General features: G+C 38.7%; 16 protein-coding genes across 22 annotated transcripts; 6 read left to right on the forward strand and 10 right to left on the reverse strand.

The window, feature by feature from the left end:
* Nucleotides 1-18,273: 18,273 nt before the first annotated feature.
* LOC103707832 (glycerophosphodiester phosphodiesterase GDPD1, chloroplastic) lies at nucleotides 18,274-22,125 on the forward strand. Its single transcript, XM_008792503.4, has 8 exons — nucleotides 18,274-18,442; nucleotides 18,525-18,706; nucleotides 20,495-20,554; nucleotides 20,658-20,738; nucleotides 20,830-21,030; nucleotides 21,144-21,239; nucleotides 21,382-21,578; nucleotides 21,703-22,125. The coding sequence occupies exons 1-8, from the start codon at nucleotides 18,346-18,348 to the stop codon at nucleotides 21,926-21,928; spliced, it is 1,140 nt and encodes a 379-aa protein (XP_008790725.3). The 5' UTR covers nucleotides 18,274-18,345; the 3' UTR covers nucleotides 21,929-22,125.
* Nucleotides 22,126-24,423: 2,298 nt separating this feature from the next.
* On the forward strand, nucleotides 24,424-29,355 carry LOC103707833 (mitochondrial import inner membrane translocase subunit TIM8-like). Its single transcript, XM_008792504.3, has 2 exons — nucleotides 24,424-24,565; nucleotides 28,925-29,355. Exons 1-2 carry the CDS (start codon nucleotides 24,530-24,532, stop codon nucleotides 29,111-29,113), a joined length of 225 nt encoding a protein of 74 aa, XP_008790726.1. The 5' UTR covers nucleotides 24,424-24,529; the 3' UTR covers nucleotides 29,114-29,355.
* Nucleotides 29,356-44,612: 15,257 nt separating this feature from the next.
* LOC103707834 (double-stranded RNA-binding protein 3-like) lies at nucleotides 44,613-47,097 on the reverse strand. Of its 2 annotated transcripts, none has more exons than XM_008792505.4 (4): nucleotides 46,845-47,097; nucleotides 46,168-46,415; nucleotides 45,819-46,038; nucleotides 44,613-45,698 (listed from the first exon to the last, which is right to left on the reverse strand). In XM_008792505.4, the coding sequence occupies exons 2-4, from the start codon at nucleotides 46,411-46,413 to the stop codon at nucleotides 44,941-44,943; spliced, it is 1,224 nt and encodes a 407-aa protein (XP_008790727.2). In that variant the 5' UTR covers nucleotides 46,414-46,415; nucleotides 46,845-47,097; the 3' UTR covers nucleotides 44,613-44,940. The 2 variants fall into 2 exon arrangements, with proteins under 2 accessions (XP_008790727.2, XP_008790728.2); XM_008792506.4 differs by lacking the exon at nucleotides 46,845-47,097 and adding an exon at nucleotides 46,719-46,828.
* Nucleotides 47,098-50,263: 3,166 nt separating this feature from the next.
* On the forward strand, nucleotides 50,264-59,668 carry LOC103707835 (probable protein S-acyltransferase 7). Of its 2 annotated transcripts, XM_008792507.4 has the most exons (5): nucleotides 50,270-50,754; nucleotides 55,455-55,637; nucleotides 57,456-57,752; nucleotides 58,392-58,625; nucleotides 58,730-59,668. In XM_008792507.4, exons 1-5 carry the CDS (start codon nucleotides 50,593-50,595, stop codon nucleotides 59,252-59,254), a joined length of 1,401 nt encoding a protein of 466 aa, XP_008790729.1. In that variant the 5' UTR covers nucleotides 50,270-50,592; the 3' UTR covers nucleotides 59,255-59,668. The 2 variants fall into 2 exon arrangements, with proteins under 2 accessions (XP_038984329.1, XP_008790729.1); XM_039128401.1 differs by lacking the exon at nucleotides 58,392-58,625 and having other exon boundaries at nucleotides 50,264-50,754.
* A 2,139-nt stretch (nucleotides 59,669-61,807) lies between these two features.
* On the reverse strand, nucleotides 61,808-72,150 carry LOC103707836 (delta(3,5)-Delta(2,4)-dienoyl-CoA isomerase, peroxisomal). The gene is made up of 3 exons (XM_039128402.1): nucleotides 70,752-72,150; nucleotides 62,611-63,025; nucleotides 61,808-62,159 (listed from the first exon to the last, which is right to left on the reverse strand). Exons 1-3 carry the CDS (start codon nucleotides 71,028-71,030, stop codon nucleotides 61,969-61,971), a joined length of 885 nt encoding a protein of 294 aa, XP_038984330.1. The 5' UTR covers nucleotides 71,031-72,150; the 3' UTR covers nucleotides 61,808-61,968.
* Nucleotides 72,151-85,470: 13,320 nt separating this feature from the next.
* Nucleotides 85,471-103,786, forward strand: LOC103707837 (regulation of nuclear pre-mRNA domain-containing protein 1A-like). Its single transcript, XM_008792511.4, has 8 exons — nucleotides 85,471-85,759; nucleotides 87,064-87,183; nucleotides 90,046-90,293; nucleotides 96,015-96,134; nucleotides 96,256-96,394; nucleotides 99,890-100,029; nucleotides 100,153-100,188; nucleotides 102,674-103,786. The coding sequence occupies exons 2-8, from the start codon at nucleotides 87,108-87,110 to the stop codon at nucleotides 103,499-103,501; spliced, it is 1,587 nt and encodes a 528-aa protein (XP_008790733.2). The 5' UTR covers nucleotides 85,471-85,759; nucleotides 87,064-87,107; the 3' UTR covers nucleotides 103,502-103,786.
* Nucleotides 103,787-110,873: 7,087 nt separating this feature from the next.
* LOC103707873 (protein MICRORCHIDIA 7-like) lies at nucleotides 110,874-133,174 on the reverse strand. Its single transcript, XM_008792565.3, has 20 exons — nucleotides 132,664-133,174; nucleotides 131,168-131,242; nucleotides 128,423-128,457; nucleotides 128,254-128,332; nucleotides 127,634-127,726; nucleotides 127,442-127,526; nucleotides 123,269-123,344; nucleotides 121,937-122,062; nucleotides 121,039-121,137; nucleotides 120,691-120,792; nucleotides 118,463-118,624; nucleotides 118,271-118,366; nucleotides 117,815-117,866; nucleotides 117,631-117,742; nucleotides 117,456-117,529; nucleotides 116,880-117,301; nucleotides 115,034-115,131; nucleotides 114,875-114,947; nucleotides 111,239-111,361; nucleotides 110,874-111,136 (listed from the first exon to the last, which is right to left on the reverse strand). The coding sequence occupies exons 1-20, from the start codon at nucleotides 133,079-133,081 to the stop codon at nucleotides 111,065-111,067; spliced, it is 2,472 nt and encodes an 823-aa protein (XP_008790787.2). The 5' UTR covers nucleotides 133,082-133,174; the 3' UTR covers nucleotides 110,874-111,064.
* A 6,517-nt stretch (nucleotides 133,175-139,691) lies between these two features.
* On the reverse strand, nucleotides 139,692-151,447 carry LOC103707839 (la protein 1-like). The gene is made up of 10 exons (XM_008792512.4): nucleotides 151,309-151,447; nucleotides 151,122-151,200; nucleotides 150,880-151,032; nucleotides 150,176-150,318; nucleotides 146,684-146,832; nucleotides 143,638-143,718; nucleotides 143,168-143,528; nucleotides 141,155-141,302; nucleotides 140,334-140,412; nucleotides 139,692-140,251 (listed from the first exon to the last, which is right to left on the reverse strand). Exons 1-10 carry the CDS (start codon nucleotides 151,357-151,359, stop codon nucleotides 140,140-140,142), a joined length of 1,356 nt encoding a protein of 451 aa, XP_008790734.2. The 5' UTR covers nucleotides 151,360-151,447; the 3' UTR covers nucleotides 139,692-140,139.
* Nucleotides 151,448-156,873: 5,426 nt separating this feature from the next.
* Nucleotides 156,874-173,041, reverse strand: LOC103707840. The gene is made up of 11 exons (XM_008792513.3): nucleotides 172,703-173,041; nucleotides 171,994-172,044; nucleotides 170,542-170,636; nucleotides 166,269-167,156; nucleotides 164,715-164,814; nucleotides 164,559-164,645; nucleotides 163,308-164,120; nucleotides 160,841-163,213; nucleotides 160,673-160,745; nucleotides 157,674-157,825; nucleotides 156,874-157,535 (listed from the first exon to the last, which is right to left on the reverse strand). Exons 1-11 carry the CDS (start codon nucleotides 172,776-172,778, stop codon nucleotides 157,204-157,206), a joined length of 5,040 nt encoding a protein of 1,679 aa, XP_008790735.2. The 5' UTR covers nucleotides 172,779-173,041; the 3' UTR covers nucleotides 156,874-157,203.
* Nucleotides 173,042-174,221: 1,180 nt separating this feature from the next.
* Nucleotides 174,222-177,762, reverse strand: LOC103707841 (60S ribosomal protein L7a-2). The gene is made up of 7 exons (XM_008792515.4): nucleotides 177,671-177,762; nucleotides 177,295-177,342; nucleotides 176,990-177,191; nucleotides 175,238-175,407; nucleotides 174,864-174,992; nucleotides 174,678-174,770; nucleotides 174,222-174,597 (listed from the first exon to the last, which is right to left on the reverse strand). The coding sequence occupies exons 1-7, from the start codon at nucleotides 177,671-177,673 to the stop codon at nucleotides 174,466-174,468; spliced, it is 777 nt and encodes a 258-aa protein (XP_008790737.2). The 5' UTR covers nucleotides 177,674-177,762; the 3' UTR covers nucleotides 174,222-174,465.
* A 12,088-nt stretch (nucleotides 177,763-189,850) lies between these two features.
* Nucleotides 189,851-196,373, reverse strand: LOC103707842. 2 transcript variants are annotated; one of them, XM_026804923.2, is made up of 6 exons: nucleotides 196,205-196,373; nucleotides 192,517-192,780; nucleotides 192,279-192,385; nucleotides 192,042-192,174; nucleotides 191,693-191,767; nucleotides 189,851-190,445 (listed from the first exon to the last, which is right to left on the reverse strand). In XM_026804923.2, exons 2-6 carry the CDS (start codon nucleotides 192,763-192,765, stop codon nucleotides 190,161-190,163), a joined length of 849 nt encoding a protein of 282 aa, XP_026660724.1. In that variant the 5' UTR covers nucleotides 192,766-192,780; nucleotides 196,205-196,373; the 3' UTR covers nucleotides 189,851-190,160. The 2 variants fall into 2 exon arrangements, with proteins under 2 accessions (XP_026660724.1, XP_008790738.1); XM_008792516.3 differs by having other exon boundaries at nucleotides 191,693-191,887; nucleotides 196,205-196,372.
* Nucleotides 196,374-198,148: 1,775 nt separating this feature from the next.
* On the forward strand, nucleotides 198,149-215,173 carry LOC103707874 (cilia- and flagella-associated protein 251-like). 3 transcript variants are annotated; one of them, XM_039128404.1, is made up of 11 exons: nucleotides 198,150-198,789; nucleotides 198,920-198,953; nucleotides 202,117-202,196; nucleotides 202,295-202,354; nucleotides 205,456-205,566; nucleotides 205,645-205,722; nucleotides 205,825-205,923; nucleotides 212,798-213,431; nucleotides 214,136-214,233; nucleotides 214,312-214,342; nucleotides 214,551-215,173. In XM_039128404.1, exons 1-11 carry the CDS (start codon nucleotides 198,400-198,402, stop codon nucleotides 214,721-214,723), a joined length of 1,788 nt encoding a protein of 595 aa, XP_038984332.1. In that variant the 5' UTR covers nucleotides 198,150-198,399; the 3' UTR covers nucleotides 214,724-215,173. The 3 variants fall into 3 exon arrangements, with proteins under 3 accessions (XP_038984334.1, XP_038984332.1, XP_038984333.1); XM_039128405.1 differs by having other exon boundaries at nucleotides 198,155-198,789; nucleotides 205,825-205,902; XM_039128406.1 differs by lacking the exons at nucleotides 205,456-205,566; nucleotides 205,645-205,722 and having other exon boundaries at nucleotides 198,149-198,789.
* Nucleotides 215,174-218,682: 3,509 nt separating this feature from the next.
* Nucleotides 218,683-222,810, reverse strand: LOC103707875 (ACT domain-containing protein ACR6-like). The gene is made up of 7 exons (XM_008792567.3): nucleotides 222,228-222,810; nucleotides 221,023-221,068; nucleotides 220,826-220,940; nucleotides 220,648-220,715; nucleotides 219,522-220,124; nucleotides 219,208-219,312; nucleotides 218,683-219,089 (listed from the first exon to the last, which is right to left on the reverse strand). The coding sequence occupies exons 1-7, from the start codon at nucleotides 222,302-222,304 to the stop codon at nucleotides 218,781-218,783; spliced, it is 1,323 nt and encodes a 440-aa protein (XP_008790789.2). The 5' UTR covers nucleotides 222,305-222,810; the 3' UTR covers nucleotides 218,683-218,780.
* Nucleotides 222,811-225,261: 2,451 nt separating this feature from the next.
* Nucleotides 225,262-229,043, reverse strand: LOC103707843 (ACT domain-containing protein ACR4-like). Of its 2 annotated transcripts, none has more exons than XM_008792518.4 (7): nucleotides 228,651-229,043; nucleotides 228,443-228,488; nucleotides 228,230-228,344; nucleotides 228,052-228,119; nucleotides 226,657-227,265; nucleotides 225,907-226,011; nucleotides 225,262-225,815 (listed from the first exon to the last, which is right to left on the reverse strand). In XM_008792518.4, the coding sequence occupies exons 1-7, from the start codon at nucleotides 228,722-228,724 to the stop codon at nucleotides 225,471-225,473; spliced, it is 1,362 nt and encodes a 453-aa protein (XP_008790740.2). In that variant the 5' UTR covers nucleotides 228,725-229,043; the 3' UTR covers nucleotides 225,262-225,470. The 2 variants fall into 2 exon arrangements, with proteins under 2 accessions (XP_008790740.2, XP_038984335.1); XM_039128407.1 differs by having other exon boundaries at nucleotides 228,624-229,036.
* A 3,898-nt stretch (nucleotides 229,044-232,941) lies between these two features.
* LOC113462769 lies at nucleotides 232,942-236,042 on the forward strand. Its single transcript, XM_039128490.1, has 5 exons — nucleotides 232,942-233,843; nucleotides 234,020-234,126; nucleotides 234,217-234,380; nucleotides 234,484-234,646; nucleotides 235,655-236,042. Exons 2-5 carry the CDS (start codon nucleotides 234,046-234,048, stop codon nucleotides 235,742-235,744), a joined length of 498 nt encoding a protein of 165 aa, XP_038984418.1. The 5' UTR covers nucleotides 232,942-233,843; nucleotides 234,020-234,045; the 3' UTR covers nucleotides 235,745-236,042.
* Nucleotides 236,043-253,100: 17,058 nt separating this feature from the next.
* On the reverse strand, nucleotides 253,101-254,841 carry LOC103707844 (transcription factor TCP20-like). The gene is made up of 2 exons (XM_008792520.3): nucleotides 253,407-254,841; nucleotides 253,101-253,317 (listed from the first exon to the last, which is right to left on the reverse strand). The coding sequence occupies exon 1, from the start codon at nucleotides 254,628-254,630 to the stop codon at nucleotides 253,677-253,679; it is 954 nt and encodes a 317-aa protein (XP_008790742.2). The 5' UTR covers nucleotides 254,631-254,841; the 3' UTR covers nucleotides 253,101-253,317; nucleotides 253,407-253,676.
* Between the last annotated feature and the right edge of the window lie 19,039 nt (nucleotides 254,842-273,880).

Consider the following 273,880-nt stretch of genomic DNA (forward strand, 5'->3'; position numbering starts at 1 on the left):
CTAACTCCTAATCTTTTTAAATCAAACATGTCTCTTATGAATGATCGCAATCAGGATGCGGCTTCTCGTGTGGTCTGGGTTAATTGCTTTTACGTCCATATCTACCATATCAATGAAAAAAATGGCATCTTTTGTATGAGGCTCATGCCATTATAGAATTTGGAGACGGTTAGATATACATAACCTCCCATAACACCTAGGTTATAATAAAGTAACCTTACTATTGCCTTAAAGCCTGCCCTTTATCATCTAAATGATTTACCTTTTAAAAGTCATGCTTGTCGTGTTGTTATTTATATGATGTCGTTCTATTAATCACCATCGAGCATATTATTGCTGCTGTTTGCTGCTCGCATGCTTCTCCAATATATCTATTATATTTTTGATTGTAATTCACGTACAACCTTGAAGTGGCGATATGGTGTTACCTTGCCCTTTGCATATTGATTAGCCTATCAACAAACTATATCAGCCAATTACAACCGATAAAATACTGTGCTTCATGTTCCACTAATCATATATATATATATATATATATATAATCAAAATAGTTTATATTTTGTTGTCGCTATAATTACAATGAAATGTAACTTTAGCTAACAAAAATTCTCCTCGCTTGCAGTCCAATCCACCTTTTCTTTAAGGCTACTAACCAAATTAGACAACATTTTCAGAATTCCTTAACATTGAAGTTGATTATCTATTAATTAGAAAGTGTGCATACGAACACACATAACAGAAGATGTTTAACTAAATAAATGACATTGTAACCAAATTTTTATGTAACATTTTCAGAACTTGCGGTAAAGAGTAATCGAAAAGGATACACAACAAAGGGGGCAACGAGGCATCTGCAGAAAGTGTAAAAAGTTGTGCAAGGAATGGCTGAAAAAAAAAAAAAAAGGTGGTGGAGGGAAGCACTTAGTAAAAACTTCACAATTGCTGGGGAGGAAGGCTAAATAAGCCAGCCTCACGTATGAGAAACATGTTTCACCTAAATGCCCTCATTTAAATTCCATATTTACCAACTTGATAGAGTGCTGCAGTTCATCTGATTCAAGGGCATTTTAGTCATATTACCCATAACGGCTATGCTCCACGTAGTTCAGCGAGACGACGTCATGCTTACAGCTGAGCCGCATCAACCCGTCTCTTAAACTTTAACTGACGAATATACCCTCGTTCCAACATTAGCCATTGTCCAGTATAATGACCATATTGTCCCTGCAAGGGGTCCCTCACTGTGTACTGGAGATTCGGTGAAAGGAAGGCCATCATTACCGACTTTTCCTTTTTATTCCATTAGAAGGTGCAAGGGGTTTATCAAATTGGATAGGCGTAGAGAGGTAATTAAGTCTACTATTGCCAATATGTTAGAAACAAAGAATACGAGTCATTAGCATTTTGTGCCTTAAATGATAGAAAGACTGATAAGTTAATGGTGTGACTTGAGTTGGCCTTGACCAAACCTATCCGTTCGACCGGCTCGTCCCATAGAGTTTGTTTGAAGTTTTATAAATATTTATTAGGCTTGGACTCAAAAATAGAGATGGCAATTTTTAACTGTTTAATCATTTTAACTTGTTTTAACGCATTGTTGATCGAGCTAAAATACCTACTTAATAAAATCATCAGATTTGGATTTGAATTTTTGACCTATTTCATAAATAGGTCAGATTCGGATTAACATTTTTTTGATCTATTATGTATCTAACCTGATCCATATCTTGTCTGACCCAACCAATTTTTCACCCTTACTCAAAAGTCTAATCCAACATCAAATAGGGTTAGGTTAGTGCTAACTTTCAATTCATCCAAAACCCAATCCCACCCAACTCAAACTCAATTTAGCCTAATCTAATCTGATAAATAAATAAATAAATTTTTATGTTTACATAATTGTATCTTTAATCTTAATAGATTTTGTGTAAGTATGTTATTGAAATTTATGAATATTTAGACTCCAGTTCAACAAATATTAGTTCAATAAAAATTCCAAACTTTCTTTCTATCTTAAACTTTCTATTGTTAACTCAATTAGCATAGCACAATCCAACTCGACGCACTAAACCGATCTGACCCAACTAGCCCAAATCAAACCAAATTTAACTGATAATGGGATTGGATTGGGTGGGGTTTGAGAAATCCTAACCCAAAATCAAATTGTGTTGGGATAGCGTTGCAAGTTTGAGGTTTTGTTGGGTTAGGGTTTGCCTTGAACCAGACCTGACCCTCTCAAGTTGCAAAGCCTTATAAATCGTAAAGAAACCCTTTTTATGATTCCCTTCTGCACTTAAGTTTGGCATTTCAAAATGGTCAATATTCCTTAGCATCTATGATGGGAACAAATAAACAAATATATAAAATAATTTATTAGATAGCCTCAAAGACCCTTCTCACAAACTGTGCATGGGATAGAACTGCAAATTTTCACTTATTTGAGTGATAAGCAGATTGCGATGATAGTCAAAACTTTAACAAAAGTGCAATTGAATCAAATTTAGGATTAGTTGAGTCTCGGTACAATAAAGATATCTAAATAGTTGACCTATATGAAAATTTCTATCTTAGGATGCTTGAATATACTAAAGGAAGATTTTTCAAAACATATGATGACAAGCAAGGTACTTGAAGGCTCAAATTTGAAAATTTACTAACTCTAACCAAATTCATAGTTTTATTAGCACACTAGAGTATTTGATTTTTCAAAAAGGAATTGATATATATATATATATATATAAAGATTGCATATCATGTCTAATAGTTAGGTTTTCATATGAGATAGAAAAGCTTTCATTCTAGATTAATAGCCAGACTAAAAAGTAGAGAAATAAAAGAGTTCAATTGGCAGAAGTTAGATATAGAATTTCACAAGCGTAATGGAAAGAGGAGGGCAGTTCAGATCCTAAGAAAGCCGTTGTGTTTGGTCTACTAACTCCAAAAATGCACCTGATTTTTCCTGCTTTCTCTAGATAAATAAGATATTATTGTACTTTCACTTTTTCTTTCTTTTCTATTATTTTCTTTCAATCCGAAGATAGAGGCATGTGTTTGTTGGTTCTAGTATTTATTTCTTTAATATTTTTCTAGTCAAAGGGTTTGCGTGCAGGTGTCCGGGTGGGATTTTATGAATAGGTGATTATTCTATTTTGAGTAGAATTTTGTTTTAAGTGTCTGTTTTGTTTGGCCTCGAATCGTTTATTTCTATCACTATTCCCAGTTGGATTGATTGGAGGAAGAAACGCAAAAGATGAAGCTCCGTGCATATGTTGCGGAATGTCTGTGAACACTGCATGTAGTTTTTCTCGTCATTGTCATTATCGTCGTTGTTACTGGGTCCATAAATAGTAAAATCTATAAATAATATTATAATAAACTATTTAGCTTAACCAAGTGCTAAGAAAATAAAAGATATAAATGTTAAGCTTTGAGATCTATGATTCGTACAATAATCTTCATTTGCAATGCTATTATATGGATACTTTCTATTATGTTTTTAGAAATGATGACGATGCACCACCAGCTATTTCCAAGAAATGATAGAAACTACTCAGTCAAATGCTTGAGAAAAACCTCCTACAATAGATGAGAGATGCGACCATGGTATGCCGTATCGGCCCAAATCGAACAGTACAGAGCATATCGTATCGTATAGATTCGGTACCGGTATCCGGGTACGGGTGACGTATCGACACTCGATACACCAAAACAACTATGTATCATATCGTACTAATACTGTAATAGTGTGGCACTGGTACGGAGTCCGGTACCGAGACAGTGAACTTTGGATGCAATTATTGAAGCATAGCTAAATTTGCAATACTACACGAGTTTTAGGGTTACATACACATCATAGGATGTAGCTCTTCCATGTTAGATGCCACTTGCTAGGAGTTTTGCCAAACTTTAGCCAGTAACAAAGTACTATAATGGGTAGAGAACAAGACTTTAGGGCCTAGGAAACATTCATTAGGTGCCAATTCTAAGGCTAATATATGAGAAATATGATCTGTCATCTAAATTTTGCTATGCTCTACAATAGGAAGGGGAACTGGAGGCAATGTTGTTGTGGGCGGTAGGAAATGAAGGTAAGGCATTTTGTAGGAACTTCACAAAGATTATGATTATCACCTTAGGAGAGATCCAAGATTCCAATCCTAGTGGTAGCATCTCCACTGTATTTCTTGAAGAAAAAGAAGTAAATTATGCATCAACCTGGAATATAAGAATGCAGCATACTAAATCTAAAAGATATAGGAATGAAGCATATATACTAAATATGGGGGGCGAACAAAAATAAGTGGATCAAATATTGTATCTATGTTTTAGTATTTTAGCATGTCTTTTACCCCGTCTTGTTATCTTTTCTCTTCTGATGTTCTATTTAGATGGCTAATACTAGGTTCGCTCTTCTTAATTCTATTTAATTTTTATTTCTTAAGATATAGGACACATGAGTGAAGCTCCATTTGAGTTTGGCGAGTTAGATATCGATCCGTATAAACTAAATGGATTGGATATGGTTTATTATTCTCGACCTGAATATAAATAGTTCAAGTATGAATTATTATTATTATTATTTTGATGAATCAAATTTGACCCAATCTGTAGTTGCAATCCGAAAACAAGCAATGGCTCAAGGAGTGAATGCTAGTTATAATTTATTTCTTTGAGTACTGGTCAGAGAACCATCTTACTTGGGTTAATTGCTTGGTAACAAAAGCACCAACATTTAAATGCATAATCTCTTCTTCTATGAAAGAATTGGGCTATGTCCCAATTTTACATGTTGATCATAGCTGGATCTATATATAATCTTGTCATAGAATTTTTTTTTCTTTTCTATGACAAATAAAGCTTAAAAATACCATATATCAGTTAGAAGTGTCAACAAAACAAAACTAATTTTTAAACACAACCACTTTTTAGGAATTTTGTGCAGAATTAATAAAGATTAATAAATATCTGCAAGTTTCATTAAAGATCAACAGTTAAAAAGGGAGTATTAGTGACAAAGATTGGTAACCTTGAAGTTCAACTTTTCTGTGTCTGGTTTTCTTTGGTTGCCCTTTTAAGAAGCATCCATGTGTCAAGATGGTCACCATCTTAGCCTCCCACTTGTCTGTGAATGGTTTTCTTGCAAGTTAAATGGTTGACAGCAAAAGCGGACGTTGAAAGAATCCTAAAACCCCCTCTCAAATGGATAAGGCTTTGAAACTTCTCCCTTCCAACAGGGTTTGAAAAATAGAAAAGAAATGAAGCAGAAACTTTCCATGGTAAAGGAAGTTCGAGTGGGGAACAAATGTTCCTGCTCCTTAGTTTCTTTTTCTCTGAACATATAATAAATCAGTATGCCATCATATTGCCCACAATTGTTTGTCAACTCTACTTCATGTTTCTTGCAGCCAAGTGATCTGATCACATTGAGAGTCTTTTTGGATGATTGGGCTAAAAATTTTACAGGATTCGTGGGTGGGGTTAGTAAACCACTAAAATCATAGGATTAGAGGCTAGGCTAGCCATATATTCATAAATATCCGGAAATAGCTTTGGAGTAAACATGTCCAAATTCTATAGGAAGATTTTTTATATTCATCAATCCGATAGGGAGATTACTCCAAGGGAATATATGTCTAGCCTAGCTTCTAATCCTAAGATTTTACTCGTTATACTATCCCAGCTTAGGAATCTTATAGGATTTTCAGTCCCATCATCCAAATAGACCCTGAATGTGATAGATCACCAAAACAAGAATTTCAAGAATATTTGGCAAGCACCTGTCCATGTCAATGTATTGTGCAATCTTTTACCCTGCATTGAGGATTTGTTTTGGTCAGTAATGACTGCCTTGTCTAAGTAGCCAGAAGAACCACACAAAATTAATGATAGCAATTAGTCATTTGCAGTGCCTTTGTGTAGATGATTCATGTAATTCAATTTACAACATTAGTTGTTGTTAGTGAAGCCTCAATCCTTGCAACTTGTCATCACCAATTTGGCCATAGGATAAGTTACTAGAACTTGGAGGGCTTTGCTAGTTTCAACTACACCATAGGTCATATTACTAGATCAAATGCTCACCAGGGGGGGAAAAACACTCAAGAACAGATTACTGTATGGATTGGGGTTAGACTAACACAAGGTGCTCTTCTACAATGTAAAGTCATCTGAGATACCTTGAAGTTAATTACCAAGTTCTTGCAGGAAGAAGTTACCAAAATTTCTCTGCTGAAAGGACAGCTCCAGGAAAGATGAAAGGCCATTTCATATTCAGTTTCGAGGGACACAATTTCTCTTGCTCAAATCAACCAGACCCCCAAGTCACAACAATCATCTGAAGATAGGTAATAAACCAGCCCTTAAAGTTGGAAGGAACCAATGAGAAGAATTTACTTGTTCCTAATGACATATGAGGCAGTTTTCATAGTACTATGGGCAGTTCTATCATTGACTTGGGAATGAGATGAGTATGACTATGGTCTTCCTGCCCATGAAGCAACTCCATGGCACCACAAACTTAGGAAGATGGTACATAGAAGAAATGTAGCCATCAAATGTGACAGTAAATGAAATGACTTTGTCTGCAGGGAAACTTAGGACCCCTACATTGTAGTGGTGAGTGGTCTGATCATTTTGGCCTGTCTGCTGATAAATAATGCTCCAGCTAGTGCATCACTGATGTCGGTCGGTGGCGACATTGTTTTCAATTTGCACATGAAATGAGTGATCATGAGAGAGATGTTTTCTGTTTGCATGCATCTGCTTTTAAACCCCATTACATACTTTCTAAGATTAAGAGGAAGGGAAAGAAGCCATTGTCAAATCAATTTCCCTTTCATCGTAATGACCAAGTTACATGATTCATGAAATCCTTGGCAAAGCATTAGCTTTTTTAGGTTTGACATGGACCCATTGGCACTTCCGTATGCTATTTATCCTCTCATTTCAATTGTTGGGATAAAAGATCATGTGATTTCATGATAAAAATCTTAAATATGTTCAGACTAGTTATGTAATTTTACTCATATCGAGGAGCTTTTCATATGCCGATATTTATTGTTAAAAGTATCGAGTTGTATTGTTACCAAAAAAGTATTAAGCTACTAGGTTCATTGCTTGGTCTCATGGTAAAAGCTTAGGCCGATAAGTTCGATGGCAGGGTTCGAATGTCAAAAATTAGACCTGCCCCGATTTGTCTTAACATGGATTTTACTTTTGATTATGTTTAATTGATTATGTTTAGGGGTGACAGCCCCCATAGGAAAAATATTTCAGGTCATAGATATAAATTTCAAGGACTGCTTTTCTGCCTAAAATTGGTTTAGAGTATTTTTCTAATCATATATTGTTTTGCACTTTTATTAAATACTAAAATTTTATAATCTATCTATAATCCCGTGAACCTTGGAGGAAACCATAAGTTAACATTTGACTTTGCCTCCTTTTTTCTGTGAACCGTCAGTAACTCCCAGCAGACTCTTGTGATTTTAATTTCTTTGTTTATTATGGATTGGTGACTACTAAATAGCAATCATTATTTCTTTATTACTTGGTGTTGAACACTTAAAACTCTATTATCTACAAATGGAGCTGTTGTATGACAGAGTAGTATATGCAGAATACTCAGAGACTCTCTTTTGTTTAAAAATCATCCAATATTTTCTTTCCAAGTCTTGATCTCTCTTTTATTTAATTTTAGGGTCTTATGGCTCAATAGGCAGGGGTGAGAGTGGATAAGATAATATCTGTTTGGATCTATTTTCGCATCCGAAATTATTTGGATATAGATAAAAATTTGAGCATCTGCATATTCGTATCTATATTCGTCAAAGAAAGATAGATATAAATAGACAACTATCCGTTCCATATCTGAATATCGAATTTCATTTGTAACTCTATTTAATTTTATATAGCACTCATAATTTTTTTTAAAAAATAAATATCCACATTAACATGCTATTAACTTGATTTATAATCCACTTAATAATATTTTTAATTCGGTGGCCATATAGTTTAATTATTCAATTTATATCCGTATTTTTAGTATTCAATTTGTGTCCATATCTATTTAAAGTAAACATGGATATGAATTTTTGCATCCGACTAATATCTATATCCGTATCTATATTCGTCAAACAAAATAAATATGAATTTATATTAATATCCGATCATATTTCAACCCTATCAACAAAGCAGTGGAGTTCAAATAAACTAATTATTTTAGGCTTGTACCCCTAGGAGAGGGTTTCTAGTAGCCCACCTACAGCTACCATGTGGGAGAATTACACTCCTTAAGATAGTATTTGATTGTCATACCTTGCCTATACTCTCTTTTAATTCCTTCCATATTCTTTTATGTTTTTCTCTATATCCCTTCTATTTGTTCCATCATTTTTCTAAAATTTAAAAATGGTAATAATCCTTCAAGAATTCTACTATTGAAATTGAAAGATTAGAAGCAGCTCGATTGCTATAAGAGGTGGAGGATGACATCTGTCAACTTACTATGCTGAAAGAGACCTCATAGAAGAAGAACAATGCACTACTGCACAAAGAAGTGGATTGATGATCATTTGCCAATTTACCTATTTTTTTTTTGATAAACCGGCACCTCACACTAGTCGATCATGAGTGCACCTCGAGCAATCTGTAGTGAGTATCTGATATAAAGCAGGCGGGACTACCTCAATACTCTTTCAAAGGAAACCTCCTGAATGGTGAGGAACATAGGACGCAATCTAGTCGGCAGCCCTATTCATCTTCCATCTTCCAGAAAATGCGAAAAGCTCTGAATGCAACAAGCTCCCTCGAGATCCCACGTATTCAATGTGATGGAAAACTCTCTTATGCTAATACCACAAGACTACAAGTATTGTGGAGTTATAGAGTACTTGAATTACGATAGGTCGTAGACGATGCCAATAATTACCTCAGAAAAGGTGCTTAAATTGTAAGATGCATTTCACATTCTAGGTCTTAAAAATATGATTTCTGTTTCAAATTAAATGATCATGGTGTGTTTTTTTTCTTTTTGATTATTATAAAAGTGACCATCATCAAAAACAGATCCTCTATTAGAAAGAGCTACATGAAGGATAATATGCACTTGCTTTCTTTAAATACTGAAGTGAATTATTCTGCTTATACTATTGACTCTTCCATGGATAATATTTGGTATTTTTAGATTGGGTTATGTTGGTAAATCAACTTCAGATAGGATGATGTTTAATGATTTAATTCCTAAGCATGATTCTTGTTTGATTGCTAATACTTGTGAATGTGGTGCCCAAAATATCCAAATATGTTCTGTATAACTTAACATAGAAGTCATCAAAACTTGAGAGCTTGGAAAGGCATGTAGACCAGCATATATATTTTATTGCCTAAGCTAGCCAGGAAAGGTGCCACGGGGATCAGCCAAGAAAGTGAGCAAGTATATTTTGTTTCTTCCTGTGTGTTCTAGTAGTAAGGTGCTAAATATATATCACACATACATCACTAACCCACTTCACCCAGAAGTTTTTTGGCACCACTATATGTTAATCTATCTGTTATATGAATTATAATCATTGTTAAACCAGATCTCTTCAACAGGGGATAGGACCTCATTAGAATGTATATACAATATAGTTCAACAAGGGCCTTGAACCCAATAAAATAGCCATTATTTTAGATCTTAATTGGAGCTGGTTTGTAAGGATTTGATGTACCAAGCTTAGGGACTAGACTTCAGAAAAAAAAGGGAAGAGGATAAGGAAGGAAAAACTTTAAAAAAAAAACAGAATAAAATTTACAAACTGTGTTTAGGGCGGCGAGTGAACCAAGTTGTTCATGAACAGCATGGGCTAGGTTTAGTAATGGTTAGTTTAGACCTGGTTTAGTGAAAAAAAATGAGTCAAGTTTCGAATATCATATTATAAAGCTCTGCTCAAAAGAGCCAAGCTTGAACACCTTGAGTTTGCATAGTTGGATAGAAGCTCAGCTGGTTTCATAAGTGGTTTGTTCCAACTCTGTTCCAATGATAAATTAATCAATCTTGAACGAAATTTGTTAATCCAGCTCAAACCTTATCACCCCTTTCTTGTAGTGAGCCAAGGTTGAGCAGCCTATTACTCGTTGGCTAAATTTTACCTGGAACCAAGTTTACTGGTGCACACTAAACCACAGAACACCACCATAGAAAATAAAACCTAACTCATAATTTTGAGGGGAACAAAGGTTTTAGTGGGAATTCTGAGGACAACATTTAGCCTTCATGCTTAGAGCACCTATATGACGGCGAGGACGGCATACAACCCTAACAAGAAGAGACGTTATACTATACTCTACACCACATGCACCACATCAGCGGTGTTTTCAGGTAAAGATAAGACAGGTTATGATCCGAAACGAGCGCATGATGAATGAAGCCCACCGAAATGAGATGAGATGATTGGCATGGTGCACGTGGTATAAGGTATAATTTCACCTATTACGAATTGTGGTCTCATTCACATAGGGCTTTCCAGTCCATCGGATCGTAAAGACATCAAATTACATTATAATGCTGTTAGAAAAGAAGCAAACCATTTGGGTTTTTCCATGACCATTGCCATCAGAAAAACTACCCACTGAGAAGAAAAAAAACTGGTAAAAAGAGAAGAAAGAAGAGGAGGGATGGGTTGCAGCTCTTCCAGATCATTGTCAGCTACTGATATTGATTTAAAGAACCTACTCTAAACTGCCCAAACCATGTTATGTCCCTCCAATTGAGCACCACATGAAGAAAATGGAAAGAAGTAGAATTCTTTTGCACCAAGAGATGCAAGAGATCACCTTGAGATTCCCAGTTTAAGTAATGAAATCTAAAGGAAGAACCATCAGAGATCAACAACATGTACATTAGGCAGTTAATGAAGGACCTCGATGATGAGATACCCTTTTGGGTGCTTGGAAAAAGAGAAAAGGGGGGGGAAAAACAAGTCTCCATGCATCCATTGACTGTGATGGAAATCACAATGTTGCCCAACAAACAGAAGTAAGGCCCTCATATTATGTGGGCATATTGAATTGTTTAGGGTAAAGGCCTTCAACAGATCACCTGGAACCACCGCCCTGGCAAGTTTTATTCTTGATGATAGCTATCTAAGAATATTGAAATGTGAAAGTTCAAAAGAAGCGTGGTCGAACCTGCACTGTCTGATCATCTACAATGATAATAACTGAAGGTGAAATGAGAGTTCTTGTAGATTTGGTGTGGTTTAGTCTGCTGAGGGCTTCAGTAGTGATTCCCTGTTCCCTTCCTATTCTGCTACTGAAAACTTTTGATGTCCAGTAAGTTACTAGCCACCTCAAGTAGAACCTTCTCCCCTTCTCTCATTTGGAAACAATTGTATAGTCTTCAAGCATTTATATTTTCAAACATGCACTCCATTTTAGTAAAATAGATGGATTGACACTTGAATAAATGTTTTTGTCTTATGTAAAATGTTGCTAATAGAAGTTCTGAGGACCATGTAAAAGAGTAGCACAATCCTTCTGTGAGGCAGGTTAAGGTCTACTTATATCAAAAGAAGTTAATTGGACGGTTGCTCGCTAACATATGAAACTCCTATTAGCTATATAAGTTACAAATAATTTGTTCCATCTTTCAGAACTTTAACATGAATGGAAATTCGCAGGCACTTGTATTGCAGATCAGTTCAAAATTAATCTCAATGTCATTTTCTCGAAGAAATACTTCTAATAAATTATTCCTCGCAGTATAACATTTAAGCACAAATTATAAGAATCACGAGTGTGAACTGAACAATGACTCAGTCTCGCACACCTTGTTAAGGGAGGATCTTGATTGAGTCTCCACTGAAGCATCTCCAAGTTTAGGCCAGTAATATTGTATCAATAAATTAATGGATTCATAGTCAAGCTTGGGATAATCCTTTTACAGAAATGCTCAAATCATAGGACAATTATGTATATATAATATTTGCATTCTATTGTTGCAATTTATGGCGCCACAAGAGAAGTGTATATGTTCCTAGTAGTCCTTTCATAATGTTGGTGGTCTCTACAATTGATGGTTGGCCGTGAGGCTTATGCCATGAAAAGATGCCTTAAAAATAATACCCTAGAAATAGAGATCCATTAGAGAAAATTTCAGCAGAGAATCATAGCTCAGTAATTGACCAGCATTTTACCTTTGACACAGCAACCAGCATATATACTAGCACAGCATGGCATCTTATGTCTATTGGTTCTACCACTAGATTTCATCATAAATGGCATCAAGGGTTCTCCATTATCTACAGAAACAGCAGAAGTACAGACGTTGTAAAGGATCACTCCCTTGATATCTTTACTCTATCCACTTTTCTTAAACTAAATTTTTCAGCCACCTTGTCAATGATCTACATGGTGACTATGACGATAAATCATGTCTCATATATTCTAATCAGTCCTTTAAAATTACTATGCAATTTTTTCACAACAATGGAATACTCTTCAAAGATCTGCAGACTGGGAAAAAAAATCTTTATAAGCAAATCCTCTGGAAACTATTGATCCTTAGGCTGCCTGGTCATCCATCTTAATGGTAACAGAACTAATCACCCAGGATAGATATCTTATTAAATGAAATTTCCAATGAGTAATATCATGCACTCTGTGAACACATTATGAAAGTGCAAAGGAAAAAATTTACATGTTCAAAATGAAAACCTTTAAACAAAATCTTTATAATGGAATTACCCAGCCCACAGATACTTGGAAAACACCACCAAGTTTTAAACTTGAAACTTCCTTCAAATGCAAGGGTGCTACCATTGGGTTATTGTTCATCTCTTTTTTTTTTTTTTTTTTTTGAATGATGTCAACCAGAATTTCTGATTTAAAATACATCAACAAGCAATCCACTACTAAGATTTGCCAAACAAAATATACTAATATAGATATTCTACTTGCATTACCAACATATGTGCAGCACATATCCTTTCTGGGCACAACAATATAACTGATAGCTTGTCTTCATTCTGAATGCGCAAAATAGAACATCAAATATGCTGCAGTTTGAACCAATTAGCCACTCCCATCAAACTAAAACATATATTGAGATTGCAGAAGAAAATGAATAGCACCTACCAGATAAGCATGATAGGGCAAGATAAACGCTCCATACTTGTAAGTTAATATAACTGCACCTTTCGAATCTCTCTTGTAAGATGAACTTTTAACATTGTAAAGCTGCAGTTTCGAAGCTTTCATAAGTGAGTTTACTACTTGAACATCTCTGGAGGTGAAAATTGGCCATTGAGATGCAATGTTTTAAAATTTAATTTCAAGGTCGGCTTATTAAGACGATAATCCTCTACTGCAACCACATTGAAGAGCAATATGACTTACCTTATTCCTGTACTTCAAGGGAGTCTCTATCACTTGAACTAAGTCAATGAACAGGTACCCTTGTAGGTTTTCTACAGCCCAAATGCTCATCTTACTTTGTCCAAATCTGTTTGCATCTCAAGTATGAGGAAGTCATCCATTTGAGCAGATAGCATCCTATTTAGCATCAAGTATCAATGCAGTATTAGAGTCCATGCATACATGTTATTAAACAAATTATCCTTGACAAAAATTGATCTAACTCAAAAGATGCAGTGAGCTTAACCTCTAGTTACCCATCACCACAAACTGACTTCTTAACTTAAAGCCTCATTGTCACCACAATTGTAACAGAAAAATATAAACTGTTTGGCTATATACTTCACTGAATCCAAAATATCATGCAGTTACCAGATGACAGATGCAAGTTGTAATCAATGAGAAAAAATCATATAAGTTGAGAACACAGTAGAGATTCATAACCATCTTACACTGATTAATTCTGGAAGAATATTTGCTCACATCACTACAGGAGCAGGCACAAATGCTATGGATTACAAAATTTAGCCAAAATTAGTTCAAGATTTGCTCAATGTATGAATTCAAGACTCCGGAAAGCTAAAAGCCTGGAAATTTCAAAAACCTCAAACAGAAATCACGTTATCAAAATCTGTGGAAGATACGATTGGGACCTGTGCATTGCTCCCCCGATAAGAATTTTTTCTTTTCATCATTGGCAATTCGACGGCGGCGTCGGTGGGGGTGGTCCTCGGCGTCGACGAGCTTGCGAAGCCGCTCCTGGAGGGCGCGGACCTGGTCCTCCGTCCGCCGGAGCTTCGGCCACCGCTAGGTGAGGTACCGCCGTACACCAGGATGTACGACACCCACACGTACGGGTACGTCTCCGCAGTTATGTTTTTGAAAGGCAGTTCCGTACGTAGTTATGTAAGAAAAAACAAATATTTTGCAACATGCAAAAATAAAAAGGGAAAATTCTAAGTCATGCAAAAAAAAAAAGAGAGAGAGAGAGAAAATATTTTGTTCCATCCCACTGGCCTCCAAAATAGCTGAAGAAGATGTTGCGCGTTCCATTGATTTGGCAAATATTCTGTGTTGCATTTAAGGAAGTTTCATGGTTTACCCTATATATCCAGAGATATAACCTTTATGTTGTCATATGTCTCTTCTGTATCTGTATATATTTATACCTATTATATGAATAGGTGAGAGAAAATTTCGTGTCACACCACGAACCTGCAACCCAGGTCGGTCACGTGACACAGCTACGTAATTCCTAAAGCGAAGCTCTAGAGATCAAAGCCTAAATTGACAATATCCAATAATTTCATAAATTTAAATCAATAGTGAATAGCTGAATAATCAACTAAATAAATCTCTTATGATCAAATAATTAATTTGATCAATTACAAGATTTTCAAATATTTTTGGGTATCAGAAAATAAACTAACCCGTAACTCTCGTGCTTGAACTCCACGCCCAACCCATTGGAGACCACATCTTAGGACTCTCAAAGAGAAAAAGAAAAGATGGTGTGAGCTTTACAACCTAACAAGAATCTCACACCAATATAGATAAAATAAATTTGAAATAAAGATTAACTATAAACCATATCAAAATATATGCAAAGTTATAAAACCCCATATCGATTATTCAATATAGCTGGAATAAACCATATGAATATGCATCCATAAATGTACATTAAACATACAACTCATTCCTAAAAACATGTCAAATATTGTCATACGGTGATTTCATATATTTTATTTTCCATTTTTATTCAGATTTCTGATTAGCAATTATCTTTTTGATTTGGATTATCCATGGTCACGTGTCGGCTTGTTATTGGCAAACTATGATTCCATGCTTTGGCCAGTGGTGGCAAATTAAAATATCCGTACTTTGGCCCGTGGTAGCAAATCAAGATATCTATGCTTCGGCCCGCAGTTGCAAACCAAAATATCTGCACTTCAACCATTAGTTGCAAACCAAAATATCCGCACTTCAGCCCACGATGGCAATTTAAGATATATGCGTTTTGGCCCATAGTGGCAATCCAGTATGTCACAATTCAGCCTATGACCGGCAATCTATAACATGTCTAATCCAAATCCTTTCATTCAATTTCATCCATACCAAAGAAAATATATTTTTTTATTATATTTTATGCCCAAATTTCAAAATAATCAACACCATATTTCAAACAACCAAAACTATATTCCAAGCAGTCATAATCATTGATATTTGATATGTCTGTATACTAAAAAATATATATATATCTATATAACCATGTCAGAAATCATTCAACAATCACATGGAAAATGATGCAAATCCAAAAATTATCAACACATTATAAAATACATATTATCTATATAGGTGATTGTGTATAGGACTTCTTACCTCTACTGGTCTCAGACTTAATTACAGCGCACACCAATCCACTTCTCGATCTACAAACTCGAGTAGGATGTCCTGCTTAACACCTTCTTGCTTAGACGATTATCCCAATGTAAGATCAGGCCTAATTATCAAAGTAACTACAACAACCATGATCAATGATATGAAAATATGGAAGAAATGATATTTAATTTTAACATTGCTTGCCCGAATCCTTAGTCGTACAATGCTAGCTGGGACCCCTCCAAGGGTCAACTCGAATCCACAAGATAGCATTGGAACCACCATTGGTCCACTAAAACCTATAGAGAGAGAAAGAGTGGAGAGAGGTGATAAAGAGGGAGGAAGCAAGAGAGAGAGGGAACCAGGGTTCCCTTGTCGGCTACACCCCCGGCAGTGATCTCCGGTGATGGTGACAGTAGTCGCAGCCCTCGGCGACCCAGACAAGAAGCCATGGCTAGCGACTAGTGGTTGGCAGTGGCGATTGGCCGGATAGAAAGAAGAAGAGAAAAATAGAGGAGAGAGATACAGAGTGGAAGAAGCTCCATTTAAAAAATCCAGTGACCGGCCGGTTCAACTCAGGTTGTTGATGGTGGCCTTGTAACTGGGAGAAGGCTATGGAAGAGGATGGGATGTTGATTACCTTATTCCAGCGAGATGATCAACGGTAACTCACCGCGCACACTCAATGGAAAAATTGAGGAAACGGAGTGGATCTCGCTGAATCGATAGTGATTAAAAGGAGATGCCACGATGGAAAAGTGGACGCCTATTTAGGATGAGTCGAGGGCTCCTCGTGCTCGACGGATTCCCGACAAAAGTCACTCCCAAAAGTAGTCCGCTACTTTCGTCTCACGTGCGGAGCATGCGAGTCGTAAATAATATTTTTTATTTTTATTTTTCTTTGCTTTGAGATACGTGCAGAAAGGATATTGGGTTTGGGCCCTTAGCCTCAGCCCCTCTTTCTCGTCGAGGACTCAAGAGTACTGTGTTTTTAAGGCAGCATGGAAACGAGCGATCCAATTCTACCTTGACTTTCATAGAAAACACTGACATGCCTCTAAATTTTAAAATAATGTTATAACAACAATTATAGCGGTTTTGGCCACTTGTTACATTTTTGAGGAAAATAACACGGAAACATGTAACAACTATTAATTTTCATTATTTTAGAATTATAAAAGGATAATTATAATATAAATAATGGCATTTTCTTACTTGAACCTTTTTTATAATAAAATAATACTTCCAAAATCTAAACTTTTATCTCAAAATTCCTTCCAGAAGGTGGGGAAATTTTATTATTTTAGGTAATAAAAAACGAAGAAAAAGATAATGTTGTTATTCTTTTATTATAACACTATATAACAGTAGTTTCTTCAATAATATTGAATATTAAAAATTTTAAATTATTTTTTGAGATAAAAATGATCATTATAGTCATTATAGTTTTGACGGGGTTTGTAATAGCACGATAATGCATTAATTATTTCATTCCTTGCATGTCCCCCGATTTCAGGAGTATCGTAGGCTATTTAAAATGATTATTTATATTCAACCCCTATAAATGGTAGAAATTATTAGCTACGTCTTATGCACTATATAACCATGCACGCGGCTAATTATGGCTACTGGTTCTATAATAATGCACCAAAATATATGTTTGATCTAGCATAGGAAAAAAAAAGTTTCATAAAAATCAACAGTCGTGATTGGCTGCATGCACGACAACATGCCCATGTAGGGGAGGGATGTTACCTAACCGTGTAACCAAGATCTCGATACTTATCTGAGGCCTTTCTAACCTGGCATTGTATAACAATCCAGGATCTCACCCAAAATATTTAGCTGAAATATATTATTTGGGTTCTTTGATTCTATATAAGTACTCAAGATCTATTTAGCGAATAACCGATGTGGGACCAAGTACACGCCCGTAAAGGTCCTCACATACTCCAATTTAAGTCCTGACATTTTTGTCAAGCTAAAAGTTAAAATCCACTCAAATTTAATTACAAATACCATGATGGGCTCATGGTTAACCCTACTGAATCTGTGCTACAGTATAGGCTATAGGTCCACTCTGATACCATTTATAACAATTTAAGAGCTTACATAAAAAGTCTAGCTTAAAGGTATTATTTGGATTGTTTGATCCTATATGAGCATGCAAGATCTACCTAGTAAATAATTAATATAAAATTAAACATACGTCCGCACGGGACCTCATGAGTCGGAATTCGCGGACCGCCACACGAGAGATGTGTCCACGGATACAGAGAGATGGTCAAATTTCAAATAGGAAATTTCTCCAGGTCAGCTCCAGGTAGGATAGGCTATACCTCATACTTTTCTTGCATGACAGCTTCGCGACGTCAAGAGAACGACAAGAAGCCAGAGGGAGAACAAGCTGTCCCTATTGGAATATCCCATGGCATAAACCCCACAACTTCACGTCCCTCCCCTTCCTTCCCATCTTCCTCCTTTCAAACCCCCTCTCCCTCCTCCCCCTCTCCCCCAAAACTATCTATTCCTAATTCTCTTCTCCCAGTTTCCTTATAGTCCTCGATCCTCATGGCTCTCATGGCCATCCACGTCTCCCATGTTCCCATACTCGACAACGTCCCAAAGAGCCCCTCCGTCGCCCTCTCCTCCACCCTCTTCCCCAAAGGTCAGCCACCTTCTCTCTCTCTCTCTTTTCTCTAGTTTTTAGCTATTTATTTTGATCAATATTTCTGAGCCATTGGATACAGGGGCTGAGATGGTGCGACCGCCGTGGAAGGCAACGGGCCTCGTAGTGGTGGGCCACCGGGGTAACGGGATGAACGTCTTAACGTCGCAGGACCGGCGCATGACGGCCGTTAAGGAGAACTCCCTCCTCTCCTTCAACCGCGCCTCCCGCTTCCCGATCGACTTCATCGAGTTCGACGTCCAGGTGCGACGTCCGTCTACTTTACTCCTGTTGACAGCGTTACGTTCCCGTTATCTCCGTTATCCTTTTCCGTTACCTTCCTCGTCTCTCCCTTGTGACCGTTGTTGCTCGTCGCCGAGTTCTTTCCCTTCTTTCGCTTCAACTCGGCACGCGAGGTCGCGTCCTCCTGACGTGCCGATTTTAATAGCCGGGAAATTGGAATTAGAAATAAAAATTAATTAACAAGTAGAAAAATAGCGGGGTCAGCTGACTTTTTTGGTTTTTGGCAGTCCTCTCTCCGCATTTAAGGGAGCAATTCATGGAACTTTTATTATTGAGGGATAGGCTTAAATGTACACTGCCTAATTCTTATGGAAGAAAATACTGCTTCTATATTCTGAAATCTGAACTTGCAACATGCAGCTTTCAATAGAGCAATGTTATCGTTATGCTAAGGTAATCTACTAGGATAGAAACTATATAATTGAGTGCAATTTTATATGATTTGAGATGTTATAATCCGGAGAAAAGCCAACAATATAGCCATTTATGTAGTTGGGGAAGTAGTTGGACGGTGTTTTTTTCCAGAGTTTGGTCCAAGTTTATTCTAGTTGGTGGTATTGCACTAGCATTTGCTAAAGACTCGTTTGGTTCGTGGAAAAAGAAGAGAGGAAAGTATGGTCAACGGAAAAGTAACGAGATGCCTCTTGTTTGTTTGGAGTATAATTCCCACATTTCATGGAAAAATCTTTCCTATGAGAAACATAGAAAAGTTACTTTTCCATGAGGAGGAAACCACTCCATTTTTATTTTTTCCCAAAAAGTCCCTTCAGCATTAAAGAAGCATTAAAGAGGCATTAAAGACCTAATTTTTATTAAGGGCATAATAGGAATTATACATAATTTTCTCAGGAAAGTGGATGGCCAACCAAATATAGGCACTTTGGAAATTTGTCACTTTCCCATGGTCAACCAAACATGCCAAAAGTACTTTTCTAGGCATCCTCTTTCTAGGAATTTGTTTTCCAGAAATATGTGGGAAAATGCTTCCCGCAAACCAAACGAGTCCTAAATGTAAAAAAAGAGTATTGATTAAAGGAAATGTTAAAATTAGTCTTTGATTGCATTGCAGTTTTTTTAGTTCGAAGTTGGTCTTGATTTACAATATGTTCTTGAAGAAAGAGTTAGAATTTCTAAGATTGTAAGAAATTAGATTCCGAAGTAGTTAGAATATTAAGAACTATAATGGCAACGAGAACAAGTCCATACATTTTTCTCAATCTTCTTTATTTTGAAGCAGTATTCTTTAAGTTCAAACCAAGTTCAAATAGAATGATTCGTACCGAGTTCAAACAGAACGGTTCGCACCAAGTTCGAACGAAACCAACTAGTTCAAGCCGATTCCGGCCTTTTTCGGCCAGCTTTGATCGATTCAGAACCGATTCTGGCTAATTCGAGATCATGATTGATTTCAATAGGCGAACCGACCTATTTTTCATTAGGTTGGCTCAGTACGGGCCAAACCAAATGGTTCAGTCTTCTTCACCCTTCCTTCATATATAGTTAATGTGGAAAAGAGTCTGGATCCTTCACGGTGCGTGTTTTGATACTTAAGAGGGATGATTAATTTGTCACCCCTGGTTCCATTCCCAACATCTTTCAGCATTCTTATTTAGCTTTTATTATCTTTTTTTTCTGATGATAATTTAGCTTTTATTATCATAGGGGTCGGTTGCCTTTATTTTTCCCTCATTTTCAAGATATAAATTGGTGGAGCTTGGAACTCATATAACATGAATACCATTTATGCAGGTAACCAAAGATGATGCCCCCATCATCTTCCATGATGATGTGATCCTTTTCGAAGAAGCTGTAAGATCCTCTCCTCTCTGCATTATTTTTGTTAATTACAAGCAAAATATATGTCCTCTTTTCAATTCATTTTTGACATATTTGTTGGATTTGGTCTCTTCAGGGACATATAAATGAGAAGCAGGTCACAACTCTGTACCTGGAAGAATTCCTTTCCTACGGCCCCCAAAAAGAGCCTGGCAAGGTAATTCTCATCCTTTCTCTTGCACCAGTCCATTTGATAGAAAACTAGACAATCCTTGATTATTTTTTTTTCTTCTTTTAAATGACACCAGGTGGGGAAATCATTATTCAGGAAGGCTAAAGATGGGAGAGTGTTAAAATGGAGTGTGGAAGATGATGACTCTCTTTGCATATTGCAAGAGGCATTTCAGAGTGTTGACTCCCATTTGGGCTTCAACATTGAGCTTAAATTTGATGACCATGCTGTTTACAGAGAAGAAGAGCTTTCTTATGCTCTTCAGGCCATCTTGCAGGTATGGTTTCTTGATCATGCTGCATTCCAATTCATGAATCTAATTTTGGAAGCTGTATCAACTCTTAAATTCTTGAGATTAGCTATTCTTCACTATTAAAATTTTGTAACTAGGTGGTCTTCGAGTATGCCGGTGATAGACCCATCATCTTCTCAACCTTCCAACCTGATGCAGCACAGCTAGTGAGGAAATTACAGTGTGTTTACCCTGTAAGTGGAACTCTTTTGTTCTTTTTTTTTTCTTATATATTCCTTGTTTCACCTGTTGGTCAGTTGTTAGAATCTTATATCATATCAATAACAAGTAAATTATGATATGATATTTGTTATAACATGTTATTCCTTGAACCAGGTGTTTTTCCTCACCGAGGGAGGGAATGAAATCTTTGATGACATGAGAAGAAACTCCTTGGATGAGGCCATTAAGCTATGCTTGGCAAGTGGTTTGCAAGGGATTGTTTCAGATGTCAGGGGAGTTTTCAGAAATCCATCAACAATAGCTAGAATCAAGGAATCCAGCCTTGCCCTTCTAACATATGGCCAGTTGAAGTAAGTCATCTTTGTGCACATAATATTTCATCAAATCATACCAGAATTGTTGCTTTCTTGCAGGTGGTCATGTTTACTTCTATCCAACTTCGAAATTATTGATCTGTTTTCAATACATTTGCAGCAATGTTCCTGAAGCCGTTTATATGCAGCATCTAATGGGCATCAATGGTGTAATTGTTGATCTCGTCGAAGAGATTACCGAGGCTGTGTCAGATTTCAACAGACCAGCTACCGAAAGAGATGAGAGTTTGTGCGACCCTAAAGGGGAGGAGGTCAGGAGGCCTAAGTTCTCACAACAAGAGCTCACATTCTTGCTCAACCTTATACCTGAACTAATGCAACAGTAGTCCCAAAGGAACTAGGATGTAAAGTTATTGTATAGCATCTGATTTATAGAGACACAAAGAAATGAAAATGATAGTATGGTAACATTAATCCTATAGATGTTTCTTCCATGATATTGTTGTTGCGCCTGGGCACAGCGCACGAAAATTGATCTGCTTATTCATACAAACGAAACTATTATGATGGATTGATTTGTTCATGACTATGGATCGCCGAAGACTTTATGATACTTTGGTTCATGAAGCGGAGATGAGGGCAGCTTGAGAGGATATTTTTTATATTCGCCTCATCTTAGGGGCTGACCGGATTCAGCTTAAAGGGGATTCAACAACCGTTATCGGGTGGATCCAGAGTCACGCTAGGATAGGTATCGAACATCCTTTTATGTACGATATCCGTGGTCTTCTGCAGGATTGTGTGGATGCCCGTATCACTTCTGTGTATCGAAAGATGAATAGAGTGGCTGATTGGATAACTTTATATGTCGCCCAGCACTCTGGTGGTTTCTTGTAGGATAGTTTGGAGTCCTCACCTTTTTCTCTTTACTTTCTTCTCTTTTCTGATTTTGTTGGATGTACCCATACTATAATGGTATGAAGGTATCTGTGTTATCCAAAAAAAAAAAAAAAAGCTTGTGCTCTGGCCATGATCTCACTATAATTAGTATCAAACAAGAACCACATAAGTTAAAGAAAGATAGATATGGTAGTTCTGATTCTCGTGGAAGTCAGAAATGGAGCAGAAGAAATGAAAGCAAATGGTGGAAAACCTAAGATGAGCTTGTGTACAGATTGAGGTGAGTATAGAAGGGAGGTGGAAATTCCTGAATTTCTTGAAGAACTGGAGTGTTTATAGCCACTTCATCGAAGTGCCATGTAACTCACTAAAAATAATTTCGTTATACGGACTTGTAGTAACTGCTGGGGTAAAGAAAATTATGTGGAAGTCTTTTTTATGCTTCTACTTTGTGTACACGATGAGTTGCATGGGTTTCTTTTCAGAAATTATGACCAAATGTGCCACTTCCTTGATGCTGATGATATCATTATTTTCGTCAAAACCACACTTCCTAATTGCTAACATTATGGATGCATTCTGGAGCTGTGATGATATCTAATCAACACATTAGTAGGAATGAGTCTTTTTGTTTATTTCTCAATTTAAATGCAGCCTAGACTTCATAGACTGGTTAATGACCTAGCTGGGCACAAGCAAATGACTAGGATGAGCGATAGAAATATATTTTTATGTGCAAATAGAGTGCATGAAGAGAATATAAGTCGAAGAAATTATAAAGTTGAAATGATAAGAAATGAAGAGTAGCATCTTTTGGAAGAAAGGGGAATTAACTGCTACATCATGTCCTCCCTTTATCTGGTCTTGGATGAGTCCGGAGAATCATCCTAAGGCCTTGTGACAATAAAGGGTGCAGGTTGGTTTTTAGTCTTTGTCTAGCACAACTTTTGATGCATGATGCATCCCCAACAACTTGTTCTCTGATGTTATTTGACCCTATTGATTCATCCACTGAAATCTATTGTTATGACATTGGATATAATAGGGACTTGTTGCTATAAGGTAGGGCTTTCCAACCTAGATCAATCCTTCCTGGCCATAAGGATTTGTTTCTCAATAAAATAATTTTGTTGGTACTAAAAAGTTTCTAGCATCTCTATCCCGAACAAGCTAATCTTGTGTTAAAGCTTTTTAAATGTCTTTTAATAATCCAATTTTATGGATTCGTTTGGTTCGCGGAAACAATTTTATCTCATTGGATTATGTTTTCTGGGAAGCCAATGCATTATATATGAAAAAGCAATTTTGGCATGTTTGGTTGATAATGAGAAAGTAGCATAGGAAATATACTTTCTAGAATGAATCTTTTATACCCTTAATAAATCGACTCCAAGAAGCAAAAATAAATAAATAAATATAAGCCACTAAGATTAAAGGTAGTTTGGGGGGAAAAAAGGATTTTATCTTGACTCCGAGCCAATGGGAAAGTGGATTTCCTATATCTCACATAGGTTTTCGATTTTCCATTTGAGGTGGGGCAAACCTATTTTCATGGAAGGACTACTTTTCCATTTTTCTTATTTGAAACCCCTGTCCAAACATAAGATACTTTGTCATTTTTCATACTTTTTCTTCTCTTCCCACGAACTAAACGGGTCCTAAAAAAGAGGAATAAGAGCACATGAATACTAATCTTGGTTCATCATATAAACTCATGAAGCTCCATGGCAAGAAATAGATATCCAGTTGAACTATGTTGCTACTATGGCTAAAAACATAATATTTTTTGGCTAAAGGTGTAATTTTTTCCCCTTATTATCATTCACATGAAACAAGAATTCATCCTCCTCTGTACAAATCTACCATTGGATCACTTATAGTTCTCAGAGTACTCTAAACTGCCATTTATTCATCTGCACAGCTTTTAAAGCAACCAATGGATGATCCAATGGTGGATTCCAGCGCAGAAAGGTACGCTGGGTCCGGTTCCTCAGGCCCAACCATCCGGCCCATTTAGACCCTACAAGGAGTGTTTTGAGGGTTTTAGGGCGAGCAAACTCCCGAGCGTTTGCAGAGAAGAGGCTGAGATGGAGAATTCCGCGGAGTTGCAGCGATTCCTGGAGGTTAGATCCATTAGCTTCTTCTATCCTCTTAGAGACCCGTTGTTTCTCGTGCGATAATTTTTCCTTGCGGCTAAATATTCTTGAATTTTGCTGATCTATAACAAAAAAAAAAAAAACATTTTTGATGTAATGTTCGACTGCTGCGGTTTTGATAAAATCTGATAGAGTCTTCTTTTTTGTGAAGTTTAGCTTGGAGTTTATGAAACACAATAAAAAAAAATCTTTTTATGTGGATTTTTTCAATATATCTGGGGACTTGGTAATTGTGTCTTTAAGCCCTTAAATGTGGAAGCAGCTTTTGATTCATAAGACGATGAATTTATGTTAGAATTTGTTTCCATTGCAAAAGGCGATGTGAAATCGAGAAATTGGGAGGAAAGCTTGACTGAAATGATGGAAGGAAGATAAACGGAGTGAGGATTTAAAATAGTCAGACCAGATTAGGGTACAACTTTAGGTGGTATACGAGGTGATAGGATATGTAGTTGAGGTCAAAGGAAAAATTGGTTTTCCCAAAAGCTTGTCTTTATGCATTGGATTTAATGTTGGAAGGAGATGAGGAAAGTTGGGAATATTTTGAGTACGATTATAGTACAGTTGATGCAGTGATATGGGCATATGATAGTTAGTAGCATTACTGCATCTACCATCTAATGAGGAAAGCGCAATGCCAGAAACTACAGTAGGGTGCCTGGCTGGCAAGAAGACCAATACCTTCTCCTTCTCCTTCTCCTTGAAGCTTTGATTACTGTCGCCCACGGAGTCTTCAAAATTACCTAGATCGGTGGGAGAAATTAAGGATAGCTGTCAAGTGCTTTCATTCACTAAATTGCATGGAATACTTTTTGCTATGCTATAAATTAAGCCCAGATATGCTTAGCTGCATGGATATACCACAAGTAACCATGAACGGGGCGATTTGGCAGTGGGTCCAGGTTTTGGTAATCGTAAACCAGATCCATAAGAGAAGTAAATCACTAGACCTTTTTGAAAGCAGACTATATAGATACGCAAAACCAAACATGCGCTAGCTTAGCTCAAGCTAAACCACATTCATTCTGGGCTTTTTCAGGATAAATTTCTATTCATTTTGGTTTGGCATTCATCTTGCAACATGCTCGTGCAAGACCTGATCCCTAGTATGTGTTGCATCAGGATTCTTGCAGAAGGGAGATTAGATTGCACATATGGGGAGATGTAATGTTTGTAGAATCAATTTAATTGACAAATTGGTTCCTACATAGAAATTTTCCCACATCTCGAACAACCTAGTTCTATGGTAAGCAGTAACTTGTTGCAATAACATGGTCATGCAGGGCTTAATATATAGTTTTCTTGCAGCATCAAGTTCTTATGCAAGTCATGTTAGATGCTAAATATGTGCAAATGCAGTAAGTGCAAGGCTAATGAGGAGAGGAGATCAATGGTGTGAATAGAAATTTCAAGGCATATCAGAAAGCCTAATTACATGCTAGGCTATGCTTATTTCTTTTTTTTTCCTCCTCCCTTTTCTCTGATTTGTGTGCACACACATACAAATGATGGGAAGCCTAGAAGGAGAACCAATACAATCAAACTACTTGAAGGATGTTTTAGGTTTATATCTTAGGGAGGTGCTCCAGATATCATAGCTAGTGCACTGATATTGGAGGCATCTGTAATGCAGTATAATAGATTTGCAGTAATGAGCAAATGTACAAGAATGAGGATGTTTTAAGTAGGTATATAGTTATGCTAAAAAGGATAAGTCAGAAATGCCTATGATGGAGAAAGATTATGATTTCTGAGCTTTTTCAGCATAGGAGAGAATGGATTTGTTTAAATGTGGCAATATAGTAGGTCATCAACAGTATCAGTGAAGAGGTTCTTGAATTCATGTAGAAAAGTTATTAGAGTGGTAGGAAGTCCAAAGAAAATTTGGATGGATGGTGTACAAACAGATTTTAAATATAGTTTGAGTGGTTTGGGATTTCAGCAGGAAGTTAGGAACTAAAGGCAAAGAAGGATCCTTAAAGTTGATTCCAAATTGCAAGAAATTATGTAGTTTTCATTACAAGAGTTGGACTTTTTGTACATCATTCATGGAAGGTCATGATTTTTGGAGGGTTGTGCGATGCATCGCTACCATATTGGAAGGGAGTGGCTTTGTGAATATGGTGGCATAGAATAACATTTTTTATGTAAAAAGCCTATTTGGTTAGGTCTAGATTGGATGATGGGCGTTCTACATCGATAATCTAAACTATTGGATGTGATCACATATCTCTAAACTGCTTACCCATCCGGAATTATGTGATTTGGAGACCCCTAAATTATGCATCAAGTGGTCAAAAAACACATTGTTATGTATTATTTCATATGTCTAATTTTTAATCACTTGGTGTCTAGGCTAGAAGTCTTTAAATCATATGATTTTTGGTATGTAAGCAGTTTAAATATAGTAGATCTTTCGTTCAATGACTCGGATCATTAATATAGATCCCACATTGTTTAGTATAGACCTAACCACATCTATGGAGATCTACTCAAGTGTAGCCAAGTCGAACTCTCTCTCTCCCTATATATGTATATAATATAACTTTTTCAAATGTTAATGTTTCTGCCACATAGTTGTTTATGGATAAGTTCGAAATTAGTTTTATTACTGATTTTTTTATTAAAACAAAATAACATGGTATTCCCTTGTAACAAGGGTTGAAGTGCCAATAATAGTTCTTGTATTGTACTACTACATGGTACACTTCTTGATGTTGGCACAACATTAATAAGGTGATGTACCAGGTGTTGGTATGGATTGATGCTGGTACCAGTGGGTGTGCCAATATTGTAATAGTGCAGTACAACTGGTACAACCCATTAGATATCAGTTTGTAATCCATGCCTCGTAGTCTTTTAAGTAAATTACGAAAAACTGAAACTTAGATTACATCAAATGGTTTCATTTATTTCCCTTCACCCTTTTTCCCAGGGAGAGGGGAGGTTCAGCAGGGAGTGGTGGCCTAACAATATCTTGATTCTTCCATAAAAAACTTCTCACTATGATACCTGTTTTCCTAGGGGGTGCTAGCTTGGGCATAATTAAGATTGCTTTTAATGGTTCAATCCACCCTGACATCACCAAGCCTTTACTTTTCATGCCAGAAGCTTATTTGAGATCCTAGGACCCATATAAGTTTGCCTTCAATATAAAAAGCTCAAAACTTTCTCAATAATGACACATGTCTCAGAGATCTTTGCTTGCACATTTTGTGGTTCCTTGCCTGCATCATGTTATTTGTCATTCTTGTGGTTTTTCATTAGAAGTATGTTCTTATAGTTTCTTCATCAGCCATATGATTTACGATGCGAAAATAAAGTCATATATGCATTAGATGATGATGTTGTCAATATTCTAAAAATAAGTGGAATTGCTTGTAAATGTTATTTGAATTGGCCAAGCTGTTTGATTTTTTTTCAAAATTTTTAAATGTTGAGAAACAATGTTATTTCTGTATCTAGATAAGGTGTTCCTGTTGGACACGTGTCTAACTATGTTATAAAATTTCAGTGTTGTTGTCTTTAATTCTGTCCATTATTATAGTGAAAACTTGAGAGAAAATGTAATAACATTGTTTTATTGTTTGAGATTTTTTTTTTTTTAAAAAACATATTCTTCAAAATTTTAGTACTTTTCAACAACAAAGAACATGTATACATGCATGCATGCATAGATACATGCATGGAAATATACACCCCCTATATAGGGAGTTTTATAGATCTGCCGCTTTATTTCTGTTTTGCAAATTTGGACCATCTCTCTCTCTCTCTCTCTCTCTCTCACTAATTTTCATGTGCTTTTTCCTTTGGCCCATGGATAATCTTCAGCCCTTTTAACATGTAATGCATACTCAATAAAATGTGTATTACTATTAAAATATGTGCATTCTATTCTGCTTAAAATATATGGCTGGAAAGTATCCACTAGAGCTAGGGGCAAAAGCATCTAAAAATCTTCATATAGGCCCATGCCTACAAAAATGTGGCCTTCATCTGCAAGAACAGCAACAATAAATGTGGCCTGAATCTGCAGAAAGGAAAACATTGTAGGCTGTTTTTTCTCAGAGTTTCAATATACATATAAATGTGAGTGTGTTTGTCACTTTTTGTGATTTTGGCAGATCCTTTAAATGTGCAAGTGCATGAAATGCAAGACTTCTGCATTATGTGTTTCGTTCTTTAAGCCATTTATCGTATCACTATCGTCAAAGTCTTTATTTGCCATTACTTGCACATGTTTAAGAATTAATAACCTCTAATGTTTATTGAGGATATTAAATGTCTGAGATCAAAAATTTGATTCAAATGATTGGCTTTCTGCAGGAAGAGAAGCAGAAAGCTATGGTTAGTGAGATGGTGGGGAAGATCACAAATGTGTGCTGGGACAAATGCATCACTGGTACCCCCGGCAGCAAGTTCAGCTCCAGTGAATCCACATGTCTTACCAATTGTGCGCAGCGATATATGGACATGACTGTTCTCATCATGAAACGTTTTCAGTCTATGCAGTAAATCATTGTCGTTTTCACCTAACAGTCTACCCATTTAGCATTTCATCTTAATTACTCTGAGTCATGTACTTCTGGATGACAACTTCCATTCTGTTTAATACTTGACATTGTTTTTCCTATGCATTTTTCTGCTCATGTTCTCATCTGATTCAATGTAACAGTATGCAACATCTATCGGTATTTAAGATCACTCAATTCATTTTAAAATAAAAAGTAGCAGAAAATCAATATATTGCTTTTGTTGGAACAGAGAATTATATCTGGGCTTTTTATTGTCATAATACATGATGCAGATCTGGCAGGCTCAGAGTAAGTAGCTACACTAAAATTTAATTTGTGGACACTTAACCTTTGTTTATGTTCCTAGTTTTCTGTGGAATATCTTCAAAAGTTTTTCAAACACTTTTTTTTTTTTAAAAAAAGAAATCAAGTCCAAAGAATATGAAATATCATTCATGATTTTTTCTTAAGCAGAATTAATGATAGTCTCCTCTTGTGCTTAAATTTACGAATGTCACAGAACTTAGCAACTTCGAAGAAATTTCTTTATCCGTACATCATTTGGATCCTTAGGTTGATATTGAGCCAAAGGCTGCTAATTTGGGAATACTTGTCATCCTTGATGTTAAATGTTACATCTGAATCTTGTCTTCTGATATCATCAGTATTTTTTGCACAAACTAGATGTGAATGAAGGAGCCTTTTGCTTGTCATGCCTTGTCGGAAGAATGTTGCATACAATATTGTTTCCTGATTTTCCCTGTAGAAATAATGAATGGCTAAATGCACATTATTGTCTGAAATGATTTATTTAAACTATAATAAAGACAATGAAGCAAAAAAGTAGTCTGATTGGAGTTGCCTACTTCAGGCAAGAATTTTCTTAACAAATTTAGGTGTGGGAGATCGGAGACAAATGCAATTTCAAACATGTAGTGGTCGTTCCAACCTTGATTGTTACCTTTGCTAGCAGTGGACCAATGACATTTGGGACCATCAAGGTATCAGAGCAACATAGAAGGGCAGATAAAATTCTCACATTTATGGGTTGAAAAATAATTGGACTATGGTGTAGTGTTTGATGAACATAAAAGATGTGAAACCAGAAGTTGCTGCTAAGGTTGTGATGGGGACATCAGAGCCCTTCATCCAGATGATCCTGAGCCCCCGGATTGAGTCAGACCCATTTTATTTGCATATTTATTTTATTATTTTATTTCTGGGCTTATTTGCATTCTAGGGTTTATTTGTGGTTTATTTTATTTCTGGGCTTATTTGCATTTTAGGGCTTATTTGTGGTTTATTTGTGTTATTTGTGGGTTTATTAGGATTTATTTCTGTGTAAGGGGGTTTATGCAAATTGTGTATTTGGGCCCTATATATAGGGAACTATTTTCATGATTAGGGTTTAATGAAGAATTAAGAATTTCTTTCCCCCACGTTTTCCTCTTCTTCTCTTCTCCTCCCTTCTCCTTCTTCTCTTCTTCTTCCTCCTTCTCTTCCCCTCTTCTTCTGCTTCCATTTTAAATTTGGTCCGGCATCAACTTGGTATCAGAGCGAAGGCTTTGCCCCTGCTGCCAAAGCCACGATCCAGCATCGTCTTCCATCTTTCACACCACCGCCGAGTCTGTGAAGGCCCATATCGCCGCCCATCTGCATCCGACCCTCCCTCTCTCTCGGTCTGTGTTCTCATCAGATAAAAAAAAAAAAAACAGAGAAGAAAACCCTCCTTCTGTTTTCCAGAGGAGAAAAGCCCGACACCTCTAGCAGGCCTGCCTTTCCACTGCTCCTGTTGTTCCCTTGCCCGCTCGTGGCCGCCCCACCCGGAAGAGGGCACGCTCGCGGCCGATTCACCACAGGAGACCACCGCGACCCACGGAGACCCGCAGCCCCTGGTCCGACGGAAAGCCCTTTCGGCCGCGACCTGCCGCCACCGTCTGTGGCCGGATACAGGAGAGGAGCGCTGCCACACCACCCCGCTCGCCTCCGCCAAGCAGTACCCTTCGCCGTGCTCCACCTCCTCTGTCTCAACGCCGGCCGCTGCTTCTCCTCCCACCGAGCACCCCACTTCCCCTTCCACTGAGCACCACCGGAATGTGCCCTTCCCCCGTTAGCAACGCCGCCAAGGATTCCAACCACGCGGTCCACAGTCGGCCGGAGAAGATCCCTCGCGCCACCGGCCGCCGCCCGTCGCCGCGGAACACGGAGCCGCAGCCGAGATCACCGCCCTCCGCCACGGCCATCGGAGCCCCGCCCCGCAGCCGCCGCCGCAAGGGTCGGAGAACCCTCCCGAACCGTCGGGAGGTTTAAAATTGCTTAACGGGTAAGCTTCACACCCGTTAGCCCACAACCCGGTAGCCCGGATCCAAAAAAAAAAAAAGGTCCCGCACGTGATTTACACGTGACAAATCTGTGATGAGTATCGGGTCGGGTCCAACCCGATAACCCGAAACCCGGATCCACAAAGCTCCGCACGTGACCGCACGTGCGTTAAAAAAAAAAAAGAGGAAAAAAAAAGAAAGAAAGAAAGGAAAAAAAAAAAACACCTTACCTGTTCTTCCCCAATCGTCTGCCCGCCGACGCCGTCTTCGCCGAGCCGCCGAGGTGCCGCCGTTTCGTCCACGGAGCCTCCCCGCCGCCAGAGTTTAACCACCGTTGCCGTCGCCGCACCGTCGCCGAGCGCCGCCGCGCCCCTCCGCCGCTCACCACTGCTCTCTTCCTCTGCCGCCTGCACGCAGCGCCGCCCCCGTGCTGTGACCGCCTCCGCCTCCACTGCAGCGCCGCCTTGTCTCCCCGCCGCCGCGCTCCGCCCCTTCCTCTTCCTTCGTCGCCGCTCACCGCTTCCGTCTCCTCTGCTGCCGACTGAGTCCGACCGCCCCGTCGCCTCACCCGCCGCCACCGCCTTCACTGTTCCCCCCTCCCCCCCCCCCCCCCTCGTCTTCATCTATCCTGACCATTCCTCACGGCACCTTGCCCATCGCCAACTCTCCCTCCCTCTTTCATTTCATCAAGGGTTCCAACGGTGAAACCCTCTCCACACTCATCTGGATCATTCCCCGGTTTTGCCGCCCCCCCCCCCCCCCCCCCCGGTCCCCCCCTCTTCCCTCTTTTTCTTGTTGGGCCGAAGACCCATCAGGCCCATGCGGCCCCACCACAACCATTCTCCTTTATTTTGGGTTCAACAGGCCCATTTTCACAGCAAGCCCGACGAGTTGCTGCGCACAAATCCAATTGGAGCTCTTTGAACGATCCATCAGCTACAACCGCACTCCTGATCATCGTCCACGAGCAAACGACTCTGGTCGTCTACTTTCCGACAGGTGATAGGTTTCCACTTTTTCTTGGGCTTGTTCATTTAATTATGTTCTAGTTCTCTTGCATGATAGCCACATTTTGAAAATTTACTTTTGCTGTCAAAATTCAGAACATAGAATCCCTACTTTCAAACCCATCCTATTGCCCTTTTAAAATCTAAATATTAAATTAGCACACCCTAACAACTGGATGCTTCTCAACATTCTTCGATCAGATTGATTTAGGATCAGAACAACTGTACTACTTGATTGCAATCTAATTTCTTAAATTGAATAATCTTAATCCTTAATTCTGAATAACCGAAGTAAAAATCAGCAACATTTAAATTTTAAGTTATTTTTGTGAAGACTTGCTGATTTCTGAAATCATAATAGATTGCATTAGTAGGTTGTCCTGCATCAAATTTGGTCCTACATCATAGTTATTAGGGTTTTATTAGTGACACTGCATTTCACATCATCACCCAGTGTCATCATTACATGTCAACCTGTAGTGATATGGAGTACTATCTCAGTCAACCTAAAACTCCTGTAGCTACCATGAATTCCGACATTTTGAGGTCTATCAAGGAACAGATCGTTGCCATGCGGGCTGGATACAAGGAATTCAAACAAGAGATCCGTGAGCTCGTGCAAAATTCTAGGACCCCTAAATCGCCAACCCCTGTTACAGCCCAACCTAAAATCGGCTTGGTCGCACCACCTGTAGTCCTTCCCCACTCTCCTAGGCACCAAACCCAATACTCTAGGTGTCAACAATTCGGCCATATAGCGCCCCAATGTTCCACTAAGACCTACCCGATTACTGAACCAGAAGTTAGGAACCAAGAGGCCGAATATGTCGAAGAAGTTTATGAACCAAATATAGAAGACTATGAAGAAGACTTTGATGACGAACCTACAGAATTAGACTTTGTCCAAAATGATTTCCAAAGGGAGACTATTGATCTAAGTATAACCAAGCCACTTCACATCACTACTGTAGAAGAGGTAGTGACAGATATTGAGAGCAAGTCACCTGAATTGGCACTTGTAGCTAAAGATACCCATGCGGAGTCCAACCTTGAACATTCCCCAGTAGTAGTTTCTCTTCTAGAGGAGTTTCATGATGCACTCCCTGATGATCTTCCGGATGCACTTTCTCCAATGCGTGATATCCAACGCGCAATCGATCTAGTTCCCGGAGCATCTCTGTCCAACCTTCCACATCATAGGCTCAGACCGAATGCATATGCTAGGACCTGGAATTTAATATTACCGACAGTTGAGTTTGCATATAATAGTTCGGTTCATAAGTCCATAGGCATAAATCCGATTGAAGTGGTGCATGATTACAAACCTAGGCAACCCATAGACCTGTTTTTCATGTCTCATCAGTATAGAGTCTTGGAGTCTGCACAATCAATTGCATCACATCCACATTCATTGCATCAAGAAATCAGCAATTTTAGTCACTTTAATAACTTAAAATATAAATCCCTTGCTGATTTACACAGACGTTATAAAGAGTTAAGTGAAAAAGATTACTTCATGATAAGAATTAGGCTTGAACGATTTTCTTCAAATACGTTTAAGAAATTGCAAACTTGTAGTGCAGAACCGTTCAAAATCTTAAAGAAAACCAGTTCGAATGCATATGTTGTGGATCTTCCTGATGACTATGGGATTAGTGCGACATTTAATATTAAAGATTTAGTCCCATACAAAAAGTTAATATTCATGCCTTCTGACCCCTTTATTGATATACCTATCCATGTTGGACACCCTGACCTCTTACCTGCTGTTGAGCCACCACCTCCCAAATCTCATGCACGCAGAGAACAAATAGAACATAAATTGGATGAGCAGGTTATTTCAACCAGGAATGGTGGTTACCAACGTTACCTTGTTCGGTGGAAAGGTCGACCAAAGTCTGATGTGACGTGGATTTTCAGAGCACAGTTGCAGCGCCTTGACCCCGATCTTCTGGATCAGTACGACAGCCGGCCAGACCTGTACTCGACGGGGTCGAGTTTTTCTCACCCGGAAGGAGTTGATGGGGACATCAGAGCCCTTCATCCAGATGATCCTGAGCCCCCGGATTGAGTCAGACCCATTTTATTTGCATATTTATTTTATTATTTTATTTCTGGGCTTATTTGCATTCTAGGGTTTATTTGTGGTTTATTTTATTTCTGGGCTTATTTGCATTTTAAGGCTTATTTGTGGTTTATTTGTGTTATTTGTGGGTTTATTAGGATTTATTTCTGTGTAAGGGGGTTTATACAAATTGTGTATTTGGGCCCTATATATAGGGAACTATTTTCATGATTAGGGTTTAATGAAGAATTAAGAATTTCTTTCCCCCACGTTTTCCTCTTCTTTCTCTTCTCCTCCCTTCTCCTTCTTCTCTTCTTCTTCCTCCTTCTCTTCCCCTCTTCTTCTGCTTCCATTTTAAATTTGGTCCGGCATCAGGTTGGAATGTGAGCATGGGAAACAAATGAAGCTTTCATTTTAATTGGTTTGATTCAATGTCACATTGATGGATCATTGTGTTTGATCAATAGAAAAGACATGCGATAAGGCTTAAAAAGAGATGCTGATTAAAATCTGGATTGGCAAAACAGAACCAGATAGGAACAGCCTTTTGATATACCGAAGATTAGGATGCTGAGACAGTTAACAGTCTTCGCCCTAAAAATGAAAAAGAATAGTGTTTGATCGACAGAAAAGACGTGATAAGTGACGCAGGACATGCAGGAAGGAGAGGAAAGGGGAAAGAAGAGGAGGGGGAAGAAGAAGAGGAGGAAAAGAGGAGGGGGAAGAAGAAGACAAGAAGGCTAATTTTCATTCATCATCATCAAAATCCTAAACATAAGAATGGACCCATATCACAAAATAACAAATAAACCCCTACAAATAAAATGATTATAAAAAGCTCCTAAAATGACAATATGCAAATAAACCCAAATGACAATATGCAAATAAACCCAATCAACATAAAATAAATCAATCTAAAATAAAATCAGGCTTGCTGAATCGGCTAGGACCCGCTGAGTTGGCTGGATCCTATGGCGACCGGCTGACCTGGCACTGGTGTCCGCACCAACTTTCTCCGGGTGGAAAGAAGTCGACCTCGACGAAAGCGGCTCGGTAAAGCCCCGGTAATACTTCAACAAGTCCGGGTCAATCGGCGGTCTCTCCTCGTGCTGGATCCAAGTGTAACCGGACTTTGGTCGTCCACGCCAACGAACCAGAAAATGCTGGATGCCTCCATCACTGTTAGAGACTATTTGCTCGGCTAAAATAAAATCAATATACTCTTTTTATGCTCGATGGAGGAGAAAAGGAAACGCAAATGACATGAAATCAATAATAGGATAAACATCGGGCGCAAGAGAGTGTGCAGCAAAAGAGTCAATAGGGATTGCAACCAAATCTTTAATATTAAGAGTAAGGCTATGACCAAAATCAAATGAAAAGTCAATGGTATAGACGTCAGTGCCATCCTTGTGCAACATCCTGAATGGTCCAATACTAAGAGACTATAATTCCTTAAGATGGATCATTACGTAACCCCAAGTTTGAAATTCTTTAGCGTGGAAATCAGTTTGCATCTTATAGTGAGCAGTCCATGTATGAATGCCTTTATGGATTTCCTGATGCAACTTATGAATGTGTTGTGCAAATGCATATGCAGGCTCAGAAATCCTAACATCAGTTTCGATGGGTTGTGCGAGGGCATATCCAACAGCACTCATGGTAGACTGGTCAGACCCGCTATCTGACTGTGCAAGCGAGTTAGGTGTAGTGTGGGTGTATCCTAGGGTTTCAGGTTTGTCATCACGCTTTTCCTCAACGTCCTAAATGTCATCGAGGTTTAGTTCATAGATTTGCTCCTCTAAGTCATCTATGTCACCTCCCTGCTCTTGCTGAGCAATAACGAAAAATTTGTTAGCACATTGGGAGGTAACGTGACCAAAACTTGGCATTTGTAAGTTTTGGAATGTGGTTTGGGAGGCTCACCAAGGATTCCCTTGCCATTAGTGTCTCGGCTTGAGACATGGGCAGTAGGAGGGGGCCTAGGAGTAGTGGACCCTACAAAAGGTTTGGACCCTAAGGAATTAAAGCCTGTGAAAGTGTTCCATGTGTCAGGGCGCCTTACAAATGTTGACTTAATGTTCCATCGGTTAAGGAGATCGTCTTGGTAGTTAAAGAGTAGGTATTTTTCTTTAAGTCTCTCTTTCATCTCTACCCAATCAGTTATTTCATGTTGATGTCTCCTAGCTAACAGATGTTTGGTGCTTTGCCAGAAAAGTTTAGCTCGACCGATGAGCTTCATTCTGGCGAACCAAACCTTCTTTTCTTCAGACAAATTATACCACTCAAAGAAGTGGTCCATTTCATGCAACCAGTCTGAAAAGATCTTTGGGTCATTGCGACCATCAAAGGTAGGAGCTTCAACCCGGATGTCTTTCATCACATCTTCAACATGGTCACGAGGTTCTCTGGGCTCTACGTTATGTCGGTAACCTCTATCAATATTAGAGAAGGGACCAGGTCCTCTAGGGCGAGGGTAGGCATGATGATGACCTGGAACAGACCTATTATCAAAATTGCCCTGCCGAACAGAGCCTTATTGTTCTAGGGTTTCGTCCCCTTCAAGACCCGATAAATGGGAGGCACTAGGTTCCTTGGGTTCAATAACCCTCTGAATTGAAGACTTAATTGAATCAAGTCGGGCATTATTAGCTTGGACCTGAATATTAATGTCTTGGATAGCTTTTAATAGAGCTTTGATTTTGGAATCCATATCTAATTGGGACTCAATGAGATGCGACACGACCACTACGTCGATGCATGAAATGAATGAAGATATGTATGATCCTACCAACTATAGAGATTCCTAAGTGGACCTAATGCATGAAAATAATTTGAATATATGCTTAATATAATCGGAAGCTAACTCAAGCAATTGAAATTGGCTTTGAATTACGTAATAAATTCAAATATGTAGTTGCAGTCAAATAGTACTAGTTTTCAATATGTTGCAGGGCTGCACAGAGCCTTAAAGACTCTCGAAGATTTGGTACCCACAATTAATAGTAAAGATAGGCCACTACTAGAGTTTTCGTATTATTTGAAGTGGATGTGTTGAATTTTCAAAAAGCAATATCAATAGAGCACTTAAGAGTTAATTAATTCTAAATTTAGACAAACAAATAAAATTTACAGTAAGGGAAGAAACCTGATCTGGGTTGGAGCGACGACCAATGTATGGTAACTCGGCTCAGATGGCGCAAATCTGGTCGAATCACCGCAACTGGTGTGGTCTGATTGGCCTGTGAACAACAGAGGAGGAGGAGATGTTGTGGCCGTTGCAAAAGGGCTTGCTGGACGTGATGGGTGTCGAGAGGTGGTGGATCGGGCCTATGTAGGGGAGGCGGAATGGCGGCGGAATGGCGGTGGCGCTCGTTCTGGCGATGGACTCCGGCGGTGACGGCTCGGACGAGGGCTCGGCGGAGAGAAGAAGAAGCTCGGGCGGCGGGAGGCGAGGGCTCGGCGGCGGGGAGGTACTGAAGCGGTGGAACTCAAGCGGCGGAGACGACGACGGCCACGACTCGGGGAAGACGAAGAGGTAGCCGAGAAAGGAGGTAGCCGTGGTGCTGCAGTCGGCCGCGGGGAAGGAGATGCTCGGCGACGGCGAAGGTGATGTGGCGGCACGGCGGCGTGGAGCGGCGGCGCTTGGGTGGCGATGGCGGACAAGAGCGGAGACGGTGATGGTGAAAGCGGCAGTGCCGACGGCGTTCACAAAGGGTGGGCGGCGCGGCGGAAGAAGAAGCGGAGGCCGATCGGGATGAAGAACAGAGGTAAGGATTTTCCTTTTTTTCTTTTCTTTTCTTTTTTCTTCTTTTTTTTAAATTTTTTTTTTGCCTCTTTTTTTGGCAAGCACGTGTGGTCACGTGCGCGCTTGCGCGTGTGACTCACGTGCAATTGAGCACGCGCAGTTCACGTGCGGCTCCTCTCTTTCTTTTTTTCTAAGGGCAGAGCTAGGTTAGCGGCTTAACGGGTGTTGGATCTTACCCGTTAATGCAGTCCGTCTTCAACCTCCGACGGGTTCGTTGGGACGTGCCGGATTTCGCGGCTTCGGCTGCGAGGAAGGGCGCGACGGACTCCGGTGGGGAACGGTGCTCCGGGGCGGAGGGCGGCAGTCACGGCTGCGGGTCCGTGTCCTGCAGCGGTGAACGGAGGCCGGTCAAACACGGGGACTCAGGGGTGGCGGTTTCCGTGGAGATGCGGCGGTCTGCGTTGGCGAACTGGCGGTGCTGCGAGGTGGGGGTGGCAGCGACGACAACTGATGGCGGCGGTAGGCTCAGGTGCGACAACGGGCGGGGAGGGTCCGGCGCAGGGGTTGTTCCCCTTTTGTTCTTTTGTGTGGGAGCCGAGAGAGAAGAAAGAGGCAACATATGGGTGTTTTTCTTCTTTTTCTTCTTCTTCTTTTTATTATTTTTTTGCACTGCTTTCCCTTGATGCTTGATCCCTCGGACGGCTACGAGATGGATTTCTGGAAGAAGGAACTCACGGCCAGCATATCACGGGAGAGAGAGAGAGGTTTCTTTCACGAGAAGAGAGTTGTTCAGGACTGAGCTTTGACAACAGAGGCAAAGCCGAACCTAGCTCTGATATCAAAGCTGATGTAGGACAACTGCATGAAGGAGAGGAAAGGGGAAAGAAGAGGAGGGGGAAGAAGAGGAGGAGGAGAAGATGAGGGGGAAGAAGAAGACAAGAAGGCTAATTTTCATTCATCATTCATCAAAATCCTAAACATGAGGATGGGCCCATATATATAGAGTCACAAAATAACAAATAAACCCCTACAAATAAAACAATTCCAAAAAGACCCCAAAATGACAATATGCAAATAAACCCAAATGACAATATGCAAATAAACCTAATCAACATAAAATAAATCGAACTAAAATAAATCAATCTAAAATAAAATCAGGCTGGCTGAATCGGCTGGAACTCACTGAGCTGGCTGGATCCTGTGGCGACTGGCTGACCTGGCACTGGTGTCCGCACCAATAAGGCTTAAAAAGAAATGCTGATTGAAATTTAGATTGGCAAAACAGAACCATATAGGAAGAGCCTTTTGATATACTGAAGAATAGGAGACTGAGATAATAACAGTCTTCGCTGAGATAATAACAGTCTTCGCTGCAAAAATGAAAAAGAAAAGAAGGAAACTCGGGTGAATGAGTTGCCTTTCTGTACTCTTGCATCGACCATGTGCATATGCTACTAAAATTTTGTGAGGGAGAAAATTCATGAGATCCTGAATTGATTGAAAGGTAAAAGTTTAGAAACTTTTTAGCTATTTATTTATTTATTGATAAAAGAAAGTTTTAGGAAACCTTTGCCCAACCCGTTTTTAGGACTACTAGTGAAAAAAAAGGAAAATAAAATATAAAAAATAAAAAATAAACCATTTGACCATCCAAACATGCATATATCTCATAAGCAATAGTTATATGTTATGATCAATCTGCCTTATTTAAACAACTCCGCTCGAGTTTTCGCTCTCCATTTATAACCTAATATTTTTCTGATTTTTTTTGCTAAATTGCTGAATAAATTCCTTTATCTAGTGTCCACCAAGTGTAGCATCCACCATGGCTGATATCTTGTTTAGGCCCTTCCACTCATGTCATCTTTCCTCCTCTCATTCCTAAGGCAGCATTGCAATTCTGAGCTCCTACTTTGAGCAATATAGCATTTAATCTCTAGTAACTCTATCATGACATCCTATTTCTATTTAAGTGGGCCACCATAAGTTTTTGAACATTTGACTCATGGATTTGCCTGTGAATTTGATCATCTTCTCATACATTGATCATCCCTCGTTAAATACAATTGGGAGATATCACCTACATGATCACCCACCATTCTCATCATATTTAAGGCACCATGTTTATAACATTTATTCCTCCTCTCTATTCAACTATTGACTGCAGTTCTATATTCAAAATGCCCTCTGTGACAATAAAACCTCCATAGAATGGGGCAAGGAATGCTCCCTCAAAATTGCTACAGCCCCCAAAAGTCCATCCTCATATTAAATGATCCTTCAGAGCTTGTTTCCTAATTGTCCATTATAAAGAACGTAGTAAGTGTTTTGATTGGCTCTGATTGGTCCGACCCTTGGAAATGCCTCGAGGGCAATAGCCTGGTGGTTGGCATTCCTTCCCCATATGGTTGATGTTCCACGTTCAAATGGCAACATGATCCATGTAATTTGTACCATGATAATGCAATGTATGGCATGCAAATCATCCTCGAGTGACAGCAGTGTAAGATAAAATTTTGTTCATAAGACATATGGAGCTTCTGCGATTTAATTTCGAGGAAAACGCTGAAGATCACCTACCATATTGCTGTGATTGGTCGAGTAGTACCGAGGGCGGGGCTCAACTGAGACCGGCCATCCTATCCTCGACTGCGTCGATTCTTCGCTGCCACATTTCTTGATTCAATGGGCATTGTTACTTTACAATTGAACAAGATTCATAGGCGATCCGTCGCAATCTGATGTGCATCGAATGCGCTTTAGCAGTGTTGGTTCTTGCATATGTCTATTGGTTTAGGCCCCTCTTAGCTGATGCACCACATCAAAAACTGTTCAAGAATTTGCTCAATGCTGTAAATCATAACTTGGAGTAGCAGCCTAAGATTGTGTGGATTGTTTCGTATGGTCAAAATATGATCATTTGTTCGGTTTTGTTTTTGTAGAGCAAGAGTAATGCTGCCACCGGAAACTGGTCTGGCCCAAGTATTGAGTTGGTGGTGGTCGCTAGAGTTCTTGGCTTGTCCATTGTCCAGATTAGAGAGATTGGATTGGATCACTATACATCTTTGTGGGGATGTTCCGGTAGAGTTAGATAGTAGAGAAACGGCTTCTAGTGGCGCTCCAACGCTGGCTTCAACTTGAAACAGTAAAAAATAAAGAAATCCATCTATCAGAGCAAGTCTGACAAAAGACCCTTTGATACCTATGACAGATACAACCCTTGGGAAACATGAGGAAGCGTGAGAGGAGTGAAGAAACAATATAAAAGAGTTGAAAGAGAACTTATCTGGAAGACTACCAGGAACGCAATATATAAAGTGAGGATCAGAACCTCTTGCCTAGTAGTTTGAAGAAAATACGCTAGTTGATAAGGTAAGGCTGCGTATCTTACTTGTAAATCTCTTCCATATTTTTCAGTAACGGAATTTGTTTCGATACCGTGCTTGTTAGAAAATAGCTAGCGATATGGCTAGAGTTGTTGCCATCTGTGAAAGAGTTTGAGATACAGGAGAGTCTGCCTGCACTCTTTAGGTGGGCCAAATGACAAGTTTTAAATAGTCAACTTGCGGCAAAATAGCGAGCTGATTCATCTTGGTCGGCTCTTTAGGTGTATCCAGTAATAAAACCATGGCTTTGGTCCACAGTTGCTCGGACCACAAATAAATGAGAGCACGAAAAGGCAGTAGAATCAGACCAAGTGGATGTGATACAAAAAGCATGAGAGAATTAACCATGGGTAATTTGAAGGAGTGAATTGTAAAAGTAAATATAAACAACTCTGGATCAACTAACCAAGCATAAATGATAATGGACTTTTAGATTTTTTTTTTTTTCTTTCTTTTAACATTTTGCAATGCTGCTACTATAGCTATCTTTCTTAGATTCTTGATTGCACCAAAATTCCTATGCCCTTAAGCCATTTCTATTTCTTTATTTATTTTTCTTCCAATAAATGAGCTATTCTAATTCTTATGAGACTTAGCCAACCAGTTTTAGCTTAATTGGTTGGCATCCCTCTTCACTTGGGGAGATGGATAAGGCCAGATGATATCTCTACCCTGTTTCCCTAGAAAAGAATAATAATAATAATATTGATAAAGCAAAAGACTAATATGGGATATTTGCCCAAGCAACTCATAGATTATGCCAAAGCCTGAGACCATCATACTACTTACACTATAAAGCTTGAAAATTCTGATAATCCAGCTCATGGGTGATCAAATACACAACTCTACAGGTAGCAAACTTATTCATAAGCAGTTGCAGATCTTCATGACTCATTGACTGGAATATTATACTGGAAAAGTGTGCATATACTTTCCTTAAAGCAATTCTTTTAGGTGTCATCTACTGCAAGCTAGTCAAAAAGAAATTTTGTTCCCATGATCCATCAACAAATTCTAATACAGCTTAAGAAACCAAATTTTTTTGTTAAATTATTCATCGATTAGCATTTATAGGGTTTAGGGGGATGGAGTTGGTTTTATTATTCCCAACTTGGAGACATGTCCTTTTTATAGGAGAAGAGGCAATTTTGAGTTGTGACAGTGAATGAAAATGTCACTGGCCTCGAATGAACTCATTCAAAGCTTGTGCACAAATGTCCAAAATCATGCAACCTTTTTTCCATATAAAACCAAATCTTAGATTTTTTTTTTAGACAAAAATGTGTAGCTGAATTTTTAGACTCATGTGATCTCTGCTATGCAATTAAACTTGATGAAAAAGATGTTCCATGGTGTAGGAAAGGGCATCTCTGTTCAATGGCATAAAAATGTCTCAAGGGAATATTAAATTTGTTCAAACAAATAGTTGTTTCAGAGGCTTTTTTTTTTTTTTTTTTATGACATAGATGTATGTGAGTGCAACTAATAAAATCAAAAAAAAAATACATGGCAAAGAGAAGAAAAAACGGAGTCCTAATTCTCAAAAAAAAAAAAAAAAACTCTTTCGAGTGATGCACAAGAGACAATTTTCTTCAAAAATAATTCAGAAAATTAGAATTGTCCAAAGAACAACTCAATGAATTGTCCTATTAACTGTTTTCTTACTATAATAATCCTGTTAAAATATTTTCCCTTCTTTTCCAACTATTACAGAAGAACTTGGAACTAATTACATTAGCATCTTGAATTGCCCCCTATATAAAAGCTATATTTCCTTTTTCCGGACCCATGCTCCAAGTCCTAACATTTATCTAATCCAACAGCACATGACACTGAACAGTCACTGATGGACTGAACATTTCAATCCCAAAGCAATGGCATTCAGAAGGCTATCAAACAACCGAGTAATGAGAGCTGAAGGAGTGGGGAAGTTGGAGACGGCATTCATGGCATGCGAGAAAACTCTCTCTCTCCCTCTGTCTCTCTCGTCTTCCCAAAGGCATTAATGGGGGAAGACAGAGTCCACTAAATGACTGACCCCAAACTTAAAAGCTAGCTTTTTCATCACAACATTTATTTTTGTTTTTCTTTTTTTTGCTTCACTTATTGCATTCAATGCCTGCCATCTGCCCACAAGGACTCGCCTGCAATCTTTCTCACTCTCTCCCTCTCCTCCATCCCTCCATGGCTTCCTTCTGAGGCGATAATAAATGCCTTGTCCATTGCTCATTGATATCTTGGCTCCTTTCTTCCCCTTAGAATAATTTGGAACTAATCATTTTTTTTCTTTTATCTGCAGTAATAATTTTTCAGTACATGGAGAGAAATGGTGAAGGAGTTGAAGAGCATATCCTATTGTAGCAGAGTTCTCTCGAGACACCTCAACGAAGTTTATATAAATCACATACATGGCAATCCGGTCTGTAGCAAAGATTAGATGGATTAGGCTTTGGATTAACAATCAATGAGCTAGTTACCAAAAGATTTGATAGTTTTCTTGAGAATTAGCCTGCAGAAAACAATCATAGAGTTTGACCAGAACAGATGAAGCAAATTTGGAAAAATTTTCTGGCCTCTGAACTGACATCAATTGGTTTTGATGCTCTATTCATCTACATCTACTTCTCACTGTGGGAGAGGAGAAGGTTTAAAATTTGCTAGGCTGTATTTAAGTTTTATCAAGTAACACTAAGTAAAGAAATATGTGTAACAAATCAGACACAAGGAGAGTAGTACGTAAGCAACTATACTCATGGAAGCAGAAGTTTGAAAGATAGTTTGTGTTAAAAAGATGTGGTGCTTTGATTTCAGTTGAATTGCTAAAAAACTCACATGCAAAGCAGGCTTTTAAGAAGCCATGAGCTAAAACAAAGTTCTCAAACAACAGAAAATAAGCTAAGAAGACAGATGAAACAAAAATTTGAATGATGATGTGCATAAGTGATATGTTTGTTTGATGCTTTTCATGTATAATTCTAGTCTGCGGTTAAGTTGTCATTGAAAACATGGAGAACATAGAGTAGAAGTTAATCGATTACATAGCAAGGTGTGACAAAATTCCTCTGAGGAACCACCATCAGCTGAAGAACCATGAGCCAGAATCCATGAATTCAAAGAAGCAAAAGCAAGAGAGAGTTCTCAAAAACAAACCCATAAAATTCAAAACCTGCATGATGATAAGATTAAAAGTTTATATGGATACTTCAAAGTAATTCATCCCATCTTCATAAGTGGAGCCTGTTGAGCTTTTGAGGTGGTGGCTGCTGAGATCTCTCCTTCTTTCTTCTGGACTGGTATGGTGTTAGCTGCTGGCCTCATCGGCGGGGCAGCGCAGACCGGAATCACAGATCTTATATGCACAGCAGGAGCAACACCGGGCGGACGGTATCCACCACTGGCAAACACTGTTGGAAATGGAATTGCCTGTAGATTTCTTGCAGGAAGCTGTTCCAGTTGAAGGATTGGTACAAGGAGAGGGACAAAATGGCCGGGCACTCATCTGGGTTTGCTGGGTTCTTTGATCCATCACTCGGCTGGCGGCCGACGTGTTCGATATAGAAAAAGCCCGGGAATAGGCCGCCGGCGTAGGAGTATATGGCTTCGCCGGCGAATTCCCATTGCTCTGTTCCTCATCCTTTGGTCTCTCTTCCAGCCGTGGTGCAGAAGGCATTGGTCTTTTTGATGAGAAGAGAGGTACATTGCTGCTCTTGTCCTTGGAGAAAGGTGGCTCTTGAGAGGTGATGGAAGAGTGCTGCAACAAGGTCATTGGTGGTAATATCTTGGGAGCTAGGAAACATCTCTGTTGCTGAGCACGCAGAGGATCCAAGACCTTCCATCTGTGATGAAATGCTAAAGAATAGAGAGAAGAAGAAGCAGAGGTGCCCTCTCTAGAGCCTAACACCACCCTGCTCCTCTGTTGATGCTGAGTCCTGTGTCTCACTGGTTTGCTCTCCTCTTTAGGCCTTAAATTAGATAAAACTCTCGTCACAACCACCTCTTCCTGCTCTTCACTGCTCTCTTTCTCTCTGGCCTGCTGCGAGGAAGAACCCAAATCTGGCACTACAAATATATAACCATTTGAAAGATAAATCATAACAACTTTTCTCCAAAAAGATAGAACCATAAGAACACACAAGAATAATGAGACACTAGAAGAGAAAAGACATGGTTTTTCTTTACTTTGTTTAAGAGCAGACCAAGCAGCCATGGCAGCATTCTTCTCAGCTTGTTTCTTGGTCTTCGCTGGCTCACCAGGGAAGCTCATGCCAGCGAGCTCCACAGAGCAAGTGAAGACAGGGAGGTGGCCAGGCCCTGACCTCACGGTAGTGTAGACAGGGAGCTTCAAGCCAGCCCTGTGAGCAGTCTCTTGGAGAAGGTTCTTGTACACCCCAGTCTCATCCTATCCAACAAGTAGCCACAGGACAAAAGGAAAGAAGAAAACAATGACAAGAGACAAATGGCTTGCTCCGGTTGACAAGATAAAAAGAGGAACGCAACGAAGTCTAGGAATAGAGGAAAAGGGACTCACAAGGACTCTAGCTGCCAGAGACTTGGAAGGACCTCTGGTGGAGAGGTTGGTGAGGGCCACCTCAGCTGCAGCATGCTCTGCCTGCCTTAGAGTGGTGCAGTTGCTTGGCCCCTCAAAGATCTCTCCATTGAAGTTAACCGAGGCTTTGAACCTTGGTGCATGGTCTGGTCCTTCCCTTATGCAAGCATAGGAGGGGAGATTGAAGCAGCTCCTCTGTGCTAGCTCTTGTAGCTGGTTTTTATACATACCTGCAACCAATGGACCAATTTAAAGCAAACAGCATCCAAGCTTACAAGAAGACAGAGAGCAAGGAAAAGAAGGTCTTTCGATTAAAAGACAAAACTCCAAAGCTATAACAGGCCAAGAGCTACTACTTTTTAAAAGGCAAGCAGGGAAGCAGCAATGATAAAAGGCAAAACCAGCAGCCTAACATGTTGGAGAGCAATTTAAATACGGACTTTTGATTCAAAAGGCAGCACCTTTTATAAGGGAAAACAAAGAGGCAGCAAAAGATACGAGGAGTCTAGAACACACAGACAAGCCAAACTTACAGGAGAACAAGGAAAAAGAGGAACTTTTGATTCAAAAAGTTGAAACTTTTTCAGGAGGCAAACAAGGAAGAAGCCATGAACCAGAAGGACATAAGAAAATAATGGAGAACCCCCCCACACACACACCTTTAAGAAAAGTAGGACAGGGAACACAACCACTTCCCTGGGATGCTTTACAACCTCATGATGGGCTTCATATCATCTTAGAAGGGAGAAGAAAGAAGAGCTCTCAGAAGAGGTTGCTTTTTACTTTTGGGTGGGATTTCTCCAGTGGTCTTGGATTTCTCTGAGGTCAGGTTGGGAGGAGATGGACATGGGACTCGCTTTCCTGGGTCTCTGCATTTAAGCAGCAGGGTTTCCGAATGGAGCACGGTTTTCCAGCAGCGGACAGGGCCCAAACCCAGCCACCTCTCTGCAATTAATGGGCATTTATAGCATCTGTAAGCTTTCTTGTGGCTTTCCCGCTCACTAATCCTAGCACTTGGCCTTGGCTTTGGGGGTCTCCTAACAGTGGGCTTTGAATGTCTTGGAGGAGTTACATGTTCACAAGTCAAGGCTCTGACTCTTCCCTGGGACCAGCCACAGCCCTTTGATCTTTGCATCTCTGATTAGTATTGATATAATTTAAAGCTGAAAGAGAGATCACCATCAAACCTTTTATAACTCCCACCTTCTCATTGACCTGGGGGACTCTGAGGTGAGTCAGGTAAACAATCACACCCAAAAAAGCTCCAATTAGTTTCTAACATCGAAAGCACATACAAATAAGAGGTTTCAGTATACCCAACTCCGCTTCCACATATTTATTAATGCTAAAACTAATATAAGTATCTAAAATGATCAAACCATCAAAAGAAAACTCCACCGGCTAAGACCGAAAGGTAAGGTTAGGCTAAAACTACCAATAACCTAGTGTCATGACTTAGAACTTCATCCAAAAATACTAGTCGGAAGATATTTTTTATATTTCTTAGTTCTATATAAATACTCAAGATCTCCTCAAGCGAATAACCGATGCATAACTAAACAAACGTCCGCACGGATCATTGCATGCTCTTCCGTTCAAGCCCCAACATTCTTGTCGGGTTAATGGCTCAAATCCATTCAAAACTAATAACATGCACCACGACCAGCTCGTGGTCGACCTCCATGAACTCGTGTTGCAGTGTCTCCAGTCCACATAGACTATAGGCCGAGTTCGCTTTGATACCATATATCACAGTCTAGGACCGCACCTAAAAAAGCTAGCCGAAAAGTATTTTTTGGATTTCTTAATCCTTTATAAATATCCAAAATTTTCTCAATAAATAACCAATGTGGAACTAAACACATGCCCACACGTATCTTCATACCTAAAAAGTTGAATTAGTTTTTATCAACAAAGATTAACAAAAAAACCACAATAATTATCCTACACATATTTATGTATATTGAGCATATATAATAGAACTGGCAAAATCTCGCTCCGACATCGCCTAATCTCCTTGCACTAATTTCCTTTCTACAACTTATGGACATTGATTAAAGGGCAAGGACTTGGTCCAATGGAATAGATCATCCATTTCTAGCTGGACTGGACTGGACTGCTAGAATATCATAAATAATAAAATAAAGTATGTTTATTTTTTATTTTTATCAAAGACAATACAATGATGGCTAAAATATAAAATATGTACATCAAATGATTATTTAATGATATGAACACATATGTACAAGCAACAGCCGGATTGTCGATGGTTTGACATTCAAATCAGATCTTAGGATATATAGTTTACTTTGGAAATTTTTTACCACATATAATGGTATATTATTAGTACATATAGTTGCTACTAAATATTTGAATAAAATGTTATGATTGAAATTTTAAGGGTGCTTATAATTACTACTAAATATTAGAATAAAATACCAAGATTCATACTTGAAAAAGCACTTATGAATGCTGCTAAAATAGAGATTTTATGGTATTTCATAAAAATATCGGTAATTAATTAGCGACGTCATCTTAAGATAGCACATAAAAAATAGTATAAAAATATCAGAAAATATATTTTCAACATAACTCTTTTTGTTGTATTGACTTCATTAGATATGTTTTCTGCTTTGTTTTGAAATAGAACCACCCATGAACAAAACTTCTACTGGTGTTTAGAAAGGAGAATCCAGCCGCTGCCACGTGTGACGTCTCCTTTTGGCTCCTCAAGCGACTATTCGTATTTTTGACGAAGTTAGGTCCAACCGACGGCTAAAAGAAACGAGAAAAAAAGAACAGCCTTGACGCCGTTACGTTTTTCTGACAGTTCCGCTGCTATTTTATTATTCTATATCTCAAGTCTAATAAGTGGGCGTCAAATGCGCTGAGGTATTGCGAAAGCATCTTCCAGTCAAACAGTTCGGCTCTTTGAAAAGCTAAAGTGCACTCAGAAGGGGACTCTTTAAATGAACCAGGACACATAAATAACTAGAGTTTCGCCGCCCACCAGGATTTATTATTATTATGACTTCTGAAACAAACTTTATTTTTTTTAATACTTGTGCCATCACGCAACAAGGTCGGATCTGACAGATTGGATGTAAAATAGATCAAAAATTTTTCACCCTGAATCCAATCTATTCATTAAACATATCAAAAATTTAGATCCGAATCTTAAACTAATCTAATTCTACTTATAATGGATTAAATCAAGTTAAATGAATTAAGCATTACCATCCCTAATCCTTTCTTCATGAAAGCCTTAGCATTTGTCGTGCATTGATGGCAATAAAATACTCTCTTTATCTATAAGTTTCCAGTTCAATTGCTTATTCAATTGCCGGAAGATTTTATTAATTATATTAATATGAGCATTTATTAACCTAACATGTATGAACTCCCATATAGCTACTGTAATAATGTGTTACATATTAATTGTTACAATAACAATATTACATGACAAAATTTTTTGGCACTTATTTAATATAAAGCCTTCTTAGAATTATAATAATCTATTTTTTTTACTATAGCAACGAATATTTCACTATCAAGATTTCCATGTATTATTTTGCAGAATTTCAACATCTCGTCTTTGCCGAGATATTTAAGTCTAATTTTAAAATATTTAAAAAATTTAGGATGTATTTGGTTTGTGACCGAAATAGAAACTAATAGAAATTGGAATAATTATATCTTCTGATGCATTTGGGTTGTAATTAGAATAAATTGAATTTGAATACTAGGTGAGGCTTTGGATTGGAGTTGGAGAATTGAGGTGTTCTTATTCTCTTCTAGAATCACATGAAAATGGAACTCTCTCCAAGCAAATAGATGAAATAGGAGTCACACATCTCATTCTTATTTTGGAGCTTAATTTTTTCTAATTAAATATGCCCTAAACTTTCATGTAGGTCAAAAGTGTTAGGCTCCAAGAACCTTGTCATTCACACACTTGCACTTGTATGTCCATCTGGAACCCAGACTGGTCCTCTCTTGGAGTCCTTCCCCTTGGTGTGCTTAACTCTGATCCACTCCCTCGTGTGGAAGGTTGAGCACCTACCCGCCAACCACCCGGACACGTGCGAGAAAATTCACACGGCCGAGCTCTCCTGCTCTCTCTCAATTAACTTGTCGGAGACGGAAAAGCGGAGTTCGGCGGCGGCGGTGGCGGCGGAAGAGAGGGAGGAGAAGGAGAGGAAGGGTTGTGACGGAAGAGATCGCGGACGTCCGGGCGGCCTGAGGCCGGGATCCGACGGTACACCGGAGGGCAGCGATCATTGTGGGGAGAGAGCAGAGACCCTAGGAAAGACCCCCTCTTTATTGTCATCCCTCTGTGCGTGCACTCCGTGTATCCAAGGTTTCCAGCGGGCGGAAGAGGAGGAGGAGAGGCGCCGGCGAGGAGGAATGTACGTGGCCCCATCTACCCGGGACCCGGATCCGTCCGCCGCGGGGCCCCGGCGAGGAGGAATGTACGTGGTCCCATCTACCCGGGACCCGGATCGGTCCTCCGCGGCCGCGGCGGATGGCGAGGCGCCGAGGGTTTACGAGGTCTGGAAGGGCAGCAACGTAAGTGGTGGCCTCTTGTCCCCTTCCTCCTTGCTCTCTCTCTCTCTCTCTCTCTCTCTAGCAAGCGTTTGTTAATCTGTCTCTTTGCGTAGGGGCTGCTAGCAGCTTGCTATTACTGAAAAAATTAGATTTTTAATGTTGGCATTCGTGTCAGAGCAGGCAAAGGGGAAAAAGTTAGGGTTTTGAGATTTGATTCTGTACTTTTATTGGGTGCCTTGTTTTGTTTCTTGTTGCCTTGATTTGAGGTGTATTAATGTGAAAACCTCTCAACCTGTTTATTTGTTGCTTCAAGAATGGTGAATTTAAGAGGCTTTAAGAGCTGACTTTATTCCTTGAAATTGTTAGTTGAGTTAGAACCTATCAAGTAACGAACTTTAGTTTTTTTACTTTTATGGTTAGGTTGGATGACAAGAGATGAGAAGGGGGGATTTGTTGGTCTCAGTGACTTACTGTATGATTTATTAGGCAATTAAGAAAACTGATCTTATGAATCCTTCTGTTGGTGTGCTTTGTTCGTTTTAGCTTTACACCTCTGGTTGCGACTTTCTTTTCAGAACCATCTGTTCATATCTGTTAATCATTTCTAGTGGCATACAAGTTGTTGGCCTCCAAAAGCATCATTCTTATCAAAATTCAAGGATTAGAAGCAAACATTTAATTAATAGGAAAATTTTGTTACTTGGTCTATGACTACTAAGGGTTATGAGTTATATTTTAATTCACATTTTGTGTTTAAGAATGAGCAGTATCTCAATGTGAGGTAGAAAAGGCTGTTTAGGCATTACCTTAATTTTATTCATTGTGGAGTGTAAGTTTGAGGAGTTCAAGTTGTACTTGAAAACTAATATCTTAAGAGAGCTATGAAACTAGAAATGGCTGCCACACTGATTTTGTCATTGTTTTAAATCCAAATGATTATCTTTATGCTCTACAATTCTTAGCATTATTTTGCGTTGCCAGCTCTTAGATCTCTAATTCATTTTCTTTGTGCAAATCACAAATTTTTGCTACATATTCGTAATAGATTAAGATGGGTATTCATAGCCAAAATTTATTGGGACTCAATCTTGTTAACATGGTCGGAAAGTGCTGATCCCAAAAATGTGGAGGGCTAACAATATGGGCTCTATGACATGATTGCATATTTCTTGGCAAGGTGGTTTAAGGTGATCATGGTAAGCGTTCATCATTTATCCTACTTTTTCCTCCTCCTCCTCCTCCTCTTAAGGTGGATTTCTTATTTTGGAAATGTGTTAGTGGCATTATATGGATGTTTATGGTAGGTATAAGGCATAGGGTTTGAGAGGTAACCTTGCTAGTTTCTGATGGTAGTCTGGTTGAATATTTTAGGAAGGATTTTCCTAGATTTCTCAATTGATTTAAAGTAGTACCAGATCATGAGTCTGTGACACATTGGTGCAGGATTCCTTGGTTAAAGGCTAAGAGGTTCCGTTTTTCGTTTTTTGGGTGTGAAGTAAATACACAAATGGATGAAAAGAGTTCTCACATGATAGTTTGCAGAGGGTGTGTAAGAAAAAAAGGCTGGTCTTTTAGGCTGACTTTTGTTTTGTTATAGGAAGATTTTTTGAAAATGTATTCAGAGACATATTAGATGAAGCTATCAGATGCAAGCTCCAATTATCGATCTTGACTTTGATTAAATTCATTGAAGGTGGGATTTTATTTTAAGAATTATTATTTTAAATTTTATGTATTAAAAAGAAGGCAAAATAGTTTTATATAACTATACTTTTCTAGTACAGCTTCAATGTCAGTTTTAGATGCTATCCAGGTAGAAACTGGCATGAAAACTTGTTGAAACAGAAATATGGAGATAAATAAGAGAAAACTGAGGAACCGTAGGGCAGTGGGCCATTCCTAAGTCAACTATGGCTCTTGGCTTCCCTCTCTTCAGATTCGTCTGTCTCTTCATAAAAGGTAATATATATAACAAGAGCCTTATAGAAAATTTGAGAGAGAAAAGCTTCAGAAAGGTCAAAGGAGGCAGTATGAATTCACTAGGAAAGAGAGTGCTCAAGGCAAATGAGTAGTGCCATTATGGAAAGGAGAGGTAAGAGTACTTCCATCCTTCAGTACCCTAGTAGCACCAAGGCTGACTATGAGGTGATGCCCATGATTCAGCTTGACAGCCTGCTTGTTGGGTATGGCTGCCTGTGACTGGCAACATCACTTAAGGGGAGCTTTGCCATGTGCATGTTCCTTCAGTCTTCTCTTCAAAACGAGCACTGTGGTTTGTAAATGGGTCGAAGCTAGCATTATCACAATTTTTAGAAACATTTTGCGGTGGTTGTCTCATGTCATGTGTGCATAGGATATAGGAACATGCTATTAACTTTGCTGTTTTTTTTGCAGAATGGAGGTAAAGGGGCTTGGTGCATAGAATATATAGATCATGGGTAAAAGTTGTTAGTCATCATCTCATGAACCCTTCAGTTATTTACTCTCCCCTCCTTTCCATCTAAAGGAAAGGGAACATTACTTCCTCCCTCACTTTCTAAATTCTTTCAAAAGCCAACATGTTAAGATTACTGGGAATGAATGGAGGTGGTTATATTGTGTTTGAATGGAATGAGTGAGGGAGTTGAGAGGCTGTGGGAGGAAGAGGGTGTGCTAGGTTTGAATGAAGGTAAGGAGTGAGACAAATTGAAGATTATGGGAAGAGTGTTGGGCAGGAAGACGGTGGCATCAGGGATGGGATGAGGGAGGGAGGTGGTTATGGACTGAGGGTTGGAATCAAGAAAGCCATTTGTTCCATTTCCTTTTTAGGTTCTAGATTATGAATAACTTTTAGAATATTTATTTAAAAAATTCCCTTCTGTCCAATCTGTTTTTGGGTTGATTTTTTAGAACTATTTCTGAGACACTCTTTTATTAGCTAAGAAGGTGGTTGTGTGCTAATGATGTGGAGGTTTTATGTCTCTTACTCAGGTTATTGCATGGTAGCTACTGTGACTTTAGTGATATCATTTTTAGTTGTAATATATATGACTGATGTCTACTGTAGATGCTTTTGTTTTGGTCTATTTTCATTTTATATTGTTAACATGGTGGTCAATGCCTTTTTTCTTGATGATTTTGTCCATTTTCCTCATAAACAAAAATTTAATGCATTTGCTGGATTGAATAGGCAAAGATTCTACCTTTTTGGAAAGCCCAGTTGGGTGGGGATTAGGCGAAACCTAACTATGTGGGCAGTCCTTCAATTGACTTAGTAACTCCAAGAGAAAAGTTAGCAGAATGTTTATCTCTTTTGTCACTTATCCATTTTATATCAAATCTTGTCATGTCATTTTATTACTGAAACTAGAAATATAACTGTGCTTGTTCATGCTGGACCTACATTACACTCACTTTGCACTTTATAGCATTAGATTTTGGAAAGTTTGAATCAATCTGGTTTGAAACCAAATTCCAATTACCAAGGCTGAAGGTCTCGGCACTGGAAGCCAAGCCAATCAGGTTCCATTACGGTGTGGTACATGAATATTATGTATTGACACACCATATATAGTTGGTGCCTGCACAGCAAAGGTGACACCAACTACCATGCATTGATATGGTATGGTACCAACGGGCATAGGGAATGGGGATGCCATTTACAGAAATGTTGATGTACATTTACAGAAATGTTGATGTATCTTATAAAATCCTATTTCTACAAGGTAGTGATGTCAACAGGGATGCATAGCCGAATATTTTATTCGTATCTGAACCGAATAGAGCGGTTTTAACCGAAATTAAGTGGGGATGGTTTCGGTGATTGGTTTAAAAATTAAAAACCATCCATTTTTTTTGGTTATGGTTTTGATGATTCCTTGACCCGAAACCGAACCCAAAACTGAAACCAAAACCGAACATACCTAATATTTAATACTCGTAATAACCTTTATATTTTGTGTAAATCTAAAATATTATATTATGAATTTGGTTAGATTATGGATTATATTATGAAAATCAAGGATGATATCTTTAATTTGGTTATTTATATGTGAAAATTTTGAAATGAATAAAAAAAGTTAATGATTTTGGTTTTACGGTTTTTTTGAGTGACGGTTATGATTTTTTTGTCTCAAAAACAATTCGGTTTTGGTTTTGGGGGCAGTAATGAATTTCGGTTTCGGTTTCAGTTTTTTAATAACTGCACCGAATATGCTCCATTGGCATCCCTACCACAAGGATCGGTGTGATCTTGGACTTTCTTAGTTCTGCTTAGGGGATGATCTTTGTCTGATTAGCTCGACGGGGCTCTGTGTGATCTTAGACTTTCTTAGAAACTGCTTAGGGTATGATCTTCCTGTGACTAGATCAACTATCATTTGAAGATAATGTATTCTTCTTTGAAACATTTTTCTCATATGCTTTTTCTCCATATTTTATATCATCTTGTTATGCATGTGGAACACGCTTCCTAAATTTGCATGCTTTTGGATAACTAGATTGAGAGCCTAATCTACAACCGGTGCTTTTCATTTAAGAAAATTTGTGCTAGCTATTGTAGCTATCAAAGAACCCTCATTCTTTATGTTGAGTTTTGCATGCTTCTGTAGTTAAGTGATTTACTTTTGACTTCATGATATTGCAGTATATCTATTTTTCCTCCGCACCAGGACATGCGGCATATGCTTGCAGGGTTATTAATAATTATTCATCAATAATGTGGTTGATCATATGCTTTGCAGAAATTTTTTCTTGGAGGGAGGTTTATCTTCGGACCTGATGCAAGATCACTGTTTCTCACGATGTTCCTCATTATTGTACCCATGTCAATTTTTTGCGTATTTGTCGCTAGAAAACTAATGGATGATTTTTATCATCATTCGGGAATTTCGATAATGGTAATAGCTGTTGCTTTCACACTATATGTGAGTATCACTTCTGTCCATGCATTATGATTTCCCTCCCACTGTTCTTAGGAGGTTTGATTTTGTTTTATCCTTTCAATGGATCTTATAGTGTTAATTGAGTTTGTAAGAAAAAGATTTTCCATATACCTCAGACATTGACTGTTTTGAGTAATTCCAATGCTTGTAATCAGGAAGCCTCGGGCTTTGGTTATATACTGTGCTTGTTAGTCTAAATTGCTGTTGTGTTTTAGATAAGTCAACAATACTCATAATCCATCCTGAAATACTTACTTGAAAATGGATTCAGCATTTCTGGTTTATAATTTATTCACATCCAGCAAATAGTTCATCCTATTTTCATAATTTGTTTCATGTCAGTTTTTTAGCTACCTAAATCATTTGAAGTTCTAATAAAAAGAATATAGGTCGCTTAGTGATTTAATTAAAATGGGTCTGTTAATTCTTCTTAAATGTGTTTGTAGCATGTTTAATGAAGACTTATTACAATAAACTTCAGGACAAGTCTGCAAATATTGCTTTATATCTATCTTTGGTAGTTCAATTATTACTGAACACAAGTGTGTAGAAATGAGAAATGAGTTTACGTCTAGATCTCTTAAATTGAAGTTGGCTCATGCATTCAATCTTGTCAGCAAGGAATCCTTGTGTGTTCTTGTTTTCCAAATGAAGAAACCTGCAATCCGGTCCTTGCCTAACATTGGTAGTTGGAGATTTCTTTCCGAGACCATTTATTTGAAGCAATAAAAGTTGTCATATTCTTGTCTTTCATCTAAACCTGGATTTATCATGTCTTTCAAGACAGTGTCAAGTGATGGAGTTGGAAACTCAGAATACTTATGTGAGCCTCTATCTCACATTGCTTTGGAAAAAACTGGTTGCAATGCTTCCACAGGCTATTCTACTTGCCCACCTTGTGATCTTCACTTGCTTCATACATTATATATCTTGGTTAAATACAAGTTGTAAAACTAGCATGGTTTATGCTGTTCTACAAGATGGAGATGAAAGTACAAAATTATCCTATTCTTATGCTAAAGTTTGTTTTGTTTATTTCCCCCTATAATGGAGCTCTTCTCAATTATTTTGTTTTAACACTTGGGAAGAGGAGCCATTATGACTTTCAAGATAACATGCCTTGTGTAACTGATGTCTCATGTTGCTTATGTTTGCCTTTATTTCTATACCTAACTCATATAGTCCCTGCAATATATTACCGAAAATAACAAGCTTTTGGATATTAACCTTCTTGACTTATTAATTTTTTATCGAGTTCATGCCCGATATCTTCCTTCCAAGTTAAATATTTTGTTTACTATCTGGGATTTTCATAGGTTGTGGAATGCAAGTTACTGGTTGAGTTAACTATGAATTATTGTGCCCTCCCATGGGTGCTGACTCAAATAATGTTTCTAGTGAGCTATATATTGCAAGCTAAGTTTGTATCATTAGTGACTATAATTTTAACCCCAATTGTCACATTGTCCTCTGTTTTGGAGAGGTTCTAGGCTCAAGTCCTGGGAGGTGCATCCCCAATATTTGGATCTTGGAAATTTAGGTCTATTGTCTTCCCTCCTTTTCTCCCACATTGGTAATACTTTTGCTGGATTTTTGCTGATGTTTTCAAGATGAAATTAACATAAACTAGCGCTACTCTAGCTCAGTAGTAAGACTGTCTAATAAGAAGTTCCTCATCATTTTATGTGTAGTTTGATTTAAATGCGCATAGTAATTTATTCAACAGTCATATATTGTTGTGCTCAAGGCTATAACCTATTGTTTTAAAGATAAAAGTTTGATATAGGCTATATGTTTCAGGATATAGCTCTTCTACTTCTTACATCTGGTAGAGATCCGGGTATAACACCTCGCAATGCACATCCTCCAGAACCTGAAGGCTATGATGGTAATACTGAAGTTGGGGGTAGTCAAACTCCACATTTACGTTTACCTCGAATGAGAGATGTTGTTGTCAATGGGATCACTGTGAAGATCAAATACTGTGATACATGCATGCTCTATCGACCTCCTCGCTGTTCTCACTGCTCAGTCTGCAACAACTGCGTGGAACGTTTCGACCATCACTGCCCATGGGTTGGGCAATGCATAGGGCTTGTGAGTTTCATAAGTTTTAGATAAGAATATTTAAGCTCTCTTTTCTATGTTGATATGCAATTTACAAGCGTGTGGTAACTTCAGAATAGACAAAGGAATAACTGAGAATTTATAAGATGGGAGAGAACTTCTAATAAACAGTAATGATTTTCTTTCTGTAGTTTATGAATGTCGTCAATATATTATGTTATTTTTCTCTTGTTATTGTCCCAATGAGATTGACTTTTAGGCTAGCCTAATGAAGACAGCTGGCAGCAGAGCAGTACCAATGGCATGAATATAAAAATTATGCTTGTTGAATTACAGTCAAGTGTATGATAACTTTAGAATAGAAAAAAAAGGAATAATTAAGAATTTCTGAGATGGGAGAGAACTTGTAATTACTGTACTTATTTCCTTCCTGCAGTCATATGAATGTCATCAATATATACTAAGCATTTTTCTCTTGCTATTGTCCTAACGAGATCAGCTTTCTAAGCATAGTATATGCTTGTAGAATTACATATTCATTTTGGTTCTTCTTTGGCTACTAACCTCATGAGATTTTTACAACTCATTGTTTTTCACTAGATTGATTTAGTGCTAATACAATCTTCCTATATTATGCTAATCACTAATCTATTTTATGTTTTAATGAAGCGAAACTACCGTTTCTTTTATATGTTTGTCTTCTCAACAACTCTACTCTGCATCTTTGTTTTTGGATTCTGCTGGGTGTATGTAATTAGAATCAAGAATGCTGAGCAAATATCTATCTGGAGAGCATTGATCAAGACTCCAGCTTCCATTGTTTTGATAATCTATACTTTTTTATCTATGTGGTTTGTCGGCGGCCTATCTGTCTTCCATTTATATCTCATGAGTACAAACCAGGTAATTGATTTGCCTTCTGAGAATTCCCTTGTAGAGACAGATATTATTTATGTCAGGAACATCTTGTTCCTAATATTCTGATAATTTGTTCTCTTTCTTTGTAGACTACTTATGAGAACTTCAGATATCGTTATGACCGGCGAGATAACCCATACAACAGAGGAGTGGTGGCAAACTTCAAAGAAATTTTCTTCACAAGCATTCCTCCTTCAAAGAACAAATTCCGGGCAAGAGCGCCACAAGAACAGGGATTTCAATCAAGATCGCTGGGCGGAGGTTTTATTAGCCCAAACATGGGGATACCGGTTGGTGATCTTGAGATGGGCAGGAAGCCTGGGACATGGGATGAAGCAAGGATTGGGGCAGATGTTAATGATTTACAAGGTCTGAGTGACACTGCTACTTTGGATGGCAAGAATGGTGGCTTTGGTGATGCGTCCCCAGATTTAAGCAGGCAGACCAGCCTGACAGAGGGTTTGCAAGGGCATGCAGCATTACACCCAAGGCGGCCGAGTTGGGGACATAGAAGTGCAAGCTGGGAGATGCCACAGGAAGTATTGGCTCTGGCAGCTGGAGCTGGGGAATCAAATCAAGCAGGTAGAGGCAAAGTGAGTGCAGGAAATCAGTAAGGTTCTTGCACCGAGACATGAACCAAAGGGAGTGCAGGAAATTGGTGAGGTTTCTGCACCTGAATTCAGGGATGTAATGCAAGCCAAGCAGGTAGTGCAGTTAATAAGGCAGGCCTGAAGCTTCCCATATTGTTCTTATCTGTGGCCACTTGGGGAAGGATCACTGTTTTGCTTGATGGATACCGTGATCTTGTCTCTTTTCAATTTCCTTTCTTCTTGGTTCTTGTTGCAGCTTGTGTTATGGTTTTGATTTGTGAAGTCATTCTTTGTCGAGACTGGAATCTAAATTTGGTTTGAGTGGTGTATAGATCAATGGAGTGGTGATTCAGAAAAATAAAAGAGCTTGTATTGTTTGGTCAATTATTGGGTGTGGTTGAACAAAGCGATATCTTATAATCTATGTTTGGTTTGAAAGCCGCCTCTTTTTGCATTTTTTTGGGGTTCACAGGCAACTAGTAAGGATTCAAAAGTCTACTTGGAAGACCGGCGACAAGTAAGGATATCTTATAATCTATGTTTCATTAAATATGCTCTCACTTGGAGCCATGCAGGAAGCTAAAATCCTGCAACTTGATGCTTCATATTGATTTAAATCTTTAGTGTTTCTTGTCTGCAGAAGATTTTGCATAAATCCATTTAATTATCAATTTGTAGGGATTTTTATGCAAAATGATAAATGTTTAGGGATTCCTGGACAATTACATCTTTTGATCTAAATATGAGATTAGCGGTAGTTTAAACAAATATAAAGATGATATTCAAAATACCTGTATTGGATGTCCTGTGAATGTTCATTGGATATTCAACAAATATATATTGTCCATCTCGTACTTAGGAAAAGAAATATTTTTATGCAGGAATAAAATTCGCCGACGATCTCTAAATTCTGCAAAACCAATAATTAAATGGATTTTTATGCAAAATTCACTTCAAGAATTATGTTATATTAATAAAATCATGAAATAGTTGCTACTACGGAAAAGAAATATCGTTACTTTTGAAATTCTATTTGTAAGTGAGACTTTTTTTTTATTTATAAAAATATTTACTGCATTTCTCCTCTACACATGGCAAATGCTATTGCATGACTCAATTAGCATGAGGCTCAATCATTATAAATATGCTTGTTTTGTTGAATAAATACTTCATTGTTGATTCTCTCCCTCAACAAGTCTGCAATTTGTGGGACTTCATTTACTGAGACATTTTCTTAAAAAAAAAAGTGATCATGCTGCTGCAAAATCTTACCTTATAATTTATAAACCTATTCAGCTGATGAAATCACTGTTCATCAAATGGCCCTACAGGTTGAGTTGGCCACATCCATCCCACATGCCTAAGCATTGGCATTCCATGTGTAGAATAAATTTCACCAAAATAGGGAAATTTTTTATAAAAATAAAACAAAATATAACTATCTGGGTTGACGTTAATGGTATGAAGAGTTATCTAAATAGGAAATATCCATCAAAAGTAGGGGTGGCAAAATATGACCCGACCCGCCAACCCGACCCGTGTTCGATCCGCCATAAACAGGTTTGGGTTTAGCCTAAACAGGTTCGGATCGTAAATAGGTCAACCCGTTTAACCTGTTTATTAATTGGGTCGGATACGGGTTTTAGATGTCTAACCCGTTTAAACCGTTTAACCCGTTTAACTGTTGGGCAGGTTAAACAGGTCTAAACAGGTTAAACGGGTCTAAAAAGGTCTAAACAGGTCAGGTTGGGCAGGTTAAACAGGTTGGGTTGGATAGATTAAACAGGTCTAAACAGGTTAAACGGGTCAGATTGGGCAAACAGGTTAAACAGGTCGGATCGGGTTGGGTAAACAGGTTACCTGTTTATTAAACAGGTTAAACGGGTCGGGTTGGGTTACCTGTTTAATAAACAGGTCAGGTTCAGGTTTACAATTCCTGACCCGTTTAATAAACAGGTCGGGTTCAGATTTATAGTTTTCTGACCCGACCTGTATTTGACCCGACCTGTTTATGCCTGACCCGACCCGATTGCCACCCCTAATCAAAAGCATGTTTTCTAAGTTTGAGATATCAAACTCGTAAGCAGGGGTGCAGCCGATTTGAGTAGCTCGTGAACTGTTCTAGCTTAAAAAGCTCGACTCGATTCAACCATTACTAAGCTTGAGTAGTTCAAATAATTTTTCAAGTCGAGTTCGAATAAAAAAATACTCAACTCGAAGACTCGCACGCTTAATCGAAAGTGTGTGTGTGTATATATATATTTTATAACATTATATTTTATTTGTAATTTATATATTATTAATTTAATAAATTAAAACCATATTTTGTTTTAATCATATTTTTAAATTATGAGCAATGTTTGAATTTAAGCTCGAACTTGAGTATAGATATTCGAGTCAAATAAAGTCGATCTCGAGTATTACTTTCTCTTTGATAGAGTTGAGTTCAAGATTGCATACTAAGCCTCGGTCGATCTCAAGTCAAATTTTGAGCTCGAATATTTTGAATCAAATCGAGCTCGAGTCTCGAGCTACTTGACTCGGCTCAATTGCATCCTTCCACTAGGCCGTATTATATTATCCACATCAATTTAGAGTCCATTCCAGCTGATTTATTTCGAGCCTCCAAATCCAGATTAGGGTAATACAAAGGACCGAAACGGGTCCACCGATCAGACGGTTGTACGGCATAAATTCATACACTTAGTTCTCCTTAATTATTAAATGGCCCCGAAGTCTCACAGCTTAGAAAAGGCTGGCTTCCGCTTCTGGAGCTGGGCGGAGACGGCCTCCTTCAGGTCACGTGACATGAGCATCGCCGCGTTCCATGTAGCGACGTACTCCAGCCCCTGATCCATCGTCAGATCTCTGCTTCTCAGCATCACCGCCTTCGTTCCCATCACCGCCAAGCTCGACTTCTCCGCCAACCCTTCGATAATATAAATAAATAATAAATAAATGAAGTTTACAACTAAAATTGTAATTTTCCAGTGTCGTGCAAGGGCATTTTTGTCCTAAGAATCCTCCTTTCACGCAAAATAAGTAATTATTTTTCACCAAAAAATAAAGCACCAAACTGAAATCCTCCACCAATTTTGTTTTGATCTTTGGGTTCCGTCTGTAATTATTCCTCGTTCATCGAGGGCAATTTCGTCCACAAAGTTCTAACATAACTCGTCAAACTAAAATTTCTAAATATTATAATAAAAACCAATTAAATTTAGCATTCTATTTTTCTTAGACTGAGGGAAAACCAATTAAATTTAGTAATTCAACGTACATAGAAGGACAAAATCGTCAGCAAAGAAATAATTATCTATTAATAATAAATATTAACAAATCGGTAATTTTAGAAATGGAGAAGGGCAATTTTGTATTACCACTGGCGAGGGCGGCGACGCCCTCCTCCAAGGCCTGGCGAGTGGGGAAAACCCTCGAGACGAGCCCCATCGCCTTGGCCTCCGACGCGGAGACGCGCCGCCCCGTGAGCGCCAGATCGGCGGCGTTCCCGTACCCGACGATAGCCGGCAGCCGCTGGAGCGTCCCGAGGTCGGCGGCTAGGGCCAGGTCGACCTCCTTGACGGAGAAGAAGGCGTCCTCGGAGCAGCACCGGATGTCGCAGGCGGCGGCGAGGTCGACCCCGCCGCCGACGCAGGCGCCGTGGATCTCGGCCACCACAGGCTTCCGGCAGCGCTCGACGGCCGAGATCGCGTCCTGCAGCGCGAGGATCCGGCGGCGGAGGAGCTCGCGGACGGCGGCGGGGTCGTCGTCGGAGGAGGGGGCGGCGGTGATGGAGTGTAATAACCCCAAATTTTTTTTTTTATATATAAAAAGGGATAGAATAGTCCTTTAAAATTGATATAAGGGGTAAAATTGGAAGGAATCAAAAGATAATGGCATAGTTGTAGATGCATTGAAGTGGTAAGGGTAAAATTGGAAGGAATCAAAAGTTAATGGCATAACAGTAGATATGTTGAAGTGTTAGGGGCAAAATGGGAATTTAATAATATTAAAAAAAGGGTGAATAGTATCTTGATGTGATTTAATTGGAGGGTTTGAGCTGGTGAAACCGAGAGAAAGAGGGAGGGGGTTCTCAGGCGTGAAACAGAGGAAAGAAAGAAAGAAAAAGAGAAGAAGAAGAAGAAGAAGAAAGAAGAAGAGGAAGGGGATTCAAGGAGGAAAGGGATCCCGGTTGCACTTCCAGCTGAAAGGAAAAACGTAGATCTCCTTCCCCTCTACGCAAGGACCTCGATTTCCAAAAAGAAAAAGGTAAATATCTGTCCCTATCTAGTCTTTCGATGACATTAGGCTATACAAAGGGTGGATATAGTCTAGAAGGGTCGGATAAGGGTTGTAGAGGTGGTTAAAAGAGGAAGAATCGGATTTTAACAAATTTTTCCGGCACTACGGAAAAACTGTGTTGAAGTTCCAACTTCGGCGAATTATTTAGGGGGTCAAACGGCCTCCGATGATGATGCATGTTATCTCTTTGGAATCCTCTGTGAGTGTAGAATGTTAGGTAAAAATTTCATCAAATTTGGAGTCCTGAAAGTGGATCAAAACCGGGATGAAGTAACCCACTGTCAGTTCGGGTTACTGTTCATCCGGGTGGAAAATAAGGGATTTCATGCCATAATAGGGTATTAAGCCTAGATTAGGCTAAGGGAGACCTTGTACTCGTGCAAGGGAGTCCCTAATACACATAAATGATGAGTTAATTAATAGAAAAAGAAAAAGAGAAAGAAAAGAAAAGATTTAGGAAACGGGGGAGTTGAATCAATTAAAGTTCCCTATATTATAATTGGCACGTAGATTATAGCCCTTGATACAAGACTAAATGTATTGTAAATGCATGTCACAGTTGGGCAAGAAGCTAGGAAACAAGAGGAAGAAGTTCCCCACTGCCAGCTGTAGATTTTTGGAGGCGTATCAGGGCTGTGCCAGATTGACAGGTGAGTGGGAGTCATGTACTTTGCACCATGAGCATCCTTAATTCATTTTCATGAATGTCGCCAAGTGTAAATTGATTCCACTTGAGCATATTGATTGATATTGTAGTAGATTCCTCTATAATCTTGATTCTCCATGCTTGATTATTCTGTACATGCATTTGAGGGAACATTGAGAGGAATTACGAGGGGTTGATGAGTAATCAAATTGATTCCGAATTGTGAAATGATTTCTTTTGTAAATTGATTTCATTTCCTCTATTTTAAAGACTTGTGAGTCGTAGCTTGATTATACTCCTTTATGAGTAATGAAATTGGATCTGAATTGTGAAATGATTTCTTTTGTAAATTGATTTCATTTCCTCTATTTCAAAGACTTGTACAGCCCTTCTCATGGTATATTGAGTTGCATTGTACTCCCGTGATTCCTCACTCCCAACCCTGATGTTAGTTTATGATTGGGTCATGATCGAGTGAGTGGTAATCTTGATTATACTCCTTTTTAGTAGAGTATTGGGAGGGTGCATTATGGCATTTATGCATGGCTTGGCAGTATCTGCAGGACACCTATAGTCGATGGGGGTTGAACATCGGCCTTTGTGCACATAGTAGCCTTCTGGGTGGGCGGAGCCCAGTCCCTTCCTAGGGGGGGACACGGCCCTAGGCGTAGGATCGGCCGGTCCTACGACTTATATTCTGCTTGCCGCCGGGCATAGTAAGACCCCGCGAGGTGCAGTATGGCTTTCCGCGGATGTAGAATTCCCGCGAGGTGCCGTTTAGTATGTAGATGTGAGATGGATTTCTGTTCTGGATACTGGCCGGCATTTATATGATCAGTGTGGTGTCTTATCCTGCATATGCATGTGACAGTAGGGAGTTGTTGCTGGTTCGCCTGGGGCGTAAAACCCACCTCCTGATAGCTGTCTAGCATTTATGTTATCGGTATGGTGTCTTATCCTGCATATGCATGTGACAGTAGGGAGTTGTTGCTGGTTCGCCTGGGGCGTAAAACCCACCTCCCGACAGCTGTCTAGCATTTATGTTAACGGTATGGTGTCTTATCCTGCATATGCATGTGACAGTAGGGAGTTGTTGCTGGTTCGCCTGGGGCGTAAAACCCACCTTCCGACAGCTGTCTAGTGATGATTTACATATTGGTGTGGTGTCATATTCGATGTATGCATATGGCAGTAGGGAGTTGTTGCTGGTTCGCCTGGGGCGTAAAACCCACCTCCCGATAGCTGTCTTGTTGATGATTCAGCCTATTGACACCTGATTTATATGATTCAGTACTATGACCTGTTGAACATATTCATGAGTAGCATATATGTTGACTTGATTATTCCATATATGCTTCAGATGAGTTGATATTGATTGTGGTGATATTGATGATTTACTCCATATTCTTTATGTTGAGTTCATGTTCATCTTGTTATTGATCTTGAGATTTTACCTCGAGCCATGATTATATCTTGTCTCATGTGCATAGTACTCTCTACTCCACTCACTGAGTATTTATATACTCACTCCCCAGTTTGATATTTTTGATTGCAGGGCAGGTATTGTATAGAGAGGAGCAGAATTAGTGGTTGCCTGCTAGCTGTGCCGCTCCATAGTATAGTATAATGTAGATAGAGGTTTATACCCTTTTGGTGTATTATAAACCTTCTGTTGTATTTAGTGTATAGTTACAGTCATAGATCCTGTTGTGGATATGGGTTTGACCATGGATGGAATGGGAACCAGATTTTTATATAATTGAGTTATATGCCTGTGATGATGTATTGATATATATTGTCCAGGTTCGTTATGTGACAGGTTATGTGATTGCTGCTCTGACAGGTAGCGTTGTTGTATGTAATGAGATAATCCTGACAGGTCACCATAGGAAAGGTGATCATTTTGTGCATGCATCATGCCAAAATTTTCAGAATTTATTGATGATTAATAGGTAGTAGGGTTCTACGTGGTGGCTGGTGGCCTTATGCCTACCCGCACCCTAGGACCGTCGCGGCGGCCCGCCGGGAACGGGGCGGGGGTCGTGACAAAGCTTGGTATCAGAGCAAAGGTTAAGAAGAGTCCTGTCAGAGCAATAGGGTGAGTCAGGATTAAGTATAGGATTATACTATGGAGCATAGGATTTTTCTGTATGTTATTTTATGAGTCATTTACAACTCAGTAAAATATATCATGACTCAGTGTGTAACGACCATCCTCTCTTTTTGACTTTTTTAGAGAGATATAAAGAATACCTCCAAGGAGAGGACCTGCTCGTCCTGGAAAGAGGATGGAGCCAGATATAGCATTGGATGTGGGTTCTGCACATGTCGAGCCCCAAAGAGAAAAATCTCCTCCTGCTGATAGACGGAGGGTTGATGATCAAGGAGAGGTAGGAAGTAGAGATGCATTGATGGAACAGTTACTGGCGGAGAATCAGGCTCTGAGGGAGCAGATTGCTCGGGGGAAATCTCCTGCCCCGTCAGTAGTATCCATCCCACCTCCTGTACCTGTGCCAAGAAGTTTGGCCAGGCGGGCTCTAGATGATGAGGGGATTACTGTACAGGAATTTCTGAGGCTCAGAACCCCAGAGTTTAAGGGGGAAGTATGCTCCTTACATCATCCCCACTGAAGCTGCCAGGATAGAAAGATTCAGACGGGGTCTGATTTTCCCGCTTTATAATGCGGTGTTGGCAGTAGAGGTCCCCACCTTGTCGAGGCTGATAGATAAAGCAAAATAGTGGGAGACCAGAAACAAAGAGGAAAGAGCTGAAAGAGAACAGAGGAAAATGAGTATGGGGAAAGGGCAAAGCAGTAGAGATAGATCTGAGGGAGTAGATCTCTCGGAGGGCCCGATGGAGCAGTCTGTACGCTTAGCTCCACCTGTCCCACGTAAGAGGAAATGGAGGAAAAGAGGTCAATCACAAGATACTTTTCTGCCATCAGTACCTCGTCCTCCGGTCACTATGGCCAGAACGGAATCCAAGTTCCAATCATGGCCAGTATGTGGCATATGTGGGAAGCAGCACCCTGGCAGATGTAGAATGGGTCAGGGAGTGTGCTACAGATGTGGACAGCCGGGTCATTTTGTCAGAGAATGCCCGCAGGGTGCCACCCAGCAGTTTGTGCCTTTGGCATCCTATCCTTCTGTGCAGATGGACAGGCCTAGTAGTAGGGAGCCTGTAGGCAGAGGTAGAGGTCAAGCACAAACATCACAGCAGAGTGCTGGACCATCTCAACTGTCAGCTCCAGTAGGCAGAGGGCAAGGAAGGGTGTTCACGGTAAATCCACAGGAGGCACAGACATCGAATGCAGCTATGACAGGTAATTTACTCTTTTAAATTCGAGGACGAATTTTATATAAGGGGGGGAGGATGTAATAACCCCAAATTTTTTTTTTTATATATAAAAAGGGATAGAATAGTCCTTTAAAATTGATATAAGGGGTAAAATTGGAAGGAATCAAAAGATAATGGCATAGTTGTAGATGCATTGAAGTGGTAAGGGTAAAATTGGAAGGAATCAAAAGTTAATGGCATAACAGTAGATATGTTGAAGTGTTAGGGGCAAAATGGGAATTTAATAATATTAAAAAAAGGGTGAATAGTATCTTGATGTGATTTAATTGGAGGGTTTGAGCTGGTGAAACCGAGAGAAAGAGGGAGGGGGTTCTCAGGCGTGAACAGAGGAAAGAAAGAAAGAAAAAGAGAAGAAGAAGAAGAAGAAGAAAGAAGAAGAGGAAGGGGATTCAAGGAGGAAAGGGATCCCGGTTGCACTTCCAGCTGAAAGGAAAAACGTAGATCTCCTTCCCCTCTACGCAAGGACCTCGATTTCCAAAAAGAAAAAGGTAAATATCTGTCCCTATCTAGTCTTTCGATGACATTAGGCTATACAAAGGGTGGATATAGTCTAGAAGGGTCGGATAAGGGTTGTAGAGGTGGTTAAAAGAGGAAGAATCGGATTTTAACAAATTTTTCCGGCACTACGGAAAAACTGTGTCGAAGTTCCAACTTCGGCGAATTATTTAGGGGGTCAAACGGCCTCCGATGATGATGCATGTTATCTCTTTGGAATCCTCTGTGAGTGTAGAATGTTAGGTAAAAATTTCATCAAATTTGGAGTCCTGAAAGTGGATCAAAACCGGGATGAAGTAACCCACTGTCAGTTCGGGTTACTGTTCATCCGGGTGGAAAATAAGGGATTTCATGCCATAATAGGGTATTAAGCCTAGATTAGGCTAAGGGAGACCTTGTACTCGTGCAAGGGAGTCCCTAATACACATAAATGATGAGTTAATTAATAGAAAAAGAAAAAGAGAAAGAAAAGAAAAGATTTAGGAAACGGGGGAGTTGAATCAATTAAAGTTCCCTATATTATAATTGGCACGTAGATTATAGCCCTTGATACAAGACTAAATGTATTGTAAATGCATGTCACAGTTGGGCAAGAAGCTAGGAAACAAGAGGAAGAAGTTCCCCACTGCCAGCTGTAGATTTTTGGAGGCGTATCAGGGCTGTGCCAGATTGACAGGTGAGTGGGAGTCATGTACTTTGCACCATGAGCATCCTTAATTCATTTTCATGAATGTCGCCAAGTGTAAATTGATTCCACTTGAGCATATTGATTGATATTGTAGTAGATTCCTCTATAATCTTGATTCTCCATGCTTGATTATTCTGTACATGCATTTGAGGGAACATTGAGAGGAATTACGAGGGGTTGATGAGTAATCAAATTGATTCCGAATTGTGAAATGATTTCTTTTGTAAATTGATTTCATTTCCTCTATTTTAAAGACTTGTGAGTCGTAGCTTGATTATACTCCTTTATGAGTAATGAAATTGGATCTGAATTGTGAAATGATTTCTTTTGTAAATTGATTTCATTTCCTCTATTTCAAAGACTTGTACAGCCCTTCTCATGGTATATTGAGTTGCATTGTACTCCCGTGATTCCTCACTCCCAACCCTGATGTTAGTTTATGATTGGGTCATGATCGAGTGAGTGGTAATCTTGATTATACTCCTTTTTAGTAGAGTATTGGGAGGGTGCATTATGGCATTTATGCATGGCTTGGCAGTATCTGCAGGACACCTATAGTCGATGGGGGTTGAACATCGGCCTTTGTGCACATAGTAGCCTTCTGGGTGGGCGGAGCCCAGTCCCTTCCTAGGGGGGGACACGGCCCTAGGCGTAGGATCGGCCGGTCCTACGACTTATATTCTGCTTGCCGCCGGGCATAGTAAGACCCCGCGAGGTGCAGTATGGCTTTCCGCGGATGTAGAATTCCCGCGAGGTGCCGTTTAGTATGTAGATGTGAGATGGATTTCTGTTCTGGATACTGGCCGGCATTTATATGATCAGTGTGGTGTCTTATCCTGCATATGCATGTGACAGTAGGGAGTTGTTGCTGGTTCGCCTGGGGCGTAAAACCCACCTCCTGATAGCTGTCTAGCATTTATGTTATCGGTATGGTGTCTTATCCTGCATATGCATGTGACAGTAGGGAGTTGTTGCTGGTTCGCCTGGGGCGTAAAACCCACCTCCCGACAGCTGTCTAGCATTTATGTTAACGGTATGGTGTCTTATCCTGCATATGCATGTGACAGTAGGGAGTTGTTGCTGGTTCGCCTGGGGCGTAAAACCCACCTTCCGACAGCTGTCTAGTGATGATTTACATATTGGTGTGGTGTCATATTCGATGTATGCATATGGCAGTAGGGAGTTGTTGCTGGTTCGCCTGGGGCGTAAAACCCACCTCCCGATAGCTGTCTTGTTGATGATTCAGCCTATTGACACCTGATTTATATGATTCAGTACTATGACCTGTTGAACATATTCATGAGTAGCATATATGTTGACTTGATTATTCCATATATGCTTCAGATGAGTTGATATTGATTGTGGTGATATTGATGATTTACTCCATATTCTTTATGTTGAGTTCATGTTCATCTTGTTATTGATCTTGAGATTTTACCTCGAGCCATGATTATATCTTGTCTCATGTGCATAGTACTCTCTACTCCACTCACTGAGTATTTATATACTCACTCCCCAGTTTGATATTTTTGATTGCAGGGCAGGTATTGTATAGAGAGGAGCAGAATTAGTGGTTGCCTGCTAGCTGTGCCGCTCCATAGTATAGTATAATGTAGATAGAGGTTTATACCCTTTTGGTGTATTATAAACCTTCTGTTGTATTTAGTGTATAGTTACAGTCATAGATCCTGTTGTGGATATGGGTTTGACCATGGATGGAATGGGAACCAGATTTTTATATAATTGAGTTATATGCCTGTGATGATGTATTGATATATATTGTCCAGGTTCGTTATGTGACAGGTTATGTGATTGCTGCTCTGACAGGTAGCGTTGTTGTATGTAATGAGATAATCCTGACAGGTCACCATAGGAAAGGTGATCATTTTGTGCATGCATCATGCCAAAATTTTCAGAATTTATTGATGATTAATAGGTAGTAGGGTTCTACGTGGTGGCTGGTGGCCTTATGCCTACCCGCACCCTAGGACCGTCGCGGCGGCCCGCCGGGAACGGGGCGGGGGTCGTGACATGGAGGCGAGGGAAGAGAGGTCGATGCCGGCGCAGAAGTGGGGGCCGCAGCCGGAGAGGACGAGGGCGCGGGCGGAGGGGAGGCGGTCGAGGGCGGCGAGGGCGCGGGGGAGTTCGGAGAAAAAGGGCAGGGTGAGGGCGTTGCGCTGGGCCGGCCGGTTCAGGTAGATATAGTAGACCGGGATGGACCGGTCCTTCTGGACCACCTCCAAGGTCTCAAACCCCATCTTTAGCTCAGCCTCCGCCCCCACCGCGTCCATGGCTTGGCTTCTTCTCGCCATCTCTCTCTTCTGAAGCCCGGAATTGAGATTTTTTTCCTTTTAAATCTCAAAATTTCGTGGAGAGTGGGGAAGATGGAGCAGCTCTGCTGTTTCCGCCTGAACAGCGAACAGCTAGGTGGGATCCATAGGTAAATACACGAGACGTCAGATACAGGTACTGTTTGGATTCTTAAATTTTATTTTTTTACTAATAAAATTTACCTTAAAATTTACTGTCTCATCTCCTTAGTATAGGATGGTAATACTCTCCCTTTGTTTTCCATAGACGAATTTTATTATTTTTAAATGCATGCCATTTTCCTGGTGACCTAAGACGGTTGTTGCTTAAAACAGATCTTTTGATACAGTACATAGTTTGCTCTTTATATTGTATTTGACAGCTTTCATATGGACAAAAAGAGGAGAACAAAAACTATGTGCGGCTGGCACCAGAGTGAAAAAATATGTAGGACGGACTTTTTATTTTATTATATTTTTTCTAGTATTTATTTTAAAAAAATAAATCTAAAAATTAAAGAGTTTTCTTACTTACAAAATCATCAATATTATGATTGAAAATAAATGCGGCATCATTTTTCTTTCTTATTTTCAAAACGTATTTTTTATTGGTACATACTATATGGCCAAATAATACATACCAAATAAATTAATCATCAAGCAAGTCAATACATACATGTAGATAAGTCGATATATAGTTTTCAAAATATAGTGTTCATCAGTATATAATACACAGTTAGGTGGCACACACTTAGCAAATTAGATAAAGCTAGAAACTGTGTATTATGTAGTAGTAATGATTAATACTATATTTTGAAAAATATATTTCGATTTACTTAAAAGTATATATTGGCTTCTTACTAGGCAACTAATTTGCTTAATGTGCATCACCTGATTATTTAGTGTATACTGATAAAAAACATGTTCCAAAAATTATGAACCGATTTATCTAGAGGTATGTGTTGGATCATGGCTGTGTGTGTATCAAAGAGCCTTGTAGTATATATCAGGATAAATGAATGTATATCATCTGGTCATGTAGTGTATACTAGTGTATATAATATTTCGGAAACTATATACTGATTTGTTTAGATATGTGTATTGAGTTACTGAATGATTAATTTGCTAATTGTGTATTATCTGATCGTGTACTATGACTAATGAATACCATATTGTAGAAATTGTGTATCAATTTATCCATAGGTATATATGAACTTGGTAGATAATTAATTTGCTTAATGCATATCCCTGTAGTGAGTACATGTAAAAAGTATGTTCAAAAAATGAAGAAGAAAGAGGATACCACATTTATTTGTGATCACGAGATTGACAACTCCATTAGTAAGAGGAGTCTTTGACTTTTAGATTTCTTCTTTAAGATTGACACTAGAAAAACTATGGCAAAATAGAAAGCTCGCCCTTTATTTCTTTCTCTGGTTCCTGTTTATATGATTTTTGTTCCCAAAAGGGACCTACTCTTACGCATTGTTTTTTCCGAAAACATTGTATGGAGGCCTGTTTGAAGTGGGGATGAAAGTAGATCGAACAATATACGTCCGGATTTATTTCTATGTCTGAACTATATAAACGTAAATGCAAATTTGGGCATATGACTAATATCTGTATTTATATCTGTATTTGTCAAAGAAAAAAAGATAAACAACTATCAAATCTATATTCAAATATCTAGATCTGTTTGTAATTCTATTTAATATTTTTATATAGATCTTATTAATTTTAAAAAGATAAAATGAGAATATTAATATATTAGTAACTTACTTTATTTTTGATAGAGTGATATTCTTGATTTAGTGATTCATAAAGTTTAACTATTCAATTTGTATCCATTTTTACATCCATATTTGCAATATCCAATTTATATCGATATCTATTTAAAACCAATATGAATATAAATTTTAACATTCAACTAGTATCCGATTTCACGTTTGTATTTGCTAGATAAAAACAAATATTGATATCATATCCAATCCATTATAAACCCTAATTGGAAGTCATTGAGAGTTTAAGATCATATATCGCCAAACCTAGATCACTAATATCTAAAGCCATGTTGCACAAGCAATTTATCAAAAATTTCAAGAAAATTTTGATATCCCTTTGCATTTAAATGAGAGAGCTATTGTCACTCCTACGGATGGAATAGTTGATGAAATTAATTTATATATACTTTCTATAGTTTTGGGTGAAGGAAAAATTTATTTAAGCTCTGACACATTATGTAAATCTTCATCTAATATTGATTTTGAGAATATTTTTTTATCCCATCAAACTTTTGAATTCTTTAAAATTCAATGGAACCCCACATCATGTTTTACGAGGATATACATACAAATATCGATTTTGGGAGGGTATTCATGCAAAAAAATCCTTTTTTAAATTAATCTCTCCTTAAAAGTTTGAGTATTATTAGCATCTTCAATTTCCAAAGAAACTTAATCATCAGTAAAAGAATGTTTAGCTTATACATCTTATTCTTATAATTTTTTCTCATAAAATTATGTGTAAAGAGTTGTTATATATGAAGATATACCCAGAAGTTCTAAAATGGAAGATCCTGGATCATTAAGTGGTTAACGAGGGTTTAGCTTGATGAAAGAAAACTCTTATCTTCTTTCTGAAAACAACTGTTGCAAAAGTGCGAAAGCATACAAATAAAGCTAAACCAGATATCTTATCCCATCTCATTATATTCCTTTAATTGGCCTTTCTGAAGCATTACCCCAGCAAGCATTCAAGACAACAACCAAATAATACAAGAAATAGAAAGGGGATATCATATACATAGGAAGGGAACAAAAAGTGCCCAAGCAGAAGAAAGGCAGGCATAAGGCATGAGAGAATTAGCTAAACGCCTGCTTTTGTTATAAAAGAAAAAGTAAGGTCTCATACATAACTTGTCTTCTTCCAAATAAGTTGTGTTTTGCGTAGATATATCTTCTAGTCCTGAGAATTGAACTAGTAACTGAACCGATATGCTGGTCTGGCTTTCAATATCCAGCTATCATACAAAGTGATATTATAAGCATATGGATTAAATATAAAAATTTGACATGTGAACTGAGTTCTAAAATAGGAGAAAACCATCCAGCTTGATTAATTTTACTTGTTTTTGACCATTTGTTGGGTGCTGAATATGAGGTTGGGGACAAGAAGGGTCTCAATTTGTGCCAAAGTAACCAATCGATTCGACTCAATTTGCAGTTCTTGGATGATTAAAGAGCTGTGAAGCCAATAAGAAACATTAATATCAAAACAAGCTCGACAAAAACTGCATGATTGCCCGATATGATGCGTGCATATCATGCATAGGATCAATGGGAGAGGGAAGACTTGCAAGATTGTTTTGGACCTCCTATTGATGGACAATTATGAATTGGCAGTGCTTATTGGGGCTTTCTATGAAGTGGTAGGGGTCAAAGCCAAACTCCTTATCCTTCCACATGCAATCCCCTCTCAATTCATTAATTTTCTCAAAAAAGTTTGAGCATTTGATAGGCCCCTAGCTTATTGCCCCCAACTGAACATTACTAATTGAAGGAGTACTACACAAATAACAAGATATCACTTGGGTGACCCATCTACAATTGGATATCATCATGCAACCATATATGAACAATGCATACATCCTTGTACCCCCCAAAAAAAAGACAATATGTACATGCTCTCTTTATGTTTTAAAGATTTTTTTGTTTGGAAGAATCCAAAGGCTGGTTACTTAATCTGTGCCCATATATAGTTTGTATGCACCAAATCTAGACTATTTTTGTTTATGCTAGGAGAAAATGGCAGCAAATTTTGGAGAAGTAAAGGTGGCAGGATTCTATATATGGGAGTGGTTAGGGTTTTAAGTTTACAAGGTAGGTGATCTGAGGTGGAGAAGAAACGGCTAGGAGGGAATGTGTGTATATGTTTGGGAATGGGGTCACATGAAAGAGCCATTTTTATATAAGCAAAGGAAGCCTTTCTTCACGGCTTGCTTTTCAACACAAGGACAATGTAGAACGTATATATGCACCACGTTACATAACCTGAAGTATTCTATATATATTCCTATTTAGCATTTTACTATGGAACAATTAAAATTTTATAACTTATAATAAAACATAAACCATATTTTGTTCCTTTACTTCTACATCACGTGACTTCCGTTCTAAGTTTGTTTGTGGATTGATCAGCTAAATCTTCCTCACTCATCATGTTCCAAGAAGGAAGTGGTCATTCCACAGGCTCCCTTATATAATGGGAAGCCCCCCCAAGGCCTGGGAACCACAAAGGCATCAGTAGAAAGGAGAGGGAAAGGAAGTGGAGTGGGGTTCTTTTTCTTCCTTTGAGGAGGATTCTCCTCCTCCTGAGCTCATCTTCTGCCTTCTTCCAAGTTTTAAAGACTGTTCTTGTTTGATGGTAGAGAGATAGCAGGCTATCATTCATCATTGGATTGGGCCATCATCATTGGAGTCCTAGGTAGTCTCTATGAAGAGCTTCCTCTTTGTTCCTTTTTCCTTTTTTTTTCCAGAACTGATCTTCCTCTTTTTGTTTCACTCGCTTGTCCCTTAATATTACTTACATCGTTGTCGAAGATTCGTTTGCTTGAAAAAAAGAAAAAAATTGGCTCACTGTTCTTTTCCCACATTTGTTTCTCACTTTTTTTGAATTTTAATTTAGCTTTTCTTGTCACAGATTCATGTGTCCATTATCTACAATCTTTTTTTCTTCTTTTTTTCCTTTTATGTTCCTATATTTTGGGCCCGGCAGTTGTTGGAATCTCATGTTAATTTTTCTTTTCCAGATTTTGGAAGAGGGATGGAATAAGTAGTCTGGCTTGATTCCTTGACTTAAGTTATTCAAAGTTAGAACTCTATCCTAGAATAGGTCGGTTCTAGGAGAGGAAGAAGGCCCACTCATCTCAAAGTATATATTACAAGTAGAACTATAGCTAAATTTAACTACCACTAATTTTTGAAACAGTTTATCTTTGTATGCAATTTTGTCGTGTTGAACTTGTAAATTTGAACCATGGAAGATGAACTCAATCATGACAAGGAAGAGCAAGGCAACAATTTGATCACCATTGCAGGTACCATGAACAGATTCCAACTTGGGGCTTCAGATTGGATGGTCTCTTATGTGGCCAACCATTCTAGAGATATTCTTTGGGTTGGATAGAGGGAGTTGCTTAGTACGCTTTGAGATCTATTATTTTTGCTTTTTTTGGATGTATCCGTATCCGAACTGTATGAATCATCCGTTTCAGCCCAAAAAAAAAAAATCCAACCAAGGCAAATAACTTACCAATGCCTTAACAACTTTTGAATACCAAAATTCTACATTAGCAGATACAGAGGGATGTCTTCTACAGAACGACGATGCCCGGTGCCTAAACCTAAATTGCTTATAATCAACAGTCCAATGTTATTTGTTATGTGCATGAAATGAGCATGAGAGGGAGTTTGTAGCGTCATCTGAAGTTCATGTTCTTAACACACATTACCAACAACAGTTGGAGTACTCTTTTCCAACGGATAGGAAAGATCAGAAACTTCCCCATCTCCTTTCAAAGATCAAGGACCAAGAATAGCAAGGAGATTGGCAGTTCAACAACCAAGAACCATCGCATTACAAGACAATGTCATCCCTTTGACTCTGCCACTATATTACTACTTAAACCTTTATAGATGTTAAACTTAAGCCACCCCATTCTGATAGATTGACTTGAGTTTGGTCTCTTGGGGACTCGAATCAGGTTGTTTCTCTTTCTAGAGTGGGTTAGGGTCAAGCAATCCGAGTCTACATGTACGAACTAAATTATTGTTGGGTTGAGGCCAAACCTAGTTTTGCGAGATCTTTAGTTGACCGAATTTAGAGGTTTAGAACCTAATTTGGGATCTATGCCTAATTATTGGGTCTTGACTTCAAGCACAGCCAAGTAGCTCTTATATGACCATATTTAGAGGCTCTTCGTAGCTTCAAATGGAGGGATGGTAATGAGTGGGGTATGAATCGAATAGATAATTATTCATATTTATCTTGTACTCGCCTCAGAGCAGGATGGATGAAGAGAAAGAATGATAGAAGAAGAGAGAGAGATTTCTTCTATCCAGACTTCTTCTGTCCATTGATGAGTACTTCTCTAAGCGACCACCTCTTCCAATTCTCTAAAACTTTTTTTTTGATTACTTGACATCTTGTACTATTCCCATGTACCGTAAGAGAAGCCTAATATAGTTGAAAGTACAGCTTTGTACTGTGCTACCAAAGATCCCTGTCATTCACCATGTTGCATTTGAAAAAACTCTATTGGCCTACTCCGTATTGCATCTTTAGCTTTGGTGATGGAATAGGTAGATAGATTTATTTCTGTTATTGAGAGACGTTGTTATGTGCCACAATACATTCCAATGCTACTAAGGCAAAATCAACCAATCCTACCTCTTTGTTGGATGAAGTGGCTTATCAGTTTGCACAATATGAGGATGGTGGGATCCTCAAGAAACTTTACTTTCATTTTTCGGCCCATCTGAAGGGCAAGGACAAAAGTCCTCAGCATCTACAAATGGAGCAATGAGAAAGAGATCTTGTAGGTGAATGCATGAGCAAATCAGACCGAACAACCAATCAACAACGCTCCAATATTCGAGCCCGAGACGGGCTTTGACCATCTTAATTTGCAAATGGCTCCTAGGAGAGATATTGATGGAATCATGCTGACATCAGGCCCTTTTGCTAGAATTTGACATCCCCACATAGTAACAGATGGAGAACAATAGTTCAACCATCTTGCAATGCAGCCTATTCCTATTCCTAAGGTTGGGGGGGAATCATCTTATCCCCTCTTTTTCATCTGTAGCTACGCACGCCAAATCTGAATGCTAGGAGGCATCAACCATACTATTAGGCATATTTTCCTTTAGATCGGTTGTATTCGTCACACCCATGGGCTAGGAGGCAAGCACGGCGATGGATATTTACCTTCACCAATTTCTTCATGGTTTTTAAGTGCTACTCAAGTTTAAGTCTCACCTCTACTAGATACTTGATGGTCTTCAAATTAGCCAAGTTGAATGTTTTTCAGGTCCAAAATTAGTGATGGGGACATCAGAGCCCTTCATCCAGATGATCCTGAGCCCCCGGATTGAGTCAGACCCGTTTATTTGCATATTTATTTTATTATTTTATTTCTGGGCTTATTTGCATTTTAGGGTTTATTGTGGTTTATTTTATTTATAGGCTTATTTGCATTTTAGGGCTTAGTTGTGGTTTATTTGTGTTATTTGTGGGTTTATTAGGATTTATTTCTGTGTAGGGGGTTTATGCAAATTGTGTATCTGGGCCCTATATATAGGGAACTATTTTCATGATTAGGGTTTAATGCAGAATTAAAAGACTTCTTTTTCCCACGTTTCCTCTTCTTCTCTTCTCCTCCCTTCTCCTTCTTCTCTTCTTCTTCCTCCTTCTCTTCCCCTCTTCTCCTGCCTCCATTTAAGTTGGTCCGGCATCAACATGGTATCAGAGCAAGGCTGGTTTTGCCCCTGTTGCTAAAGCCACGATCCAGCCTCTTCTTCCCTCGTTCACACCACGAACCGCTTCCCCTTCTCAACCCTGTTCGCACCAGCCCGCACGCCTCCCTTGCCCATCACACCCGGGGCCGCCTTCACCCCACTCACCGCCAACAGCGCCCAAAGAGCAGCCGCCTGCGACGCGGCGCCAGAAGCCACAGACTGCCGGAGTTGTGACCAGCCGCCGCCCACCACCGCCCTGTGACAGCCTCGGACGCCCTCCACCCGATCCGGGAAGAGGCTGCCCGCCGCCGTGATCGGCCGCCGACCACAGAGCCGCGGCTTCGAGCTCCGTCGCCGTCCCCTACGGCCGATCCGCAGCCGCCGCCCGTCCCTCCTTTCCGCGGCCGCCGCAGCGAGAGTCGGGAAACCCTCCCGAAACGGTCGGGAGGTTGGGAACAGATTAACGGGTAAGTATCAGACCCGTTAGCCCGCCCCACTAGCCCGAACCCGTTCCGGAAGAAAAAAAAAAAAAAAACGTGCACGTGAATTGCACGTGCGGTCGTTAACGGGTATCGGAGCGGGTTGCGTTCTAAAAACCCGAATCCGATAATCCGAACCCGAAAGGGTTCACCAAAAAAAAAAAAAAAAGAAAAAGAAAAAGAAAAAAAAAAGAAAAGAAAGGGTACATGTTCATCTTCCCCGATCGTCTGCCCGCCGCTGTTGTCGTCGCCCCGCCGCCGCTGCCGTCGTCGTGGCTCCTCCGCCGCCGTCTTCGCCGGACCGCCGAGGTGCCGCCGCTCCCTCACGGTGCTTCCCCGTCGCCGAGCGCCGTCGCCTCCGATCCCCTCCTTCTCCTCCGTCGTCCACCGTCCGAGCCGCCGGTGCCCGAGCCGACGCCACCATCCCGCCGGGGCCCGAGCCGACGCCACCATCCCGCCGGGGCCCGAGCTGACGCCGACGGCCTCATTGTACATCCCCTCCCATTTTCCTCACCACCGGCCGACTCCACAGGCCGCCCGCCGCCCTCCTTCCGCCGCCCTCTCCTCCTCACGGTCCGACTGCCCCGCCGTGTTCCTCTCCCCATCTTTTGCACCACTGCCGCACCTCTCCACCACTCACCACCGCTTCCTCACTCACAGCTCGCCGCCCTCCCTTTCCCCTCATCCTTTTTTTTTTATTTTCTTTGGCCACTGCAACTCACCTGATCACCTCTCCATCGACCCCCAGACAGGCCCCTTTTGGGCCGGGCCACCCACTGCCTCCTCACAGGCCCAAACCAGCAGGCCATCACTATTGAGGTCTGATCCCATCTCACAAACTCAGCAGGTCTACTCTCCTCCATTTTACAAGCCCAGCAGACTAGCCAAGGTGCTGTGATCAGATCCAAATAGAAGCCAATTGAAGCCAATTGAAAAGGTTCATCAGCTGCAACCAAGCAACGATCGTCGCCCCAGCCCACGAGCACACATTCTGGTCGTCTACTTCACGACAGGTAATAAGGTTTTCACTTTTCTTGGGCTTGTTCATTTAATTATGTTCTAGTTCTCTTGCATGATAGCCATATACTTGAAAATTTATATTGTTGTCAAAATTCAGAACATAGAACTCCTACTTTCAAACCCATCCTATTTGCCCTGTTAAAATCTAAATATTAAATTAGCACACCCTAACAACTGGATGCTTCTCAACATTCTTCGATCATATTGATTTAGGATCAGAACAACTGTACTACTTGATTGCCATCTAACTTCTTAAATTGAATAATCTTAATCCTTAATTCTGAATAACCGAAGTAAAAATCAGCAACATTTAAATTTTAAGTTATTATTGTGAAGACTTGCTGATTTCTGAAGTCATAACAGATTGCATTAGTAGGTTGTCCAGCATCAACTTTGGTCCTACATTATAGTTATTAAGGTTTCATTAGTGACACTGCATTTCACATCATCACCCAGTGTCATCATTGCATGCCAACCTGTAGTGATATGGAGTACTATCTCAGTCAATCTAAAACCCCTGTAGCTACCATGAATTCCGACATTTTGAGGTCTATCAAGGAACAGATCGTTGCCATACGGGCTGGATACAAGGAATTCAGACAAGAGATCCGTGAGCTCGTGCAAAGTTCTAGGACCCCTAAATCGCCAACCCCTGTTACAGCCCAACCTAAAATCGGTTTGGTCGCACCACCTGTAGTCCTTCCCCACTCTCCTAGGCACCAAACCCAATACTCTAGGTATCAACAATTCGGCCACATAGCGCCCCAATGTTCCACTAAAACCTACTCGATTACTGAACCAGAAGTTAGGAACCAAGAGGCCGAATATGTCGAAGAAGTCTATGAACCAAATATAGAAGACTATGAAGAAGACTTTGAAGACGAACCTATAGAATTAGATTTTGTCCAAAATGATTTCCAAAGGGAGATTATTGATCTAAGTACGACCAAGTCATTTCACATCACTACTGTGGAAGAGATAGTGACAGATATTGAGAGTCAGTCACCTGAATTGGCACTTGTAGCTAAAGATACCCATGTGGAGTCCAATCTTGAACATTCCCCTATAGTAGTTTCCCTTCTAGAGGAGCTTAATGATGTAGTCCCTGATGATCTTCCGGATGCACTTTTTCCGATGCGTGATATCCAACACGCAATTGATCTAGTTCCCGAAGTATTTCTGCCCAACCTTCCACATCATAGGCTCAACCCAAGTGCATATGCTAGGACTTGGGATTTAATTTTACCGACAGTTGAGTTTGCATATAATAGTTCGGTTCATAAGTCCATAGGTATAAATCCATTCGAAGTGGTGCATGATTATAAACCTAGGCAACCCATAGACCTGTTTTTCATGTCTCATCAGTATAGAGTCTATGAGTCTGCACAATTAATTGCTTCACATCCACATTCATTGCATCAAGAAATCAGCAATTGTAGTCATTTTAATAATTTAAAATATAAATTTCTTGCTGATTTACATAGACGTTATAAAGAGTTAAGTGAAAAAGATTACGTCATGATAAGAATTAGGCTTGAACGATTTTCTTCAGATACGTTTAAGAAATTGCAAACTTGTAGTGCAGAACCGTTCAAAATCTTAAAGAAAATCAGTTCGAATGCATATGATGTGGATCTTCCTGATGACTATGGGATTAGTGCGACATTTAATATTGAAGATTTGGTCCCATACAAAAAGATAATATTCATGCCTTCTGACCCCTTTATTGATATACCTGCCCATGTTGGACACCCTGACCAATTACCTGCTGTTGAGCCACCACTTTCCAAAGTTCATGCACGCAGAGAACAAATAGAACATATATTGGATGAGCAGGTTATTTCAACCAGGAACGGTGGTTACCAACGTTACCTTGTTCGGTGGAAAGGTCGACCAAAGTCTGATGTGACGTGGATTTCCAGAGCACAGTTGCAGCGCCTTGACCTCGATCTTCTGGAGCAGTATGACAGCCGGCCAGATCTGTACTCGACGGGGTCGAGTTTTTCTCACCCGGAAGGAGTTGATGGGGACATCAGAGCCCTTCATCCAGATGATCCTGAGCCCCCGGATTGAGTCAGACCCGTTTATTTGCATATTTATTTTATTATTTTATTTCTGGGCTTATTTGCATTTTAGGGTTTATTGTGGTTTATTTTATTTATAGGCTTATTTGCATTTTAGGGCTTAGTTGTGGTTTATTTGTGTTATTTGTGGGTTTATTAGGATTTATTTCTGTGTAAGGGGGTTTATGCAAATTGTGTATCTGGGCCCTATATATAGGGAACTATTTTCATGATTAGGGTTTAATGCAGAATTAAAAGACTTCTTTTTCCCACGTTTCCTCTTCTTCTCTTCTCCTCCCTTCTCCTTCTTCTCTTCTTCTTCCTCCTTCTCTTCCCCTCTTCTCCTGCCTCCATTTAAGTTGGTCCGGCATCAATTAGGTTAATAAATGTCGCGTTAGATACATCCGATCACCCTCCAAATTGTTGACTTATGACATATGAGAGGATTGTTTACACCATATCTAGACCAATTATGATCTAAAGATCAATACAATAAGGAGGGTGCAAGCTAAAACATGAAGGATGCATGCTAAATGAATGTAGTGCAGACTCAAGAGAGCGGGAGTTATCAGCCTATGCTGAGGTCTTAGTGGAGCAGAATTCAAGGATGGTAGTTACACCCATCTGCTCAGTCTTCATAATGGAGGACGAGTGGGGTAGTTATACTTATCTTCCCACTACCCATGATGTTAGAGGAGAGGCAACACCATATATTATATATGGCATCCATCTTACCCATTTTAACCATTTACAAGTCCAGAATGAGATAAATATCTAGAATGAGAAGTGGCACCCATCTTACCCATCCTACCAGCCACTTATAAATCTTAGATTGTAATATTGAGAAGGAATCCTTGGACACATCAATTAATCTAATTTATCTTTAATTATCTATTGCTTTATCTTTACTTTATTCTGCACTTGATTTACCAGTGGAACTCTACCTTAAAAATAGTTTAACTTAGATCTCTCCTACCATAGTAGCATAGATTATGGACCGGGCCTTAAATCTAAACTATATTTATTTTTAGTCGGGCTTAAGGCTTTGCCTCTTTAAAAGTTGACATTTTCTGTGCCCAAGCCCAGCTCATAATTTGCTCAAGACCATAACCAAGGCTACATCCTAACTATATTCAAATCTATCTTCTTTGAACGAAGGTGCAATAGTAGCTAAAGTCCTTAAAGGTTAAGACACATGGACCCACGCTACTCTTGTATTCTCCTTTGAATCACCTTCTTTTGGCTGCTCAAATGCTGGTAGCACACCTATGCATCTATTTACCATTGTCATTAGACTTATCCCACAAGTTCTTTGGCAAGCTAGCTTGGAATAAATTCTTTGGCACACTCGGTGTGACAGGAAGGGAAAACACTACAAAAGCATTAATAAATTTCTGTTAATAATTGTTTTTGCCCTAGGATCTAATTAAATAGTTTATTTAGCATTTGAACTGCAACTCCAAAGTTTATGCTTGAATAGATAGCTATGAAAAAGAGTTCTGATGATTTGTTTTTGATTTGGTTTAGGAAATTATAATCCTATCCAATCTTTGAAGGTGCTTTTGATTTTCTTTCAATCTTCAGTTCACAAACTAAAATTTTATCTCATTTGTCATCCTGTTGCTTTCTTTTTCTGGCCTCTTATAATCAATCTCAGAATCTCCCAACCCTACATCAATCCAAATTTCAACCAAACTCTTTTATGAAATATATATGAACCCATATGATCTCTCTTTATTACCTCTTAAGCTCCCTTTGTGAGAGAAAAAATAATCTTTAATGACAGCCATCTTATACTATCCATCAAAGCAATCTGCTACTGAATGGAATTTGCACTTTCACTTATATTGTGAGTTATTCATAATTTCTCAATCATATTGGAATACTATTTATTCCTACTAGAATACTTCTTCTCTCAGAACAACTTGGCAATGCCTCTGATACCCTCTCTTTACCTACCACAATTCTGTAAGAAACTTTCTCTATGGCATCCACACCTTTTGGAATCCTGTAATGCCATCATGAGATACACTGCTTGCTTGAGGACAGATCTTAGTGCAACAGTAAGGTTGCTTCATTATAACCTGGGTGTGATATATTTGAAACATGCAAACAATCTTTTCGCATTAGGCCATGGCTCTTCTCAAGCTATACAATGGCAAAAACCTCATGCACTATGATGCCCTTAGATATAATATTCGCTTGAGTCACTTTAATCTTTTCTAATCAATGCGAATAATACTTTGTTATAATTTTTTCCGTTAGATTTGATTTAATCGAGAAAAAAAAAGAATAGATACATAAATTTAGAGTAATCTTAATTGGTTACCAGATTCGACAATGTTATGGCAATATAAGATAATTTTAAGCATGGTTTATACAAATTCAAATATGTATCACAAAAAAAACAAATTTAGACTCTAAAATGTAATTCCTTGAAAAATTAACAGAAATCGAGTACTAAATGATTACAACTTACAACACATCTAATTATACTTCTACAAACCAAATGCATTTTCACTAGTATTTCAAAATGTCCTATTGTTGCTACGACAATAGATAAAGACCATCTGTTGTTCGTAAGACATATGATGCTTTATAAACCTTGGATCCAATAATCTTACCTCTGCTATTATTAGATCCAGCCGGACGTCACCGGAATTTCATTTAACTATCACCCACTTTTAATGAATGTGTTTAGTAAATAAACTCTTCTTTATTTGTTTAGAAGTGGGGTAACCAAAGAGCGTGTTACCTATCCTATTCCACCTTTCCGTTGCAATGTACACTTCTTGGGCCAATTTGGGCTTGAAAATTCACAGCCCGGCCCACCATTTTTTTCCCCCAAGTTAATAACAGGAGGCCACCCAATCCGCGGCCTCCTCGAAGAATGTCTTTTTTTTTTTATTCAATAAACTGAACAAGTTCTCCGCTCTCCAGCCGGAATCATGAGTATTTTTGCATCCAGGGGTCCGAGGGTCGCTGCTGGTGACCATCCATTATTTTATGATATCTGGATGATGATGAGAGATGGAGGGATTGTTTCCGACGAAGCATGTGTTTAGACAAATCAATGGGGCTGCAGATTAGGTGGCCATCTATGTGGCTAACCACGCCAATAGCACCGTATGGGTGGAGGATGGGAAGCTGCCTCGGAGGTTCCATGATATTTTATTTTTCGATTTTATTGGATGAATCCGTACATGTGTTGAATAAGTCACCCGGCCTACCAAACAAAAAAAAAGAAAAGTTGTGAGTATTTTTTATTCAAATTCACGAGAATATCACAGCCGTTCAATCCCCTCTCACATACATCACACGAGTCGAAAATCTAGTTAAAGAAGAAAGAAGGGCATTTGGGGGACAAAGGAGTCATATACCACGCGTTCATTAGAAACGGTAGGAAACCTCCGCTCATAGCTTCTCTCAGCCCCACGCGCTCCTCTTCCTTCTTCCAGGGGTTTTGAGATCGAGAGTTAGAGAAGAGCCCGATCATTCTCATCTCGTTTCATCGGCTAAGAACTTACGAAAACCCTAGATTTCGCCTGTCCCCCTCCTCAACCCAAAGCCGTCACAAAGAAGAATGAACGATTCCGTTGGGCTTAGGCCGTACTCGATTTACGGTTCTCTTCGTGCAGCATTCGGATTAGCAGGTCAATTCCCTTAATTTTTTCTTGCCTGAGCGTTTCTTTTCTTTGTTTTTTCTTCCCCGAAGAAGTTTTGTTGGTTCTCTAAACCCTATTTCCGAATTCAGTGGTTTTCTTGTTGATTTTAGCTGTCTTTAGAGATTTTGCTTTTTTTGGGTGGGGGGCAGGGGGGTATACATTAGGGAAGAAAAGCGGCATGTGAAATATTTTCTTATGAGATAAAAAATTGATCTTTTCTTTTGGAATCGTTTCCTGAGAATTGATTGTCATGCAATTGCTATGTAATTGTTCGGACATATCAAGACTGGTTCTTTTTTCTTTTCTTTTTTTTTTAAAGTTAAAAGGTAGCACAAATTGCGTTATTTGAGATGATAAATTTGATGGTACCGTCGAGAAGTTCAAAGCTGTATGGTGATGAATTTTGCCATTTAGGTTCCTTGCATATTCAGATGGCCTCTGTCACTATCTTAGATAACCTTCTGCTGGCTATTGTGATCATTAATGGTGAAAATTAGCCTTTAAATCGTGGCATTTTTTTAATTTTTTTTTGAAAAGCATACAGCCCAAGTGACTGATGGTTAATTTGAGGGAAAAATCCATGCTTGTGAAGCTTGGTTGATGATGGGTGGCATTGCCTCAAGGGTCATTCTTTGATGTAAAACATGCCTCAAGGGTGACTTGGGAGACAATATGAAGAAAGGCATACACATCAGATTTATAAGTTCTTTTACATGCATGTCTTTTTCCCTACTATACATCCTAACAGGCATACACAATATTATATATTTAGTTAAGATAACAAAGAGGGATAGGTTTCAAAATTTATTTTTGCATGTTCCTGTGGTGGGTGGATTGAACATGCAAACTTTGCCATGCTAGAATGTAGCTTTATATAATGGTTGCACCAAGATGATAAATAACCAAAGAAGGCTACTTTTTAGTAGATCTGCTGAAAGATGTATACAAATTTGGAACATGTACTGTCAGCTCACCAAAGCCTGGTAAGTCACAGGTCCAAACACCATGCTCATTTTTTTCCAAATAATTCTATTCTCTGAAGGACACTCTTGAAGCCTACCCTTACTATTTTAGGCTCCTATCTTTCCTCATCATGAGTCTTCACACCTCCCTGACATCCATCTCTAAAGTTGTCTTGAAAAGAATATAAATGATAGTCACGGGATTGGCAGATTTCGCATTTTGATATGAAAACAATTTATTGTTTCTTCAATATATCGTCTCTTTTTCTTTTACATTCTTCACATGAGTAACTAATATAAGCTGACCTTTCTTACTTTTCTTCCTTGTAGGGTTTCTATCATATTGAGTTTGTATATCTTTAGACTGCAAAAAAATGAGTAGTTCATTTAATGGGCAAATTTTGGTGGAGAAGCTTGCCAAGCTTAATAATTCGCAGCAGAGCATAGAAAGTATCCTTCCCACAATCCCATTATGTAGGGAGTAAATGGATAGTTCTTTTTTTTAATAAATGTATGACTGAGAATGTTAATGGTTCACATTTAATTAAGGCTATTTAATTAGCCACTTAATGCTTTCTTATGAAGTCTGGAACGTGTAAGGATAATTACTTACGTTTTTATCATTTTTTTTTAAATTTTCAAATTAATTGATAGTTTGGTACAACCAAAAATCTTAAAATACACTAGCTATTGTTTCTACGCTATTGTTTTACTTGAGTCATCTTTTAATGAACCAAGGTAGTACCTTCTTCCTTGTGACTAAATTCTATATCGTTTATTTATTTTCTCCATTATGTCTATCCTTGATTCCAATATGAATCTTCCTTTTCGTTAACCCCCCCCCCCCCCCCCCCCTTGGGGTCCAATGAAAAAAAGGAAAAAGAAAAAAGAGACTACAGATAAGATTTCTTCCACTTGCAATATATTGCAAGATCTCTTCCCTAGAATGAATTCTATAAGTCTCTAGAATTTTCTAAAACTTGATTTAGTGACATTACCAATAAGCCAATCAAACCCTGATTCTTTTTTTCATGACCCACACCTCTTATAAAAACCAAAAACAATTTCTTTGCATCTTATAACTTGGTAAATATGAAAAGGTGCTGGCCCTTTTTGTGGAACGAGATTGCAAGGTGCATTTTTCCTTTCTCTTAAGCTTGGGGTCCTCCAATGCACATGTTAGCTATCAAGTGTTGTTTTATGACTACACCATAGACACTTCACATGTTAAGTGTATCTGTGACAATTCTTTAAGCATGCTTTTTTTCATTGTAGAAAACAAACTTTAATTTAGGTCCCTTTGAAATTCTTATATCCTTCTTTGGATTTTGAACCCTTATTCTTTGGCAACACAACAATCTTTTGTCTGAAAGTTTAAGCTGATTTTGAAGTGACCATCTTACTCGAACGATAGGAATGATTCTTTCCTCATCAATCTTCTTAAGCAAGAGGATTCCAATAATATCTTCTACTTGGATTTGGTAAAAATAACTAAGCAAATGATTCAGTTCTGAATCTGAATAAGCAAGGCAAAAATATTTAATGGTTGATTATGTGCTTATGTATCCTTTGAACAATAATCTTGCCAACTAATGCTACTTACTAAGGTTCTGAAACATGCTGTGTATGTGAGCAAATGGGATATTGCATAATGCATATGAGTTATGTACGTGCATATGAGGACACAAATGCTGTTTGCATTTCAGAATTATTTTTTAAAACAAAATACATAAAGGGGATAAGTGGATAACATTAAGTTTTAGAATTAGAAAAAAGTAAAAAATTATTAAAAATAAGAAGAAAAAAAAATGAGATGCAGAGGGAGAGGGGGGAGGGAGATGGGACTGAGGGGAGGAAGTGAGCTAGGGAGTGCAGAGGAAGAGGGCTAGGGAGTGCAGAGGAAGTGTGCTAGGGAATGCACAGGAGAAGAGGAGAAAGAGAAGGTGAAACAGAGGAAGAAGATAGAGGGAAAACTAGAAGAAGAGGGGTTGCGGGAATAGAGTAGGGGCTGTTTGGTCTGCATTTAGAATGCTGCCACCTACCATTTTGAACTTTTGAGCTCATCCTTACTAGTCTTGCACGAATTTCTCTAGAATGTTTTGCAAACCTTTCTTGGCTTATTGGATGGAATGGTAGCTTACAACCATACTTCTCTTTGACAATCTTTTAACTTTCAGTAACTTCCCTGCATACTCCATCAGCAGTACTCCACCATTCTTTTCTTGGGAGCTGTCTACCGTGTTCTCCAACTTCCAGTTTACTGTTTTAGGGAGTTGTCCTGCCAATTTTTAAGCTCTAACATTTTGCTGTCTTCTGGGCATACTAGTTAGTATTCTTCATTGAAAGTTTTCTATATGGTTATTCAAAATTATGGTAATGAGTGTTGGGCCCTAACATAGTAAATAGGAGAGTTGCATAATAAACTTGAAAAAGCAGCAAATAGAAATTCCACTACCAAGGGATCTACTACCAAAATATTATTTACTATGTGCTATTATTTGTGATGCGTTAACAAGAAATTATTAGAAATTAAATTTAGCTTCTTTTGTTGCTAAGGCAAGAGGAAAGAGAATCCAAACATAAAATTTTGAAAAGTAAAAAAATCTGAAAATAGAAATTCGGGATTCTAAAAGAGAGTCTTCGATTTCAAATCCCCACACTCACATCTTGATAACTCCCTTCCTCCCTCCCTCTTGGATGTTTTCTTTGTTGCTCTCCTCATGTGCATTGCACATTCCTTTTGCTTGCACAGAAATTACTTATTGAACTTGGCTAAGTACCACCTAATGGGTCTTCAGGCGATGCCAGATAGCTAATGAATCCAATCTTCTGAGAATTACTTTTCTATAGTAAGTTCAAGGACTTGTATGATACCACCACATATGATGCTTTTGTAGTCCCATGTATATTTAGTGTATTATTAAAAACTTGGTACTATCCTTTATTTGAGGTGTTTTTCCTTTAAACTTGTTGAACTCTCTGCATATATGGCATTAGTAAATTATGTAATATAACTTCATCTTACATTCCTTTTGAAAAGATTTTTAAGTTTTTGGTGAAATTCCTCATTATTATGAACCTGCTTCTCTTTTCAGGAAGGGTCGTTTAAAAGTTAACATAAACTAGACCATTTCTGCTCTAAAGCAAGCACATAAGCACCCTTTTTTCTTTCTTTCTATTTCTTTTTTAATATACACATGGTTTTGGTGAGATTACTTCTTTGTACTTTTGAGTTCCATCAATTAGAAAAGAATGATCACTAGCACTTTATACATTTACTGATCTTGAAGTGCCATACTTAACACAAATAAGCTTTATCACATTGGTGTATCTTCCATAGAAATAATGCGCGGCAAGTTGTGGAAACATGGGATCGACAATTTCGTTGTGCTCCAAGGGATCAGCGAGTATCTTTTCTATATCTTGCCAATGATATTTTGCAGAACAGTAGGCGAAGGGGTCTGGAGTTTATTAATGAATTCTGGAGGGTTCTTCCTGGTGCGCTTAATGATGTACTTGAGCATGGGGGAGAGTTTGGGAGAAACACTGTTCTGAGACTGGTATGTGGGTCATGTTGTTGCTCCTGTTATGACATGGTTAATTTTTCTATCCATACTCGGTAGTAATATGCATTTCCAAACCTACTTATTGACAGAACTATCAGTTAAAATTATTATAAGATTCACAAAGTAGTTGCTCGATATGACTTTCTTATGCACAGATACATGTGCATGCTAGGTTTCTTGAATGTCTTTTAACTGTGCACGTGTATCAAATGCATAATTATGAAATTTAGACGTCTAAACTCATGCATGTACATGTAGGATATGCATTACCACCCCAAACCCATATTTGATAAGGCTATGCTGCATTTCTCTTAGTTTCTAACAAAATTTGCCTCAGAAATTTATATTTACACGCATATGAATGTGCATGCCAATTTTATTGCTTGTATTTTATGTCATCATGCTTGTGTAGTTTTAGCAAGATTAGCAATAAATCAAACTGTGGAAGAGGAATTTTACACTTCGCAACCTTATATAGAGGAACCTCACTACTTGAGAGGAATCTCCCTTTTGTTTAGGATTTCTTTTGAGTGAAGGATTTTTAGAATAACTTGTATTTCACCATCCCTATTCTCCACACTGAGGATGCATTTGTCAAAATATCAAACTTGTACCCTGACTTCTGAAATTTTGAAGTACAGATATTATACTCCGCTGACAGAATGTTTATCTTGTATGACATTTCACTGGTGCTATTGTAATGCGCGAATGTATTTAAGTATGATGTTTACTGCTAGAGCCTGCCTGTTTGCAGGCAAAACGTTAAGAGAGGGATATAAGGTGGGTGGTGCATTGAAGTTGGGATGGAAGAAAAGGGAATTGAGGCTTACTAATGATGTGGTGAGGTTAATGAGTGATGAGGTTTATGGGGACGTGTTGTTTAGTGATGCTCTTTGACGATCCATAAAAGGGATAAAAAAAAGAAAACTTTTGGCTTTGGTATGGGGATGTGTTGTTTAATGAGTGATGAGGTTTATGGGGGATGTGTTGTTTAATGAGTGATGAGGTTTATGGGAGATGTGTTGTTTAATGATGAGGTTTATGGGGGATGTGTTGTTTAATGATGAGATTTACGAGGGATGTATTGTTTTAATGATGCTCTTTGACGAGCCATAAAGAGATAAGAAAAGAAAACTTTTGGCTTTGGTATCAGAATTGATGGGATGAGCCTTCAAAGTTTCCTTTAAAAGCAATACAAGAAGTTTAATGTGAAGAGAGAACAAATCACAAAAGAAGGTAACATCTACATGGAATATCTGTGTTCTGCTTTTGTGGAGCTAATTGAAAGGTACACTTTATGCAGCTTTCATGTTATGTTATTAGATGCCCTTACAAGCGTAAAATTGCTATTCTAGTATTTTGCATGTGCAATGTAGCATCAATAGGTGATATTCCCTATGATAGCAGTGGATACAAGGCAGCAATGTTACCTGTGCCCACCAGGGTTTTACTTATTAAATGTGATAAGAAAAGAGATTCCAACATGCAAGCATTTCGCATTATATAGCAAAATAATAGGGCACCTAGAACTAAATATCAGCATAGATAGTAGATACTATAAAAATCCTGTGATATTTTTCCTTCTATAGGTGGTATTTTTCATGTAGCTCTACTACAATTGGCCATTATAACTTTCAGATCATTAATGAATGCAATGTATTGGATAACTGTATACTAATCATATGCCAATTTTTAAACTATTTGGTGTGCTTAAGATGTTTCACATAGTTGCATGAAAAATTGTTGGATTAGCATCTTCGCCTTTGTATAAATTTATGAGAGAGTGATGTGACAAAGGTTATGAAAAATGATGACAATTCTGCAGTGCCAGTTTGGCTCGAACCCAGAAAGGTCATCAACGGATTTTGTTTTCTTGCTTAGGCTATTGCCTGGAAGGATTTCTATTAACATGGAGAAAGCATATGAGAAATTATGGGACATAATTTGGTGTGTATTGAAGATGAAAGATGTACTTAAGGTGTAAGTGCACCATTCCATTTGTTCATCATCCCTTATTTTATTAAGGTAAACTGTTTATTGTTTTATTTTTAGTAGAAATATAGTTATATCTTATTGGTAATGCATCTAACAACTTGCTGATTGCTATCCCAAAATTTTACAAAGTTCTGTATCCCTATATATTATCAGTATCCACATTCATATGAGTATTTAGGTGGCATAACCATGTCAGTTATTTATAACTTAATTTTATTGCCTTTTTTTGGAACACTGAGATACTACTTGGAATCTTAATTCACTAAATACTGCTGGGACTCATAGCAAAATAGCTTTACCTGTAGATATTATAAATTTGTTAATTTGTTGAGTTTTTAAATGATATTCTTTTTAAATAAACTATGGATATTAAATGTACTATCACAAATAACTAGAAATGTTTGACAAAGAGCTCCATATATAAAGTCAGCTAAAGTATGGCTACTTTTTGGCCATTATATATAACCTTTACACCCTATTCGGTTCAATGCAGAATAAGGATAAGTAACATGGTTTGTTCCGGCTTCTTCTGCCAAGCAACTTTTCAGAACCCACATTTTTTCTGGGGCAACAGGAGTATTTTAAAGAGCTGAAACCCCATTTCCCACCTAACTTGGATAAATCATACAGGAGCTACTCTGCCAGAAAGGAGGAACAAGTACTCTGGCTTAAAAAAGGTTATGGTAGTTTGTTCCAGGCTAGCTCAATTAATTTGGGCCTTTTTTTCTCTGCAATCAAACATTTCCTTGAAATGCAGCAATTGGTCCTTTATGTGGGGTGAACAATGCCCCATACAGAGGACCATTAGTTGTTAACTTATTGCTCATGCATGTTATGTTGGTCTGAGGTAACAAACCTGTTCTTTGCCTCTCTTTACTCTAGATGCTCAAAATATTTTTAGCATTACCATCCCGGTGATCAACAGGAGAAAGAATATGCTATAGAACTTGAGCAAACTGATTTTAGGTTTTATGTGTATATTAGAAGAGATTCTTATTTTTTGTATGACATGAATAGAAGCTGCAGGTGAGAAAGGTGGGTTGTTCTTTTAAGTATAGTTATACATAGTGTTATTGAGTTCCTTGAGGGGCAAGTTGTAATCTTTGCAGATAAATGCATTCAGCAACTTAAGTGTTTGTTTGGGTGGTTGTAAATTTATGATAACGGTCCAATGGAATCCCTAGTGATTGCTGAAACGTAAATAAATGCATCCATGCAAGTTGTAATGTTACATATAATTTTTTATTGGAGTTGTTCTTATATAATAAAACAATTCTGTGGGCAAGTTTAGTTATTTCAACAAATTATTTACTACACAATGACAATCAAAATGTAGAATATTTTCGTCTATTATGTTCTAGATTCTTATTGGAGCAATATCAAATGATGATTTGAATTTTGAAGATAATTAAGGATAGGAAAATTATAAAGAAATAATTATATATAACAATAAATAATACATGCAGGAAAAATCAACTTATGCGAAGTCCCAAAATTTAGTCACAAAAAATACATAGAAAACTCTAATTTCTTTACTTCATTTATTGAAAATATAAATAATAGATTGCATTGAAAAATAAAAAGGGAAAGCTAAGAAATTAGTAACCTTCTATTCATTCTCTTTCTATGACTCCTTTTTTTCTCTTCCTTCATTTGTCCTACATATATGCTTAGGTGTTTTGAGAAGAACCATATGCTAACAAGCAACTTGTTTTTCCTTTAAGGGGAAAACTTTATATAAAGGAAGTTCGTTTTATCCAGCTATTGTTAGTTACAGGAATTCATTTTGTCAAGATTTGGTAAAAATAAAAGGAAATTGTAAAGAGGAAGTTAGAATTTAAATAAGGGATGGATTTTTAAAAAAAGGATGGATGGATGTGTGGGGGAGAGAAATGCCCAAAATCAAGGCAGGTGGATGTGTATATGTGGACAAAGGCAGGGGTGAACCACCCAAAGTTTGGGTGGGTAGGTGCATGCAAGAGAGAGATTGCTAGTGTTGCAACTTGGGTTGGGCTTAAGCGCACAACACAAACCTGCCCACCCAACTCACTGGGTAGAGTTAGGTTAGGTCGTGGTTTTTCTAAATTTGGGTTAGAATTGGGCTCAAAAATTCAAACGCGACCTTAAGTTGGTTTAGACTAAGGTCAAGCTTAAACCTAGCTTGAACCCTGCCCGAGTTCGACCTGTCCTAGTATATGGGATAGAAAAGATATTATATTTATGTTTTCAGTTCATAGTTATGTTTCATATAGGTTATTTATATGTGTTATATAATTATTGTTAAATTATGTGTAAGTGTACTATTGAAATTGACTCATGGTTGAGGCTGCAACAATAGATATTACTCCAACAAAAATGTCCCAAACTTTTTTTCTCTGTCTTATAATTTTTATCCAACCTAATCTAACCCTGATTAATGTGGCCCAACCCAACCTAACCCCACTAACCTGACCCAACTTGAATATGGCTTATGATGAGGTGGGGTTGTATTGGGTTAGAGAAATCCCAACATGAGACTGGTTTGAGTTTGGTTTATGATTAGGAGATATAGAGTTTAGATTTTGTTAGGTTTTTCCCTCAATCTGACCCAGCTAGCTGGAGTTGCAGTCCTAGAGACTGGGGCTAGGAAGTTCCTCCCACAATTCTAGCCACTAGATCGGAGAAAGGAGGGTATTTTGGTCCAAAAAGTTGACAGTCAAAATCTGCAGCGAATATTCTGAAATTTAAAAGTGTCATTTTTTTGATGTAGTTTATGAATGCACATAGAAATCTCCCTCACCCTTTAAACTGTCAGTTGAATTTTGAACTTCCGGTGCTCTACAATAGAGCACAAGTGAAAAATTATGCTATAACGACTGTTGATAGGTACTGATGTTTGTGGATAGCATTTTCTAAATCATATAAATTGTAAGGAATGACATAAATGAGTCATTTTACAATTGATTCGTACAATAAATTCTGAATATAGAAAGATTATTTCTTCTTTTATCGGAATTTCGTATCTCGAGTGTAATGTCATGTTTTCTGCTATTTCTATCAATGCAATTTATGTGCTGTCCATAGTTTGCCGAACTGATATCGAAGGGTGTATCGGCCGGCAACAGGTTTTCGGCACAGTACGAGCCTGTACTATGCCATTCTAGGTCATAGGGAAGTAGGAAAAGTTGGAGAGGGAGGAGATAGAGTTGGGGGGGAGAGAGAGTTCAAGAGCGAGAGGGCTCGAAGAGCCCTTCTCGTCATTGTCGAGGGGGCGAGAAGGAGTGAAAGAGGGGGGTGGGGGAGGGAGAGGGGTAGAGGGAGAGGGGGGGGGTGGGGAGAGAGAGGGGTAGAGGGAGAGGAAGGGAGGGAGGGAAGGGGAGACTTACTTGGTCAGCCGGGGATGTTGAGGAGGGGATTTAGGTTTGAAAGGAGAGGGGCAAACAAAGCGGGCAGCAAATAGAGGGGGGCGATCGATCGGATGAGCGAGACGAATGATCCGGCGAGCAGGATGAATGATCCGACGAGCAGAACAATCAATCAAGCGAGCGATGGAGCTTTGAAGCTCCGATTAATGGCGGAATGGGGGGAGAGAGAATCCTTGGAGGGCATCCTAGGGGGGGAGGGGGACCGATTCAATTCTTGGCTAGTGCAATTCAGTATAGCCTGAACCACCTGGTTTGTGTCAGTTTGGCCAACCTTGATGCTATCTTCTGATTTTCTCTACTATTTTTCTCTCTCCAGGTTGGCATATGGGAAGAACGTAAAGTCTTTGGTTCTCGTGGACAAATTCTTAAGGAAGAGCTCTTGGGAAGGAATTTGGAGAATAGAAATAAAAATGGAAAGGGCATTAGTTACAAGTTGGTAAGAAACTTCAACCACATCTTAACCAGTGTGAGCATGCCCTAGTATGCTGAAGTGTATATGCATAAACATATAAATTCACATGCTTTTTTTGTTTAATTTGCATGTTTGATATTTTCAGAAGCAGCCTAGTGGAGAACTGCTGGAGAAGCTCATTTCAAGTTATGGGCATGCTCATAACGTGGATGAAGATGCTTTATTTGGAAAATGCCAGACTGCAATTAGCTTTGTTGACAAAGTGGAAAAGGACTTTGACTCCGGTGAATGCTACCTTCTTATTACCAGTTTGGATTTATTTTTCTTTTTACTTCAATAAGGAGGACTTTATTTCCTTTTTGTTTTTTTTACTGCAGTTGCATGACATCTGAACATTTTATACTTGGGATTTGCTATTTTTTTCATATTTCTTGCAAGTTTTGTTGGAATCATGCTATAGTTGCTTGGGGAAGTTGACGTGTTAGTCTGTTAGATTAATCATACCATTCATAATGAACTGATATATATGATCAATAATATCATTAACTTTGTTAGTTGGAGTCATATATGTTACTCCATTCTCTGCTATATCCTTCTAAGTTCAAACTTATGCCAATTATTTTTGATTGCTTCATCATGACAAAAAGATGCGTGTTGGACTTCCTAACAACATCTTTGATCCTGCTAAAAAAATGTAGTATCCTGAAGTCATTCTAAAGATGCATGTTGCTGGTGATAAACAAGCATATGGTATATGTATTATACTATTTGAAGAAAATCTAATTCATAAACTAATAACATGAATCTATGTTACATTTGATGTCAGAAATATGCATGCTTCCTACATATAAAGAGAAAATCATCTTTATATATCCTACATCACACCTTTTATTTGTTTGGTGCCCCTTTTGAATCTGGAATCTTCTTGGATATCTGAAGCATATTAAAATTTCTTCCACTTTCATGTCATAATTTCTGACTGAGTTGTGTTATAAATATTAATGTATCTATTTTTTAATATTTATAATTATGACATTGTTTAAGCTTACAAATAATTGTTGTCATGTGAACTGATTTCTTATACCTGATTATGATTAATGGTTTAGGTTAGACATCACTTGTGTTAAAACTAACTTATAAAAAATGGTGGCTTGGTGCACGAGGATCCCACCATTGTGGGGCCTGGGGATGGTCAGACATATGAGGCCTTAACCTTGCGTGTAGAGGCTATTTCCATATTTCGAACCCATGGCCTCCAGGTTATAATAAAGCAACTTTACCATTGTGCCAAGGCTCACCCTCAAGCTTAATAACCTTATAGGTAAAGAATTTTTTTTTGAAACTTTGAGTTGTTTTATAAGGAAAATGAAAGAGTTGTGGCACGCTTTAATGGAAGAGGCACTATATAGAGACTTACAAGAATGATAAAATACATGCAACAGTGTCTCTTTGTTGTCTTTCAAGGATCCAAATTGTCATGGCTGCCTGGTATTTGCTGCTTCTATATTATAAATGAGATTTTTAATGCTCTATCACTTTTAAAATATGTTTATTTCCTGATCTTGTGTAATAAATAATGATGCACTGATTGTCTGCATCTTTGTAGGTTTTCCTTCTTTTGTTTGATGAAAATAAATTTTTCTTCTTTAAAGGTATATGTTGACTCGTGAATATCCTTTAAACCTTGTCTTTCTCTGTAGAAACTCTTCAATGTAAAGCTTGATTATATTTAATTTCTTGAAACTTTCTTTGTAAATATTTTAATCAAGGTATGCCATCTCGGTACCGGGCCCTATGTCGGCGCCACTCTGTTGCTGTGTCAATATGGACGGTATGGAGGCTAGTTCGGCGAACCGAATGTCGGTACGCCCTGTACCATGTACCGGTACCGTTCCAGTACCATACGGTATGCCTCGTACCGTATGTTTTGGTATGGTGTGGCGTACCATATATCTAATGCTAATTCTCGAACATGATTATGAGTGAGACATCGATTGCCGTTTAATTCTGAAAAATCTAGGTCTTACGATCTTTCCATAGATTATATTGAATTATTGATGTGTCACTCCATGCTGTACAGCATGCCTACCCTTGTATCATGTAAGAATGGGCACTAACTCATTATTTGCCCCAATTCAAGGCATGGTATTGTGCCAGTTGATGACTGCCATGGGCACATCACGTAGTACTTCAAAAGATGGATCCACACTCTTTGCTTGTGTGATTACAATTATGCAGTTGTTTCCCTTTTTGCAAATTTGCAGAACTAATTTATTAAGTGTATGTTTATACCTATTCTTTGACTATGTTAAGTGATTGTAGTAGTCTTCTACCCTCAGGAATATGTCCAAGTTCTTTAATTGCGTGAAAATTGTTTGTGGTGTTCATCTGGGGAAATTTATCATAGAAGAATGTTGCATTGTTTTTCTTTAAACATTTAGCTTGCATTTTCCCACCAAACTAGATTGGGTACTTAAGAGGCATTACTAATCCACACATGGAAGATGGGTAATGCTGTCCCACATGAAACTAGTTAGCCTGTTAGATATGGTACCCACTATAATACATGAGCAGCTTTGATTTCTTGGAAGTAGTTGATCGTATCAAATTTTGTGAACCCATGCTGAAGATGTATCTACCTGATGAGCCCCACCTGAAAAGCAAGTAGATGAATTGTTGTGTTCTGTCCAAGTACAACCTGATATAGATTTTGCCCCAAGAGAGCAAGTGTATTGTTTTTGTTCTCATTTACCCTTCACCAGATAAAAAGAGTCTCCATTGGTCCTCCCTCACTCAGATATATCTCCTTATGCACGTCTCACTTAAAATTCAGTTAAATGAACACATTCAGACATCTGCCTAACATTAATATTTACGCCCCAGTTTTTGGACTCCATGCGAAACAAATAAATCCACTAGATGAGGTCCATTTGGAAATTACTATGAATTGCAATTATTTGTTGGATTTTGGTTGCGAGAAAAAGGGAGAGATGGCTTGCATCACAATTTCCTGGATCTGTTTATAAATGCAACTATATCCTTATATAAGTGCCTCTATTTTCTCCAAGATCTAGCTAGTTAGGAGTAATCTATTTTCTGTTTTTAAATGGTTAAGATACTGTTTGACTTGACCTGTTCTGAAGAATCATGAAGGCAGAGGCCTTTCTCCTTTGATGTTGGAAACATTTTTCTAGCTATTCATGCAGACTAGTAGAATTTGAAGAAACCAGAATAGTATCTTTAAACAGATGGATTAGTATTTGTCGAAGAATTGCCATTCTATCTAATGTTGCAAAAGGAGTCGATGGGTGACTTAGTAATGTTTTTGCAGTTCGAAGATCAGTGGTTTATGATGGATTGTCAACACATGCCATTTCACTGAGATATCTATCATCTATAATAAGATGGTTCCTTATTCATTCAATTTATCTCTCTCTTCTTCCCAATTTTTATTTCATTAAAATATAAACTCAAATAACCAGTTTGTTTTATTAAGGATATTATCCTTCTAGTGTTCTTTTTTCTTTCCTTAAATGGTAAAGGGTTAGAATGGCAGTTATTGGGTGCCCGACTGTGTGGTATTTGTTGATATTCTGACTTCTTCAGAATGAAGTTTGTTTTGTAATATATTGAGCTGTCACTCAACCAACATGACATTTCTTATCTCGGTTCTTGTGAACATGTTTTACATTCATTTTTCATGATATCACTGCATTTCCAACTTACTTTACATATTCCAGTGTGGAATTTTTGAATTACTTGTTTTTATGAATGGATAGGTAACACCAGCGAATCTGCAATTGTGGCGGACATGCAGGTGCAGCATGGCATACTAAAAGAATGTATAGAACAACTGAAAGCAGCTGAAACATCTAGAACAACTCTTTTGTCTCATTTAAGAGAGGCACTCCATGAGCAGGTAGGACAGCTGATGGATCTTCATCTAATGATGACGTGAAGTATAGTAAAACTGCATGGAGTACTATTTTATTAGATATATTTCTAGTTTGGTTATCATAACTGGCTTAAATTGGTTTTTCAGGAGTTGAAGATTGAAACGGTCCGTAATGAACTTCAGGTGCTCTTCTTGCACTTTAGCAGTCATGTTTGTTGAAATTGTGAGTTATTTACTCTGATGTGATTTTGTGGAGATGTTAACTTTCTCCAAAGATTTTAAAAAGACTGTATATTCTAGTGAGTACCCTTGAGTTGGTTATCTGTTGATTCAAATGCATATAGCCTCTGTTTTTCATAAATGTATTAGACAACATCATAATCCTAGCTGAGTGAATTCCATGCATATCTATATATGAAACCTTTTAACCTGATGTAGATACAACTTTTATGAATGGTAATCTTGATTCATTTTTGTCAAGGTGAACTCAGAAAATCCTGTGGTAGTAGTCAGCGATTTAGGAGCTAGACGAGCCACTGGAGAAGAAGAAATTAATGGTCATGTACCATAATTATTACTTTAACCAATAGTTATTATTAAGGAATCAATCAATTGAATAAATTATACTTTATCTGTTCCTATCTGCATGACTTATTCTTTGTAACGGTGAGATTCCTTTTATAACCGGGATTACACAAACTAGGCCACTAGGATAAGGGATTGGGCACTTGTCCTAGTAACTTCATATTTGCACTAAGCATATGTCAGGTTAAGCCAGGTTCGGGCCAGGCCTGGGATCGATATCAATAAAATTTTGCCAAGCCTGAGCCTGGTCAGCTTTGGGTTTGAAATCTAGAGCCCAAGCCTAGCCTAGCACAAACTTAAAAGGCCCAGGCCTGATCCACCTGACTCGGGTAAAAGTTAGGCTAGGCGAGCCTACTCTCAACTGGACCTGAGTGGGCCCGACCCGGCCCAACTAAGCTAGTTGGAGGAAGCAGGGAGGCTGCAGTGAAGTTGGCCGGTTAAGGGGAGGTGCATAAAGAGAGAAAGAGATAAAGGTGGTAGTAGTTGCAGGCTTGGATGAGAGGTACATAGGATGGGACAGAGGGGTGATGGCCAGCTTTGGAGGGAGGTGCTGAGAGTGATGGAGAGGAGCGGCGACAACTGGGGGTGATAGGAGGCACCAAGACAGAGAGGAGCATCGGTAGCTGATTGGGGCAGATGCATAGAGATAGGAGTAGCGGTGACGTGGTGGTGACGGGCAAGGGGGAAGTGCTAAGAGTAGAGAGAGGAAGAAGATAAGGAGGTGGCTGTCAGTGTGGATTTGGTGGTGTGCTTGGTGGCGTCTGTGTATCAAGGAGAGGAGATTGAGGTCCTTTCCCTTGAGGGATTTAGGGCCCTGATTCCTCTTAAATTTCAAATTTCAAAAAAAAAAAAAATAATATATATATATAATATTGTTGGGCTGGGTTGACAAAATACAAGCCCAAGTTCGGCCCAAATTTTGTTGGGCCCAAAATATTGAGGCCTGGCCCAGCAAATGGGCTGAAAAACCCACCCCAAGACCAACAGAAATTGGGGGTTGGGCTAGGAGGTCCAGGCTGACTTTGCACAAATCTAGTTCACCTTCATGATGCTATCATGCCACTTCTGTACCATAATCCACTCAACCCTAGGCTACTACTTCAGTCTTACGCCACTTCTGTTGCATTAGTTTGTAAACATTTGTTGAGAACGGATTCCTTTAGATTAATATTGTGGGCACAAGAGCTTAGGGTGCCTTCACCCCCAACCCTGGTTACATTTTCTTTTTGAAGATCGTTCTACCTTTGGTATTCATGGTAGATGACTAGGTCCCTACTCATTGAGATATTCATCATTTTATACTCCTAATGCTACAATATTATTCTTCCTCAAGAGACCCCAACTTGGCAAATTTTCTCTGAGCCACTTCTTGAAATATTCTGTTGCTTCTATCATCTTCTCATTGAATAATGATTTACCAGCTATCCTTCATCATTCCACTCTTTTGTAGTCAAAAGCAATACATGGTAGCCAACGGTGCCTGTGTAGTCTATGAATCTTGTACTTACCTGTACAGAATGCCCTGGAGTAAAAATTTTTATCACTATAAATTAATTGTCTGCATTTTACTACTAAGGTACTGGATATGTTATATGTAAATATATTATATGGTGGTGCCAGGAGAAATGGAAAAGTCATCAGACAAGCTTATATAGTATTTTCTGTCTTGACCCTGGACATGCCCTTTGATAGCGACCATTAACAGGAAATTATTCATAGTACTTCCAAAGTGCTGGTTCTGTTATTCACTGTTCATGTTAATAGAATGTTTCAGTACTCATTGCAGTTGATCTGACTTTTGCTACAATCTGATTATAGATCTTCATCCTTCCTAAATTCTTGAATGAAGCATGTAAGGTATTTAAATCAACTTTTGACCATTTTTGAGACTGCAAGAATCTGTAGAGAAGAAATCAGAGGCGAATTGTTTAATTTCATAAGACAAATAGTTTGGGCAAGTGTAGATGGTCATGCTTGTGGGGAACCACTTAGTTGCTGCATGCATGGACTGCTTTCAGTAAATGCTCTCTCAAATTCCTTTTTCGATGTTATGCATATTACTTAAGGTTTTATGATTTCTCAGGCTGTGCAATCACGATATGAAAAAGCAGGCAACATCTGCCAGCAGCAACTCAACTGCAACATCAGACAGTCGCCCCCTGAGCAGATACCAAAGGAATCATTATCAGCCTTATCTGATGCCCCTCCTGGTTTCATCCCATCCAATATTGGCATAGGAGACAAAGCACTATCAACTCCACTCAGGTACACCCAGGAGGCACCTCTTGCTAATAACCATTCTTCTCGCACAGAAGAAGAGTATCGGAAAACAGCTGCTGCTGCAGTGGCAGCAAAGCTTGCGGCATCCACCTCCTCCGCCCAGGTGCTCAGCTATGTTCTCTCCTCCCTGGCTTCAGAGGGTGTCATTGGTCAGACTGTGAAAGAGCAGTACCCCTCTGACAACAAGAGGCCTAAGCTAGATATCGATGTGCCTTCTTTCAAGCCACCACTTCAGTCTCAGCCCCCGTCTCAGACTCAGCCACCCCCTCCACCATACCCACATCCTGATATGCTGCATCAGCCGCCGCCGCCACCATCACCATCACCGCCTACGAGTCAACTAAGCCCCGCTGTCCAGCCGCCGCCGCCACCACCAACTTCATTGCCACCTGTGCCTCCACCACCTCCACCAACCACAGCACAGCTTATGCAGACAGCTGCCGGACCTATGACGGGAGTACCCTTTGGTTACGGCTCAGCGCCGCCTCTGCCGAGCTACCCAATGGTTGGCATGCCTCCTTACCTGAGTGCGCCAAATCCCTACCATGGTTTTCAGGCATCAGATGGTGTGGGCGGTCTCTTTAGCCAACCACCATTGCCAACGGCGCCACCCCCAATGACTCAGCAATAATAAGCCAGGGTGATCTGCAGAAGCACTAGGAACAATATGATGATTGAATGATGCAAAGCTCTTACAAATGACTAATATGAACTTTGTTTCATCTGAGAATTGCGACTAGTCTTGCGTACATTGTATGCTTCAGTCTGATTAACCCAGATATATGTTGTACATGAAACCATAATATCTATAGCATTAGAAGTGTTGAAGAGAGTTATTTAACTAAAGATGGACTGAGAATTTAGATTTAGAAATAAGTGAAGCAAAATTTTAATCTAGATAAAGCAGTTGAATCTTGAAAATACTTTTGAAGGCCGTGGTGAGTCTTTTGTTTTCAAAAGCATCCATGTTTAGCTTGGTTTCCTGACCTGAATTACATCCGTTTTTTCTCAAGTTTTAAAGAATTTGTAATTATTTACAACCTTTGCTCATGTTAGAGGTTTATCCATTGACAGTGTGATGGCAAATGCTGCTGTCTGATGACATACGGATTGACAGAATTTGATGCTAGCAGGCCAGCTTTCGACTTCCACCTCAGAAATCTATGGTGAATGGACTGAGATATATAGGTCCCTGTCGGTAAACATGTAAGGCTAAAAGAATTTTTCAAAATAATGAATGTATCTTCGTATGGCAAGACATTAGGTCGATATAAAACAACCACGACCTCAAAATATTGACCCATATATTTCAAACAAGATTGGCTACTGTTTTATGCGTTGAATTTATTATTAACTGCTCCAAACTTTATTGCAAGTGTATTGTCTTCCAGAGGAAGAACATCATCTGTTTGAAAAATGTGATCATAAAGACGAAGATTGGACTAGATGTTAGATATTTTCAAAATAATAAAGAAATAACATTTTATTTTGATTCACAACCAGCCAACCTTTATGGTGGTTGGTTGGCTGGTGCTTTTTCAGAAAAAAAGCATTAGTTCAAGTCTCTTTTGTTTAAGAAGGGATGTGTTCTCGGTGGAAAGATGCACTTCTAGACAAAAATGATTTCCGCGTCTTTTTAGAAAAGAAAGTGTCTATCCTAAGATTCAGCCTTCTCTATAAATAGCTAATTAAACCTCCATATCAGCATACACAATAGCATATCATAATACATCATTATTATCAGATCAACTTCATTCTATAGACATTGGTGAATGCACATTGTTTTGCCACGTTAGTGCAAAACGCGATCAAACGGTGGGCTCCACTGTATCCTAAAGGCTTATCATATATTCCCCTTGCAAACCAGATTGGTGGGGGCGAATAAAGCCTTAAAGAAAATGGAAATATTACACACCTTGAAGTCATTCTCTTTTCAAGCTTTTTATTTTTTTTTCCTTTTTTATCCAAGAATCTTAAGACTTTATCTCATTCTACAACAAATGGCATTTGCAACACTTCGAGAAAGAAGGAAACTTTTTGAGATGGCAAAGAAGAAGCACTTACCACCAAGGTGGTAGCCTAGTGGTACTGGGCAGCAATTCTAACCACAAGGTCTCAAGTTCGAATCGCTGCGGCGACGATTAAATTGTGGACCGAAGCTCACTACTTTGGCCACTGCTTGGACTTGTGGTGTAGGACCGCTCTTGAACCGCTAGTAGCCGGGGTGGTGCCGGGTGTGACGTACTCACACGTGGGACTCGAGCCAGAGCTCAGAGGAGTAGCTGAGCCGGGCTCACGGGTGGGGAGGGTATGAGTAAAACCGGTCGGGGTGCCCAACACACGGCCATTTCTGCCCGCATCGAACATTCTCCTGGCGGGGCGGGGGCCCAGTGGGGGCTGCTACGCGGGGATGGGCTTGTCCCTTCCTCTCCTTTACCCCTTTCCTTTAGCAAAAAAAAAAGAAGAAGCACTTTCTCCTTACAACTCTGAAAGTTATCTATGCCCTGAACACACCAAGGCCAAAAGGAAATAAAGATGAAACTAGGGTAGAAATATGTACCAAACAGAAGTGGGATAATGATGACTACATATGCAGATGACATATTCTTAATGAGATGTTAGATGCACGTGGCTACAAAAGAGTTATGGAAGAAAATTGAAGGAAAATAGATGTCAAAAGATGATATCAGTAAGAAGTTCCTCGTTAGCAGATTTAATAATTATAAGATGGTTGATGATAGAGCTTATTCTTAATAGTTATAAGTTGCATAATATGAATATGGATGAAACCATTATTGTGTCCTCTATTATTGATAAACTTTCTCCATCATGGAAAGACTTTAAAAGAAGACTAAAATATAAGAAAGAGGATATCTCTTTTAAGGACTTAGCTAACCATCTCATATTGAGGAGGAATATTGCAAACAAGATGAAAACAAGGAGCAAAATGCTTGTCACCAAAATCCATATGGTTGAGAAAAGTCAATTAAGCAAACCCACAAAGAAGAAAGCCTATCAATCTCCCACCAATTTACAAAGAAGAAGAAAGGTGCATGCTTTCATTGTGGAAAACCTGGACGCCACAAGGCAAAATGCAAGGACAAGAATCTATTCAAGAAATATGAACCAGTAGAAGATGAAAGTGTTCTCTACATGGGGAACTTGTCCACTGCACAAGCCAAGAGAAAAGGAACCATAGAACTTGAATTCACTTTTGGAAAGACACTTACTCTTAATGATGCGTATTATGTACCAAAAGTTAAGAAAAATTTGGATTCAAATTAGTGGTTGAGGGAGATAATTTTATTCTATCCAAGGATGAAATCTTTGTGGGGAAGACTATATGTATGAGGGTATGTTCAAGCTTAGTATTAATAAAATAAAGCTTCTTGTGCTTATATTGTTAAATCTACTTATTTACGGCATAATCATTCAGGTCATGTAAATTTTAGAAGAATGCATGATATTGTTAAACTAGAATTAATTCCATATTTTAACAAAAATATTGATAAATGTAAAACATGCATGCTTACTAAGAATACTAGAAATCCTTTTTTCTAAAGTAGAAAGATGTACAAAATTGCTTGAAGTAGTATATAGCGATGTGTGTGATTTGCATAATACACCAACCATAAAAGGAAAGAAATATTGTGTAATATTTATAGATGATTATTCTAGGTATTATTATATTTATTTGTTGCATTCTGAATATGAAGTATTAGAAAAAATTAAAATTTACAAGTTTGAAGTAGAATTGCATAATGAATCTTTTACTAAAAAATTTAAGAACTGGTAGAGAAGGTGAATACTATGATCCTAGTCATTTTGAATCCATTGGAATTGTTCATGAAACTTCTGCACTTTACACACTACAGCAAAATGGCGTATCAGAATGTAAAAATAGGATGCTCATAGAAATGATTAATGCAATGCTTTCTAATTCTGATTTAGGCCAAGATTTTTAGGGTGAGGCTTTGTTTACAGCTTGTCATATATTAAACAGAGTTCCTAATAAAAGAAGCAATACAACCCCATATAAACTCTAGAAGAAAAGCAACCCTAACCTAAACTACTCAAGAGTTTGGGGATGTAGGGCTATTGTAAAGGTTCTTGAATCCAAAAAGAGAGAGTTGGGCGAAAGAGGAATTGAATGTATATTTCTAGGATATGCACAAAACAATAATAAATATAGGTTCATGGTAATAAAACCTAATGGCTTATTAACAATCAATACCATGATTGAATCAAAAGATGCCATATTTGATGAAATAGATTTAATTCAATTTCTAGACCTAAAGAATGTTTTAGAACAAAATAATCTTTCATAAGAGAATGACAAAGAAGAAAAACTTGAAACTAGAAGAAGTAAAAGAGTTAGAAATCACATCTTTGGATTGGATTTCTTTATGTTCTTAGTGTAAGGGGCTAGAAAATCCTTTGGTAGACATATACCATATTGTTTTAATATAGAAGCAGACCCTGCAATTTATAAAGAGGCAATAAAATCTCAAGATATTGCCTTTTGAAAAGAAGCTATTAGTGGAAAAATATATTTTATTGTGGGCAATAATACTTGAAAATTAGTTAATCTCTCACCAGGTTCTAAAGACAATAGGTTGTAAATGGATTTTCAAGAAGAAAGTAAAAGTAGATGGAAGCATTGATAAGTTCATGGAAGCATTGATAAGTTCAAAGCTAGATTAGTGACATAAGTGTTTACATAAAAATAAGAAATTGATTATTTTGATACATTTGCACTAGTGGTTAGAATTGCAACTATTAGAATACTAATTGCACATGCATCAATTGATAAGTTGGTTATTCATCAAATGGATGTAAAAAATATATTTTTAAATGATGAATTAGATGAAGAAGTATAATGGAATAACCCGAAGGGTTTATAGTTTCTGGACAAGAACATAAAGTATGCAAACTTATTAAATCTTTATATGGATTAAAACAAGCTCCTAAGAAATGACATCAAAATGTTAATCAAATTTTGCATGAAAATGGCTATAGAATAAATGAATATGACAAATGTGTATATTGTAAATTTAATAATAGAGAAGGTGTTATTATTTGTTTGTATGTAGATGATATGCTATTTTTTGGTACTAATTTAGAATAAGTTGAGCATAGTAAAAGGTTTTATCTTCTAATTTTGCCACGAAGGATATGGGTGTAGCCGATGTTATATTAGGAATAAGAAATTTTAGAGATAATGATAGTTTAATTTTATCTCAGTCTCACTATATAAAAAAAGTACTGCAAAAATTTAATTATTTAAATTGTACTCTAGTATCTACACCTTTGATCCTATCTTAAATTAATTTTAAATACTAGAAAGCCTGTTGCACAATTAGAATATGCAAAAATTTATTGGATGCTTAAGGTATGCTATGACCTGTACTGATATTACTTATGTTGCAAGAAAGTTAAGTAGATATATGAATAATCTAAATAATTTACATTGGCATGTTATACATAAAATTTTAAAATATTTAAAAAAAACTATGAATTATGGTATTCATTATAGTGAATATCTTTCCATTTTAGAAGGATGTATGGATGCTAATTGGATTGTAAATAAAGAAGATCATGCTTCAACAAGTGGATGGATCTTCATACTTGGTGGGGGTGCAATTTTTTGGGAATCTAAGAAACAATATGTATAGAAGTCTCCATTATGATAGTAGAGTTTATTGCTTTTGCTTTAACAAGTAAAAAAGTAAAATGGTTGAGAGATTTCTTATATGAGATTCTATAATGGTCTAAACCATTGCCATCTATCAAAAGCATATAATGAAGTATATAATGGAAAGTCTAGACATGTTGGACTGATATAGCTATGTAAGACAATTAGTTACAAATGGAGCGATCATTATTAATTTTGTAAGATCGGGTCAAGATTTGGCAGATCCATTAATAAAAAGAGTTGCTAGGGATTTGGTGCTTAAAACATCAAAAGGGATGGGACTTAGGCCCATTTTTCATGATCACCAATGATGGAACCTCAACTCAATGCTTGATATAACATCAAATCTTTAGTTCAATGAGACAAAGTACATCACAAGAGTGATTGCAAGCACTATAATTTGATTTTAATACCATCCCAAGGTGAAAGTTCTTGGGTCCCATAATGTATAAAGAGAAGGATGAGCTAAATACTCTTAATAGACCTATAATAGAAATATGTTGAAGTGCTTTAGTTATGGGGTACTTTCGATAGAGTCTATCTATGTGAGTATGAAGTGAGTTCTTAAAGCACTCATAAAAAGGATCCACATAGTAGACCATAAAAGTGTCAGCTTAATTCAAGCATTCATTGGTGCAAGAATATTATGTGTGAAGATATGTTCAATAGAATCGCTAGTTCAAAGATTAGTCTACCATGCCACTCTGACTTGCTTGAACTTATCCTCATTAAGTGAAGATTCAAACCGCAAGATATCTTTATTTATGCATAAGATTTCAGAATTATTGTTGATATGATAAAATCAACTTATTTTGAAAATGGTGGGGAATTGTTAGATATTTTCAAAATAATAAAAACATAACAATTTTTTTTATTCACAACTAACCAACCATTATGATGGTTGGTTAGCTGGGACTAGTTCAAGTCTTTTTTCGAACGTCAGAATTTTGAAACTGGGTCTTCTTTCAAATAGTTTTCCTGAAAAATTTAAATAAATTAGTTCACAATTTTATAATTCAACGTCCTAACGTATTTCTGACATATTTTTGTCGAAAGAAGTGTTTGTCTGTCATATTTGAGAAGGAATATGCTTGATGAAAAGATACATGCTTCTGAGAGAAAATGCTAGCTAATTAAACCTCTATATCAAAATACACAATACACCATTATTATCAAATCAACTCAATTCTCTTGACACGGGCGAATGCTCATTGGTTTGACCCGTTAGTGCAAAAATCGTGATCAAACATTGGGCTTCATTATATTCTAAAGTCTTATTACATATTCCTCTTGCATACCTGGTTGGTGGGAGAGAAAAAAGCCTTAGGGAAAGGCTACATGCCTTGAAGCCATCCTCTTTTCAAGGTTTCTATTTTTTCCCCATTTGCTCCAACATTGGATGTACACCTTTCATTACTATTGTGCACCAGTTTGATAGACATAAAAGAGTGCACAACTATGAAATAGTTCGTTCCATTCATACAAAGTTTTTGAAGTTTCAACATTGACAGAAAAAAAATGTTTTCTGCATCTGGCTGTTTGTTCTCTCAGAGGTGCCTATGGGCATATAAATTAACATAGAGCTATAAATTAATTGGAAGTATGTGGTTCACATTAGATGGATGTAGGTCCTGAATTTTCCGCTGGATAAACCAGTCCAATACCTTTCTCAATTCTGGGGTCGTCTGTTACCGGCTAGTCCAATACCTCTCTCCAATATTTATTTTGATGACTTCCTCCTTTAAGGCAGCTTTAAAGGTTCAAGGCTTCAAGCCCTTATAATGTTGCTTTGGGGTGATGCCCAAAGCAAAGAGCTTTTGTCCATGAAAGGGATCTACTTTGGGACCCAACTAAGGCATATAAATGCCTAGAGAGTTGGGGCAAGATGCTGAACCCGGTCCATGTATTGATCACGACCTTAAGAAGCTGGTGAGCCGAACCTTGTGTGCAAAGTTAATATTAGAAAAAATAAAAAACAATTGCGCAAGAGCACACTAAAAATAACTAGCAAGTAATTGATGCCACTAATCTTTAAATCAAATAATTATTTTAATATAAATTAAATTATTTTAATAAAATAAGTATATCCTAAACATTTTTTTCCTGCTCATGCACAAGAACTCATATAGGTAAGAGAACAAAAGGGGAACAAAAGGACATGGGCAAAAACAAATTGAACTATCCTCGTACGTTCACAGTTAAAATTTTAGGAGCTGTACAAACTATCTATGATCAAAACTAATCTCAAATACTCGGATAATAAAGGCAGCATGTACAGATCACTTCTCAATTGCAAAAATTTGGAGCCTCAGAAAATCATGAATTATCATTAGCATGTTGGAACACCAGTCATTTCAGAAGTCACTTGCTCGTTATTTTTTGATCATTTAGTGATCACTGCTGGGAATTTAGAAATGCTGGATAATGGTAAGCCAATAATCGAGTCTTGAACAAATAATGGTTGTCATAAAGGAGAAAGTCTTCAGCTTCACCTGCAACCTAATTTTCCAGTTTGACATTATTGTTATAATTTAGCTTCTCTGACAAATCTTGTATGGTAGCCAAAGCAGCCTATAAAAAAAGACAATTAGCTGATCAAAATCTATAATTATGAAAAAATTATCACATTTAAAGAAAAATAGACCACATATTAAGAGAGACGCAAGACAAGACCTTTAATTCTTTCCTCAAGCTATCCTCAACTTTGTCTTTCCGATTTCTTTCATCTTGAAATATGTCAGTTAAAGCATCTTGTTCCTTGTTTGCCTCTTCTAGCTTATTTTGTACTGCTTCCAGCTGGTTATTCAGAAAGGAAAACCATTAGGAAATATATCATAGAATCAATATACAACCTTGTCACCCTGTTTCTATTCTAACTCAACATGCACGTACTTATGTACATTGAAGCATATAAGCATACAATTTATTAGCAAGCTTTGAGTGAAGAATCCCTTAATTCGGGAAAAAGAGAAAGCATTCATATGAAATCATTTAGTAATTTGCTGATACTGTTTATATATAATGATGCCGAACCGTGCCGGATCGCTCAATTCGGAGTGTACCGAACCGGACTGATTGGTAATCGGCCATTCGATTTGATCCTCTTGTATAAGTATACATACATACACGCATACATGCATACATATATAAACATGCATACAAGCATGTATACATACATACATAAGTATATATACATATAAACTAGTGGTCTCTCTCTCAACTTCTCTCTGGCTCTCCCTCTCAATTCTTCTCTCTCCCGGCAATCTCTCTCTCCCCATGGCGATCTCTCCCTCTCGGCGATCTATGTCTATCAACACCAGCACCAATCCCCTCTCCTTACATCAACAGTTTGGATGGTCTCTCCCTCAATCGAACCCGACACCCTCTCCCTCTATCCAGCATGGTTTTCAAGTCCTCAATCAACACCAACGTAGATCCCTTAATACGTCTCTCTCCCCCTCCCTCTTCTTCTTCCTCTTTCTCCCCTTTATCTTCTCTCTCTCCCCCTAGTTATCCTAAGGTTAGGGTTAGTCTTCTCTCAATCTTTCGTCTCCAACACAGCTTAGCTCGGTATGGTACACACTAGTACTGTAGCGAACTGGTCATCGACTGGTATGAGCCCTAGTACTTGTTCGGCAAACCTTGATTTATAACAATTTTTTTTGGCTGGCCGCTGGCTACTACAAGAAAAACCTATAATGTTGAAACTCCCAACTTATAGTGTGATGGAAATAAAACTTTTGTGGATGAGAAACTCTAACCACAAATGTAGTCAAAACCACTAAAAAACTTTTAGTACAATTGCTCAAAGTACTACCTTATTTCTTTTTCTCTTGCACTGACTATCAGCCACTTGTGGCTTGATCTCAAAATCAACATGAGCTCTTATAAGGGTAAAACCTACTCTTAAGCTTCATCCACTTGTAAGGGTTTTAAGGGTCTTCTTGAGGAAGGTTGTTGGGTTGTTGATCTTGGTTTCTTTCCCTACAGAGATTTATTTCTGTTTCTGTAAGGATCCATGCAGGCGTATGTTTAGTCCCATATCGGTTATTCGCTGAGAAGATCTTGGGTATTTATACAGGACCAAGGAACTCAAAAAATACCTTCTGATTAGCTTTTCTAGATGAGGTCCTGGGTTGTTACAAACGGTATCAGAGTAGACCTAGTCTATTACCTATGTGGACTAGAGGATACTATAGCACGAATCTATTGGGACTGACCACGGACCGATTATGGTGTTTATGATTAGATTTAAATAGATTTGAACTCTTAGCCTGACGAGGACATCAGAGCTTAAACGAGGAAAGTATGTAAGGATCCGTGCGAGTATGTGTTTAGTCCCATATCGATTATTCACTGAGGAGATCTTGGGTACTTATACAAGACCAAGAAACTCAAAAAATACCTTTCAACTAGCTTTTTTGGATGAGGTCCTGGGTTGTTACAGTTTCTTCCTCTTTTCCTCCATTTCTTTCTTTTATATACCATTTGCTTTCTTAGCTTATATCCTTTCTTCCATTATCTTAATGAAGGTGATTAGGCTTGGTCTAATATATTCTTGAAAGGAAAAAAGAAGAAACGTAGTGATCTCTTTCTTTAACGCATTACTGACTTTACAGGGTCTTCCTATCATCGTTATCGCAACGTGCAATGATGATTCCGATGAACAGGATCTGCATAAAAAATGGAGGGATTGGCCCCCAAATAAAATTAAACTACGAGCTCCAAGAATCTTCCATCACCATCTCCAATCAAGTCTCACTAGGCCCTACTCTGCTGTTCTCTCCCCCTAATGCTGATGCATGCACCCCTTCTATATAGAGGCCCCATCAAATCTTTCACTGTGTATGACCATAACATCTTTATTCTGCAATGTCATGCAACTTTTAGACTTCCTCTTATTTCCTTATTCTAATTCCTAGTCCAAGTTCTACCAAAGCATTCAACTTCTCGTCCCTGATAGATCCATTCTTTGTACATGCATCTGGTCCAACAAATGCATGCAATACAACATAGATATTCAAACCTCTGAGCTGTGCATCTATGGTTAACCATCCATCTCTCTGGTTGTGCCTTTTTAACTTCAATTTACATGTTCTAATAATGGTGAAGACATCATCATCTATCACAATCTCTTGTATCATCTCTCTAGGGTTTTATAGATAATCATTCAAGTACTTCTTATTAGTTTAACTTATCTGTAGTCCATTATGTTCTAAAGTTTCCCTAGCACCACTTCAACATTAACTCTTGATTTGATCAATTAACACTACATATCCTTTTGGATAGCTTCTTGTTAAGGCATCCATGACCAATTGGAACTTGGAAGTGTAGCAAGTTCAGGATCAATCCTCAGTTCAACACCAACATAACTAGGAATTGACTGCTTTAACCACAAGTCTGCAAACTTATCAGTACACCCACATAAATCAGGTTGTGCGAAGAGAAAACCCCTTCTTCAGATCCCACTTGTGAACCGCTGAATTGGACTGGTTTTAAGAGGTTCAACCATCCAGATAAATGGTCCAATTGGGCTTTTAGAAATTATGGGTATTTACTTGACCTCAGTTATATGCCTCAGTGGGTGACAGGTGCTGCTATCCCCCAAGCACTTATCATAACCCTACATCCTTCCCCATATTTGCCAATAGATATCCTCATCCCTTCACACTTTTACCAACAAATATCCTTATCACTCCTAAACAAGGCAATTACACATCAATTTTAAGCCAAAATTTGTCTCATCGTTTCTCCAAGACATACATAGAGGAGAGTGGGAAGCAATTGATCATCTTCTATCTTATAACACTATTATTTAGGCAATGCATGGATAATTCATCCTTCTTTTACTTCTAAAAGATCATGTATTACCTCTTATCTGTAGCTATCTTAGTTGCCAACATATGTAATTCTCAACTTTTTAATGATTACTAATGCTAACGCTGATATAAGCATATGCTACTATAAATTATGAAAGGCGATCTAATTTCTAAGTGGTCCAGGAGGTCATGACCAAATTCCTCCACTATCCAGTCATCTAGGCAGGCCCAGTAGCAACTGATGACAAAAAAGAAAATTATTAAAGAAATCTAGTATAGCCAACTCATCAAGACTCAAGCAACTGCAAAATACTTGCAAAATAGTTTACTGCAGCTCTGTTGAATAGCATATCTAGTCACATATTATATAAAATCAAATTTTCATCAGAAAGATAAAATGTAAAGCTACTTACAACTAATCAGTCTTCCAGATTACATATATCAAATGCAAGAAGCAAAAATTTAGTGAGAGAAATAGCATGACACTTACTTGCTTGGTCAGTGATTTATTTCTGTCCCTCTCATATTGCAATTCATCTAACAAGTCCTCCATCTCCTTAATTCTATAATATTTGAGAATAAGATCAATCAGTAAATAACATGCCCAGAAGACAAGCAAATTTGTTATATATTATAGAAAATAATGCACCTTTTCTTCAATGCCTCATTCTCACGAGTTAGTTTCTCAATGCTAAGATTAGTGTCCTCGAAGCCAGTCCCATGTCCATTGCATATTGCATCAGTTGCCTGCCAATTCGACAGTATTATGAAATGAAATGAATCTCCTCGATTGGATAAGAATGAAATTGACCTTTTTAAAGTGCAATTCTTGCACATTACATAATCATCACAGACAATTTCACAGCCACAGGGCAGATCAAACTCTATCACAATGCATACCCATATATTGTACATATTTAGTTAGGTCAGACTCCTAGACCCAATATTTTGATTGCAAGACCAGATTTGTATGAAAATTGTCTTCACCAAGATCCAAACAGCATTGCTCATGCTGACATAACCAGTATCCACAACAATTTCCAAATAAACAGGTAAAGCAACAAATATTAGAAAAATTCAGATCTTGTCATACCAAACCCAATAAATCAGTAAGAAACCCAATTATACCCTGTAATTGTCAAAATATTATAGAATATAAGTATAAAACAACAATTAAGGCCCCATTTAGAATGCTTTTGGAGAGCTAAAAAGTGTTTCTTGGACCTTCAAAAATACTTTCGATCCATTTGGTGGTGTTTGGAGCTTCTCCGCAAAAGCTCTACTTAACTGATGTTAGGAAGTTGTGTTTGGTTTAATGAAATTTACATAGCGACCAAAATATAGATGCTAATATATTTTATTGTATTGTATTATTACATTATATTATTATAATAATATAACAATGTGTAGCTATATTATATCGTATCATATCATTTCTTACTATATTTTGATACCATACTATATTATATTATATTACATTATATTATAATAATATTATACTATGTAACAATATTTTAATATGTAATAATGCATTACTATATTATATTATATTATTTATATTATAATATTATGATACATTATATTACAATATTATATTACATGATAACATATTATAACATGCAACAATATTTTAATATGTCATAATGTGTAATATCACATTATATCATACTATACTGTACAATACTATGTAATATCCTTAATTGTCATTTTTTCGCACTAAAAGGACTTTCTCAGTTTGGTTACCAAACACAACACTTTAAGAATGTAATTACCACGCAACAAATAACTTTTTTTTTAAAGCTCTACTAGCCAAAGCTCTACTTTTAAAAGCTCTACTTTCAAAAGCTCTACTATCAAAAGCAATCCCAAACGAGGCCTAAAATAATGGTTGAACTACACTCTCATGTTCTTGGCTGCTTTTCTGGAGCAAAAAAGATTTGATACCCATAGAATTAATGATTGGATGTAGCTTGAATGAGTTCAATGCATATATTATTGCTTGTCATTGTTTCCCCCAATGATATTACATTTTAACTCTTACAATTATGCTATTGAAAAATATCAGTAAATTTGACAGCTTTCAATGTCAATTTACAAGAATGAATTCATACAGAATCATTATTATTAGTTGTGTTCAGGTTGGGATCCTACATCTTTTATCGGAATATAATTCAAGCCATATAAAGGTTTGATCTATTTTGTACATCCAGCTCATAGTTCATACCAAAGATAACATCAAATTCACAATAATTAGGAAAATATAAGATTGAATATGATACTGAACAGTAGAATCAAGACAAGGTCGGAAAGAAACAATATCCTTCAATTGACGGAGAATAAACACACAAAAGATAGAAATAATGATTAGTCTTTGGTCACATTTACAATCTGACACAATTTCTTATGAAGCATACTGTAAAGTTTTATTTCATCAAAATGCGCATGAATATGAAGTTGAAAATGATCAACAATTCGATTAAGGTCATAGGTATCACCTTTGTATATTTTTGGAAGGATTTCTGAGGAGATGCCTTTGAACCACCCAATTCATGTTCAGATCTCCTATCAAATATGTATTCAGTCTCAGAATCACTCAGATCAGCTAAAGCATGGGGTATTCCATTAAAAATTGATTGTGGAGAATGGAACATATTTTCAAGCCTCTCAGCACCATTTAATCCATTTTCTTTCATAAAAGAATCATGTCCATTCACACTTCTCAAATTCTCCAGTTTTTCTGATCCAACAGGTGGAGTGTCAGCTTTTCCCATATTGTGGTTTGAGGGTAAAGAGAACTTCTCGGTATTTTGATGCTTAAAATTTTTTGATTTGCTGACTTCAGGTGTCACCTTGCTTGGAGAAGTTTCCTTCCTCGAATGCCTAAATGATGGCTGACAAGGAGCTTCCAGAGATCTCACTGTCAAAAAGATACAGACATCATAGTCGCAAAAAATATAAAAGTATTTGATGTGCAACAGGAATCTTTCGCATAGCTCGCATTGAAAATTGTCAAAAATTCACCAAATAAACTGCGTATTCATATCAATAATGTAGAAGGATTGCTTTAATACCCCTATCTTCTGAATCATTTACAAGTTTCTTTTTACACCTTGGAGCATAGCCAATTTGATGGCAGTTTTTTGACCTGAAGGCAGTTTGAAACTTTAGATAGAACTTATTATTATGAAATACCACCATAATAATTAATCTCCTCAAGGCAAAATCGTGACAAATATAAGCACAAACCAGTATTCTCTCTGAAACTTAACCAGACGTGCTTCAAGCCTTGATAGCACAGTTGTGCGCTCAAAATCTTGTTTGTCGTGAGCTGGTTCAACAAAATTTGCCTCCAAGACACCTGTAACGGAAGTTTTAGAAAAAAATTCATATACCAATGTTATGGAAAAATAGATAGTTGAAAATGAAGTACCTATTACTCCACGTCCATCACTTCCTGCAGCATTCCAGACCCTCCAAAAAGGCTGATAAGAGAACAGAAGAGGTGCATGATAAGACGTCAAAACCAAAAGTTAGTGCAAAAGAAAATGATGATTGACAGGGGAAAATTCTTGATGACATCAAATTCTATATTGCTAAGAGAATCACTATTTCCTTTTTGCCGAGAAGTATCTACTTAATAACCTCAAGGTTACGAAACAACAAGCTAGACAATTAAACCAAGATCAGTGTTTCAGCCAAAACACTGAAAATAACCCCCAAAAAACTTGCTCCACTCTGTCTTGGCTTAATGAAACTGATCTTTGAAGACGTGATGCCTCCACTTTGTGGTTTTGACATCTACTTTTTCTTCTAAATTCAATGGACCATGAAAAGGAAAATACCTCGACAGTCTCTATATCAGCAAAAGAAGAATAACAAAACACACCTTTATCAGCCGATTCTTGTGATAGACATTAAATCCTTGAACATCAATATGATCTTTTGCATCCTTCACAAAACCAACCGTCACAACAGCAACCATCTAATTGAAAGAGGATAGCCAGTCAAATTGACAACCATTAGCAATTGCCAAAGCAATTCAAGTAGATGAAGGGCAAAAAAGTCAAAGATGGATTACATTTGAATCCTTCAGAAGTCCATTGGCAACTGGTTGGGGCTTGTAAACGACTTCATGCTTTAGCAGCATATCATCCACAAGATTGTGGTGTTCAACTTCCTTACCACGTAGGATCATTCTGAAACTAGGTGGAATTCTGAGATAAAGAATCGATGCATAACTCTGCAAATGGTGGCGAAACATTGAATTAGATGAGAATGCCCTTTCACATCAGAACGATGAACAGGTGAATACCATAAATTCATGATAAGGTTGTTATAAGATGTAATCTTGTTCTAGGAATGAATAAACTATGGAACACCAAAGTTCAGAAAGTAGACACCCAAGGTCTGCTGAACCAACCTGTATCGGCACCGGTCCAGTACAAAGGTGGAAATTGGTTCCGACCCGATTGGGTCGGAACCAATCGGTTCAAGGCTCGTACCGATGCAAACCGGCACCAGTACATCCTCATACCGGTGCGAACCGCTCGATTCACACCGGTAGGGGGAGGGGAGGACAGCGCGTGGCTGTAGCCACGCGCTGAAGTACCACAGCGCCAAAAAGTGGCACTTTTGAGCGCTGTGGCACATTCAAAAGTGCCACAGCGCCAAAAAGTGGCACTTTTGAGCGCTGTGGCACTTTCAAAAGTGCCACAGTGCCATTTTCGGAAGAGTGCCATCCTGCCACGTGCTGTGGCACCTTCAAAAGTGCCACAACGAAGAGAAAATGGTGGCACTTTTAAGTGCTATATGCTGTGGCACTTTCAAAAGTGCCACAGCGCTGGCCGAAAGAAGAAGGCAGGGCCGGCAGGCGCTGCGTCCAGCGTGGCTGCCACAATGCATGCGTTCGGCTATAAAAGCCGAATGATGCATCAGCCAAAGGCAGAAACAAGGTGAAAGAAAAGGCAGAGACGAAGGAGGAGGAAAAGAAGACAAAGGCGTGAAAAAAATTGAGAAGGAGCCTATCGGTACGTCGGTACACGGTACCGAGCGTACCTTGGACTAGTGACACCTTTGGTACTAACAAACCATATTCTTCCTCCTCTCTAGCTCATACAAGTGCATTATTATCACTTTATTATGCTTGTAAGTTAAAATTTAGACCCCTCAAGATCCTTCACCTAATGCACAGCAGAACCTGGATTACCATTCTTGCTAATTTAATCTTTTCTCCAATTATCAAAGAGTAGGGTTAAACCAAGCTCAATATGCTACATAAAGAGGATTGAACAGGCTGTCATAAGGGGGAAGCTAGGGCTATACATGCCAAGTCAAACCTTAATCAGATTAAAGAAAGACATTTCTCTCTTATTTTTCATTGTTTTGCATAGGGTTCTTTCAACCTATTTAGGAACTTTAGATCCAGAAGCTTATCTTCATAATCAAGCATATCAGTATGTGTAGCGACATTATGAGGTTTTGGCACATCTGATCATTTGTTTGGAGCTATTTTTCTTCTAGTATTATTTGCAGTCTTGCTTTTAGTTTTATTTGGTGCACAAACATGTTGGCAATGTTAGATGCACTAAAAGGGATGCACAGAAAGTGCTACTTTAAGCTGGTGGCATCCATAAAGTACCAGTGCAGAGATATAGGTCACTTATATACAAAATAAATATTTTATGATAAAGAAGAAAACATGCAAGGAAACCTTTTTTCTGTTCCTTCAAAGAGAAAAGACAATCCAGGTAAGAACTACATAGAGTATACAGATACATTGAAGATACATACATACACATATACATATATATATATACACACACATGTAAATATAGACAGATAGTACACTGCTACGGCACTTCAGAATCCTGATTGCACTAGACGAATTGCAACAATAATTTGCATCCCACTGTGAGTGATATTTATGCGATATTTATTAACAGAAATTAAGACAAAAAGTCAAATAAGGTAACGCAAACAGATAAAGTTCTCCACATCATTGTGAAGACATTAACTAGTAGGTGAATATTACCATTGTAGCCTTTGGCTCAATGACGAATGAGGAAGGAAAAAAATGTTTAAACAGAGGTCTTCGTTTAACATGACAAAAAAGAAGCAAATATCCGAAACAAAGGCTTAAGGGAAAGGCTAGATAGGAAAAAAGTAGCAGGAATTATTAAAATTTTTACAATTGATGGTACATGTATGAAGATAGATGCACAGATTTTATAAAAATATTTTAATTTGCTAAAGAGCAAGGTGATGGCGTTTGTGTTAAGAAGGTTGGAAAAAAAAAGTACACAATACCCTTAGTGAATGCCGATATGTCAGGAAATGTCTGGAATTAGGGAATTTCTTGAACATTTCTATCTTTTTCTCATCTCGGTTAACACCTCTAATCTGGATATCCTGCCATCATTGAAAAACACTAGTTAGTAGTTACTAATTGGAGTGAAAAAAAGAGAAGACAACCAAATAACCGATGATACATGCAACAAATGGAGCTATCCAGCTCTCAAAGCAGACATCAGATCAAAAAACTTGATTATACTTTAGCATATAACAACAGAGCTAGTCAGCTCCTATTCATTTCAAAGTCCAATGAGAAGAGATGAAGATTCAGCATAACAAGTGCAGTGACAAGATAAGACTCACGTGAATATCAGCACCAAAATCAAGTTCCAGCTCTCCTTGGTCATCCTCCCATAGATTGTATATAACTATTCGTGTTCCCTGATCGGACATTGAACTAAACTGCAAGAGTGGCATTAATAAAAATAGTTATTTAAGTTTGACACATTTCAATTTCATGTTAATGCTAAAAAAATGCAAAAGAGATAGCACAAAAAGGATTGAGCTCAAAGATAATTATATTAGTTGCTAGCATCTGAATTACCCATACAAGAACTATACAGAAAGTACACCACTCAACTTGGATACACCTGTCTATAATAATCATCAAAAGATACGAATTAACATTCATATGTTCTAATGGGGACTGAAATCTCATCCAAAATGGAAGAATAAATCTAATATTTGTCACATTTCAGTCCTAACCAGTAAATACTAAAACGAAAAACAGATAGGCTGCACCACCTCATGAACCCATAGATCCGGCAGTATACTCAAGTGGAGGTACATCCATCATTATTGTCCATTCTCCATTGCCTTCTTTTTCTCCCCTCTTTTTATCCCTTATTGTTGTTATAAATAATCTGAACCACTGTGCATCAAGGTTCACTTCACACACCTTTTTCTTTTGGCACTGGTTGGAGGGGTTAGATTTTTTATTTCAAAAGGTGAAGCTTTTAAATAAGCTCATTATCTATAAACTTTTATTTTGAGGGAGAGGAAGAAAAATGGAACTACAGTTACTTATTCTCCATCCTTCCCAAGAAGATAGCTAACTGAATGATTATAAAGCCCCTGAAGCACTTAGATGAGCAAGAATATTTATTCTCCATCCTTCCCAAGAATATTTTGAGGAAGCATGTAGATGTAATAGTGAAAAGAGTGTTAAAGATGTGGTTGTAGTATGAGAAGGGAGATTCACCTGTTGAAGAAGATCAGCTTCACTGAAATATGGAGACCACTGTATAATAGTTTCTAAATTATTGTTCCAAACTGAAGAACACCGCTTCATCTTACTCCAAGCTTCCCCTTCTTTCTCATAATCAATCTGCAAGAAACAAAAATGCATGACAATTAAGCCTCTTAACAAATTGACAATGACATGAACAACAAAATTTACCAACCGTAAATGTAAACCATTAATCCAGAGTCCCAGACATTGATGTTCATATATAAAGGTTGCAAAAGGAAACTGGCTATGACACTTATATAGCTTACCCAGTTCTATACCCTAGTCTAAATGCCAGTCAATTTAAGAGACTAGTTTCTGTAAAACTCTGACAAATTTGGATCCCATTAAAATGGACCAGACCAAACTAAGGAGTGCCTGGAAATAGGGGCTGCCATTCCATTCTAGTCTAATCCATTCCATCTCAAGACCTGATAAAAGTGTATCAAAATTACAGACCCAAAATACGATGAGGTTAGCCCTCAGGGATGCAACTCCTGACAAAGTAAAAAACTTGCAGAATATATATTTCCACAAAAATAACTGACAGCCAAGTACCTAAGAAATACATATTATATCTGAAAGATTCAATATGACCTAGATAACAAGGACACTTCATGGAATATGCAACAATAGGCATCAAGCATAAAATACAATATCTAGCTTTAAGGGAGCTACGCCATATAATGAGTTTGATGCATGATTATCCAGACACAAAATATTCTCAAGAGAATACAAAGTCTTGATTTCTAAAATGAAGCTATATTATCTCATTTTTGTAAAAGTTTCAAACAAAATGCTTATTATGGTTGTTTTGACATCACAACTGCATAGGCTGTCCAGAGAAAAGCTAAAAGCCACTCTCTGCTTCAAACCGAGCAAGTCAATGCTCACACTTTACTTGCCAAACTGAAAAGAACATCGGAAAATAATTTAAAATTGTTTCCGGCACTTATCACATGAATGCACTCATATACTATATGCATGCATATATTTTACAGCAATTTTTCTGAACATTGCAAGTGACTCCACATCTTGGAAAAAAATGAATGAGGTTAGTTTCCCAAAAAGATTCCACAGTGAATATGCGAGGGAAATGTAAAGTTGTAGAAGTGTTGCAAATCAACTGCAACCCATGTTACATTTGAGAGACTGTATATGCACAGTCATATTAAACATTAATGAGTGGGTATCCACTGCAAATAAGCATCTTAGATATTGGCAGAATGAGAATTTTACATAAGTTACTCTATCAGTAATTTCAAAATAATTGATAATAATTTAAGGATCTTCCAATATGCTTACAATAGGAACTACGATATCTTCTTTCCCTGTGGTCCTCAAAAATGTGTAGGACAACATTCCAATGCTCTGTGTGGCCCTAGGAAACAAAAACTGAAATATGTTAGTTAATTCTTATTGAAAGATAAAGAGAATCAAGGACCACATCACAATAATTTGATATCACTAGAACAAAGTAGACTAACATCAATTTAAAATTTTAAAATAACAAAAAAGAGGAAACATCTGTCAAATCTGGTAAGAGATGAAGCCAAGTCTCTCAGATAATATGAGCACTTAGTCAAGAGAAGAAGAGAAAAATTACTAAAGGGACCCACAAAAAAAAACCAGTATAATCAGTAATAGAATGATTTTGAATTATAAGGTGCTATAACTGATGAGAATCATCAAAATTCATCGGTGAATAAGCTAAAATTCAAACATAATAACGAGACACAAGAAATCGTCCATGAGAAGAAATGATGCTCATAATGAATTTTTTGAGGCCTAAGCATGCAATTCATAGTAATTGGTATTTATTTCGTTCAATCATGTAACCCTACATCACATCAAACCAAGCTTTGCAATCTTGGATGTATCATAGCTTACCGGTAGGGTAACGAGACTCAGTGTGTCCCTATATTGAGTGTTGGTACCAACGTATGTACTACACCGACACTCAGTGGGGTGTAAAGACACTCGATATGGGGTCTGTTATCAAGATTGAAAACCTTGCACCAAATCAGCATACATTGAAAAGTCTGATCATGATCGAGTCATACAACAAGACATTTTAAATTCAGCAACAAGATATTTTAGTATATTCAAGATACTTACAAATCAAACTCCAAATTTGGTCACACTTTGCATGCCAAACCATATTAGGTTTTCACCTTAATTCTTTCCATACAACTCTCTCTTACCTAGGGAAGTAGGAGATGTCCACGTATTACCAATTAAAAACTTGTCAAAACTATCTATTACTTATCTATGATACAACTATAAAATGTGAAAAAAGGCATTCAGGTTTTTATATCCCATGGACTAAAATACACATGCAATCAAGGTTTGCAATCTTGGTGCTGAAACCTTGGTACGCCACTTGTATTGAATATCGATTCAATATTGATACGGTACGATATGCCCAATACGACATTGCAATTATTGTCATTTCTAATTCCAACTTTGTAGTAATTATGAGTCTTAGAAACCCAACTTGCATGGATATTTGGGTTTAGGGTAGACTATAGACCATGACACATCAAGCAATCCCTTTTACTCTAAAGATAAATTAAGAGACAATGCTGGACCGTGAAAGAATCAAATTGAGTACAGCAAGTTTATTCAAAGCCTGATGTAAGCAAAACATTGCAAGACCAGATATAATGAAGAAAAAATGTTGAGCCTATAGCCAAGCAATCTAAAGCATGTTCACTAGGAGGATAGTTGGAGGATCAATAAGGAATATGAAGGGCACTATCAACCTGCACTTGGTAGTTATAATTATGCTAATACAAATGATGATTTTGATCAAATATAGTGAATAGCTATGTCCACCCCTGGAAGATGCATCGTCTTCTCAAAATAGAAAAAGAAGACTTGTTTAACTAAATCAACAGCAAAATTGTTTTTTTATAGCTCTAGCGGTATTGTTATAGAGGTGAAATGGCTGAGATTTCTTTTTTTTAGCAAAGTCTCAATAGCAATGTTCACAAGCCATATGTTATAGATTAATTGCATCATTCACAATACTAGTTGGTACTTGTACCGGAACCATGCTGGTACAGCGTCAATAAGGTCGGCTTGTAGTACCAACACTCAGTACTTGGTATGCCCCTTGTACCAAGTGTTAGTTTGCTAACAGTATGATATGGTACGCCCGATACTAGAAGACACTATCTGGCATGATGAACCATGCCTTGTGAATAAGTTTTTTGATAGAAATGTGAGATACATCAGACTGAAACACAACGCATTAACATAATCCAAAGACGAAGGTTTCAAACAACAAATAAGCTAAAATAACCAACCAACTGAACACTTGTTATACTTGTTTATATATATTGATAACATGATGCACCAAATAACGTACATACTTTACCCTGATGTCTTAATGCACCTTCATTTACTTATGAATAGGAGAGCTTCCTTTGACCCTTTAGGAGATCATAAAAATAGTGATGACTTGTACTGGTTTTGTGCCTTAATAATCAATCACATGTAGCACAACGGTTTTACTTGTATCCTTTATGAGTTCACCTAATTGATCATGGTCATCTCTTATATTTATCACAGAAATACAGTAGAGTGCTCAATGAACATAGGAAGAGCAAAGGTTAACCACAACTCAAAAGCACATGAAAGGACAAGCGTGAGTGCTCATAGAACAACATAGGACAATAGCATTTCAGTCAAAACCTTATTGCAAAAAAATGGCTTTTCTTGGTGAGTGCTCAATGAAAATAGGAAGAGTGAAGGTTGACAGCAACTCAAAAGCACGTGAGACGACAAGTGTGAGTACTTCATAGAACAATATAGGAAAATAGCATTTCAGTCAAAACGTTATTAAAAGAAATGGCTTTCATTGGTGCTTCCACTGAATCTACATAGTTTCAGCCTGTCAATCAACATGCACACTGGCAAACCAAGGGCCAAGGACACAATAAGTGGTTCTATGGTGCACCTTGCAATTCATATGCCACTGAGATGCCTACTTGAGTTGCACCAAAGCACACCCAATATTTTCCCTCGCTGCAGCCCAGGATGGCATGATTTGGCCCAGACCACCTTGGCTATCCAAGAAGAAGCCTTGGTGGGACCCTATGCAGCTCAGTCTAACATCAGTTCAATAATTGGATAGGAATAAATCAAGCAGTCATGATTGTCATTTGCAAAACTAGGATCTCAAGCTTGAGGAGCATGCTCATATGCTTTGTTGAAAGTGAAACTTGCACATGGATGTACACATGTACATATGGGCAAGCATTGCACAGCACATATGAGCAAACAAGCACTTGTAAGATCGCTGTACATGTAGAATTAAAAGATCGTGAACCCTAATGTGACAGCCCCTAACTACTTTATGTTACATCTATGACACATAAGCAGCCTTAGACAGCCAACTCGATACATGTTTGGGGACAGTCAACACTCTTTACAGGAGTTTGAGAGAAAGCTTTGAAGAGATTGATATCTCGAAACTCTTTGATAGCTTAAGTGAAAGTCAACATAGATTTCATGAGACACGAACACGATACTAAATTAAGGAACTTGCAAGCCTAAGCTAAATCTTGGACTTGAGTTTGAACTTAAGCTTGCTAGGAGCTGAACTTGTCAAAGTGGACATCACATTAGGGTAGGTGAGCATTACCTTCATTTATCCAATAGGCACTAGGCCTCAAATCCTGGAATGGGTCTTAATTTACCATTTGTATGGGCAAAATAACAGCCTAACATTAGTTAATGCTAATGTGATTTCACTTCAATTTAATTTACACAACTATAAAAAGTGCTTTTGTTTATGGTATCAAAACTCCTTGATTTACTTCAACGTACAAAACTCCCACCATAGAGAGATGGATATGGGTATGACACTTGGGTACAGGTGTAACAACCCAGGACCTTATGGCGAGCCGAAAAGTATTATTTGGGTTCCTTGATCATGTATAAGTACCCAAGGTCTACCCAGCGAATAACCGATGTAGGACTAAACACACACCCGCATGGATCCTCACATACTCCCCCTCGTTTAAGCCCTGATGTTCTCGTCAGGCTAAAGGCTCAAAGCCACTCAAATCTAATCACAAGTACCACGATCGGCCCATGGTCAGCCTCAATTAGTGTCCCCTAGTCCATATAGGTTATAGGCCGGATTCGTTCTGATACCATTTTGTAACAACCCTAGACCTCACCCAAAATGGCTAGCCAGAAAGTATTATTTGGATTCCTTGATCCTGTATAAGTACCCAAGATCTATCCAACAAATAACCAATGTGGGACTAAATACACGCCCGCATGGATCCTCACAACAAGTACGCAATAAGAAATTCTTAAAACATAGAAGGATATAAAACCTAAATACATACACCTCCAAATCAATGCAGTGTAGGCTTTTGTACAAGCTAAAACAGATAATTTGGTAAAGTGGCAAAAGAGGTAGATATTATGTAACAAATAATGTTTGAGTAAGAAAACAACCTTTGCCCATGTTTTCCACAACTACGAGAGAAGACAATGACGTCAGCCCCTAGCCTCATAGTACTTGTCTTAAAGCCGTTTCCATCTAAAAAATCATAACACAAAAAAAGAATGAAAGGAATAATATTTTTACCACAAAATCTTCTAACAAAAACAAAAGAATACATTTTTTGTGCTAGTAATAAGACTCACATTGTCCAATAGTATTTGCTGATTTGCTTTTCAATGAATAGCCCAAAGACATGCACTGCCGCATTCCATCTGGATCCATTCCACCTCCATCATCTGTATACATATAACTGACTACATGAAAAACATGGTATAAAAAATCTGCAAAATCATTTTTCTGCACATATATGATTTTTCTCTTAAAACTTGTCTTAACCAAACCTTCAGCTCCCTCATAAAACAGAGGCCTAAGATGCACATGTTTGAAGCATCTGTCCTCTATAGTTGCTACCCAAAAGTTTCGTCTACCATACTAGCTCCACATATAGCACTCTCATCCATACTGCACCCATCTTTTGTTCATAATGATGAATTTATGCACAAAGCAAGCTTTAACAACATACTCTCCTTGTAAATGGCACATGCACTTTCCCAGCACATGATACTAGAATAAATGATAGTATATGGTGATAAGCTCACAGCATGGCGACAACAATACATGTTCACAAACAAAAACGAAATGAAAATATTCCACCACCTCAAATATGAAGTAATTTAGTGAAGATTGCATCACCTGACAATGGAGCACTTTTGAGATAGTTACAAAATTTAATCTCAAGCGGTAAAGGGGAAAAACGTCATACCTTCAACTAGCAACATTTTAGTTCCACTTTTTCTATTCTCCAACATATCTATATTCACGAATGTAGCTCCATTACAAACCTGAATGTAAAAACATATAATTCAGAAGACAAAGTGAAAAAGTACATATGCACCATTGTATGGTTCAAGAAGTTGACTAAATTCAGGTACCTCATCCAAAGAATTGTCCAAAAGCTCAGCCAATGCTGTTGGGGTAGAAAAGAAGAAAATTCAGTAAGGTAATGAGTATGACAATCTAATTGTTTGCATTCCATGATTTCTGTGCATAATTTCCAACATAAAAATATAATACACATAGCTACGAAAGTAAAGACACATTCCAACTAAAAGCCAAACAATTATATAGTATGAACAGCTATCAGTATATCATTAAGATATATATATATAGAGAGAGAGAGAGAAAGAGAATAGTTCTGCATATATGTATACAGGTATGTATACATGTATGTATATACGTATGTACATATGTATGTATATATGTATGTATATATGCATGTATGTATGTATACATGTATGTATATATGTATGCATACATGTATGTACATATAGAAGGAGGGAGAGATATAGGCTTGGCTACACTCTCTTTCAGGCTTCCAGTTACAGTCGTCTCTCCTGCTGTTAGATCAACATGCATCTTGAACTCTAGAAAGCAGTGGTTAATAGCAGGCACTCACTGTAACATCTAAAAAAGCAAAAAAAAAAAGACAGCATTAATAGGATGGGACAGCATTCATGCCCATGGTATGCCATACAGTACCGAACCAGACAGTACGTGGCATATCGTGTCGTACCAGTTCGGTACCGATACACAGTATGGGAGGCATACTGACACTCCGTATGCCGAACCGGCTCTATATCGTACCGTACCAACACATTGATAGCATGACACTAGTATGGAGCTCGGTACCGATATGGTGTACCTTGCTTATGCCTTTTCCTCCTCTCTCAGTACAGTACTCATGCCTTAATGTGTTGGGACATGACATGCCACCCACGCCCATGCCCATCCCTCAAGAAACACCCCATCTACGTGTTGTGGTTCTCTCTCTCCCCCCTCCCTATGCTAGATCTTTTTCTTTTAATTTCTGCATGTTTGTATTTATTCCATAGACTAGATTTACCATCTGGTGGTTAGTGTTTATCATGGTCACCTTAGTGTTTATTTCTACAAAGTCAGTGTCTACTTCCAGTAGGTCAGTGTTTATTTTCAAGCACTTAATATTTACTGTCTCCAAACTTTCTGTTTATCCTCCTTTGTTGTTGTTTACTACGAGGCATCCCTCATCTGGACAATAGTGGCTAAATCTTTTTCTATTTATTTTTGCAAGGTTTGTATTTATTCTCATAGACTAGGTGTTTATCGTTATGGGGTTAGTGTTTATCTTAGACACCTTGGTGTTTAATTCTATAAGGTGGAGGAGAGAGGGGTAGAGAGAGAGCACATGGGCAGAACGCATCCTGAAAGATGGCTGCAAGAGTGGGCGGCATATCCTGTCCCATTAATTAATGCTTCTCTTTCTTTCTTAATGATTCAGACCCGTTAATAGCAATTTGGTGGCTTCAAGATGCACACCAATCGGACGATTGGAGAGCCAAATATATGTATGTATGTGTGCATGTATGTATGTATGTATGTATTTATGTACATGTATATGTATATGTGTGTATGTAATCCTGTAGTAGCGGCGAGCCAAACAAGAGCAACCCAAATCGTGAAAACAAGGTTGTGGGAGAGCAAGCAAGTGTCGTGCTGCTAGGTGAAGCGGTGGAATGTTGCACCCTAGATGACGAAAGTCCGACAGCTGAAAGCATCACTAGCTTATGCTCTGACCCGAGTAGCATAGGGCATGTGGAATCCTATGTGAATCAGCATGGACCACCTTCTAAGGCTAAATGCTCCTAGGTGACTTATAGCGAAATAGTACCATGAAGGAAAGGTAAAAAGAACACCATTAGGGAGTGAAATAACATATGAAACCGTGAGCTCCCAAGGAGTGGGAGGAGAATATGATTTTTAATCGCATGCCTATTGAAGAATGAGCCGGCAACTCATAGGCAGTGGCTTGGTTAAGGGAACCTACTAGAGCTATAACAAAAGCTAATCTTCATAGGGCAATTGTCACTACTTATGGACCCGAACCTAGGTGTTCATCCATGACCAGGATGAAGATTGGGCAAAACTAACTGAAAATCCAAACTGGCTAATGTAGAAGAATCAGTGGATTAGTTGTGGTTAGAGGTGAAATGCTACTCAAACCCAAAGCTAACTGGCTCTTCCCAAAATGCATTGAGGTGCAGCAGTTGATTGGACATCTAAGGATAAAACACTATTTTGGTGTGGGCCACGAGAGTAGTACCAAATTGAGGCGAACTCTGAATACTAGATATAATCCCAAAATAGTAAGGGTCAAGGTCGGCTAGTAAGACGATGGGGGATAAACTTCATCATCGAGAGAGAAACAGCCCGGGTCACCAAATAAGGCTCCTAAATGACTGCTCAGTGATAAAGAAGGTAAGGATGCAGAAACAGCCAGGAGGTTTTCCTAGAAGCAACCAACCTTAAAAGAATAAAAAAAAATTGATAGGTATGCTACATATAGATATAAATTAAAAAAAAAAAAAAACTGATACGTATACTACACAGCCACCCTTGAAAGAGTAAATGCAACATATCAATATCAAGTAAAAAAATTCTTGATAGGTATGCTACATATAGCTATGAAAAGTAAATATACATACTAGCTAAAAGCCAAACAACTTTTCAGTACAGAATAGCATGCATACGTCATTAAGAAATATATATGCAACAGATATAGTCTCTAGCTATAAATACAGAAAGGCATATCAATATAGAGCAAAACAAATTCAAGATAGGTTGTACTAGTTAAGTGTTACCTCCAAGAGCCCATTTATGACTTGTAGCATTTGAGTGTAGAAACTTGGGGTGAACCCTCACATGATCAATACCAACTGCCAAAATAAATCATTGACTTTAAGCTTTCTGACCAATTAATATGTTTAAAAAAAGACAAACAGGACTGCAAAACTATCTTACTACATATTCAGTTCAAAGATATCTAAAAACTATCAATCATACATTATCAAGTAACCCATTTATCCATAAGTAACACCAGATATAACCCTAAATAGGATTGTTTGGTGAATGAGGATCCATAAAATCAACTCAATATAGTTGGTACAAGGCTTGATGGTTAAGGTCATAGTCATGGTTACATTATCGAGAAAGTCACTTATGCATAGTAATAAAATAACATATAGAAGCCACATTTAAGGTGTGTCATACCGTACCAAATCAGATGGTACAGATGTACCGTACCATACTGCTTCAGTATCCATATGTGGTACAGGGGACATACCAACACTCGGTATGCCAAATTGGCCTCCGTACCAGGCGTACCAACACAGTAATAAGGTGGCACTGACAGCATACCTTAGCCACTTTTTTTTTCACTCTACAACCACCTTCAATCCTTATTAAAATCATCAGATGCTTACCCCAAACAAAACTGAATCAATAGCACTTTTGTTTTTAAAGAATGGTGAGGGGTTCTAACCCAACACCATACCCTATATCCTTGACTAGCCCTTCTCCTGGGCGATACGTAAGTCCTGGGCAGACCAAGCTTAATTCTTTCTTGAGAAACAAGGGCTCCAAAGGAAGGTTTACGTTCTTCGACCTCGTACCCCTGCCCCTTGCAGGGGATAATACCATTCGAACCAAGGTCCGCAATCTCGGTACCAAGTACCGCATCAGTACCTTATTGATTCGGTATGGTACGGTATAGTACAATCCTGTATCGAAATAGTTTTCTATCTATTTTTCTTAGTTTTTGTCTCGATACACCTCGATGCAGGTCAGTACGCCTTAGTACAAGCTGGTACGCACTTTGCTATACCTCAATACAGGGTGGTACGGAGCTTGTACCGACTTGAAGCTAAGTTTTGTACTAGTTTTCTCCAAATATGGTACACCCCATACCGGGCGGTATGGCATACCGTGATCTGAACTAATGTTTGGTGGTAACACTCAAAACACATGATAATGAAAATCCCAATGATTTGTATTGAGAGATATTAAATGTTACAATCACCCGTGATCCTTACCAGAGTTGCAATTTTGTAAGTTAATTATAATAATAATTCTGGATCATCCACATCATAATGCGCCCTGGTTTTCTTTCCGATAAAACTATCTTTGTGTTGCTAAAGACTTTCACCCACAAAATTAGTATTTATAGCATCCAATGAAACGCCAATAATCCTCCAACATTGCACATCAGAGCAAGACACTAATAATCTAATTCCACTAGAAATTATAGCATCAAACAAAAAACAAAACATCAAAGAAAAAAGAAGGAAATCAAAAATACCAGAAAAGGAAGTCGAATCGTCCATCGGCAGTCCCTCGTACTCCCCTGCATTCCAGAAATTCCGGCAAACCCGTACCACCGACGGCTCCGGCAATGCAAAAGACATCGGCATGGGCATAAGGATCGGCGCCAGAGCAGGCGCTATCGTCGCCAGAGGCGGCATCTCCGGCGTGAAGGGGTCAAGGAAACCGAGTGTCAGCACGTCCGTAGGGCTGTCCTCCGCTTCCAACTTGGGCCGCTTCATCACAACTCCCTCCCCGAAAGCTCTAGCCCTCTTCCCGAGGCCCTTATCGCCGTCGTCGCGGGCGTTGGGCTCTGTTTCGCTCATGGTGAGATGGATCATCTCCGCCGCGGCCGGCGGCACCGCCGTTCCGAAGGACCTCTCCGCCGCCTCGTCCGCCTCCACAACCGAACCCATGAGAGAGCGCGAAGGAACGAGAGCACGAAAGATGGGGAGAAGAGAAGGCGAGAGGGGTTTCGTTCTAATACGGGTTCAAGAACGGGGTTTCCCAGTTTCAATGGAAGAGTTACAATGGTGGTACGCTTTGGGTAGGCTTCAAAGCGGAAAAACTTATTTCCTTATCAGAGTGAGATCAATACACGGAGGACATCAAGAATCGTGATTTCCGTAGATAACATAATTTCCTGAAACACGAATTCTGAATCTGTACCTGTCGAACATCTAGTCGGTTGTGAATTAAAATGTCCGAGAATCCCGCGGACGTGGATCCGCAGTGGAGGGAGGGAAGAGGCGGTTTCGGCAGTTTGGAAACGAACAGATTTTATAGGAAGCCCCTCGTTTGGAAAATAATTTACAAGGGAGTCTACCGTTTGTGTTTCCAGTGTGCCGCCGAAGTTGTTTAGTCGAGAAGGGCTGACCGTCGGATGTGAGATTTGATGCCTTGGTTTATCTTGATGTCCAGGTGGGGATTTTTGATTTGGCACTTAGTAAAGCCATAAAATTTTTAGTTTGGAATGGACATACAAGTTTTTTTTTTTTTTTTTTTTTTTTTTTTTTTTGATTGTCCTCCCTAAAATGGGAACTCAAAAGGGCCAAATTTTACGGCCAAAGCTCGATTTAAAATAAATAAAATTTAGGCCTAAAGCTCATGATCGGCTCTACGTGGAGGCTAGTAATAGAATTCTTTTTAAATTTTGTTGTTTGAGAAGAGCCGCTTAAGTGAATGATTCCCGAGGGATAGGTGAACAAAGGTTCTCCCCAAGTTCATTTAAGTTATTTAGTTGAGCAAGGATTTATTTAATATACTATATTTTTAATCTAGATAAATTTATGTTTGTTATGGTCAACATTTTGAAGGGTTTGGGACTCCTTTATATGGATAAAACGGAAATCCTAATTTCACGAGAGCTCTCTAAGAGATCATTATTTAAAGAAGTATGATTTATATCACAAATAAAAGAAATAAATCTAATCAATTCTATTAGGGGAATTGAAAAGTTGGGAGATCCCAGCTCAAGAAGAGCTCTCTCGTTGGACTCCTCAAAGTTCATCAACTTTAGGATCCTTTCCTATAAGAGCTTAGCATGTTTTGTATCCCTAAGAGAGAGAACTAATAGGGCTATTATGAGATTGATAAGTTTGAGAAGATGCCACTTTTACATAGTGCAATGATGTGATAAACTTAAGTCTTAATATAATCAACAAATCACCACAATTTTAGATTTTTGGAGGACAAGAGACACTACACATAAAATTATCAAAATCCCACCTCCTTAATTAGGCCCTGCAACCCAATTGGGTCACCATGGGTTGCATAAAACCTTAAGAGCCATCCTCTACCTCCAAGAAGTGGCGTAGTTAAGGATTGTTCCAAATTATTAGGAAGACTTCAAAATTAATATTAAAAAGATATATATAAGATCTATTTGAAAAAAGGTGAAAGAAATAACATTTTGTAGAATTTATCTATTTTATTCAACACTTTAATTTTTCTCCTCAATCTTTCACTTTGTTAGGATATCCAATCCTAAATTTTTAACAATTGATCCTATTTTCATTTCATTTTTTGAAATATATAATTGACGAGTGAATTTCTATTTGGGTGGGTAGGGTGACTATAAGTCCATTAAAAATAAAAGGGTTAGATATGGATTGTTTTCTTTAAACTTGAATATAGATGATTTAGGTATAGATTGAGAATTTTTAGCCAGCCTAACCTATTGTTATCCCTACCAAAATCCAATGGATTAAGATGCCAAACCTTATAGAATCACACAAAGACTGAGTTTGCACTAAGACTTTCATCTTAGCTTAAATCTCAGATTGTGTCAGTTTTCAGCATCTATGTTAGTTGATATGAATTGACAAATTCTAATATATTTGCCGATGGGGTATACAAATATTTATAAATATTCTTCTATCATGGTTTAACTTTTCTTTTAAAAAAATAGTTGATAAATGAAAATCAAAGTCTAAAAATAGTTGCTAATCCAAGGTTTACTATGTTGACCGATATTCGAATATCTCAAACTTATAATATTGGCGAAGATATTGAAAAATCTTTCATCATTCTAAGTTCACATTTCATCCTTAATGAATATAATTGATATCTTAATTCATCTCGGTCTCCATCACCCATCAAGATAATTGATATCTCAATTTTTGAAAATCTTAATTTGCACCTTTCAGGACATTATGACAACATTTTTTTCAAGCAAGACTATAAGACTTATTATATTTATATACATTGTATCTTTTCTATATTAAAAAAAACTTTGGGGAGGTTCTTTGATTCTAGCAAATCTGCCGATAAATGGAATATCTTTTGAATCACAGATAAAAGTTCATTATATAATAATCATCGATTGGGTAGTTTTGGAAACATAACGTTTAATTTTTTGGGATTTTCTAATGCCCCAAATTTCTCTCTCTATCCTGAATAACTTTTTTTTCTAACAAACTTATTTCTCCTCTATCATTCTATCAAGTTCATCCACCTCCGATCTCTATCTAGTATTTTAATTTTTAACTTTTATGTTCTTATTTATCTAAACTACTTATTATTGTTAACTAATTTATTTTTTAACAGACGTCCATAGCGCATGTCCATATTAATGACCTTATTTTTTATGGAAAACTGGATTATTTTTTATTATATTCTTTTATGTAAAATACTAAATAAGAGTCCTAGTTGAAAGTATTTTTAGTTAAAATACAGGTTCACATTTTTATGGAAATCCCATTTTCATTTTTATGGAAATCTCGGTTATTTCTTATTAACTATTTTTACATAAAATACTTAATAAGGGTCCTAGTCGAAAGTGTTTTTATGTAAAATACTTAATCAAAGTCCAAATCAAAGGTGCTTTATATAAAATACTTAATAAAATTCCAATTTGAAAATATGTTCATATTTTTATGGAAATCCTGTTTTCATTTTTATGAAAATTCTGGTTATTTCTTATTAAATATTTTTATAAAATTACTTAATAAGAGTCCTAGTTGAAAGTATTTATATATAAAATACTTAATAAGAGTTCAAGTCAATAGTATTTTTATGTAAAATACTTAATAAGAGTCTATTTTTATATAAAATACTTAATAAAAGTCAAAGTCAATATTTTTAATTACAATACACATTCATGTTTTTATTTAAAAAATGATTATTTCTTAATATGTGTGTAACAATCGAGGACCTCATCCAAAATGGCTAGCTAAAACGTATTATTTGGGTTTTTTGATCCTATATAATTACCCCAAATCTACCTAGCGAATAACCGATGTCAGACTAAACACATGCCCGCACGGGTCCTCATTAGTGTAAGGATTTAAACCTATTTAAATCTAATCACAAGCATTACAATCGATCCATAGTCAGCTCCAATGTATCCATGCTGCAATGCTTTCTAGTCCACATAGATTATGAGTCAGGTTCTCTCTGATACCAATTGTAACAATCCAACACCTTACCCAAAATAGCTAGCCGAAAGGTATTATTTGGATTCTTTGATTCTATATAAGTACCCCAGATGTACCCAGCAAATAATCGATGTGGGACCCACATGGGTCCTCACAATGTATTTCTACGTAAAATACTTAATAAGAGTCAAAGTCAAAAATATTTTAATAAAATACACGTTCACATTTTTATGCAATTCCAGTTTTGCTTTTATAAAAATTCTGGTTATTTCTTATTAAACATTTTATGTAAATTACTTAATAAGAGCCCTAGTTGAAAGTGTTTTTATGTAAAATACTTAATAAAAGTTCAAGTAAAAAATATTTTTAACTAAAATGCACACTCACATTTTTATGGAAAATCCGATTATTTCCTATTATATGCAATATATGTAAAATACTTAATAAGAGTCCAAGTCAAAAATATTTTTAATTAAATACATATTCATGTTTTTATGAAAATTCCATTTTAGTTTTTATGAAAATTTTGGTTATTTCTTATTATACATTTTTATGTAAAATAATTAATAAAAGTCCTAGTCGAAAGTGTTTTTATGTTAAATACCTGATAAAAGCTCAAGTCAAAAACATTTTTAACTAAAATGTACGCCCACATTTTTCTGAAAAATTGGATTATTTCCTATGACATGCTTTTATGTAAAATACTTAATAAGACTTCAAGTTAAAAAATATTTTTAATTAAAAGACACCTTCACATTTGTAAGGAAATCCCGGTTATTTCTTACCAAATATTTTTATGTAAAATACTTAATAAGAGTTCTAGTCGAAAGTATTTTTATGTAAAATACTGAATAAGAGTCCAAGTGGAAAGTGTCTTTATTTAAAATACTTTGTAAGAATCTGTTTTTATGTAAAATACTTAATGAAAGTTCAAGTCAAAAATATTTTAAATTAAAACATATGTTCACATTTCTATGAAAAATCTGATTATTTCTTATTATGTGCTTCTATGTAGACTACTTAATAAAATACACATTCATGTTTTTATGAAAATCTCATTTTTATTTTTAAGGAAATCTCAGTTATTTCTTATTGAATGTTTTTATATAAAATACATAATAAGAGCCATAGTCGGAAGTGTTTGATGCCCGAAAAATAGACACCTGTGTCAGTGTTTTTATGTAAAATATTTAATAAGAATCCAAGTTCAAAGTTTTTTTATGTAAAATACTTAATAAAAGTCCAAGTTGAAAACACATTTTATTAAAATATATGTTCGCATTTTAATGGAAAATCCGATAATTTATTATTATGTGCTTTTGTGTAAAATAATGAATTAGAATCCAAGTCTGAAATATTTAAATAAAAATTATGTTCACGTTTTTATGGAAAATCCGATTATTTCTTATTACGTGCTTTTACGTAAAATATTGACTAATAGTCCAAGCCAAAAATATTTTCACATTCATGCTTTTCCGGAAATCCCATTTTCATTTTTACGGAAATGCCGATTATTTTTAGATATTTTTATGTAAAATACTTAATAAGAGTGCTAGCTGAAAGCATTTTTATGTAAAATACCTAATAAGAGTCCAAGTCCAAAGGGTTTTTATGGCCCTAGCAAAAAAAGGGTTTTTATGTAAAATTCTTAATAAAAACCTGTTTTTATGTAAAATACTTAATAAAATTCCCAAGACAAAAATATTTTTAATTAAAATATACGTTTGTGTTTTTATGCGAAACCGGATTATTTCTTATTATTTGCTTTCATGTAAATTACTTTATAAGAATGAGGTCGAATATATTTTCACTTAAAATATACTTTCACATTTTTATAGAAACCCCATTTTCATTTTTATGGAAATCCTTGTTATTTATTATTAATTATTTTTATGTAAAATACTTATAAAAGTCTGTTTTTATATAAAATACTTAGTAAAAGTCCAAATCATACAGGTTTGCTTTTTCCTGATTTTTTCTACGAATTTTTTTCAATTTTTTCTGATTTTTGAAGAGGGCTCTCCAAGGCCTTTTTCTTGGTTTGCTAGAAGATCTTATCTGCCTAGGATCTTCCAGCAATAGATTGTATCATATTGATACATTTGAATTCAAAGTGGTAGAAAAGATAGGAAATCCAAAAAAAAAACATATCTACTTTGTATTTTTCCAGGATAGTTCTTTCTTGAAAATGGGTTAACTATCCCTGAAAACTAGAGACTGGCTTTAGCCGATGGCCTCAATCTCCATAAACTACTCCATTCCTATGGCATCCATACAGATCCAATGTTCTTTAATTTGTTTATAATGTTACACAAGGATTCCAAGCAGCGAAGAGAAACAAAATAATGCTTTGGTTTTAGCCATTTGTGACATTGAAGCATTAAATAATCTTTAAGATTTTCTTTTAGCAGCTTCAATCAATGTATTTTGGTTCTACTTTAGTTTTCTCATGAATAAGGCACCAACCATGATCATGTACCATTACATAATCGGCTTCTTAGTTTGCTTTATTTATAAATATATGCTAACATACTTGTGACAATGATATGAGTTGTTTGATATAATATACTATCTTTAAACTATTTACTTAAAAAAATATTATAATATTTAATTATAAATAATATAAAAAAATAGATCACATCCAATGGCTTGAATAAATAATCAATATAAAGCCTTCCATTATTCAATGTCAACCATAAATGCTAATACAGTTTCATAAGAATATTACATTTACTTCTCTCAAACCCAAAATTAATAATAAAATATTCAAATTAAAGATTCATTCCATTCACCATTAATATATACCATTCAAAACTTAAAATTCATAAAGTTATGCATGATGCCAAACCCTAACTTATGCATTAAGTCAATACGACAATAAATAGTAAAATCAATAAGCATCATCTATACTATTAAAAATACCTAGAAACTATAATTTATATTTTTATTTAACCTAACCATCACGAAGCCATGTTTACTACAATCTAATGTTTAAAATCTAAAACCATTTACTTTTAAAATGTATGAAATATAATTCATACAGTGAAAATTTTCATTTACACACTCCATAGTACATTCTACTATTCGAACATAATTGATACCATTTATTTTTGCACTAACTCGATATATAAATTAAAAACCATCAAAATATACAGAGTTTCGATTTCTATATATTTCTCATATTTTAGCTCTAAGTTCAATAGTTTAGATCTCCAAAAACAGTCCAGAGTGAAGAACTATCATTCCACATCCATCTTCCTCCACAAAACAAACATACCCAGCGCTTGTTTGTCGATGGCGAGTCAAACAAACAGTACTTGCGCCGCCGCCTAACGGGAGCAAGACAGACGGTCAAAGTTGGGATCAGCTTGCAACCGAGGAAGCATCAAATGGAGGTAAAAAGGCAATCTTAACACAGCTCATTACATAAGAAAATAAAATATAAGGTCCTATTGAGCACACATTGATGTCTTATTTAAATTTGATGACCTATCTCAGTGGAAACTATAGGACATTGATTGCTCCACATTGCACAAGACTACAAGCAAAATCGGTCCCCTGCAAGGAGCTATTCTGATAAGAGCTGTTTTGGAAACTCATGCAGCAGCATCAACTTTCTGAGCTTTATTAGATTGCCTGTGGGCAGAATCTGTTTGGCGAGAACGCTTGCCACCAAAGTGCTTCCCACCTCTAATGCTTTTACCGCCTCTGTCGCAATGACATTACATCTGATTAAGCTTTTTTTAAGGTGTAGTAGCTCACTATAAGGGAATTTATCAAGGTGCATTACCTTCCTTTGCAGCCTTTATTTTCCCTGACTCTATCCTGGTTACCACGAAGCAAATTCCAGTACTCCTTTTCAGCCTCACCTGAAACCAAAGCATCAAAAGAAACCAGTTTGAAATGCATATTTGGAATAATCTGGTTTCAATAGTTTGGATTTTTCAAAAGAAAAAATAAGCTTTTTAATGTTCGAATATTTCTAATTGCAAAAGATCATTGTCATTATTCTCTTGTTGTATATATCCTTTTTCAACAACATTCTATATCTAGTACATCAATATGAACAGTTCATATCAGGCATTATGAAAAAAGCTAAAATTAAATCCAGCATTGGAACACATTCAAGATTTTTTTTTTTTTCAAAAGAAAAAATTACAGGATTTTTAATGTTTCAATATATCCTTTTTCAACAACATTCTGTCTAACATATCAATATGAACGGTTCATATATCATATGAAAAAAAACCAAAGTCAAGTCCAGCATGGGAAAACATGAATGTGTTTATGCTATAGCAGTAAACCCCATTTTTGCATTGCTGTTTTATAATGGAGTCACAATTTCTTGGCCATATCAGTAAGCACGCATCAAGATTGATGCCTGAATAGCTTCTATACCTGGGTGCCAGCAAATCTAAAGACCCAAACCCCATCCCTCTGGAAGTTACACAGGCATCAATATTTATGAAAACGTCCAGCAACATTGGAAAAAAGGCACAGTCAGAATTCATGAGAAAGATTTAGTCTAATTATGATTTTATAGTTCTAGAATAATGAAGGAGAAAACTTATGAAAAGAATTGTGAAGCACAGGGCAAAGTAAACTGTATACCACTCAGGGCTTCCAAGGTAACAATATAATTTTTCACGATCAAGCCGCCCTCATCAGCAAGCACTGCTACTGCACGAGCTTTTGTAGCTGCATCAGGATCCTCAAAACGAATGTATCCTGATTCTTCTCCCATTCTATAATCAATAAACTTCATAAACAAAAGAATCAGATAAAGTTTACAGAAACCAAGAAAATAAAAATTTATACAGGAAAACATGAAATTCTAGGAAATATACAAAAGCAAAAATATTTCCCAAGTACACCAAATAAACTGGATCCTACAAATACCCCTCTTCCTAGAACAAAGCACATAGATTGGGATCTCAGCTTGTGTTATGGTTCGTGTAAGTTCAGCTCTCCTGGGTATACCAATTTAAGAAAGACTCCAAGCTCACAAAGTATCCCGATCCCATTCCTATTCTGTTTCCAACTCTCTATACCCAATTTACCGGTATATTTCCTATGCCTCCAGATGAAACCCATGTAATTGGATATGATAGGCACTCATAAGAGTCTTTGCATCCACTTCTTAACCTTGCCGACACAAATTACCTACCCAGTGCGCAAGAGTCCTACCACTATAGGGCCTAGGAAGGGTCAGATATATGCAGCCTTATCCCATATGTAGAAAGACTAGTTTGTGTTTCGAACTAATGAACCCATGACACCCAGGCTACAAATTCCCTACCCAATTCCCTTTGGACTGCCTCTGCAGTTCTTTCTCTCTCTTGGTTCCACCACCCCAATACTATCAACACATCTCAAAATTTTACCAAAATATTGACCAAGCCAGGCCCTGCACCATAGCCTAACCACGTTTATTATCCAACATATATGCATTTTAGAACATGCTAGAGCTGGTTCGCTGGCGAGTGGCGAGGGAAGCTTCATCAGCTAGTTTTGACTTCTGATAATCTATGTACTAATTATTTATTCATCTTCACTATTTAATGCTATGCATTAAAATGATAGATTAGGATTGAGTTTTATCCTCTATTTGATTTTTATTATTTAACTGAACACAATATTTTGACATGTATGGTGCATGACTATTGCTAAAGGAATTCTTGAGAAATGGCTACAAGTCCAAAATATTTGTTTTCTATTAAATTTATTTTTTATATTTCCGTAAATTGATTGACCACTTCTTTTAGTGCCTCTTTCTCAAACATTTTCTGAATATAGATGGAATCATAAAGGTGCATGTACCAAAAATTGGAATGCCTCTATTAGTTCTTGGATTTTGCATAAAAAGAAATTAGTGCATTTGTGGCAAAAGGTCCACCAAACATACGAGTTAGTTTAAGGTCTTATGAATCATAATTTTTCAATTATTTGGAGCAAGTTCATAGATATTATCTTCCTTATATCATAGAGAGAGTTAATAATCCTTTTAATTCAATAGTTCCATTGGCATCCATCTCCCTCAAAAATAGGTCCACATGCAGTGCAGGGGGAGCACGTTTATAAATTTTCTTATGTAAATAATTAAAAAGAAGTTATTTTAGCTCTTGCTAAGCAATACAACATCTTTATGTCTTTATCATTAATATATACACTGATGAGAGAGAGACACACAAAAAGAAGGAATATTATAGCCATGTCGCTATATTTAGACATAGTCGATGAACCAGGTCAGTCAAATAAATTTGGTTGGTTGAATCAGTTTAGATTGGTAGCAACAATGATTTTGGCAAATTATCTAATCAACTAGGTAAAAAACATTAAAAATGAAAGCTTTCAATTGTCTGCTTTTAATATCAAATCTTTAATCTTGTAACTTACTCATTCTTCATAATCCAGTTATCTTAACAATTAATTAGACTTACAACCTCCATCTGCATATCCAGATGCAATTTTACTAGTACAGTGAACCATAAAAAACAGTACTAGCTGCATGAAAAACTGGAGGATATAGTAGCCGCCACACGTCGAGAAAACAGGAAAGTACACAAGGTCACAACAAAAATTTTGATATAGCAGGGAATGAAAAAGACTGAAGCTACAAAATACCTTAACAGTTCCAAATTTCTGGAAGACCTTTTTCAGATCCTCCCGTGTAATTACAGTCTTGCATGATGAACCACTGGTACCATCATCTTTACTCTCTTGGGCAGCAGCACCAGTAGCCATTTCTTCACTTTCTTGCACGTGATTCTCAGAGGCATCATCTGAAGACTTCTCCTCATTGTTATTAACATTTTCTAACGTCTTCTGTTCACCATCTTCATTTACACTCCCCGTGGAATTCGGAACTTCTTCTGTCTCACAACCTTCAGCAGCATCAGTCACCTTGTCCGCACCTTTTTGTTTTTCATATTCATAATCTTGCGTACTCTTCAACTTAAACGCAACTATTAGGCCTTTCGGATAGCTATCATCAGATATACCCCATAAAAACATCACACTTAGATTGACAATTATAAATCAAAATAAGTAGGTAAAAGGAGCAAAAATGCTAAGAAAGAAGTGGAGATATTTACCTTCCATTTGGAGCATTTTTGTTCAAGCAATTTTTTTCAAATTCTTCCCTCTTTTTCTCTCTTTCAGCATCAAATTCCTTTCTGCATTACAGAAAGTCAATATAAAAAGTAAATGAAGAGTAACACACGGTTGAATCACACTTCACATCCCTAACTCGATGGAGAATGTCCTGGAAAATGATGTGGGTAATTCATCATGAGAACAACTTATGCAAAAGCCCATGCAATGCAAAGCACAAATGTTCTGAAAGAATCTCTATACATAAGCTTACTGATGCACTAACATACAATTACATGCAAGATGATAAAACATTATTTTACTGCTGAATTATGCATTGTTGTATACAAATTATTGTGCTTCATAACCAATTGGAGGTTTTGTTCAACTTAATCGTTCAGTCTACTTCCAGCAAGTAGTTTCATCTGTTTGGCGTAACCTGTCTCCTTTCTCCTTTGTCAACATGAGGATCTCATCAATGGACGAGGAACTTTCTACAGATGACTGTAATTTTCTGTTTGAAATCTTAAAAACAAAACAAGGAACAGACCTAGGTTGTTAACTTAAGAGTTTCTTTGTCCTAGGTTGATCCAAATATTTTTCACTTTTGTAAAGGTGCACCATGTCTGTAGTCATCATCGAACTTTGTTCAAACTAATTGCAGCAGTTTTTATCAATCTCATTGCTCGTCATTCCTTTTAAGGACTGCTTCTAATGTGATTACAAACCTTTATAATCCTTTTCACAACTCATATCCACATGAGCTGGTCTCCCGCTCATCATTTCGGACCCTTGAACATATCAAAGCAACTCTACTTTAATGGAGTCTCCTGACATCTTTGTTGCAGTTGCCATCATTGTAAAAGCTCATAAAATGGAATTTGTTTTGTTGTGTAACATCCATGCATCAAGAAGGTACAACATAGATCTGTGTATTCTGGGCCAGGTTCATGGATCCTGATTCAGATATGAGCACTAATCTGGTCCTTAAAATCAGGATTGGTAGCCTAAAGGAGGAATAGAGTAATACGATGGAATGGAAATATTAATTTTCAAAGATTTGGGAAGAGGTGGATTCAATTAACTTATAATAATAACTGTACGCTATATTCTATTAAGCATTGTTATTTATAATGATATGCAGAAGAACAGAATGCAAATATTGCATCGAATTCAGTTTTGGTAAAAGAAAGTTAAGTAAATGGAAAAAGACAAGGTCCTGAAACATCAAAAGAAGGTGAGCATTACAATTTTGAAGAGATAAATATGTATAATTTATAATGAATATGAAGAGAAGGCATCCTGCAAGGTCTTGGAAGGTTAGTTGTAATGCAAAGGAATAAATATCACATATCAATAGGAATCAATGCTAAATTTTTGGTTTGTAATGGAAAAAAAAACCTTTACAGGTTCCATGATTTGCCAAGATAACAAAACCCCAAAAATAGGCTTATTTAAGAAAATTAATAATTTAACGTAAAACACAAACATCACCTTTTAGCAAGAGAGTTTGTAACTAAACAAATATTCATCAAAATTGGGTCCAACAACATGGTAATAGAGAACAAAAATCATGCCCTATGAGTAATGTACACTGATTCATATCCAAGAAAGTTTTTGAGACTGCATTTTGGACATTGATGTGTACCTTATCATATAAAATCATATACTTTTGGAGTCTCACTGATCACCATTACAGTACGCAGAATTTGCAACTTGACGACTATGTGTCCACCTAGCATTGAGTTTTTTACTGGTTGCAATTTAAGGACCATATATCAACCCAGTATTGAGTATTCACTAGCATGGCATGTTCTGTAGCATTTTGATCAATACACTCAAATACACAGAATAGTACCAAAATGGAATCATAGTTTTGATTCCAAATTTTTAGAAACTAATTTATATTTTTCCGTTAAGCCTTACCTGGGTAATGTAAATTTTTTGGTATTAATCTGTAATTTGGATAGTATTATTGACAAATATTAAGAAATATTTGTTTGCTCTCCAAACATGTTTTCCTTGGTCAAGTCACAAGGCCATGGGAATCTGATTAGCACCTGGCTCTGCATGAGCTTGTAACTGCTGAGAATACCTCTGTTCATTTAACAAGAACTTAATATATACAGTTTAATCTCTTGCCTTTGTAACGAGAGAAAAAATAATCATAACCTTAGCAATAGGATAAAATACAGGTCAAAGTCAACAAACATTGAAACACATAAGTTGAACATTCATAAAAAGCATATTCGCAGTCAAAGGTTAACCATAGATTTCTACATTAGGAACAAATCCCACATATTCTTGTATACTGAGAATTGCATTGACAAAATTGAGAATGTCTTCCTATGCATGACACAGCATTGTAAGATGGCCATGATGAGTCCTACTTGTGGCCGTGGTAGATGATCCTCTTCATCCCGCATCAAGAAAGTTCTGGAGCTCCAAAAAGATTCTATATGCAAATTACTGATCAGAAGGCCTATTTTCCTAACCTGTATCTATACCATTTGTGCATGAGAAATACTTTTTTGTGCATCCAAGTGTGCATAAACCAGTGCAGGCCCCCTGAAAACACTATATGATTGCAATTACTGTAAAGGAAGTCGAAAGATATAGTGTTGGGCCTAACAAGCTTGTGCATTACTTATGGACGCATGGCATCACCACGCACATAAAGCATTTCTCCTTGGGTGAAGTATAATTTAATATGAAAAAAAAACTCATGCGAAGTGGATTAACTTTCCAGTCAGCCAGCATTCCAGGTGTTTTGGCACTTCAAGCACGATAACATAAGAACTACCGAATTGATGGGATCACACAGACATAAATGAATGGAAAGTCCAATGATTGCATGATGCTGAATGCCACAACTTCTGTAAATTTCATATTTAGACAATTATGGCATTTTAAGGACTTCAATAAGAACAAAAGATGCAGGAAAACATAAGAACATATCAATCATTACATCTTTTAAAGCATATGCCATATTAAGACTATTAAAACCAAAGTAACAGCTTCTAACTACTTCACACAATTAAAACTTACTTCAGTTTTAATTCTAGCTCTGCTCCTGCATAGACAATGCTCTCCTCCAAAACCTTTTTTGCATCACCTTCTTCTGAAAATTCAATTAAAGCAGTGCCACAAAAGTGCCTTTTGTCTGCAACATGACGAGGTAGCCTCACACTGTTCACCTGCATGATTTAATTAAAAAACAAAAGGAAAAAAATCAACACAAGATGGACATTTGCACCTATCAGCACTGATATTATCAATTTGAAGCACTCGAGAGAGAGAGAGAGAGAGAGAACTTCTATTGCACTCTTTTCAACTGGCACCAGAAATGCAGCCAGATTGAAGAGAGATAGGAAAGTTATGCATCAGATTGATGATTTTTTTCAGGGTGATTTCTATGTTGCTAAAAATATTGTCAATGAGCAGAAGACACAGGCAAGAGACATCTGCAGGCTGATAATTTTAAGCATCACAGGTAATAAGTATTTCCTGGTTTAATTCGATGGAGCATATAAGATACATAAATGGATAAAGAAGCTTTGGAACAGTTTTAGAACACAAATTTATGAACTAATTGAGGTCCAAAAAAACCTCATCCTTCGATATATTACACTTTGGATATAGAAATATGATAACTTCTTTTATGAACAATAGCTTTCAATCAAAACATAACCCCCCCCCCCAACGCGTAAAAAATTGAATGCTATCTGCCTTCTATATATATAAAGTCTATCAATTATCAGAAAATTACAAACAAATGCACAATATGAAACTTGAATATGCAACCAAGATACTAACAAATAACTGAAACTGATAATATGCATCTTGAGTTGATCTCAAACTGTGATGCAACCGGCAGTCGACGGTGATTTATGATCAAGAGAGTAACTGTTCTGGTTCAATGACAATAGGAGTAAGAATAAATGGGGATCATATAGCTAGTCAAAGGAATATAAATCTGACATGACCAGGTTTCTTCAGCAATAGTTTCATTCAATTTCCGAGGAAAGACAATGACCATAGGTGTTCACCCAGTGATTTTTGTCTGCTGTCTTCTAGGAAACAAATATTAGAATGTTGGCAGCTGCTAAATAAGCTCCCTCAACCTATTAAAAGCCTTGATACAAAAGCATCAAAGGACCTCTAAAGGTCATATTTTAATCTTTTTATATCACAAAACATTAGTAACCAAACTCAGCTCCATGGAGGAAACTCAGCTTACTATTTAGCCATGACAAGTGCAATTATTGCTCATTTGTGAAACATATAGACTACAAATTTCTTAAGTCTAGTGGTTAGAATGATTACATTTTAATCAAATGAAACATCGTGCAAGTTATGATTAAATAGGGGTGGCAATTTATACCTTGAGCCACCAAATCAACCAGCAACTAGGGCCGAAATCGAGCCATGTGGGGCCAGGCCGCAAACCTACCCAAGCCTAGCCAAGCAACTTAGGCATGAAATTCTTTCCAAATCCTAGCCCGATCTCGGGCCCGACCTGAAGCTCAATCAGGCCTGAGCCAAATAATCCCTTGGGCCGAAAGACTAGGCCCAACCCGACATGGCCTAATTGACCCGAAATTCTTGGTCCAATTAGGCAAAAAATGTTAGCCCGGACCTTAAAAACTCCTAGAAGAACATCCTAATAATGAATTTGGGCCAGGATGGGGCCGAGTTATAAACTCGCGCTTCACCCGGAAGTCAATCTCGAGCTTTGGCCAGAAGTTGAGCTTGGGCTTCAGGCCAAGCCTGGGTTGGGCCAAGCATCAACTTGGGCCCGGCTTGAAATATACTCGAGCCCTAGTTTTAGGCCCAAGCCCGATCTGAACAACCTCGGGATTGGCCCAAGCCCGATCTAAACAGACTCGGGCCAGGATTAAGTCCTTGCAAGTAGCAATAGATCTTTGAATCACAGCAGATTAAGACTTCACCACCGATAGTTGATCTTTAAATATCAGCATAAACAAGAACTCCCTGCCAACAATAAATCTTCTAGGCATAAAATAGTTTAAACATCGAGAAAGACAGCAAGCCCTCATCTTAACATCTAATAAATTCGATTTTAGAAATGGAACACCTGATAGCTCAAAGCTTGGAAAAGCACCACCAAACACTGCAATATCAGAACCTTGCGTTGAACAGCTCAGATCACACAGGACAAGTCAAATACCAACAACCTCGTACACAATGACTTAGACCTTGGTATTCAGCATCAATGGCTCGGACATTCAGAACCCAAAATGCAGATTTTGAAACTAACAATTCTAGAATTTGTCCGGTAGATCTTATGTGCTAACTTGTTCTATTAATCACAAACTCGCCACTCCTTAAACCTCGAAAGCTTAAGGTGTCATCGTGTGCAAATCTCAAAAATAGACCTCGCTGCCCTCAAGTAAATCCTTCCGCAAAAGAAATGTCCTTGATGTGCTTATTTAAAGTGATTCTCGTAGAATTAGTTCACCCCTGTCCTTACTTATAGATTTCAAAGGGAAAACCATCTAGCTGATTTTAATCAGGAAGTAAAAAGACAGGCACCAACAACTCAAATGTAAATAAGCACTTGGAAGGGAGACCTACAGAATTGATGTCCAATAAAATCCAAGAGACGAACATCAAAAATATCTTGAAAAATTAGCCATGATATGATCTTTATTTTTCATCAAAGATTTTTCCGCAATCTATTCAAGAGTCCTAACGACTTGATGTTCAATGAAGTCCAAGAGATGAACATCAAAGATATCATAAAAATTAGCCATGATATCAGATTTATTTTTCTTCAAAGATCTTTCCACTCTATCTATTCAAGATTCACATAAGAGTTCCACAATAGACAACCTTTAAACTAGCTGCACAAGATGGACAAAGGTCCAAACCATTAAGACGATATCAAGTGGCCAAGCATCATTTAGAACATACAAGCTTCATGGGCATGCCTCAGAAGGAAGTCCTATGACTTCCTCACCATCCAACTAGAGTAATTGTACATATACCCATCAACAGTGGAAAGAATTTTAATATCTTACTAGATTCATCACATGGATTCCACATGATAACTATACTCCTTTTGACAACCAACATTGCCGATACCAGCGCATGACAAACGCAAGTCTAGACCTAAGGGATTCCCACAAATTAGGAGAAAAAATCATTGGATATTAAAAGCATCAAGAAGGCAAGAGATGCCAAATCAAGGCAAAATTACATATGTACAAATTACACTCCAATTTATTTGCAGAGTTTGTTAGGTATAATAAAATTATACTTGGACAAAATCAGCCATAGGAGTGGACAAGCATTCTTTCACAAGCCACCCAATAGCCAGCAGCCTGCAAGCATAACTATATAATTCCTACCTTTTAGCAAAGAGGCGTAATGCTTAATAAAAGATGAAGTAATTCACTAAACAACCTAAATATGCAAGAATAGTAATACAAAACTCATGGATCACGGTGATAAAAATAAATAAGATGAGATTGCTGCTATCAAGCGCTCAGTATTTAGGAACGGTGTGAAAAATACCTTGCCGCACTGTGCAAAGAAAGACTGTACATCTTCAAGCTTCACATCATAAGGTAAAGGGGACGCAGCGATGGTTCTTGAATCTACTTGCTCTATAACCTCCTCTGGCTTCAACAGTACAGTACTTCTACCAATTCTCTTCCCTACACAAAGTTCACTGAGCACATAAGAATAGCATATCTTAAGATGCAAGCAAGTCTAGATTAATGACAAGACAAGGTTCATATACCAGGCATTAGTTAAAGAATGTTAAGATTCTAAATAACCGCATCTAACCTCAAGTCTTGAAAGGGCCTCAAGAAAGTTAACATTTTACATAACCACCGGTGGTTCAACCTCAACTAAGGAAAGAAATGTATTTGTGTGTGAGCAAAAATTATTACTCTTCATTTGAATAAAAAAAAAGGCCCTGAAAAGAGCATCTTTGGTTTGTACCAAAAAACAACAGAGCATCTTCGGTAATAATCTTTACAACTTCTTGAACTGTACTTGGGTTATGACATTAAGCCCTGAAATAGCATAAGGAAAGCAACTTCACGAAGAAAGTTGGAAGTCAGATGCTTTTGATAACCATAAGATGAAATAAGTAAAAAACCTTTCTTTTACCCTATCAAAAAAACAAGACCGCCATTGACACAACCTCACCAAAAACTCCAACCACCAGTACAAATTAGCACTCATGAACAGTTTCACAAGAAACCCACCATCTTCCGAGACTCGGAGAGAAGAAGACCTCCTTAGAACTTCAGCTACTGCCAGTACCGTCTCCTCGGGCACTTCGTCGGGTTTCACAGCGGCGTTCAATCCAAGATGGCTTTTCATCCGAGAAAAAGAACATATGAGAGCCAAGCTCACCACTGGAATTCCAGTCAAGACAAGCACCAAAAAAAAATCCACCGAAAAAACCAAAAAAAATCCGAAAAATAACATTTTGGTGGAAGGATACGTCCATCCTCGCTCTCCTGCACGGTTTTCTTTAGAAACTTGTCCCGGGGAAGATTGCTGTCGCTGAAGTAGAACTCCACCTGCCAACAAAAAACTCAGAAAAGATTTTCTTTTTTTTCGCCAAATTGGGAACGAAGGAAGAGGGATGGCCTCGAGGAAGATGAACGGTGGTCGGAAGATGGACTCACCTGGCGAAGGATGTTCTTCGCCTTCGCCTCATCCAACGAGGCAGCCGCCATTGTTGATAGTACTGGGAGGTGGAGGGGGGTAGAGAGAGGGAACCAGACAAGGGTTTAGGGCTTTCAGTGTCTGGGATTTTAGGGCTTTATGGAGGTCGGATTCCGTTATGACGTAATCTTTGTGCACGCTCCTAATCGGAATCGGAATCGGAAGCGCGCGTGGGAAACATCACTGCCTCCTCCTTGCCAATGTCTCGCGGTAGAGATTGTTTGGTGTATGGGACTGCACAGCGGATCCAAGCACAACAGCTGGTGAAGGGTGTCAATAAAAAGTTGCTGGCTTGTACAAGATTCTAAGGGCATATGCATTTTTCTTAAGAATTGGGCTAAAAATTTGTAAGAATTGGACCTATTTATTTTTATTTTCTAAAAATCTATCCAAATTCCATGCAGGTCCTAGTCTTAAGACTGCATGAAAAAAAAAAAAAAAACTTTAACAAAGATCTATAGGTCTTTTTTATTTCTTCCCACCGGATTTGGACCGGATGAATTTTAATTGATATAGGGCCACTCAAAAGGATGGTCCAATTAAAGAATTTTACAGGATATTCAGCCCAATCTTATAAGAAGAGCCAAACAGACCCTAAGTTGTAATTGTATTATGTACCTAAAGTAGCATTTTTATTTTTTTTAAATAATATATTAACAAATTGACACTTGTCGTGCACTTTTTATTTTGAGATTAGAAGCGACTAATTTTGAAGAAAAAAAGATGCATATGTAAATATAGGTTTAAAAAAATTGTGATCATGAATAATTTAGATTAAATTGCTTGATCTTGATATTTAGGGGGGAAAAGATAATATCAAGAAAACAAAGAGGACATTATCGCAATAAGTGGTTGCATAAAGTTGTTGAAAAAAGAAAAAAGTAGGTGTATATTTAAATTCAAATCAAATTCATCTTACACATCTACATGAAATATCTATCATATATTTTTAACAATGTGTTACTTATTTTCCTAATAATAGAAATTTTTTGTCCAATACAAAGACCTTGACTTGCACTTTTTAATCTATATCTAAGATTTTGGTAGGCTTTTTTAGCTTGCATCAGCAAATTTTGATATTAGATATTGGTTTTCCTTAATTATGTTCTCTTTTCTTTAATTTTTTTATTGCTTTTATGATGTATGCTCGCCTAGATCAAGGTTTAAGTCATAGTACTAGTCACTTTAAAATTCCAAAAGCTTTTAAACTTTCATTTGCTTTTGAATTCTAGTTGTTTTCAAATACTTAATTGCCATGCAAACTCTAAAGTTTTCAAAATTCCAATATCAAGTGGTATAAAATGTACTACTTAGAGTTGAGCTCGAGCCAGAAAGAAATGCTAGAAAGCAACCTACTTTGCCAATTAAGATGGGTCTCGAATGATTGATCGAGTCTCCCCTCCTACCAAGCTCTACTTTCATCAAGTACACCTAGTTGGATGACCATGGTGGTTGCTAGATTGGTCTAAGAAAAGTTTTCTGACCATTAAAAAGAGTTAGTAGATAGTTCCTTATTAGATTGTTACTTTTCTACTAGAGCATGTGAGTTCGATTAGCACCTAAAGTCCAAGGTCGGAGTAGAGGATGGTTTAGCGGTCTAATGGAGACTAGAACTAAGTTAGACCTAAAAATACAGCACCAGGCTCTAAAACCCTACTGATGTTGAACAATGCACCATCAAAAAATGATGGGAATCATTCCTTGATTTGATGAAAATCATATTTTGATTCTCTCGACACCAGATTAGGCAAATATGGGCAGCTATACAATCCCATGTGATGAAAATTATTTTTTGAATTTCTCACGCAACCATGCAACTAGATTTGGCAAATATGACCAGCTGTATTATCCCATGTGATGGAAATCATTTCTTGATTTTGCCAACTATACATATCGATAGAGATTTTCTATATATAGATCAAATCATTCCTTTGATGAAGAGATATTGATCCCTTTGATGTAGGGATATTGTTTCTATATGAAGTGTATATAATCATATCATCATAGCTAATGAAAATCAAGCTTTTTGGCTACAAATTTCTTTCTTAACATGGTATCAGAGCCATCAATTCTTTATTAAGCGTTCGACACCACAATCTTCTACCTCATCGGCATCCCGATGATGGTGCATTAGGGGGTCGTCCTTTTTTTCGGGTGGGAGCCATCCATTCTTTATGGCAAAAAGTTTTGCACCCTCTACCAACTCTTCCACCATTGCTTCAAATAGCTCTGCCTCTACTTCTCTCGTTGATTCAAAGTTTGTTCTTATCCTACACTATACACCTCTCTGAAACTAAGGTGCTACTCTTGTTTCCAAACTTTTGATTGGTGATAATTATTATAGTTGGTCACGTTCCATGAAAATGGTTTTGAATGCCAAAATTAAACTGGGTTTCATAGATGAGTCTCTTTCGCGGCCACCTGCCACATCTTCCATACGTTCTTTATGGGATTATGTCAATGACATGGTTGTTTCATGAATTCTGAATGTGTTCTTATAATAACTTACAGGGTCAATCGCATTTCCTCTCCGATTTTGTCTAATCTTTCTCCACATGAAGTTTTGTTTAGTACTCAACCTAGTTATGCTCACTTTAGGGTCTTTGGTTGCCTCTACTCACCAGTTAGCAGATATTTTCACCAAACCCTTGGGCAGAGATGCATTCCATTTCATTGTTGGCAAGTTGGGCATTATAAACCTCCACATGCCAACTTGAGGGGGAGTGATGGGAATCATTCCTAGATTTGGTGAAAAATTATATCTTGATTCTCTAGACCCCAGATTAGGCAAATAGGGGCCGCTATACAATCCCATGTGATTAAAATCATTTCTTGATTTACCCAGCCAACCATGCAACCAGATTTGGCAGATATGACTAGCTATATTATCCGATTTAATGGAAATCATTTTTTGATTTTGCCAACTATGTACATATTTGTAGAGATTTTCTATATATGGATCATATCATTCCTTTGATAAAGAGATATTGATCCCTTTGATGTAGAGATACTGATCCTATATAAGCATATCATCATAACCAATGAAAATCAAGCCTTTTGGTTACAAATGTTTTTCTTAACAAGAAACAAATAATGCTACAGTAGCCACCATCACAAGGCATAACCATAGCCGCTCCCTTCGAAAGGTTCGAGTCGTTAATCCAAGGTAACCAATAGTGGATCTGGTCACCATTAATTAAATCATTAGCTCCATAACCGACATCAAAAGGATTCTAACAACATATAGGCAATTAGCTAGCCTCAATAAATGACTATTTCGTTGGAAGCCATTTTTCTGAATTTCAGCAAATCCAATTTGTGAAGGCTAAGCTAAAAGACCCAACCGGGATCTAGTGTTCTACCTTAAAGAAGATCCATGCCTGCTAATTACTATGGTTGGAAGCCCATCACAATAGAGGCCAAAATAAGAAGAACCTGAAGGACTGCCATGTCCCTTCAGACTAATCCCAAAGTCCCTACACTCAGAATGCTCCAATATCTTCCATCATCACACTGTATGCTAGAACCACTACATCACAATCCTCATGGACAATGATAGTAGTGAGAACGTGACCTCCAAGGATCTCATGGATAAACCCGAGCTTAAGACCATCTATCCTCTTACGCTTTATCGAGTTGCTTGGATTAATGACCGAACTATTCTGATCGACTACGATAAGGAGTTGAGGAAGAAGGAAGAATCAGAACCAAAGAAGCTAATAGAACTCTGCTTCCTCTCCATCCGACTATTTCAAGGAGGGAAAAGGTAAGTTTTGCATTTACCTTGGTGACTAATGAAGCTGAGGTAACCCTAGAAATTGAACAAAAGCACCCATCAGAGATCCAACAACTCTTGTTCCAACATGCACCCATGGCTCTGGAGATTTGCCTATGTGAAACATGCAGCATAGCTAGATGAGCCATGCTGAGCATGAAGAATTGAAACAATAGGTTGAGGGTTAGCTACAAAAGGGATTAATTTGGAAGAGTCTCGGCCTAACATGGCTCACTCCTAATAAGGCGGGATCTTGGAGGGTGTGCATTGATAATTAAGTGATTAATAAAATCACTGTCAAGTATTGGTCTCCAAAATCAAGACTCGACAATATGCTCGACATGCTAGCCAGCTTATCCTATTTCTCCAAACTTGACTTAAGAAGCAATTACACAAATCAGAATAAGATGAGGTGATGAATGGAACACGAGCTTTAAAACCAAGATGGGGCTATATGAGTAGCTTGTGATAGCTTTTGGTTTGACAAACACACACAATATATATATATATATATATATATATATATATATATATATATATATATATATATAGGATCATATTTGTGTACATTTGGATACTCAGATACTATAGTAAACTAAAGCAAAATTTCAATTCAGATAATCGTAATATAATTATTATATCTAATTAATAAAAATATAATTTTTGTTCATAATTAGGATTGAATCTTAACGTCTCACAATTTAAATTTATTAGGAGGCAGAAGGAGTGGCATTGCATTTTTGAATCTGGAAAATACCAAATAAGTTTAAAAGATGAGAAAATTAAGAATAGCTAACAGAGAGAGAAATCCAAACAATTCAAAATACCTCAACTTTTTCAAAACAAATTTGAGCCAAATAGCAATGATTCGAAGCTTTTTTTTTTTTTACATTACACTATTTTGGATGACTCCATCTTATGGATATATAAAATATAGGATTTCCAATCCTAGCAGGAATAGTAGATCATGAATAAAATCCTAAAACCATTCATATAGACAAGTTTGTCATTATATGCTTTGACAACATTATTATCTAAGTAAGATACCGGAGGAGCACCTAGACTACATTTGCCAAGGCATGAAGACCTTCAGGTAGGAGAAACTGTTTGAAGAAATGCACCTGAATGCAGCCCAAAGTTCTTTTCTTAGGGTCCATCATCTCTGTTCATCAGCCAGAAGAATGGTTTATGGCCCATTGCCCTAGTTGCATGGTTCTTTTGTTTTGCACTGCCCTAGAAAGATTTTATGTTCAACTTTCAGAATTACCGATGGCCATCTTTTGCTGGATTTCTTCCCACCTGAAATTCGCAGCCATTGCTTGGAAATAGAATGGTTTTCACTTGTGCTTTATACTCCCAGCTTGCCTAAGCGGTCTGGAAAGATTTCTGAAGCTTTTTTTAAGAAAAAAAAACCTGATCAGAATAGTTTTAGCACACTTGTTAAGAGTTTCAACTAATGACAAAATCCAAACAGACAAAGGCATCCCAAGAGATTTTACAATACATACTGGATCCCAAGAGATTTTACAATATATAATATTTGAAAAAGATATTTAAACCCATTATAAAATATTTTTAAAAATATATTGTTAAGAAATAAAAAAAAGAATTTTTTTTATATGAGCCTCGCACACTTTTTTAGACTGGTGAATCAACAAGGGACAAAGCAAAAACCCAACCAGCGATTCGAGACTATTATACGTCAACACTCACGAATGCATCTTTTACAAGAAGACGAAGAAAGAGGAGACTATTTCAACATCTAGATTGTACCCTAAAGAATTGTTTTTCTTGATGATACAAAATCTTGAGATCACTAAGAGCAGTGACTTGGTTTATTTATTTCATTGAACGTTTATTCCAACATCACCTGCATTTTCTTTTCACTTAAAAAGGGCTCTGCCATCTCTCAAAACCGAACCCTGGTTATTTGCCATCGGTTTGTCAAGTGAGGGGGGACCAAAAAAAAGATAAAGAAAAAAATTAAAAGTGAAAATTTTCACAGCCAAAACTGTACACAAACCTGTACACCCTTAAAGCAAGAAGATGACACGTAAAAGCTACAGGAGAGGATCCGTGCTCAATCATCTGGGCGTTGGATCTCGCCCATCAAAATGCGGTTGCTATGGACCTTGAAACCTAGAAGAGAGGGATCAATCTGCCTCCCCTTCTTCCCTTTCTTCTTGCTGCTCTTTCCACCTGGGCCGGCATCTGCCGGCTCCAGAGCACCAGTAGAAGAATCTGTATCTGGCAAGGGCTTTTTTGTGCTCTTCAGCATGTTGATGAATGAAACTTCTGGTACAGCAGCATCGCTGCTCGAAGATGTACGGCGAAATCTCGGGTCCTTTCTGTTTGAGGATGGAGTTTCTGAAGCCCGGATGGACAGATTACCTCCGGGTTCTCGTCTTCCCTCTGCAAGTAGTTTTTTTCTTTGATCGATTAGAAATGCATCAAGCTTACACCCAGTTCAGGCAAATGGCATCATTTTTGAAGCAATTAAGTCAGAAGACAATAGACGAGATAAACCTTAAAGACCCAACAAAAGCATACCCTCTGAGGATGCATAGCTAGCAGGATTCGTCCCCTTGACCGACGAAGCAGAAGCTAGCTCTGATAATGCTCCCTGAGAAGATATGACATGCGGATAATGGGCATGCTTCAATGAGGGATTATCAGCCCCTCTTTCAAGAGCACAAGCAATCCTAAAAGAAAAACAGGGAGCAGAGCATGAATACCAAAGTATGAGACAGCAATGTAAAGGAATTTACCCTAGAACGTGCTACAAAGCTCAACTGAACTGTTACTACCCAAATAAAGATTAACGCACACAGCAATTGTCATTGTTAATTCATGCATCTGTACCAAAAGAATTTCAGATAGCATATGGATACTGATCTTGACTTCAACTGCCTCCTTAGGTTCAGAAATCCAAAAAAAAGCCACAACATCACTGCAACCTTCTGCAGGCAATTCCCTGCACTAATTACAGCCTTAACAACTAGGAAATTATTGTTTTAGTTACCTGATATTTTTATATTTGCAATATCATTTTTTTTTCTTGTAGATCTAAGTAGTTTTATTTAATAAGAAACAACAATCAAGAACTTCTGTAAGAAGTTCTTACAGATTCTATTTGTCTATGAATTGATAGTCTATAGATAAATATAAAAGATGATGTATTAAAAGACTGGCATGTATAATGTGAGTATGAATTGCACAAAATGACATAAATGAAATCTCTATTAACAATAATAAATATATAGGCAAAAAATTAAAGAAATATACATCAGGCTATCAATTTGGACATGACATGGATCACATTCAGAACAACACCATAAACTACAAGAGATTGAACTATCAGGTTACAAATATATACAGACAGGTTCAGTTATCAAATTACCGGGTACAATTTACAACCCTAAGTGGCACCACCTAGCACTGAAATACCAAAGGAAAATGTACGCATAATTTGTTACCAGAAACCCTACGTCAGTACCATTAAACCCCTTATCAACAGATGATGGTTTCTGAAGGCCAATCAACAGACACTTGTAAGGTCTCAGATTGTAAGCCCCACATATTGACCTGTCTGTCACTCTGCCAGCCCTTGTTGTGAAGGCATAACCATGTGAGTGAAACCTACCACTAGAAATCACCGGGCTGAAAGGGCAAAAAAGTGACATAAAGAATAGTCTCCTTTTAAAGGCAACAGTCGCCATACCATTGCTTGAGAGCAAGTTGGCCTGATAGCAATTAGAATACTCTGTCAAGAGTTTCTTTATATGATCCTTAGAAAGTGACTAACAAATTATATAAATTACCTAAAAAATAAGATATCAAAATCACACCATGAAATTCCTTTTCTCAAATTGCCCAAAAACTCTTGTGATCTTGAGGAAGCAAAGCTCCTCCATTCCCAAGCATCACCAATTCCTCTGAAAGGGCCCACAGTCAAAATGATATGGTATATCATCTAGACCTCATTAACGTTGCTGGACTCAACCATCTATTCTTGAAGTGACATTTCAACATGCACGCAAGGGACTCAAAAGAACTCCAGATTCTGCAGCCTCATAATTAACCTTCACTGCTTACCCCTTGCTCGGTCTTGCAAAGCTTGCTTGATTTCATTATATGATTACTTATACCAAGGATTATTACCTATGTCAAATGGATCTGCATAAATTTTTAATTTCTCTGGACTTCAACCAATGACCAAAAGTCTCTGCCCAGCCTGCTGAGTAACCTGACCACCCAGAAACTTCTCGCCAAGTTACTGTCAGTTTTGTAGTATTTTTTTTAATATATATATATATATATATATATATATATATATATATATAATATCTTGGTATACTACCCTCATAAATGACCTAAATTGTATTTGAGGACTGTAGAAGGCTATCTCACATTAAATTGGATTCCTTCTGAGATCTATTAATGTCTTCTCATGGCCCATATATGAAAGTGGAAGGTAATAGCATCATTCACGAAATAAGTAAACAGGTATTATAAAGCATAGCTCAGATCCTATGTCAGGAAACTACTGATGAGAACCCGTACAGGTTAGCACCTGGAGACACAATTTAACATCAGCTGATAGATCCATAAATTTTAGAAAAAATAACAGTTAGATGGAAAAAAATCCTACACCAGCGAGGGCATTTTATGGACAAAATAGGGACAAAAATGCAGAGAGGTGAATAGGAGGAAAGAAATAGCAATATTCACTATTGGTTATCAAAAACCGATCGCACCATTTCCTTCCTCTCTTTCATTGCTAAGACATACTTAGACTCACCAAATATACAACTTCTTAACTAGGCCACCTCTAGACTCTCTCCCTCAGAAAGAAACTAATAATATGGGAAAGGAAAAAAAACATACATTGTAAACCTGCATGGCAGATGTATGACATCCCGCACCTTCTACCTCCTATAATTTACATGGCATCAGGTACAGGAAGTCAGAGTGAAGAGCAATGGGCAACAGTTAGTAGCAGGAATCTTCTACCTAGGGTGACGAACCAATTTGATGACTTCCCAAAAAATCAAATGTGCACCCGCTTCCTAAGCACTTCCTTACCTCAAGTGTTTTTAAAATATCCACCTCCCCATGCCCAAATCCAGACCTACTTGGCAACTTACACATCACCTGTGTAACTTTTCTGTGCAAGAGTTGCATCACTACATAATTCCATAGAAGAAGAAGCAAATTAACTGATTAACACTTTAGAATATTTCCTAATAGAACGTACAACTTTCTTTAGAAAGTATCTCCACAGAATTCACCATCAAAATCCCCTCAAAACACCACTCCTAATAACTTCAAACTTTCCTAACCCAACCTAGACCTGAATTAGGACGTGGACACTAAGTAACCCACATAGTATCATGGTCATCAAGAAATTTCCATAAAGCAATTGTTGAGATAAAGCGTAAAACATTGAATTCTCCACATTTTCACAGCAAAAGGGGAAGAGAGGGAAAGCTTTCATACCATTAATCATCTCTCAAATGTCACTTAAAGCATTAGCCAGGAATGCTTACCTGTCATTAATTATCTCTTCGTTACAAACATTATCAGCTCCCGACTCATAATTGAAGAAGCTTCCAACTCCACCTGCATAGTATCACAGCTCACAGGTCATAAGAATGTCGCAAAACATAATACACAGTTCAAACCACCAGAAAAGCAGATAAGTTAAATTAAATTACCAGTGCTGCCAAATGAAGCTTGTCTAACAGGTACACTAACTTCCATCCCTTCAAGATCTTTGCCACCTACTCGCTTAACCCCACTTTCCAGGGTATCCACAACCAATCTATCCATCAATTTGCCTTTGGAAACATGTTTCTTCCCTTCCTTTACATCAGAGAAACCTGTTCCTTCTACAGATGCATCACCAGCCATAGTATCTATAAACCGTTCCTTTTCAATTTCACCCATATCTGAAAGGAAGTGTCCCTGTTCAGCAAATGTTTCAGAACTAGATTGAAAAGCTAATCTTCCACTGCTTTCAAAGCTATGAGCTTGTCCTTCTAAATTTACATTCACCAATTGCTCCTGCAGTGCATGTCCTACCTTAGCAAAAAGAGAACCTTCTGACAATGAGTCACCCATGCCCACTCTATCAGAAGTGAGATTAAAAGAATTATCAGTGCCTGGCCGTGAATAAAGCCATGAAGGATCCCTGTGCTCATAGGATGATGTAGAAGCACCATCTACCAACCCTAACGACTGTTGAGATTGAAGAACCAGTTTTTGGTGAAGCAAGTCTCCTAACCCATGTTCTGAGTTCCCACTATTACCTACAAGCGATGCCCACACATTTGGGTCCTCAGAAGTACAATTTGCTTTCATATCCCACTTCTGCCTTTCTGCTTCTATTTGCAACTGATTGACGTGTGATTCTACTAAGCTACTTGGTAGCTGCCAATTGGACTCAGGCCAATGCCTCTCCATTGCATCCATATGCGACCCAGTAAGCTGTTCAGAAATCCGATATTGATGAGAATGAATACCTGAAGGAAATTGTCCCATCTGACCTGATGTCCCAATAAGCTGTTCAGAAATCCGATGTTGATGAGAATGAATACCTTTAGGAAATTGTCCCATCTGACCAGATGATTGCACATGACTGTGCTGCTGCTGTGAAACCAGCCCTTGAAACCGTCCTAGGGCATTAACAAAATCTACATTTGGCCCAGGAGCACCTGCTGGCAAAGGGATTGACCTTTCAAGCTGATGTAGGGCTGGTTCATAAAGCTTTCGCTGCATTCGCTCATGCAATAGCAAGTTCCACTCAAGTTGGCTGGGCTGCTCAAGGGATGAGGGCCTCTGAGGGGTCTGCATGAAATCTAATTGGTTAAGTCTAGCAGAATGAGTTTGATGTGGACTGGATGCCGCCCTGATGAACTGACCAGATTGATCAATTGACCAAGCCCCACCAACATGTCTCTCTTCTTCCACGCTAGACCGTTGCCTCGATGGAATAGAGAATTGCTGTGTTTCAAGCTGCTCCTGCTGAAGACCTAAAAGAAGTTGCTGTTCTAAAGGAACCATCTGCCTGTGCTTGGAATGAGATAGAAATTCTAACAGATCATTGTAATTTTCCATTTGGAAGTTGTGCCCAAATTTTGCTTGGATAAGCTGTTCCATAGCTGCGTCATGGTGCAATGGTAGATGCTGAGACTGTTGTTGTGACTCATGCAAGAGCTGCTGCCTAAACAAAATCTCATCAAGCACATTGTTTGCCTGCTGATGGTCAACATGTGCTGCTCCAAAACCAGGGTTCTGTAATTGCTGATGTAGCAATTGCTCGAGAAGCAAATGCTCTTGCTGCTGCTGCTGTTGCTGCTGCTGCTGCAGCAATTGCATCTGGTGTTGATGAAGCTGTTGTTGCTGCTGCAGTTGATGTTGATGCTCCAGCTGCTCAATATGCCGCTGCTGTTCAAACTGAAGATTCAAAAGATGCTCCAAATCTGGCGTAGGTTGACCAATTGACTGCTGCTGGTGCACGGAACCCCTGATCTGCTCCAGAAATGGCCCAGCCAAGTCCACATTCTGATGAGGCAGCAAGTTCTGTTGAAGCTGCTGTTTCTGTAACAGTTGGCCAAGCAGGTGCTCTTCTAAACTGAACTGGTTTGCTTCAGCCTCAAAGCATGACAAGCGACTAGAGTCAATAGCTTCCTGAAATACATTTGAACTATTGTTCCTTCTGTAGTTACCAGGCCATACATCATGAGTAATGGAGGAGTCACCTACCAGACTAAACTGTTCCTGTTTGTGTTTAAAAAGAGAGGCATCCCTTGCGGCAGCATGATTATCAATAACCTGATCATTGAAGTTGGCTATATTTGTTGAAAGAGGGTGCTTTGGATGAGTTCCTTCCAGTTCGGACCACAATAATCCAAGAGGATTCAAATCGTTTTCTCTTGGAACCTTATGATTTGCTAAACTGGTTTCTCCCATTTCAGCACCCATCAAATGGAGACCACTAGAGGTCCGTGACAGATCAATATGGTCATTAGCAAGCATCCCTAAGGGTTTCTCGATTTTACTTGCAGGCCTCCCTGTATCCAAAACTTCTGCAGAAGATATTAAAAAAAGTCAAAAAAAGAAAGGCTGAGAGAAAATATACTGATAAAAAAGGCCAAAAGTTCTGGCATAAAGAAAATTAACCTTCAGTATCTTGTCCAGAAAAGTCGTGAAAGCTCTGTCCTACGCTGGAAAGCAACAACCTACCCTTTAGACAATCTACAGAATCTTCATGTTCAGCACTTGTAGGCTTAATCTGATGACCCGGAGCATCCCAAAATCTAGATGGTGCCCGCTGTGGGTCATTCATGGCATAAGAACCAGTAATATTGGAAGGAGGAATGCAATCCTCCAGGCTGCCTTTCAAAGAATCCAATGGTTCAGACTGAAACTTTAGTTTCAAATGTGGCATAACTTCACCAAGTGGCTGGAAAGGAGTGCCTTCTGGAGCATCGGACAAACACACAGGTAAATCCATACCATAAAAGCCTTCTTCAAACCATTTGATGATGTCAGCACCTAGAAATGGCCCTTGTATCTCTCCCTGGGGATCCCAGTACAATAAACTCAACTCCTCAGGAGAACTACCTTGATTTACAAGTTTTACTTCAACATCAATGTTCTGAAACAGCTCATTGCTGTTTGGAATCTTGCGAACTATTGATGTGTCAAACAACGAATTTGAATCATCAGGGAGCTTAGCACTAGCATCAAAAGAAATAGCTGAGCTAGCTTTTTCAAACTTAGCATTCTTAAGAAAATCTGGATGTCCCACACGTCCATCATCATTAAAGACATTGCTCTCACTAACTTTCTGCTCACAGTTGGTAAGATTATCATCTGACACCCTTGTATAGCAAGCATCATTGCCTGAAACTGCAGTCATAGCACCAGGATCCACCTTATCAATCAATGTGTTCACTTTATCCATACCTTCTCCATGGTTAGAATCTGGCTCTGAAACAATATATGCTACTAATGTTAGTGGTCTTAAAAGGCAATCAGGATAGGGTTGCAAAAAAGATTAGCCAAGAAGTAAACAGCTCAGGCTTGGCTCATAATATGAGAGGGGTACTTGAACTTAATCCCAAACTTTACAACATATTTTCAAACCTGGAAAGTTTTGAACTGAACCAAGCTTAAAGAAGCTTGTTATCAGCCAAGATGAGATACTTTTTTTTTGTGCAAGCCCAAAGTGTTCGGGCTTGGCTAATTTATAAGATGAGCTTTGAAAGATGTTTGAGCTAGGTTTCTTTTCTAGCCAAAAGATCTTGTCAAGTCTAGCTTAAGCCGTTCATGAATAGCTCGGTTCATTTACAGCCCTATGCCAGGATAAGGCTTTTAAAAAGAAAAAAAAGTTAAAGGTACTATGTAAAAGGAATCTTTCATCATAACCTGCAGAATTCATAAAGAATCCCTCTCTGGTGGAGATATGGGAAAGCACACCATGTTTCTTCTCGATCAAGGTCAGCTCTCCAGCATCTAAACAAAAAAGTAACAAGTTATAAATAGCCAGGCTTAGTTATATAAAAAAAATGAGAACTTGCTTACCTTTCTCGCTGCCATGGTCTCTTGTCATCCTATCCCTTCTAGAACTGTAACCTACTTCACTGCTAGTGACCTTCCCCTTCCAAATGTCATCTAAAAGAACCTGCCAGCCGTATCCAAGAAAAAAATTATTCTCTAAGAATCAAAAATATAAGACAACTTGCCAACAACATAAATACAAATTCAAAATCACTTATTTAGGAAATGTAGAAGGAGGGCATGCAAAACAAAATTTCTGCATTGATCATGCCAATACAAGTAGCAGCAATGTCCCAGACATTATATCTAATGAATTCTTTTCTCATAACGCAAATAAAAAACACTATTGAATCTGCAATTTTTTAACAAGCATACCTGAAATTTCATTTTTTGAAAACACATATGGAGGTTCACTTAGTTTCATTATATTTTTGAAGAGATAAATGCAGCAAACATACCATATGTTCAATAACCAAAGGATAGGTACAAAGATTAAGTTTCCTTCAAATAGATTCTGTAGTTTCCTTCCATAAGATTTTTGAACATACAAAACTAGCAAACCTTACAAGCACATAAATATGTTAAAGCAATCTAAAAACGTCCTCTTAATTATGCAAGATATACTAGAAACATATAAAAATAGAAAAGAATGCCACAAAATTTCTGATTACTCACCAAATGCAACCATGCCTCAAACTTGAACTAAGGTTCCAGCAACAAGAAGCATTGCATTTCAACATGGATTCAATGTCTACATAGCAAAATAAAGTTGATGCATATCCAGCAAATAACATGTTCTTGTTGTTAGTGTTGTTGGTCTCAGTACTACTACCATCACCATATCCAGAACTCACCTACTACTACTACTACTATTATAATTTATGTACTACATATTGTCCCTCCCACCACCTTAAGGATTAAGGAAAATCTTGCAAAAAAAGATAGAGAATGCATTCACTTGAATAAAGAGGGAATATGCTACATATTGAATACACCACATACCATGAATGCATTTTTTTTTTGCTTTTAATTAATATATCAAATTAACAGAATCATGAAATTTCAGATCGCCTATCAAAACCAAGCACAACTTTAACTTCCCATTAAGTTTACCACAACAAAATGCATAGCAGTTCAATAGCTTTTTCTGGGAAACTGGGAAAAGGAGAAGGAATTCCAAATTGTTTCCTACCTACCCATATATCTGCCTCCAGGGCATCTAGCAAATAGTGTTGGTGGTTTTGACATTCTCAATCAGTGACAGAGGAACAAAGTGGTTCTGACATTCTCAATCAGTGAGATGTATGTCAAACAGTATATAATGACATCTAACTTCCCACACATTTCTTGAAGAACACAAATCACTATTGAAAGGATGAAAAAAGAATTTTAATACAATCTTCATAAATTGTGTATTGTGCAAAAATACTGTTAAAACTTGCTACCTTTTTGTATGTTCTATATTTATTTTCTAATGTGATCACCCTGTTTACTTAGAGAATTCTTCGTGCTGTAGATGTCAAAAGAGAGTACAATGAAGCAAGACCTCATAATAGAAGAAATTAGAATATAGCCTACCTGTTCCTCTGAATCAGGAGCAACAAAGGCCAGTGGTGTTACAGCACTAGAATGTGTTATTGAAGGAACTTCCTCAATGCCCTCAGGGGTAGTATCAGATGATGGCAACATTTTTTGCTTTCTGTAAACATCAAGAAGTCTTCCCCTCGGGTAGCGAAATGTATCTACAGATAATCCAGACTTTCCATGTGCACTTTCACTATTAAATACAGGTACAGCACCAATTGGGCCAGAAGAGGATGACCTAATCGGCAATCCTGAGATGGATTTTGATCTACCCCTACCAGGAGCAAATCCCACATTTGAACCCTCCACACGACCTCTCTCTAACCCAAATCCCGGAGCAGCGCGATATACTGCAGACCCACCAGAAGGAATTTCTTGTCGATGGCGTGGCCTCCATTTATCACGAGAATCAGATTCAGACAACGGGCGAAGGCTACCAACAAACGATTGTTTTTCAGTGTGAGAATCCTCCTTTTCTCCATCTATCTTCTTCTCTGTCCAAGAGTCCTTCTCTTTGTCTTCTGGACCCCATCTTGATGACCATTTGCTATCCCGCCGACCTTCATGCGTTGCACTACGACTAGGAACGTCATACCATCTATCAGATAAGGGCAAAGACCTAGAATCAGAATTTTCTCTCGATGAATCCAAACGGCGGTCACTTTTCCGGTACTCAATATCTCGATCTCCTTCCTTTCTACGTTCTCTCCTACCAAGCAAGCTAGTTTCCCTCTCCTCTTCACGCCAGCGGCAAGTACTTTCAACATCAGGCACGCTCCTCCTCCATTCTTTCTTATCCTGAGATCCGTCCAAACGCCAAACATCTTTCTGAGCTGAATCCAACAAGGTTCCATGAGGCAAAGAATTTGGTGGGCGAGTATCCTGTTGAAACAAAACACCGAACATAAGAAAGTGGTTAAAAACAAAGTGTAGCAAAAGAAAAGGGCATATGAATAACCGCCTCCTGCAAGTCTCCTATTTCTTGTAGTAGCATAACATTTCCATTGGCAAAAATTTTATTTATAAAAATAACACATATTTCAACACCAACTAAATTCATATAATGACGATTACTGAAAAGGACCATAGTATGCTGTAATGATTAAAAATTCTGGCACAACGCCAAAGCATCCAACAGGGCAATAAACACATACCTACATACATAAATACATACCTACATACCTACCTACCTACATATACATATGAATTTTTGCAAAGGGAACAGTCTAAACTGAAACATGAAGAAACAATATATATATATATATATATACACACAATTTTTTGCAAAGGAACCAAGAACAAACATTTTGTTTAGGCATCTGTTGATAAGTATGGTATGTTAAAAAGGCATAAATATTTTTTCGGAGCATATGTTGATAAGCATGGTATATTAAAAAGGATTTTTTAAAAAAAAAGAAAGGTCTGGTCAAGTTTAAGCCAAACGCTTGTACAAGATTCAACCATCCAAATAATGCAATCACCAGCTGATGCATTAAAAAAAAGGGACAATGTGAAGCAGAAACAAGATACATGAGGAGAGTGGAAAAACAGAGTTGGTCGTCCCACCTTGGAGTTTGCATTGTAACAGTAAGATAGTAAGCACATCATCAACATGAAATGAGGAATCACTCTACATGAGCACATCATTAACATGAAATGATGAATCATTCTACAAAACCAGAAAAGAGAAATTGTTAATGCTTACTCCCAAGCTATTTATTAACCTAAATTTTATTTACATCACATTTTTGTGAAAAGACACAAGCATAGCACCAGTTATTTTCTTTCGTAAATAGAGTTGCAGTATAATTTTCTAAGATTTACAGGCATTGAGTTGACATAGTTTACATACTCAAGTTAACAGATGTCCTCATATATAGAATAATAATCACAATCACAATCCAAGACTTTTGCCATCAATAGGAGTTGGCAAATTATTTTCTAGCATTCATGATCCCTCAAAAGATGTACCTTTCTGCAAGATGTTCAAAAACAATTCATCAACTAGTAAGGCAATTTATGGAACCAAACCCTAATAAAGCCCACTAGTAAGACCAACTGAAGATTTTCAACTCTCTTCTTCATTTCATACACATTCAAAGAACATGTGATCAATTGTCACAATTGTTGGCAACAATTTAATAAAATTAATCCAACAGCCAATAAAGCACTTCTACATCTACTGCACGCCATACCTTCTCAGAAGATGCCAACATTAGACAATACCAATTCCATTTGACCACCAAGCCTGGTGAAAAATGCCTAGGTCTAGTTACCCTGGTTAGGGATCAATTAAAAACACAAATAACCAATTTAGGTTCTGTCCTCATCCTTTAATGATGAATCATTCAAGAGAGAGAGGGAAGGGGGCGACACACATGCAAACGTGCACACACGCGGAGAGAGAAAGAGACAGACCGATACACACACAGAGAGACGAGGTTTGAAAGAGAATAGCATCACTTTTCCAAAAATACGTAGCAGAAACTTAAGCTTGAGAGCTAAAAGGTTAGGAATAATCCAGCAAAACCAGTAAAGGGTGAAGAATGAATGTCATTACAAATCTAAAAACAGATCAATCAAAGACATCACAGAACATGAAAGATGGAATGTCAAGATTGCAAGAGAATCCAGAAATCATATATATAAAAAAAGGTAAAAGAAAAAGGTTATAGGCATTTAAAATATGGTGAGAAGCCACAGATTAGGACTGACAAAACAAATGGTACCAAGAATGTAAACATAGTTGTTTTTTTGACTATATTCCCATTACATGACATTGCATCTAAATCAAATGTTACAAAATTTGATAAGAGGCACTCAGAGGGATGGAGGTGATGGCTGCATAGTGATGTTGACGTACAAGAACCAGTTTCCCAGTGTTTTAAAATAAAAGCCTTTGGCAGACATATAGTAGTTGAGCAGTATCATAGCATGTAGTGGATGGCGGGCAACAACGGCAGGCGACTTGAGCTCGAGGTGGGATGCTAAAAAGATTTCAATATTGTACCTCACAAAGCATCCAATGGACAATGTTTCACATAGATTTTATGCATCTAAAATATAAGATCCCATAAGTAGTAATAAATATGACCATTTGTTAGCTATATTACACTTTAGTAACTATGTTGAACTAATTAATTGTGTTTCCTACAGACTCACAACTGGGAACATTATATCATTACTTGAGAAAAAAAATTGCTAAATCAGAGAGTTGACTGAGAGGAGTGAATTAGAGAAAGTCAAAGGTGCTCTGTTGTTGTAATATCATTCATAAAAATAAAAACTGAAAAAAAAAATCCAATTGGAAACTGGTCCAACTCCCTGTGGGATTACAATGCCTGTCTTAGACCTGCTGTATCAGCCACCATGTTGGGTTGAGGCCCATCATATCACATGCTATGACCCGGGATGCCATGTCATGCCGCCATAGGCCATCTTGTGGTGATTCAGTCCAAAAACCCGCATGGCAACCACCTTGACCTTTTTCCAGAACAACAGCTTTTTCTATGCATAATAGTTAGAGGGCCTTAAGTAAATGAAGGATACTTGCAAAGAGAATATTCAATATCAAGTAGCTTGATCACAACTTTCGGGGAAGTAAAAAAACAAAACCAAATAGAAACTAATGCCTGATTATCAAAAAGGAAAAGGAAAAAGAGAGAAACTCTCAATGACTGTCTGAATCAAACATAAAATTGTGGAGATATGCATATTAACTAAATAAACTATCAAATGCAATATGTAAAATAAAAACAATATATTTCTTAGTATAAAAGGAGGTAAGGAAAACAGGGAAATGAGTTTATTTCATTTACCTGATCCTTTAGCATACAGTATTCTAATAGTTTATATAAATGTAATTTATGAAATAAAGGCATATATATCATAACGAACACATTAAGTATAGAATTTAAACAAAGTTTTCTCTTTTCAACTGCCTAAATTATCATGCTGATAGTATCAAAAGAAATTCAAATAAACTCACCTACAAGTTCAATAATAGAGTAAACATGGACAGCCATTAATTCCAGAAAATGGAAATGGTACGAATAATCTGACTGACCAATTAAAACAAAAGTTGTGTACCATTTTAGTGAATAATCCTATCTCACGTACAAAAAGCCAATGCAACAAACATAAGTTTCATCAATAGATAGAATCGATTCTACTTGATGCCAACTGATAGTAACAGAATATTAAATGAGAATAATAAATAAATGGATGTGTGTGTGTGAGAGAGAGAGAGAGAAAGAGAAATCAGTACCCCAGATGCAGCAGAAAGGCCAATCTTGGTTTCAATAGGTTTAGCATAGAGCCATTGGGGAGACAAAGGAATATTATTATCAGAAGATGCTTGATCTGCAGCATGAAAAATGCAGGAGAAATTAATAAAATGTTTATAGTATGATGACATACAAGAGAGTACTGGTAGAATTTTATATGAAATTAAAACTGGATCATCGACAGGATTGTGTTAATCCCAGAATGCAGTGGCTTGTTTTTGGAAAGAGATATCACCCATAAAAGCATGCGACGAAGTTAGAAAACTAGATTCATCAGTTGTTAACTAGAAAGAAACGCTTAAACATGTTTGCTGGAAATCAAAAGTGCAACTCTTCGTATGTTGGTGCATTAAGTTATATTGGAGCCCAATTGGTAAATACAAGTCATGGAAACTGGGTTGCACAGGACACTCTCGAGAAAAACAACTGCAGTGGCTGAACAATCAATTCATGCACCTCTAGATCTGCGACAGAAGCAGCCACAGCACACACCAAAAATCAAAGCATTTTCAAAAACATTATACCATCTGAATAATAGGCGATAGCATCTTCAAATGTATTGCATCAAGTCTCTTACTCAAAACTTCAATAGCCAAATCAAATGTCACCACATGCATGACAAATTTGAATTGTTATTTTACATGTACAGCAACCTGCTTATGCTGATAACATTCCAAATCTAACAAGCCTGGCAAAATTTAATCATATTCACAGTGTGTGTATCCAAAACCCAACACGATATCAAATATATTGCAGAAGGCAAGCTCGAAGAATTGCACTTTTAGGTATGGCTAATCAACAATTCATGTTCTCCTTCAACCAAGGCCTTCATCTCAGCTGAGACCTTAGTTTGTATCAGTATCTGTCATTTACCAATACATAGAATCTTGGCCCTTATTGTACAATCCATTATGAACAGATACATAATATCAACACCAGCCAATATTTTCCAATCACTTTGTTACTTCCTTAAATAGATTCTTTAGTTAATAACTTTCCACCAATGCCAAAAAATAGTTCTTAATCTCAATTTAAACATGCAATCTCAGCTTCCAACATCTTTGTCCTGATATATCGGCCAACATTTCAGAAAATCTCAGTTCCTTGTGAAATTTCCCCACTTTCCATCCTGGCCGATATAAACCAAGATCTCAGCTCAACTCGGTCTTCATCACTCACCTAGACAATGGATGTTTTGGGTTTTAAAACCTTGCCTTGAGTGAACAATATAACCAGTGGCTCAAAATCAATAGAACTTAACAGAGGATGTTAATGATCATACCAACATAATGAGGTATGCCACAATCACATGCAAATAGTGGCTGCTTAAGAATTTACGACCACATAATACATGGTACATAGAAAAAATTCATCCAAAATAATATCCAAAGTACTGCAATATTCACAATTGAGACCAGTCAATAAGAAATTACCTTTTGATTCATCAGGAAACCCCATGAGAACCTTCTCCTCATCATTTCCACCTGAAAGAACATATCGCAAAAGGAAAAAAAACAATGACCAATTTCCCAGAAGAAGATTATAACAGTAAAAACATATACACGGGAAATAATCTCTGAATTATTATTTAGACAAGCAAAAATAGATCTTCCACATAACATGAACAGATAAGATACCCAAACTGAGCTCGGGAGAAAAAAACATAAAAACCGCGACCTCAATTTTTTATAGAAAAATCCATTACTGTTCCTAGCACTGGAACTAAAAGTAGAAAGAGTCGCACAGAACTGTAGATTCAGATCATTCATATATGTGTAATAAAAAAAAGAGGAAAATTTTTCTATTGATGTCGATCTAAGAGTACCTTCCAGCAAGTAGAGATTTTTTTGTTAAAAAAGGAGAGAAATTTTCTTTTGCTAGAATTTTTCAAACGAACCGATTCTGGAACCAATGATTCATCAAAAAATTCCTTGGAAGGATATAGTCAGAACAATCACAAGGACAGAAACACCGGAAACTAAAAGAACGCGAGAAATTAAACACCAGAGGCCTTCTAAAATCCATAAGAGAACCGCCTTTGGATCTGAATCGCGATTCAAAACACCCAATCGATATCATCGAATCACCGAACCAGAGGCCCAAAATGCCGCCGCAAAAGAGCATCTAAAGAGCACGGCATACCTTTCCCGGCCCATGCCTCCACGGCGGGCTTCGAGAGGACGAGATCCTTCGGCAGATCCATCTTCCCTTCCGCCATCCGAACCGCACCCAATCGGCGAGCACAGAGATCCAAGGCCGCCCCCCAACTTAGGGCTCCCAACCCAGAGAAAAACCTCCAAATCCGAGCAAATCGAAGGCCTCGAGGAAGGATTTCGAACGCAAAACGAGCTCGATCGATGAGAAGAAGTCTAAGACTTAGGGTTTTGAGATTTTAGAGAGAGCGACGACAATAGCGAAACAGAGTGTAATCTTCTGGTGTGAGAGCGAGAGCCAAAGAGTTCGGGCAGAGTAAAAATGCTATCATTTCGAGACTTATATCGAAAGGGGAGATTTAATTTAAGATGATTATTAGTGGCACCGCGAATCATACTCGGAATAACACCCATCGCCTTAGAGACGTGAGGGCTGTCGGTGTCACTGTTGTGAGTTTTGTTTCCGTGAGCAAAGGCGAAGCGTAATCATAAAAATAATGTTCAAATTCAACTAAATGCATTGGCCTATAGCCGATCTCCTAGTTCATATAAATTATAGACTGAATCCACTTTAATATTATTTATCACAATTTAGAACTTAAAAAATATTACTTAATTTTTTTTATCTGCATAGGCATTCAAGATCTATCCAATAATGTAAAACTTATTATCAGCAACACTGGGCCAGGAAAATATTGGATGGAAAAAAAAAAGAGATGAAGATGATAATTATGCTGTGAACCATAAAATGCAGGATATGGATCCTTAGTTTTCAAATTGGAAATAGAAATTCCAAGGTCGATTACTCATAATTACCAGTAGCCGTAGTTATTGGTGGTTCCAATATGGTTCTAGTTTTGAATTTTGATGTGGACTACCAAACGGAGGGCTCTGGTAGATGGACCAGATGATGGATATAAGATTTAGCGTCACTGTCACTTTTTATATATATATATATATTAGAAATAGAAATGGAATAAGTGGACCTGATGAATCTATCAAACAGGACATGCTTTGAAACACAGCATTCTGCAGAAATACATAGGCCACACATTTCTTCGCACCATATCAACAATTGCCACATCAAGTCAGTCCATTCTGTGAGTGCCAAAAAAAACACTTTCCCACGTAAATGCTTTATTGGACTCAACAAGGTCCAACTCTGATTGTAAGGTGCTTATGAGCATAAGAAAACATGCAAAATCCTGATCAAAGTCAATCACGGATTAACAGTGATAAATGAGCATAAAACATAGAGTAGTATGGAAGAATTACTGGCGTACAGATACACCAAGTGAAACAGGTAAACCTGCGTCTAGTTATGGCCTGAGGTCTATTAAAGAGGACCATCAAATGGCCATAAGTAGCCAAAGCATAAGATTCAAGAATAGTTGGTAGTTGGCACTCGAATAATTCAGCAACTCAATATGAATGAACAGATCCATTGTGCAGAGTGGATCAACTCGACTAAAACCAGAGAATGGATTGAATACCATAAAAATAAGTCAGCGATATCAACCACACAAAACAATAATGATTAATCCTTTAAAAGCCCGGAAGAAAATTTTGAAGCATGCCTTGGCAAGTTCGTAAAGAATCCAGACGATAAAAAATACTATCAACTTTTGAGACATAACTGGTTCAAAATTTGAGATATGGTGGCCAGCCAGTTCGCCGCTCATGCGACTGCAGCTACAGATCGGAAAATGCTAAATGTAAAACCCCCCGAACCAAAAACTAAAAGAAAGTGACCTAGCTCATCCTCTGAGCAGCTTCCTTTGCTAGCAGCTTTTCCTTGGCCTTGGTTTTTGCCTGAGATTTGGAACCCATTATCCCACCTCCCCACTTCTTCCGGATCTCGTCAAATTTGTTGTTGAAGTTAGCCTGAAAGAACAAATATGGTCAGTAGACATTTACAGGGAAAGATATCAAAGTCTAAAGAGTACCACTATAACTTCCCTCACCTTGATAGCCTCTAAGATTTTGCTGAACTCAAGTTTATCCTCATTCTTTACAGTGGTTAAACACAGCACAGCTGCAGTCTTCTTGTGTACGATCTATATAAAAACAGGTAATAAGATTGGAATATATGCATGCATATATATTTTCAGATGGAAGATTCTAACAAAAAGAATGCGCAGGCAACGTACCGCTCCAAGCCGTGCTTTTCCCTTCACAATACAATAAGGAATTTCCATCTTCCGGCACAAGGCGGGCAGCCAAACAACTAACTCGATTGGGTCGACATCATGAGCAATGACCACTAGTTGCGCCTTTTTCTGTAAAGGGACAAGAGAGAAACATCTAAATTAATAAGTAATTACAATAATGCCTTAAAAAAATGTTAAACTACATTAACAGATTTTACACAACTCCAGTGCTTGCTTTCTCGACTTGGATTTGTCAGAATGCAGCCCAATAAGGCAGTGAGGATGCATACTTCTAAGAAAATGCATTAGGCAATATGCTCATAGCCCGCATTGTCTAAAAGCACAAGAAGTGGAAACCTGGAAGACATCCAAACCTGTTCAATGAGATAGGTGACATGATTAAGCCCATACTTCACAACAATAGGCTTCTTAACTTCAACAGTCTTCCCTTCAGCCTCTGCCTGAGCCCTATTCAGAAGCCGTTCCTTCTTTGCAGCTCTGTCTTCAGGGCGATACTTCAGAAGCATCTTGAACAGGCTGGAGGCTGCAGAAATATTTTATGCTCAACAGGTTATAGCATGCTTCTGGCACTAAAAAAAAGGGAAACAAAGAGTGGAAGCACTGAAATACAGCATAATCCAAATATCGTACTATCGGATCCCATGCCCAACAAAGTGAGGAACTGGAGGTATATAACCTTACGAAGACTAGTAACACATGAGCAAGTCGAAGAACAAAATCTCAATTGAACAAAACTTCAGTACAAAGTGCACCACAAATTATTAGTCCGAAACATTTCACATTGTTCATTATATCCGCATTTTCATGTCTTTCAAATTCAAAAATACAGCAAAGCATGGAAATGAGAAATCAGAGAAAGCCGCCACAAATTATGTTTTATGACAGGTACAATTCCTAAGACAGAGGTTGGAATGGCCTTCACCGATTTTATATTTAGGACAGTCTGAACACATGATTGAATTACATATTTATTCTTCATATAGAAAATTATTAAAATTGTCTTCCACATCCATTTAGTTCAGTGATTAATTAAATAAAATTATGTCAGTTCCTCATTGATTTCCAAGAAGACTTGAGCAGTGGTGGAGACATATATGGTGGTTTGATTGGGAGGGGGGTGAGGGGATATGAGGCATAGCATGCCACCATCCCCTTGCAACTTCCCTTACAGGTTTGCAAGCATCCGATTATGATCTCAAATATCTTGTGCATTCCAATCTGGAGAGGAATCATTATCTTGAGATTAAGAAATCTAGGTCTCCTCTCACAGTTGGTATCCTTATCCCTTCCCTACATAGGACAGAAACATGTTTCGAACTGCAACACGGTCAGATTTCATCAACAGATGCAAAATTATGACAGAACCTATACCACCACATGCCTCTTCAATTAGGCTATTCCCACTAAATAGCTGTCAATATAACAAATCAAAACCAATGAACATTTGCTGCAAACAATCTTCATCTAATGGGGCTGCAGCCATACGTTGAATGCTTCACTTTATTTTAACTATTCATTCAAGGTAAGAAAAAAATGAATTAAACCCACTCCTCCCACCCTACCGTTCTCAATGTGTGTGTGTGTGCACGTACATGCATGCAGAGTTCCCATAAGTACAACAATGTGCAGCTTCAGATCATCTAAAATTTTATCAGTAGTCATATTCAAATAACAAGCAGTTGCCACTTCAGCTCATCAGAGACTTCATGATAACCAGTCATGACACTGGTCATGCAAACATGCACACAACAAATGTGCATGCACGATGTGCACACACATGTGCAAAATACGTGCTTGTAGTTACAAACTCAAGAAGATTACAAAATTATTTCAAAGTTGACCTATTCCACAAAATGATTTCTTGATCCAATTCTTTCAGAATATAAAAGACATAAAAGCTCAGAATGTGGAATTGATTAACTTAGCTAAGCATCATCTCATGTCTTTGGCATAAGCAGACTACAAACAGAACAAGTTTGACAAGACCAAGCAACTAATCACTACGCATGGCTTGAAGCAAGAAAGTTGAACTTAAAATTTAGATGAATTCAAAGGATAGTAGATATTTCCATAAAACAAATAAAGAAAGGCAAATAGGTAGCTACCAAGATTCTTATCTAAAGTCCTGGTGAACTGGTTCAAGGCCGGGGGAACCTTCAAGCGCTGCTTGAGAATTCTCCTCTGTCTCTGGATTCTGACCACCTTCGGCCACTTCACGAACCGGTGAAGGTCCTTTTTCGGTGGCAAAGCCCCTCCGATCCCAAACTGCTTCGGCCGCTTCTCGAACAGAGGATTCACAACCTTCTCCTGAGATCAAAATCCGCAGGAAAGACCGTTGAAGATTAAAAAGAAAAAAAAATCAGAAGAAAATGGATCGAACAATCCACCAAAAACAAGGGAAAAAGAATACCGGCTTCTTCTTCGCCGGGACCGCAGCTTTCCCACCTCTTTTGGGAGCCTGTAAGATTAAAACCGTAGATTAATAGATCTATAACAACATAATTGTAGAATATAAATTGATCAAAACTAATTTTGACGGAAATAAAAGGATCAAATCAAAAGAATCCCGAAGAAGCTCTTTTAGAGTAAAATCCTAATGAAGATGTATCTATTTGACGAGATTTTTCAACCGATTAGAAGAAGAATGACAAAACCATTGATTGGGGAGCTCGCGATTAGATCAAATGCCAGCGAAAGATCCATTCTTGGGTGCACGAAAAGGATCCTAAAGATCGAAGTATAGGAAGTAACAAGAGTCCCATGGATCGGAGGAGAGTGATCCATACCATTTGGGCGCTGCGCTTGGGGTTAGGGTTCTGGAGACGGCAAAGAGCGGAAACCCTAGAGCAGGAGGCGCGGCGAGCTCAAAACGGTTGGGCATATAAACGATCCGATGGAGAGGGTATTTTAGTAATTTTGAAAAGGTTTAAAAGTGCCGCCCTAAATATCAAAATTTGCATAAATATTCTGGTATTTATATACACACACGCACACCCTCATAAAATATTCGTTTTGCTATTCTATTCATTTTTATCCTTATTTTTACATATGTATCCACCTCGTGTCATCATCTAGCATTGTTAAAAAAATTAACGATTTCAAATTAAAATAGTTAAAATATTTTTAATGAGTAGATGTGGAAAAGAAATATTTATAAAGCAATCGCGACAAAAATATAATTTTAAAATTTTATTTTATTTTTAATTAAAATAAATATAGTTTTTATTACTGGTGTTAGAAGCACTGTTATATTATGAGTATTTGTGCAAAAACAATGTTTTATGAGGATACAGAAATACATATAAATTTTGAAAAGATATTCACGCAAATTTAAATTTTTATGAGGATATTCATGCAAAAAAAAATCTTCTGAAAAAGATATGGGCCATTTTGGTCCACTTGATTGCTGAAGAGAGGGCATAAATCCGAGTAGATGTTTCTAACCGTCTGATTAATTGAAGGGCATTTGGTGAGATTAACGTTTATCTCGATTCCTTTTCAGATATTTTGACTCCAAAAGTGAAAGATAAAAACTATTTTACATCACAAATTAACCATCATCTAAAATTAATTAAAAGGAAGGTAAAGTTAATTAAGGTCGTTAGACTTTAAAGTGGAGATACCGAGAGAGAAGGGAAATCTCTCGCTCTATCACTATTTCTTTTTTCAACCTCAATTATGGCCATATTTAAAATAATAAAAACAAAAATATTAATTGGTAAATAGTAGCATTTGTATTATTTAATTAATAATTACTAATAACAGTATGATTTATGTCATGCTGCATAGTATTTGAATATTGAAATATAATCAATATAATATAATATTATCTTATTCAATCAAAACATGGTAATATAAGAAATAATTTTATCTAAATATCGAGTAAATAACTAACAATAAAATGATATTAGTATACTAGAAAAATATTAAATTTTATAATTTTATTTTTATGTAGTTGATAATATTCAATAATTAATATAATATAATTTAGATATTGAGAACTAACACTGCACTAATTATTATTTCATTAATTACAATGAATATTGTCATATTTTAATATCATTAGTAACAAATAGTACCAATATAACTTATATTAATTAGAAATGTGATTTTTTAATTATTATCAAGATTTTTAATATCCATGATATAAGTAACAGAAAAATATAATAAATATTCGTTTATTCAAGTAGTGCAAAGTATTATTCATTTTTAACAATCAATTATGAATTAAATCAGATAAATATTAGTTAAATAATTAATAATAAATTAATTCATGTTATGCAATATAAACAAAATAGTGTTGTTAGTAATATTATTATGTATTAATAATAAATAGTATTAGATAACAAATAGTAATATTATTCGAAGTTTAAAAAGTATTATTTTTAGTAATATTTTTGTTCAATTATAGTAGATATTTCAACATTTAACAGTAAATAATATATTAATATATTTTTGTTCAGTTATAGCCATTCCTCTCTAGGATTGACATCTATCATTTCCGGTTTTGACACCTATTATTGTTGATTATCACCGCTTCAACCATTTCCTCTTGATGACTATCATAGTCCTTATCCTGTGTCCAAGACTTTTCTTTTTTTTTTTTTTTTTGCTAGACAAAAAGGAGGCCCCACTGGGCCCCTCTTCCACTAGACGTTGAGCATTCGGTTCCGCATTTAATCGACGTCTGCGCGTTTCGAATCTGGGTCACTCTGTTGGAAATAAAGCCTAGTTCCAATTGTATTACCACGTCGGTGGTTAAGACAATTTTTTAAGTACAATGATAGATGCTAGGAAAAATTAAGAATGTACATGAGACAACCAATGGCATGGGAATTGGATCAACATTGAGCATAGTTGACCTTCCGTTCAACTTAGCCTCTCAAATAGACTATTTTCGCAATTGGCCTATCCTTCAAAACTTGTCTTCAAGGCACAGTTTGTGCTTCGACTGTCTCACTATCTGGTTTGGTCTAATTAGTACTTTTGTATCATTTAGCCTGCCTCATTTGGTGTCGTGTGGTTATTTGATCAGCCTACATACTTATTTATTTTCGAGTCTATCTTTTAATTAATATTCTATCGTCCTAAAGTCTAGCCATATGGCATCATTTTAGCTGGTTATCATACACCTAATTAGAATGTAGTGTAAATAGAACTCTCCAACAACACTCTTGACTCCAGTTAGTGTCCTTTGCTTTTGTCTTGTTAAATCATACCTTAACACCCGACCTGCTTCCATTACATCTATCAGCGCCATGCGGCTGCTATCTAACCAGCCTTTAAGTTCTTAGTATAGGTAGGATGTGGTATAAAGAACTAGTATTTTTCGCGTGCTAGGCACCCTAATACCCCAACAATAGAAACAAGAAATAAGAAATTTATAAGTTATTTTATCTAAATACTTTTATAAATTAATTCAATTGGCATACTTATTTTTATGGTCGACTTGTTCATTACTACTATCTATTTATTAGTACTATCTATTAATTAGTACTATATAACCTCCATGTCTCATCCTTCATGGGGCCAAGTTCTCTATGTTCCCAAAAACACTTCAGTCAACTCAACTTTGTTATTAAGATCACTCGTCTCCACCCCTAGATGATATAGCTTTCCTAATAAGGACTACTTCCTTGTAAACTTCGAATGGTGATATAGAGTTCATTGAGGACCTTGGAGGCTTAGCTTCGGTCCAATCCATCAACATTGATATTGGTTGTAATCTTCGAGTTATCCCCACCTTTAGCAGGCTTTGTAGATGAGTGGTCGGACTCAGTCGGAGCACTGGGGGGTTTTCCAATGCACCTTTGAGAAGGTGACCTCTGTTGAGAAGATATAATAAAAAATAATGATGCCGCAAAATTTTTTAACACTTTTTGCGTAATTAAATAGAAAATCACCCACTAAGCGGCAATATTTCTACAATCTAGTCGAGCAATTACAAGCAAAATGATCAAACAATCCATACATGAGATAATACAATTTTTTTAACGTGAAAAATTCTTATATGTTAAGAAAAAAAACTATCGAGACCTAGTTTAGCCAAAGATTTCTACTATTTAGAACAATAAGATTACAATAGATTTTCTTTAGTTCAGTTAGAAGCTACACAAATATTAATAAAATTTAATCTTGACTTCCATAATGAAAATATTTATCACCAAGACAGATTTCAACAATAAATAACAAAATAGAGAATAATCTCATTATTTTTGACATAATCAATAGAGAATGTTTTTTTAAAGATCCAAACTATTCAGTCTATTGGCTATAGGTCTGTTGTGAGGAGGGACCACGCCAACAACTTCAAGGTCCGCCGTCCCATTTCCTTAAACAACAGGCCCAACCTTAATGAGAGGGGCACCAATATAGGACCTGATGGGTCTTCTACATGGGTCAACAGAGCAAGCTGACTCCTTGATGGTATTTGATGCTTTAAAAGCTCTGAAGACAAAAATTTTGAGGACACCGTTCTTTGGTAAGTCCACAGAAGATCGGGATGTGGAAATTCTCTTCGAGGACGGAGGGAATACGCTGATGCTACGAACTTAATGCGGATGCAGAGGTGGCCAATCGTGAGATGTGGCGAGAAGCAATTGGCCTTGAGCTGGTACACTAGGCATAGGGTATAATTTCTTGAGGCTGGGCCATGCCTGACGTGTCTTACGTGCTAGAGCAGTTTTTCTCGAGGGGACTCAGCTACAGTGATTAGCTGGATTATAGGGAGCACCGGCGGTGTGCACAAGTGCCACCTCCTGTTGCGCGATATCTAGGACATGGCCGAAGGTATGGAATTGCAGGCTAGGCATGTATTTAGAGAGGCGAATGAGGCTGCAGACTGGATGGCCTCGTATGTAGCCAATGCTCCGGGAGTACCCTATGGAGTGGGGAGAGGGAGTTGCCTATGGGACTTTGCGATTTGCTGTTTTCTGATTTTGTTGGATGCATTCGTACTAGGTCTGTATGAATTATCCGATTAACCAAAAAAAAAAAAAGAGTATTACTATTCCTAGCAAAAAAAAAAAAAAAAAAAAAAAAAAGGAGTATAACTGTACCCACAAAAAAAAAACCAAAAACTATCTCTACATATCGTTAACGGATTGGTGATTGTGGAGTTCAGCCATAGATTCTGTATTATATGATGCGTGAATTGCAGCAAAACGCATGCCACATGGCATGGAACTTCTCCTAATTCCATAGCACATGGAATATGGTCGTTGCCAAGGATCTGCTGATCCAATTTGTACAGGAGATTTATTCCATGATCGGAAAGGATCCCTTGGATCTAGTGGCTGCGTGGACAAGCACGGCAAACTCAAAGAGAAATTTAGGTCCTGAATCAACCGGAGAGTGTTCTAGGGAACAAGCAAGGGGCTACACTAACACATATCTGGATTTGTTTTACTAGTTTAACTTAATCTAAACTCTGATTCAAGATAAACCTATGGTGATGGGATATGTTTTATGGTTGCTAAAGGATCTTAATCTCCGTATCTGCCTCTAATGTGTGCGTCACATTATAAAAGGATATCCTACAAACTTGATCCCAATTCATCCGAGAGTATTTGCGAGGTCTTTTCCATCGAGAGTACTTGGAGTTAGGTTTGGAAAACTAAGATGAAGCACATTTGGAGCAAGGCTGGTTTAAAAGATCAAGGCATCAATGGTTTTATCTTCATGTAAGTTTTATTGCACCATACAGCTCATTAAACTCCTATTACTATGGACACAGCAGTGATAAACCCATTATGGAAGATCTTGGTCAAAGAATAATAATATTTGGACATTTACAAACTATCTGCCCCGCAATCGCATCCAAAGTATCGCAACCAAACTAGTCTATGTTTTCTATTTCTAAATTCAGAGAATAACTGCAACCATTAAGCATACTTCTCCTCTTCCATATTAAAGCAAACTATTTGTTGGTGAAAAAAAAGGTCAATGGGGTGGTGAGAGAGAGAGTGACTCGGGATGTGTGCCTAGGTGCGTCAATTCTCGTGCGGTGGGTGGGGACTGTTCCCAAACGGTTGGTGCGCGAGAAGTGAAGGGGGTTCACGGCGTCCGGTTAGGGCACTGTAGAAGATGGCAACGAAGGGCCCTGTGGAGCTGGAGAAGAAGGAGACGAGCTCGGGTAACAAAGGGGAGGAAACCCACCCGAAGGCGCCGGAGATGGGCCGGACGTGGGCGAATGTGGTAAAGGGCTCGTCGAGGGCATCGACCTGGACCAATCACCAAATCACGACGGCGGAGCTCGAAGTTTTGAAGCGACGGTACACGGATGTGGTGGAGATCTCGCCGGAGAAGATGGAGGTGGCCCGGGCGGCGTGGCGTGATACTGCGGTGATCATGGGGAGCTTGGGTCGTCGCGTACCCGTGGAATGGATCAGTCGGGAGCTGCGAGCTGCGGGGAAACTCGACTACGATGTCGAGGAGTTCATGCTGGCGGACGAGACCTTTGCGTTTCGATTCCGGAGTGAGAAGGATCGGGAGGCGGCCATGGAAGGCGGTCCCTGGTTGGTGGCAGGTCAGCTCCTGACCATGGAGCGATGGCGGCCGAACTTTGTTCCGGGGACCAACAAGCTGTGCCGTACGGTAGTTTGGCTTCGGCTACCAAGCTTACCGATGGAGTACTGGACGAGGGAGCTGATCTGGGGTATCGCGGCGAAGGCTGGACGACCTTTGGCGCTGGACAAGGTCACCGACCAGGGCCGGAAACTCGGGTTTGCCCGTGTCAAGATCGAGGTGGATGCGGGGATGCCGTTCAGGCCGGGGACGTTCATCCAGGTAGGATCCGACCTACACTGGCAGGTTTTCCGTTATGAAAACCTGCCTGGTTTTTGCTACAAGTGTGCTCGGTTGGGGCACGGGGAGGGGGATTGCCCCTTTCCTCCCACGGCCCCGGCGACGGCTGGAGAACAGGGAGAACAGAGCTCCCAACGGACTGGGATGGAGGAGCCCCCCCAGGGGCTGTCATCTGAGGTGAAGGAGGGTGATGAGTTGGGGAGTCGGCGTCCCTTCGGCCCGTGGCTGACAACAACTAAGATATGGCGGCCGAAGGCGAACAAGCCGATGAAGAAGGCCTCGGTGGCGAAGGTCGCTCAAACAACTCCGGTGCAGGATCCTCCCTCTGATCTGGGGCCGAGGTCTCCTATCGCTGCGCCGAATCTCCCTCTGTCGCCCACGGACACGGAAGGCTGGCAAAAGCCTTCTAAGCTGGCCAGGAGGAGGTCGCCGGAGACGAAGGAGACGGAAGCACGGGTGTCGGACGCGGAGATGACCCAAACTGGTGGGGTTCTGGGGTCTGAACCGGAAATCATCAAGGGGTTGGGTTCGACCACTTCTCTTGGCCAGCAGGGTGGATCCGACTCGGGACGGGCCAAGCCAAGCCCAGGCCTGCCTCTCACTGATGGGTCGGGCCACGGGATAAAGGGCCTAGATGTTGCTACTGGGCTGGCCCATGGGCAGGGCCCAAGCCCATTGAAAAGGGCCAGAAGCCCAGCCAAGCGGAAGGGGGCTGTGGGAGTTGGTAGGGCTGAGTCGACTCATTTGCCTCGATCGGTCTCAACGTCCTCTTTCGATGACCCGTGCCTACGCCGGAGGGAGGATGGTCGGAGGCACTTCCGGAGTGCCTCCCTGCCGCCGGTGAGACCCCCTAGTCGACCGACTTTGGGCGGTGCTCCACCTGCTGCCGGAACGGCTGGGACTATGCGAGCAGAGGACGGAGCGCCCACGGCGAGCGGAACGGCAGTGGCAGGTGAGACCCCAGCTCGGCGCGAGGGTGTGGCCGGAGAGGGCAGCAAGGTTCCGGCCAAGGAAGTGCTGGAGGGCCTGCACCACCGGAAGGAGCTGAGTTCGGCTAAAGCTTCACAAAGGGAGGTGGTGCCCACGCCGTGTCAGAAAAACAAGGGGAAGCTGAAGATGGAGGACGGGGATGGGACTCTCAGACCTCTGGCAGCTCCGGTAAGGCTCTCCCCAGCCTCTTCTACGGTGGTGGTGATGAGAAGCACTCTAGGGGGCACGGGGCAGGGGTCTTCTTCTCCCATCCAGGATCATGGCAAGGTGGCTGATTTGCTGCGGGCGGCGATCCAGGAAGGTGGGGAGTTGGGTGAGGAGGTTAAGCCTCATGAACAGGGAAAGAGAAGCCCACGCAGACAGGGCAAACACTTATCCCACTGTGTTATATGAAGATTTTAGCTTGGAATTGTAGGGGGGCGGCCAAGCCTTCATTTTTGTCGTCCTTCAGGAGATTTGTGCAGCTTCATTGCCCCGATATTTGTTTTCTTTGTGAAACACGGGTATCTGGAGAAGGTATGCGTCGGGTGCAGCGGCGCTTAGCTTTTGATTGGGATTCCTTTGTAGTAGAATCCCAGGGCTTGTCTGGAGGTATTTTGTTGTTGTGGAAGCGGGGAGTGGCCTCTGTAGATGTCTTTCGCAATTGCACTCAGCAGGTTGTGATGGTCATCTCGGAACCAAATGAAGCTCCGTGGGTCCTGTGTGGGGTCTATGCCAGCACTGATTACCGGACGAGGAGAGTCCTTTGGGGCGAGCTGACCCGTTTGTTGACTCAGGGGATCCCGACTATGGTGGTGGGTGATTTCAACTGCATTCTTAGCTCCAATGAGAAACGTGGTGGTAGGGCCTACTCCGACTCTGGAGATAGGAGGGAGTTCCGGGAGTTCCTGGATGATACCGGCCTCGTGGACCTTGGCTTTTCTGGGCCGCGATTTACTTGGTGTAACAACCAGCTTGGACGAGCGAGAGTATGGGAGCGGCTGGATAGGGCGTTGGCATCTCCGGACTGGATTCAGCGATTCCCATCATACCAGGTCAGTCACCTTGCTCGGATCGCCTCAGATCATTGTCCTCTTTTGATTTCTACAGCAGTGAGCTCTAGCCACCATAGCCCATTCCGATTTGAGAAGCTGTGGTTGTCATACCCCCAATCCTGGGAAGTAGTTAGGAGGGCATGGGGCATGCCAGTGCAGGGAGATGCTATGCAGAGGGTATCGCGTAGATTGGAGCTTACTAAGCGACGCCTGCGCAGATGGAACCGGGAGGTAGTGGGCAATATATTCAGGAGACTAGAGGAGGTAGAGGGGTTGATTGCGGAGCTCCAGGGGAGGGAGGATCGAGATGGAGAGCTTGAGGAGGAGGAGATGGCAGAGCTGCGTCGTCACTTGGCCTCTCATCACTCGTTACTGCATCAGCATGAGATTTTTTGGAGGCAGAAGTCGAGGGCGCAGTGGGTTAAGGAGGGGGACCGAAACACTAGTTTCTTTCATCGATCGACGATCATCAGGAGGCAAAGGAACATGATACGATCATTGAGAGTTGGGACGAGCCAGCGAGTGGAGGAGGACTCGGCAGTGCGACAGGTGATGGTCGACTTTTTCAGATCCAGATGGACGGAGGTAGAGGGGACTTATGTGCGGGGTCAGCTCCCCAGGCCGGCAGTCAGAATTGAGGAGGCTGATAATGAAGCATTGATTCAGCCGGTTTTAGATACAGAAGTGCAGGAGGCAGTTTGGGCATTAGCAGGGGACAAGGCCCCAGGACCGGATGGTTTTCCACCCTTTTTCTTTCAGAGATATTGGAGTATTATTCAGAGATCAGTGGTGGAGGCTGTGCAGCTATACTTCAGTAGGGCAGTGATGACAGATGACTGGCAGGCTACTTACATTACCTTGGTTCCGAAGCGACGGGATGCGTCGGAGCCCGGTCATTACAGGCCTATTAGTTTGTGTACCACAGTATATAAAATTGTGGCGAGGCTTATGGTTGGGAGGATGAAGGCTCTGTTGCCTACTATTATTAGTCAGGAGCAGGGTGCGTTTGTGGTTGGGAGGAGTATATCAGACAATATTTTGCTAGCTCAGGAGATGATGGGAGACTTACAGCGAGCTTCGAGGAGGCGATGTTTGATGGCAGTAAAGCTGGACATGGAGCGTGCTTATGACCGGATCCGATGGGAGTTTCTCAGACGGGCACTGGAGAGTTTTGGCTTCCATCAGATCTGGATTGACTGGGTTCTTGGCTGTGTGCAGGGGCCTAGATTCTCCATCTTGGTCAATGGTACGCCTTCGCCCTTCTTTCGAGCTACTATGGGGCTTCGTCAGGGCTGTCCTTTGTCCCCATACCTATTCATCATCTGCGCTGATGTACTATCCCGTGCTTTACATGTAGCCTGCGAGGACCGGGTGCTGGCTGCTTACAGTCCAGCCCCGGGTGCCCGCCCTATTTCTCACTTATTTTTTGCAGATGATTGCCTGCTTCTGGCTAGGGCGAGGGTGAGGGATGCGCGAGCCATCCAGAGGGTGTTGACGGAGTATTGTACGGCGTCTGGGCAGAGAATCAATCACCAAAAATCATCCATACACTTCAGTCCGAGCACAGAGCGGAGGTTCAGACAGGAGATCAGGGCGATATTGGAGATGCGGGAGCAGGAGGGGGCACTGGACTACCTTGGTGTCCCCATCACAGGGAGGAGGCTGAGGATGGCGGAGTGCTCTACTTTGATACAGAGGGTGCAGAGCAGGCTCGAGGGTTGGAGAGCCTCGTCACTTTCTATGATGGGCAGGTTGACGCTCGTTAGGTCAGTTCTCTGTTCCATGCCTGTCTATACTATGGCCCATACTAGTGTGCCGAAGACGGTGCTGGTGGGTATAGAGCGGCTTATGCGTAGTTTCCTGTGGGGCTCCTCTGGGGGGGGCCATGGGGTACACTTGGTGGCCTGGGAGAGAGTATGCCTTCCTCTGAGGGAGGGTGGTTTGGGGGTGCAGTCTCTATTGGCGAGGCGGGAGGCGCTCCTGGCGCGACGTGCAGTGCAGACTGTTTTGGAGCCACATGGTTTCTGGTGTCAGGTCATGAGAGCGAGATATGGTCGGCCAGGCTCAGCTGGGCAGGTGGTGGGTGGCCGGAGGGCATCTTTCATATGGCGTGAGGTTGGGAGATATATACCTATTGCACTGGCACATACTAGGTGGCTGATTGGCGATGGACGGAGCATTGATGTGATGGAGGACCCTTGGGTGGATGCACTTCCGCTGAGGCTGTGGCCGACGATGATCAGTGATGAGGGGCCTGTGGGGCTCCAAGTGCATGACCTCCTTATGCCTGGGGAGGCAGAGTGGGATGTCGACAGGTTGGGCCAGTTCTTCGGAGAGCACTTAGCAGAGCGGATTCGAGCCCTCCCCATCCCGGGATCGGGAGGTCCAGATGTTAGGGTTTGGAGCACCACTTGTAGGGCTAGAGTCAGGGTTGGTGAGGTCGCTTGGGTTCTTCAGTAGGAGTCAGACCTGGGTAGGGACTGTGGCTGGATATGGAGGTTCGGGCTACACCAGAGGGTGGCACTATTCCTCTGGAAGGTAGCATGGGATCGTCTGCCGACGAGCTTGGAGTTGAGCCGTCGGGGAGTTAGCATTCCTCCTTTGTGCCAGTATTGTGAGGCAGATGAGTCAGTGGATCATGTACTATTCCAGTGTGTCTGGGCGAGGGGGACTTGGAGGTTATCAGGGATTCCGGAGGCGGTCTGGAGACGGAGGGATAGTTTTTTGGAGGAGGTCCGGCGTTGTTCCATCTCCACCCAGATGAGGTCTGTGGCTATTAGGGCGTCCTGCACAGCTTACCAGGTATGGATGGCCAGGAACGCCCGTGTTTTTGGTAGGCCTAGCCTGTCCCCACGATTTGTGATGGAGCGGGCTCGGGCTCAGGCAGTAGAGTTTCTTTCTGTAGATCTGCATCATAGACCTTTGACAGCTAGGGACATCTGGGGCCCCCATTCTGCTTCGGCAGCCACTCACACGGTGTTTTTCACCTGGGAGCCCCCACCCCCAAGCTTCCTCAAGGTCAATTTTGACGGCTCAGTCTTGGATGGAGGCAGGAGAGGAGGAGCAGGTTTTGTTATTAGGGGCCCAGGCTCCAACATGGTGGCAGCAGGGGGTTGTCAGATCTTCGATACCTCGGTCCCAGGGGCAGAGCTGCGGGCGGCTTGGATGGGATTACGGTATGCGCGACAGGTACTTCAGGCGAGCTCTATCCTCCTGGAGGGTGACTCAGCCACCGTGATTAGTTGGATCCGGGAGGGCCCTCATAGTGATGGAGGAGTTCACCCTTTACTCCGTGATATATGGTTGATGGTGAGTGAGGGGTTTTCCCTTCAGGTTATGCATGTATATCGTGAGGCGAATGGGGCGGCAGACTGGGTGGCGGCGTATGTTGCGAGCCACTCAGGAGGCACCCTTTGGGTTGGTGGGGATGACGTGCCCGGAGCATTCCGGGACCTTTTGTATGCAGATTCTGTTGGGTGTGTTCGTACCCGAGTAGTATGAATTGCCCGTTTTAGCAAAAAAAAATAAAAAAATAAAAAAAAAAAAATGAAACATTCTACAGAGCGCCGCTCCTTACCCAACCAATTCCCCACTCTGATGTGGCACCTGGTGAATGGCCCAGATCTCATGTGGCAGTCATCTAACCATGCATTGCACCAACCACCAACTGCCACATATGATCAAGAATTACCAAGCAGACTATACAGCAGCAACCAGTAGCAGTTCTAGATAGTGTATATATAACATTATCCCCAGCATGAACACAGAAATACAATACTTGCAGCATATTACTTTCATGCACTCAGCATATAGAGGAGGAAAAGAAGCATATCATTCCCATGAGAAAAATATACAGTCTACTTCCTTTTCCTGTTTTCACAATTCCAAAGGGATTCCGCATCGCATCATTTTGCAAATTTTAAATATTAAACCCGCGAAGATTATGACATTTTCCCTAGATCTAACTATTTTCAGTAAAAACCAAGAACAGGATAGTTCTGGTGCTTCTAGATAACTGTTTCTAAGGGCTCAGCATAAATTCATGAAATTCCTCAGTTTTAGCTGTCCATAGAAGTGAAGACACACCATTGAGGAGGCTCATGTATCTGCCTTAAATATCCCCAGCGCGAAAACATATAATCAACATAGAGTGCAAAATTACCCATTTTCTTCTCAAGAATCATACAGTAAAGTACATTCTCCAGCAGCAGGCTAAGGTGTATCGAGAACAAGCCTTAAAGGCAACAAAAGGGCAGACTGCCATCAACTTTGATGATATACTTAATACAAGAACTTGTAAAACATAAAATCAGCACAATTGACCACCTCAACAAATGCCCCAACTGAACTACAATCTTCCCATGGTCACAGCATGTACAGAATACCAGTGCAGAAGTAATCGTGAGATTGTCAAAGCCAGCATAAAATGGTACTTATACCTAATGAGCTAGCAACCGAAAACTAAACCCTCTTTTGGAGTAGAAGTGACACGAAGAATTGCGTTAGCACTTAAAGGAGAAAGCTTTGTTTGGCAGAATGCCTCCCAAGAATCACTGTCCACCAAGTGTGTACAGTCTTCACCTGGCGAGGCATGAGACTTGTCATAGATGGCTCGCAATTCCAGTGCCAGCATCCTAGCAGCCTCTCTTGATTCAGGAAGCTGATCGCTAAGCTGAGATGCCGCAATCTGGATTAGATTATCAATCCCATATGCTTTAATTCCTTCTAGACCCTGCAAAATATAGGTCACTTGGTTGTAACGAGCATGAATACTTGGAAGCTAAAGGTCCATCAAAAGTCACTCCAGTTATCAATATTAATACCATACACAACCTAAAACTAGAAGCAATATTTTTCCTTTTACTTTTAAGTAATGATGCAGTCTTAAAGCGAGCAATGAATAACACCAAAATATTCAATTGAAAAAAGAGGCCCAGACAATCTTTAGACAATAGAATGATTCGGTAAGCTGAATAACAGAGAATGAAGTGGAAAACTTGAAAAAGAATCTACCATACATTCAAGCAATGTAGATAGATTTCGAACTTCCAATCGAGGCTGTTTTCTTTCATAAAATTTCTAGAAGATATTGTATAATCTTACTAATAAGTTTGCCTAAGATCACGCTCAACAAGAAAAGCTAAACTTTGAGTCTGTTTTAGCTTACGCCTGTAAGTAAGAAACTCCAATCAATCCTGAAAACCAAAAAGGTATTCCATGCATTACATTTACTTTGTGGAAAAAAAGCAGCTGAAGTCCGCAGCCAATCTGTAAAAGCATTGAAAGTTGGAAAAAAATCCTAATAGCTACCCTTCTGGACAGTTTAAAGCCATTATGATGTCGAGCTAAGGTAAATGCACCTTTTGAGTTTCAACTGACAGCTTGGGACGGAGGGGCCTCCAACCAATTCCAACTTGCAGGGTTTTTCATGTCCCTGTATCAGTTTTAAGCGACTAAAGTACCTAAGGGGGAATAGAAAGTTAAAAAGATTTACCATGTCCTCTCACAGTTAATATTTGACCTTTCTAAGCAAAAAGGTTTGGATAGGGGAGGAAAGCCTAGATGTATCTGAATTCTGCCATTTTTGTCAAGGTTCAGATGGGTAAGAGAGCCTAGAACAATCTGAATTCTGCCACTGCTACCGTTTGGACCAATCAAAAGGCCAACCGTAGGACAAAAGCAGTGAGAACAATTTATAGATGCTTCCACTTGCAGAGGATTTGCCCTTGTGATGTACCATCCGTGAAGCGAACAGCAAATAGATTGCCTATTGCTGGGTGCTCCTTTTTGTGTGTGCATAGAAACAGGGTTGGGTGATGTTTATGTTTAATATATTGTAAATAAGTGCATAAAAAAAACATACGACGGTCCCAATCATAGTCCAAAATAAAAATCATTGTTATAGCAGGAAAAAAAACCAAAATGCAGGACCTAGATCAACCATCAAGCATATTTTTTAATGGGAAGATATAAACTTACAAGTTGAGATACACTTCTGCTAAAACACATAGATGCCTTTGCTCGTACTCGAGGATTCTTGCTCTTAAGATATGGCTGCAATTTTGGCAATAATAAAGACGGAGAGACCCAAGTTGTCATTGCTACCAGAGCTGTCTCAGCAGCTTCACATACAAAGCGTTTGTCTTGTGAAGCTTTGAGAAGCAGCTGGACAAGCTGAATCCAGTATATACAAAAAGATTAAAAAGTGTTGATTTAATAATTTGCACACTGCATTGTCAAGCATGTTAAACATAGACAAGAGAACAATTTGGCACTAGGAACAGCTGAAGAGTAGAATGGCAGAAAAGATTACAAAATGGAAACATACCAGAGGATCAAATGAATCAACTACTGAATCACTATAGACCTTAAAGATGTCAGCACATGTCATAATTGCAGTTTTGCAGACAGCACTCCTTGGATTTTTCAAGGATCTTACAATCAATGGAATCACAACTCCCCTATTAGTATAACAACAAAACAGTATTAAAAGATGTCAAATAAAGGTGAATCAAATCTTAAAGAGCCATCTGTTTCTTGAACAAAAAAAGAGAAAGAGGCTTACAACATCTCAAGCAGTTCTTCCTTATGATATATTGATAATTGGCGCACATTGTTGAGTGCTTCACATATTGAAACCCAGTCTTTTGAGTCTAATCTTGCTAGAAGTGTCTACATAAAACAAAAGAATGTTAAAAAATATTATATAGGAAAACATAAAAAGGATGTCGACACTAAAAAAGTCTAATATTCATGGAAGATACAAATAAAGCAACCAGGAATCTTGAAGAATTAACCCATACATTGAGACTTGAATCTACATCTGGAAGATCTGTCAAGTTCTCAGATTCTATGTACTCAACTTCTGAATTTCCTGCCTCTACTCCATTGTTCCCTATATTAACTTCTGAATCTTTCTGGCATCTATCAACTTCTTCATTGCTATTCTCAATGTAAGGCTTGATAAAACTTCCTTTACTAGACCCATCACTTTTTCTCTCCAATCCTGGAACAGCAAGTACATTGAGATCTCTGAGGGCATTCCCTGACATTTTTACCTTGGAGATCTGGTCAAACCAAAAGGCAGCCAAATAAGGACCACATGATAAACCAAATCAAAATCATCAAGCCTTGTCTTGACCAGAGGGAACTAGTAATACAGAAAGTATAAGCAGAAATTAAGCTAGTGAAATGCATAGATTTAATAATAAAACAAGTATAGGGGAAAATTGGGATATTGAACTGAATAACTTTAATAATTGTACATTTTCCAATTAGTTTAAAATAACAGTGACACACTATCTTGATCAAATCTAACAACTATATATAATTATACTAGAATTGAGTATTTAAAATGGCTTCCCACTGAAAAGCAAAAGACAGCCACAATAGATTAGTTGTTTTTTCAAAGAACATAGAGGATAAATTGAATCAAAGGAAAATAATGTACTGTCAATTGAAAATATGCATGGTATGCAAGTGTGCCTTCACAGGTATTGTCAAATCCTAATAAAAACTATGAAAGCGACACATACATGCCCTTAATGGTCCAGCACCATGAATTATATTGATAAAAAAATATTAAAGTAAAAGTGCAAAAGAATATAAAGAAGCCATGTAAAACTCTTGCCGATGCTAAACATAGAGAGCAATACGTTATAGCTACTAAGCAGTAACTATTAACAACTGCTAGTTCTTGTGCAGAGAAAGAAATGGTTGTTGTCTAGTTGTATAATAATCAATAGGCATCATAAATTCCTAATTCTAATTATCTGTGGCAATAGGACAGCCAAAATTGTGGCGGTGTTCAACAAAGAGGCATTACTATTATTGCAAACTATATCAATGAAATACATACTTGCATAATACATGGCAGACATGCTACAATTGCTAACTGCTCCAGTCACTAAGTATGGTATCTCTTTACAAGTTAAATGTTTTATTTTCCCTATGAAATATTATTAGCTGTTATGCCTGAAAGAAATTTGAGATGATTTTAGGAATTCTCTAAAATACCAGGTTAATTTTGGCCCAAATAGTTCTTGGAGAAGAACAAAGGCATAGAATACAAGTTTATTGAGATACAAATATATATCTGTTCTGGTGACTTAAGAGTTAAATCAACTAATCATTGTTCTCAAGTAGACCAAGCTCCATCATAACTTCAACATATATCAATGGCTTAAGATCAGCAAAGAATTCCAAAGAATTCTCAAAATAAAAAACAGCAAACTAAGACTACTCACGAATGTCAGAGGCCCAAAAAAAAGCCATTTTATTTGTATTACAGCACATGTGTACCCAAATGGCGTAAGATACAATGCAAGATTCTCCATTTCATACAGGCTTTCTTCTAAGAATAGATGTCAGAGCACCAACAAACATTTGTAAAAAATATGGAAGAATTACCTGGGTCAAACACATAGGGGACCACGTTAGCTCGTAGGGAGAATTGGAACTACTCCCACCAAATTGATGAACCAACGGGGTGGTGTCCCAAGCGATCGACCGATACTGGCTCCATACGGATACAATAAAACAATGTCCCAAGTTTTGAACATAGAACCACCTCCAAGTGAAAGAAAGGCGCAACCACTAATCTATAGTCCACTTATTATGACCATAGTATTTTTAAGTAACGCCTCCATAACATACTTCTAAACAAGAAACTTAGTTACCTTAATCAACTTGTACTGACTAACAGTTAGATGTATGGGAATGTTTTCCACTAGAAAGTTGGTGAGACTAGGAAATGAATATAATTATCTGAAATATTGAGTGATCATTTTTGTGGTAGTGAGGCATGAAGATTTTAAGGAAGTAAGCCAGCAACATTGCATCAAGATCATACACTGGCCAGTAAGGAGGATACAAGAACATGAGATGAGCAACATAGAGATGACGATGTAAAGGTGAGATGAGGTACAACTGAAATGGAAGAAGAATAGCAGGTAAATACAAAATTTTAGGATTTCGTTATTAGTTATGTTGTTTCACTTGGTTGGTTTCATGTTTGCAATGCGCCCTCACAAAAGAAATAAGTTTATTTCTAGTTTCCAATAGCTCTAGAAAAAATGTAAATAAATCTCATTGATTTAAGTTCTTTGAAATATGCAACATATATTTGATTCATTGAGGTAAAATAATTAGGATTCACTGAATCCTACATGAAAAAATGATATAGAACCATTTTCTGAGAGTTAGAGAAGCAGATGAGAAATTTTATTACATTTTGAATAAACCTAACTTAGTGAGTCAAACCAGTTTAGTCCAGACCACTTAAGAATTCACTCATAATTTAGTGAATAAAGCAACTCTAGTTCCGGACTCAAGCCAAGTGTTACCAAGAAATGGAGGCAAATTAAATTGCAACCATTGGAAGGCAAGATGCAACATTATGGCCTCAAACTTATGGCTTAAAAAATTTAAACTAAGACAAAGCTGACCTACAAAAACCCACACAAGCATAGTCACAGAGGATGAATTACAACTGCCCCTTGGTAATAACAAACAGAAACAATGATTCAAATGACATGCTCTGAATAGATTGCGTGAGGCTTATCATAATCACCACTGGAAGCAAAGTTGGTCTGACCAACAGTCACTCGAATTCTAATCCAACTAGTGCCATAAATAACACGCATCAAGTGTGTAGATGTGCGGTGCATCATTAACAGTTGCGCATGTGCACATGGGCATGCATCTCAAGTCTATCAGCACATGATGTGTGGCCAATGTTGCACCAGACATCAGAACGGTCCAGCAAGCATTGCATCAAATGCACCTTCGACGCCATGATCGGAGTTCATGTGTATTAATGAACAAATCAAGTCTCAGTAACTCCATGTTTCAACCAAACAGTGACAGAAAACAAACAATAACACAAAGTGCATGGTCTTAGATCAAAGATAGGCCAATAAACCAACTGCAACCACAGATGATTTCATATGTAAAATGTCCGAGAGAATCCTCTTACTAGCAAAATCACAGAACTGTAGCAACAAACAATCAGACATCTACTCATATGTTATTAGACTACTGGCCTAAAATGAAAAGTTGCATGTTACGCAGCATAATAAGACAGGAACCGTTTTACGTATCAGCATTAGAGAAATAGAATGATTCAGCAAAACTATTTCTTCAAATAAAATTATGATTAATTTTCTCAAAAGAACACACATGACAAGCATTATAATTCATATATGGAAGTACACAGAAGATTAGCCCGAGACTTGAAAAGATAAATTCAACACGATCTGATTCATCCGAGAGAGGGTTTATACGTCGGAAACAGGGGACTCTTGGGATCTCTCTCGGTTTTGTTCGGGTTGATCCTTGGAAGAATTAGGGCAGTGGGAGAAGAAGTCCAAGATCTGGATTTATGGGAGGGAGAAAAAAGGGAGGGATGGAATGGGGGAGTGTGAGAGGAGGCAAAGGGATCTAGGGTTTTGGAGAGAGAGAGAAAGGAGAGGGAGAGGAATGGGGACTCGCCTGGTCCAAGAACTTGCCGGCGGTTGAATCGGCGACGATGGCGTCTCCGCTCCGGTCCGCTCCGGTCTGCAGAGGAGAGAAACAGTAGAAACCGAGAGAGCAGTCCCGCTTGGCGACTTACCCTTTTTTTTCCGTGACAGCTAACAATATTTCTCCGAATTATTAATAAACAATTCCTGAATCGCCTTCAGTTTTTTTGTTCTGATTCTTTTTTCTTTTTTTCCTTTTTTTTTTGTTCTGATTCTTCAAACTACGGTATCAAAAATCATTCAACAATTCATGTATTGTATCTAAATTCAATGATTTGTTATCAATATATCTTTCTGGATTACAGTTCAAATAGGAAGGCATGTCAGAAAAATAGTTTTATGAAAAAATAATAATAAATTTGTTTTTTCATACATATCCTTTGTGAATATTCTTCTAAAAATAGTTTTATGAAAAAAATAAATATTTACAAGTATGCCTTATAAAATATTTGTTTTACGTAAATATTCTCTCTTTTTTACATAGTGTATCCAATGATGGGTTGGGCATGATGTTGGATTTTAGATGCTGTGTACTCCTTTCTTTCTGATTTGAAAATGGAATTGAACAAATTTTATCATGCTATATGAAAGAATATTGTTATTATGAGCTTCGTGTTATTGTGGGCAATACCTTACAGTAGTATGACCAGTCATGCTTCGGATCTGGGGCACGACAAATTATGCATCGAATCCGGGTCATGATATCTATCATTGCAGTAGATAGATGCTTTTATCTCTTCACTATTTTATTGTAAATATGATCGATACTTGTATTTTCAGAGATGGAAATGATGTGGGCTTCACTACCATAAGAGCAAACAACAATGAAAACTGGGATATCCGTGTCCTTGAGCCATGGCTATTTAAATGCTAGATGAGACCGTTTAAAAAGCACGACGAAGAGATGCTATATATATATATATATATATTAATATTTGATATGAAGAGGTTGATGAAATAGAGTGGAGAAGATTCTTTTTTAGGGACCTCTTTTATGCATTGATGGAATAAGAAGAGAGATTTGTTTGAGTTCTTCTTTAAATGAAAGGAAGTAGCGTAACCAAAAGATTTAGGATGGGTGTGCATAACGAAAGAAGAGATTTGGGGCCGGTATGTGTGAAGAATTTTTTTAATGGAATGCGCTCTTATGGGGAACCTCAGGGAGTGAGGATTCCATGGATTCATTATAACCAAACGTGCAGGGTCATCACGATATCTTAGTGACTTTGAATTATTAAAATACTTATTAGGGACTAAAAATTATAACACCATATATTTTGTGGATCAGAAATAAAAGTTTCAATCGATAGGAATTCTTTGTTACGCTATGCTTACATCTTTCGCAAGCATGTCAACTACACAACAGAAAATTTCCCCCCATTTCAAGGTCAGATGCGACATATATTAAACTTTTAAATTTTTTTCTAAAGTGAATGATGCATCGATAATTTATATCTTAAAAAATAATTATGGATCAAATATGAAATGCAAAGTCCACAATGTATCAAAGCTGTTCTCAAAAGGAAAACAAAGCTTTCATTATATATTACACCTATATCCATGAACCTAATTGTTTTTCTATAAATAGGGAAACCTTCTCCCATCATCAAAACGAGAATCATATGTCACTTTTGGTGGAAATGAATCATACGTATTCCTCCTCATCCACTCGACCAGAATAATCCACAGATCTAACGGTCCAAATAAATATTTAGATATTTATCTACAGAATACACCTGTAGACATGATCGATCAGAAGGACCACGAAACCTAATTCGAAATGTCAGTCTTATCCATTCAATTACACGTGTCTACGGATCCAACGGCTCAGATGATGTAATCTACAGACAAAATTCAGATGGTTCCAAAGGCGAATCACGCTGCTTTGCCGGAACGCCTGTGAAAACTGAAAAAGGTTGCCTGCGAATGCGCAGGGTATTTGGGGACAGCCCGCTCCCAAAATCGGCATAAAATTTCAAACGTGCCCCTTATAACGCGCCCGCATTAAATTTTCCAATCGGAATCCGCGCCTCCGGACGAAAAGAACCCCATCCATCGCGCCGTTTCTATTTTCCCCGACCCCCGCCACCTCAGTCCAAGGCTAAAACCCTCGGCTCTCGCATAGTCCCCGCTTTCCTCTAGGGTTTACGCGTTCTCTTCGATCCGATGGTTTCCGAAACGCTCGAGGAGGAGAAGAAGAGCTCCGAGGACGGATCTCCTCCGGTGGAGGGGGAGGCAGCGAGGGATCCGGCGGAGGAGGAGGCGGCGGCCGGAGGAGAGGCGAGCAGGGAGGCGGAGAAAGGGGTGGAGGAGGAGGAGGAGGAGGAGGAGGGGGAAAAGAAGGTTGAGGAGGAGAAGCGGAAGCGGAAGAGGAGGGACGCGGTGGAGAAGGGTGAGGAGGAAGGGACGGAGAAAAAAGAGAGGAAGAGGCGGTCGACGGCGAGGGAACCCGCCACGCCGGTGGAGCGGCCGTCGAGGGAGAGGAAGGCAGTGGAGAGGTACACGGCGCTGTCTCCTCGAAGGACCTCCGCAACGAAAGTTCTTGCCATCGAGCAGGTAATGGGAAGCGATTCAGTGGCTGGCTTTCAGCTTTCATGCCTGCTTGTTAGTAGTCTCTTCCTTCGCGTCTTTAAATTTAAGATTTTTTTTATTAAAGTAGTGTTTTCTTTTCATTATGTGGTTTCAGGGGGCTGGAATAAAGCTCAAAGACATACCTAATGGTACTCTACGCTCTTCATTTGTCCTGTGTTTCTCTGTTCGCATGTATTTATTGGAATTGCATTACTTGATTTATGGCAACAAGAAGATGTGCTTTGAATGGTAACAATCGACAATTAGTCTAGTCTAGGGATAAATTACTTGCTGTTTGTGAAACTGCAATGAGGGGAAAATATTCACTTTGTGGAAGGACAGGATGACTGGAATACGCGAAAAGGACGGTTGCTACATTGAGATGAAGGGAGCATGTTGTTCTTTTTCATGCTTGCAAATGAGAGGAATAAGTTAAGATATGGAAAAAATCTAGATTAAACTTAGCCAAGACAGGGTGACAGAAGGGGAGATGAAAGGGGGAAGAGAGGAAATGATAGAATGGAGGATTGTACTGACATGGAGAAACACAAGGTTGGATGAGGAGTGCGGTTTTTTACCCCTTCTTTCCATTGGAGTGTATGCATCTAACTGAGTCGTCCATCTTTCACAGTCAGATTTTTGTTTAACATACATTTAAAGTGGGGAAATAAGTACTTTTTGACTTTGTTTGCTGCTATTTGTTTTAGTTTCTTTTTTGACTTAATTTGACTAAATCTGGATTTATAGTTGGGTAGGTAGTTGGAATCATCACCTGAAATTTGGGTTTCATTATTGTCCCTTATGTGGCACTGAAGGTGTGAAGTTGATGTAAAATGCTGGTTTTTGTCATCCTGGATAATCTGGCTATGAAACTATAATGAGGGCCGGGAATTAGGACTGCCCCTACCTAGGGTCCTTTTTGGCTTAGAATAGGTGCAAAGTAGGTCTGATGAAGCAAAGACTGGGGAATAATGGGGTTGCAAGGTAGTTTGTCATTAGATCTGATGGTATTGGTCAATCTGAGAATCATGGGGTTGAGAAAAACTAGTAGGTCAAGGAGATAAGGTATTGTGGGGGCAACTGTGGGTTTCAGGAGGGATATTTGAATCTTTTGGATGGTCTCATTAGGGCCTTTTCATTTCGATTACGAAAATGAAGAAATTTGGGACCTGGAATGTTAAGCCATGATTTCTAGTGGAAAGGTATCATTTTTTTTGTAAATTTTGGAAGGATTATATTAAAGAGGAAGTATGAAGGAAAAATAGAAGAGGAATGGAGGATAGAAATAGAAAGGAGGGGGTTTGAGATCATTTAACCTTAATTCATGCTCCAATTATCTTTGCATCATAAAAGTTAATCGTGCCTACTTATTGAATCGAAGCAAGATGAGCTGCTATTAGACAAGAAATGATGTGTAAAACAATTACGCATCAAAACCTCTTTCAAATCTTCCGAGGACCTCAAATAAAGCAAATAAAGAATAAAAAGGATATCCTAATGACCAGTTGGAGATCCTTAGTAAAATTTCTTATTCATAGAAATACCCTTCCAGTCTTGGAATCTAATCTCGTCACCTTCTGTATCTTAGTCTCTATAAAACAAACTGTTTGGTAATCTCATATGAAATTGTTGAATTTAGTTGTATGCTTAACGACTATTGATTACTAACTCTTGAAAATTGTTATACAAGTGTTTCTTACCACCAGTGTTTCTTCAATTTCATGTAAGGGATTTTTCTTTCAATGCAATTTTAGAATTGAAAAAAAAGAAAAATAAACTAAAAAGAAATCGACACACTTTTGTTTATTTGATTGGTTTACAACTCTAATCAAGATGCATTGGGGGCAAGGGGTGGAGGTTCACAAGGTGAAAAGACAGGTTAGCAATTTTAAAAGCCAAAACACTGCAGCTCTTCTATCTCCATGTTTAACCAAATTGGCAAGAATGGAACTTTTTTTTTTGTTACTATTTTATATCTTTTATTTCTAGTTTTTTTTACTGTTCTCTTTCTCTCTCTAGATCTCTTTGTTAACTGCATACCTTTTATTAGTGTATGATTATGTTGGATGTTGTTCATGATTTGTGGTATCCAAATTCTAACACAATTATTATATTGGACATCGGGTGATTAATATGTTGATGTGTGTTTGTGTTTTTCCTTTCCCAAATGCAAATTCTAATGAATTCTAATGTATTTACTGAATGTTTCATATTAGCATTTTTTTCTTTTGAGCTAATGCCTCCAGTGATTGGAATTCTGGTGCCTTATAGGCCCTTTTGGCTTTGACAAGCTTGCCTTCATGCAAAATCAAGCAATGCCTGTACTCTGTAGTTCTTTAGAGCAAATAATATGCCTGATAATGTCACTGGGCAAGCATGAATAATAGGTGCCTTTGTTCTGATATCTATTCAGCGATGGTTTGCAAGTTTATAGTTTGATTTGATGTGATGATAATTGATAACTAAGCTGATTTTGTCCAATTGTGATGTGAGTTACCTTTTGCCTTGTCATTCATTTTCAACCTCCTAGGCCATGAGTGCTGTGATTTTATAAGCTGTGGCTTATTCTATCAAACAATGCGTACTCAGCTGTTGGATTGGAAGAAGGGTTGCCCTAGGAAAACGCATGCATTTATTTGATTCGTGAGTAGTAATTTGTTTTGTTAGCTTTGTAATTTGCCTTTTCAGCTGTGGAGGAAAATAGGAAGACAATTCGTCATAATGTGCTATATGCAATTTTTTCTTAGTGGACAAGGAACTTGTTGGTCATCTTTCTGCCTTATGTTAATGAAAATTAACATGACAGGTTATAAGTAAGATACTTCATCTGGATAATTTCAAGACTTTTTCAGTGATAAAGATGGGTGTCATTCTTATGGATTAAAATTGCCATTATCAGTCATTTCGAAGGTTTGTGGTAGAAGATCTGATGGAAAATAAATCATAAAGCATTTGAGAAATGTCTGCATAACAGAATGAACATGTTAGGATAATGTTTGGGCTGGTAATAATCTTGTTGGTAGCCTATAGTCTTGTAGGGGTTATAGCATGATGGGTAGTTGGAGATAAAGCATTAGGCGCATCATTAGTTTCTCATTTTTGTTTAAGGGCTGTGGATTTTTTTTCCCTTCTTGGAATCAATGATTTGATCTTGCCTTTTTATTATGTTCTTTGTGTTATCTTAGTATCATAATTGTTTTTTTTTCATTTTAGGATAATAATTTCATTTCTACTATCGCATCTGATCTTATTCGACTACTTTTGAACGAGCAAATGTTCTTTAGTTCCAACTAATCCTGCTAAGTGTTGCAGTGTTATTCAAGCTGTCGAAAAGAAAGGTAGATGAAAATCTTCAAATTCTTCACACAATACTTTTTGGAAGGAAATCAAATGTAAATCTCCCATCTGAAGCTTTTCTTTGAGTGCTTGCATGAGCATTGTTTATGTTGTTTTATGCCTATTTCTATTACTGATCGATATTTTTTTCCAGGTACATTTTCTGAAGAGAAACATTTTGCAGTTTTCTGGTATTGTCTGGGCAGACAACAAGGTAACTTGGTATTATCTATTTCAATGATTTTCTCTTCATTAAGGGACTTTATTATGTGGCATATCATTATTCTGACCAACATCAGACATTATTGTTGATTGTTATATTTGCCAAACTACAATAAAGAGAACGATGCTGTTATAGATAAGTGTGTGCCTGTGTGCATCTTTGGGTGTTAGCATATGGAGTTCCAGTGCACGAGGCTCCTATCATTGTAGGGTTTGGGGAGGGTCAGATGGTTGCAGCCATATCCCCACACACGGATACACTGTTTCTGTGTTTTGAACCCATAAAACTTAGGTCACAATGGAGCAATCTTACCATTGCACCAAGGCTTGCCCTCTATATGCGCACACTATGGTGCGTTGGATAAATAGTAGTCGTCAAGATGCAATCCCATATACGCTACGAAATGTTTAATATGTCAGCCCTAGACATCATGTTGTAAAGTCATATCAAGGATATCTTTCTTGCCTGGGTTGTCACTATGAGAGGAATTACTTAAAATAAGAAAATATTAAATGGACACGTAATAAGCTTGTACATAAAACGTGTCTTTTAATGGATAATAAATCAATCCATAAAAATGTTGATCCTTTGCATTAGAACTATATATCTTGCTTAGAGAAGAATGCCCAAAGATTGTTAATAAGATGGTGAAGATCTGATAATGTGCACCAAAACATAATGTAAGAAATCAGCAAGATCCAGGGAGTGATCATCTAGTGTTGCTTCTTTTGGCGGTTTGTAAGCATGTTGCTGTGTTTATTAACATTCATCATCGAGTCCTTTACCCTTGCAGATGTCAATCTGTTGTGCTTATTAAAGTGAGTATGTTAGTAAAAACTCGAATTTCTTTTGAAACAAGAGGATCATGGATGCCCATGAACCAATATGCTGATGATTACAATTGACTGATGATATTACCATTTTTAAATTGCAATGACCTAGTACCATTCTACTTGCTAGAGGTCTTACCATAACCATGCCACGTATCTTCTTCTGTTTGGGGTTAAATACTTTCAAAAGATTCAGTCCCTCCTTATAGATGCTTCTGTCAACATGGCAAGGTGCTTATTTTCCTCTGGCTTTTTGCCATTGAACAACTTGATACTATAGTAATGAGGACTGACTGGTGGAGACTGCCATGCAATTAAGTGAGCTATTGCTTTTGTTTTACCAAACAGCACTTCTGCTGACACATGGAAGTAAAGGAAATGTCTATGAGCATATCTTTTTATCATGTTCAAATTTAATAGATGCTATCAACAATAGGGTTCCAAATCTCACTAAGTCTTGAAACATGTGCCTGTTGGTGTCTGCCTTTTAAGGCATTGGTATAATTGGCTATATGAATGTAATTAGATGATCAACATTCTCTCATAATATTCCCTGTTTGTGCACTCTTTCATTTTTTGTTGCCTTCTGATCTGATACATCTTGATGTAATGTATATTATTTTTGAACCACCTCTGCAACCAGTATGTTTTGACTGATTTATTTCAACCATGTATCGACCATACTTAGCAGAAAACCAAAATCATGAGCATTGGAGAAAGATGGATAAAACATCTGATGATCTAGTACAAAACTTCTGACTTCTGAGGGGTCATTCATCCTTCTCAGGCTCAGCTATCCATTGACCCTCTTTGCATCTTACTCAAATTTCTTGAATGCTAGCAGGTGAACATAATTTCGTTTGAAGCCAACTTCAAGATTATAGAGCACACTTGTAGTTAAAATATCAGATGGATGCCTTCCACAATCCAATGTCTTGGTTGAGTCAAATTTCTCTGGATTTACTTCTTGTACCATGTCTACTAGTCTATGTAGATCCTAAGGACCAAAGACCAACTAGTGATTTATTAATTACTTTGATGAAAGTCAAAGCAAGAAAATGATGCTTCATGGAGGAAATAGTGGTATTCAATTTTGGTTGCAGGAGAAAGATTCCCCAGTAGATATGATATCCAAGGAAAGGGATTTTGACTATTAAGGGAAACTCAGAATATGCTCACACAAGCTTGCAAATGGAAGCTCAGTCTTGTAGCCTGTGGTTATGAAATGGAAGGTTAGCAAATTTGTTACCTTGTGTAGAATGTACCTTCCATCTCTACAGATATGTGCACTCAAAGAGAATGAAAGACACAAGGTGTGTATCTTTGTAATATAGGCTAGTGCAGTTTTTGATTCCTACTTCCTATAAAAATTGGCGATCTAATGATTCTAGAAAGCTTGCTAGAGATACTATTTTTCTCTCCTCTTGGAATGATAGGAGGGGAGAGTGCTAATATGCTTCTTGGCCAAAAGAAGGAAATGGTGATGGATGGAAACAGAAGCCTGCTCTACTAGAGATGCTCCCATCGCCATTGAATTGAAGCCCAAGAACTGCAGCTTGAGACTTTCTTCTTATTCTTCTACATTTGTTGTAAAGGAGCGCTCAGTGAGATATGAGATGAGCTTGTTCATCTTCTTACATGCCCCAAACCCCACTCCCCACCCTTTGGTTTTATTGGAGGAGATAGTGCTAGTCTGCTTGTTGACCAAATGAAATAGATGGTGAGGGATGGAAAAGAGAAGCATGGGAAAGCCCCCAGTGCCACTGCATTGAAGGCTAAGAACTACAACTTAACTCTTTCTTCTTTTTGTTCTTTAGTTTTTAGAAGGACAATGCTTCGTCATGCAAGTTTGTTCTTCTTCTTTCTCACCTTGTGGAATGATAGAAGTGGAGGGTGATGGGGCCACCATTTCCCCCTATCTTCTAGGTCTATTAAATTTTAGGGTAAAGGAGGATTAACATTTATGCTTTTTAAGGTTTATTACTAAAAGAACTCTGAAGAATATTATCAAAAATAATCCTAATACTACCATTGGAATGTGTGACACTTTCACACCAGCACCTCAGCAATACTAAAAAATACTAGATTATGACTATCATGTCATAGGTATCTGGAAAATACTACATCTTTGATTATTTAAATGCATACGGTTGATTAAACTATGTCAAGAAAAATGTTAAAACTGAAAAGCCCAAGTAACTTGATTTGAATCTAGAATCGAAGAAGCTTGTTAGTCAATACACAAATTTTCCTACATTGCAGGAAAAACAAAGGGCAAAAATTAAGGAAAAGCTAGATAAATGTAACAAGGAGAAGTTGCTTGATTTCTGTGAGCTACTTGATCTTCATGTTCTGAAAGCCACTGCCAAGAAGGTTAGTCACTGATAATTGTTGTCTTTAGAATCTTTCTCTTGTATTTGAGAACTGAATGCAATCTAATTCACCTTTCAGGAAGAAATCTCAGCAAAGTTATTGGAATTCTTGGAATCTCCTTATGTTACTAGAGATGTTGTACTTACTGAGAAAGAGGTTTTGTGCTTCTACGGTTACTGAAATGCCTTGCTTGGTATCAATTTGAGTTTGATGATTAAGTTGACCTTTTCATGTGGTATACTGTTCACTTGATTGCAGAAAGGTAAAAAACGCAAGAGGAGGACGAAGGGAATTCATCAGACATCTGGAGAAGCATCTTCAGACTGGGCGACTAAGGTATTAGCAAACTTAAAGATGGTAATTTTTCTAGCTTCTTAATTTGTATTACTCTGTAAATGCCATTTTGACAATATTATGTGCACGCCATCTGTTTTCAGTTCAATTTACAAATTTATATGTATCATCAGGCATAACATGTATGTTTGGATTGACAAAGGCATGGGCCTTGGACCATTTGGCAAAGAGAAAACTAGTAGAATATAAGACAGAATTAAGACGGATGCATCTTAAACTGAAGATATTAAGCATAACTAAGTTTCGTTCTTGTGGATTAGATAATGTTTTTGATTTTTTTTTAATAAGGGAAAAAGTAAAAAAGGAAAGTAAAAAAATCTTTTTTTTTTTTGAACTCTCCTAAATAAAAAAATCTTTCTGTTCTCAAATGGGAATACAGGTAATTCTACTTTCATACAAATCTTTAATGAATTCCATGTAAGGATCAGTGAATATTTTTGATGATCAACATGTGTTTAATCCTAACAACAGTACGTACCCGATGTATTTATCTGATTGGGATTGCCAAATAACCAATACTTTGGCTAGCAGATTATTTCAATAACTTAATCTAAAGTTAAAGAGGCGGAGGATAGTAATGATGGTAGTAGGAGAAATCAAGCTTAGTTTTTCCATTTGTTTTTCCTTTAAATCTTCTCTTCTATATGTTAAAAATACATCAAAGTTCTATTCTTTTCTTTGCATTTTTTAAGAAGGATTACCTTCCACCGCATTTTGTACCAGCTGTATCATTATCTTTTTTCAATTATGAAAGGTATTTGATGCCATTTTGATGATGTTTGAGTCATGGGCATTGCTTTAAGAGATTTTAATCAAGTTATAGTTTCTTGTTGAACTTGTTATCACCAAGTAAGCAACAGAAAGAAAATAAATTGTTTCATCTTTTATTTGCAATAACTATGAAAATAATGTTTTAAGATCAATATGAGGCCATGCAAATGCAAGTTGTAATCAGATCTGGAGATCAACAAACAACACAGAAAGGATTAGGAGATATAATAAATCATGCCTTGCACGATTCCATGTTGTTCTATTGGGCATACCATTTGTTAGAAAAGCACTGATCACATCATCTGCATCTGAGCAAGCGAAATTTTGTTTTGGTCAAAACTTTACGAATAATTACTTTTGTATTTGTACATGCATGTTTGCCAGAAAAGTTAGTTCTAATATGAAATGGAATTAGCCAATCTAGTGTTTGTAAGTTGTAACTACTACGATGTTACTTGAACAATTTTCACCTTTTAATGGCACTTCTTACTTTATGATCTATTTGGTTTCAGAAGTGGTATATCTGGTATCATTTGATCTTTATTTTAAATACCCCACTTTAACATTTTACAGTTCTAATGAAACTATATAGCTGGTAGTCTATCATCAGGCAGCTCTTTCTTATTTTTATGGGCTGGTTTTGTGTTTGTAGTGTATTAGTGGAGTTCTGTCGTACGAACTTTGACACCAATCCCTCTGCCTCTCTGTGGAAAAGGGAAAAAAGACCTTGATGCGATCTGATGTTTGTAAAATTCATCTATATGTGAAAAGCAAGTTTTAATTAGTAAAAACATATAACTGGATATAACATTCACCATGATCCTTTGTGTGATTTGTAGTTAGCGATGTTGAAATTTTGTCTAATTTGTAGCAATTTCTGCTTTGATAATTATTTGTTTTCTGAGTTTTTAGATATATTTATGCTATTAGAATACCAAAGAGCAAAAATATTTTTGGGTCCATTGAATATGTGCAAAGAAAGTCAAAGGCCACACCTTGCTGATTTGTTTTTGGGGGTTAAGTACATAAACCTCTCAACTTTTCATCTTGGAGATTCTTGCAGATTAAAAGATCTTTTTGTCTGCACACTTAATATGTGCGGGAGACAACAATTCTAAGATTCTGTAGAGCATAAATGTTTACATGATGGCCTTGTGGATATAATTCTTCTATTAGTGCATATATTGCTTTGTGCATGCATGTGGATGAATAGGGTTGTAGTTGAATACTTGTTGTGTGGGAGTTCTTGGACCTTTTTAATGATCATGAGATGGATTCTATAAACTTTTGTGGCATATGTTAAGGAAGAAGGAACAAAAATCGATTCGTATTCTTGAAAGAGCTCCCTCTTACCCCCTCATGAGGGACCAACCTTTCCTTTCCAATATTTTTGCCTCTCCTTTCCTACCTTCCACTATCACCAACTCTTTTCTCCGAAGCCAATAGCATCACTGAGTAATCTCTACCTCTCTTTGTGCCTCATCATTGCCCGCAATACCAATAAACGTCTACTTCTTGATTACCGCCATAACTCTTTGACATGGATTGTCCCCTTTTTGTTCTCTCCTCACGAGCAAGTGATGTCTATACATCTTGTTTTTGAAGCTTGCATTCTCTCTTGTTGCTTGAGGTTTGCATAATTCCATTAACCATACATCTATTGGGCTAAGCCATTCTCTTGTTAGGAATTTGCCTAATATCTATTTGTTCATTAATTTTTGCATCTATTTAGCTAAGTAATCATTCTTTTACTAGGTCCTTTGATTATTGGTGGCATGCTACTTTTGCATGAAGGATGTAAGTCTTGGCGGAACGGGATGATACCATTGGTATTGTATCATTCCGATAGGAAACTGACACTCGCGACACCTCCGAGACAACGGTCTATTAATTGGCCAGGATGGCTCATCGCTCCAAGTTGTAACCATTCAGGATTGCCTGGTACAAAGGCTATTTTGGTTGGTTCTAGGTGTCCCAAATTGGGCCTCTTGATTTTGGAATAGAAAAAGAGAGCAGTAGGTTTCATGCTCTCTTTCTTTTAGGCTTAGTCATGGGGTGTTGGTGCTAGTGCCGGCACCATGCACCCATCACCAATTTAAAAACATACCAACATTCAATCATATATTCATTTAGGACAAAAAAGTTAAAAACTCGAGAAAACAAAAAAATAGTGTCCTTGTATGGAAGCAGGATGCTAGACCGTCCCAAGAGTTGAGATGATAGCATCCTGGTACCGTCTCAACCCTGGATAGAACTAGATAACTCGATATTGATATTTTAAACCCTGTCCATGAGAACACCATCAAGATTGGTTTAAGTGGCCCTTACTTGGTCATATACTTATGAAGAAGAATCCAATTAACCTTGTGCTCCATTTCTTTTGGTAAAAGGTCTACGTGATAGGTGCTTCATGTCAACCTAGTGCTAGAAGAGAGAGAGAGAGAGACTTAGAACTATAATAAGATGGTAACTGGAGGTGTTGACTGGAAAAAATGATTGACTATTATTTTCTTCGACTCTGTTCTGATAGGAATATCCCTTTAAAAAGTTGCAGGCAACATGCATAGTCAAAATGCATTGGTGTTGTGACAAATGGGACTATAGGATATTTTAGGATGAAGTGCTTCAAATGGCTTAATATGGAAAGGAAATGAATGGACAAATTAATGAGGCCATGCTAACAGATAGGCCTTGAAGGTAATTTTGTCATTTTAAGTTTAACTAATTGGTAAGGATAAATGTGAAGGGCCTGGTTCCAGGTTATGGAAGGCTGGAGCAGAGTATGTTTCTATAGAAGAAAGATAAAATATAGCCTTGGACCAATGAAGATGCACTTGTCAAAACCCTTAGTCTCTACCAGTGTTGTCAAAGGCTCCCATATGGCGCAAGGTGCTCCTAGGAGCCACCCTCGCACTGGGCCCACCTTAGGACAAGATGAGTTCAGTTAGATGCTAAAAGGCACTACTTTTGTTCGCATCATAGAAAAGCCCAAGCACAAGAAAAAAGCATGCCTTAGCTGTTTTAATTGCATCATCCGTCAATCGTGATTCTTTGTCCATCAGAAAGAGTAGTTAATGACTTCTTCTCCTTCTAATGTTGCTGTCATTGCCAGCCTTTTCTTCCCCTCTTTCATATTGCTGCTTCTTCCTTCCTCTTCTGCTGCTGTTGCAGAACCTCCTCCTCTACATCTGAATTTTCATTGCCTTTTATGTTCTTATTTTGTTGATAAATTGTAGTTTATTGTTAAATATGTTAAATATTTTGTATTTTTATTATCTATATATATATATATATTCATATTTTCACTCTTAACTTTGTCAAGGTGTGTGCCTTGCTTTGCGCCCTGCGTCCAGGCTCCAAGAGGCCTTAGCGGTTTGGCGCGCCTTGAGCCTTTGACAACTTTTATCTCAATAGATATGAAACTCCCTTATGAAGCATCGATACAGATATGGATACGAGACATGGATAAGATATGATATGGATATGCCAATACGATAAATTTTGGAAATACGGCTAGCATACATCAAGGAATATATATCTATATGACTATATATATATATATGTGTATGCATGGCATACATATACATGCATACAAATATATATTCACGTATAAGAATAATCATCCATAAAGCGTAGTACACTATCGAAATAACAGCCCATATTGTTTACGGTAGTATTAAGTTTTACATGCTTCTTATTTAGTCATTATTTTATAGACCATAATACATACTTTCTATTTTGAAATATAGACTACAAAATTGATCGTTGCCCTCATTTTTGGATGTATCAGGGAAGTATTAAAAATGTATCTGAGAAGTGTTTGAAGTTTTTTTTTTTTTTTTTTAATTTTGAAAAATAGGATACTTAGCATAAATATTGGACATGTATCCGAGAAGATCTAATGAGTATCAATATCCGATCGGATATGATATGGACATGGTATGTTATTTGAAGTATCTGTGCTTTCTACATGGATAGGACTTTAGGTCAAGCTACACTGGCTGCACGTTGTGTTAAAGGTTTGAAATGGTGGCTGCATTATGCAGGTAGTCAAGATGCTGCATGGATGCCTGAGTAGTTTACAATCTTTTACTTAGGTGCACAAGCAGTTCATGCTTAAGTAATATCTAAAAGATCAAATGAAATAAACAGATAAAAGGTATAAATGCGAAAACAACTTATTTATAATTTTAGAAACAGTAAAAATAGTTGTAGTGAAGGTGGAGGAGAGGTGGAGAGCTGCATATGCGGGGCTTAGGCTCATGTGGGCCACCTGTACATGGACCATGCAGTCCATCCATGTATAGGGCCAGCCTAGACCTTATATGTACATGGTCGTGTTAACTATTTTGCAACACTTTGCTTCTATTCTCTATCAATGTGTGTGTGTGTGTTGGGGGGGGGGGGGTGATAAAATGGGTGGAAGAAAGTAAATGAAATGAGGGCAGTGCTAATTGTGAATTCTTATTAATATAAAAAAGTTATTTGTTTCTTATCTTGGAGTGTTTTGGCATAGGGCTAGATGAGGCACCTGTGCTCGTCGTGCCCTAGTTTTCCATGGTACCATAGGTTGTGGCATGTTGATCATATGACAGGGTTATGGGTTCATTCCAGTATGTATTTGTGCACACTGTACAGCAAATGTACTTCAATCCATGTGTTCAAGGTATCTCAAATTTTCTCTGCAGCGCTTTATATTGGATATCTTTCTTCATATATCATGGTGGTATCATGGTGATCATTTGACAGGGTTATGGGTCCATTTCATTTTGTATTTGTGCATACTGTACAGCAAATGTACTTCATCCTTGTGTTCAAGGTATCTTGTATCTCGTATGCTGTGCTTTATCTTGGATATCTTCATATATCATGGTGGGCAGCAATGAGTAGATTCTGTATTACAGAGCATCGATATTTTACTGCATCGTAGTGTAATAGCAGAATGCTTAATGTTAGCGTGGAACAAATCCGTGACATATTGCTCATGTCCTAATTAGAATAGCTAGAGAATGGCTCTTTGACAAGGTTTTGATATGGCCCAAAATCCATACCATACTCTGACTTTAGTTACAGGATAGCAAATTGTCTTTGACATCCTTTGGATGCACAAGTACAGATCAGTAGTGACAAGACTAAATTCTACAACCAGTGACTTGTGATATTTGGCCTTTAATCTACAACCAGTGACTTGTGATATTTGGCCTTTTATTTAAAGAAATACTTTATGAAACAAATGCTAATATTCTGTATAGGTGGAATTCTTCATGATGTATTTCTGAGTCCTGTGTTTACATGCACAAATGGTTTTGAAAACTAAGATCATCATTCTTTTAGTTGTGTAATTTCTTCCCCCTCACTCCAGCAATCTAATTTCTGCTGTATATGCTGTTTTCCATATTCTTAGGATGTAGCATTGTTTAATTGTTGTTTCCGTTCTTTCGAAATGATGTTTATGAGACAAATGCTAATATTCTGTATAGGTGGAATTCTTCATGATGTATTTCTGAGTCCTGTGTTTACATGCACAAATGGTTTTGAAAACTAAGATCATCATTCTTTTAGTTGTGTAATTTCTTCCCCCTCACTCCAGCAATCTAATTTCTGTTGTATATGCTGCTTTCCATATTCTTAGGATGTAGCATTGTTTAATTGTTGTTTCCGTTCTTTCGAAATGATGTTTCCGAGTTCTTATAATATCTTTTTTTAACATTCACTATTAAGAATGCTTGCAATTAATTATTGTGCATTTGGTTATAAGTTCCAATTTTTGTTGCAGCTGAACACGTTGGTAGTTATATTTTCTTTTGGTTGCCATTGTCAAGGATTTAGATAACAGACATCTAAAAATACCACTATCACAAAACAACAATGCCATCTTAATATATGATATGAATTGTAATTTTGAAAAGGCCCCTGTAATAGATCTGTCTGGCATGCTCACTGGCATATCACACGATTTGAATATCAATGCATGCACTCATGCGCCTGTTCATTTGTCCATTATTTGGTCTGTCATCTTTAAATCTAGTTTTGTTGTCCTTGTTAGCCTGGCAATACATTTGTTTTTTCATATTTTATTCTTTTCTTTCATGATACCGCGCTCCAGAAACGAAGAAAGAGTCGCAAACAATCAGCTAAACCTGAGAAAGAAGAAGATGTTGAAGATGAAGATGAAGATAAGGGTGGTTCTACTGATGTGAAAGATGCGTCCACAGATGATGATGATCAGGGGGATTCAGAGGAAGAGTGTGAACATGCTAAGAGTGACCAAGATGAGGAGGAAGATGAACCAGGCGAGCCTGCGCCGGCCAAGAAAGGATCTGGGGAGAAGCAGACAAAGAAGTGGAAAGGGCCCAAGATGGCAGAAAAGGTTCCACCTGTTAAAAAAGGCTCTCATGCAAATTCTAATAAAACCACTTCGAAATCAGTTGCTAATAAGGAAGGTGAAGCACCTGTAGAAAGCAAAAAAGATTCCAAGGAGTCAACGAAGAAGGGTTTAAAGGCCTCGACAAAGGAGAAATCTGCAACCCTAAAAAAGAATTCTTTCACTAAAAGCACCTCAGAATCTTCTCTAGGGAAACATACTATAGATGATAATGAATCTGGCCCACCATTGGCCTCCAAATCCAAAAAAGAAAATAAAAGGATAGGCCAGAGTAAGGAGATTCCTGCAACTGCGGATAATGCAAGCAAGAAACAAGCTGCTAAGTCTCAGCCAAAAGTTTTTGCTAAAAAACAAGGTATTACATACTGATTTGTGCATATTATAGTAAAATAAGCAACTTGTGCTTGTTTGCTTTCACTTCTCCAACTTTGGTGATTACATAGTGCCTCAAAACTTTCTAGGGCAATGCATAAAATTCTTGTCTTGTCCTTGTCTGATAATGCAACATGAACCTATTATATATATTCTCCTTGATTGAAGGTTAGCATGTTGATTGCTGTTTGATTTAAAGCTGCGTTCACTGTTTCTAATAATTATTTTGGATGTTTTTTGAATAAAATGCGCTCTCAACATGATCTTTTGTTAGCATAACAACTTATTGCTAACTGAGATTGTAGCACCTTCTTTCTCTTGGTGTAGGTCAAGTTTTAGTGCAAAGAATTAAATTGTGACATCCCAACCCCTTTTCTTTCTAAAGTATATGTTCAGAAGAAAGTCTACCAAATATATGGTTCTTTCAATTTTGGCAGCATCAGAATATTTAGGAAAGGCTGCATGATGACTCAGGTGGCATGAAGCTTATTGGTGATGGCTTATTGTGGGACATGAGAAACTCTAAGCAATAGAGTTTAACTTTGCTCAAGTCAAATAACTTTTTTTTGTCTATGTTGTTTTATCTTAATCATGGTTGAGCCCAGAGTCTTTCTCTTGAATGTTGTCATCTATTTAGCCATTATGTGCAACCATGTTCCTCTTATTGAGATTTTATCACGAACCCAGGAAAGACCAAGGCTAGTAAGGAATCTAGTAGGGAGCCCAGCACAGAAGAATTGCATGCAGTGGTCAGCGATATATTGAAAGAAGTGGACTTCAACACTGTGAGTAGCCTTTAAGTCAACATCTTGCTGTTATTCTGGATTTTATTCAGAGATTCCTAACAAGCGTTCTGAATGCAGGCAACTTTGGCTGATATTCTCAGGCAATTAGGTACGTTGTGAATGACCCTTTTGAGGGTAACATTCAGTATATCAATTATTAGCATAATCCTGATGGTAGCAATCACCACTGACTAGAGATAGGTTCTTGCTCTGTGATTTTTTTTTTTTAATTTATTTGCTGCGTTCTAAAACAGGATAGTGACAAAAAAGCATTGCAATATGCAGAAATTTTTACCCTGCAATTTCATTATTTGCAGGGTCTCACTTTAATACGGACCTGATGAATAGAAAGGCAGAGGTAAAGCACATAATTGAAGATGTGATAAATAGCATGTCTGATGATGAAGATGGTGGAGAAGATGAAGATGGTGCGGGGGATGCTGAGGGAGAGGTTGCAAAGGAAGAATCAGATGGAGATGGTGACAAGTAGCTTACCTAGACTGTTCAGTAACATATCAGGCCCCATTGCAGCGCGTTCGTTGGTTGCGCCATATAATCTAATGCATGCTTCTGGTGGGGAAGTGGTTGCATTGACCTAATGGAGGTGTATGATGATCATATGGGATAGCTTCAACCATTTCACATGGATGGATACCTCTTTTAACTGCTGTATCAGATATTTGTAGTGGCCTTAGTCTTGCAGTTCAATGTAAATGTCTCCTCTTTTTTTTTCTATAGATAATATTTGTTTAGGTAGTCATGACCGTGATCTGCAATGATCATCCCATCCCCTCCTTTTCCTTTAAGATGAAATAAAGACTTGCTGAGGTTGTTCTTTGTTGTCACTTTCGGTGGACTCGGTACAGGCAGGTTATTTGTCATTGTTGTCTCCAAATAGGGATTCAATTTCTCATGGAATAAACTCAAGAAAGGAGCTCAATTTCCTGTGCATATATGATTAATGGCTTAACTTGTACATGGGAAATTGAAACAATTTAGAACTTTTTATCTCTGCAAAAAAAAAAAGTGTGGGAATCCAGTGTGTTTTTCTGCCCTTAAAGGCCCATCGGTATTTGTGGATTTATTTAGGTCGCCTGTATTGCTGCACTCCTTCTAGACTAGCGGCAATGCACGTGTTTGATGTTAAAAACTCTAGATTTTGAATAATTTAAATATAATTTTGATTTAAATCAATATACTATGATATCTTTTTTAGTTATCTTTGCTTAAAAAATATTGATAAATCATTTTTAGAATTTTCTAAATTTTTATTTCTCGCTGAATCAGATTTTCTTTCAAAATCTATCACCATTAGTACTCCCTCTAGTCTTACCATATTTTAAGCTTCTTAAGGGAGGATCTGCTTAAAGTTACCATCGAAATATTTGAAATTATGGTTATTTGTGAAATTGAAAAATCAGAAAATTATGTCTTTTTTAATTTTTATATAGTTTAAGGATTTAAGGATGAGGATGATTTAACTGTCGTTGATGACAATATTTGCAACTCTGATGCCATGATGGATCCTTCTAGAAAGATCTTTATTTTATTAGGAGAGTAGATGCAAGACATGAATTCTGCAGATATTTTGTACCGTTGGTGGTCTAAGGTTGTTATTTGGCGCGAAGTGGTTGGGAAATTTTGATTTTATGGCATGGATGACAGTTAATGAGGGAGAAACTTAATTTCGGAGTTCAGAGTAATTACATGAGAAAAGAAAACTAAGAAGAGTTAAAGTATTTGGTCCTAGCTCATTTACTGAGAGATTGGGAAGCGGGAACGAAAGATAATTTGTAATCTTATACTATTTTTTTAGCTTACTAAGCTCTAGAATTAACAAGAGCTCTTTTTCTTTTTTCAAAACACTAGTCATATATAAACAATCTCTTTGCTCTTATAAAAATTATCCTGCTATTGTTTGAGAATATTATGATAAAGTTTTAAATCTGAGAGTTACGGGTTTTATTTATTTCTAGTAGTTTATAATAAGTAACTTTAATATCATTTTTTTGCATGTACAATATTAGGCATATTCTTCTGGGGATTTTGCAGAAAGATTCCTTTTTTCCTTTTTTTTTTTTTTTTTTTTTTTTTTTTTTTTTTTTTGGCATAAGATACAAACTGCCCATTTTGGATTTATTGGACCATTCTGGCCCTACTCCAAACAAAATACACATATTTAGCCTATATGTTGCCTGCACTAATACATGTTGATACGCATGCACTGATCCATCTTATAAGCAGTGCCGAGGACAAAGGGTTTACCAGCCTAATTAAGTCCGAGAAAGCAATTTTTAGGAAAAAAAGGGTTGCATGTTTTTGTATTCGTCTGAATAAAATGGACATTCTTGCAGTTTGTTATAAATAAAACGAAATACTTAGATTAATAAGTATAGTAGCTAATACAAAACTTAGATTATATTGTAGTTAACTAATTCAATATATTTGATGATAGCATATCTAGATCCTATCTAAAAACTTGGACGTTTAGATGAATGGGCCCAAGAGTATATAAGTATAACAAGAATACTTAACCTATCTGATGCCGTACTATTATTCCTTAATACAAATATTTGGAATTAATTATCAGTATACTATATACTTAAAAAAAGTAAAAAATATAAAAAGAAAAATAAATAAAATATCAGTTCTTGCAATTTCACAGCTTGCAGTTTGATTTCCTACAATTTCATTTGGTTTGCTTAGATCTCACACCAACTTTTCTTTCTTTAATCTGCTTATTTTTGTTTAAATTCTATAATTTTAGTAGTTAGCTGATAGATGTTTACTTTCTTTTCAAATTTAAGCATTTAGAAGGGGACCCCTTGAGCTAGCCCAACCACTAGAATTCTATAGAACTATCCAAGTCCCTAGATGTCATCTTAGGGTGCAACTATTAAATAGAACTTTCAATTACTACTTCCCGACCATAATGTGTGTCTTGAATAGGTGCATGATGGGTGCATCCTAAACCCAACCACTTGTACAAGTATGGGACTCGGCCCTTATACCTAGGGTTTGCATTGATCATGAAGTCTCTTTTTATGATACCTTCAAGTTTTACCTAAAACTTGGGTTTCATTGATCAGCATTACCATAGCTAGTCTTTTCGCACTTAGGCGCACAGCGTGCCGTTGGTAATGATTCTACTACGGTGCCGCAAATTCGCAAGCTGATCCTAAGTAATAGACTAGTTTGTTTTTATATATTATGTATGTACTAGTAATTTTTGTATAAAAGTATAAAATACTTACAATCAATATTTTATTTAAAAAGAACATTCTTATAATACTCCAAGTGAAGACTTTTTAAGACCTTCCTCTGCTTTGAAACAGGCGCTGCTCAATAAAATCAGATTCCATTCCGATCTGGCATTGGAAAGACTAGACCATACACAAAAGTACAAGAGGCATTCGGGAAGCGACTAGTCGCTTCTGGTGAAGCTTAACGAAGGCCGACCACTACATAGAGACAACTACCAGTCATGAGCGATAGTGAAGCCTAGAGAGCTCCTATTTGCCAATAGAAATGTTGGCCTACTTCTACACCCGATATATCGTATAACCCTTTGAGTGTTTTAGATTTCAAAAACAAGGGATGAGAAAGAACAGCCTGGAAAGCTAATTGTGGACAACTTTTTGAAGTGCTTCAACCACATACATACTCATATCTAGGATGGGTAATAAGCAAGCGGATGAAAGCTCACTCAGCAATTCAAGAAAATAAGTTTCACTCCACTACCCAGATAAAAAAAAAAAAAAAGAAGTTCGCAGATGCATTGGCAACACTGGCCTCCATGATAAACATTCCGGAGGGAGTGAAAGTCCGCCCAATCACCATAGAACAAAGAAGCAGCCCGGTGTATTGCAACCTAATAGAAATAGTTGAGTTTACTCCCGGCATGTTCAATAGTGATATTTGGGCCATTGAAAGGGCACCCGAAGGTAAACCATGGTTTACTGACATCAGGTAATATATTGAGCCACCTAACGCGGTAGGGGAAAGAGAGGTAGCGGGTGATCGAAGTACAGTTTCTTCGCCGGATTCAGAGAGAGAAATAGTGGAATCAGGGGGGGAACCACCGGACAGTTTTCGGCTCGGCATGCTTGCCTCTCTACCTGTGCCATAGTGTCTCAGGTCGGAAGGACGCTATTTTTTTTTAATTTTAATTTTCATTATTATTAAATAATAAGTTAAGCTAAATTTGCCAGAACAATAGCTTAAAATAGTCTTGTAAAAATTATCACTTGTCCTAAAAGCTTAAGCTGATATAATGATGAGATAGATTTATTTACATATTTTATATTTTTTGGGTTGGACTTTTTTTTAATGGGTGAACCCAATATGTGAAATTTTTAATAATGTAGTTAAAGATTGTGAAGGCAGGATTCGAACTGGACGGTACCTCTGCTCTGATACCATGTTAAAATCATTACTTGTCCTAAAAATTTAAATTAATAGAATGAGGTAGTTTTATTTATATATTTCATATTTTCTTACAAGCCTTTATTGTGCCGAGGACATTCTCGGTTATTTCATGGGCATCATCAACGGCGTCGCTTGAGGAAATTCCCGAGGAGGAAACCGATGGCGCTCGTCGCCTCTGAAGGTTTGGATGGAAAGGGCTCCTGCTTCACTCTTAGAAACATCTGGCCTACCTGCCTGCGTATCAAGTCAATTGTCTTGGCATCCACAGGGCTCCCTGACACCTCCGAGACATAGAAAGTATCCACTGCTTTGGCATCCTCCGTCGATATCTCTGCCCTTGTGATGCACAGGCCGTTCTCTCGAAATGCCCGAGTGATATCTGAAAGCAGCCCAACCCTGTCTCCTGTTCTCAGTTCCAACTCCAGTCCCTGCAAACCAATGCATGTATGTGTGTGTGTATATATATATATATATAGTTTTCAGAAACTAAAGCAAAAACAGTAGAAAGAATACTCATCAGCTTATCAGGATTTTCAGGTAACAAACCTCTGAAGCTCTCCTTTGAATAGCTGCTTGAAGACACTGGACCAGGCGGTCTCGTTCGGCATCTGAATTCACTCGGTGCCCATCAATGTGCCTGATGCAGTATTCCTACAATCAAACAAGGTGTAGTCTTAGACAATTCCATAGAATAAACTTGATTGCTTTGATCACCAAAAAAATGAAATAGTTTTTTTCCTGAATACAATGAAGCAACAAGATTCACAACTATCGCCATTCTTGTTGCTGTCAAATCAAAAAGTTTTTTTTTTTTTTATAGTAATTTGGATACATATGTATGGAGCAAGGGTCTCTCATACCTGATAAGTTTCACCATTTCCTGGGGCCACCGTTCCGTGGAACACCACGTACTGCATTTCTGTGAGGGTGCAGACAGTGTCAAACAAGAGCTTTGGCCGATCCTTGGACCTCAAAATAATGATGGTGTAGTCCTTCTCTTTGCAGTCCACGACAGCAACTTGAGGTCTGGATTTCTTGTCACCTTCTTCTACCACCCCGACTCTCTCGTAATCCCTTTCGTCAAACATCATCTGATGCAGCCTCCTCGCCGTGTGGGTGCTCCCCGTCGAGACCGTCATCTTTGCTCTCCTTGAATCGTCGTCCCCCTCGAGCACGTTGCGGAGCAACTCCTTTATGGTGGAGAGCCTTTCTGCGTCCTCGATTGCACTCCTCGTGGACTCGTCGGTCACATGAACTACTGATGCAACTCGGGTGTTGTGCGTCCAGAGCTCGGCTTTCACTACGTTGCACTTGAAGTCTGTGAGAACGGAGCAGATTTCCGACAGCAGGCCGGGCCTGTCGGTGCCCGTCAGCTCGATGGAGGTATATCCAATATTGGAGGGCTTCACACCAGCTGAACTCTCTCTTAGTGATGATAAGAAGCAGGCATCTGATTCCAAGGACTGCAGGAAAATTATTCAAACCAATGCAAAAGGATGGGAGAAGGGTCGATTAAGAAGCTAAGCGATCGATCCTAGTTCGAAAGAGAGAACCGTTTCATCCATATGATAAGGAAAAAAAATATGGAATCGATGAAAGTGAGACATGATGATTCATACAATTTGGATGGTGTGTCCCACATTGGCCTTTTAACAATCATTGCAAAAAAAAAAAAAGTCTTACTTCAATCATTCAGATATGATTCAATTATATCGAAGGAGGACGCAAACATGGAGTTACATGCAGTTCACTGAGTAAATGAAGCATGCAAGAGTTTTCCAAATACGAAAGGATTTGTTGCTTTTTTTCGTTAAGGCAAGATGCTGTTATACTCCTTTTGGTTAATGAAGTTTTAAAAAAGAATCATTTAACTAAATGATTTCACAAACTGAGTATTTAATTTTCCAGATATCATTGTGCGATAAATCAGTGATGCCATAAACACAGAAGAAGAGAAGGTTTCAAAGCCATGAATAGAATGCTTACTGTTTGTATGTAGCTGATGATCTTTTCGTCCCTGAGTTTGTTGCCGTTGCGATCGGTCACATTGAACACTGATATTCATGAGGAAGGGACAAGTAAGTTATTAAATTCGTCAGAAGATCACTGTATGAGCATCTGTGATATCTCCCAAGTACACATGATGGGGAAAAAAAAAACTTACCATCCATGAACCATTTTCCATCAGAAGATATGTATGCTTTGGTGATTATGAGGTTGAGATCAATAAGAACTTGTACAACTTGTAGAAGGATGCCGTTCTCATTTACACTATTCACCTATTAGGGGAGAAAATAATAATTAAGAGTACTAAACTAGATTCCAAGCTTTCTATCCATATTGGTGGATATCCAACTTTACCTGAATCACAGTTGCATCATCGGAAGCATTGTTGTCGATTATAACCCTGAAGGAATCAAAGAGAAAGCAGGAGGTCAGTTGGAAGAAACCTGTAGAAACTAAGAGAAGAACTTAAAAGGATGATTCATAGGAGGAAAAGGTAGGGGAAAAAGAGAAAAAAGTACAAAAATAATCTGGACAAAGCACACACACACACACACACAGAGAGAGAGAGAGAGAGAGAGCAAAAACTATCAAAAGAATGCTTACTTAAGGAACACTGAGGGGAAAACATCAGAAAAAGTTAAAACACCAGTATCAAGTTGGAAGAAACGAGTTGGCTGAGGGACACAAGAAGCCAAAGTAACGACATAAGATGTATATGTGTGCATATTTTTGAGGGGGAAATAATGTACAAATAGAGCAGAGGATATTTTTTTGATAAGTAGAAAAGGAAGAGCTCAAATAAAATAGAAGAAATTAACAAAGTACAAAATAACAAAGGAGGGGAGATAGAGAGTCCTAGAAAGTATACATCCAATCAGGACTCTGCTGCTTAAAACAGAAACTTGAAACAACCAACACCTAAACCAAGTCTAACTCTTTGAGGGGAACCTAGAGAGAAATTCACAAGAAAAGCAAAATATATCCTAATAATCACCCTCAAGGAAAAACAATTCAGAAAAAAAAAAACTTTAACTGGAAGAAGCCATAAACAAGGTTCACTTCAGAACAACAGCACAGAAAACAAAATTCTTTGAAAAAAAAAACTCCAAAAGCCCATCATCACAGCACAAAATTCTTGTAAAAATCCTTGAGAACAGCATATTCAGATGAAATAGCCAACAAAAAGGATCAATGAGAGGAGCATTCACAGATAAAACTCAAAAAAGTTCTTCCATGCATTCAGAGCACAGAAAAACCTGATTTAAATCTTTGTGAAAACCTACTAATGCAGCTGAAGCATAACCAAACCTAAACTTCAAACAAACCAAGTCCAAGTTTTAAAGAGAAAATAATCATTAAAATAAATATCAAGAGAAAACTAAAACTTATGCTCGAAATAAGCTATGCAAGACATATTTCAATCAAAACTAATCCAAATCAACAATAAACTAGTAAAAAAGAAGCCTCATACCTAATTCCGGCCAAAAAGATCCCCACATTCATTAAAACCACAGGAGAAAATAAAACAATTCCTGAGAAAAATCCCATAACTCCCTCACCTTGGTAGGTTCATCTTCCTAATGAGCTTGGCATACTCATCGTCATCATCCCTGTCCGCTACCTGAGGTCTCCACATGAGCCCAGAAGTATCCCACCTTCAAGCAATCCGAAAACAGGGAAGTCTCCTCCTACTCCTCCTATGTATATAGGGTGGAAGCCGAAGCAGCAGAGAAACAAGGGAGCATATCAAGAGAAACAGAGGAAAATATATGGAAACAGGGGCCATTAGGAGGTAAAAAATAAGAGCGAGCGAGGGAGCGGCCAAAAAAGGAAAGTCCTTCTCCTATTGGAACTGAGTCTCGTCCCCCAATTTCTTCAATCACCGGACGTCGGTAGGAGAACATCGCATTGCCATCACTTGCATGCACTTCGTGTTTTGATTGCGTAAATTTAGTGTTCGGCGTTTGAGCTCGTACGTCCGATGAGCCGATGGCAGTTAGGATGCGGAGCTCCCGTTCCGCCGGATTGCCACGTCACCCGTGACCAACTGTCGCTACCTTGTCGTTCGAGGGAACAGCGTAAGCCCACGTCACCTCCACCAGGACTGCTTTCGCGCAAAATTTTGGACGAAATATTTTTTTGCTTGCATGTGGCTCCGAAGATGAATAGAGTTGCTGATTAAGCCGCTCATCATTCTGAAGAGATTCTCTAGACCCATTTTATACCTGTTCTTCCACCATGTAGAGTATTCTATATCTTGACTCACATGATAATGCTCATGTGAGATTAGTATGAATTGCCGATATAAATAATAAAAAAAATCTAGCTGCTGCAGTGGGCTCGAAGTGGCCTTTTAAAAGTTTTCTGGTCTTCCTAATATTTCCTCTTTCAATTTTTTTTGCTTATAGAAGCACACGTGGATATTCTTGCCTCCTGTCCCTGGAGCGAAGGATTTATCAATTAAGATTTAAGGATTAGTGGGAAAGGGACAGGGTTACCAAGGGAGCAGGGAGCATGAGGAAAAAGGATTTGGAAATAGGAGTATTAACCTTTTTTTTTTCTTTTTATTTAGCAGTGCAATTGCATGGAATCAGACCTATCTATATTGGTAGCATGATCTAAGGTTTTCATATCAGCATAGGCAACTAATGACATGTATATTATATAATTTTGCCAATGATAAAACAATATATCTCAGGGTAATGACCAGCACAATAAAATAATACTGGACACAGTTTTCTTACCCTTTTTTTTGAAATTCTTTTAATGGATTTTTAGGTAATAAAAGATTAAAAGGAATTTTCTATAAACAGTTGATGTTACTATATGACATCATCAACCAAGATCCCTGAAGATCTTGATTGAGTTGGGTCAACCAACAAAAATGGAAAGAAGAGAAAGACTTAGTCTAGGTTCAATCAGAGTCTGGGTTTGATAAATCCTTGTATCCGGTCGATGAGTTAGAGAAGAGAAAACAAGAAGTAGGGAGAGAATAAAAAATGGAAAGAAAATGAGGGAATTTAGAAGAATAAGATGAAGATGGAGGGGAAAAGTGGAAGAGAGAGAAGAGGAGAGGTTGGGGGGTACTAGGGATCTGACAACTTAGTGATGAGATTAGAAAACCGGCGAAAGCCGCTACAGCGTCAACCAGCAGAAATCGGCAAAACAGAAGAAAAAAAAACAAAGGGATGGGGCTTAGGTTCGAGTTTGCTCATGGAAGAACCACACCGAGGAGGTGAGAAGAGGGGGAGAGAGACTCGGTGGCGTGGGTTTGCGCTGAGGTGGTTGCGGAGCTTGCTGTGTAGTGGTGGTCCAGTCGCATGCATAGATAATAGAGCAAGGGAGGAGGAGAGGGAAACACCTTAGGTTGCCCCGATGGAGGTTCCTCGGCCAAAGGGGGCAACGAGAGGGTGGAGGGGATTATCGAGAGTGGTGGAGACAGTGGAGCTTATAGCTGGAGGCAGCAATTTCTAGCGAGATTTATGGAAGCAGCACTCGAATAGGGAAAATAGGGCAAACGGGGCAAAACGAGAGTTTTGAGAGAGGAAGATTGGGTTTTTGGTGGTGGTGCTCGGTTGTGGCGGCATGGCGGCCACCAGAGAAAGGAAAAGGGAAGGGTTCTAATGGTTTGTTGATGGATCATCCGGAGGGGGTGAAGGATCTAAAAAAAAGATTTTTTGACGAGATAGGCTCAGCTTAATGGTGAATAAAGCTAGCCGTTCATCGATTTTAACGGTCCCAACGGTCGATGACCATTCATACCGATCTCATGGAATTTTCACCGGCCATGGCTTTACGACCTTATCTCAATAGTGGGAGCTCGGACAGAGAAACATGTTATCTTGATAAGGATTCATATGACGACTCGGTTGGTCAGCCGAAAGAAAGAAAAGAGGAGAAAGTGTGGTCAACAAAAAAATGAAGAATTTTTTTTTTTTTTGGTTGAAGTTTTAAAAGAAGAAAGATGAGAAAGCAGAATAAGATTTTCATATTTTATAAAAAAATATTCACATGGGACATGAAAAAGTCTAATTTTCATCCGTTGAGAATTGAGATTTTTTTTTAAAAAATATCCTTAAGCTTTTACATAGAATGAGATAAAGTTTTTTCCTTTATTAAAGATATAATAGGTGTATTACATGACTTTCCTAAGAAGAAGATGCTCAGCTAGAAATAATCCACTCTATAATGTGTCATTTTTCTATGGTCAACCAAATATGCAACAACCATTTTCCTCGACATCATATACCTAGGCATCAGCTTTCAGAAAAAATATTCCAATGAGGAAAAATTCTTTCCGTGAACCAAATGAGTCCTAAGTTTCTAAGGACTTAGTCTTTGAGACATCCTGGTTCAAATCCTGGATATTACTCAAAAAATTAAAGAAAATTCAAAATATGGTAAAGACTGAAATGTTCTTCTTGGCTTAAAAAGGCCAAGAAGGTTCCAAAATTTGCTTAATAATAATGTCAGCAACAACTTATTAGCGAGAGACTTAAGTATGAATAATACCACGAAAACGTTAGCAGTGATAAGACTACTGGATTTGAATCATTTGGACATGAAGAGCTATTCCAACAAAAGAACAGTGAATGAGGAGAGGAACCGGCAGAGTATTCTTTCCATTCACAGCAAACAACAGTTCATTTTTCTCATAAATTGTACAGAGGCCAGTGGACTTCAAGGCCCAAGTTAAGATGAACAGATGCTGCTGAGAAGCTCAGTCAATAAGCTCAGCTAGACTTCTAAGTTATATATAAGCACAAGATAAGCACAGTTACAATTGTAATGCAATGCTGGTTTCAAGAGCCAGATCTTATCAAGCCCAAGTTACAGAGGAACTTCTCTGATCTAGACCTGAAGACATTACCAAAGGAGAACCTTCCACTATCCTGTGGTGGAGATTTCAAGCCAAAGTCATCCTTGACATGAAGAATCGTCTGCCCAATCTCACTTCTTACAGCCTCAATTGTTTGTCTCTGAACTTGATTTCCTGATGCATCCATGACATAGAAAACATTCACAGCCTGAGATCCCCTTGTACACACTTCTGCGCTGATGACCGAAAGCCCATTTTCTCTATATATACGGGTTACGTCGGACAAGAGGCCAACCCTATCTTCACAGCAGAGCTCAAGCCTTATGCCCTGAATTATGAAAACATGCTGAGATCAGTATGAGGCCAGCATGGATCAAGAGAGGGGAAAAAATTCTCATTTTAGCTATTAAATTTTTTACCTCCATAGTCCTCCTTGCAATAGCAGCTTCCAAGCAATTGGCTAATCGCCGCTGCTCTTCTTGTGAACTAACAGGATTCCCTTCCATGTGTCTGATGAAATATTCCTATATAATGAGATTGAAAGAGAATCCATTTAGAATGTTTGGATTTCCAACCATATCTTAATAATTTTGTGATATCACTAGTAATGATTTTTTGAAATGTGTAACTCTAGATGTGTGAGAAACTCTCTAAAACCCTTTAAATCATAAAAGGAAAGCTTCGTCTGTGAGCAGAATCTTGGAAGTCCACAAATTTTCTCATTTTTCGCTTGCAAAGATTTCATCTTTCAACTCATATTTTTACCAAACCACTTCTCAGACAATATTTCAATATTACTCCACCATTATGATGTATTTTGCATGTTACGATCCATGCAGATCAGGATTTCATTGTTAGACTAACTTACCATAGACATGAAGGTAGGATAATTATATACAGAAGAACCATTACCTACATTTTTACTTTAAGTGACACCATTCAAAAAGCAAGTCTAGTACCATTTACCTTCCACATTCTTTACATTGAAATACTAACTCATGATTAAGATAGTAAATACCTCTAAATCTAGCCTAATCATAAGTGGGATAGATTCACAAAAAATTAAAGTCAATTAAGAACTAGATAAGAGAATATATATATATACTGTTACACACAAGACCATAATTAAAAAGGTTATCATACTGATTCTTAAGGGTTCAGGGAGAAACCTGATAGGCTTCTGGTCCTTCAGCAATGACAGTTGCATGGAACACAACATACTGCATATCTGTCAAAGTACAAACAGTGTCGAAAAGTAACTTAGGACGGTCCTTGCTCCGTACATTCACAACTGTGTACCCTTTCTCTGTGCAATTCTCCACTGTAACTAGTGGCTTGTTCATATCACTTATGTTGCTCTCCTCTTCCACACCCATTTCATCAGTGTTGCATTCTTGATCAGCATGCATCATTTGATGCAGCCTCCTCTCGGTGTGCGTCACATCCATCGAAATAGCTGTTCTGCCACTTTGTTTATCTCTGCTTCCCTTAAGGACATAGCGAAGAAGCCGTTTGATCTTAGCGAGCTGATCAGGGTCATCCACTGGAGCTCCAGTTGCTTCATCAGTGATGTAAACTACTGATGCCATTCTTGAGTTATGGGTCCAGACCTCGGCAGCGACAACGTTGCATTTGAGGTCTGTGAGGACAGCAAAGACCTCAGAGAGCAGCCCTGGCCGGTTTCTGCCAATCAGTTCGATACAAGTGTGCTTTGCAGCAGCTTGGACACCTACCGACCTTTGCAGAGACCGAAAGCCAAATGATCTTACTTCTAGTGACTGCAAGATGATGCGAAGTTTGCATGCAGCATGTTAAATTCTTTGCACTTGGAACACGATGTTATTGCAAAGAAAGATAAATTAAAAGGGATATTAGTCTTTATCCAAGGAAAGGACATTCTTGTTAGCTAAAGGATTTGATAATGGCATCTAGTAGGAGACTCTCAATCCTCATTATCAGTTGCTACTTTTAATAGCAGGTACAAAAATGATACTCAAAGTATTAATTCTCCCTCTTCTGCCTTTGACCCCCCCAAAAGAAAAAAAAGTAACTATTAAAAAAAAAAGCTACATAAGTACATAACTGACTTGATCAAGTACTAGATATACTTGAAAAAGAAAAATCATTTACTTGATTCGTCACTTGAACAGAAGTATTATTCAAGACATTCTCTGGATTTCATGTTTGGAAACCCCTATTCACCCCTCCAGTACTGGAAAACCCAAATCCAGCAATTACTCACATCCCTGTGACTAGAACTATGATATGATAAGTAGAAGATAATATGTTTAAATTCTAAATTGACATGTAATGATATGCTGAAAGAAAGAGGAAAAAGAAGTAAAAAAGACATAAGATCTACCTTTTCTTGGCCCTAATTCTCTATGATCCTAATTATTTAATTCACAATCTAGTAATGCAGACATGCTTAATAAATGCAATTCCCAATACTGAAAGAAACTTTCTTGCCCCAACACCAAACCTCTATAGTTACAATGTACTCAAACTCCAAACCTTGTTAGCATCACGCAATCCTTAATAACAGCAATTTTTTAGAACTTTACCTGTTCAATGCGGTCAATGACTTTGACATCTGAAAGCTTATTTCCATCTTGGTCTACAACATGGAACACTACAAATAGGATCATACAACAACACTCATTGAATAGAAACAAAGAGAACTAAATAGAAAGCTCCTAATCAGAATTTAGGACAAAATTTTGGTAATAATCAAAGGCTCACCATCCATAAACCACTCTCCATCAGAGGAAATGTAAGCCCTTTTGATGGTAAGCTTCAAATCAGTCAAAACCTGCACCACCTCTAACAAACTCCCATGGCTGTTAAAACTGTCCACCTGCGGCAAAATCAAAGAAAAAAAAAATCCCAAAGCTCAGATCATCAAAATCCCCCAAAGACCGAGAAGTCCAAAAGAAAAAAACCAAAAGCACTGACCTTTACCAAAGTGGCTTTCTTGCTTGATGTGTTATCCACAGCGACCCTGAGGCCAAAAAAAAAAAACCCCCTTAGAGTCCAACCCAATGGCTGACAAAGATCCATTCTATTTCCATACAAAACAACAGTTCCTCTCAACACAAATCAGTAATCTAACTCATATATGTATATATATACACACCCAAAGCAAGGGGTGGAAAGGTGTCACCTTGGTGGGTTCATTCGAATCACCAGCTTCTCATACTCATCATCTTCTACTGGAGGAGGTCCGCAGCCCATCATGGTGGAAGATGTGCAGAAACCAGTAGCAGCCTTACTAGAAGAAAAAAAGAATATAGAGAGGAAGACCAGGGAGAGGATGGCGAAGCAAAAAAGATTCCTCTCTTCTCTCTTGGTAGTGTTCTTTGTTTTCTCTCCCCTGTACTATCTCACTCTCTCTTCTCTATATATATGGTCGTGAGGTGCACATTTTTTTATTACAGGGATGTGCTTGTGTGTGGTGGAGTTGTGGCCGCTTGGTGGCTCCCTGTTTTTTTTTTTGGTGAGATCGGTGGCTCCATGGTTGGTGGGAGAAAGAGATGTAAAAAGGCAGACAGGAAGTGGCGAAAGAAGGAAAGGGAGGAGTTCACCGCGTCAATTCTTGTGTCCATATACATAGATATATTTTGGATTAATTTAATTAATCAAAATTAATTATGTTAGTTGACTTGCCGTGTTAAAAATATTTATATAAAAATAGATATAAATATTAATTTAGAGGGACATTCAGATAAATACTAATATTTAGAAAAATATTTATGTAAATTTTTTTTATTTGTGTTTATTTTTCTAAATATACGAATTTGTATTAATATTCTCCCAAATTGCTATTTGCATGTATACCTTTATGAACTTTTTTTTTGTATGTTTATCTATTAATATATTTTCATCATTTCAATTTTAAACTGCTAATTTCTTAACGTCATTAGTTGATATGGATACATACGTAAAACAAAAAAAAAAAAAAAGACTATATATATAAAATAAGTATTTGATAAGGGCATATATGTAAATATTAGTTTTGGAGAAGTATTCATGCAAATTTTAAAGCATAGTATGTATAAAATTACATATTTTTTTTATCTTACGATAGCTGGTAATTACAGGCTATCAGCAGCACATAAGAGATGAAGAAAAAGAAAAAGCCAAAAAAGAAACCTGGGAGGCTAAATTAAAAAGCATCTGCAACCCATATACGAGCCAGATCTGGATGAACCCTCTCTTGTGCCGAAACTAAAAAAGTCACCAGTGAATGCATGTTCAGCTGCCCAATCAGCAGCTTGATTTCCTTCCCTCCTAACGTGCATTACCTGGAATTTTTTTAAAGGAGTGCTTCCAATGCAAGATATCCCGCAGTAGTGGAGAGCAACCTACCCTGCGGTGTGAAGAAGAACTGATCCAGGCCACTACTACAGCCGAATCCCCCTGCAAACAAACTTCCTGTGGGTTATAATGAGCAACAAGAACAGATAGTCCAAGCCAAGCCCTCATTCATTCAGCGTAAGGTACTGAACAATGGTCCCCTGTTTGCCACCTGCAAATAGCACCTTCATAATTTCTAATGACAAAGCCAGCTGCAGCAAGAAGAGGAAGGAGCATAGCACCTTCATAATTTCTAATGACAAAGCCAGCTGCAGCAAGAAGAGGATGGACGGGATATACTGATAAACGGCTAGTACACTCTGAAGGCGATTGCTTTGAAAATCATGCACGACCGGCGATGGCAGAGAAGACGAGCAAGGTGGTGGGCAGCTCAGCCGCCGATGGGAGCCGGGGGCCACCGGCACGAGGCGAGGAGGAGGGAGGTCAGGTGAACTCGGAGGGATGGGCTACATTTCGGATCTTGGAGGAGGAGATGCAGAACCTCTTTGGCGGCATTTCACGGCGGTCCTCGAACTGCCGGAGGAATCGATTGAGGCATTGAGGAAGGCTTGGAAAGACCGGGCGGTGGTCGTATAGAGTTTTGGCCGTCGGGTTCCAGCGGAATGGGTGGCTCAGGATGTAGTGCTCTGGAGGAAAACCGAGCATGGCGTGGAGGCCGTGCCGCTTGCCGATGACCATGTGGCCCTCCACTTTAAGATGGTGGCCGACCGGGACATTGCCCTCAGTAGCTGTCCTTGAATGGTGGCGGTGCACCTATTAGTCATGGAGCCATGGACTCTCGACTTCATCCTGAGGCTGTACACGGTGAAGACGACAATGGTTTGGATTCAGCTTTCGAAGCTCTTGGTGGAGTACTGGGTGGGTGAGATGATTCTACGGATCACCATGGTGGCTAGTCAGCCAATGGCCGTCGACGGAATCACAGAGCAACAGAGAAAGATGGGCTTTGCTAGGGCCAAGGTGGCCATCGACGCCACTGCGCCACTGCTGCCCGCAGTCCAGTTCAAGGGCAAGGCTAGGGTTCTATGGCAGCTCTTTGTTTACGAGAATGTTCCCAATTTCTGCTACGACTGTAGGCGAATCGGGCACGCCGAAACGGTCTGCAAGTTCCCAACGTCGGTGGTGGAGGGGGATGTGCTGGAGCAGACATGGTTTCCTGCTCCCATGGTGGTTGAAACTGGTGGAGACCAGAGGGGTGGTGGTGAGCCGGACTCAAACTCTGGCAAGGAGGCCCGACAATCGATCTTTGGCCCTTGGTTGGCGGCCATGAGGATCCGACCACCGCGAGCTGTGAAGGGGCCGCTGCGGCTAAGGAAGACGACTGAGTCAACCCCCGAGTCTTCCTCCTCAGGGCCGTAGTCCCCTCCCAACCGGTCGGATTTTCTGTCTTGTCGTCGAAATCAGACGGGTGGTAGAAGCCGGCGAAGGATTGACTGACCAGCGAGGGTGTTGATTTGAGATCTAGGTCGAGGGCGACTCAAGGCAGCCGCTGAGTCGGGTCAAGCTTCGACTTGTTGAATGACCTGGTCGACTCGGCGGACGACTCAAGCTAAGTTGGGCTAGGCACTGTGCAGGCCGACCTAGAGGTGACGATGGTTGACGTAGACGTGGGCTACTGTGGTTGTGTTCCATAACTTCCTCCAACAAGTTATAATGATAATTTCAAAACCTAATGAAACTCCTTGGATTATGTCTGGAGTGTATGCTAGCACAGATTACAGGATGAGGAGGGCCTTTTGGGGTGAGGTCACCAACCTTGTTACCCAGAAGATCTTGACTTTCTTCAGAGTTTTCTGTGGGGCTCATATGGTGGCGGACACAAGGTGCACTTGCTTGCGTGGTAGATGGTCTACCAACCAACTCGGAAAGGAGGGTTGGGTGCCCAATCTCTTCTCACGAGGAGAGAGACATTGATTGCTTGACACGTGGCGCGACTGGTTCTTGATCCACACTACTTCTGGAGTCAGGTGATGACTAACCATTATGGATCAGTTACGGCAGGCAGAACAGCTCAGAGTGGCCGGAGGTGCTTCTTTATTTGGCGCAAGATCTGTAGGTAGTGCCCACTACTTTGACTAACACCAGGTGGTTGATTGGTGATGGGTGTAGTGTAGATATTGTGGAGGACCTTTGGATGGTTATTCTCTTAGTAAGGTTCTGGTCGACCATGGTCAACGTTGAGGCTATGGACGGTATGCGAATTTGCGATCTCCTCCGTCCTGATGGGGTAGTGTGGGACACCGGCCGGATTGGCCATCTGTTTGGTGAGCACCTCACAAAGAGAGTCCAATCGCTGGCAGTTTCGGAGAGTACTGCTTCCGATGTGAGAGTTTAGAGTATGTCCTATAGCCTAGGGTTAGAGTGAGAGATATCTACGGCCTTCTTTAGTGTGAGAAACAACCGAGGTAAGATTGCACATGCATTTGGAGGTTCGGTCTTCACCCGAAGGTTGCCATGTTCCTCTGAAAGGTGGTTTAGGGCCGACTACTGATAGAATTTGTGCTGAGCAGGCATGGATTGAGCATCCAACTACACTGCCCTGGGAGCCAGGTGGAGGAGACCGTGGACTACGTTCTGTTTCAATGCGATTGAGCTATGAGGATTTGGAGCCTATTGAATCCTACCGGATGCTCGGTGCCAGTCGGATCCCTTCACCCAGGGGCCGTCACTCCTCAGACTTGGTATGTGGCCATTGGGCCGACTTATATTGCTTACCATATTTGGTTGGCCAAGAATTCTTGGATCTTTAGAGAGAGCAGTCCTACACCTAGGCTTGTTGTGGAGCGGATAGCACCACGGACGGTGTTTATCACTTGAGAACCCGTACCTCCGAGTTTTTTCAAGACCAACTTCGATGAATGTGTGCTAGATGGTGGCAGCAGCACCGACCCAACCCTTAGGCGACTTAGGTAGCCGCCTAAGGCTCCGGCCCAAAGAAAGGCCCACCGCAGTCTTAGAGTAGAACTATTTTGCTGAAACAGTGAAACCCTCGCCATGAAATAGTAAAAATACCCCCTCTTCTCCATCGCGACGCCATCGTCTTCCTTCCTGCCTTGTGGACCTTGATATAACTCTCTCTCTCTCTTCTTCTCCTTATCTGGTCTTGCGATCCACGCTAGGGAGGGAGAAGAGTCTCTCTTCTCTTCTAATCGAAACCTTTTTTTATCTTCCAACTTTTTTTATCTCTTCTAATCGTCTCTTCTCTTCGATTTTTGTGCGTCTTTTGAGAATTTTTTTGGGTTATGTACGATTTTTATGTGGCAGATATTGTATTTTTATTAAAAAAAATCGGAACTGTTTGGTGGATTCTTGTGGAACGCATATGCGGTGGTGCGAAGGCCAAGAGAGAGGCATGACATTCTGACGATCACCCGTTCCTCTTCTTCTACCTACCGCTCGTCTGCCCTTCTTTTTCTTGTCTATCTCTCACTCTTCCTCTAATCCCCATACCGAGTGGTCTTTTTCTCTTTGTTACCTCATCGTTTTGTCTTCTTTCCTGTTTTTAGCAATCAAGTATTACTTTCATGTGCAGGAAACAGACGTGTTTTTTACGCTTTTTTTGACTTCTAAAATTTCTCCCATTTTTTCTGGTCATTTCTTCATCTTCTTGCTGATTATTTTCTTACCTGTTTTATGAGTTTGGGCATTTTTCTTGTGGGCCGAAACCTTTTTTTTTTTCTGGAAAAAAAATACGATCTTTATTCGTTATCGATCTTTTTTTTTTTTTTCTTCTTCTTTGGGTCGTAGGTTTTTTTCCCTTTTTTTTGGGGATGTCCAGAAAAAAATTCTTTTGTTTGAAAAAAGAATTTTTGGGAATTTCAAAGGCCTCTTCACTATTTTGGACGGCATAGAGAGAGAGAGAGAGTTTGGAGAAACATGACATTCTTTCGATCACCGGCTTCTTTCCTACCATCCACCCTTCTCATTTTCTTTCTGCTACCCGTCTCCTTTTTTTGGTGTCTTCTTACCTAATTGTAAGGTTCGTGGTATTGTTCTTCTTGTGTGCAGAGACTCCGTTTCTCTTTTCTCTTTTTAATGTTCTCTTGTATGTGATTGCTGAGATTTCCTTCTTGTAGGCTATGCTAATGCAATAGATAAAATCATATTTCTATGTAAACAAAAAGGAGAGTTTTGTATGAGTTTGATTGCTTGTAGGTGGAAGAGGGGAAGATGGCTTGGTTATGTGGAGGTCTCTTGCTGAGAATTCGTCATTTTCATCTTGGCTACAGACACGAGCGGCCCAATGTATTTGGAAGCCTAAGGTTGTTTTGTCTTTGAGGTTTTTCTTATAGTGGGCCGGCCTAAGGCGAACTCATAGGCATGCTTTTTTTCTTTCCATTTTTTTCCTGCAGTGGGCCTTCTTTGAGCCCGGGGCCTTAGGCGACCGCCTCAGCTGCCTAAGAGTTGGGCCGACCCTGGCTGCAGAGAGGACAAATAGGAAGGACCCTTTGAATGGAATTATGGACACAAACATTACACCGGTGGTTGGAATATCAGTAATAATCACTACTGGGCTGTAAGGTCTTCCACCTCTCCTGTGTGGATTTTCTTGTTTTTATGTAAATAAATTACATATCTTTTTTGTGTTTTTTCTCGGCAGTCAGTTGGTTTTACTGCAGCTCCCTTGTTTGCCCTTGCTTTGATCTGGTTCCTGGGATTTGGTTTGGTTTTATTGCTCATATGTTGCTGCTGTTGCTGCCGCTGATGTCGGAGTTATTCCTATTCTCGCACGGCATATGCTCTCTCGCTTATTTTGCTCATACTATTTACCTGTGCTGCAATGTAAGTTACGTCGCTCTATATTTGTTTTCAGATTGTTTTTGTCGCCCAATTGGTTCTTTCCTTTTTGATAGTGTTTATAAATGATGCCCAGTGTTGGATGCATTGTCTTGTACACCCGTCAGGGTGGACACTTATTACCTGTTCTATTTTTAAATAATTTTTTAAAATATTTTACACTTATTTAAAAAAATCTTTCCTTAGTGAGTTTGTCTTAGGCCCCCAAATGCATTAGGCCGCCCCTGGGTGGCAGGAGATGTGGTGCAGATTTCATGATCAGAGGCCCAAACTTTAGGATGGTGGTAGCTAGTGGGTGCTAGATCTTTGATATTTCTGTTCCTGGGATGGAACTGAGGGCAGCTTGGGCTGGTTTGTGTCAAGCCCAATGTGTACTACGTACCAATGCTCGAAGGTGACTTGGCTGGATCTAGGGGTGCACCAGTTGTATAGGTGGCTGCCATCTACTGCTCTGGAGCATTTGGGGCATGGTAGGTGGGGACATTATCTTCCAAGCCAAGTATGTCTATAGGGAGGCCAATGAAGCTGCGGATTGGGTGGCCTCGTATGTGGTAAATTACTCTGTGGGAGTTTTTTGGATTGGTGATAGCTCCGAGACTTATTATTTTGTGACTTTTTAAATGTATTCACTCTAGACATGCATGAGTCATCCATTGTAAAAAAAAAAAAAAAAAAAGGCCAGCTGCAGCTTCGTGGTTTCTTAGAGCCCCATCAAAGTTCACGATCAGCACTCCGAAGGAAGGGGCCATCCAAGAGCTAAAAGTTTTAGAGCAATGAGGCTGATGAATCAGCCGAGAGATATTCTAGATTTTTTTTTTTAAATTTTATATAGTAGATAAATCTTACATGCCTATATGAATGCATCTAATAAAACCAGAAAACAAAATGTTGCTCAACATGGTCAAAACAGCTAGAGAGTTGGTCCAAAAAATACCTCAAGAGTGCCCTGCCATAAAAGAGGTAATTTAATCTGCCGCACTATTTTCTTCGCAGGAGACATATCTGGCCGCCCAAGAAGTACACTCTCTAACAGTCCTTCGGATGTCAAGCAGAAGCGGATGGGTAACATCGGGCATTGTCTAATCCAGCCGATCTTTAACCGAGTCCGACAGCGGGTAAGTGTGAAATAGGTAACTATAGAAGCCACGACAGAGTCTCACCGAGCTCTGTGCTAGCTGTGCTGTGCTGCTGCTGAAACAAGCGCTTATTTCGCACATTCCAAACGAGATATTGCCATGCAGGCAGTCACTGCTCGTGCCAACTTCCCTACCAAGGCGTTAGCTATAAAATCTTAGCAATGCCAGCAAGGAAATTGGTCTGAAGGCCGCGAGTGCTTGGCCTAAGAGGGCCCAACAACTGTCAGCAAAAGCAGATGTGACAACAGAGTGTTGGCAATCCTCAGCACAATCCGGGAACTCTCCAGGGGAGTATTTCTCCTCAGGCCAAGCACCTTTTTAGAGAAGCCAATGAAGCTGCAGATTGGATGGCGGCTTACGTGGCCAGTCATTTATATAGTATCTTGTGGGTTGGAGATGGAGACTTGTTCTGGGCACTCCAAAATATTTTATTTTTTGATTTTACTGGGTGCATCCGTACTTGTCGGATATGATCTACCTGCTTTAGCACACACAAAAAAAAAAAAGAAGGAAGAAGTTATTCTTCGACGAAGCAATAGTGCCTTAATTATAAGGAAGCCTCAAGCCTCCAATAAAAGAGATGTACCCACATAATTGGCACTTGCAAGGTCCCAAGCCAAGAAAGCATGGAAGAAGGGTTAGAAGCCTCTTCAATATGAATGATACGAGACACATCCTTGAGTGAAATTGGCTGAGTTCGTGAAGAAGCCCGCCCAAGCTGATCAGACCATCGACCCATGCGCAAGGGGCAAAGATTAAGATTAAGGTCATCATTTCAGCATTAATGGTCACGATCCCAACTGTTATCTGAATGAATGAAGTCAGCAGCAGTGAGATGAGCAAGACACATGTCGAATCCATGTAAGTAGGCCCCTTGACTCAACGGCATATTTGTTACCCAAGAATCCGACCAAATATTAATAGATTGTCCATGCCCTACCAACTAGACAAATTAATGCTGAATCATTCGTGCATGCATGTATTTAGTTCCATATCGGTTGTTCGTTGGATAGATCTTGAGTATTTATACATGATCAAGAAGCCCAAATAATACCTTCCGACTCGCCATTTTAAATGAGGTCTTGGGTTGTTACAAATGATATTAGAACGGATTCGACCCATAACTTATATGGGCTACAAGACACTCCAAGATGCGAAAAACCAATATTTAGCTAACAAGGCCTGTTGTGTGTGTAGAATGGATCGATGACCTGGAGGAATGGTCTCTTCTCTCCTCATCGTGTGTGATTGGTGGGATGCCTTGTTGTCTTGGTCGGGTTCTCTTCTCCTCCATCATTAATTACTTTTCAGATCTGCATGCTAATGCAATGGATCCTTAGATTTTTTGTATTACCAAACCTTATCTCTGGGATCTTCCAAATCTTTTCTGTCCCTTTATACACGTGTCATCGTTTTGTGAGCTTTTTAGATATGGAATCCTTCTCGTGTATTTATTTCTGTTCATTGGATGGGGGATAAGGGATGTGTGTAACTACCCCGGGATATATTATGAGATACCTCGAGATATTTTAGGATGCAAGACACAGAATTGAGGGAGAGTTTCAATTTGTAGCCCTCACATATTTCCTTTTATTAGCCTCTTTTGGTGAAGTTTTACTTTTAGTCTTTCACCATTTATAGGGGCTGCACTATGTTATATATACTTTCCTTCCATTCTTTGCCATTTGTATATGCTTCCTATTTTAAGAAAATTATATACATACACACACATACATACCTCATTCTGGTGACTGTGGTGACAATTTCTAGCCACCACAATAAGCCTCGGCACCGACAATCTAGAAGAAGAAGAAAGATTGGAAAAGGGATGACAGTGGTCGGCGCTTGACGTTGGTGGAGGATCTTGGAGGGAGGGGATGCTCTCTTATAGAGCAGCCCTAGGGCTCTAGTGGCCCTAAGTTTCCATGTCCTAGCTAGACTCAAGGAAGAAGAAAGAAAGAAGATTCTTAATGGGAGTCTTCCACCAATCACACACAACCATGTGTCATTAAGCTGGGCCGAGCCGTGGGTGGGTCTAGCTGGTCAAGTGAACGGGGCCAGACCGGGCCATCACATTATCTCCAAATCTAGATCAGATTTCTCTTATAGCTAAAAAATTTAAATTTTCTTACAATAATAAAGAATTTTTATTGAGATAAAACTCATGAAGAAGTCATCTATTGTCTTTCATATTAAAAGATATGCTTGATCAAAATATTACGTAAAAGATTTTTTTTTACTTTAACTAATTTGTTTCAGGCTCCAAATATCCTTGAATTCCCAAGTCAACAAGTTGCAATAGACCACTTATAATATTTGGTGATAGCTTAGAGCCTTAAAAACGAACATCCTATAAAAAAGCTATCATCTTGAAAAATTACAATTAATAATTGAGTTCTCGATGTGACAGATTTTACTCTCAAACCTAAAGTTGACCTACCACAAAATAGACAAGTTGATCTATATGGGGTCCATGATTCTCTGCAACAATAACTATGTAAAAATCATTAACTGGGGTCTATTGTCAGATTTGGTGGCTGACGCTTTGTTTTACTATGTAAGTATTTTAGTCACGTTTATCTCCGGCTTTCAAAAGCAGTATAAACACTGCAACCAGAATTTAGCCAAAATGACCTTTAGTAAAAGAAACAGTAGGGCTACACATGGAAGTGCAACCAGTCAACCAGAGTAAAATGAGTTAACCTACTCCTTCTACTCTTTACTTCGAAATAAATCTCTATCTTACATGGTGGAGAAATTTATTTTTGGGTTTGGTGGTATAAATATGTTTGGAAAGCAATAAGCTGCGTCCTAAATTTTTTTCAAATACGTATTTCGCCTTTATGAAAAGTGGAGCCCAAGTATCTTAACAAGTGTTTGGCTATTTACTCCCTCTTATTCCATTTCCAAACACAGCCGACGAAGTCTTCAGTAACGCTGACTGTAAGTAGCCAAGCTGATGTACAGTGAGTTTCATGATTCTCCAGACCAATAATCATACAAATCACATAGTAGGGTGTGCTGTAGATTTGGCTGCAGGAGACAAGTATTTAAGTCACATTTATCTCCAGCTTTCAGAAGCAGCGGCACAGACACTAACCAGGTTTTAGCCAAAATGGTCGACCTTCTTGTAAAAGATGCAATAGCAGAAGAAACATTAAAGACTTCACCAGTGCTGACTGTAAAAAGAGTTTGTAAGGATCCATCTTCAGACATGTGAGTTATTCGGCATCATTTACTACATTTCATGACCTAAATGTTGATGGAATTGCCCATTTTTTTCTCAGAAAATAGAAAAAGAGAAGCGCGATCTACAGTTACTCAACATCTACAGATAGCAAGTAGATAGTCCCTCGTCTTTCTTATCTTATAGAAGCGCACAAGCAGCACTTGGTTAATGTCATTACGTATTATCACTCTCCAGAAGGCAAATCTAGCTGCCAATCTCATGGCAATATACAAATAAGAACTCACTCTTCTCCAAGCCAAAAGATAGAATCTTTCAATCGTCTCTTAAATGTTTGCAGCATCTCTATCAGATGCTGTACGTGACTATGTTCCCCGTCAGCCTAGTTTAATTAAAGCCCTCGAGCAATATAACAAAAATAAAAGAAATATCTGCAACTATTCCAATTGGTCGTACAAAGGAATCCCTCATGGAGACTTCTTTTCTTTATTGCCCCTTGGCTTCCTGAATCTTTTGTCCGTTCTATTTAGATTAGTAGACACAACAGCAAACATCTCAGCATGTCTCAAGGAAGAACAAAGAGAACTGACCCTATTATATTCATCCATGGCTGTATATTTAAAGGAAGCATGAGACATGATTCAGGCAATGCCACATGCATGCTTTAACGTGTAGCCCAAACTAATGCTCTGAACAGATGATGCACCATCAGTATTCAATAAATCATTGATGTAGGAGACACTTCTTGTTCTCCGAGATCTCGTGCTAATGGGAAACAATATGGTATTCTCATTTGCACCTATGAAACTTCTAGCTTGCTAAGTCGAGGGGAATTAGATGGCAATTGGATGAGAAGAAATATTTACAGCAACAGCTGAATGACCACCAATGCTCTTAATGATAATAGCACATTTTTACAGCCAAGATCCAATCCAGGTATGATGGAGTTTCAACATAAATAGTGGGACAGCATAAGCTGTTAAAAAGCTACCATCTTTTTCTGTTTTTCTTTTTCTTCTCTTTTCTGTTTTTTTTTGTGGGGTGAGAGAGGTGGGTGCAACCAACTTAAGATACATTAAGTTCTAATTAATGTTTTGATGGTTGGACCAAATTCTTGCAGATAGGTAAACAATATTAAGATTCTTAACCAGATTTTCTTTTGGAAAAAACATATATACTGACCGACGAAGTCTAAATGCTGCAGTTAGCAGGAAGCTACATGTAGAACCGGTAGTTGCTAGTTATGCAAAAAGCTTTGATGGCCAAACACCTGCATAGCTCTGATCTAAAACAGTTAAGAGCCATCTATAGAAGCCTGGGAACTTCTAGACCAAAGAAAGCTTCTTGTATTCTCAGATCATGTATTCTTACAGACAGACGAATAGGTCAAGATCCTTGACTAGAATTTCTTCTATTGCACCTTAGCTTTAATGACTAATATTTGCGTAGTTCTGATGTTAACACTTTCTAGTTGCCTATCGCCATCTATGGATGCTTTGAACTTCAAAGACTAAAAGGTATGGAGAATGGGGTCAAGATTCTAAAACAAGGTCTTGGATATGATCAAATATCCCCATCTAAGATAGCTGCAAGGAGATTAGGTCTGCATGTCTCCTCAAAAATATGTGATTTTGGGAATATAGAATATCATCAAATGACTAAGTCTATTGAGCCTGAATGATTAGAATTAGTGCACTGTCAATCATCTTAACAGAGATTATAATTTGAGGATTTGGAATATAAGCAACAAAATATATAAATTTTGCAGTTCTATCATCTTGTTGTCATCAACAGGAAATAATTGCAATGCTTGAGGATAAAATGGGATGAGGCTTTGTGGTTTTGTTGGTTAATGTATTACCATCATGCCTCGATGTCTCCTAGAATAATCCTACTTGATAGAAGCTCAGCTTGTGCATAGCTCTCTATTTGTCATGTGGACACCATCCGGTCGAATTCCATGTATGGAATTCTAGTCTTTCTCGTATTCCATGCGATCATTAATGACAAGAAGCAAACATTCAAGAAGCAAGAAAGAAATTGCACTTGCTATTTTTTTTGGGGGAAGGAGTACAATCCCACTTGCTATTCAAAACAAGAGCAATGTTGGAGTTTTAGTGTCTAGCACCATCTAAACATATGCTAGCTAAGCAACTATCAAGATTCACATAAAATAATGACACTGGAAACACTATCTGATAAGAGGGGCATGAGCTTCATACACCTCTTTGAAGTTTGAACCGGGAGAAAAAGAAAATGCAAGCTTCACCTGCATCCGCACTGCACAGAGTGCATGCTGAACTTTGAAACCTTTGCATTATATATGGTAGATAGACAAGTGCAACTCATACATCCCATGGATAACTCCATGAACGAAGTCAAAATGTAAATTTTGAGGTACATATCAAAAGCAGGTGATTAAAAAGTAAAGCGCAATAAAATTATAATATCAATCAAATATTAACAAATAACTTACAATAGCCCGTAAAAACTGAAAAACTGATGAATTATATGCTAAAACGTTTTTACTTAGTTTGGAGGAAGGATCGGAACGGGAGAGAAAGTTCCGCTAACAATTACATGTAATTATAAATGAAAATATTACATTTTCTTTTTAAAAAGAGTTCCTAATGGTTTGAAATATAATCTATAATTGTCGCAAATTCTCTAAAAGTATTGCACAATTATAGGAACAAAATGTTCAGTTTATAGTGATTCCCCTTAAAGAGAGTAGAAAAATTACTGACAAATGCATTAAATTTGCACAGTTATACAGAGAAAAATAAATCTTTTGTAGTATGTTGCGAGATTTCGCAAATATAATTAGGTATCATCTTACCATCCCAGTTAAATATATAGTGCGATACGTGGAATATAAGTGAGAGGTGGTATAGATTGCTACCGCACACTCTTGACATTAAACCCGGATTCTTTTAGAGAGATTTCTAGAAAAATTAAATGTGGAGTCACAGTTGGCAATTCAGGGATGCTTCCGAGTCCCAAGCATTGCTATTATATAGTGATGATGCATGCCTCTCAGTTAGATAACTAGTTTTTTTTTTTTTTTGTTAAATCGGATGAATTAAACCATTCAAGTATAGATATGTTCGTAGAAATCAGAAAATAAAATATTTGACAATCGAACCAGAATATTTGTCGAGGAATCCCATAATGTAGATCTAGAATTGTTGGCCAAATATAATGCTATCCAATAAGTTGCGCTATTAGCTTCGCTGTTAATATATGCAACTTTAATGAAAACAAACTACCCATCATCCACCAATAGTCCTGCAAAAAAGGTTGGAGTTTAGCATTGGCAGTAGGTGGATTTGAAAGCCATCTGATAACTGTCAAAGAAAACTAGATTTCTTTTCCGGCCCAACTTATTTCAATAAGTTCAATAGGCTGCGTCTCTTAAAACAGCTAACTTAAAAGCTAAGAGAAATCCACAAGCAGCACCAATAAGCACTATTCTGTTCCACACCATCTTGCCATATCACCACATATAAGAAGCAGGTAAGACCTACTAAGAATCTTGTATTAATATTCACAATGGAATTGCCTAATGCTGCCAACACCACCATCATACTTCAATGCCAGCAGCACTCATGACGATTACGGGGACGAGCTTAAGTATAATTTTTAGTTGGATCAAGTCTACCATTGAGTTGGTGGATCAGTCCAATGATAAGGCGACACACATGGAAGCACGTGTACTACACTTTTTTTCGATTTATCCATCCTTGTGCATGTTGCTCCACAGTTGGACTGGTCCACCAGCTCAGCTGAGCGGTGGACTTGGTCCAACCAATAATCACTCCGAGCTCAAGGTTGTGCGAGCCAAGGACGGCAGCCTTGAACAGCGGATCTCGTGGCTCCAACTGGAGGAACTCATGTTTCTTTGGATCGATAAGGCTCTTCTACTTCCTAGTTGTATTGTGAATTGGCGAATGGCTTGACGGTGAGAGTGGTGAGGTCAAGGTGGGTATTTACAGAGAGCTTTGGAGGCGGTAGCCAGGTTTATCAGGGTAGGTGTGTTCAAACTTGGGCCGCACTCTTTATACCACTTTTGACTAGCTTCCGCAAGTGGATGAGGTTAGGTGAGTGGCATCTTCTTGTTACTAGGAGATTATGTTTAATAATAGTAATGGGCCCGTGTCATGACCATATATCGATGCGTACTGACTACCCTGGATTTAGCCTGGTTTATTCCAAGATTTTGGATATTCGAGAGGTCTTACAAGACACACTGATATTTATATTATTTTCATGTTAGAAACAAAAAAAGTTTCAAAGGAATAGGAAACATGAGGATAAGGTATACTGAAGGCATGGACTTGAACTTCTAGAAAGGCAAGTCCCTGCAGATCGGGATCCTCTGCTGTGCGACTTTTGCTACCTGTTTAGTTTAGTACGTCACTGATCAAAAAGAATGGATTTGAACAGTGTACCAAAAAAAAAAAAAAGCACTGGTGGTTGTACAATTGTTTCTTAATAGCATTTTCTGTACAATTGTTTCAAGGGGATAACCATTAACAGTTATGCAACAAAATTTCAGGACTGCAGATGTGCAAGTACAATTCTCGTCATATACATAAATCATGGATCGATCCACCTCTGTTTTTTTGCATCAGCTAACCTGCCCCATATGATCATTTGGGTACCAATTACATGTCATGATAGCCAGTAGAACTTCCAAAGAACAACAGTTTAGATCTTAAGTTTCTTGCCATATGTCACACATGAAGGTCTAGCTAAACCAAAACTAATGCGGTCGCAACCATTACCAACATCCAACAATTGTTGCATAAAGAAATCCCCCAAGTTAGGAATGATACCATATAAATCTACAGATAAACAGCTGGACTTTTTTTGTCAACTATCAGTTTCATTGTGTTGTCATAGACTTTGGAAAGAAAAAACATTCATTGAAATCATGTAAAAGCTATAGTTTCAACTTTCACATTCATGGTGCAAGGAATAAGGGCAGCATGATTTCTGTTTTCATAAACTTGCGGTTCAGCTAAAAGGAAGAACCAATCTTTTCATTGAAAAGCGTCTTTTGGTTAGGTAGAAACTATCTAAGCTGCTAAATGACTGACTGCTACCATTTTACTTCATGTCCTGCAAGGATGCAGCTTTCCCAAACTACATAGTTGAACAGGCAACTGCAAAGTCCTTATCTTACTAGCAGCAAAATCCATCAGCCATGCAGTAGTAGAATATTTTCTAAGACAAACAAAATCACCAGCTTTGAATACTAATCTTGATCCACAACGATGCATGGTTAAGACAGACTAGTATGCAGCAAGGCACGGTTTCCGCAACAAGCCAAGATTATATACAAGACTAGCAAACAGCTAAAAGACCTATAATCCCCCAAACTTCTTCAGCCATAAAATATCTTGCATGGCAATGTCCATCATCGGCCTTCCAATCACTGCGTCCATCAGATTTTATGTCCAAGTCTTCTAGGTCCTTAGAAGATGTAAAGTTGAGCAGGGCATATAAAGTTTTGGCTTGAAAGACAGCAACACTGCATGCTTTAAGATAGCTTAAAGTTGTGCTACTAATAGCAATTGGGAAGGTAAATTGTCACACTGTAATGTTTTTCCAGCAATCCTCTTGTTTAATTTTACCACCGTGGCCATGAAATCATCTTCCTGATTATGTATTCTTTCATCTGGTATCATAATCAACTAAAGCATATGATGAATATTGTAAGAAATGTTAAATTTACTGTTTCATGTATGATAGGTTCAGACTCCTTGATCATTAGTATATATAGTTCCATCATTTAATTTAATTAAATTTACTGTTTCACGTATGATAGGTTCAGACTCCTTGATCATTAGTATATATAGTTCCATCATTTAATTTAAAAGGCAATGTTTTACATAGACCCATGTTCTATTTAGATCTTAACATCCACAAACATCATTTATATACACTGAGAGTTTAGCAAAACATTGATTTCTTCCTTAATTTATCTTTTGCTACATAATAGATTTTACCAACAATATAAAAATATGTTAACATTGCACATATGCTTAATTTGCAATTTTGTTACTGGTGGCTAGTAAAGGTTGCCAAGGCCACATATACATAATGTTTTTTTACTGAACTGTCAGCTTAGTACTCAAAATTGCATTCAGGCCCCAAAATTAAGATTAATAAAAAATTTTATTTTTCAATTACGAAGAGTTTTATATATATATTAGCTTTTTTCAAAGAAATCCATACATAATTGTTTCCCTCTGATGTCAATCGTCTTACATGACACGGTCAAAGAAGATTACCAAACAAAGCAACATCCCATAAATTGCGTTAACCGTGCAAATTTCTATTAACGCTTCTGGCACATATGTCATGGATGATATCATGGAAAAGGAACTTCAGAGATCTCAGGAGTTGCTTTAACATGGAAGAGTAGCCAAGAAACATTCATTCCCGGACTGGTATCAGAAATTGACATCCCTATGGAATAGATCAAAACACCAGAAGGAATATTAAGATTTTGTGGGGATGAAAGCTTCTATGACCATCAAGGGAAAAGAATAAACCCTACTAGAGAATCACTGTCCCCTTGGGATTGGGATAAAGACATCTGGCAAATGTATAATTTTGCTATCATACTTCGAGTTCTTTAGTTTTCAAGGAAATTACTGAGGATGGATGAATAGAGGTGAAGAAAAGGTGGAATACAAAGCATATAGTGAGCATCAACTAATGAACTATCAAAGAGAGAGTGTACATGAAGAAGCCAGTGTTGATTAATCAAAAGTTGGAAATTGGAAAATATTTTCTCGAACTAATCTACGACAAAATCTCAATGACTCTAAACAGCTGAGCAGGACTTGATAACTAGGTCATAATGTCAATTACAGGAAAAAGATCACTGTTAATGATCTTTTTCTGAGCAATCAATGCTTGTTGTCAAGTTCATAAAGATCACTGGAAAACAGGAATAAAAATGAGAATGTACTTTTTGTTACACAAGAACCAGAATGTCAACCTTCAACACGGATCATTCTTGGCATCATCTTTAGATAACTATGTCCAGATCAAAGCTTCAGATAAAGCTTCTCATATTTGAAGCTTTATATTACTTAACTATACTGTAACCTTTAAATGTTTTCAAGCTGTCCTTCATACTTGCAACGTTCAAGCCATTGCTTCTAAATGCTGTTTCTGGGTCTATGTTCTTGTAATCGGAATTCCCAGACTTGCATATAGAATTATTTTTTGATTTGTGTTCTGCCCTTGCCAATTGTATGCTTCAATGTTTTCTCTTACTAGGTTCTCATCCTTCCTTTTCTCAAAAACATTCCGTAGAATAACTTGTAAATAGACCCTCCTGAAATTAACATTACCATAGACAAACTTCTTCCACTCAACATAGAGAATTCATGAGTATTTGGTATCCTCCACATTTAAGAAATATGCAATCTCATATCCGTAGTCAACTCTCTGCAATGCTACTATCGTCAAGCTGGTGTATGGGGTGGAAGCTAGTAGACAATCCATATCAAGAAGTCAGGTCTAAGGTCAAGGGACCACTCTCTATTGTAAAGCAGAAATCAATTGTTTCCTCCAACAGCAGTTTCTCGAGATAGTTTGATGGAAAGCACAACAAATGTTAATATGAGGATGATTTAAGGAAAATCTAAACTAGTAACAAGAACTAGCAAAGCTGACCAAAACCTTAACTGGATTTGGGCTGGCTCATTTAACCAACCCATTCCTTACATAGGTCAAATTTCAGGTTACAAAATGCTAACCTACTAGCTGGAGGAATTCAGCTTAAGCCAATTTGGCCCATTGGGTCAGCATACATCATCTTTATACACATAATATACTACAAAAACCCTAATGGCTAATTGGACAAGCCTTTTCCTCCTTTCTTATCTCTCTTGAACTCCCCTCTCTACCTCCACTCCTCTCCTCTTCACATTCCTCTCTTTCACTTCTTCTCCCTCCTTTCCTTTCCTCCTCTCCCTCCCTGCTTCCTTATTGCCTCCCATTCCCTTAACACCTGATAATCAGCTGCAGCCCCATCACCTCCATAATCCTGCGACCACAATAATCCTACCACAGTCAGCTGCACCGCAGCTATCAATCACCTCACGACCACCCATCACCTCCTCATGCTGTACCTATTCCATTAAGTACCACCAGAGAGTCACTCATCTCCCTACTGTAACCTAACAAACTACATTAAGCTGCAACTTTTCATCATCCACATTCTCTCCTCTTTCCTCCTCTTCACCTCTTCTCTTCCCATGCTTGATACTAGGTCATCAAGTCCTATTTGTTCAACTATTCATCAGTGAGTTTAGGGAAAAAATTTGTGACAACTAGCAGATTGGTCCATGTTCAGTTAAGCCAGTTAGGCCTTGAAAGTAGATGTTGACCCAACTCATTGCCTGCCCTACTAATAAACTAGAAACTATCCACCATGACAGCCATATGAGTTGGGATACCCAACCTCAACCGTAAATTGGGATGAATCCTGCATGTTAGAATAGCCCTAAGGTCATAAGAAGCTAAACACTTGGTGATTGAGCCAATGATGTCTAGAAACTGCCTTGTAACTTTTAAGTAATATGCAATTACTTCACCACATTTTGCTACATGTTGTACCACAACCATCAGAGACAAACATCTTTTGTCACTTATTAAACTAATAAATCATTGTTTTTGTCATAACATATTCATACCTTTCAACTTCTCTAACAAAAACCAAATGCTCACTATATCGAGCTCTATAGCCACCTTGGGCTACAACATCAACGACTAAAAGACTACCCTCAATCATGATCACATTATGTAAAACATGTACCCTTGAGGTGGCAAGTTATGATAAGATTTAAACCACAAAACTCAGGTGATTTACATAGCATTCTCATTCAATATTATGATCACACATGTATTATGTGCACCCTTGAGGTGGCAACTTATGACAAGATGTGGGCGCAAAACCCAACCGGCCATTTAGTTCAGGTAAACTTTTGGACAAGGTCGATAAGTTGAACATTATATAGATTAAGACAAGATAAATCTTTAACATGAAGCAGTTTATTAGTATATAATATTGAGTCAAGTCATGTCAATTCAGATTGCATGGATAAAACATATCAATTTGTACAATGTGGAAATATGAAATGATCATCATGAATCATCCAATAGTCTAAAGAAAATCAAATTAACCTCATAATGACAACTCTCTCTCCCAACTTAAACACACAAACAACCACCTACAGACAATCGTTTTTCTTCTTCAAGAAATATGGTGGGGCCACCACCACCAAGATTCAAAGCATAGACCTCTACCAAGTGGAGAGATTTGCCAGCCTACTGAGCTAAGGCCGGTTGGCCACAACAAAATAATCATAAAAATAGTTTTTTTCCAAAGAGAAGGATTGCTGGAATATAAATTAGGATTTTGTCCAAATATATGTAGAACAAATTTATGTGAAATTGAAATAAATTTCTTTTACTTAACAATCAAGGTAAAATAGGGGTGGCAATTTGAAATCGAACTTGATTACCAAACTTGGATCTGATTACTAGGTCTACGGGTTAGATACAAGTCCAACAAACTTGACCAACTGGTGGGTTAAATTAAGTTGGGGTTGTAGAATTCTTAACCAGCAAATCAAAACCATGCAACTCAATGTTAAACATATATTGTAGAATATATTAATATGGATAATATGTTATTGTGTTATATTATATACATGATTCAGACTTGCTAAAATACTATCTATAGTAGGCAAAAATCAGCAACTCTCCCATCCTCCCCCCTCTCCTCCTCTCATCTATCTTCCTCCTCTCTCTCCCCCCTTACTCGCCTCCCTCTACTCTCTTCCTCCCACCTCCCCCTCTTCTTATTCACCTGAATCTAAAGCAAGATCACTGTCATTGAGCATACTTTTGTTTGGAGCCCCACCACCCATCATATCCTCCTCTCCCTCCTCCATTAGATCCCCATCTCCAACCCACCTCAAACCAGTGATAGCCCTTGCTCCACCCCAATTAGATCCTCCCCCTCTTCTTCCCCTTCATCACAACCTCCAATCCAATCACTGGCTATACTCAAACTCATTCTATTACTTTGGGGTTCCCGTCTCTAATCCCCAATTAGAGACACAAAGATGTACTTAACAGCCCAAAACCAAACAATGAAGTTTCTTTTTGTGGAGGATGATCTTTCCTCATGCAATACTACAAGCTACCATGACTAAAGCTTTACACACCATGTTAAAGTCCTATGCTTTATGCTCTATATCTTCCACTCTGCACCATGTGCCTAAACCAAATTACTATTATGCAACAGCCAGGCATAAATACATCTGTAAATTCTCTATAACAATGCAAAAAATGTGGTGCACAAAGTCCATAATAGTTTGTCACCTACTTCTAAAATTTATGGTAATAAGACTCCTTTCCAAAGTCTCACAAAAACCATGAAAAAATGCTCCATTGCTACTTGAGTGCACCAATGCAATGCTATAGGAAAAAAAGACACTTGTTCTAGAATATCATGTTAGAAAAAGATATCGGTTGGATGGAGAACAATTAATTGATACCTTGAATTTACTCACTTCACATCCTAGTTTATTTAACATCCTAAAAATTTTCTAATCTCATTTAGCCAAGAAATAAGAATCTCAATTGGTATTCAAAATCTGGCAGACATAAAAAGGAACTTCCTACATCTGTTACATGGACATTTCCATCCAACTCCTACAATTCATGTTGCATAGTAACCAGATCAGATATGCATCAAACACTTGGATACTTGTCATACCGCAGCTTCTAAAAATTGTTAGAGAATTTGACTCTACCAAGAATGAGTTTGGCCGGCTATAATAGTGTTAAAAGTGAGCTGAGCTCATTCCTTTTAAAGCTCAATCAAGAATTTAGGTATTCAAATAACTTTACAAAATGTCAGTTTTCTAAGAAACTTAAAGCTATTTGGGAAGTTTGTATGAGAAACACGCACATCAGAACACCAAGGAAAATAATATCTTTTAATATTTTCTTGTATACAATACACACACACATTAGTTAAAACTATTTTTTCTACAAATCCATGCATCTCCTTTTCTTCTCTTTCAAAGTCAGACACTTGGACACATGTCTATGTCCAATCTTCATGTCCAAATCCATGCAATACTGGTTCATACATGCATATCCCCTTAATGATAGCCACTTAACTACTCCTACAACCAAATATGTTGGACATACTAATTAGGTTCCACATTAACTTTAAATAAATGTGGTCTTACACAGCAAACAAACATCTTCATGACAATCTCTTCGATGAGGACCAAACCCTAACTATCTGGTGACTAAGCAAGTGGGGCAAAAATAATTAATAATTCCACACCAGAGGTCACCCCATAATCAAGCCCATTTACTGCAAAGTATTCCTATCAAGTCTTCCTTCCCTCTTCTTTACTACCTTCTATGGTAGACTATCCTGATACTCTAGATGAACAAGCTTCAACATCAGTTGCCAAATATTTCATAGGTAACCTTGCTCTTGCCATATTTTGTTGGAAAGATAATTGGCATGAAGATGAGCAGAAGCAGTACTTTTCCATATAATTAGTATGATGAGATTGTCAATGAGTTTTTATCATATGCCATGATTTCTACTTAATTTAACATGCTTTCTAGGTATTCTTGGAAATTCAATTATTGATACTAATTGAAAATAGTGAGGTTAATACATGAGTTGAATGAATAATGACTACTAAATTTACCAAGATGTTAATCTACTATAATCCAAATTTCTAGAGACACAAGAACCAGGAGCACCCAGCCCTCCACTCCTAAGAATTAGCTGGTCAGGTTTGAACCTCCACAGGGGAGGAGCAGGAAAAAAGGGAAAAATGCAACTGCCAAACATCAGACTGACCACCCTTAACCAAGATATGGGAACATTGCTTCTCCCAAGCAGGGGAACAACCCTTCACTCTCCTAAGGAGTAGGTAAGTTGAATCTCCAGAGAAGAAATTAAAAATGAAAATGCAGCAGTTTGACATAAAACTGACTATTCTTACATTTTTCAATAGTATTCTTCTCATCAAGCTTTCCTAAACTAATGTAGATGGATATATTGCCGGAGGAAAGATTTTCTATCCAAATAGAAAGAAAAGCCTAAAATGAAGAGATAATTGAACTTTTTTTCAACAATCTCATTACTGTATTACTTATATTTTCATTCATACTATAGCATCCACCACATCACCTCTCATGGGACTAATAACAAATGCTCTCTGAGTCAACAATATTATATACCATTTCCCTCTTCTCTAGAGTTGTTTTGATCAATCACCTAAGCAAGGTTCAAAACTCGGTTTAGGGTTCAGCCAGTCCCATGAAGTTTCATTTTTGGCATTTTTAGCCAGAGTTTCAGTCAAAGAATTAGCAATCAGTAGGTGTATGGTTTTGTGGGTTCAGATGCAAGGTGTAAAATTATAAAGAATTTAATGTTCTACCGAAAACCAGTGAAAAAATAATGCTAGACATCAATTTAAAATATTATATGTTCTCCAATTGTTTAACAAATCTACTCACCTGATAAATAACTATGTATACATCTACAAGAATAAAATCCACAGGTATAAAAGTGCATATGGATATCAACTTAATATGACATTAATGATCATATCAATACCAAGTGTTAACAATTATGTTGCAATTTATTAAGTTTGAAAATAAGACTACAATTATATATGGCGCACCTAATTGCAATTTGAGCTCAGATGCTCAACAGGAGGGGTGGGGGAGTTGGGAGGGGGCTAGATCAACTCTGTCTGGACTCATTTCTCTTCTTTCTCTTGACAAGGTCTCTCAACCCTAAAAAACTCTTGAACATGAAAAACATTAATTCACTTGAGTCCCTTGGAAGTTAACTCCTCATTGCTTCCAATGTTCCCAAAAATTACAACAAATCTATACTCAATCTTAAGAGAATGATTCTTGAAGGCCAGGTTTATAACCACAGGTCGGTAGTAGCATTTCTGGGCAATTGATTGTCTAAATTTTGAATAGAACTGAAACATTCCAATTCCATACTTAGAATTCCCAAGGAAACTAATTATATGTGGAAAATCATGATTTTCTTCTCTCTTCCAATTTATTATCTGATATTTTTATTAATTGGTAAGTACAATTTATTTCAGCTTTTTATCTCTATCTATTTATATATTTTTGAGAATCGGGAGAATATAACTATTTTCTTACTTAAAAATATTTATGAATATAACTGATAAAACTTGGATTATTTCAAAAATTACCAGCAAAAATAATTCATGTAGATGAGAAATGCTACCATGAGAGTCAGACCCCATCTTATAACCAGAAAAATAAATAAAGAAACAATGTTACACAGAATCGACACTAATTAAACAAATATACTTAAAGAAACAAGGAAATAAGCCCCGAATGACAGCAAAAGGCAATATAATTTCTAAAGTATCAGTCATGATTGGTTTTAGCGAGTTCTAGCCGAAGCATGACCAAAACTAATCAGTTACCTAAGCAAAAGATTAAGTAAAAGAGAACATGAACCACCAAAGCAAAAAATCCAACTAAGGGGTATCCAAGCTCATGTTGAAAGGACTTAACTATTCATCATACGACAGTTGGTAACATCATGAAATTTCCAGCATTTCTAATTCACAAGCAAATTGATGTTTATTTATATAGGGGAAAACTGAATAACATAGAATAGGACTACAAACAGAATCATAACAATGGGCTATGAAAAGAATCATATTATAGAACCAAAAGCATTTCAGGTTTCAGGATTTGGTAAATTTCCAGCCCCTTCAAGTTTCTGCAGGTGTCCATGATGAAGATGGTGAAGATAGCATAACCACTAGACGTTAACAAAAGAAAGTGCCTAAGGTTTTCGCTATATAGATCACAGTCATGCCAGAGACGAATCTGCTGAAAGATTCTCTCAACCCACTAAGCATACTCAGAAATCAAAAGATCAATTCTATGTACACCAAGATAGTAACTAACATAGCAGAGCTAAAGTCATTCATAGGCAAATAGACCGGGCTTTGCTAGTGTTGCTAAATAGCAGGGCATCTCCAAAGAAAAGAAGTACTCTCTTCATATCAAGCAGAGAATCTCACAAATGAATATATGAAATGCCAATATTTATTTGTCACAAAACAAGCCAATCACAACTCCATCAATACCTAACAGCAAAAATTACTGAAAATGGCTAGAACTCTTATCTACACACCTCGAGATAAACAAGATATTCAGTTCCATCCGATCTATTCAGCTCTGTTAATATACACCTGCATGTTCCAAACCCAAAACCGAAATATTACAACCCAAGAGCGGCAAAAGAGAACCAACTCAAATATTCTAAAAGAAGGAAAAGTACCCGAATTTGGAGACTCGGGTGAAATCGTGCGGAGAAAGAAGAAGCAGGCAGACCCAATAACTCAATACACAATGCCATCAATGACTGGATCCTCTCATCTCACTTTCTCTGAATTGCTGTCGAAGTCACACACAGAAGAAAACCAATCAACCAACCGAAAAAAGAAAACAAGATCAAATTTTGCTACTCTCTTCCGCTAAAGCTTGTCAATTTCTCTCTCTTAATTGTCCAAATTCTCCTCTAGAACTCTTCAACAACCCATGTATCCATCTACTGCCCTGACCCTGGCGAATCATTCTCCGCCGACCGAGCCTGCTGCTGCTGGTGGTGGTTCTGCTGCAATTGACCGCTTGCAGCCCCACTCACTCCCCTCCCCTGCCCCATCTGCTGATAGAACTGACTCAAGGCCTGCTGGCTGAGCACCCCAATGTGCCCGTCCTGCGACAGCCCAAGCTCCAGCCCCGGCAGCTGCTGCCCGTGCCCGCCAAGCATCGACGCGAAGCTCATCGCTCCAAGGTTCCCTCCAGGCAGCTCCAGCCCGTGCAGGCCCATCCTCTGCATGAAGCTCCCGGCCGATGCGTCCCCGCCGCTACCAAGATTCGAGGTGGAGGGGGCGAAGCCGGAATTGAACCCACCGACGGGCGGCGGCCAGAGGCCCGGGTGGGAGCGGGCGATGTTGGGCCCGAGCATGGCCCAATTAGGCCGGGGGCTGGCGGCGGCGCCCTGGCCGAGGTCGTCGAGCTTCTGGTGGAGGCCGGTGGGGGAGGCGGCGGTGGGGTGGGACATGGGGGCGGCGGCGGCGGCGGCGAGGGCGGAGGCGGGGATGGTGCCGGTTCCGGTGGCCGCGATGATGGCGGGCTCGGCCTGCTGGAGGAGCCACTGGATGGTCTCGCCGTCGGACTTGTGGCCGAGCTCGCGGGTGAGCTGGAAGATGCGGGCGGCGCAGAGGGCGGGCATCCGGATCCTGCGGCCGCGGCCGTCGACCTTGGTGTGGCGGTCCTTGTTGGAGCTGCGCTTGGGGGCAAGCTGCCGCCTTTGCTCCTCCTTCTCGGCGGCGGTCACTATCTGGAGTTCTCTCTCGGGAGCTCTGCCGAGGTCTCTGGCCTCCGAGCCTGTGGAGGCTGTGGTGGTGGTGGACTCCCTCTTGTCAGACTGGGGGAGGCCCAGGGCCTGATGGAACTTGGGCACCTCTTGGGGCAGCTTGGAGGAGCCCTTGGGATCCATGGCAGAAGGAAAGGTGGGATTTTTAGTCAAGAAAACAAGGGAAGATGGGATTTTGAGGAGGTCGCTCGATGGGTGGCGGACGAAGATGGGAGTTGACACAAAGGGCTAGGCTATCATTGGTCTTCCCTTCTCTTCACTGGGTTTGGGCAAGGGGAGGGGATTGGAGTTGAAAGGGCAGAGAGAGAGAGAGAGAGAGAGAGAGAGAGAGAGAGATAATATACGAGGCCCAAGATACCAACTTTTTAAATTTACTGCCTGTTTTCAAGGATTTTTGACAGTATACTGTCTTTTTCCAGCCTTTACCAGGTATTGGGATCCATGAGAGAAGGGGAGGAAAAAGGTGAGAATTTTGGGGTTTTGGGTTCTCAAATACAAATGGAGGAGAAGAGAACGTTGGAGCTTTGAAGGAATGGTAAAAAGGCCTAGAAATCCATGAATCTTTTTACTGGTTTTGGGAGTGAATGACTGGAGTCGAGAAGGGCTGGGAAGGAGAGAGAGAGATAAAAAAAAACATAAACATCTTACCAAAAAAAAAAACTTATCATCATCATCATTATAGCAATAAATATTTATATTACAGTTGTTGAATAGACTTGGTTAAGAGTAAAACTTAAAATAAAAAATCCAAGCTATTGATTTGCAGAAATTTACTGTCTATTTGAGGTGTTTTAACTGTCTGGTGGTTTTCATGTCCAAATTTTCCCTCTTTTAAGGTGGTGGTTTCTTTTCATCCTTGGTCCTCTGACTGTTCATAAGACCATGTACAATCCTTTTCCCACATTCTATAGATTGGATTCCTTTCTCTCCCTTCCCAACCCCTGTGACCCTATTATTGCTCACAGTTGCATCACTTGCAAGGAACTCAATTGCCAGGTGGCACCATAATAAGCCTACACTTGGCAGCATATTAGTGGCTCTCACGCTTGCTTACTCACCACTGTAGACCCATTAATCAGAGGGAGGGAGGGAGGGGAGTGTCAAAAGGGGATATTGAGACCAACAACCACAAGAAAATGAGGTCAGGGGGTTGTTGCAGTTAGCAAAGTGGTTTAATAGTTTAGATTGGAGCTCTTTTAAGAGGTGAGCTTGTTTTGTTTTCCCTTGCTGGGGTGAGTTGTCTTTTTTTTTTTTTGTTGTTGTTCTTTTATTTGTTTTCCATATTTCATGAAGGGCTTTGGAGATTGCATTGGAAGTGGTGGATAACTTGGCTTTCACATAGGTTGGATGGGGTGGTAGAAAGATGCAAACAGATGGCCAGTTCCCTGTTTGTCTTTCTGGGACAAGCTCATGGCTCTCTTACTTTAGTCCCCAAAACCAGCTTCAAGAAAATGGCATCAAATCAACCCCTGACAAAGATGCACCATTCCAATGTGAAGCTTGGAAAATGTTGTGCCTTTTCTTTTCCTTCTTCTTTCCAAGTCTCATCATGCATGCCCATTTTTCTTAGTAAAATTGTTAAGCATGCAGAAATGGGAAAAAAAATGGTCATCCAAAATTAAGTAGAGGATTTTGGTAGAGATGATAATTGCCTTATTATGCATCTACTTGGTAGGAATCGCCAAGGTAAATTTGTAAGTTTGTCATATATCCTGATTGCAAGGGGATCATGGTTATGGTTGTTTTCTTCTTTAATGATAAAATCATGGATCTGGATTTTAAACTTATATAATATTTGATATTGCACATTGGTTGATTGGATCATTGGGGTCTGAAACATGAAAGACAATATCTGAATCTAAATTTGTAGGATTTAGGATTCTTTCCTCAACCTGTACCAACCTTTGGAATAATGGATCCAATCCAATTCTTGTACCAAATAAAAAGGCAAGAATCATATATACTGATTCGGTTACTAGCAGAAAGTCTTGACTTATTTATTTAGGATTTATATCAAAAGAAAGAAAAAAAAAGAGACTCATGTACTTAGGATTTTGTTGTTTCCCATTATCTCTCATTGCACCACACATCCCTAATGACACCTTGTAAGAAACACCCTAGTCATGATTCACTGGGATTAGATATGCATGGAATTTATGATCCAATGAGAATGTCAGAAACATTAGCTGCCTACATGGAAGGCATGAACAATGCGTTTGTAAGAAGCTTTTTTTTTTTAATCTAAACATTGCATTTATTAATGTCTGAGCCTCATCAACTAGTCCAAAGAAAAGTAATAAAGAGGTATAGCATTGACCAAAGCTTTTGCATCATCTCCTTTGCCCTTTGTGACCATGCAAGTGAGCTACAGGCATGATCAGTGTTCCTCTCTCTCTCTCTCTCTCTCAAACAGCTTTTTTCTGTGGAGAAGTTCGATTTGAGACGTTTGATAATTATGGTGGGAGTGGGCTACGTGTAACATGGTGCTTGGAGTTAGTCATCACAAGTGCTTCCCATCGTGGAGACAAGTGAGGGTCTCCGTCTTGAGAGTCTCAAGTGTGGCTGTTGACATATCATTCGAGTTCCCATGAATTCGAGGCACGAACAAAAGAATCTCACTTTATATGTTTTTGGATGGCATCCCGTGGTTGGCTTTGCATGTCCGTATGAATTATTTGAGTCTCCTAGCCCACCTTTCTTTTCTAAAGAGATTTGAAATCAAAAGGTGGCGCCAATGACAACTTACACACTATTTAAGCATTAGCCACTTACTTTTATTTTTTTTGTTTTTTAATTTTTAAGAAATAAAAAAAAATACTTTTCTTAAAAAAATTGAAATCTAAACATATTTATGGACTCGTTGGTAGTATGTCAGAGAAATTTCCTATTTTCACTTACTTAATATATATATTTTGGTATTTTCATTGTAAAAAAAGAAAATAGGTCTTTTTAGTTGCTTTCAATATAATTCTTACACTTGGGGTACTCTTACTGTTGGGATACTATGAATAAAACTTATATTAGATGACTTTTTCTGGTTAATATTAAGTGGCATTGGAAAAAGTTTCTCCCATAGATGCTAAACTTTTTCCTTTCTTATTCTTGGCGCTTTTCTTTTTTCTTTTTGTTTTCCTTTGGCCTTAAGAGTTGTCATCCAAGGCTTTGGGAGTCCAGCTGCATGTTGCTCTGCTGGACTCCATGCATGCTTCACTCTAAGATTTTTCTCATTATATACATGACTGGAAGAGTGGATATTTAAAGGGAGCAGGAAAAATAATTTTGGGCAGTCCATCCCTTTATCTACATGGTTTCCATCCTTTCTTTCTGAAAAACTAAAGATGCCGAATAATCAAAGGTTATCGAAGCCCATATTTATAAGTTTTGTTAAAACTAAAGCTATAGGCTCTAGGGTTATGTGGTGCAACAGAAGTGCCTTATATGTAGATAAATTGTAGGAGTTTATATTATATTGTAGAATAGATATTGGAAACATGTTAATAATTGAAGGACTTGCATATAGCTTAATAATATAAGATCAAGTGCACTTTGGAAGGCTGATGTCATACACCACCCAAGCAGGCAGGTATCAAAATATTCTCTCTCAAACGCAGAGCTTACAAGAACTGACATGCAAGATGCAAACAAGAGCCTTAAAAGATATGGCCAAGAGAATCCTCAAAGGACTGAGGCAGGAGTGCATGCTTCTTGCCCCCGCAGTGGTTTTGTTGGAGGTCACGGGGGTTGGGGCCATCTAGTACAAGGTGTTTGATTTCAAACTAGATTACGTCCACCCTATCATGAAATTTGTGACAAGACACCTAATCAAGAAATGACATGCGTCTCTTTCGAGGGAATCATTGCAAATTGTTCCAATGCAAGTGAAAAATTGCAACCATTTGTTATCCGACATGAACTGATTAGAATGCACCACTTGATTGGCGTAAAGATGATAAAACCTAGCTACTTGTGTCAACTGTTATAACATAAATTATCTTATGCCGTCATCGACCGTCATTGAGCCCCAATTGTACTAAAATATTGCTAGCTATCGATCGATGAATAATTTTACATTTAGTAAAGGAAGAAAAACAAGCAATATGTATTAGTTATATATGGGAGTTTATTTACTAGATAGGGATCATTGCGGTTGTGGTAATTAATAACCGGTATGATATGGTACATGAGGATTTGTTTAGCTCACGGCCTATATGATGATCCTAACGAATCCAAGTTTCTTCTAGGGCATTCCAGCCCGACTTCCTCGAGTATGCATGGACAACAGGCCAAGCAGAGCAAAAGCGTTAGACCTTTGAGATCGGCACTTTCCAGCTTCGCTCAGCAACCTCAACCGTTGGGTCATGACAGAGCTATAAATAAGTCCAAATGTTTTTAGCAAAGAAAGGTGAATAATCTGAACCTGGGAGGAGACTATATCTCTCTTTTCTTCTTTCCTTCTCTTTTTTTCTTCCTTTATTATTTCATCAAAGAAATTTTGTTGACTTAAGCATCGGATGACTGATCGGAATCAATTTGGTAAATCTTCTTGTTGTCTTGCAAGTTCATAGAGGCGATCTATATCAGCATTCCGAGATCCGGCAGCAACAATAGCCATCAATGCTTTCTCTTATTTAATCACTGTTATTCATGCTCTTCCTCACATGCATCTCACATACTCAATTTTATTTAGTAAAAGTAAGGGGCTTGAGATCCTAGAAGGGAAATTTGATTGCCATGCAACAATAAGTCCTTGCTGACTAGAAATTTTATCCCCACCCCTAGATTCCAATAGCTATATCTTGTTTCTGGCAATTATAGTGTTTTACTGTTTAGTTCTCGATCCGCGTGCATTTAGATGTAACTCTATGCCAAAAAGAATATACAGAAACATGTGCAAATGTATGCCAAATGTCGTAAAAAACATTGGCCTAACTATGACAGGATCAATGTTAAATACTATATAGAAGAATTAAATATAGTCAACTGGAGATAAAATTGAATCGGATATAAATCTGATACTAGTATATCCATGTTTATATTTGTTTTGTCTGACGAATATAGTTACAGATATGAATGTTAGTCAGATTTAAAATTTTATATCTATATTTGTTAATTTTAAACGGATACAGATACAAATCAGATAACAAAAGTATATATATATATATACATATGGATATAAATAGGGTAATTAAACTTTATGCATGCCTACAGAATCAAAGATATAACTAAGTGGATAATAAATCAAGTTAATAGTATATTAATATGATCATTTATTTTGTTTAAAAGTTCATGAGTGATATATAAAATTAAATAGGGCTACACATGGAATCAAATATTTGGATATGTATCGGATAGTTATCTATCCATATCTATATCCAATTTTGTTTGATGGATATGGATATAGATATTAGTTGGATGCTCAATTTTTCTATCTATATTCAGAGAAATTCGGATACGAAAATGGATCTGTATGCATATTATCCGATCCACTTTTATTGCTATAGTCAACCGAGAGATTGGATGCTTGAATACTACTTTTGAGTTAGCTTCATTGGTATAACTTGAAGTATGCCAGCAATTCTGGGACCTACATGCTAGCTCAAATTGCCTCTTAGCTGCATGCTCTGAAAAAAATCGGGTTACTTTCAAATGCTTTTTTGTTTCAAAAAGAAATGAAAAGATCTAGAAAGAGTAGGCCAAGACCAATAAAGGTTTGAACAAAAATTGTTAGAATTGATTTTAGAAAACTTGTAATAAGACCAATGGTATCAGGTGATAAAAATAATGACAAATAAGAATTAAGGATTTGTAAAGCCAAAAGCCAGATAATTAAGACAAAATTGTCATGATTATGGACTTCTTGATCTCAGATTTATCATTATCATAAATTAGATTGATTGTGATTATGTGATAAATAACACGAAGCATGTGAATGAAGTTAAAGAGAGAAAATAGTGTTTTTTCTCAAAAAATAGAAATAGTTGAAAAGATGAAGTACACCTCAGTATTAACTAAATAATTTGAGTTCATAGTTCACTAGCCTTATTTCCATTTTAGATTGAAGTACCTTTATTTTTATGTACCATTTCACCATTAACTAGGAGTCATGATTCACCAACTAGACCCTTATCCACATATGATTAAAATCAAAGGAAGATTTAAATCCTTCATGGACTGGTTGCTTTTTGGCAATAAAGAATCTTACATTATATCTTAGCATTGTTTCTTTTTCTTTATGCATTGCCTTTTGTGTATATTATCTTTTTCATGAAATAATCACATGCTATAAGGTGTATTCCTTGATTTTCACATGTCTAAAGTCAATAAGTTAGATGGTAATATATATATATATATATATATATATATATATATATATATATATATATATATATATTATTTTCATAATTAATTCCATGATCAAATTAACTTAACTAATACAAATTAGTTCACTTCAAAATGATCACCATTAATGCTTTGTCTTCAACAATAACCAGCTTCTATGTTAATTGTTCTTCTCTAGAGCAGGCATACAAGATAATCAGCACATATCATTGGATGCACCACACCATGATAATAATTCCAATTGTTTGGAAAAAAAAAACAGCAAAAAGCCAACAAGCTATGCTAAAAATTGTTACAATTTGCTATTATTAATCTTACAAGTTGTTATTATTAGTGTAATAATGAATTATTATATGACAATAATTCAAATATAAGTTATATATTGCTCAACAACAATGATCATCATTAGTCATTACTGTGCATATATTTTTTTTTTTTTTTTTTTTTTTTTTGGTAAAACGGCTACTCATTTCATATAAATCTAACGTGAGTACAACCAGCCATATCACGAGAAAGTAAAAGATACAAAGGATGAGGGGCATCTGAAGCCTCCGTCCAGAGAAAATCTCCAGAGTGCCGAGCAACAAAGGAGGCGACCCAGTCAGCGGACCTGTTCGCCTCCCTAAACACGTGACCAATCTGACAATCACCCATCAGCTGGATCATCCTGCGGGTCTCTCGGATGAGAGGGTGACCATCCCCAAACCGATCCGCCCCTCGGAGCCAGTCAATGACCACGGATGAGTCTTCCTCGAGGTAGACCCGCTCCACCCCCAAAACCTGCCATACATAAGATATGCCCTCCCACGCAGCCCGTAGCTCTGCACCGACCACAGTAAGACCTGGCGCCCGCCTACCACCTGCTGCTATCATCCTGCCCAGATGGTCCCTGATCACAAACCCAACACCTCCAGTCACACCATCCAGAGACCGACTCCCGTCGAAGTTTACTTTGAGATAGCCAAGGGGTGGGGTACCCAAGAAACATGGGCAAACCGGGGCGCTGAAACAGCGTAAGGGGTACCCCAGATGTCCCTGGCAAACCCAGAAGAAAACCCAACGGAAGCCGCAATAACCTCCCTCGCGTGTAGCAACGCTCTATCCGCCACCGTCCTCGGATGCGACCTCCTCCCCTCAAACAGACCGGCATTCCTATCCAACCAGATATAGTAGGACAAGTATGCCACAAAAATCCCTGCCTCGACCAATCTAGGACTCCGCATGGATGCTCTCATCAGCTGAATCATATCCTGCACAGAAACCACCGAGTCGGGTAATGGAATCGGTGACCTCCTCCATATCTCCCGGGCTCTGGGACACTGCAAAAGGACATGCTCGGTCGACTCCTCGATAACCGTACACTCCTCACAGCACTGAGACATCATCATGCCACGTCGCACTAACAAGCTCCTCGTTGGAAGGCAACCCCAGGCCACCTTCCAAATAAATAACGCCACCCGAGGATGAATCCGCAGCCTCCATATCCAACCAACCTCAATCTGGCGTGCTGGCTCCGACCTGACCAAGGCAAGAAGATCTCTAGCTCGAATCCGCGACCGTCCGGACGGCAACCACACTAGTCTGTCAACCCCTCCCCCAGAGGGAACCGGAAGAGCTAGAACCGACTCCGCCAGCTGCTCCCCAAAAACCTCCTGAATCAACTCCACTCTCCACCGTCCCCCCTCTGAAGACAACAAGTCACTGACCCTGGAGCCCGCTAATCTCGCCGAGTCCACCATAGTCGGCAACCGACAAAGCGGTAGCTCCGTCACCCAACTATCCTCCAGCACATCAACAGAGCGTCCGTCACCTATGATCCATCTGATCTCCGGAAGCACCAGCATGGCTCTAGCACACATCTCCCTCCAAACCGGGGAATGGTGCCGACCACCCCGCACCCCGGGAACCAAGTCGCCATACTTGGCCCTCATCAATGAGGACCACAAGCTCTCAGGCTCGAGCACAAATCTCGCCGCATGTCTAGCCACTAAGGCCTCCCGCCTCGCTACCAGAGACTGCACCCCCAAACCTCCAAGACTAGTCGGCTGGCATACAACATCCCAAGCCATCAGGTGGACCCCACCTCTACCACTGTGCCTCCCCCAGATAAAGTTCCTAAATAACTGCTCCAGGGACCTCAGAACAGTAACTGGAATAATGGCATTGGAAAGCAGATAAATGGGAATAGAGGAAAGAACTGAACGAACCAGAGTGATCCTACCCATCATAGATAAAGAGTGCATCTGCCAACCCTCCAATCTGCGCCTGATACTGAGCTCCAAGAAAGTACAATCCCCGCGTCGTAACCGCTGTCCCGAAAGAGGGACCCCCAAATAAACCATCTTGCCCACCTGCGCACCCACTCCCAGGATCTCCAATATAGGGCGCCTCACCGCCTCCTTGGTCTTCGGGCTAAAAGTAACAGCAGACTTGGCCAAATTGACCTGCTGACCCGAAGCTGCACAATAATCCCGAAGAATCTGACAAATAACCCGGGCCACCTGCCGCGACGACCTGGCAAGAAGCAAGCAGTCATCAGCAAAAAGCAGGTGGGATATCGGGGCAGCCCCCACCGTCGGTCTATAAACCTCCAACTCCTGAGCCGCCACTGCCTGGTGTAGGAGTCTGGACAACGCATCTGCACAGAGAATGAATAAAAGAGGAGATAGAGGGCAGCCCTGACGTAACCCCCCCGAAGACACAAAGAAGTGGGACGGTGAGCCATTCACCAAGATAGCAAAAGAAGGAACACGGACACAGCCCATCACCCACCTGATCCAAGTCTCATGAAAACCAAATGCCTGCAGGGACTGCTGCAAAAAATCCCACCGAACCCTATCATAGGCCCTCTCCATATCAAGCTTGATCCCCATCAAGCTCCTCCTCATCGGAGCCCTGTCAAGATCAAACATAAACTCCTGGGCAATCATCACATTATCCGAGATACTCTGCCCCTCCAAAAAAGCTCCCTGCTCCGGACTAATAAGCCTAGGAAGAACCTCCCTCAACCTAGCGGCAAGAATCCTCGCTATAGCCTTGTACAGAGTAGTACAAAGGCTAATCGGACGAAAATGGCTCGGCTCCGTAGCATCCTGCCGCTTCGGTATCAGAGTGATGAAGGTCCTCTGCCAGTCTGCTGCCATCACTGCTGTACTGAAGAACTGCTGTATGGCTGCCGTCACATCGCGCCCAACAACCATCCAATATCTCTGAAAAAACAAAGGTGGGAAGCCATCCGGCCCAGGGGCCTTGTCCCCCTTGAGGGACCACACCGCCTCTCTAATCTCCCTCTCCGTCACCGATCTAATCAGAGCTACTGTCTCCTCCTGTGACACCCTGCCCACTGGCGGAGGTACAGCTGCTAGGCTCCCAACAGTAGACTGCTCTGTCCACCTGGCCCTGAAAAAACTCTCCATAATCCTCTGGATCATCTCCGGATCCTCCGACAGCTGCCCCTCCTCATCCCGGAGGACTCTAATCCTGTTCTGGTGCCTCCTGATAACCGTCGCCTGATGAAAAAACCTCGTATTTCTGTCCCCCTCCACAATCCACTGTACCCTCGATTTCTGTCTCCAGAATGTCTCCTGCTGTCTAAGTAGACCGTCATGCAGGGCCAATAAGGATCGGAGGTCCCCCAGCTCCTCCTCCGCAAGGCCCCCCTGATCCTCCTAGGCGTGTAACCTGGCTATGGCCCCCTCTGACTCCTCTATCCTCCTGAGGATATCTCCCACCTCCTCACGATTCCACCTCCTCAGACGTCTTCTTGTTAGCTCCAATCTCCGGGACACCCGATACATCGCATCTCCTCTCACCTGAGCACTCCATGCCTCCCTCACCACCTCCCATGACCGTGGATAACAGAGCCAAATTTTTTCAAATCTAAAAGGGGCATGAACTGGAAAGTAGGAATCTGTACTCACCAGTATTGGATTGTGGTCCGACGCAATCCTGGGCAGATGGCTCACATGATGGTCCGGAAAGGTCTGAATCCACCCAGCGGTCGCGCAGGCTCTATCAAGTCGCTCCCATACTCTAGCTTGGCCCTGCTGATTGTTGCACCATGTGAACTTAGACCCAGAAAACCCCAAGTCAATCAATCCATTCGAGGTCAGAAAGTCCTGGAACTCCATGACCTTCCTCTCAAATGTGAAAGGCCTCCCCCCCCTCTTCTCCTGAGGATCAACAATACAGTTAAAATCACCAGCCATCAACATAGGGTACCCCTGACTAATCAACTGAGAGGCCTCATCCCACAGTATCCGTCTCTCCCTGAAGTCAGTACTGGCATACACCGCAGAAAGCACCCATGAACCTCCACTACCCTCCGAGATCACCATAACCACCTCCTGAGAACACACATGGAACACATCCAAACTACAAGCACCCTGCATCCACGTAACAATGATACCACCCGACAAACCGCTAGACTCCACAGCATAAAAGCCCCACGATCGAGGTATCGCCCTCCTGGCCTTCTGAAGGCTCCTCCCAGATAAACGGGTCTCAAGCAGTACACAAATCTCCGGTCTATGCAACTGCACAATCCTCCAAAAGGCCGGGGCAAAAGAAGGCTTCCCCGCGCCACGACAGTTCCATAAGATAACCTTCATTGGGCACCCAAGGATGCATCACAACCCCCTACCCCGGGATTGCAATCATGGAACACCACCTCCTCCATAGCACCAACCTTCTCCAACTTTGCAAGACTCGCCCCTTTAGCTGCTGCCAACAGCTGATTCACAATACCCTGCCGATCCATCCCGAAGCCCGGTTGTGCTAATTGGCACGGAGAGTCCCCGGCAACTTCACCATTTTCCACAGGCCCCTCCAACAGCCCACCTCCTGGAAGAGACTTGGTACCGCCCACAACTTCACTGGCGACCTGTTTCCCGGCACCCAGCATCTTCACAACACCAGAGAGACCTCCCTCCTCCCGAGCCAGGTGAGCCGGAAAAGCCTGTGAAGACGTTTTGGAGCTGCCGGCTCGGTTCACCTGCTCACTACTGTCACCGGACTCCCGGTTCCCCACTCGATCCAACCGACCCTCCTTGCCGGTCGCCTCGACCGGAGCCATCATCCCCAATTCCGAGAGCTTCGCCGCAGCCGAGATAGCACGATTTAGCTTCGTCGAAGGGGCCATCACACCACGCCGGACATGCTCGCCACCACCCCTAGACTCACACTCCGCCCGCGGAGGTCGGAGACGAGCCGCCGAGAGGGGAGGAGGGGAGCTCTTGCTCCTGCGTCGGAAGTCAAGCTCCGACCGCGCCTTCGCCGTTGGCAGAGGACGGGTCCCCCCGACGGAGAAGACCGGCCCTTTCAAACCCTTGCCTCCCGTACCCAGAGCCCGACTTGGGCTTCTGGAGCGCTTCCTCGGGCTCGGGCCCAATCCGTCGAGGCACTGCATCGCTGAGGGGCCTGGCCTGTCCACAGCCCGGTCCGACACACCATCCAGCCCACAAACACCCTGGCCCGCCTCCAAGTTAAGACACGGGTTGAGTCGGCTCGGACCAGCGCCATCGACCTGGGTGGGTTGACTCGGGCCCGCCCTACCCTTGCCCGCCCCGGCCGCCGTGACGTCCTTCTCCGGAGTCCTCCGCCGGGCAACCTTCGATGGCATCTGCCAAGCTTCCAGGTCGATCGGGGAGACCGAAGAACCCGACCCATCCCCCATTCCACCCTTACCGGAACAAGGAGGAGTGGCCGTCGAGATCGGCCGGGACCCGGACCCAGCCATCTCCTTCTTCCGCGGCATCTTTTTGGCCGGCCGTTGTTGCCAAATGCGATTGGTAACCAACCACGGGCCAAAGGCCGATGGTTCCTCCGGGACAGGACCACCGGTATTCACTTCAACCTCCGGGAGATCCGCCCCGATACCTTCCTTCTCCTTCCCTCGGTCCACTGCCGGTTCCGCCTCGCCACCCACCGAGGACGGATAACCGCACTCCGACGACGAGTGCCCAATCCGCCCACACCTCGAGCAAGGAGCAGGGAGGTTCTCATAGATAAACCCCTGCCAAAAGGTCTCCTCGGCACCCCCATATTTCCCCCTAACCAGGATACCCGGCTTGAGAGGATTCGAAACATTTAGCTCCACCTTCACCCTAGCAAAGCCATACCGTCCCCCCTGCTCCGTGAAGCCGTCCACGGCCAAGGGATTTCCGGCGCTGGCCGCTATCCTAAGTATGGTCTCCCTTCTCCAATAATCCAGGGGCAGTCGTGGTAGACGCAACCAGACGACCACCCGATCAATACCCCCAACGCCGGGCACAAAATTGGGTCGCCAACGCTCCATTGCCAGAAGTTGGCCTGCCACCGACCATGGACCGTTCTTCAGAGCGGCCTCACGATCCTCCTCCTTGGCGAACCGGACGGCGATGAAGCCATCCATCAATGAGAAACACTCCACGTTATAGTCCAAACGACCTACCCGTTTGAACTCCCTGGCCACCCAGTCAATCGGAACAGGCCTCCCCAAGCTCCTCACAATGACGGTCGTGCTTTGCCATTCCGCTCGACTCCCCTCCAGCTCTTCCTCAGGAACGTCCACCACCTCGGCCGACGTACTCCGCAGCATTTCCAAAACCCGAGGGGGCATCCGGTGACTCGTCCACGCCGACTGCCGAGGGACTCCCTTCGCAACCTCCGCCCAGGAGCGAGACTTCGGTGCAGTCCCGACACCCCGCGAAGCCTGACCACCCTCCTTCCCCGTCTCCGGCTGAGCAGCGTCCCCCCCACCAGCCTCCATAGTTTCCGGCTGAACAGTGACCCCTCCCAGGTGTTTGGGGAAAAGCCCCAACCACCGCACGGAGTTTGGCGCACCTGGGCACACTTCCCGAGACACTCACTCTCTCTCCTCACTCACTCACTCCACTTCCGCTACGTACGTTTTTCTCCGTGCTCACTCACTCTCTCTCCTCACTCACTCACTCCACTTCCTCACTCCCTGTGCATATATGGTTTCAACAATATTGTACTAGTATTTTGCATGTATCATGCATATGAGCTTCTGATGGAAGGAAAGCCAGGGAAGGAAAAGAGGATAGGCTTCGCGGCTTTTTTGAGTGGGGGTAGGAGGGAACTAAAGAGGATATGAGTATCCATGGCTTTTGAGAGACACTTTTCTGCACATAATAAATATACTAAGAAAAAGAGGGAAAAAAGGTACTATGTTGGAACTCTACTTATAGTGTTTAAAGTAAATAAATAAATAAAGTCGAACCATAAAGTGGAGTCTAAATCTGAGAGTTCTTATTATAATAATAAGAAGATATAAACTCCGATATAGTTAGAGACTATTAATTGGCTTGATTGACATTATTTGGAGAAAAATAAATAGTTAAAAACTATTGCAATGACTATTAGTAGCTGCTACCATGAGGTAATTTTTTTTTTCTAGTTGAATTCTCTTTTCACAGTTGGACTCTCTTTCTAACTTATTACTATAGTTTTTAAAATTCTGCATGGACATGCACATGCAGGATAGGTTCATGTTGTATTTTTCATGCAAAAAAATGATTCACCTTCTTTCACGGGCTAACTATTGGATCGTGCAATAATTGTTTCAAAGTTTTGCAAGTATAGGAAAGAAAAAGTTCAGAACGCTTTGAGAGACGTACCAGATATAATCCAAATCTGTGCAGGATGCAAGCCAAGATAGCAGCTATAGTTTGTCTCAATCTTGAAGAGCTTGTAGAACCACATAGCATTTTGTTTTTCTTTTGTATTTCAAAGAAAAGAAAAAGAAAACAACGTAGCCACGTTAAGAATAGGAGTCGCACGGACCAATCACGGGGCTGTCAAATAAATGGCATCATCCCGAGTGGGAGGGGATAAGAAGGACGTCACCATTATCTCCTCATGTCACATCTTGCCTTTGTTTCGCTTCTCCTCTAGCTTTTTGATCCAAAGACTACGCCTCTTCCAGCCACTGGTGATTCCATTCCATTCCTCGCCTCAAGCTTCTGTGGACGAGGATTTGGTCCTGCTCCAAGGGAAACTTCTACAGTGTTAGTGAATTGGATCAATGACATTTGTCAGGTCAAAGCTGGATAAGTTTTTCTTCAAAAAAAAAAAAAAAAAAAAAAAAAAATAGCAAGGAGTTGCACCTTAAATTTCTTGAACTGGTTCTCCTCGATCGCGGGCATGTCTAGAAGTTTAAGAAGCTAGCTCTCGACGTACTGATTTTTATCCTGAATTACTTTCACTCAAGAACAACTAGCTGCAGTTTGCCAAAAAAAAAGAGAAGGAAATAAAAAAAAAATTCAATCATATAGAACCATTCATCTCTTGCAATGTATCTGAAAGATAGGATATTAGTAAAAATAATTGATCTACCTGACAAGAAATGTTCGAAAGTAACCCTCACAAAGTCTCATCGAATTGGATAAAGCTGTTATTTATTGGGTGAAGTTGTGAAATTTATTAGTGTTTTATGTAAAGATCCATGCATTTTATAAGACAAGTTCTAAGTGGATGAGTTTATTATTCCTCATGTTTGCACCTCGATGTTCTTATATTGATTCTGATTGCTGACATATTTCCCTTCAAATTTAAGAAGCTGGCTACTAATTTTTTTCCTCAGTCATAGCAGACAATGTTTTGCATGGTCAAAGACTGATACAAGGACAACTAGCTGCAATTTACTCTAATTGCAGAACAACATTCCTTTTGTGACGAATCCAAAAGAGAGAATTTGGTAAGAAAAATAGATTTACCTAATAACAAATATGCTAGTCGATAACTATTAGAACCTTTGCTCGAAAATAACTCTCACAACTTCCCCCTCTAATAAAGAGGTATAGCATTCTCACCTACAAATTGGTAAGATATGAGGTTATAGCTAGAATGTATGCCACTATAATATTGGTCTATCATTTTTTTCCCAAGAAACCTGTAATATCAAATAAAATTTGAATATTTTGCAATATTATATTATGAAGGAAATAATTTCGATTAGTGTCAATGTGTTACAATGTTGAAAATGCAATTTTTAAATCTAACACTTACTATGCAATCCCTGATGGAAGAGGCCAGCATGATGTTCCAATTCCATTATTGAGAGCACCTTCTTAGTTTTGTTGATGCTGTCCCCATGATAGGTTTGTTGATTGCTGACACATGGAATCTTAAAAGGAATTCTCGTGGGTGGTTTAGAATAGAGTTTAAGGATTTTTTTTTTGAGAGAAGATCAGAATTCAAGGATTGTTCATTGAGAATTATTGCCTCAATCTTTTCTACTTTCTTAATTGAAAAGAGGTAATTAGCAGGAGCAATGGCCCCCTACCCCGCTGTCCTTTTGTAAAGCTTATTTTTGATCATCCAAAGACTCTCATTATGTGGCCCCCCAATGTTTGCAATGTTATCTTCCATGTAAAAATCTCCTCTCATTGATTACTAGGATTGCAATGTGGCGAAGGTCATGATGACAGAAGCAATAATGTGGCGATAGCAGTGATGGCGATGTGGGTGGTAGTAGTAATGACAATGGTGGCTGCAACAATGGCGACGTGGGATAGTATAGGTGGTGGTAAAAAATATGAGTTTCATATTTTTTTAACAAATTGAAAGTAACTTTTATTTTTTTCTAAAAAATGACAGAAGCAACTTTTGTAAAAAAAAAAAAAAATTACCGAACATATTTTTTTAATCCCAATTTTTGTAATTTTATTTTTTTAAAATAGAAAATAAGAAATAAAAGCAATGCTACTATACAAATCGCAATCAATTATTAAAAGGGCTGGCTAACAAATGATTTGCAATGCAAGGTAAGCAAGTGTATGAGCCATGAACCCATTCTAGAGCACACAACATTGTGCAATTTTCTTTGCAATGTCTAAAGTTAGGTCAGGGCCAAGACTAATACTCGCACATGTCCGAATCATCCACTTATTAACTAAATCAATTGTTTTGCTGTAATAAATAAATAATAAAAACCTAGCAAAGAACAAGAACATCCAAACTCAAATTAAGGTTAAACAAACCCCTTTAATTCTACCATAAAATGCATAGGATTCACTCTGTTGGCATCATGCAATGCCTAGGTGTCTTCATCCTTTCCTTTGGGTAATGGAGAAAGATTAGGTTCAAGAAAACAACCTCAGCAAGCATATGAATTGCATGTTACTTGACTAAGGCCCCCAACCACTCTCACAAGTGTCATTTTGAAATCATGAATCACCTTTGAAAGATCTCAAAAAAAAGTGTGACATTTATATTTCTTCCACAGGGCTCTCTGTAATTTTGCTTACATGGCATCCACAAATTGCACAAATAGGGTGTGTGGGTGGGTTTGGCACATATAACTCATTTTTTATAGGAAAATTAGTAGCCATTATTATTCTTATTATTTCTTTTCTCAGGCAAGGCAAAAATCATGGAGACAACCATCAAAATTTCAAAGTCAGCTCCATGGAATCATTAGGACCATTACCCCACTCTATCTGCCTTGATAGCCGGAGTCATTGGAGCACTTTCCCCTCACACACATATATATATATATATATATCCCTTCTTCCATGCATATATATATCTCTTATTTTCTAAAGTTTGACTCCTAGTAGCTACTACTAGTCCCACATCCATAATCCCTGGTCTCCATTGACCCAGTGGACCCAACCGTCCACCAGATATGGTCCAGGCATAAGGTTTTCATCAATGGGCATGCACTATACCTGCTTCAAAAATTTGTCTAAACTTTTTTTTAAGTTATTTATAATATTAACATATAGACAAAAAATATTTAGTACAATGTAGTACATTCAAAATATCATAATTTTGATGATGTAAGTCATGGCATGCTTTATAACAACTACTTGCACTTTAAAACAACAATTGGACAAATAGAAAAGGTTCAAAAACTAGGTTTTCATAGAATGGGTTGACAATGCTCCTGATATCATCATTGCCACTCCTAATGGTTTTCATATATAGAGATGGGTAAATTACAACCAACTGATAAAGGAATCTATAACTGTGGTCTTCAGACCAAGTTAGCTTGGCCTTTGCTCTGCCCCTATTTTCTAAGCTAAACTGCAGATATAGTGTCAAATATGATTTTTGTTTGCTGCAAAGTTGGTATGGTCATCATACAGCAGAAGTCTCAGGCATGTTAGAGAGATTATGCAAACAGTATTGTTAGTAGATGGGCAGAAAATTAATCATGTTCTTCAACAAATCTTAAATGGTCAACTATTTTGTTCAATGATTAGTCAAAACTATTTTTGTCAGTTCCACAGGTGGGCCTAATTTATTTGACTCTCCTACTGTCTCCTCTTTTATTTCTAGGGATTAAGCTTTTAATTGTCCTTTTACTTGCTAATTTTTGTATATAAATGTTTGTTTTTCTATAGAGAAAATGCTATTTTATTGGTCAACAGAATCTGTCACATCTCTTGAGAAAATGCCAGCAGTGAAGTCTGGACAGATCTTTGTACCAAAAGAAAAAATAGGTATGGACAGATCTTCAATCCAAGATGGAGAATCTTCAAAAGCTAGTAAGCTTCCCAATTCATGCTCTGCAATGTATTTGTTAGAATTTAACCATAAAAAAATAGAGACTTCTTAAGAATCACTGTCGAAGAAATTTCTCATTACCAAAAGAAAAAATAGGTATGGACAGATCTTCAATCCAAGATGGAGAATCTTCAAAAGCTAGTAAGCTTCCCAATTCATGCTCTGCCAATTTAGTTCAAACATGAGAAATTTCTTCGACAGTGATTCTTAAGAAGTCTCTATTTTTTTATGGTTAAATTCTAACAAATACATTGCATATGAGAGGTATTATTTACTTTTTTTTTAATCCCCTAACCATTCATATAATTTGATAAATAGCCTGCCAATTTTGCAGATATCCACTTTTCTTGTTTCACATCTCTAAAATTAAAAAAAAAATAAATTAAGTAAAATATACGTATGCAGATGAGAGTAATTATTATAGGTGATGGATGACCATACTTTTCATAGCTAGATGGATAAAAGGCACTTGGGAGTTTGGGTTTAATCTAAGAAACATATGAAATGAGTTCATGGAAATTTTGGACAATTGGGACCACATTGTGGCTTAGTTAATGGCTATTAATAAGAAGTTACTATTTGCCATGGTCTCCTCTCCAATGTATGCATGCTTATAGGTGACATTATGCATGATAAAGAAGAAGCTTGTGGTTGAAGTCAAGTCCTCCATACCATAGGAAGCAAGGAGGGCCCCATCAAACTCATAAGAGCAATCCTTCTTCTGATAGTTCTCTATCACTGTTTCAAACTGTACACTACTAGCAACAAGCGTAAAAAGGGGTGATTGGTGTTGCTAAACAGACTGTGACACAGTCCTTGTGATGCGGAGAAATCCCTTCACATAGAAGCCATCAAATAGTTTTATAAGTTGGTTCTTGCAAAACTTTCTAATGATGATAGCCTTTAGCTGTAGTGACAGAGTCCTTGTGATGCGCAGAAATTCCTTCACATAGGAGACATCGAAAAATTTTAGAGTAAGGTGTTCTCGAAATATTTCTAATAACGATTGCCTTAATCTCCGGTCCGTTGATATATATATATATATATATATATTTATGTTGATATCAATGTTGAATATTTGCGACGAGGAGATCCCATATTACGTATTTCTATATCATTGCTATGATGGTTTAATTCCTTATTATATACCTAGATGTTTGATCCTTATGGTTAGAAAAAGCCCTTCTAGCTAAAGCACTTTCCACCTTTCGGTCATTTTCATGTTCCACATGGGGCTAATCACAATATAGGGGATTGGAATTCTCCCTAATAAAGGCAATCTCTTTGGACATCAACTTTGCTGCTTTTCCTCATGTATCACATATGATAATGTCCTAACCTATCACACAAGCAAAAAAGGTTAAAAGACATCTTCAGATTTACCCATCATCGAATAAAATTATGAATATTGCAATAGAACCTTCAACCCTAGCTACATGGCCTTCAATCAATGCACCAAACTTCAATAGTTCACCACCAACTTCAAACACCAACCTCCTCCACATGAGGTCGTTTTTTAT

Source organism: Phoenix dactylifera, chromosome 7 (genome assembly GCF_009389715.1).
Source record: "Phoenix dactylifera cultivar Barhee BC4 chromosome 7, palm_55x_up_171113_PBpolish2nd_filt_p, whole genome shotgun sequence".
NCBI classification, from domain to species: Eukaryota; Viridiplantae; Streptophyta; class Magnoliopsida; order Arecales; family Arecaceae; genus Phoenix; species Phoenix dactylifera.

Excerpts from the sequence above, each read along its gene's own strand:
- LOC103707832 (XM_008792503.4), top strand. The coding sequence starts at position 18,346 with ATGGCTCTCATGGCCATCCACGTCTCCCATGTTCCCATACTCGACAAC. Across the intron at positions 20,739-20,829 it reads CCCAAAAAGAGCCTGGCAAG|GTGGGGAAATCATTATTCAG; the intron begins GTAATTCTCATC and ends AAATGACACCAG. Across the intron at positions 21,240-21,381 it reads AATTACAGTGTGTTTACCCT|GTGTTTTTCCTCACCGAGGG; the intron begins GTAAGTGGAACT and ends TCCTTGAACCAG.
- LOC103707833 (XM_008792504.3), top strand. The coding sequence starts at position 24,530 with ATGGAGAATTCCGCGGAGTTGCAGCGATTCCTGGAG. Across the intron at positions 24,566-28,924 it reads AGTTGCAGCGATTCCTGGAG|GAAGAGAAGCAGAAAGCTAT; the intron begins GTTAGATCCATT and ends GGCTTTCTGCAG.
- LOC103707834 (XM_008792505.4), bottom strand. The coding sequence starts at position 46,413 with ATGTATAAAAACCAGCTACAAGAGCTAGCACAGAGGAGCTGCTTCAAT. Across the intron at positions 46,039-46,167 it reads CTCTGGCAGCTAGAGTCCTT|GATGAGACTGGGGTGTACAA; the intron begins GTGAGTCCCTTT and ends CTTGTTGGATAG. Across the intron at positions 45,699-45,818 it reads TTGGTCTGCTCTTAAACAAA|TGCCAGATTTGGGTTCTTCC; the intron begins GTAAAGAAAAAC and ends ATATATTTGTAG.
- LOC103707835 (XM_008792507.4), top strand. The coding sequence starts at position 50,593 with ATGTACGTGGCCCCATCTACCCGGGACCCGGATCCGTCCGCCGCGGGG. Across the intron at positions 50,755-55,454 it reads AGGTCTGGAAGGGCAGCAAC|AAATTTTTTCTTGGAGGGAG; the intron begins GTAAGTGGTGGC and ends TATGCTTTGCAG. Across the intron at positions 58,626-58,729 it reads ATCTCATGAGTACAAACCAG|ACTACTTATGAGAACTTCAG; the intron begins GTAATTGATTTG and ends CTTTCTTTGTAG.
- LOC103707836 (XM_039128402.1), bottom strand. The coding sequence starts at position 71,030 with ATGGCGAGAAGAAGCCAAGCCATGGACGCGGTGGGGGCGGAGGCTGAG. Across the intron at positions 63,026-70,751 it reads ACCTCTCTTCCCTCGCCTCC|TCCATCACCGCCGCCCCCTC; the intron begins ATGTCACGACCC and ends GGGTTATTACAC. Across the intron at positions 62,160-62,610 it reads CGTCGCCGCCCTCGCCAGTG|GGTTGGCGGAGAAGTCGAGC; the intron begins GTAATACAAAAT and ends ATATTATCGAAG.
- LOC103707837 (XM_008792511.4), top strand. The coding sequence starts at position 87,108 with ATGAGTAGTTCATTTAATGGGCAAATTTTGGTGGAGAAGCTTGCCAAG. Across the intron at positions 90,294-96,014 it reads GAAACACTGTTCTGAGACTG|GTTGGCATATGGGAAGAACG; the intron begins GTATGTGGGTCA and ends TTCTCTCTCCAG. Across the intron at positions 96,135-96,255 it reads AGGGCATTAGTTACAAGTTG|AAGCAGCCTAGTGGAGAACT; the intron begins GTAAGAAACTTC and ends TGATATTTTCAG.
- LOC103707873 (XM_008792565.3), bottom strand. The coding sequence starts at position 133,081 with ATGGGTTCGGTTGTGGAGGCGGACGAGGCGGCGGAGAGGTCCTTCGGA. Across the intron at positions 117,743-117,814 it reads TGATGGACGTGGAGTAATAG|GTGTCTTGGAGGCAAATTTT; the intron begins GTACTTCATTTT and ends CTTCCGTTACAG. Across the intron at positions 115,132-116,879 it reads CCTTCCAAAAATATACAAAG|GCAACTGATGCAATATGCAA; the intron begins GTGATACCTATG and ends TCGAATTGGCAG.
- LOC103707839 (XM_008792512.4), bottom strand. The coding sequence starts at position 151,359 with ATGGCGGCTGCCTCGTTGGATGAGGCGAAGGCGAAGAACATCCTTCGC. Across the intron at positions 151,201-151,308 it reads CGAAGAACATCCTTCGCCAG|GTGGAGTTCTACTTCAGCGA; the intron begins GTGAGTCCATCT and ends TTTTGTTGGCAG. Across the intron at positions 143,719-146,683 it reads GAGCTAGAATTAAAACTGAA|AAAGGAATTTGATGCTGAAA; the intron begins GTAAGTTTTAAT and ends TCTGTAATGCAG.
- LOC103707840 (XM_008792513.3), bottom strand. The coding sequence starts at position 172,778 with ATGGCGGAAGGGAAGATGGATCTGCCGAAGGATCTCGTCCTCTCGAAG. Across the intron at positions 172,045-172,702 it reads GGAGGCATGGGCCGGGAAAG|GTGGAAATGATGAGGAGAAG; the intron begins GTATGCCGTGCT and ends ATGTTCTTTCAG. Across the intron at positions 157,826-160,672 it reads GAAGAGATAATTAATGACAG|GATTGCTTGTGCTCTTGAAA; the intron begins GTAAGCATTCCT and ends TTTTTCTTTTAG.
- LOC103707841 (XM_008792515.4), bottom strand. Across the intron at positions 177,192-177,294 it reads TCCCGGCGAAGAAGAAGCCG|GAGAAGGTTGTGAATCCTCT; the intron begins GTATTCTTTTTC and ends TTTTGATCTCAG. Across the intron at positions 174,598-174,677 it reads AAATCTTAGAGGCTATCAAG|GCTAACTTCAACAACAAATT; the intron begins GTGAGGGAAGTT and ends TTGTTCTTTCAG.
- LOC103707842 (XM_008792516.3), bottom strand. The coding sequence starts at position 192,765 with ATGTCAGGGAATGCCCTCAGAGATCTCAATGTACTTGCTGTTCCAGGA. Across the intron at positions 192,386-192,516 it reads ATGTAGATTCAAGTCTCAAT|ACACTTCTAGCAAGATTAGA; the intron begins GTATGGGTTAAT and ends TGTTTTATGTAG. Across the intron at positions 192,175-192,278 it reads GAAGAACTGCTTGAGATGTT|GGGAGTTGTGATTCCATTGA; the intron begins GTAAGCCTCTTT and ends TTATACTAATAG.
- LOC103707874 (XM_039128404.1), top strand. The coding sequence starts at position 198,400 with ATGGTTTCCGAAACGCTCGAGGAGGAGAAGAAGAGCTCCGAGGACGGA. Across the intron at positions 198,790-198,919 it reads AAGTTCTTGCCATCGAGCAG|GGGGCTGGAATAAAGCTCAA; the intron begins GTAATGGGAAGC and ends ATGTGGTTTCAG. Across the intron at positions 205,924-212,797 it reads TATTAGCAAACTTAAAGATG|AAACGAAGAAAGAGTCGCAA; the intron begins GTAATTTTTCTA and ends ACCGCGCTCCAG.
- LOC103707875 (XM_008792567.3), bottom strand. The coding sequence starts at position 222,304 with ATGTGGAGACCTCAGGTAGCGGACAGGGATGATGACGATGAGTATGCC. Across the intron at positions 221,069-222,227 it reads AGGAAGATGAACCTACCAAG|GGTTATAATCGACAACAATG; the intron begins GTGAGGGAGTTA and ends TGATTCCTTCAG. Across the intron at positions 220,125-220,647 it reads TCATCAGCTACATACAAACA|TCCTTGGAATCAGATGCCTG; the intron begins GTAAGCATTCTA and ends ATTTTCCTGCAG.
- LOC103707843 (XM_008792518.4), bottom strand. The coding sequence starts at position 228,724 with ATGATGGGCTGCGGACCTCCTCCAGTAGAAGATGATGAGTATGAGAAG. Across the intron at positions 228,489-228,650 it reads ATTCGAATGAACCCACCAAG|GGTCGCTGTGGATAACACAT; the intron begins GTGACACCTTTC and ends TTTTGGCCTCAG. Across the intron at positions 228,345-228,442 it reads AGAAAGCCACTTTGGTAAAG|GTGGACAGTTTTAACAGCCA; the intron begins GTCAGTGCTTTT and ends ATTTTGCCGCAG.
- LOC113462769 (XM_039128490.1), top strand. The coding sequence starts at position 234,046 with ATGTGGAGGTCTCTTGCTGAGAATTCGTCATTTTCATCTTGGCTACAG. Across the intron at positions 234,127-234,216 it reads AATGTATTTGGAAGCCTAAG|TGGGCCTTCTTTGAGCCCGG; the intron begins GTTGTTTTGTCT and ends TTTTTCCTGCAG. Across the intron at positions 234,381-234,483 it reads GTAATAATCACTACTGGGCT|CTCCCTTGTTTGCCCTTGCT; the intron begins GTAAGGTCTTCC and ends GTTTTACTGCAG.
- LOC103707844 (XM_008792520.3), bottom strand. The coding sequence starts at position 254,630 with ATGGATCCCAAGGGCTCCTCCAAGCTGCCCCAAGAGGTGCCCAAGTTC.